This window comes from Schistocerca nitens, chromosome 4, assembly GCF_023898315.1.
Source record: "Schistocerca nitens isolate TAMUIC-IGC-003100 chromosome 4, iqSchNite1.1, whole genome shotgun sequence".
Lineage (NCBI taxonomy): Eukaryota > Metazoa > Arthropoda > Insecta > Orthoptera > Acrididae > Schistocerca > Schistocerca nitens.
In genome coordinates this window covers 596,996,178-597,284,535 of record NC_064617.1, presented here as the reverse complement: position 1 = coordinate 597,284,535, position 288,358 = coordinate 596,996,178, and the positions used below count along the sequence as shown (strand labels likewise).

Genomic DNA, 288,358 nt, shown 5'->3' with positions numbered 1-288,358 from the left:
TTAAGTCCCATAGTGCTCAGAGCCATTTAAACCATTTTGCCGGTTCCAGTGATGCCACTGCGACGAGGCCGTTGGCCTTTTTTTCACAATTAAACGTCGATAATTCATATAGGAATGTTGTAATACTCTGAACGGGTCGATAGAGTGAAACATCTGAGAAATAAACTACGAACAAAATGCGCAACGTGTGACATACTGCATAGAAACTTCGGTCCACGCTCATCAGGGGTAGCCAATTCTTGTTATTTTGGTTCCCATCTGTGTTCAGTTCTCTGAAAATTGAAGAGGTCATTCATCAGGCGGTTTCCGTTGTTACTGACAGCAGCTGTAATGCCATTGCTAGTAGCTGATACTTTTCGCTTCTTTGATTTTTATAGAATGAATGAGAGTTGTGCTGAAGAGTGTCGTATTTAACACTTTACTGTCAGCACTTTTTGTTCCTTGTTTTACATTCTCATCACAACTGTTTCTTCTTTCCTGTTATCATAAGCTGGTACTGAACTTGCACTGCAATGATTCAGTAGTGGACTATCTTTACCACTTTTGAGAGCTATCTTTCGGTCGTTACGAAAAATTCCATTGCACGGTTTGCTTTCGTGATCTGAAATTGTATATTAATTGCAGAATGTGCCGTTTGATTAGAAAACAAATCTCTACAAGCAGTGCTGTGTTATCTTATATTTGTCTTATGAGACATCGGAGGTGGTATCAATGCAAGCATACAGATGGAAACTGTTTTCAAGTATCGGTATACAACATTAAAATAAATGTTACATTCGCAAAATGTTAACAGTTTCTGATGGTGCTATAAAGACTAATCTCTTCCAGTTGATGAGTTTCTTAGTTTGCAGTTTGCTTAAGGCAGAAAACAGAAATATCTTCGTCAGCAACAGAAAAGGAGAGTTACCGAAATAATTTTCCCTGCTCTTTATTTATGATGTTCGACTTGCAGCTGGTGCGTTTGGATGTTATTTGTAACTATATTTTAGATCAAAAGCATAGTTACAGAAAAGCGAATAAAACTGATTGGCCTGTACTGGGTACTTCGTCTCCCAATCAAAGCAGTGGCAGCCGGCAACAACGCGTCATCGACATTCCCTGGTGCCAGCCAGCTCAAGAAACATATTGCATGAGCTAACGAAGTTTTCCTGTCAATAGGCTAATGGCGAACTGGTAACTTTGTAGAATGCGTTTGGCAATTTTATCGATTTACTTCGTTGTTTGGTCAGAATTTCTGCTAAATTCACTCGATATTTTATTATCGTAAGGATGAAATATTTTGAATTATTTCCACTTAATGGATCACACAGAGGTAGCAAATTCATAATTAACAGAAATTGCAGCTTTCTTTTTCATTAATGCTCGCGGTTCTAGGCGCTCAGTCCGGAACCGCGCGACTGCTACGGTCGCAGGTTCGAATCCTGCCTCGGGCATGGATGTGTGTGATGTCCTTAGGTTAGTTAGGTTTAAGTAGTTCTAAGTTCTAGGGGACTGCTGACCACATATGTTAAGCCCCATAGTGCTCAGAGCCATTTGAACCATGAATGTTATGAACTCTCTGGCCTAGGTGTCATTGGGAAAACAAGAGAGCACTGTATGACACAGTTATATGCTAGATTAGCGATTAGGTGCTCCCCCTTCAAGCGGAAGGGTGCATTAGTTTTTGATTCCAATATTGCTAAAGACAAGTTTTGTGCCTCCACTGTTACAGAGCCACCAACAGGCCGACCGACAGTCAGAAAATAAATCCTAAGACAACTTCTCCTATGTAAGTTTTGTCGGTACTTTGATCCTGTACCCCGCAGATTTATAGGAGAAAAAGTGGCTGGATTGTACAATTGTTAATGCCTGTTTTTTCTGCTGCTGTTCATTTCATTGACTTAATTGTGGCGCTGAATTATAAGTTAATTGGATTTTCTTATATACTTCTACTGCTACATTTGCATGCTTTCGTTGCAAGTCCTGTAACGCTACGTCACTATGACTGTGGACTTAACGTAGACAGACTGTGTAGAAGAAGAAAGAGCGTATGATCCTGATAATTCACGAAATTTTGGGATCCTTCCTTTGATTAAAAGGCGTAACGTTATCGTGATGAGATGTAATTCATTTCTATTAGTACAGTGCACACTAACTAGTGTGTTTTCGTTAGTTTACTGAACACAGTAGATAAACATAAGAGATAAATAAATCAGCTGCAATACAGTTTTCCACGTTATTTAAAACAGTCTGACAATGTTTAGACATTTTTTTGAGTTACATTTCCATTTTTGATATAGAGTCCCAATACAGTCATAGTATCTACAAGCTGCACTTCATTCGAAAATCAGTCCATCCTCTTCCATGTCATGTCTACTGCTGGTGGATCGACCTTCAGACGATGCTGTCACAGATCATATGAGGATGAAGATGATACCTGGGACTTCAAACATGTGGATCCATCTTCCGACTGTACCAAGAACTGGAATAATATTCCAGAGGTAATGCTGGTGGATCCACCTTCGGACGACTTCCAAGCCCTGTCACGAAACTACTCCGCATGGTGGAGCCCCCCGCGATTTATTCGACACACAAAATATCGTAAGTGAATTGAGTGTGTGTGTGTGCGTGTGTGTGTGTATGTGCGTGGGTGGTTTTTTTTATGCGATAATGTTAATACACTACTGCCACAGCAATCCATATACTTTGTAATGGGAAAAAATGTTCGGTGAAGTGATCACCTTCCTTACCAGCCGCAATGATATATGGTTCATAAAGATTTTGAATATTGAAACTAAAAGGATTTGTTGTTATTTAATGTATTTTTAACACATGAACAAGAAACAATGTTGTTTGCTTCAAATGGCTCTGAGCACTATGGGACTTAACATCTGATGACTTCCCTAGAACTTAGAACTACCTAAATCTAGCTAACCTAAGGACGTCACACACATCCATGCCCGAGGCAGGCTTCGAACCTGCGATCGTAGCAGCAGCGCGGTTCCTGACTTAAGCGCCTAGAACCGCTCGGCCACCGCGGCCGGCAATGTTGTTTTCTGTTTCAAAAGTGACACCGAAGGGATATGGGGACATCGGTAGTCTTTTACCTCTCAATCAGCCATTGCAACCCCTGGACATGTTCGCCTCGTTGTTGAGAAAGAAGATTACCTGGAACGTCACATTCTCGCTGCGCCAATTTTTGAGAAATAAAAAAGTAAATGATCAATTGTAATTAAAAGACCCACCTGCTAGCCAGAATACTCATTCTTCTTACAGACCCCACATGTTGCAACCCCTTTGTGCTATTCTTTGTTGATTTTCTAAATTCAATTAAATCTCAATTTCACATTATAGGGTTACGCAGGATCCTCTCTGCATTATCCCATACTGGCAGCTTGTCATTTGTGAATTTACTTCTCGCAAATCTTTTTTCATCTGCAGACCCCTGTTACTGTGAAGCAAACAAAAGCGCTACACAAATTTTCCAGGATTTAATTTGTAATTAACACCTATCAAACTTCGCTGAAACACGGTGTAAATGTTGTTGGTTGCGTGTCCATTGAGATTTGGTGAAGTGTGGCATGTTATTTACAAACGAAGTCCTGCAAAATGTGTGTGGTGTTTGTAAGTGCTTCAGAACGACGTAAGGGAATGGTTAAAATGGCTCTGAGCACTATGGGACATCTGAGGTCATAATTCCCCTAGAACTTAGTAGAACTACTTAAACCTAACTATCCTAAGGACATCTGACACATCCATGCCCGAGGCAGGATTCGAATCTGCGACCGTAGCAGTCGCCCGGTTCCTGACTGAAGCACCTAGAACCGCTCGGCCACTGCGGCTGACAAGGGAATTCAGACGAAAAAGTATTTGCAAGAGCAAAATTTCTGGATAACAAGCTTCCAGTACATTATAATGTAGAGAGGGTTCTGCATGAACTTATAACGCAAAATAAAGATTCAAATAAAAAAAAACATGGAGGATCACAGAAAGGTGCTGAAACATGTTTGTGTCTATATGAAATAACAGTGTTTTGCATGGCAGGTGGATGTTGTATTCAGAATTCTTGTTTTCAATTATTATTCTGTTGTACTTTGGAATATCCACGGTTATTTATGGATTTTTCAGAATCGTGATTAATTACCTTCTAATAAATACTCTTTCCAGCAAGTTAACAAATTCCCAAGAAAATTTTACGTCCCGTCGAAGTCAAGACACAACCGAATAAACTGCAACATCAGATGGATACGTATATCGCGTGAAGTAAGTCGGAGTCGTGGGTAAAGAACAACCTCAGCATTCAGAAACGGTATAGCAAGACTGTTTTAACCATCTCTATACAACATATAAGAGATTTTCACATGCTATGTCCCCTTTATCGTTTGATCAACATAAACAGTCACCGATATCTTTCTTAGACTTTACACTATGAACAGTAAATTACAAACATTCGTAGAGCCAAATCTTATCTGTCCCACTGAGTCAACAACTGTCTTCTCTAAACCCTGGAACCAGTCCTTCACAATTTCAGAGAGCGAAGTCATGTCTAGAGATTCACAAAATAGCTAATGAAGTGCCTCCAAAAGCAACAGCAATGTTCCTCCTTGCCTCTTAGCCATTACAAATGTTTATTCTCCAGACATTTTTCCATGCCCCGAGGGCTGTAGTTGAAGCAGCTGAAATGAATTTCCCTGTGTTTAAAAGCATTATGCAGTACTGTGTCACTTTTATAGGATTGTCATTAGAATTTTCTGTGTTGAATATTATTATAGTTCCCAGTATTCCAAACGGCATTAAATATTATTGTTGTGTTACACATTGGAAGTAGTACAAATTATCCTTATTCTACAATTTACAGTTGAAATAAGTCTCTTCTGTAGACTATATGAGAACGTATAAATAGGTAAATAGGTGCAGTTAACCTAATGTAATGTTTCAACAAGACCTGACCCAATAAATGACCTTTGTGAAACATCACTACCGCCATTTAAACATACAGAGGAAGACCAGCATGTCTGTACCTCAGTGATATATTTCCTTCCTGGTACATCACCGAGACAAGCTCATTCGTCACTGTCAAACTTGTCTTGTAACATAGTAAATGGCTAATATCTCGACAGAACCTGAAGATTATTCACTGACTTTTCACAGGTGTATTTTTTCACATATAGATAGGAGACCCATTCTTATGAAAATGGCACTGACTGAACGAGAGAGATTTTTTTTAAATTACAAAAGATAAGCTTTTCTTTTCTGCTTTATCAATTCATGTACCATTGTAGCTTCAGCATCATAAATTGTCTTTTCTTTTATTTCTGTTAGACAGGAAAAACGCTCTTCACTACTTGTACACATACAAATTTCCATTTTTAAGGAAGCATTTACAAATTTGTAGGACAGACAGCGTTTTGTACATATCAATCTTTTCGCACATGCTGTCGTTCTCCTGTTTTTTATGCTTTGCGTTATGCTTGCGTTCCTTTCACAGTTTGTCACTCTTAGTCAAACAGAACTTACTGTGGAAAACTTATTTACTTCGAAATTTTACGACTGGAAACGTTTTGGGTAAGTTTAACATATGTGGAAGGTTGTGAGATTTTGTGTTTGTATGTATACGTGTACATGTGTTTCTGTCTGTGTTTGAAATATGTTTCACTTACCTTTTCGGTTTGCCCCATTATCTTCACTGTAAAAACTGCACCATGTAACTTTCACTATCTCTGTTTACAAACTACGAAAACAAGATGGCGGACAACGGAGCAGAACAGTTGAGTGTGTTCTGGGGAGGAATCTTGAATCTTTGTGAGGTGTATCTGACAATGTATTTGTGTGTGTGTGTGTGTGTGTGAATAATTCATTGGGCGTGAGTTTTATTTACTTCATTATTATTTTATTTGTTTATTTGCTTTGTAAGTAGACTGTTTAGGTTTTTTTTATTGGTAACGCCACTTCTGTATGAAAATCACTGGCTGTGCTGTGTGCAGTCTGTGGCTGCTTTGCATTGTTGTAATACTCGCCATTGTAGTGTTAGGCAGCTGGCTGTGAACAGCGCGTAGCGTTGCGCAGTTGGAGGTGAGCCGCCAGCAGTGGTGGATGTGGGGAGAGAGATGGCGGAGTTTTGAAATTTGTCATGAACTGCTCTCTCTCTCTCTCTCTCTCTCTATATATATATGATATCAAGGTAAATACATTGTTTGTTCTCTATTAATATCTTTCATTTGCTAACTATCCCTATCAGTAGTTAGTGCCTTCCATAGTTTGAATCTTTTATTTAGCTGGCAGTAGTGGCACTAGCTGTATTGCAGTAGTGGGAGTAACCAAGATTTTTGTGAGGTAAGTGATTTGTGAAAAGTACAGGTTAATGTTAGTCATGCCCATTCTCTTGTAGAGATTATTGAAAGTCAGATTGCGTTGCGCTAAAAATATTGTGCGTCAGTTTAAGGACAGTCACGTATATAATTGTTCAAATGGGGACGTTTCAGTTTGTTTATTTTCTACCTGTCATAAAATTTCAAATAGATAACTTTTCTACAGTAAGTTCTATGTGCTTACGGATGACAGAATGTGCAAAGAAGGCAAGTATAGCGCAAAACAAAAAACAGCAAAACCACACATGGTAACAAGAAATATACGAAAACACTTTGTCTTTCAAATTTGTAAATACCTCCATAAAAACTCCAAATTTATATGTTTACAAACAGTATTGCACATTTTTCCTGTTTAACAGGGAGAAAATATAAGCCAATTGATGTTGCAGAAACTTAAGTGAAACATACCTGGGTAAAGAAGGAAAAAATGGTTTTTCGCTCAAGGTAGACACCTTGTAAACAAACACGTGCAGAAAGCTTTAACATGAATATGATTTTTTCCATCAGTAGTTCGTTCTTCTCCTGAAAGCAAAATATCAGTAACCGTTCAAAGATCCAATCTTGCAAAAATCAATACTTATACCCGCTTTGTTCAATGACCGAACATCTGCAGATCATAGTACCAGGGGCGTTCATGAAGTAGTACAATACATTTTTTTCTTGGCGAATTACTGTTGAAAAAATTCAAAATTTGTTGTGGGACATCGTGCAATATTCCTGCGTCAGCCCCTACAGTCTCATGAAGTTCCGATAGGAGGTGGTGCTATATGTAGTCTTCAAAATGGCGTCTCTAAAGTAGGTGCATTCCGAACATGGAGCTCTCACTGAGTTTCTCTTGGAGGAAAACCGGAGCATCGCAGATTTTCGTAGGCCCTCTCAGTATGTCTACGGAGACCCGGCGGTGAACAAAAGCACGGCGAGTGGTTGCGAGGGGCGTTCTGTTATCATCGCAGCAAGGTCGCACAAACCTGTCTGATCTGCCGCGTGCCGGTCAGTCGTACAGAGCTGTAACTCCTACAATATTGGAACGTGCGGGTACAATCAAACACGGTGCTTCTCAGCTTGACGGCTCTTTTGGTAGTGCTGACACACACGAATCCACCAGTTAGGGGGTATTCCAATGTGTGTGACCGCTGGGATCCTCGCTGCCCAGCACAAGACCATAAAATGCAACGAAGGACCATCTGTACGGAATTGCTTGAAGGTTATGAGACTGATAGTGAAAAGTTTTGGTTGAAACACGGATTCATCACTTACAACTGAAAGCAAAATGGCTGTCCATGGAGTGGCATCATACCACTTCCCCTCTAGTGATAAAGTTCAAACACACATACTCAGCCGGTAGAGTATGTTTCTTGTTTGATGTCCTCCCAAACGGTACTGTGTTATCCTCACGAAACTTGGAAAACGAATTCAGCTTGTTCATCTCTGTAACAATACAAATGAACTTCTCATCTCCATGACGACGCAGCGTCTCACACAAGTCGGGGCGCACCAGAGATGAACTCACCAAGCTTCACTGGGCTGTTCTTCCTCATCCACCCTACAGCCCGGATCTTACGTCTCCTGACTTCCGTCTGCAGAGCCCAATGAAGGATGCCCTCAAAGGGGGGCTTTACGTGGACGATACGGAGATTATTGATGCAGTAGGACATTGGCACCGACGTCGATCTGTAGAGTGGTACCATGCGAGCGAAAATGCCCACCCAGTGAGGTAGCGTAAGGCTGTCGCATTGAGCGGAGATTATGTGCAACAGGGTTTTGTAACCGGAAGAGTGGTGAATAATATAGCGCTCTGGATTCCTGAATAAAACCAACCTGCTGTCAGAAAAAAGTGTGTTGAATTACTTATTAAACGCCCCTCAAGGTTACAAAGATAGCCGTCATTTCTTGTTCTGCCTACAGCACTCATTAAACACCTTAGTGATAGTACATTTTCAGCAAAATACCAAGGCTCAATCCCCTCACTTAATAGTTATGATAGGTGAACTTAGTTTCAGCAGTAACGATAATGGTTGTACTGAGCTGGTCTCGACAGCATATTCGATCACCCCGAGGTAATACCAAATGGTTCAAATGGCTCTGAGCACTATGGGACTCAACATCTGTGGTCATAAGTCCCCTAGAACTTAGAACTACTTAAACCTAACTAACCTAAGGACATCACACACATCCATGCCCGAGGCAGGATTCGAACCTGCGACCGTAGCAGTCGCGCGGTTCCTGACTGAGCGCCTAGAACCGCTAGACCACCGCGGCCGGCAAGGTAATACCAGCTGCCTTTTGAAACCAGTCAGGGCACTTAGACGCTAAAATAACAAAATGGGCTCAAATTCTTGCAAATCGTTTTATATTTCGTCCGGTATGTTTTGAACGATGATGGTTAAATGCACATATTAGGCGGACGACTCGTAATTGAACACCACAGATAGTATAAATTCCAAAAAATGTTACAAGGAAACCATGAGATTTACCTAATGCTGCGGAAAAAATACAAGTAGAAATTCCAAGATGGGCGGAAGGGCAGCATCGGTCGTAAATTTTTAATCCGTTTATTGAAGATTGATTTCAGTTACTGTATACCTATCTTTAATGCTATAAGAATACAAGAACGTATCGAAAATCAGGCATTAAAATATAAATTGAAACCAGGTCACACCTACATCATCTTATAAACCGTAAATTTACATATCTATTATGTCCAAGTTATGATGACTCATCGTAAATACGTAGAATAGCCCGTGGTACCACATGGTATTACAGGTACCAAACACCAGTTAAAGTGAGCTTGCTGCTTAGGCCCTACGATTCCATGAAGCAAACCTTGGTATATGACGGCGATAGTAACTAAACTCCGAACATGCCTCTGAAGGCCGAACGGATACGACCGATTCCTTTGTCATCCTCAGCCGATACGCGTAACTCAGTGTGAATATGGAGGGACATGTGGTCAACACATCGCTCTTCCAGTCGTTGTCACTTTTCGTAACCGGAGCCGCTACTTCTCAGTCAAGTAACTTCTCAATTGGCTTCACCATGTCCATGTTCACCCCGCTTTCCAACAGCGCTCGGCAGGCTTAGACGATCACCCATTCAAGTGCTAGTCAAGTCCAACAATACTTCGGAGACTTCTTGGGAACCGATGTTACCACTACGAGAAGCCTATTGTCATCCGGACCTTAATAGTGGACATTAATATGGGATGTATCCACCCATCAACTTCATGTCGGGTTGAACGCTGCTGGGAACACTTTCAGTGGGGTGTCTGAATGTCTGTAGAGGAATGAGCAGTCCATTCTTTCTCAAGAGCTGCAACCAGATAAGTAGTGATATTGGTGGGTGAAGTCTGGAGCAAAGTAGACGTAATTCAAGTGCAAGTATGTTGACTGCTTTGTCTAATCGGATTAGCGATGGTGCTATTTTGATTTTCATTGCTTTGATATTAAATTTTAATGTTTGAAATTGTTTATGTTATTATGATTTTATCTCAGATTGTGACGCAGTGTTGAGGTCGGAACTCTGGGCAGGCCAGGAGTATTACTGTCCGCAAGGCATTGCTTCACAGATGCTACTTTACGACAGGAAGCGCCATCACCTTGGTACAAGCAATCAGCGTCTCTACACTGATTCTCTACTATTCACAGTACAAAATGTTGTAATATGTGTTCTTATTCTTCTGCAATTAGTGTTTTCTTGATCACAATATGGGGATCACAACCCAACAAACGAAAAACACAGTAACACCACCTCCTTCATACATGACTTCTGGCACTACATATGATGGCTTGTAACACTCTCTAGGCATTCACCAAACTCAGAGCCTTCCATCAGATAGCCACGTGGCACAGCTTGAGTAATCAATCCAAGTCACTCGCTTCCAGCAACGATGTATTCAGTTAAATCAAGTGGACTGGCACTGTTTATGCGAGAATGTCGCCTTTATTGAGAGTCAGTTAACAACTGAATACAGTCCATACCAGACCGAAATCAACTTTTTCCTCCGTCGATGACGTCAACAGCAGCAGTAGGTGGTGTGTCTCCAAGTCCATTATATCAGTGTTTGGCGGCACAGTGTTAAAACTACATTATCGTAGTACACACACGGCATATGTCTTAAAAACACTAACTGGGTCTAATATCCAAAGTGTGTCAACGATCGACAGTGTCAGAAAAGCTCACGACAATGTGACTGAACTTACAGATAAAGTTCCTGTCGGTGAGGAGCTGGATCAGTGCACAGACGTATTCGGGGAAACTCACATGCATGCAGAGGTGAGGTGTATTAAACGCAGTTATTCACGAAACACTGTTGTGTCGCGAATGGATGGTTCCTGAAAAGAAAGCAATTAATAATATTGTTTTATAAAAGTATCTTTAATACTTCTATGTGATTAATGTGTGATGACGAACATGCAAGAAATCATATGTTATGTTGCAACATGTGTTTATTACTACGCACAGAAAAACAAGAACTGATAGTACTTTATTTTTCTCCATAATGGATATAATAATGGTAATTAAATGTTGCTTAAAAGTTAGTTGCTATGTTAGTAGCACTCTAATCTTATACGTACCTGTATATCTTAATTAAATATACAGGGTGTTACAAAAAGGTACGGCCAAACTTTAAGAGAACATTCCTCACACACAAAGAAAGAAAATATGTAATGTGGACATGTGTCCGGAAACGCTTACTTTCCATGTTAGAGCTCATTTTATTACTTCTTTTCAAATCACATTGATCATGGAATGGAAACACACAGCAACAGAACGTACCAGCGTGACTTCAAACACTTTGTTACAGGAAATGTTCAAAATGTCCTCCGTTAGCGAGGATACATGCATCCACCCTCCGTCGCATGGAATCCCTGATGCGCTGATGCAGCCCTGGAGGATGGCGTATTGTATCACAGCCGTCCACAATACGAGCACGAAGAGTCTCTACATTTGGTACCGGGGTTGCGTAGACAAGAGCTTTCAAATGCCCCCATAAATGAAAGTCAAGACGGTTGAGGTCAGGAGAGCGTGGAGGCCATGGAATTGGTCCGTCTCTACCAATCCATCGGTCACCGAATCTGTTGTTGAGAAGCGTACGAACACTTCGACTGAAATGTGCAGGAGCTCCATCGTGCATGAACCACATGTTGTGTCGTACTTGTAAAGGCACATGTTCTAGCAGCACAGGTAGAGTATCCCGTATGAAATCATGACAACGTGCTCCATTGAGCGTAGGTGGAAGAACATGGGGCCCAATCAAGACATCACCAACAATGCCTGCCAAATGTTCACAAAAAATCTGTGTTGATGACGTGATTGCACAATTGCGTGCGGATTCTCGTCAGCCCACACATGTTGATTGTGAAAATTTACAATGTGATCACGTTGGAATGAAGCCTCATCCGTAAAGAGAACATTTGCACTGAAATGAGGATTGACACATTGTTGGATGAACCATTCGCAGAAGTGTAGCCGTGGAGGCCAATCAGCTGGTGATAGTGCCTGCACACACTGTACATGGTACGGAAACAACTGGTTCTCCCGTAGCACTCTCCATACAGTGACGTGGTCAACGTTACCTTGTACAGCAGCAACTTCTCTGACGCTGACATTAGGGTTATCGTCAACCGCACGAAGAATTGCCTCGACCATTGCAGGTGTTCTCCTCGTTCTAGATCTTCCCCAGTCTCGAGTCATAGGCTGGAATGTTCCGTGCTCCCAAAGACGCCGATCAATTGCTTCGAACGTCTTCCTGTCGGTACACCTTCGTTCTGGAAATCTGTCTCGATACAAACGTACCGCGCCACGGCTATTGCCCCATGCTAATCCATACATCAAATGGGCATCTGCCAACTCCGCATTTGTAAACATTGCACTGACTGCAAAACCACTTTCGTGATGAACACTAACTTGTTGATGCTACGTACTGATGTGCTTGATGCTAGTACTGTAGAGCAATGAGTCGCATGTCAACACAAGCACCGAAGTCAACATTACCTTCCTTCAATTGGGCCAACTGGCGGTGAATCGAGGAAGTACAGTACATACTGACGAAACTAAAATGAGCTCTAACATGGAGATTATGCGTTTCCGGACACATGTCCACATAACATCTTTTCTTTATTTGTGTGTGAGGAATGTTGCCTGAAAGTTTGGGCGTACCATTTTGTAACACCCTGTATACTTAGCAAAATGGGGTACTCACCTAAGAGTTCCGTGTTGCCAGTCTACAACTGTGAATACAAATTGTGAAGTGGTGCTTGAAGCAAGGTATGTAAAACACACTAAACCTAAAAAAATACGGTTTCATGACTAAAGAAATGTTAAGCATTTAGAAAAACCTAATGGCAGTCATTGTCTCCATGACAGGAGAAGAACAGGTACACAGAAGATATTATTGTATATCGGTGTCAAAGCATCTCCCTCTCCACACTCGTCCTCAGATTCGCGAGCTGTCTGGAGGGTCCTGCCCACAACGTTCTAAAAGTTCTCAAGTGGGCAGAGATCCGGAGACCTTGCTGGCCAGTATAGTGTTTTGGAAATTACGAATACAAGTAGTAGAAATTTTCGCCGAGTGCTCAGATGTAAGCCCAGGTTGGCTTAACACGAAGGACTACAAAATGGGGCATGGTGTATCGTCAATGTACCCCTGTGTGGAACGGTGCTGTAGATGACAACCAAAGTGGTCCTTCTATTAAATGAAATGGCACTCCGTACCACCACTCCTGGCTGTTTGGCCATATGGCGGGTGATGATCAGGTTGGATCCCATCGTTGGCCGGAGCGTCTCCAAACACATCCTCGCTCTGGAATCTCACTGACTGGAGCAGAATTGTCTTCAGTGATGAATCCCCCTTCGAAATCAGTCCCGGTGATCATCTTGTGATTCTGACGCTCTAAGGCACCAACTGGACAGAATTTGGCACGATATCTCTCAGGGGGACCTCTAACAAATCTGTCAATCATTAAGAAGCCATATAACTGCTTGCATAAGGACCGCAGATAAGCTGAAGTGTTACTGACTTGCTGAGTCCGTGAAGCTCATTCTGTTGAATCAACCATCCAATTTTTCGGCAATCATTTGATTGTTTGTACATGAGCATCGCATCTACCGATGTCCGCCCTACTCGGATTATTCTTTCGTTGGGAATCGTTTTTCTTGTCTTAGAGTGCATATTACAGATGGTGGGTGATTGCATGTATGTGTGAGTCGTACAAACCGCATTGTATCTATTACTAAGTCGACCATCTGATCATTAAATGGAAACTTCCTAAGTGGTTCTGCCTACCTGTGAGTGACATCGGACGCCTTACCTCTCTGCCTGCTCTATACCTGTGTTTCTGATGATATGGAATAGCTGGTGTCGTACCAGCATGTCGGGATGTGGTGTTGCTTTACTAGTTACCACCAATGGAACGCTACCGTTCCAACTCCAGCCATCCAGGTTCGGAATACAGTTTTTAACAGGTAAACAATCTGCTGCATGCACCTCGCCGAACAGTAATTCAGGCTCCGTCAACTTAACACTTTTCGAAGAAGAATGTAGCTATTGCAGCAGCCTTGTGTAGACGACGCATTTGTATAAGTGCCAGTCAACTAGCGTCTTGTGGCTTTAATGTATATCTAAATTATCATGTTGTGCTACTTGTTAGACATTTAAAATATTGTGCTTATATACATCTTAGAATGTAAACGTGAGGGTATTTGGAGAGAAAAAAGTAAGAGCTAGAGCAAATAGCAGTGTGCTTGATGTCCTTATTTTTATAGTAATTCAAACACGTATGGCATTGGAAAAGTATATCACCTCGCAATTTATGGTAATATTTACTAATACTCATTCCCTTCTGGCATGTACGTAGCTGTACTAATAGTTCTTTTTAGCCTGACTTCGTGAAATGTGCTTTGGTGGTAGTGGAATTATTCTACCTATAGCTTTAAAAATACACCTACGAACTAGGAGAGACTGCTTACACAAATGACATTAATGTTATACTTAAGTGCTACATTTTACTTTGGGAAAAATGTTCCTCCCTCAACGCAGAATTTTATTAAAGTGCAGTAACATACATCTCACCATTCTGCAGCGAAATGAGGAAACACCAAACTCGCATTTTAAGCGCGCAACACACTTCTGTAGTCTACTGCAGAACATGATTGGAGGTCTGAAAATGAAACATGTGATTGAATACTTCATTTAAGCGTCTGTTTCAGAAGTAATAGCATCAAGAATTACTATAATCTCTGACATCACTTTCACAAGCGTTGCGGTATTGTTTATAGCAATGGTCACACAACTGTGTGCATACAGAGAATATCTTAACGTCATTATTTTGTGTGAAAAATCGATGAGACGTGCTCGAACAACAGTTGCTCTCGGTTAGATGATGTGTGTGACGTGGCACATTAGGCGTCTGATACTGACTCACACCTGTATTGTATCATCACCAGAAGCTGACAGAGTGTATCAACTACCAGATCACAAACTGTATTCGGCGGTAGGTGTTACACAAATCACATCGAAGCTTCGCCAACCATAAAACTGGTTCATATTAAATAGTTATGATTTTACTGTTAAAGACTTAGAAATGGCTGACAGTGCTTGCGTTGGTTGGAGTGCCACTAGTACCATGTACTTCGCGATATGCGTACAGCACGTCAGCGACGTGATACAGACGTGTGGCAATTCCTATTGCTCGGTATTTATCTGTTTAGCTTTTTTTTGTCGCCGAATGACATACGTCGCCCCAATGACCCATACGATCAATTTCTGAAAGCGTCACATCACGATAAAAAATGCTGCAGACATCCCCACAAACTGAAAACTGTTAGAAATACGGGTGTCAAAGTGTTTTATTTGCATTAGTAAATTGTCCGTATGTATGTCTGCCTGGTGAGATGGTGAGACGAGGAACTGTTGACTGAATGAGTTTCTCCTGAATGGGCAGACACAAAAAGCAGGAGCAATAATTACAATACCTAGGAGAGTAGCTACGGGCTTTCATGGCCTGTTGGCTGTGGCAGAGGACAGAATTCTGACTGCAGATAAACTACTAACGAGAAGACAATATTCTGCAACCTCACAACTCCCCACAGCAGATATATATGTACCACCCACCCAAAATCTTAACATTTCTCTTTTTTATAAGTGTGTAATATTGTTAGTAGATTTATATTTCAGCACTTTTTTGCACCGCAGAAAGCTGACCATGATAAGTGATTGTATTTTAGCGACTGTTCTTCCGGGCTATACGCAACATCCTGCCACCTCAACCACGACCACCTGTTCCCTGAAACATTACATGCAGAGCAGCTCCGAAAAAACATACATATGTTCTATTGTAATATATTGGTACGATTATAGAGCTCCGATAGGATATTGTTAACCGTATAGCCGAGATCTGTAAGTTTTTGGGTGCTCCTGAGAGCACGTGCGAATACTTTTTGATTATATATTGTTCATATGGATCATCGAATAATTTTTCCGTGTACGGCGTGTTCGCTGCAGTCACTAAGAGACGTGCTATGAGTAATTTTTTTATCTCCCTTAGCGCGTGTGCCAGATAACACACAGTGCCCGCTCCAGCACGTGCACATGAGGCTGTGTCTGTGCGCGTGTGTAAATACGACAGTGCACTGTTTAAGGTATTACACTGACATCGTCCCCTCACGTCCTCCTCCCTCCCCCCCCCCCCCTACACCAAGTGTACATTACTTAACTTGACGCGTGTAAGCTCGGCATGAAGGTCGCGGCTCGAGGGATGAACAAATCGTGCAACGAGGTGACGTCTGTCATTGTCTTCGAAGATGCTACATCTCTCTCTCTGTTAGCTCGTTTGAGCGTCTCATTAGTATATTTAAGCAAAAACACTTCGTTCTGCAGTTTGAGACTTTGTAACGAAAAGCCTCCTTTTGTCCTAGTATCGTATTTGTTATTTAATTGTTGTTTATATGAATTCGGTCTGTAAAGCTTCTAGAGAGCCCTGAGACTCTTGTTATGATGGCAAACTTCATAGAGAGTTGTTGTTGTACATGCAGTACATGACCTCCAGTAGGTGTTATTAACTACATCCACACTGCCAGTCTGCTTCACTGGCCAATGTTAAAATGCCAGGACATAAGAAACAATGAGGGCTTTTTCAATACGGCAGAGACGCTTAGGAACATTTCTGCTGTGCAATCGGATCAGAAGAGATATATTACAGGCAAATAGCAACGTTAAAGTATTTTGGATTTGTGTTCTAGTTATGGCGTCTTTGTTCAACTGTGACCACTTGAAACTTGAAATAGTTCTAACCGCCAAATGCTTTGCTCAGCAGCGAGAGTCCCTTCTTCAGAATGTACGACTATTCAGTCAGTTACAACACTTTAAAAAGAGGATGCAGCACGGATAATTTATGAAAATTGGTCAACAACTAATAATCATACAGATATCGACGGGAAATGTAAAACTGTAAACTTTGGTGGTCGATGGAAGAATGTGTGACGCTACAGTGGAATTTCATTGCACAGAGGGAAAGGATGCTAAACAGGTCATAAAGTCATTGTAAATTTCATTCCATCTACCCAATTGGACCGTAACTATGCGTTCAGACAGTCACGTGAACAACATACACAAATGCCAGCATTGGAGAGAGGACGTGAAGCTGCGCTCGAAGAAGCCATATAGAATAAGCTGCGAATCGCTCGACATTTTGAATAGGAGCTATGCCACTATTCTATGGGGTTGGCAGTAATGGATGAGCTGTGGCCGAACACAGCGTCAGGAAGGAAGCTGTTGACCTAGACAGACGGCAGAACGTTAGGACCGAGCAGTCATCGGAGAGGCACCCAGCCCCAACTCATCATTATCCTAAATGCGTCGCGTAACTGGTGTTCAGTGACCGGAAGGACCATTAACAGCTGACTCACAGGAAACGGATCTGCACTGATGGCGGGCCTTGCGGCGACTACCATTGACGTCTGTACACCAACAAGCGACTTTGCTGTGGTTTCGGGCACATTCGGCGTGGAATCTCATTGACTAGAGTAGTATTGTTTTCAATGAAAATACTCGGTTCGAAATGAGCTCTAAGACCAGGGAAGACGTGTCTGATGTCGATCCGGCCAGTGTTGGGATACCAACCTGATAGTCGTCCGCCATGTGACCCAACAACCGGGAGTGATGGTCTGGTGTGCTATTTAATTTCATAGCTGGACTCCTTTCGTTGTCATCCGCGACATCCTTACAGCACGTCGGACCTCAGCGATATCCTACATCCCGTCTTGTTGTCCGTCATGGCAAGTAACAATCGGCTTACATTTGAGCAAGATGATGCCCGGCCGCACACGGCGAGAGTTTCTACTCATTGTCTTCGTGCTTACCAAAGGCTACCTTGGCCAGTAAGACCTCTTAACTTTTCTGCCAATTGAAAACGTTTGGAGCCTCATGGGCAGGGCCCTCAAACCAGCTCAGGATTTCCACGATCTAATGCCCAATTGGACAGAATTTGGCACGAAATCCCCTATGAGGACATCAGAAACCACTATCAATGCCAGGCCGAATAACTTCTTGCACAAGTGTTAGAGGTGGACCAATATTATACTGACGCGCTCAATTAGCGGCGCTCTTCCTCTTGAATAAATCATCCACTTTTTATGAACTGTAACCAATTATTTGTCCGTGCAAGTACATCAAATCTACCGATTTCCGTCCTATTCGGACAATTCCTTCATAGTGCGTCTTATTTCTAGAGTCTCTATTATATTAGTTTTAGCTTGGTCACTGAAATCGTTGTTTTATTTTGTAGGAACCAGATGGCCTACATTCTTCTCCCTATGTCTAGTGCACCCGTGGTCTAGGGATTGCCGGCACGGTAGCTCGGCGTGTTCGCAGAGGGCTGCTCGCCCTCTGTAATAATAAAAATAAAAAAAATAAAAATAAAAAAAAAACTGAGTAAAGGAATCAACGAAAAAATGGATGACATCGAAATAAGTATCCAAGGAATAGAAAAGCAACTGAAACCACTCAACAGAGGAAAGTCGACTGGACCTGACGGGATACCAATTCGATTCTACACAGAGTGCGCGGCCGGCCGGTGTGGCCAAGCGGTTAAAGGCGCTTCAGTCTGGAACCGCGCGATCGCTACGGTCGCAGGTTCGAATCCTGCCTCGGGCATGGATGTTTGTGATGCCCTTAGGTCAGTTAGGTTTAAGTAGTTCTAAGTTCTAGGGGACTGATGACCACAGATGTTAAGTCCCATAGTGCTCAGAGCCATTTTTGAACAGAGAACTTGCCCCCCTTCTAACAGTCGTGTACCGCAAGTATCTAGAGGAACGGAAAGTTCCAAATGATTGGAAAAGAGCACAGGTAGTTCAAGTTTTCAAGAAGGGTCGTCGAGCAGATGCGCAAAACTATAGGTCTATATCTCTGACATCGATCTGTTGTAAAATTTTAGAACATGTTTTTTGCTCGCGTATCATGTCATTTCTGGAAACCCAGAATCTACTCTGTAGGAATCAACATGGATTCCGGAAACAGCGATCGTGTGGGACCCAACTCGCTTTATTTGTTCATGAGACCCAGAAAATATTACATGCTCCCAGGTACATGCCATTTTCCTTGACTTCCGGGAGGTGTTCGATACAGTTCCGCATTGTCGCCTGATAAACAAAGTAAGAGCCTACGGAATATCAGACCAGCTGTGTGAATGGATTGAAGAGTTTTTAGTAAGCAGAACACAGCATGTTGTTCTCAGTGGAGAGACGTCTACAGACGTTAAAGTAACCACTGGCGTGCCACAGGGGAGTGTTATGGGACCACTGCTTTTCACAATATTTAAAAATGACCTAGTAGATAGTGTCGGAAGTTCCATGCGGCTTTTCGTGGATGATGCTGTAGTATACGGAAAAGATGCAGCATTAGAAAATTGTAGCGAAATGCAGGAAGATCTGCAGCGAATAGGCACTTGGTGCAGGGAGTGGCAACTGACCCTTAACATAGACAAATGAAATGTATTCCGAATACATAGAAAGAAGGATCCTTTATTGTATGATTATATGATAGCGGAACAAACACTGGTAGCAGTTACTTCTGTAAAATATCTGGGAGTATGCGTGCGGAACGATTTGAAGTGGAATGATCATATAAAATTAATTGTTGGTAAGGCGGGTACCAGGTTGAGATTCATTGGGAGAGTCCTTAGAAAATGTAGTCCATCAACAAAGGAGGTGGCTTAGAAAACACTTGTTCGACCTATACTTGAGTATTTCTCATCAGTGTGGGATCCGTACCAGGTCGTGTTGACAGAGGAGGTAGAGAAGGTCCAAAGAAGAGCGGCGCGTTTCGTCACAGGGTTATTTGGTAAGCGTGATACCGTTACGGAGATGTTTAGCAAACTCAAGTGGCAGACTATGCAAGAGAGGCGCTCAGCATCGCGGTGTAGCTTGCTGTCCAGGTTTCGTGAGGGTATGTTTCTGGATGAGGTATCGAATATATGGCTTCCCCCTACTTATACCTCCAGAGGAGATCACGAATATAAAATTAGAGAGATTCGAGCGCGCACGGAGGCTTTCCGGCAGTCGTTCTTCCCGCGAACCATACGTGACTGTAACAGGAAAGGGAGGCAATGACAGTGTCACGTAAAGTGCCCTCCGACACACGCCGTTGGGTGGCTTGCGGAGAATAAATGTAGATGTAGATGTAGATCAACTTGAACGGATGCTTGTGACATCCGCCCAAACAAAACGCAATGATCAATACCGAACAAAATGCAAGAAAAATGGGGGTAGTGTCTTTGATTCATAATCAAAAATACTTCGATCCCGCTGCAGCTCAAATTTTGATTCATAATCAGCATTGGTGGCCGAACACTTCCGGCATAAGAAGTCACCAACGGCCTTGCCAATGAGGGCGGTGGAGCGGACCGAGGTTCAGGACACTCTCTTGTCCATGGGGTGAGAAACTGCCCCTAAAGGCGGAAGAATTGGCAATGACCAACGGCATGAGGATGCAGAAGGCAATGGAAACCAGTGCATTAAAGACACGTAACCTGTATCTAGAGGACATGTGGTCTGTAGTTGAAGAAGTACTATGATGATCTCTCCAATGGCAAAAGATTCCGGAATAGTCCCTCATCCGGATCTCCGGGAGGAGACTACTAGGGGAGGTTACCTTGAGAAAAATATTGACTAATCAACGGAAGGATAACGTTCTGCGGGTCGGGGCGTGGAATGTCAGAAGATCTTGAATGTGGTAGGGAAATTACAAAATCTGAAAAGCGAAATAAAAATGCTCAATCTAGATACAGTAGGGGTCAGTGAAGTGAAGTGGAAAGAAGACAAGGATTTCTGGACAGGTGAGTATAAGTTAATACCAACAGCAGCAGAAAATGGTGTAACACGAGTAGGATTCGTTATGAATAAGAAGGTAGGGCAGAGAGTGTGTTACTGTCAACAGTTCAGCGATAGGGTTGTTCTTATCAGAATCAACAGCAAACCAATGCCGACAACGATAGTTCACATATACATGCCGACGCCACAAGCTGGAGATGAAGAGTTAGAGAAAGTGTGTGAGGATATTGAAAGGATAATAGAGTGTGTCCCCCCAAAGAACCATGGACCTTGTTGTTGGTAGGGAGGCTTGCGTGCCTCAGCGATACAGATAGCCATACCGTAGGTGCAACCACAACGGAGGGCTATCTGTTGAGAGGCCAGACAAACGTGTGGTTCCTGAAGAGGGGCAGCAGCCTTTTCAGTAGTTGCAGGGGCAACAGTCTGGATGATTGACTGATCTGGCCTTGTATCACTAACCAAAATGGCCTTGCTGTGCTGGTACTGCGAACGGCTGAAAGCAAGGGGAAACTACAGCCGTAATTTTTCCCGAGGGCATGCAGCTTTACTGTACAGTTAAATGATGTTGGCGTCCTCTTGGGTAAAATATTCCGGAGGTAAAATAGTCCCCCATTCGGATCTCCGGGCGGGGACTACTCAGGAGGACGCCGTTATCAGGAGAAAGAAAAGTGGCGTTCTACGGATCGGAGCGTGGAATGTCAGATCCCTTAATCGGGCAGGGAGGATAGAAAATTTAAAAAGGGAAATGGATAGGTTAAAGTTAGATATAGTCGGAATTAGCGAAGTTCGGTGGCAGGAGGAACAAGACTTCTGGTCAGATGACTACAGGGGTCATAAATACAAAGTCAAATAGGGGTAATGCAGGAGTCGGTTTAATAATGAATAGAAAAATAGGAGTGCGGGTAAGCTACTACCAACAGCATAGTGAACGCATTATTGTGGCCAAGATAGACACGAGGCCCACACCTACTACAGTAGTACAAGTCTATATGCCAACTAGCTCTGCAGATGATGAAGAAATTGAAGAAATGTATGATGAAATAAAAGAAATTATTCCGGTAGTGAAGGGAGACGAAAATTTAATTGTCATGGGTGACTGGAATTCGGTAGTAGGAAAAGGGAGAAAAGGAAACTTAGTAGGTGAATATGGATTGGGGCTAAGAAATGAAAGAGGAAGCCGCCTGATAGAATTTTGCACAGAGCACAACTTAATCATAGCTAACACTTGGTTCAAGAATCATAAAAGAAAGTTGTATACATGGAAGAAGCCTGGAGATACTGACAGGTTTCATATAGATTATGTAATGGTAAGACAGATATTTAGGAACCAGGTTTTAAATTGTAAGACATTTCCAGGGGCAGATGTGGACTCTGACCACAATCTATTGGTTATGATCTGCAGATTGAAACTGAAGAAACTGCAAAAAGGTGGGAATTTAAGGAGTTGGGACCTGGATAAACTGAAAGAACCAGAGGTTGTAAAGAGTTTCAGGGAGAGCATAAGGGAACGATTGACAGGAATTGGGGAAAGAAATACAGTAGAAGAAGAATGGGTAGCTCTGAGGGATGAAGTAGTGAAGGCAGCAGACGATCAAGTAGGTAAAAAGACGAGGGCTAATAGAAATCCTTGGGTAACAGAAGAAATATTGAATTTAATCGATGAAAGGATAAAATATAAAAATGCAGTAAATGAAGCAGGCAAAAGGGAATACAAACTACTCAAAAAAGAGATCGACAGGAAGTGCCAAATGGCTAAGCAGGGATGGCTAGAGGACAAACGTAAGGATGTAGAAGCTTATCTCACTAGGGGTAAGATAGATACTGCCTACAGGAAAATTAAAGAGACCTTTGGAGAAAAGAGGACCACTTGTATGAATATCTAGAGCTCAGATGGCAACCCAGTTCTAAGCAAAGAAGGGAAAGCAGGAAGGTGTAAGGAGTATATAGAGGGTCTATACAAGGGCGATGTACTTGAAGACAATATTATGGAAATGGAAGAGTATGTAGAGGAAGATGAAATGGGAGATACGATACTGCGTGAAGAGTTTTACAGAGCACTGAAAGATCTGAGTCGAAACAAGGCCCCGGGAGTAGACAACATTCCACTAGAACTACCGACAGCCTTGGGAGAGCCAGTCCTGACAAAACTCTACCATCTGGTGAGTAAGATGTATGAGACAGGCTAAATACCCGCAGACTTCAAGAAGAATATAATAATTCCAATCCCAAAGAAAGCAGGTGCTGACAGATGTGAAAATTACCGAACTATCAGTTTAATAAGTCACGGATGCAAAATAATAACGCGAATTCTTTACAGGCGAATGGAACAACTGGTAGAAGCCGATCTCGGGGAAGATCAGTTTGGATTCCGTATAAATATTGGAACAAGTGAGGCAATACTGACTCTACGACTTACATTAGAAGCTAGATTAAGGAAAGGCAAACCTACATTTCTAGCATTTGTAGACTTAGAGAAAGCTTTTGACAATGTTGACTGGAATACTCTCTTTCAAATTCTGAAGGTGGCAGGGGTAAAATACAGGGAGCGAAAGGCTATTTACAATTTTTTCAGAAACCGTATGGCAGTTATAACAGTCGAGGGACATGAAAGGGAAGCACTTGTTGGGAAGGCAGTGAGACAGGGTTGTAGCCTCTCCCCGATGCTATTCAGTTCTTTATACTGGGCAAGCGGTGAAGGAAACATAAGAAAAATTTGGAGTAGGTATTAAAATCCATGGAGAAGGAATAAAAACTTTAAGGTTCGCCGATGACATTGTAATTCTGTCAGTGACAGCAAAGGACTTAGAAGAGCAGTTGAACGGAATGGATAGTGTCTTGAAAGGAGGATATAAGATTAACATCAGCAAAAGCAAAACGAGGATAATGGAATGTAGTCGAATTAAGTCGGGTGATGCTGAGGGAATTAGATTAGGAAGTGAGACACTTAAAGTAGTAAAGGAGTTGTGATATTTGGGTAGAAAAATAACTGATGATGGTCGAAGTAGAGAGGATATCAAATCTAGACTGGCAATGGCAAGTAAAGCGTTTTTGAAGAAGAGAAATTTGTTAACATCAAGTATAGATTTAAGTGTCAGGAAGTCATTAATGAAAGTATTTGTATGGAGCGTAGCCATGTATGAAAGTGAAACATGGACGATAACTAGTTTGGACAAGAAGAGAATAGAAGCTTTTGAAATGTGTAGCTACAGAAGAATGCTGAAGATTAGATGGGTAGATCACATAACTAATGAGGAGGTATTGAATAGGATTGGGGAGAAGATAAGTTTGTGTCACAACTTGACTAGAAGAAGGGATCGATTGGTAGGACATGTTCTGAGGCATCGAGGGATCACCAATTTAGTATTGGAAGGCAGCGTGGAGGTTAAAAATCATAGAGGGAGACCAAGAGATGAATACACTAAACAGATTCAGAAGGATGTAGGTTGCAGTAGGTACTGGGAGATGAAGAAGCTTGCACGGGACAGAGTAACATGGAGAGCTGCATCAAACCAGCCTCAGGACTGACGACCACAACAACAACAACAACAACAACAACAACAATAGAGTGTGTAAAGGGATATGACAATCTAACAGTCATGGGAAGCTGGAATGCAGCTGTAGGGGAAGGAATAGAAGAAAAGGTTACAGGAGAATATGGGCTTGGGGCAAGGAATGGAAGAGAAGAAAGACTAATCGAGTTCTGTAACAAGTTTCAGCTAGTAATAGCGAATACCCTGTTCGAGAATCACAAGAGTATGAGGTATACTTGGGAACGGCCGGATGATACGGAAACATTTCAGTTAGATTACATCATGGTCAGACAGAGATTCCGAAATCAGGCACTGGATTGTAAGGCGTACCCAGGAGCAGACATAGGCTCAAATCGCAATACAGTAGTGATGAAGAGCAGGCTGAAAGGCTGAAGTTTAAGACATTAGTCAGGAAGAATCAATACGCAAAGAGGTGGGATATGGAAGTACTAACGAATGACGAGATACAGTTGAAGTTCTCTAAGGCTATAGATACAGCAGTAAGGAATAGCTGAGTAGGAAGTACAGTTGAAGAGGAATGGACGTCTCTAAAAAGGGCCATCACAGAAGTTGGGAAGGGAAACACAGGTACAAGGAAGGTAACTGCGAAGAAACCATCGGTAACAGAAGAAATACTTCATTGATCGATGGAAGGAGGACGTACAAAAATGATCCAGGAAACTCAGAAACAGAGAAATACAAGTCGCTGAGGAATAAAATAAAAAGGAAGTGCAGGAAAGCTAAGACGTAGTGGCTGCAGGAAATATGTGAAGATATCGAAAAGGAAATTACTGTCGGAAGGACAGACTCAGTATACAGGAAAGTCAAAACAGTCTTCGCTGACATTAAAAACAAGGGTGATAACATTAAGAGTGCAACGCGAATTCCACTGCTAAATGCAGAGGAGAGAGCGCATAGTTGGAAAGAGTACATTGAAGCCCTCTATAAAGGGGGAGATCTGTCTGACGTGATAATGGAAGCCAGGAAGGATAGATAAAATTCCAGGTCAAGTGGTAACAAAACGACTGTTTACGTTGGTGAATAGAATATATGACTCTGGCGACACACCATCTAACTTCGGAAAAATATCACCCACGCAATTCGGAAGACTGGAAGAGCTGACAAGTGCGAGAACTATCGCAAAATCAGCTTAAGTGCTTATGCATCCAAATCGGTGACAAGAATAATACACTGAAAAAATGGAAAAGAAAGTTGAGGATTTGTTAGATGACGATTAGTTTGGCTTTAGGAACGGTAAAGGCTCCAGAGACGCAATTCTGAAGTTGCGGTTGATTATGGAAGCAAGGCTAAAGAAAAATTAAGACACATCAATAGGATTTGTCGACCTGTAAAAGGCGTTCGACACTGTAAAATGGGGAAGATATTCGATTTTCTGAAAAAAAAATAGGGGTAAGGAGTAGCGATAGACGGATAATATACATTATGTACAAGAACCAAGAAGGAATAATAAGAGAAGACCAAGAATGAAGTGCGTGGATTAAAAAGAATGTAAGACAGATATATAATTTTTCGCCCCTACTGATCAATTTGTACATTGTAGAAGCAATACTGGAAATAAAAAAAAAAGTTTGAGGAGTGGAATTAAAGTTCAGTGTGAAAGGATATCGGTGACACTATTCGCTGATGATATTGTTTTCCTGAATGAAAGTGAAGAAGAATTACATGATCTCCTGAATGGAATGAACATTCTAATGAGTACAGAATATGGACTGAGAATAAATTGATTAAAGATGAAAGTAATTACAAGTATCAGAAATGAGAAGAACGAGAAACGTAACATCAGGATTGACCCTCACGAAATAGATAAAGTTAAGGAATTCTACTACCTAGTCAGCAAAATAGCCAATGGCGGACGGAGCGAGGACGACATCGAAAGCAGAGTAGCATTAGTAAAAGGGACATTCCTGGTAAAAATAATTCTAATAGTATCTAAAATAGTCCATAATTTGAGGAAGAAGTAGCTGAGAATGTATGTTCGGAACACAGCAATGTATGGTAGTGAAAAATGGGCTGTGGGAAAACCGGAACAGAAGAGATTCGAGGCATTTGAGATGTGTTGGTACAGACAAATGTTGAAAATTAGGTCGACTGAAAAGGTAAGGAATAGGAAGGTTCTGCGCAGAATCAGGGATGAAAGGGATACGTGGCAAACACTGACAAGGAGAAGGTGCAGGATGATAGGCATTAGGTTGCAAGTGCTGCTCTGACGTGAAGATGTTAGGACAGGAGAGGAATTCATGGTGGGCCGTATGAGACCAGTCAAAAGACTGATGTCTCAAAGAAAAAGAAAATAAAAAGATACGCTGAGGGCAGCGACCTTGCTATGTGAGTGATTCTGGGAAGCAGCGCTCAGTGGTCGCTCCTGCAGAGGGATTTCTGGCCGAACCCCCCTCCTCCTTCTGCTTAGGGTCAGACAGAAGAGCAAAATATTTTAAGTAAGCCATGCAGCAGTACGTCGCAAATGTTGTCAACTGGTGGAAAGTGCCTGGAGAAAGCCATTTAACAGTGGCTGCTGTAAACTGAACTTTTGTGAAAACGGTGGGAATGTCATAAATCTTTGTGCATCCTCAGGCGAGAGGCTGGGATCAGAGTGGCTGGTTTACATGTTTAGTGGAGGCAAGAATGTATCCGTCCCCCTGCTCCCTGACGTCGGGAATTCGCCAGTTTCTTTTAGCAAGTGTAAAAACATACGTTTTGTTGGCACGACTGTCTGGGAACTTGACAGCTCTCTTTCAGAAACTCGAAATGGTAGGCTCAGAAAGGTTAGATCTCTCCATAAAGGACTGTGGTCCTATCTAGGTAGACTTTTCTACCAAAACATGGCCATGCTTACACGTGAATGATGCCTTCCTAGTCTGAAATCATTTTTCAAAGAAGAGAGATTTAGAGCCTCTTATTGGCTCCTCTCAGGATATGCTAATTGGGGAGTAGCTCCCTCAGCGTGGGAACCCCGGTGCTGTGTCTGGACTGGCTACCAGGCCAACAGAACAGTCAAGAGAGGAGATTAAATGAATACAGGATAGTTCGATTGGTTTCTGCAGTCTGGGGGCGGTTCGTTTTTACCAATTCAGCTCCCGCACCGAGGCTTCGCGGAATGTGGTTGTGATGATTTGCTTTATCGACTTCTGGTCCTTCTCTGGTGGAGAACATCAGGTGTTTGCTTAGTGAGTGAGACTTGTGATCTGTAACTTGTGGTGGACGTAGAAACAGTGGCGGTTTCCAACTGTACCGACAGTGAAATTGCTTATTGTGTCGGTCATATCGTGTGTCACGAGGGTGAATTTATTTTTCCTGTTTCAGCCATCTGATGTTTGACAACTCCAACACGAGTCGAATTGGTCTGGAGAGACCAGTGAACAGGTGCACCACACACAGAAATCTGCCAGGATTTCAGGGCTCTTAAAAGGAAGTTTTCTGCTTTCTGATAATCAGAACGTCAGACTGCGTAGTTTACAAATTTTCATGGACACGTGTGAATGTAACAGGTGCCACAGCGCACTGTTTCTCGGCCACAGCGTGCCAGTTTCTGCTGACTCCTGAATGAAGGTGACAGATAAAATACTGCTCCATCAGCGTAAGGTTGTTAAATGATATTCTCAACTCCTTGTTCTCAGGTGAACCACACTTTGAGGTATACTTGGTCGTAGTTGATTACATTTGAATAGAGTTCGGCCTCACAGTGGATTCATGTTGACAGAGTCAGCTCCCACCTCAACGCATGCTTTGCAACCAAACCCATTTCTTTTCGGATTTGTGTTTGTCACTTATGTGTAACATTTATCAGCTAGTTGTAGATACAAAAGGATTTATAAACCTTTCATTATTTTGTAAGTTTAAATAAACAACTGTTCTCATTCATACTTCCTCAACTATTCACTGTTTTCATTTTATTGTGATTGTACATGGGTACTCCAGCAATTTAAGGTTCAATCTTATAAAATTAATTAATTTGGTTATTAACATGAGTTCTGAAAGAGACCACCGGTACAGGCAACAAGAGAGCCATGAGGAAGTTCACTAAATTTTATACATAAATTAAGGAAGTAGCACATGATTTGAAGGTTATGGAGAAGATAATACTCGTCCTTATCTAAAAAAAAATAACTTTTAGCATCACGCAGACATATATTTATGATTAAAGCAAGCAACGCACGGCAAGTGTAGGGAAACTAAGGAGTAATGGCTTCAGGAAAACCGTCAAGAAATCTAAAAGAAATGTTTGTCTGAAGGGTTGACTTAGCATACGGAAAAGGAAAATAACATTCGGTGAGGTTAAAAGCAACTGCGGTAATATTAATAGTGCAGTAGGAATTCCACTCTTAAGTGCAGAGGACAGAGTGGATAAGTGGAAAGAGAGCAAGAGAGGGAGGGGAGGGGCCTGGAGGACTTGTATTCTGATGTGACAGAAGAAGAAACAGGAGTCGAAGGGGAAGGCTAAGGCGATCCCGTATTATACAGAATTTAAAATAGCTTTGAAAGGCTTAAGATCAAATAAGGCAGTAAGCATAAACAACATTCCAAAGGAATTTCTAGAATCAGTTGATGAAAAGACCACAAGAAGACTATTCACACTGGTGTGTAGAACGTATGAGACTTGTGATATATCATCAGAGTTTCGGAAAACATGGTCCACATAATACCGAAGATAGCTAGAGCCAACGCGTGCAGTCAGCTTAACTACTCATACATTCAAGTTACTTACAAGATCAGTATACAAAAGAATGGAAAAGGAAATTGAGAACCAGTTAGGTCATGATCACTTTGGCTTAGTGAAAGTGAAGGCACCAGAGAGACTGTTCCGACTTTGCGGTTTGATAATGGAAGCACGATTGAAGAAAAATTAAGACACATTCATAGGATTCGTCGACCTGGAAAGAGCGTTCGTCAACCAAGAGGAAAAAATAAGTCTGTAATGTCAAGAACGGATGTAGTCTTTCGCCCGTACGTTTCAGTCTGTACATCGAAGAAGCACAAACGGAAATAAAATAAAGATTCAAGAGTGGGATTAAAATTGAAGGTAAGAGGATATCAGAGATGAAATTCACTGGTGACGTTTCCATCTTCAGTGAAAGTGAAGAGGAAGTGCAGGATGTGTTGAATGGAACGAACAGTTTATTGAGTACAGAATATGGATTGAGAGTGAGTAGAAGAAAGACGAAAGACACGAGAAGTACTAGAAATTTGGACAGCGAGAAACTTAACATCAGACTTTGAAATCGCGAAGTAGATGAAATTAAGGAATTATGCTACCTAGGCAGCAAAATAACACTTAACGGATGGAGCAAGGAAGCCATATAAGGCAGACTAACATTGAGAAAAACGGGTTTCCTGACCAATAAAAGTCAATTAATGTCATACATAGGCCTTAACTTGAGAAATAAATTTCTGAGTACGTACGTTTGAGGCATAATCATTGTATGGTAGTGAAGAATGGGTTGTGAGGAAGGTCTTAGCTGAATCGGCGAGAAGAGGTATATATGCAAAACACTGACAACAAGAAGTGACAGAACTTTAGGACATCTGTTAAGACTTCAGGGAATAATTTCCATGGCACTAGATGGAACTGTAGAGGGTAGAAACCGTAGAATAAAACAGAGATTGAAATACATCCAGCAAATAACTGAGGACATAGGTTGAAAGTGCTAAGGGGTACTCTGAGAAGAGGAATTTAGCGCAAGAGAGGAAACTGTGACGGGCCAAACTAAATCAGCCAAAAAAAGTAATGACTTCGAGTATACACACACACACAGGTTGCAAATTGTAATTCGCATGTATAAGTCTCTTAGAGAACGAAAGTTAAATCTATGCACCAAAATAAAATTGTATGATTTCTCTGACTATGTAATATTTCTATCACGGAACACACGTTGGACAACTGTCATAACCTGTTTAAGAACACATCTAAGTTATCTGTATTACTCATTAAAACACACGTTGTTCACCTGCTGACACTACTGGAATAAACAAGCGCAGTTTAGTATTAGCCTGCTGACAGTACTGGAATAAACTACAGGTTAGTAAACAAGCGTAGCTTAATATTTGTACTACACATTAATACCATATATCAAAAAATGGTACTGTAACGTAGCAAAGTATGCATAAGCACAAGTGCTGAGGTAATTTGTAGCTTAAAGTGCACATAGTTTGCCAAAATAAACTAAGTTATTCCTATGTCTAAAATCGTCAAATATTGTCTCTAAAGCTGATGTCCAAGTCAAACATTGATAGGTTAAATGAACAAAAAATAGCTAAAGTTTGCAAAATGTTTCGAGACAATAGAAAGGCATAAATAGGATCTGTTTGGGATTATCACTAACTATACTTTGAACTTTATTTTAGATTTTCAATACAAAGAAAAACAAAATGGCACCTGTAATTATGCTTCATCAAGGGCCTGCGAGTTTGAAGTACGCAGACTACATGCAGTCTAGCCCCTCAGGAATTATCTGAAATCAAAAACGGTTAACATCAACCAGCACTACATTAAATTTATGGGAGCTTATACCTAACCACAATGAAACAACCTTAAATTTAACGACATGGTGCTAACCCGAAGTTTAGCTCAATGTTTCGGGATTTGTCTTACTCCTTATTGCTTTAAGTGAAGTAGTCAGTATTAACAAAGTGCCTATATTAGAGGTATAAGCTCCAAAGAAAAGTATTTACTGTTTGGGGGTCAAAGATAGAAGGTAATAGGTTGAACTGTTTTTATTTTGTGCTGCACGTAATTTTGAAAATTTGTTTTTTGAGGAAAACCTGTTTAAAGCTTAGCGAAAACTTTTATATGAATTATTAGTACGATTTGCGTAAAACTACCTATTATAATATATTTTTGATGTCGCTGAACATGTATCTGAAGTTACATTTTCAAAATTAAAAATTGCTAATCCAGTATGAAACACTAAAAATTACATTTCGACCAACTTTCAAAAAAATGATAAAACAGTGTTTTCGTTACTTACGTTCAGTCTGATATTCCAGCACTGTATATCAACCTTTCCTCTAACTTGTTCCTGGAGAGCAATTCCCCCATTCTTCTTGGCGAGAAAAGCCCATATGGCTGAGCTGGATTTGCTGCGTCCAGCAGTGTGCACACATTTTTCTTCAGCTTTTTTGGGGACTACGTTTGCGTGCATGCTATAATATAAATCACTTTGTGGACGTGTGTCACGGCGCAACAAGTTTTATATCTGAGCTAGGTATCTCCAACTGAGAGCTTCCTACGGCGGCCGTGATACGACTTCGAACAATGGGATGTAGCAACTTTAGTAATGCGTGGATTAAAAAACCTTTTTTCCCAATTTTCTAGACACATATACCTATCAAAATACGCAACAAAAAACCGAATTTTCGACCATTTTGATGGAAGCTCAAAACATTATCACCTTCTCCTCTTAGAAAGCTGAGACGAAACTTCAATCAAATGGAATACATAAATTCGTGTAGGTAAGAAACGAGAGTTTCTATACTGTCACAGTCACCCAAACGTTATAGCAACTCCATGTTAGAGTATAATCTTTATGTTGCCGTAAAAAATTACACAGTGACATAGTGGTAACTCCGTGACACTTTGATGAAATAACATACTGTACAGTGGATGGTGACTGCCATTGCCTCCATTTATGGTGACTACTATTACGCTAAACATATGATGGATGCTATTTGGGTTTACGAGCGTTGGTTGACATGATGATTGCCACTACCCTGATTATGATGAGCAGCATTATCCAAACACATGATGACAGAGTAAATGCCATAATCTGACAGTGGGCATCAGCCACTGGATCTTATATACTCCTACTATTCTAATACCAGGAGCTGTACCGTAACCTGACAGCATGTTCCAAATAGCTCGTATTAGTTCCAATTTACATTTCCTCATATACTATCTCTACCTTTTAATCTTCTCTTTGTGATCACGACATTTATAGGAGCTGGTATGCTCTCTCTTCGAATGAGAACTACCATATTACTGACCTGTCCACAGTAACTCACTCTCTTCCCTACCATGCTATTCGTAATGAATCCTGATCTGTAATAGCATTTTCTGCAGCTGTTGATATTAGCTTAACGTAGTCTGAGCAGAAATCCTTGTCTTCTCTCCGTTCCACATCACTAACCTACGACCATTAGCATTTCCCATTTCACGTTTTCTACCTTCCCTAACGAGTTTAGACATCTGACATTCCACGCTCTGATTCGTAGAACACTATCCTTTCGTTACTTAATAAGTCTTATTCTGATGGTTACTTACTCCTGGGCTGGCCCCATCCAGAGTTCCAAACACCCCAATGAAGGACTAAACAGGATGTTTTTACCACTGGAGAGATTAGCATGACATTTTTTTTTTTCAGTTACAGTCTACATACCCTGTTGATAGATATTATGTGTTTCTTATTGCAGTGGTTTCCATTGCCTCCGAATTTTCGAGGCATTGCTCAATTGTTGATTCTTCCGACTTTTGGGAGGAGTTCGCGCCAGGGCAAGAGTGTGCCATGAGTCTCTGTACACTCCTCTGCCATCTTTGACGAGGTCGCTGCAGAATGACCATGACTTCTTATGCAGGAAGTCTTTGGACATCATTGCTGATGATCTTATTCAAAATTTAAGCAGCAGCGGTTTTCGATCCTGGGACCAAGGGAAATTTGATCAATAGCCAAAGACACCTCTGGCGTAAAGCCATGTCTGGGTCACTTTCAATTTATTGGAAGTGGTAGACCCTCTCCCAACAATGCCCCTTCCCCATGGTGTAGATGTGGCAGCATCATATTGATGACATCAAGTGATGACGTGTGTTTCCCCCACTCCCTCAAACCCTCTTCTCCCCCTCCTCTCCCCGCTCCCCCCCCCCTTTCATCACCTAGAAAAATGGCGGGAAACGCTTAGTTTGCGCTGTGCTGTTGGTACAGAAGGATGTGGGCCGCTCTCTTTATTATTTGATCGTTTTTAAGGTTTTGGTGTGTAATCCTTTCGGAAATTTTTTTTATATGTGCCTTCCTTAATGTGCAACCCCAGACTGACCTGGTAAACACAGACAAAATCTGATATCACTCGAAACCATGATATCATGCTTTCCCGTCCCTGTTACACCATGAAATGTTAATATGTTCGAATATACGTTGAAGGAGAGACAGCATTGGTCGTATTTTTTGTTTTGTTTTATTGACCGCAAAATCGATTTTCGGTCATTTAGTGACCATCATCAGTGCTGTAATATGCAATTTAAATTGTAATATACAATTTAAATTGAGGATGGTCACTAAGTGACCGAAAATCGATTTTGCGGTTAATAAAACAAAAAAATACGACCAATGCTGTCTCTCCTTCTAAGTATATCTATTATCTGGTCGTGGTGCACAGGACACTCCATGGAGTCGCCAATCAAAAGTTCGAATATATTTCAGAACTACACCTCCAGTACTTGATCATTAGAAAAACCTAGCCTACAAGCCATATAAAGGTCCAATAAAAAATATATCACTCTCCCCAACATATCGATCGTACATACATAGACTGTGCAACGATCATAGCCAATGCAATTATTGATCATAAAAGCATAGCACTCAAGTCACAGTGAAAGAAAAATACTCTCAAAAACATCGATCGAAAATCAAAAGATAACAAAAAAATCATTGCCTACGAGCCATATAAAGACCCGAAGTAAAAATATGTCACCTTCTCAAAGATCACGTAAATGCGCTACCTATCGATTGTCTGCACACTCCGACGTACTGCAAATGTGGTGTAATGATCTGATCACTGCAGACTTGTAAGTAATTGCACCCATGGCCAGTGGTGGCGTGCACTTCCCCCTCAATGCATCCAAGCCCACTTCCGCAAGACTACTGAGTCACTGCTTCTGAGTTGTATGGTGATTTGCGGCGGATTGGATGCGCGCACCTGGTGGCGCTTTAAGGTACACGTGGTCACCCACAGCTGTAGCGGAGGGTGTCCGTTAATGCGACATGCTAGAGAATGCTTGAACATTTGCGGGTTTCATCTTTGTCCTAGAAGTGATTGCAGCTGCTACCTAGCTCTCTAATTGTCCCCCCCCCCCCTACCCCACTGTCCGCCCACTGAAATAAATCACTGCAGAACTACTTCAACAGCCTGGCTATTGTTAAACGCCATGGACAAAGCCTGTGCTCTCTCAAACACCTAACGTCTAGTTCTCCAGCAGGTGGTGAACACTGCCAAAGGCATTCCCTGTCTTCCCACTTGCACTCTGTACATGCGTGGTCCTGATGAATGTGAATAATACCAGGAGATTTTGTCCTGTTTTGTCTGCCTGCTTAGCTGGGTGGTTACGTGTTTGCCTCCCATGCAGCACACCCGGGTTTGATTCCCAGCCGGGTTGGGGATTTTCTCTGCTCATGGACTGGGTGTTGTGCTGCCATCATCATTTCATCCTCATCATGGGCATGCAAGTATCCCAATGTGGCGTCGACTGAAATAAGACTTGCACTTGATGGCTGAACTTCCCTGAAAGGGGCCTCCTGGCCAACAGTGCCATATGCTCATTTCATTTTTGCGCCTGTTTTGATGCAGCCGCCACCCAGTTTTCTTAGAAGGACTGATGAAACTAAAAACGGCATTGACTGTTGCCCCAATTGCATTCTGTATGTGGTTGGTCCTGAAGAATGAGGACAGTACCCGACCATGCCTCAAACTGCAGGCCTTAGATTTCCACTACCTGGAAATTCGTGGAAGACTAGTTCACAATCCTGCAACAAGAAGTGCTCGAAATTGTTTTTCCTCTACCAAGAAATTGGTATGAAACTAGTTCTCAACACAAGCACCAAAAGATATTCGTCCTCTGGGAAAATCTCCACTCTTCCCCTATGGAAAATACCCAATCTTTCCATCACTTCTCACCCCTCAACTCCCTACACCCCTTCCCTCCCCTCAACACCCACGCCAAATGCAAGCTTGGCTTCCCCCTTCATAAGCATTCCTATTGGTTCCCATAAAATTAGTGGCTGGGGCTTGAGTCTATATAGACTGTACCCTCACTATACTAATCCTCACACTGTTCCAGTTTACGGCTGTGTTATCATTGTTGGTGATCCAGTGCAATGAAGCAAGCAAACAGCGGCAGCAACAGCAGAGGCAGTAGCAGTCACAAATGTCCGAGACAGTACTTGGAGGAATTGCCGTGTAAGAACATGTTTCCATACCATATGTCTTGAATGTTGCGTGCGTGCGTGCGTGTGTGTGTGTGTGTGTGTGTGTGTGTGTGTGTGTGTGTGTGTGTGTGTGTGTGTGTTCAGGTTCCTCACCAGCAGCTACTTAAAAAAAATGGTTCAAATAGCTCTGAGTACTATGGGACTTAACATCTATGGTCATCAGTCCCCCAGAACTTAGAACTACTTAAACCTAACTAACCTAAGGACAACACACAACACCCACTCATCACAAGGCAGAGAAAATCCCTGACCCCGCCGGGAATCGAACCCGGGAACCCGGGTGCGGGAAGCGAGAATGCTACCGCACGACCACGAGCTGCGGACGCAGCTACTTCACTTGTAGACTGGTACGAGGCAACTCTTCCTACATTTCAATGACCGTTTGTTGCTCTGTAGTTCCATGCTATGCCTGTATGTGTGTGTGTGTGTGTGTGTGCGTGCGTGTGTGCGCACCTTTGTGTGTATAGGAGTGTGTACAAGTTCCTCTGGAACTATTTCACTTATAGATATGAAGGTGGTGGCTCTTGCTACATTCCAGTTGCCTTATCCTTCCATACCATGTATGTATATGTGTGTGATCAGACTTCGTAGACTATTTTCGAAGTTTGTTCAAAAATGGCTCTGAGCACTATGGGACTCAACTGCTGAGGTCATTAGTCCCCTAGAACTTAGAACTAGTTAAACCTAACTAACCTAAGGACATCACAAACATCCATGCCCGAGGCAGGATTCGAACCTGCGACCGTAGCGGTCTCGCGGTTCCAGACTGCAGCGCCTTTAACCGCACGGCCACTTCGGCCGGCTTCGAAGTTTGTGTTGGCTATCGGATTTCGAGTATATTTTCGTATTTTGTGTTCAGATTTCGTCGCATGAAGCAATTAATCCTTCTCCTTGTTGTTATAGCGCATGTACTGCAGATACTGGCTGAGCTTGATCAGCAAATAGACGCCGAAAGAGAACAGCAGTACGAGGCCATCCAGGAGTGCCACCCACGATAAATGATTTTCCAACGCAGCTGGTGTCATGTAAGTTCATATCCCTGCTTGATTATTTTTCGCAGTAATTTGTGTTTACCATTGTTGTATAGGCCATTTTTCTTTCTTTTGTAATTAGCCTGATGATCTCATCATCATGATGATCCCTTTATTTGCAAAAGATTCCTGAATAGTCCCCCATTCAGATCTCCAGGAGGGGACTACCGAGGAGAGATGATCATCAGAAAAAGCATCAATAACCACTGAAAGGATAACGTTCTACGAGTCGGGGCAGGACAGAGAGTGTGTTACTGTGAACAGCCCAGTGACAGTGTTGTTCTTATCAGAATCGACAGCAAACCAACACTGACAATGATAGTTCAGGTATACATACCGACATTGTAAACTGAAGATGAAGAGATGAATGTATATGCGGATAGTGATAGGGTTATACAGTATGTAAAGGGAAATGAAAATCTTATAGACATGGGGGATTGGAATGCAGTTGTAGCGGAAAGAGTAGAAGAAAATGTATCAGGAGATTATGTGCTTGCAACAAGGAATAAGAGAGGGGAAAGACATATTGAAGTCTGTAATAAATTTCATTTAGTAATAGCGAATACTCTCTTCAAGAATCGCAAGAGGAAGAGGTATACTTGGAAAAGGCCGGGTAAGATGGAAAGATTTCAGTTAGATTACATAATGATCAGACAGAGATTCCGAAATCAGATACTGGACTGCAAAACATACCCAGGAGCAGAAAGAGATTCAGATCACAATGTAGTAATGATGAAGTGTAGGTTCAAGTTCAAGAGGATAGTCAGGAAGAATCAATACACAACGAAGTGGCGTACAGAAATATTAAAGAATGACAAGATACGCTAGAAGCTCTCTAAGGCTGTAGATACAGAAATGAAGAATAGCTCAGTACGCAGTACAGCTGAAGAGGAATGGACATCTCTCAAGAGGACAGTCACGTAAGATGAAAAGAAAAACATAGTAATAAAAAAGGTACGGCGAAGAGACAATGAGTAACAGAAGAAATACGTCAGCTGATCGATGAAAGAAGGAAGTAAAAATATATTCAGGGAAATTCACGAAGACTGAAATACAAGTCGCTAGGGAATGAAATAAACAGGAAGTGCAGAGAAGCTAAGAAGTAATGGCCGAATGGAAAATGCGAAGAAAACGAAAACAAAATGATTGTCGGAAGAACTGACTCAGCATATAGGAAAGTCAAAAGAACCTTCCGTACAATTATTAGCAAGATTGGTAGGTTAAGAGTGCAACAGTGATTCCACAGTTAAATGCAGAGGAGAGAGCAGATAGGTGGAACGAGTACATTTGTCTGATGCGATAGACGAAAAAGCAGGAGTCGATTTAGAAGAGTTAGGGGATCCAGTTTTAGAATCACAATTCAAGAGAGGTTTGGAGGGCTTAAGAATCAAATAAGGAAGGTGGGATAAATAGCATTCCATCAAAATTTTTTAAGTCATTGGGGAAAGTGGCAACAAAATGACTATTCACGTTGGAGTGTAGAATATAAGATTTTGGCGACATACCATCTGATTTTCGGTAAAACATCATCCACACAATTCCGAATACTGCAAGAGCTGACAAATGCGAGAATTATCGCACAATCAGATTAACAGCTCATGTATCCAAGTTGATTACAAAATAACATATAGATGAATGGAAAAGAAAATTGATGATGTGTTAGATGATGATTAGTTTGGCTTTAGGAAAGGTAAGGACTCCTGAGACGCAATTCTGACGTTGGGTTTGATGATGGAAACTGTAAGGTGTCAGGCAAATCCAACACCTTCCATGACAACCCTGACATGCTAGCAAATCCGGCAGTATGTCACATAGCTCAAAATAAATCCTGACATTAAATTAACCAAAGTAATACGATCAATGAGTGAGCAAATGAAATACCACAGATTAACACAAGAACGCCTAAATGCATGTCATACCTTCCCACCGTGGAAACAGACGCAGTTCCAAGGGGAGAAACGAGAACAGAAGCCGAGAGCAGAATCGTGTAGGCTAGGAGGCCCTAGGATAAGGGACGGACAGCCACGTCGCCAGCTGACAGCCAGGACCACCCCCAGCCCATGTTAAAAGATAGAGCCCTCCAGAAGAACAGTATAGATCTTACGATAACACTAAAAGGGCCACACCAGCTGCAAGTTTTAGCGTGAGGCTTTTTCGCGTCTCTGTTACGTTGCAAACGTTAAAAACATCGCCCCACCACGCAAAGTATAACGTTTCTCATTGGATAGACAGAATTTTGTAGGCGGAGCTTAAGGTTAACATTGAGACCCTGATTGGTCAGTTGAAAACACAGCCAGATAGCTTTTCTTAAACCAACTTCGGTAAATTGTAGAAAGGAGAAGTTAGGAGAGAGTTGCTTCCGAGATGGCGAGAGGTGGAGCTGCGTCGCCCGCCGCCCCCTGACACTGCCTAAACACCGTCAAGGTAATGAACGCACGCGATGCCACATAACAGTGCATAACGCTTCACTCAGAACTGCAGAAGTCTCATCTGTTACACCCCCTTTTTGCGTAATATTGTGTCGATCGTCAATTAAAGATCATGGTATTCACATTTGCTACGTAAGTTAAAATCTGAAACACGATGATTTTTCTGTTATATAATTATTGAGAAGCCACATCAGCCACTATAACTTACGACAAGTTAAATAAGTAATTAAAGATAATTGAGGTTCACTGTAGATCATTTGGATAGTTTTCTCTTTTATGAAACTTAACTTAAACCTAAATTATAGATATGATATGGCACAGGTCATCTTTCGATCCAATGTATAACTTGGAAACCCATTCAGGGAATATTCGTTCACATTTTTGTTGAAGGCAGTTGGTTTTTATCATCCTGTATTAAAATATTTCCTTTTATCAATAGTGCAATTTATAAACAATGTTTTGTGAGTAGAATAAAATTTCCAATGGTAAACTTAACTACTTATTCGACGTTATTTTATCAGCTAACTAAAAATAGGAAAGCCTTGAACCCCTTCCACTAAATTTAGTTAGTATTAAGATTCTTATACAGGGAGTGCAGTGGAGCTGACACTGAAATCATTAAGTATTTGATTATATCATCGCTAGTCTCACTGAACTCTTGAACTCTACATGTCATGTGTGGTCTGGCGTATCCTTACCAGCAGCAGGTCCCAGGTTCAAACTAGTCAATTCCCTAAAAAACATGATCAGAGCGTCGTTGCGCGAAAGTGGTAGGGATACACGACTTAGAACAAACAGACACCACGCAGAATGTTAGAAAGCAAGACTAAAGAAAAATCAAGACATATTCATTGCATTTGTCGACGTGGAAATTTTGTTTGACAATATAAAGTGATGCAAGATTTTCGAAATTATGAAAAAAATAGGGGTAAGGTATAGGCAGAGACAGGTAATATACATTATGTACAAGATCCATGAGGGAATAATAAGAGTGGACAACAGAGGGAATAATAAGAGTGGACGACCAAGAGTGAAGTGCTCTGATTAAAAATGGCTGTAAGACAATGATGCAGCCTTTCGCACTCCTACTCAATCGGTACATCGAGCAACCAGTTATGGAAATAGAAGGAAGCTTGAGAAGTGGAATGAAAAATGAAGGTGAAACGATATCAATGATGCGTTTCTCTGATGATATCGTTACCTTGAGTCAAAGTGGAGAAGAATTACGTGATCTGCTGAATTGAGTGAACAGTGTAATGAGTTCAGAATATGGATTGGATGTAAATCGAAGAAAGACAAAAGTAATGAGAATAGCGAGAAACCTTACATCAGAATTGATTGTCTCGGTGCAGATGATGTTAAGGAAATCAACTAACGAGGTGGAAAACTAACAAATGACTACAGAGCAAGGAGGACATCAAAAGCAGACTAGCACTGGCAAAAAGAGCATTACTGGCCAAGCGAACTCAGCTAGTATTAAACGTAGGCCTTAATTTGAGGAAGAAATTTACGAGAATGTACGTTTGGTGCACAGCATTGTATGGTAGCGAAGCATCGACTGTGGGAAAACCGGAACAGAAGAGATGTGGTGCTATATACATATTTCGAAAATTAGCTGGATTGGTAAGGTTACGAATGAGGTGGTTTTGCGCAGAATCTGAGAGGAAAAGAATACGTGGGAAACAAGGACAAGGAATAGAATGATAGGACATCTGTCAAGACGTCAGTGAATGACTTCCATGGTACTAAAGGGTTCTACAGAAGGCAAAAACTGTAGAGAAAGGCAGAGATTGAAGTACATCCAGCAAATAAACATTGAGGACGTGGGTGCAAGTGCTACTCTGAGATACAGAGGTTAGCACAGGAGAGGATTTTGTGCTGGGTCGCATCAGACCAGTCAGAACCCTAATGACTTGTGTGAATTAGCAGTTGGAAATTGATCTCGTTTTTTATTTCCAGAGATATTTCATACACTTTCAACCACGAAGGATCCAAAGACAGTGATTTTATTTATTACTCGGGAGTAACATAGCAGTCAGGTTCCAGTCTATTTTTTCTAATTTTTGTTTCTAAAATAATTTGATTTAGTTGATAACTGGACCTATATTAAGTCTGTCGCTACAATGACTGAGTGCGCGGAGGAGAGGGTGCTGTCACGTGATACCAATTCACCAATGCCTGAGTGCGTAGAGGTTATTGCTGATGCAGTCCTTTTCGATAGAATACTGTCATGAAGGCAGGGAGATTTTGGTACTTTATATACCCATCTTTGTAGCAGGAGAGTTTGTAGCGTGTTGTACTTATTATTTCTTTTTCCCCACAAGTGACGAGACAACACTGCTTGGGACGCCTGATTCCCTTCTGTCACTTCTGCAGAACACGTCTCACTCACCAGGATGATGTTCTCAGCTGCTGTCTCCCCCACCGCCACCGCCCCCTCCATGGCGCCGTCCTGGTGACCATGGGCTTCCACCCCTCCAGCCTCTAGGGCACTATCACCACAGGCAACTGATCTGGGCTGCAAGCTATGGGTATTCACCGCAGCCATCCTGCAGGTCGTGTTGTCACGCTAACCTGACACAGCTGCACTCCACCACCGGCGGCCTTGTAGGAATTTGGCTCCATGCCACATCCTTCATCGCTTCAGAACACAGCCACACCCGCCCACAGGATGCTCACAGATATCGGCTGCTACTCGTAACCTTAGCAATAGTGATACTGTGCCGATTGGCAGACACGTGGACACCAGATTAGTAACTTGTTGCCACACATCCCCACAAAGAAGATTCAGGCATTGAGGAGAAGAGTATATTCTTTATTTGAGAGGAGCGTGACATGATACCATGGAATAACGCAATCCCTTTGTGTTTACATGATTACACCATGAGTGCTACACAGACAAAGTTTTTCGAGATGGAAGTTAAAGTATCAGGTGAAGAACCCAGCTAATTATAAGTCTCAGCATCCACATGCATGTCTGCGACACGATAAATGGAGGGTGCAATGATATTGAGGTTAATAAGGATATATAGCTTATAAGAAAGCATGTGTCAATGTCTCAAATCAATAACTACTGTTTTGCACGGTCAATCCGGCTGTGCGAGAAAAATTGCAAGGATCATTTGTATCATCCATCTCGATACGGCAGAGGAATTGGCGTTGGTGCGTGTTATAAGTTTTACGGTATCTAATCCCCCGTTTAAGATCCAGGACATCATTAAACTTGAGGCACAGACTACCGGGGTGTTCGTACTTATAACCTGAAGGAGAACTAGCCAGTTAAAGATGGTATAGTTGCAGACAAATTTGTCAGACCCCTTCTCTAAATTGGCCAGTCAGTGTAAGCAACATGTAAACATGCTACAATCCCCCAATGAGAATAATGATAATCACTATATTTAGATCAAAAAAATATTATCACTCTTCTCATCCCAACTGAGCAAAAATGGACATAAACAACATATTTGCTTAAAATGCCACAGTGCCTTTCCCACAAGCGACTTATTTGAGAAAACATATTGTAAATCAGGCATTGGTTACCTTTACAGCACCAACATTCCCATGACCCAGTTAAAGGAGAATGTTGATTTATACAATAAGACGGATGTTAGTCTTGAAAGCAGAAACTTCTCGAAGGAACCATTGTCATTTAATGGGGAAGTTCGGTGGTGCCACCTATGCCCGCTCACCCACCCTCGTCGCAACTGCAATGATATCGCTTCGACGTTTCCCCCTTCGGCAGCGGAGCTGATCTCACAAGTTTGTATATATATATATATATATATATATATATATATATATATATATATATATATATATAACCACGAAGGATCCAAAGACAGTGATTTTATTTATTACTCGGGAGTAACATAGCAATCAGGTTCCAGTCTATTTTTTTCTAATTTTTGTTTCCCAAATAATTTGATATGTATATATACAAACCACTCCCTGCCGTGTGGGTCGGGCATAAAACAACTTTGAATCACGTTATGAATCTAATTGTGTGAATTAGCTGTTGGAAATTGATATCGTTTTTTATTTCCAGAGATATTTCATACACTTTCAACCACGAAGGATCCAAAGACAGTGACTTTATTTATTACTCGGGAGTAACATAGCAATCAGGCTCCAGTCTATTTTTTCTAATTTTTGTTTCCCAAATAATTTGATTTAGATATCTTCGTAGTCAAAATGCCTTCGTGAATTCCTGTTATCTGTTTGTAACAGGTTGACCAGCTTTTCTCAATAACCCTTGAATGTTCACAGATATAATCGTCTATGCACTAGCTGGTTTTTGTGATTTAGAAAACATGGAGATTGTCTAGTGTATATTCTGTTTTACTGACATACTTCAATTCCTAAAGTAATGAGAGATGGCACTGCGGAATCAATGAAGGAGTTGATCCTAGTGTGTATCGTACCACATTCCTTCGCATTCCTATTACCAAAGGTATGACTTCCATGAAACTGTCATTTACTATTAATACCTGATAAATCATAAATATGTCTCTGGCTTTACAGTGTCTAAGCTCCTTAATTCTCCAGACACGATATTAATAATAAGTTCGAGTTCTTTCAATGTCTGTTCAGCACAATTTTTGCCTTTTCACGTGCACTATATCTCACGTCTCGTTTATTAGCAGAATCGCCTTGACAACGCTCGGCAAAGATATTAGTATGAGAAGGTCCAACTATTTTCCGTCCCAATATCTCAAAATAATCTATCATCCGCCACTCCAATGTCTAACCCAGTTGTCAGAATGATATTTAATTAGGCTTATAATCCCTAGCTTCCGACTACCACGAAAGACCGCGAACATGCACCATTGAAAACAATGACACAAGAGAGCTAACAATGCTGCGCATTGGCTCATATATTATGTTCAAAACAAAACGCACCTCAATTATGTCTTCCTTGGATTCCCTTTGTACCACTTTGCGGGTCTATTTCGAATACCTACGCTTTGTAAAATTTTAACTAATTATTTCTCCGAAAGGCTACTACCGTTTTTTGGGTGTTGGATCATTGCGTATTGCAGAATTTAATCTAATATCCGTTTCTGAATGCCCACTCTCTAAAGAGCGATTACACACCCATGACACAACCAATGTGAAGTACAAATTGCCACAACACATACCTATCCTTTTCCACAATTCTGCTGGTATGATGCTCATTTTCTTGTTTAGCGCTCGGCTGATTTCAGTATGAATGATGATCAGGTCACTTTCTGCCTGAGAATGTTGAGAAATATACTTCATTCTCCAAACAAATGATGGCACGAATACATTCCATTTCCTGTACAAGCTACGTTTAATGCAAGCACGACTCCAGAAACTTGTTGAATCTCTGGCACAGGATGATATGCACATTGCTCAAGGCGCACATTGCAACGGCACGAAGTTTCAACTTGTGACAAGGAAGAGGGTTTTCCCATATGAGTATTTAGATTTTACGGGAAAAGTCACTGAAACCAGACTACCCGACATAACTGCATTCACCAGTAAGCTTAACGGCGACGCCATGTCTGATGCAGAGTATGAGCGTGCTGTGAATGTCTGGCAGGTGTTCAATATCTACACTTTGGGAGATTATGGAAAACTTTATATGGGCACAGGCACTGTAACATGTTATTTATCCGCCGACACCGAGCAAGTGATTTTCAAGTAAGATGTTTCCCCTGTTCAGGATTATACATAATGGATGTATGGGTGCAGGCTGTTGACACATGGTTGACGATGTATGGAAGTTTGCGTCTGGCCATGAGTCGTGCACGGATATCCATGTGGTGAGGCGACCATTCTCGGAAAGTGTGAAATTCGGGTTCGAGTTCACTGCTGTCATTCCATTCTACAGCTGGTGGTTGTCCAATTCATAATTGCGAGTACATTAAATGTATTTCATAACGGCTGTAGATACCGCAGTGCCTTTTCCCCAAAGAATTCTTGCATCGTAATTCAGAATAGCACAGGCACTGCAATATCGTACCATTTCTGGAGTGGTGCCTACGTAAAACGTAATGGGTGTTCGAAGCAGAGTGTTTGGTGAATGAAATATATTTCTTAACACCATCAGGCAGGACACTGACCTGACCGTTCTCCATTCCGAAGTCAGCCAAGTACTCAACATTAAAGTGAGGATCATAACTGCTCAAGTTGTGTAAAAATATGGATATGCGTGCCGACAATTTATAGGTCTGCACCATGGAACTTTCCCATTAGATGAAAATGGATCCTTCGTGGAATTTACACTTTCCAGTCTAACTGCTGCCCACAGATATGGCAGTCAACTGTCATCTTCTACAAATCGTCGTTCTCCTTTAACTCGCTCGGCGGAATTTTGGTGGTATAACGTTTATCAACATCCCACGAAAATTTTTCGACTTCAGTGAGCAGCTAAGTCACGGGATTATCCCCGACATGTGATTTTTGACAGTTAAGATATGAATCATATGAGCTTAGAGCCTGGTACCCTACTGCATATGGTACATGTTTTCTGTGGAGATAGTTTGTGAGACTGTGGGGTCACATTCACAGCATATAACAATAGCCACGAAGAACTGAAACTCATCACTCACTAAAAAAGGGCAATACTCCTGAGGCTGGGCGTTCTTAACCATTACGATTTTGTTTCCCTCAATGGGCGTTACAATATGTACCAGTTGCTTCTGAGAAAGCATTGTGGCACCTTGCGCAAATATGCTGTTTATGTCCATGTTTACTCAGTTGAGATGAAAAGAGTCATGAGATAGCTCTGATCCAAATGTAGTGATTGTTATTTCATCATCAGAGTCCAGCAGCATGTTTACACACAGCTTATGTGACCAGCAAATTCCGAGAAATGAAGGGATCTGACAACTTTGTTTGTAACTATACCATCATTATCTGAATTGCTCTTCTTCACGCTACAAAGATGAACTGATATACCAGTATTTAATGCCTCAAATTTAGCAATGTCCTGGATCTTAATGCTGAGCTCAATACCAGATACCATCAAAGTTATAACACCAATGAATGTCAATATCTCTGCCATATCGAGATAGACATTGGAAAAGATCCTTGTAATTTTTCTCACAAGCCAGGTCTGACTACGCAAAACAATAGACTTTTTCTCATTTTCGATTTTAATATATGCCTTCTTATTGGGTACATATCTTTCTGAAGCTCGATTTAGGTGGACCTTCCATCACATACATTTGTACAGATGTGAAGGTATAGTACGCGACTTCGTGCTATACCTGAACCTCTAACTTCAATCCCAGAAATCTTGGCCTGCATAACACTCTTGATGGAATCATCAAATCCCAAAGTGATTGAGATGCTCAGCAATAACACGCCATTTTCTCTTAGATATAGACGATACACTTCTCCTCGATACCTGAATACTCTTTAGCTTCACAACACAACACTTAATGGTGGGGTACCACAGATCATTAATGATTCAGAGCAGCTCTGTTAACAGAACAGGAAGGCTCCCTTTCAGAAAACCGATAGGGCCTCTGTGTCCTCCTGCTGTGTTCTATAAGAAAGAATGAGATGTGGTCCTCAAATGCATCCTCAATGACCTTGTAGTTTATCTGTGGTATCACATTACTAACGTGGTGTCCATCTATAATACGATGTGAAAAGGGAACTGACACTAGCCACAGGATCACTATTACTAACACTATGATGAGCAGCAGAAGACTAATCATCCTGTGAGTGAGGTCAGCTGTGGGGTGGAGAAATGGGGTATTCAGGATGGTTTCACAGCCCTATGATGTCACCAATTTGGGATAGCGCCATGTCAGGCCAATTTCAACACCTGGGTCGAAGGATGGTTGTTGGGAGCTACCCACATCTTGCAACCCCAACCTGGTTGTATGTACTGGCACTGCCCTAGCAGCTGGAGGGTTGGAAGCCCATGGTCGTGTGAGCTACCGAGCATTGCGCTATCATTTAGATATATGGCCAAAAGAGTCAGTCTACAGGAATTGTGAAACGAACGCTGTCGTCCAGGACCGCGTGCCACAAAGGGCGCAGACTCACCACGAGATGTGGAAACTCACAGGCGTCTATTGTCTATTTAGGCCTAAGTGCTGTATTGTGCAATTGAGATAGATAAGAACCTACGTCATAGGGGTACCCAGTAGGAGCCATCTGTGGGCAAGGAGACGTAGCAGTCTAAAATATGGCGGAGCTAAGATCGACCATAAAGGGACACATTTATGAAAACTATCTAGTTCTGTAGTAGTGCAGGAAATCAAGCAACAGTAATTTTAATCTGCCATCCTCCATAAATTTTCATGGTGATCCCAATAAAACATCAATATTGATCATGTCTGTAATAGTTTAGGATTTACTGTTAAAGTGAAATTAACAAGTTTTGTAACAAATACCTGAATGCTAAAATCTGAACACTTTGGTCGATCTTACCAATCGACAATTCATGTAGAAGCGCATCATTAAAATGACAAACGTTGTAAATACCAACTTTGTAAATTTATTTGTTTAAAAGATATAGTAAATTTAAATTATCAGTATTTTCGGTTAAGCATAAGGGACCGGTCGGTAGGACATGTTCAGAGGCATCAAGGGATCACAAATTTAGCATTGGAGGGCAGCGTGGAGGGTAAAAATCGTAGAGGGAGACCAAGAGATGAATACACTAAGCAGATTCAGAAGGATGTAGGTTGCCGTAAGTACGGGGAGATGAAGAAGCTTGCACAGGATAGAGTAGCATGGAGAGCTGCATCAAACCAATCTCAGGACTGAAGACAACAACAACAACAACATCATGTCCTACACACAAAACACATTGAACGGTGACAGCATGAAACCTTATTGAATCATAAGGTAATAGAATATTTGTTGTAACGTTTAGTTTATAATACTTACTTTTGTTCCTTATTTACTGGTCAGAAAGCACATTGGTGCAAAGCTACTGGCCATGACATTCAAAGTTAAGAAGGAAACTGTATTGGTTTTATGTAAAAGAATTTAACGTTTTTTATGTAATGGATATTAATTGTTACTTTATTTAGAACATGAAAGTGATCAAGTTTTGATTATTTAAATATGTTAAAATGTAAAATAATTTAGAATACGCTGTTGCTAATCAGATGGACAGTTTCAGGAAAGGGAACTGCACTAGTCAGTTGAGCGAGAATGTTCGGAGCGCGGGAAACGCGGCCGAGGACAGGTAGAGGGAGTGCTGGTGCAGACGCCAAAGTGGATAGATCGGCTGAAGACTCCAAAGGGTACAGTTCGGATTGAGACGCGAAAGCGGACAGTCGGTCTCCAGGCAGCGAGGAAGTGAAACGGCTTAGAAAATGTCGCATTGTGTGGTATCGCAGGACTTAGTCTCTGAGCGGAGAGCAGCTGCGCGCCTGGTGTGAACTCTAACTTTTCGCGTAGATAACTTGTATTTCGCGATGAGATTGTGAATGATCGATCTATGTCAAATGGACATGCGCTCGGGTGTAACAGTAACTCTAAATACGACTAATTTCGCTATTAGTTTGCTTTCTGAATAAACACTATTCTAACCAAATCGCAACTGTGTGGCCTACATCATTTATGGGTCATTAATTTAGTTCCCAATATTAATATTACTGTTATTATATGTTATATTAACTTTGTATTTCGCAAACTTGCCATCAGCGAGGTAATTTAACCAAAGGGTCACAAGTGTCTGATGTAGAGCGTGTAATGTGACATGTGCGGTTGAACCAATAGACGAGCTTGAACCAAGATATTTCGATGAGGAGAAACTGCATGTGAGCCCGAACATCTTTGGGATGTTAGCTCGCAGTCGCCAGGGCAGCAGCATGGTTGGGGTTGCAGAGTCACGGGCAACTGCAGTGGTGGTGGTGGTAGCTAAGGCAGAGGCGGCTCGTGCAGTCACAAGCCTCATCCTGGCTGCTGGGGTGTGCTGCACAGAACCTTGTTTTGCTGCTGTTTCCGCTTGCCCCGACACCCACATCACAGTCTGGATTGGGGATGGTAGAGGGGAAGCTTCTACCTCCATCAGTGTTGGCTCGTCAGCTGTAGGGAGAAAGAAACGATAACTACAAACGCGATAAACTCACCTGCTGCAAAGAAGGAAAAAACTCGTTATATGTACTAAAAACATAATAAAGATGTTTATATAAATTACGATATCGTATTCCAAAGCTCTGCGTAGGCAAACTCCTCCACCTACTGAGGCATAGGGGATTTGGTGTCATCTAGCTACAACTTTCGCTTCATCTCTTCCACTCACTCCAGCATTACAGAGTTGGTATGGGTCCAGTTATCAATTTCCTCATAATCGCCTACCAATACAGAAATAACAGTGAGATTTAGGGAAAAAACTATACAACTCAGGGAACAGATGGAAATTACTGCAAAAATATTTTTTAAACAAGAATAAGTAGTTACATCACTAGCTATAATGGAAAATCATTTATCGCAGGAGGTAGCTGTGGGTTGCAATGCTGGCACTCCTCTCTCGGCCTCCAGTTGCTGGTCGAGCTCAGCCAGCATCTGGGGTATTTATACTAAAACAGGAAGAAGAGAAGTTGCCTCAGACCACGAAATCTGAACACAAACTACGAAAATATACTATGAAATCCCATCACAGACACATACTATGCAGATATGTTGTGAAATATAAACACAAAGTAAGAAAATTTACTATTAAATCTGATTACAAACTATGAAAAATACTACTAAATCTGATTATAAACACATACATACATGCTACAAAAGGATAGTGCAGCAAACTATCACTGAGGTCTATGAAGTGACACCACCTACCCATTCACGAGTGAAAAAGTTGTGAGGAATTTGTGCACACGCCTGCATATATCTAAGGACAGGGCATAAAACCATTACAGAAGTGGAGGAAGAGTTGCCTCCTATCAATCTAGAATTGAAATAATTACTGAAGAACTTCCGCACACACATACATACATGGTATGAAAGGGTAAGGCGGCAAACTATCACTCAAATATAGGTGCAGTTGCCTCCTATGCGATCTACAAGTGAACAGATTAGTTGTAGAAACTATACACACACATGCACTCACACACACACACACACACACACACACACACACACACACACACCATTCATGACACATGGTATGAAAATATATTATTACATGGCAGTTGAACTGACTCAGACAACTGGCACTACCACTGGCAGTGCTGGCTGCTAGCTTCACTGCACTGGATGAAATCACTAACAATGGTGAGTACTCAGCCAGAGAATAGAGCTGAATGAGGAGGGCTTTGTATGTGTGTGTGTGTGGGGGGGGGGGGGGGGGGTCAGGGTTTACAAAGACTCAAGCCCAGTTCACTAATTTGGCGGGAATGAATAGCAACACTTATACAGGGGCAAAACTCAGGCTTGCATTTGGCAAGGGTAGGGCGGGGAGGGGAGGGGATGAACGAGGTAGGGAGGCGTTTGAGAGCTGAGGATTTTCGAGATAGAAGGAGTGGGCATTTCCCCAGAGGGAGGCTAATCGCTGGTGATTGTATTGGGGAACTGGTTCCCCACCAATTTCCATTTAGGGGAAACCAATGATGTAACAATTTCCACAACCCTCTTGTTGCAGTATTGTGAACTGCTCTCTCACTGGTTTCCAAGTGTGTGTAGATCCAGGACTACAGGCTCAGACACATTTGTTACTGTTCACATCCTTCTGGACCACCAACATACATAATGTAGGTGAGAAGGCAGGGTCTGCTTTTTTCAGCATACACCAATCCTTCCCAGAAAACCGCATGTTCGCGATATCAAAACAGGTCCAGATACCCTGGGATGGGTGTTGTTCACATACTTCCAGACCATCAACGTACAGAATGCAGGTGGGAAGCCAGGGGAAATATTTTTTAGCATTCAACTGTACTCCCCAGAAAACTTGATGTTGGATGTTTGAGAGAGCACAGACATTTCTGTTTTGTTAGTAATTTTTCAGAATATTCAGGTTGTTGAAATGATTCTGCATAGAGTTATTTATGCACGTGGTGGCAGGCAGTGGGCGAAGACAAAAAGAGCAGTAGGTAGCGACCTTGACCACTGCTACAACAGAGATGAAGTATCTGGCAGCTGTTTACGTGCCCTGTTGCAAGTATTAATAGTAGACGCCAGCTGCTGCACCTCTGCGCAACCACATAATACCTTAACCTGTCTGGGCATGCAGTCTGTCACCGACTGCCACACAAGTCGATGCACTGACAGGGACTGCATGCTACTTACCGCCACAGGTTCAGTTACTAATACTTCTACCTTGATAGGATCATTACACCACAACTGCAGTTTTTAGGAGTGTAGACAATCAAAAGCTAGCGTATTTTACACGATCTTTGAGAGGGCGACGTAATTTTTTGCCGTGTTTGTCAGGGCGAGATATTATTTATTAGGTCTGTACATGACTTGCATGCAGGTATTTTTGTGCTCTTTAAGTTTTCGATCGATGTGTCTGAGAGCATATCTTTTTTTTTTTTTTTTTTTCATGACGAGTTGCATGCTACGTTTTTACAATCAATAGTTGCACTGGGCACGACCTTATTAGAGTCTTTATATGTTCGATCGATGTGTATGAGAAGGTGATGCATTATTCCTTGGTCTTATATGATTTGTGATAATTGTCTTTTATTATCAGTCATTGTGCTATGGGTGGTGTTTTGAACTATTTTGAATTATGTTAGAGCATGAGGTTGATCTTACACACAATTATTAATGTTTCCAAGTGGAGGGTGGGGCAATAACCATTATGCTAAATTTTTGAATGCTGTCTGGTGGCAGTAGTGTTAACTAGGTCAGTCTGGTTTTGCGCATCGGGGAGAGCACACACAAGAAAACCTTCCAACAGGATAATGCACCAAACTGAAAACTGGTGAAATAATGAAGAGAACGCCCTACATCCTTGCACCAACAGGTCAGCACAGACTGTTTTCCCCAATTTTTATAAGATGGGAGGTTGTAGGAGAGAGTGATAGTGGGGAAAGGAGGGTAGAAGGGGAAAGGACGGGGTAGTTCCACAACACCATCAAGTGATGTCATCAGTGCAATGTTGCCCTATGTACACCAGGGCGCAGTGGCAGTGGTGGGGCAGGGTCCACACACATTGATTAAATTAAAAGTAGCCCCTAAACGGTTTTGTCACACTACTGATTTTGTCATGTAATTAAGTAGCGTCCTCAGAAATATGCATACCCTTGCCCTCAACATGTAATAGTCGATGGAACTGTTACATTGTTTCTTTTCTGTATGAAAAGGAAGGAGGCTCTCTTAGAGTACTTATTGCGACCCTCTCCGTCTTCTGGCTCTATCAAATCAATTTTGTACTTCTGAGTTAATTTGTATAATATTGGGTTAAAATGAGTTATTGTTTTGAACATGTGCTTTAACTGTTACTAATTGCCTGTGCAAATTTTTTTCCATATTTCAGCAGCTTAATTCCGCTGGGTAGGGATAGTTCGGTGATACACCAATTAAGCATCTTGAGCATTCCAGCATATGTATATTTGCATCCTTTCTATTAGAACCTGCAGTCTCAGTTACGTCATATACAAAGTCTGATTGTTCTTGCTGTACACTGCAACACATTAGTATTTTACTGTACTGTACTGCATATAAACACGGTCCACCATCACCCAACTTATCGCTCTCATGTGGCGATATCTGTGTCTGGTTATCATGACAGGAAATTTAACAGATAACAAAATCCAGATTCAGGTTTAATGTGGAGTTTTATCTGAAATGAACTGTGAACTAAACATGATCACTTTTACTTCTGCTATACCCCTTGCGATTTATCCCAACTCCAAACCATTAGTATTCTGAGGTAAAATGCAATGTTGCATTCCTTCTTTATTATCATCATCTCTTTTGAGTGGTAAATTCAGTGGCACCCACAAAGCGGGACTACATTATAAATTTGTGAATATTATTTTTATATTGTTTACCTTACATTGTTGTAATTTTCTTGTCTTTACTTCATGGAGTAACAAGCAACGTTGGAGAAACATTAATTAGATTATATGTTGGAGAACCATTAATGACGAAATCTACATGAAGGTTGAGACTGAGGGTGTAAAAGCTATGATTATAAACAACAAAAAAAATATTTTATAAAATAAACTTCAACTGATTGTTCTCAAAGTAAAAACCAGTTGGGGACGGTATTGGCTATTACTTTTGCCTGCACTTAGAGTGGTTTCAAACAACTGTAGAAGTGACAATATCCATAGTAACCAGTTACAACAAGAGAGAGTGATTAGTCATACAAGACAGCTGACTTCGTGTTATGGGTGTACATAATGGCGCAGAACGTTTCGGTGTTTTAGCTTAGCTATATATGAGGGCCGTTCAGAAAGTAACCTCCGGTTGATTTAAAAAAATACACCAAGTTAAATAAAAATATTTTAATATATACATCTTACAACTACATCTTTGCACTATTTTTCTACATAGTCTCCATAGCGATTGAGGCAGTTATCGTATCTCTTCACAAGCTTTGAAATTCCTTCTGCATAAAAATCACCCGCTTGTGCCTGGAGCCAGCCTGTGACCGCATCTTTGAGCTCTTCGTCGTCATCAAACCGCTGTGACCCGAGCCATTTCTTCAAATGCATGAAGAGGTGATAATCACTTGGCGCCAGGTCTGGGCTGTAAGGTGGATGGTTGATAACGTCCCACTTGAAGGACTCAAGAAGGGCCGTTGTTCTGCGAGCAGAGTGAGGACGGGCGTTATCGTGCAAAAAAACGATACCGGAAGTCAGCATACCACGGCGTTTGTTCTGTATAGCCCGTCGTAACTTTTTTATTGTTTCACAGTACACGTCTTGATTAATGGTCGTACCACGTTCCATGAATTCAACCAACAACACCCCTTTGGCATCCCAAAACACCGTTGCCATCAGTTTTCTGGCAGAAAAATCTTGCGAGGCTTTTCTTGGTTTGGTAGGCGAATTTGAATGTGCCCACATCTTTGATTGTTCTTTTGTCTCAGGATTCACGTACTTAATCCAGGTTTCGTCACCGGTCACGATTCTGTTTAACAATGGTTCTCCTTCGTCCTCATAACGTGACAGAAAGTCTAATGCAGAGGCCATTCTTTGAGTTTTGTGGTGGTCGGTAAGAATTTTGGGCACCCATCGTGCACAGAACTTACGGTAACCCAATCTTGCTGTCACTATCTCGTACAAGAGAGTCTTAGAAATCTGTGGAAAACCAGTAGACAACTCCGACATTGAGAAACGTCGATTTTCACGAACTTTTGCATCAACTGTCTGAACGAGTTCGTCAGTCACCAATGATGGTCTACCACTCCTCTCTTCATCATGAACGTTTTCTCGTCCACTTTTAAATAAACGTACCCATTCACGGACAACTCCTTCACTCATAACTCTTGGTCCGTACACGGCACAAAGCTCACGATGAATAGCTGCTGCAGAATATCCTTTGGCTGTAAAAAACCTTAAGACAGCGCGCACTTCACATTTGGCGGGGTTTTCTATTGCAGCACACATTTCAAACTGCCACAAAAACTAAACTAGCGCAGGTACGACGTTCACTCGACCACGGCTTGATGCCGACTGACCTGTTGAGTGCGTGAACGCACAGATTTCGTCGCTACTCCCCCCACAACCCGCACTGTGACCAATCGGAGGTTACTTTCTGAACCGCCCTCGTAATACTGTAAGAACATTCATGCTTAAAAAATTAATTACTTAGTTACTGAGTGTACTTGAATTTCGATATACACATATAAAACACTTGCATTCAGTCATATTGTATTCTTAAGTAAGGACAGGAGAATTAACCATCACAGAGCCGGAAATGTAGCATAATACTGAATCGGTTCCTGCTGAAAATGAGTAATCTGGCGAAATTGTAGTTGACGAAAGCTCCAGCGTACTAAGATGTATCACAAGCTAAAAGTGAAGCCATTGACACCAGCATTAATCCCAGAATTGTTACTGTAATTGAGAATAGGGTTAAATCAACCTCCAAAAATCTACAAAAACAAAGAACCATAAAGATTCCCAGTTTATCTAAGATGTTAAAGCAAATGAAAAGTGAATTTTGAGGTAAAATGTGAAGTGAAGTGTCAAAGCATCAAAATGAAATATTAACTCTTAATAATAATATATTAATCCCCAGAATGAAAAATCCACAAAACCTGATGTATTGTCAGATCAGTGGTCAATTAAATGCGATGAAATATGAGCAACAATATCATCTGTGAATGACCCCTGTAGCAAAATTTCTGCTAAGATAAGGAGTCTGTCTACAGAGGTATCAAAGTTAATGTCACTGTGCAATACTCTTACAACGGATGTGAAAATTTTTTTCAATACAATATGACGCAATAAATACTGAGGTAGCTGCATTAAGAGATGCAAATGAGGACTTGGGTAACAAAATGAAGCTGTTATCAGAGGAGCACGCAATTATTGCAGAATAGATTAACAATCTAAACGCTAACTTAGAGAAGGAAACAAAAATACACTTCCCTTCAGATAAATGCTATTTGAACATCGGTAATTAAAGAATTACGAATAAAGAGAAAAGTAGAGCATGGTAGATACTGCCACAAGTTAAAAGTAATTAAAATGAAGGCAGCTCCCACCTGTAACACATCTATACAAAGCAGTTAACTTGATGAGACAGATAACCAGATAATAGTCAAAGTAACTGAGTCTACCACTACTGACTCATCATAAAAACTTGAGTTAAGAAATTCATTGTGACAATATATGCATGTACTTAGTAAAAAATCTGTTATCATAAACACTTATCAGTATCATATGGAAGTCTGCTCTAGTGAGGTTTATTGCTACGATGTGTTTTTTATACAGTGGTCTAAAACAGCTGTATTGAATAGTGAAATAAGATAATGCTTGAGTGCCTTATAACCTACATTGTCACCATACTGTAGACTATTGTTAGTTTCAGCAAAATATGGCAGTAGTGTTCGCTTGGTTTTGGATGCGAGGGTATGTAATAAGATTATCATTCCTCTATGAACACGTCCAGAAAATATGAATAAACAATTACAGACATTCCTAGGGGTTAAATATCTACTAGCACTGATTTGCTAAATTTGTACTGGCAGGAAGCTAGGAAGTACAGTGCCTTTATTGTAAGAAACTGCCAGTTCTGCTTACAGCCATTTGATTTAAATGTGAGTTCACGAATATTTATAATCGCCTAACATACTGTCCTAGGACCTGAACTGCATGACGAGGTTATTGTGTATGTTGATGATAAACTAATAGCTACTCACGTGAGGGAATAACATTCAGAATTGATAGTTCTGAAGTCTTTTCATATCTGGAAGACGTAACACTGAAAGAGATGCAATGCCATAATTACCACAGAGCTTCTCAGAACACACAGAAATAATAGAACAAAAATCTAACTATCGAGTGATGTTAACGCAAGACGGTAATTATCGACAGTATTACTTGGACATGTGCAAGAAAATGGCTGATTTTTAGAATGCAGACAACTGTTGGCTAAAGGTGAAAGCGTAGCTTTCGCAAAATCCATTAGAGAAGCTGAAGCATCACTGTACGATACAGAACGATGTGAAAGTCTATAGACGATATTTGGTGTAGTCGCATTCCTAGCGCATATGAAGATTCATTGATCTGGCATATATACAACGCTTGGGAGCATTATGGCACACCTAAATGTATAAGGAAAATTAGTTTAGACTGAAACAGAACACCACTTCTAAAAACATAACCTATTTGCAAAAATCTAAACCAACCAGTAAATCCATTCACACAGTGTTACATCTCATCGTACCGACACAACCACTTCTAATTTGTTGTGTGGATACTGCATGTCCCATACCCTCTGCAAGAGGTGGATTCAAATATGTCCTAGACTTTGTATTATTTTTTACGAAGTATGTAAAGTTATTTGCTACAATGTCTGTGGAAGCAGCTCCCGTTATCAAGAGAATGGTGTATTATTATACCCCAACTGTTGTCAAAACTCTCCCACTGCTGTCCGACAAGGGATCTAATTTTGTTTGTCAAACTTGAAAACATTTTAGTTGAACATGACATTAAACAGATATTGATCTCACATTTTTATCTACAAGGAAATCCATGTGAATGTGTCTTTAGACAGTTCGACAGATTTATCAGGAATTATTCACACAGTCATCAAACAAAATGGATCGAGTATTTGGAATTTTTTGAACAGATGGTAAAGTACCTTACTCGTACAACGTACAATTCACTCCAACTGAGATCATGAGTAGATCAAAAGGTAAGAATGAATGGATAAACCCATTTCCATGATTACGCAGAGAAAAGTGTTCCTGGGAGGAGAAAGTAAGGAATATATTAGTTATGCACACACAACAGGCACACTTACATAAATTGTACTATGATAGGAAGCTGCAACAAGTATAAAAATATCAGGAAGGTGATTATATTCCTTTAAGAACTCAATCCAAGTCATCACTTCTGTGTAATAAAAAGTGAAAGTGGCAACTTTTATATACCGGTCCTTATAAGATTGTGAGGATACTCCATCATGGAAGTTATCATCTGGCTTAATCTAGGAGAGTTAAAGCAAGGAATTATATTCAAATCAGGATTCGAAGAAGTGTTTTCATAAGAAACTGATCTTAATTTCGTATATGTAAAATTTATGTTTAACTGTTCTTATTGAAGGTGATCCACAAATGGTTAACCAGTAATCTCTACAGAGGCTAAGACTCTTAACAGGAAAGACAGCTGTCTTAGCTGTGTTAAGTAAAATATTAGTCAATTTAGGAAGCTAATAATTAGATCTCACAGGAGCTGGAAATGCTTCATGGACATAGTTCTCACTTTCTAGATAAAGAATGATCTGCTAGGCACGCTACTGCTTAAACATTTTTATACCTGTCCATATATATACGTGTACTTAAATAGCAGTTATAAGGATTACCAATTCAGAGACACTGTGGTATTAATCTGAGCTTCGTATTATAACGTTCTATGTGTTAGCCACGAAATATACTTATGCATCACACATGAAATAATAATGTGAAAAGCGAACTAAATGCATGGTAAGGAAACTATGTAACTAATGTAATATTACGTAAATTTCTGTTCTGTTTTATTTGGGAAACTATTTACATTATTAAAAGCAAATTAAAGCTTTGAAGCCAAATAATTTTGCTAATAAACGAAGCTTTTACAAGTGAAATGAACTGCTACTAGTTTTTTATTTAAAAACAAGTGAAATACCATATTTCACTCCTTCTCGACAATCCTAAGTGCCTTTCCTTGCACTGCTCTTCTAACGTAAGCATCTGTCTTCGAATGTAATCTCTTTTGGGCCTAAATAGAGCATATTCTAATAAATATGTATATGGGCTTCATTTCCTAATACTTGATATGATTGATTCCTATGGTGATAACTTTAATTTTGTGTATAATTCTATGGCGTAACGAACGAAATATTATATATATTTTCGTTATCTGTGCACTTCCGCTAAGCGGAGCGTGCCTGATATCGATTACACGACTATTTCTTTCAGTTTCTTATGTATCTTTTTAAGTAAGAATTTTATTAGGTTTAACGATTAGTTTCCATCTAACAATGACGTTGGCAATCCCTTCATTGGCGTGATGTCTCCAGCCTCACAAAAAGAAACAGACTGTAAGGTTTTACGTTAATATGTAAATACCAGATTTTTATCAGCAATTGTTGCATTCCTTTATCTAACATATTGAATCAGGTTCACCGTCACCGGGGGCTTCTTTGTCATCGTGGTATTATACTGCAAAAAGTACTTTCATAATCATATCCTATTACTGCATTGACTTACGGAGGAAAATTCTGTGCTTCGGTTTCGACAAATGGTCTGTTAAAAAGCTATACCCACTGGTTGTCATGCCCTGGAGGGTGAAACATCGAGTTAAATGTGAATGAGAATTTTCACAATTTCTGACCTCTCGATGGACATTAAAAAAAAATAGATGAAGCTGTCCCATAAACTCATGGTGATATGTGGCTTCGATGCCGCTGGCGCGAGTCACTTCACTGTATCCAGTTAAGATCTCTGCGAACGACTCTGCATCGCGTTTGAACTATAGCCGGTAGCGTGGTCGCTGTGTTTATCAGTAGACTCCAATTTTCCGGCGAATTTAAGTTGATTATTAGTATTAGTTCCGGGTGACGCCGAGGCGTTCGTCTTTCCTTCTTCAGCATCCCGTTCAGCTTTCATTCAGTCTCGATCTGAGATGTAATATCCGCGCACCTCTGATGTGCTACTATTTTTTTAATTACTGAAGGATGTCTTTCATTATACTGGGTTTTTAACATCTTATTCAGAAAGAGAAACTGTGAGTTGTTTCTGCTGTTATGTCTTAAAAGGTGTCCTGCTTCTGTGGGAGTTTTTCTCAGTAAACTATTTATTGTTTTGTATGATTCTTAAGATATATGTCAAGAGGGTTTTAAAATTATTTATTGTTTGGGGTAGACTTTGACACCTGTAGACATATTGTCTGTTTAGTAATGTTTCAAATTCTAGGGCAATTATGTTCATTATTCTGAGGCAACAGCATCCTGTTGTTGCCATGCAATTCTTGCGTAAAATCTATTGGGAATTACAAGCCAGAGTTTGTGTTTGATTGGTATTTATGCATGGTCTTTATTGAGTTGAAGTATCCTTGAGCCTGTGTCCCCCATCTCACACGGTACATCTATTAACAGGAGAGTAAGGTGTGTATCTGATCTGACGTTCGGCAGTGCGAGCAGTCTATAGTCAAACTTGAAATACCAGTAATTAGCAATTCAGTTCACACTTCAGCAAATAATCCACGGCTCTCAACAAAAAAGGGAGGTGTTTTATCTACTAAAATTTGTACAGGGTGGTCCATTGATCGTGACTTGGCCAAATATCTCACGAAATAAGCGTCAAAAGAAAAAACTACAAAGAACGAAACACGTCTAGCTTGAAGGGAGAAACCAGATGGCGCTATGGTCGGCCCGCTAGATGGCTCTGCCATAGGTCAAACGGATATCAACTTCGTTTTTTTTAAATAGGAACAGTGCCTTGAGGAACTTGTGGACAGTATGCCACGACGGATACCGGCATGCATCAATGCAAGAGGACGTGCTGCTGGGTATTAGAGGTACCGGTGTGTACAACAAAAAGGGCGGAAATGATATTTATGTAGATCTCTATTCCAATTTTCTGTACAGGTTCCGGAACTCTCGGAACCGAGGTGATCAATTTCTTTTTATGTGTGTAGTTTTCTTTAATGTCTTTTTATTTGTTCTGACACTCTATAAGAAAGTTGAACTTTACCCAGTAATAGAAAATGTTGTCCTATTCTGTGTAACTATGTTACCTTCACAAAAGAGTACATGAAGTCACGTCAGAATCGCAAAAAGAAAGCTGGAAAATGATTGTAAATATACACTGATCAGACAGATGATTATGATCACCGACCTACTGCCGATATAAACCAGTTGAGGCGATAGCAGCATCACCTGTCGAGGCATGACTGCTCGTCAGAAACACGCACGGTGAATATAGTACCAGTGAGCGTGCTGTCCGCGTGTAGAATGGGGACGGCGCGTTATCTGTATTGGTTTGATCGAGGGCAGATTGTGGTGGACCGGATGCTAGGCCCGAACATTTCGGAAACTACAAGACTGTCGGATGTTTGAGGGTTGCTGTGGTGAGTGTCTTCATCAAGTGGCGAAACCAATGTGACAGCACGTCCAGACGACGTGGGATTGGGTGATCGCCCCTCATTACAGATATGGGACGTCGTAGGCTGGGCAGACTGGTAAAAGGGGACAGGTGGCGAACTGTGGCGGAACTAACATCAGACTTTAAAGCTGTGTGGAGTATAAGTATGTCAGTAGACGGAGTGCACAGAGCACTCCTAACGGTGGACCTCCGCAGCCGACGATCCGTGCTGTTGCGAATATTAGCACCACAACATCGGCAACCACAGCTAAAGTGGGCACGTGACAATCGGCACTGGACGTTGGCGCAGTGGCAGAGTGTTTCATGGTCTGATGACTCGCGATAGCTTCTTCATAATGCAGATGCAACAGCGCGAATGCCCGCATCTCGTGGTCGTGCGGTAGCGTTCTCGCTTCCCACGCCCGGGTTCCCGGGTTCGATTCCCGGCGGGGTCGGGGATTTTCTCTGCCTCGTGATGGCTGGGTGTTGTGTGCTGTCCTTAGGTTAGTTAGGTTTAAGTAGTTCTAAGTTCTAGGGGACTGATGACCATAGATGTTAAGTCCCATAGTGCTCAGAGCCATTTGAACCATTTTGAAACGTCCCCTTTTAACAATTATACACAACTGTGCTTCTTTAAACAATTATACAGGACTGTGCTTAACCTGACACACAATATTTTTTAGCGCAACGCAATCTGACTTTCAACACACAATATTTTGTTAGCGCAACGCAATCTGACTTTCAAAATTCTCTACAAGAGAATGGCCCTGACTAACATTAAACTATACGTCTCACAAATCACTTATCTCACCAAAAATCTTCGCTGCTCAAGCTATTGCAATACAGCGAGCGCCACTACTGCCAGCTAAATAAAAGATTCAAACTATGGAAGGCACTAACTACTGATAGGGATAGTTAGCAAATGAAAGATATTAATAGAGAACAAACAATGTATTTACCTTGATATCATCATATATATATCAGTTCATGACAAATTACAAAACTCCGCCATCTCTCTCCCCACATCCATCACTGCTGGCGGCTCACCTCCAACTGCCCAGCGCTACGCGCTGTTCACAGCCAGCTGCCTAACACTACAATGGTTGAGTATTACAACAATGCAAAGCAGCCACAGACTGCACACGGCACAGCCGGTGATTTTCATACTGAGGTGGCGTTATCAATAAAAAAACCTAAACAGCCTACTTACATAGCCCCCATGCTCCCCACAAAAAATTTTACAAATTGGGTTGGGCAGTGCCCAATACAGATTTGAAAAAAATTTTCATAATTACAATAACAAAGAAATCAAATGCACACACTTATTGATACAATGTTGGTCAAAAGCTAAAATTTTCTCACAGTCCATAAAGACAGTCCTGATCATTCATCACATTGCAGTGTTTTTCTCAAAGTCTGAGCAGTAAAAGAAAATGCACACGGAAGTAGTGGATTTCCACGCAGTCTTGAAGAAGTATCGTTGTCCTTCCAACGGAAAGACAGTGCTGACTCTTGACATGCAGACAGGTAATCGGCCACAACAGAGCAAACCCACAGCAGAGTCAGTCGAAGTTTTGAAGAGTATTGGTGGGTAGGTCATCACAGAGCAGACCCACTGTAGTCCTGGTAGAGATTACGGTATTGGTGGGCCACCAGAGGCGCAGACCCACTGCAGTCCTTGTGGAAATAATGGTATTTATGGATCATCAAAGATGCAGACCCACTGTAATCCTTGTAGAGATTACGGTACTGGTGGGCCACCAGAGGCGCAGACCCACTGTAGTCCTTGTAGAGATGGCCAGCAGCCATCTGCTGTGACTGTGCAGGTGCACAATCACCATTGAAGAGTCTTGCAGATAATATAGCAAGTCCATAACCACCACTTGTGCACTCTCAAAGTTTTTGGAATTGTCCTTAGAACCAGCAATGCTGTTATCCAGTCCCTTGCTGAATTATTAACACACGTGCAAACACTATCAGTCCTTACTTCTCACATATTGTCCATATACTATGACCAACAGAAATGTGTGCAGTGAAATGTAACTTACAATTACTTAATTTGATGAACTGGTGTCAATTACAATTTTATAACATAAGAATACAATTACAAAGATACAGAAAACATCATTAAAACATAATAGTAGAGATAACATTCGTAGTAATAGGGGCTTTACAAAAGAATAGAAATAAACATATACATCAGTGTTACAAAAATAATGACATAAGTACTTACATAAAGATCAGAATAACTTTTGAAACATCACCTCCACATATGAACAACAAAACAGAATTTACCAAGTAAATAACATAGTATTAGAAAAATTCTACAACATAGCTCTAATCAGCTAAACACATAAAGACAGGAAAAACACAAATACACAAGGGTACACAAACACATAGAGGGATGACACAAAAGGAATGGATAGGGTTCGTTTTCAGTGTAACTTTTGGTACTGCAGTATTGTGCGAACAAAACCTTTTTTTGTTCTTGGAGATCTCCCTGTGTTCATCATTATTCCCAAAAAGTCTTATCTGTACCTCTTTTCTGTATTCCAACCATAAGTCTTTCAAAATAAATATGGCTCATTGTACAATACTCATTTAGGCCCAAATCTTTTTTTATATACCTTGTCAATGCATTGCTTCCAATTCATCATAGTTAGTTTCTTATATAGTCTACCCCCTCTTAAGCTAACTTAAATCTACTGAGCTCAGATATATATACCAAGGGACGAGGCAATGCAGCATCACATAAAACAATAAACATCAATGACAAAAATTTCAAACTGGCAAAGCAAGCTACAGTAAATCTAAATTACCAAGCAATTCAACATTACAACTAATATGAGGCAATGCGCAGCAAACAATAAAATAATCATTAGTAAAACTGGCTTAACAGCGTAATACAAAGTCAAATTCAGTAACATTATGCCTGGCAAACAGCAGAAGCAAAAGCAATAAATTATATCTAAACATGACAACGCTCAAGCAGAAAAATATTACAGTAAAGACAACAATGCAGATAAGGGAAATGTATAATCACATCTTAATGTCTATGTAATTAAAGTGGTGCACCACAAAAACTAATTCTACAAAAGATTCCTAAGTACTAGAAAAGAAAATTATGTATGCAGTTCCTGTTATTAGTCCCTTCTTATTGTTCTTTCCATTCCAAGAGCTCCTATTTCGAAGAATATGGGTCATAAAATAATTATTTAATAGATCTGTTGACAGAAAGTGTTCACATTAGCAAATGAATTTTTCTTTTTTTTTTTTCTTTTTTTTTATATAAAACCCATGCTGCAAAACAGCTGGAAACTAAATATCAAATGAAATAAGCAACTATGAAAGGCAAAGCATAAAAATATCATTCAATAGTCATGTGACATTTCATAAGTTAACTCTCGTAGAAAGACGCTTGTCGTAATCAGGTGTGCAGATGTAAAAATATTTCTCGTCATTTCATTAGGCATTTCTGTCGCCATATGGCATTTCTCTCAACTAGCACGACAATAGCCGTGAAATGTTGCGATGCTTTCTACAAAGGAACGTCAATAGCGATTATAATGGCCTCTTTTTTCTTCTACCTGTGCCGCTGGAAGGCTAATGGCTTTTTTTTGTTCGGGCGGCTGTCGCCCAGGTGTCTGACACAGCTGTGTGCCCACGACGTATTACGTGCAGGTGGTCACTTAACTTTCGTACGGAAATATTTACGACAGCAGTTTCCGCTACAATGGCAGTCTTAAATAAAAATATTTCACAGGTCAAGAATTAGCGTTGCAAACCTGTAAAAACAAAATCCCATGAATATAACAGTGTCCAAAAAATTTTCGTCGGCATTGTGATACATTCACGCATTTACACACATTTCATAATTCTAAAAGTACGATTCTCGGTTTCCAACATACGTCTTCACAAATCAGAGTGCCCTAATCACTATTCATTACTCCTTACCTTATTATACATATACATATCGTCGACACATAATCAAATTCCTCATATAGCATCAGCTTATTGATCATAAATATACTGCAACAGCATAATACACATAGTCATCGTAATAATAACATCATAACACCTCAGTCAACTCTCAAAATCGTCGTAGCTTTCTAATTTCAAAACCTAAAAAAAATTCTCTGCTCATGTCAAAAGTGTCATCTGCCTCAAACGTACTTTAAAAATCATGATTCCATACCAAACACATCATTCAAAGCTCACATAGTATCACAATGGTTCCGAAAAAATATGAACAGTTCACAAAGTACAGACAAATTACAATTTCATAAGTGTGAAGGTATCCAACTGTGTAATTACGTAAGCATCTGTCACTGACGTAAAAAAAAATGTTTGTCTCTCTCAGTTAAATGATCTGATAGCTGTGTAATACTGTGTTGGAGAAATATGGTACCGATGTGTAAAGTTGTATAAGCAAATACCATATTAGCTAGGGTTCCTTGTGGTTGCCACACACATGGTACACAAAGTAAGTGTGTACCCCCGGTACTGATTCTTGTGCAACATGTCTTCAAAATATTTCACAAGACTGGAGAATTCAGATTGTTCGAAATGTTTCATCATTATGATGCCATGTTTTACTCGGTCTTGTGTGGCTTGAGACCAATATGCTGAGAGGAAGGCATGGTAAAATTCTCCTTCACTATGACAATCGTGAATGACCGATCGCATTCTTACAGCTGGTTCATTCTCTAAATAGCCACACATAAATTCTAATCTGTGTTCTAACGACCAGTTGGGAGGAAAACAATGAGAGAATTGATGGAGCCATGCTTGTGGATGAATGTCGTTGGCAGAATTTTTAAACGTTTTGAATTTACGTGTAGTAATGAACAGCTTATAGTCAAAGTCATCATGTCGGCGAGTCGCATATCGGTCATTGTTACGTCGTACCGGCGGTTCCACTTCAAAATTCGGTGCGCCTTGCCAATTTCTGTCATAATTTCCGAAGTGTCCTGTGTTATTATTTTTTGGCTGTTCCATATTTCTAAATCCCTCTTCCCGTATTGGGGCGCGAGTTTCCTCTGAAATACGTAATTCTTGTATTACCTGTGTCAGCTGATCTTGTACTTCGCGGATTTCTCTTTGGTGTTGCGTGTTAATTTGATTCAGATTTTGTTTCAGTTTCCTAATTTGTTCGCTCTCTTCTGTGTCATTAAAGACTACCGGTTTTGTGTCATTCAGATTATCATCTACCTTCGTAGATAAGTTAGTGAACTGATCCGAAAGTTCGGCTACTTTCTCCGATAGTGAACACATTTCCTCAGTGTGTTTTTCTGAACCAAGTTTCAGAGTGTCCATTTGTGTTGAAATCGAATCTACTGTGTCCTTCAAGTTTTCCTGAGTTTTTGCAAGTTGCGTAACCGAATCGGTAGATGCAACTGAGTCAAATTTAGCTTGTAAGGTCTCATGATTTTCATGAACAGTAGTTTGCAGTTCTTTTATGGCTGCTTCGTGATTCTGTAGTGCATTTTCATGACGCGAAAAAATAGATTGGAAATGCTCACAAATTTGTGTTTTTACGTCGTTACAGACTGTTTGACATTTCGATTCGATTTCATGTAACTCAGTAGTCAAATCTTCACGTGTTTGTTCAAGTGTGGTGTCTAACTTTTTAAGATTTTGTTCCACTGTGTCTAACTTTTGAAGATTTTGTTCCATTGTGTCTAACTGTTGCTGTGTTTGTCTCTGGTATTGTTCCATTGTGTCTAACTGTTGCTGTGTTTGTCTCTGGTATTGTTCCATTGTGTCTAACTGTTGCTGTGTTTGTCTCTGGTATTGTTCCATTGTGTCTAATTTTTCAAGCTTTTGTTGTGTTTGTCCCATTTGTTGTATTAATTGTAATAACAATGCACTGGTGTCTGGAACATGTTCCTCAGTGCTTTTCGGCAGTGAATTTGCACCGGAAACATTCACATTTTGACAAGCAGAAAATGTGTCTTGACTTATTTGAGAAAACGGTGAGGATCCAAAACCTGAATCTACAGTATTTGCGAGATCGTGTCGTGTCATTTAGGACTCCTGAGCCGAGCTATTGCCGACCGATCGATCGATAATGCTTCCCTCTTCACTAATTGTTTCACTGTCCACGCCATTGTTTGCAACCCGCTCCATTTCCCTATGCGCAATTACCAAATTACTACTTTTAACATTAGTTAATTCATTATTCTGCGGCGCTAACATACTGCTTTCGTCTTCACTGTCATTTCTCAATTTAGTTTGGAGCCTAGTATTACGTTTTTCACACGCCATTATTGTCACAATATTTCACACGACAACACAGAAAAACACAATTTGAAGAGCAAAAATAAGAGAACACATTAACATAACACTGAAAATAATATCTAGTTAATTGCAGCTGCGAAATACTTGGTGCAAATCTACATGCATGCCACAACTATTTTACTATACAACAATGAAAAACTACAACTACAAAGGAGATTCTCTCTAGAATTACGCGCTAGCAATAAACAAAATCTACACTAATTACACAAACTACAAGAAAAAATCAGAAGATTCCAGTGAGGTATCCTCGGCTAAGGGTCGACATATGAAACGTCCCCTTTTAACAATTATACACAACTGTGCTTCTTTAAACAATTATACAGGACTGTGCTTAACCTGACACACAATATTTTTTAGCGCAACGCAATCTGACTTTCAACACACAATATTTTGTTAGCGCAACGCAATCTGACTTTCAAAATTCTCTACAAGAGAATGGCCCTGACTAACATTAAACTATACGTCTCACAAATCACTTATCTCACCAAAAATCTTCGCTGCTCAAGCTATTGCAATACAGCGAGCGCCACTACTGCCAGCTAAATAAAAGATTCAAACTATGGAAGGCACTAACTACTGATAGGGATAGTTAGCAAATGAAAGATATTAATAGAGAACAAACAATGTATTTACCTTGATATCATCATATATATATCAGTTCATGACAAATTACAAAACTCCGCCATCTCTCTCCCCACATCCATCACTGCTGGCGGCTCACCTCCAACTGCCCAGCGCTACGCGCTGTTCACAGCCAGCTGCCTAACACTACAATGGTTGAGTATTACAACAATGCAAAGCAGCCACAGACTGCACACGGCACAGCCGGTGATTTTCATACTGAGGTGGCGTTATCAATAAAAAAACCTAAACAGCCTACTTACATAGAGGTAGATGATAATCTGAATGACACAAAACCGGTAGTCTTTAATGACACAGAAGAGAGCGAACAAATTAGGAAACTGAAACAAAATCTGAATCAAATTAACACGCAACGCCAAAGAGAAATCCGCGAAGTACAAGATCAGCTGACACAGGTAATACAAGAATTACGTATTTCAGAGGAAACTCGCGCCCCAATACGGGAAGAGGGATTTAGAAATATGGAACAGCCAAAAAATAATAACACAGGACACTTCGGAAATTATGACAGAAATTGGCAAGGCGCACCGAATTTTGAAGTGGAACCGCCGGTACGACGTAACAATGACCGATATGCGACTCGCCGACATGATGACTTTGACTATAAGCTGTTCATTACTACACGTAAATTCAAAACGTTTAAAAATTCTGCCAACGACATTCATCCACAAGCATGGCTCCATCAATTCTCTCATTGTTTTCCTCCCAACTGGTCGTTAGAACACAGATTAGAATTTATGTGTGGCTATTTAGAGAATGAACCAGCTGTAAGAATGCGATCGGTCATTCACGATTGTCATAGTGAAGGAGAATTTTACCATGCCTTCCTCTCAGCATATTGGTCTCAAGCCACACAAGACCGAGTAAAACATGGCATCATAATGATGAAACATTTCGAACAATCTGAATTCTCCAGTCTTGTGAAATATTTTGAAGACATGTTGCACAAGAATCAGTACCTTTTGAAGATTTTGTTCCATTGTGTCTAACTGTTGCTGTGTTTGTCTCTGGTATTGTTCCATTGTGTCTAACTGTTGCTGTGTTTGTCTCTGGTATTGTTCCATTGTGTCTAATTTTTCAAGCTTTTGTTGTGTTTGTCCCATTTGTTGTATTAATTGTAATAACAATGCACTGGTGTCTGGAACATGTTCCTCAGTGCTTTTCGGCAGTGAATTTGCACCGGAAACATTCACATTTTGACAAGCAGAAAATGTGTCTTGACTTATTTGAGAAAACGGTGAGGATCCAAAACCTGAATCTACAGTATTTGCGAGATCGTGTCGTGTCATTTAGGACTCCTGAGCCGAGCTATTGCCGACCGATCGATCGATAATGCTTCCCTCTTCACTAATTGTTTCACTGTCCACGCCATTGTTTGCAACCCGCTCCATTTCCCTATGCGCAATTACCAAATTACTACTTTTAACATTAGTTAATTCATTATTCTGCGGCGCTAACATACTGCTTTCGTCTTCACTGTCATTTCTCAATTTAGTTTGGAGCCTAGTATTACGTTTTTCACACGCCATTATTGTCACAATATTTCACACGACAACACAGAAAAACACAATTTGAAGAGCAAAAATAAGAGAACACATTAACATAACACTGAAAATAATATCTAGTTAATTGCAGCTGCGAAATACTTGGTGCAAATCTACATGCATGCCACAACTATTTTACTATACAACAATGAAAAACTACAACTACAAAGGAGATTCTCTCTAGAATTACGCGCTAGCAATAAACAAAATCTACACTAATTACACAAACTACAAGAAAAAATCAGAAGATTCCAGTGAGGTATCCTCGGCTAAGGGTCGACATATGAAACGTCCCCTTTTAACAATTATACACAACTGTGCTTCTTTAAACAATTATACAGGACTGTGCTTAACCTGACACACAATATTTTTTAGCGCAACGCAATCTGACTTTCAACACACAATATTTTGTTAGCGCAACGCAATCTGACTTTCAAAATTCTCTACAAGAGAATGGCCCTGACTAACATTAAACTATACGTCTCACAAATCACTTATCTCACCAAAAATCTTCGCTGCTCAAGCTATTGCAATACAGCGAGCGCCACTACTGCCAGCTAAATAAAAGATTCAAACTATGGAAGGCACTAACTACTGATAGGGATAGTTAGCAAATGAAAGATATTAATAGAGAACAAACAATGTATTTACCTTGATATCATCATATATATATATCAGTTCATGACAAATTACAAAACTCCGCCATCTCTCTCCCCACATCCATCACTGCTGGCGGCTCACCTCCAACTGCCCAGCGCTACGCGCTGTTCACAGCCAGCTGCCTAACACTACAATGGTTGAGTATTACAACAATGCAAAGCAGCCACAGACTGCACACGGCACAGCCGGTGATTTTCATACTGAGGTGGCGTTATCAATAAAAAAACCTAAACAGCCTACTTACAATTTGAACAGCGCGAATCCGTCGTCCTCTTGACACGTTTACTGCGGGATGGAGACAAGCTGGCAGCGGCTTCATAATGATTTGGGCAACATTCAAGTGAGCATACATGGGTCAAGTGGAGCTCGTGCAAGGAGTATCGTGCACTGGTTGCAGGCCACGTACACCCGTTCAAGACTACCTTGTTTCCCGACGGCAGTGGCGTTTCCCAACAAGATAATGCCCCTTGTCACAAGCCCAGGAGTTTTTGATAACACAGTGGCTAGTTCCAGTTGATGTGTTGTCCCCCCAACTGGACTGAACTGCAGCGATCAAACATATCTGGCAGGTCATTGCACTTGGCGTCGGTGTTCATCATTCCACTCCTCGTAAATTATTAGAATTGGGAACTTGTGTGTTCAGATTTGGTGCCAATTTCTTCCAGCGACCTACCAAGGCCTCATTGATTCCGTGCCACGGCACATCACCGTTGTTATCCGTGCCAAAGACGGACATATCGACTGTCTCGTAGGTGGCTCATCAGTGTGAGAATGTAGTAGATCCCATCGGTAGGAATTAGCTCTGGGTGGAACTGGCCTCCTCTGTCGTCGCGGTTCGCTGTTTACAAGTTAGTCTGTTTTGAAGCCTCGTGCATGCTGTGTTCCAAACAAATGGGGCAACGCAGTCTCTCATCCCTCCCCTCCTCTTCCCACTCCTCTCGCTCCGTCGGGGGTACTTGCCGTGTTAGCTATTTGAGAGAAGTTCATTTGGCTTTCTTGCAGTCCTTCTCGCCACTAATAAGTTCTCACGCATTTTTGTTGAGTCAGCGGATGTAACCTAAGTTCCGTTACTGTTTTCTGTTGGGAATTAAGTTTTTCTTGAAGCCATTGTGGTCGGCCTTATGCAGAATTTATGTACAGTAGATGTCGAGTTTTTCAATAAATTTAAGGACCTTGAGATTATTTACTCTGACCTTTTATCTGCAGTTTGAAAGTGATTCTTGCTGGAGCCGCCGTACTCGGTTTTTGTGGTAAATGCACTTACAGTGGATGTTAAGCCCTGCTATAAATGTAAGCGGCTATAGGATTATTTATTCTAATTATTTAAATGCTCTTTAACTATTTTTCTTGGAGCCGGAGTGCTCGAGCTTTATCTTAAATTTTGCGTACAGAAGATATCAAGTGTGGGCATAAGTTTAAAGTATTTGATATTACTTATTATGGTCACTTAACCACTGGTTGAAATTGAATATTCTTGAGGCCGTCAGTTTATATATGACAGAGAAATTGCCTGTGTATTTAGAAATTCATACTGTCGTGAAATATATTATTGTTCAAATGCATATAAATAAAAGAGCTTGTACGAATTACAAACAGTGAGCCTTCCTATTCTTGAGGTCATCACCTTCTGTTATCCTCCCGCTGGTGTTCCTAAGAATACGTTTATCGACACCTCAGTGACCACCGCCGACGAGTACACTGGCGACCAATGGAGTGGTTCCATTCTTACCATGTTGTGCAGAGGCACAGTGGTGCTATTTCTGTCGTCATGGTGTGGGGAGCCATCGAATAAGACCTCATTTACGGCTGAGGGGACTGTGACGGCGCAGCTGTACGTTCAGGTAATCTGGATCTTTAGGTGCTGTCTCTCATATTACAGTATCGTGGCGCCATTTTTATCAACAGAAGACCTGTCGTTCACATATTGTATTGTCTCTGTGAACAATCTGGCAATTCCGAGGTGCTCTCGCGACCACAAAGGTCCCTTCATCTCTTCACAGTAGAACGTGTGAGTCCGGCTGAGACGTCAGCTCCATCGGACTGCCAGTATCCAGGGCATCGAGGACTAGTTACAAGAGTTGTGGGCCAACTTGTCTCAGGAGACGATGAAGATGAACGTCTTTATAGCACCCTTTCCATCCGAATCATTGCATATATCCAGACCATACGGAAAGGAAGGTGATACTACGTGGGTTCATCCTGCCAAGTTCTTTGCCATTTTGATTCTATATTGTCATCACTGTAATAACATCGCATACGCTCTGAAACGCCCGCTAATCCAGCTGGGCAGAAGAGATGGTTAGGATTGGGGAAAGGGCCAAATAAGGCCTGCACGTAAATACAAATCCGTGTGTGTCGACTACTGATTCACTTGTGTCCCAAAGTGCCATCCTCTCTGCAGCGAACCAAAACATCCAAGAGTGGAAGGCATCCCTCCTTTTCAATTTCCATTGTGAACTTTATTTCAGAGGTCTTAAGAGCTTGCAGTAAGTACTGGGAGATGAAGAAGCTTGCACAGGATAGGGTAGCATGGAAAGCTGCATCAAACCAGTCTCAGTACTGAAGATCACAACAACAACCACAATAAGTCTTGCAAGCTATCTTCAGCATGGGACCAAACTCAAAGGTATCATCAACATACCTCCAGAATACAGGGGGTTTCAAATCAGCAGATTCAAGCTCCTTCTCCTCGAAGTCTTCCATAAATAAATTGGCCACCAGAGGGGATAAGGACTACCCATGGCAACTCCTTCCGTTTGTTCAAAAAATTCGTTGTTAACTAAGAAGTATGTAAAGGTCAGAACATGTTTCAATAAAGCTTAAATGTCTTTGTCAAAACTTCTTTCAATACGTTGTAGAGGTTCTGAAAGGGGTACCTTTGTGAATAAAGACACCACATCGAAGCTAACCAATGTATCAGAAGGGTTCATTTTCATTGATTTCAGTTTACTAATGAAATCAGCAGATTTTCGTATGTGGTGAGCACATTTTCCCACAAGAGGTCTCAACAAAGGTGGTAGGTGTTTGGCAACTTCATAGGTCGGAGAGCCTATGTTACTCACTATAGGGCTGAGAGGAACATCTTTCTTGTGGACCTTTGGTAGTCCATAAAATCTAGGAGGCACCATACTACTTCGTTTCAATCTCCGAACAACTTTTGGTGGGAAGGGAGAATCATTCAGAAGCAAAGAAGTTTTCTTCGCCATTCGATTAGTGCAATCCCTGCTGATCTTCCGGTACATGCTGTCACTCAAGAAATTGTACATTTTATCATGGTATTCGTCCCGAGACAATAAAACAGCGGCACTACCTTTATCCGCTGGGAGTACCACCGTCTGAGTATCCTGGCGAAGATCACGTAGTGCAGTCCTCTCTGCCACAGATAAATTGCTCCGTTGTGGGCGAGCCTTCATAATTGCACGACATGTTTCACGTCTTATTTCCTCTGCTGAATCCGAGGGAAGTGGTCGAGCCGCTCCTTCAATGGCGCTGATAAACGAAGGTATTGGCAGAACCTGTGGGGTGGGTGCTAAATTCAGTACCTTACTCAAAACCATCATCGTAGCATCGTCCAGATCTCTACCTGTCATATTAACGACAGTGCGTCGAATAACATTTTCTCGATGCGATGTCGTCTTCAGTAGACTAAATTTTACAGTCTGTCTGGATGTGACCACCTCACGAATCCAGTCTGATTAGGCCCAAGTTGTACCATCAATTCAATTCCAAGAATCATAGGGTATCACCACAGACGTCTTCAGGTGCAAGCGATAAAGTTCTTCAGAAGCCAGGTCTAATTTTCGGCGAGTAAAGTGGATCCTCTCCTTAACAATAGCGGAATCAGCTTTTGTTAAAATCTTATTCATAGACGTCGATTTTATAAAGTGTAACAATCTGGCAAACTTCGGAATTATGCCCTGGTCACGGCATCTTAGTAAAAAACATAAATAGCTCAGTAATCTTGCTCTCAAGTGACGGAGCTTATCCAATCGTTGAAGTCGAACTGATAAAACTATCTCCTCCCCGCAGAGGTACTTGATGTGAATCTTCACATTTTGGCGGCGCAAAGGTTAGGTTAGTGGTGTTTAACGTCCCGTCGACAACGAGGTCATTAGAGACGGAGCGCAAGCTCGGCTTAGGGAAGGGTGGGGAAGGAAATCGGCCGTGCCCTTTCAAAGGACCATCCCGGCATTTGCCTGAAACGATTGAGGGAAATCACGGAAAACCTAAATCAGGATGGCCGGAGACGGTATTGAACCGTCGTCCTCCCGAATGAGAGTCCAGTGTGCTAACCACTGCGCCACCTCGCTCGGTGCGGCGCAAAGACTGTCCCATTAAGTTTCGGGTGTGTAGCATCAAGAATTCTCCTTCTTTCCTGGAGACACAGACACAGTGGTCTACCCTGAGATAGTAGTCGAAGTTCCTCCACATGCATCCTGAACCCCTGAAAATTCCACTGAAGTATGAGAACCATGTATCAGGGGGGTAGCACCTTCATCCTGTCTCTCCGCCGTTGCTGGGAGACTGGAACAGGTGGAGGGGCAATTGTGGGTCGAGATGATCGCCCCACATCACTCAACCTCCATCAGCTCTGGGGAAGAGTCAGATGAAGCACCATGTAGAATCAGATCGACATGGTCGGATGGTTTACCATTTGACTTCATCTGCTGTTGCCACTTTACAGTAGCTTTTCGCGGTCTCGTGGGCTTTAATTGAGCCCGAGGAGGAGTGTTAATGGCTCCTGAACAGGCTCAGGCGGTGCCTGGGGCTCGCTCAACTTGGCCACTGTACCTTTGTCTGCTGTGGGGGTGGGGGGCTACAGGTGTTGGAACTCTTGCTGCCTTGCAATTGCACTGACATGTACAGCTGTTTGTGCCAACACTCGCCACCTTCGTTTATGTAGAGGCATCAAATTTCTGAGTAGTCTTCTGAAGAATGGACGCAAAAGACATAGCAAACGTGGGTGGCTGCATGGGCTTGTAAATCGTTTTGACCTCACCGTAGGGGATACGCGTAGTTGTTTTTATTTCCTACTTTGCGTTCCTCTAGAAAGATTCTGCAGTCCATACCCCAAACTGGGTATTGTCCAGAGCAGTCGATACATTTAGATGGAGACGAGCAACGAACGCCTTCATGAGCGGCCTTACTACAGTTTCCACATGTCGCTTCTCCTTTACATCCCAGTGTTGTATGCCCAAAACAGCGCATTGGACTTGGGACATAAGGCCGTTCTTTAGGTGTAGAAAGCCTGCCTTGATATGTTCTGCGAGTTTGAGGGTACTGAAGGTAAGAATGAAGGAATCAGATTTCACCAGATTTTATCCACCCTTTTCATAACGTGCTGAACATCAACAATTCCCTTCGGAACTCACTCATTCTCCATTTCTTCGAGTGGTAGATCAACGAGGTCCATACATGATACAACACCTACGCTGAAGTAGAGAGTGCCGTGGAGCTCTGTATCGATGGCATATTCGCCTAAGCACTTAGCACTCTCTAGGTTAACAGCTTGTTGGGAACTGAATGTTTCAACCAACAGCGTCCCATTATGCAACCGCTTTACAGATTTTAAAGTCCCAGCAATTTCTTCTGAGCTCTTCTGGATGTAAAAAGGCGAGAACTTCTCGAAACTACTTTCTTTCCTTTCTATTACTAAAAACACATTCTGATTACCATCCTGTGCTCTTTTACTCTTTACTGCTGCGTGCTGCCTTATTCTAGCGTCTGGAGGGCTGGTTACCCGAACCCTCTTTAGTTAAGGTGTTAGTAACTTCCAGTGGCCCACCCGTTCCACTGGGGGGAGGAAAGGAAGATTTAGGAGGATCCATTTCGATCCCACGAGCAGGGAGGGTAATAAGAGTCGCTCAGACAAAGCCCAGCGTGCCTGACAGAGCCTTATACAACTGAGGTGCGGCAGGTTCCCCAGAGGTTGCCCGCTAACGACTGTTCTACCTCAACAGCCATGCACCTCATCAGTGCGTAGCACACATTGAGATTGAGGGTTTTCTTTTTTTTTTTATATAGAGGTTTATCCGGGCGGTCAAACCAAGGTCGGCATTCCCTGAGACACACAATGTTCCACCGTCGGCCACACGGTGGTCGCTGGAGCATGCCTAGATCTTACGGTGCAGGGGGGACTGGCGGCGCTAACCAGTCCCTGGCTCAGGAACCCCTGGGTCGCCAAGCCCGTACCCAGAAAATGAATTCCGAGCCCCTGACACCGGAGCATTAGGCAACGATTGACTAAAACATCGACAGGAATACAGTAGACGACGAATGGGTAGCTATGAGAGATGAAACAGACGATCGAATAGGTAATATTACAAAGTCTATAAGAAATGCTGGCAAATCACAGGAGATAATGAATTTGATTGATGGACAGAGAAAATATAAAAATGCATCAAGTGAAGCAGGCAAAAGATGAAGGCCTAGAGGTCAAATGTAAGGATATAGAAGCACATACAACTAAAGGAAAGATAGATATAGCTTACAGGAAAATTAGATACGCCTTTGGAAGAAAGGGAAGCAGCTGAGATGGAAAATCAATACTAAGCAAAGAAAGGAAAATTGAAAGGTGGAAGGAGTAAATAGAGAAGCTAGACAAGGGAAATGAATGTGAATGTGAATGTGAAATAAACATTACAGGAAGGAAAGAGGACGTATATGAAGGTGATATGGGAGATCTGATACCGCAAGAAGAATTTTACAGAGCACGGAGAGACCTTACTCGGCTGCAAAGCAGTTGGAAGTACAGTGAAATGGAACAGACAGAATCCTGTAAGAGGATATGAGATTAACATTGAAAAGTAAACCAATGGCAAAGGAATGTAGTCGTATTACATCAGGTGATGCTGAGGGAATTAGATTAGGAAATGAGGTACAAAATGTAGTTGGTGAGTTTTGATATGGGCAGTAAAATAATAATAACTGATGATGGCTGAAGTGGAGATGAAATAAAAAGTAGATTGTGAATGACAACAAAAGTGTTTCTGAAGAAGAGAAATTTGTTAACATTGAATACACTGTATATTTCAGTATGATGAAGTATTTTGTGAAGGTATTTGTTTGGAGTGCTGCCTTTTATGGAAGTGAAACGTGGATAATAAGCAGTTCAGACTAGAAAAGAGTAGAAGCTTTTGAGAATGTTGATTGGAATGTACTCTTTGAAAATCCGAAGATAGCAAAGGTAAAACACAGGAAAAAAGCTACAGGGCGCCATCTAAAGAAGTTCCATAAGAGAAATCGAACTGCTTCTTTTAGGAACATTGTTTGTAAGAACACGATCCGCAAGGTGGTCTATGATGTCACTATCCAATTTTTACACGGCCAGAAAGCGATCACCTGCAAAAAGTTGCTCTGAACATATGGAAATAGATTTACATATTGTGTCAATTATTTGGTTGTAGAACGCATTGTCAGTGGCATTTATTGTGTATGTCTACATCAGTGACATGCTTGTTCATTATAAAGTCTTTGTGATCTTCACAGATGCGCAGCCACGTGTAGAATCCTGTGCGTTGCGTAACGCTAGTCAGTTGCAGTTTGCATCTCTGGTGCGGCGCGAGTCGAGTGCGCGATAACATGCAGAATGATGCCAATGGCCGTGACTTTGCGATACGGCGCCCGTCCATATGAGGAGCGCGCCGCTGCGGCCGCCGGCTCACAGCAGCCATGTCCCGAGCTTGGAGCGCGCCCTCTGCAGCGCTGCTGCAGCTGCTGCTCGCGTTGGCGGTGGTGGTGGCGCCCCTGGGCAGCTCAGCGGCAGCCGGCGAGGTGGTGCGCACCAGGCAGGGCGCGCTGAGGGGCACCAGCCGCGTGTCCAGCGAGGGCCGGCCCTTCCACGCCTTCTACCGCATACCCTACGCCAAGCCGCCCGTGGGGCCGCTGCGCTTCAGGGTGAGTCGAGGCAGATGGAACTTACTTTCCGGATCCTACGTCCACGTTCCGTGATCTGTGAGGGCGGAGCATGAAGTACGAGGTGCATTCAAGTTCTAAGGCCTCCGATTTTTTTTCTAATTAACTACTCACCCGAAATCGATGAAACTGGCGTTACTTCTCGACGGAATCGCCCTGCAGACGTACACATTTTTCACAACGCTGACGCTATGATTCCATGGCAGCGGCGAAGGCTTCTTTAGGAGTCTGTTTTGACCACTAGAAAATCGCTGAGGCAATAGCAGCACGGTTGGTGAATGTGCGGCCACAGAGAGTGTCTTTCATTGTTGGAAAAAGCCAAAAGTCACTAGGAGCCAGGTCAGGTGAGTAGGGAGCATGAGGAATCAAAAAATGGTTCAAATGGCTCTGAGCACTATGGGACTCAACTGCTGAGGTCATTAGTCCCCTAGAACTTAGAACTAGTTAAACCTAACTAACCTAAGGACATCACAAACATCCATGCCCGAGGCAGGATTCGAACCTGCGACCGTAGCGGTCTTGCGGTTCCAGACTGCAGCGCCTTTAACCGCACGGCCACTTCGGCCGGCATGAGGAATCACTTCAAAGTTGTTATCACGAAGAAATTGTTGCGTAACGTTAGCTCGATGTGCGGGTGCGTTGTCTTGGTGAAACAGCACATGCGCAGCCCTTCCTGGACGTTTTTGTTGCAGTGCAGGAAGGAATTTGTTCGTCAAAATATTTTCGTAGGATGCACCTGTTACCGTAGTGCCCTTTGGAACGCAATGGGTAAGGATTACGCCCTCGCTGTCCCAGAACATGGACACCATCATTTTTTCAGCACTGGCAGTTACCCGAAATATTTGTGGTGGCGGTGAATCTGTGTGCTTCCATTGAGCTGACTGGCGCTTTGTTTCTGGATTGAAAAATGGCATCCACGTCTCATCCATTGTCACAACCGACGAAAAGAAAGTCCCATTCATGCTGTCGTTGCGCGTCAACATTGCTTGGCAACATGCCACACGGGCAGCCATGTGGTCGTCCTTCAGCATTCGTGGCACCCACTTGGATGACACTTTTCGCATTTTCAGGTCATCATGCAGGATTGTGTGCACAGAACCCACAGAAATGCCAACTCTGGAGGCGATCTGTTCAACAGACATTCGGCGATCCCCCAAAACAATTCTCTCCACTTTCTCGATCATGTCGTCAGACCGGCTTGTGCGAGCCTGAGGTTGTTTCGGTTTGTTGTCACACGATGTTCTGCTTTCATTAAACTGTCGCACCCACGAACGCACTTTCGACACATTCATAACTCCATCACCACATGTCTCCTTCAACTGTCGATGAATTTCAATTGGTTTCACACCACGCAAATTCAGAAAACGAATGATTGCACGCTGTTCAAGTAAGGAAAACGTCGCCATTTTAAGTATTTAAAACAGTTCTCATTCTCGCCGCTGGCGGTAAAATTCCATCTGCCGTATGGTGCTGCCATCTCTGGGACGTATTGACAATGAACGCGGCCTCATTTTAAAACAATGCGCATGTTTCTATCTCTTTCCAGTCCGGAGAAAAAAAATCGGAGGCTTTAGAACTTGAATGCACCTCGTACTCTCGGCCACACACCGTGAGGTCAATTTCCTCCTATGGACATAGATGTAGAAGTCTATCGTACTACGTGTTGCGGAAGGTTGGTAGTTCTTTTTCTTGAACTTCTCTTTCTCCCGTCGCGACTTAGGTCATAGGCCTGTTCCGTCTTCTGAATTCGAGGACGCGCTGAAAATTAGTACCTCCGAATGTCTTATGTGAAAATTCTTAACGCTTTATAAGTAGAACAAACAGTGTAAACATTCTACTCGTACATCGTTATGCTTCATGTCTACTTAGTTGCAACCCTCTGCTGCTACAGTGCCCCGAATTCCTGAATTTAACATGGCAAGATGTAATCATGTAGTCGCTTGAGAAATAGTGTGCTGTAACCAAGTTTCCATTTCTATAAGAGTTCGTCCAGACATGGAGCACCTCCTCCTTCAGCAAGACAGTTCCAGACCACACATGAACGCTGCGACATCGCCAACAGTCGGACGCTTTGGTTTCACTGTCATACTCCTCCCTACAGTCCTAACTTTGCTCCATCCTATTATCATCCATTTCCAAAACTTAAAGAACACCTTCGAGGACTTCACTTTGATAGTGACGAAGCGGTACAAGCAGAGGTGACGTGATGGTTCAGTTAACAGCGTCAAACATCGACAGTGTCGATATAACAAATTGGTCTCTCCTGTGTTCGTCGCCAGGGTGTCTATGCTGAGAAATAAATATATAGACACGAAGAATAAAGATGTAAATGGCTTTTAAGGGTTTGTTTTACTTAAAAGGCTCTATGACTTTTCACATAAAAAATTCGGAGGCTCCACTTTCTAGCACATGCTCATATCCAGCCATCTCTTTCTTAGCCTTCCCACGAATCTTACACACGAAGTATTAAAGTTTAAGAATTTTTTGTGGTCTCCAATCTGCCATTCTTTGCCCTAGTGAACTTTGTCTATTAGACTTGATATCATTTATAACAGACATCCCAAGCTCTGCTCTTATGCCTTTCTTCGGTGAGTCGGTTTAATCTTGTAGAGCCTTTCACTCCTCTTAGAAAGATCGTTTCTTCCTCTTGCAGTCTACATTCTCGCGTTTTAGTCGTTTGTCAAATTTTAACTCCAAATAGCAAATCCGGGGTGGTCATTACCTCATAAAACTTGGTTTTTTGTATCTTCCCCAAATTTATTCGTATTGTTCTATTGATCGTTCTGCATATCATTTGATATTTACACTGTTTGTTGTGAACGTGAAGTTCATTATGATAGAGTAAAATACTTCACACACAATTTGAGTGACGAACTTGTTTTCTTGTTTCGTTTCCTTTTATGAACTTAGTCGACAGTGGTTTCTTCATTTTTGAGACATCATTTTTGTTTTTCTGAATGGATATTTTCATATAATATTCTTTAGAAATTCTATTGAGAGTGTTGATGGATCTTTTTAGTGAAATTTCGCTATCATGTACTACTGGAAGGTCATCTGCAAAAGGATCTTTAAAATATGTCAAACTGTAATCTCAAGCCTAATCCAATTTCTTGTTTCTATGGATGAACCAGGTCATAAATGTACATTTGTAAGTGTGGAGCCTTTGAATTATAGGTATGTGTTCTGATGTAGCTTGATTATTTTGTTCTTATAATCCGTTGAGGTTATTATTTCTTGTCTAATATGTTCCGTAAGATTTTTATATCTACATTCCCGAAGGCTTTCTCTAGGACTGTAAATGCGATCTTTTTTGCTATTGAGCTCGCTTTGTTTATATATAAATTGTTTAAGTGTAAAAACGTTATCAATACGGCTCTCGCCTTTCTGAAACCATTTGGTTCTTCGATAATATATTTTCAACCTTAATTTGTAGACGTTATTTTTGTTATCTTGGCATAGATCTTACACGCTGTATTCACTAATGCTCTATAATGGCAATTATTGCATTCGTTTCCCTTTTATAAAGACAGACATCAACAAAATCTCATGGTTTTTGAATCTGGCATCTTTTCCACTTCATGAATAAGTCGAAGCTTCAAAATAACTCTGAGTTTATTTTGCCACGTCCTGATTTTTGCTTTATTCATGGCCTCATTTGGTTCTTGTATCTTTACGAGATCGTCGTCATATGTTTTACCCGTTCCAGAGAGCTCCTCCTCTCATACTCGGTGTTTATATTGTACGATCCTTTTACCGTCTCGTATTACTTTAGGTTTCTTTCGCTTTTTCAGTTTTACTTAAATGCTTTATCATTTTGTAAGCTATAGACAGTCTTCTGCTTACAGAATTACTCCACTATTCTTCATCTTTCTCCTGACAAAAGTTTTTTCTTTATTCCTCATCTCTTTAGATTCTTGTTTCGGAGACAGTGTTTTCCAATGGCTCTGAGCACTATGGGACTTAACATCTATGGTCATCAGTCCCCTAGAACTTAGAACTACTTAAACCTAACTAACCTAAGGACAGCACACAACACCCAGTCATCACGAGGCAGAGAAAATCCCTGACCGCGCCGGGAATCGAATCCAGGAACCCGGGCGTGGGAAGCAAGAACGCTGCCGCAGACCACGAGCTGGGTACACAGTGTTTTCACTTGTAAACATATTTGGTATGCTCGTTCCTTTTCCTCGGCTACTTTTTCCTTATCTTGATTCATTAATATAAGACAATACATCTAGTTTCACCAGCTGCGACACAGACGAGTATACGAACAGTGATCCAATACTGTCAAATGTTTTTTATTCCAGTCTTTGATCACAATATCAATTCTTTAGACGATGACCGGTTTCAGTCCGTAATGATCATCCTCAGATCTTTTTTACACCATGTCCTGATGTGATAAGGCCATAAAGGCATCGTGAAAACATCTAATCAGCACAGCATCGTCACATAGATCTAAAATAAGGTGTAGAATAGGCCACATCGTCCACACAGTCATTATTGCAACTGGCTACTCAGCCATTAGCAATAATGACTGTGTTGATGATGTGGCCTATTGTATACCTTATTTTAGATCCATGTGACGACGTTGTGCTGATTATATTTATATGTTTTGACGATGCAATTATGGCTTATCACTTTAGGACATGGTGTAGAAAGGATCTGAGAATGGTCATTACGGACTGAAACCGGTCATCGTCCAATGAATTGACGCTGTGATCAAAGTCTGGAATAAAACATTTGACAATACATCTAATTTAGAAATAGTGCTGCCAGTTGTTCAAATTTTCTCGGAATGTCCCAAATTTAAGCGGTGTTACGAAATGCCCGGCGTGACGCTTATGCGGCACGCCGAATGTATCAACTTTACGGCGCTGCTAACAATTCTAAATATAAACAGCATTTACATAAAAAATCCAGGACTACATGGAAGTTCCGAAGTAGGTTCTCTACGCGTCGGTAGTGGTACCTAGAAAGAATGTGCTGCGCCACGTGGTTACAGACGGTTAACAAAGGGGACGTCTCAGTGCAAGACCGAAGTGTACGTTTGGGAAATACTCTGCCGCGTGGCTTCCATTCTGGTACTGGTATCGTCACGGCACTGTCTCCCCTACTGTGCCCCATGGACTTCTCTTGACGCGCTCATTACTACTGCATTTCCATTCTATGACTGATCGTTCTTCGCAGCCTCTCACTTGATCGTTTCGTGCTGATGTCTGTACTGGGGAAAGAACACGGGTGGCAGGTGGCTTTTAGATGTGAATACTACACCCGTAGACGTTCTACGTTCATACAGTCCATAGATATATGACTGGTAACTAATATTTAGAAGATGCATCTGCTTGTAAACACAGTATATAAACAGTTTTACTGAAGCTACATGCTACTTAGATATATTTAATATCTATAATAATTTTCCCACTTTACTTTCTAAATCGTTTACAGAAAATGCAAAGCATATCATTCTTTATCGTGTGTTTGTTCATTCATATCTAACTTGTTAATGAGCGATTCTTTTTGTCTTTAAGATTTCTTATATTCGAGCTTATGAGTCTGGTCAGCAAAAATAATTTTACTTTTTGTAAAATATTTTTATGTACAGTTGTATCGGTGTACGAACGTTGTTCGTAATGTTTTGTAATGAAATACTTATCTAATGAATGAAAATTTAAGTCTCTTTTCTCGAATTTCAGGTCGTTGTTCCACTGACACTTTAAACGAGTACTCCCGAAGTCACGTTGTTCTGCAAGTTATATTTGACAACATTAGTTAGCACCTATTCTGACTGTACGTTACCTCAATCCATTGAGAGTGTTTATTGATTAAAATTAAACTGTACCCTTTATATGAATTTACTAATAGATAATCACTCCATGAAACACACACATTTTGAGATGGGCTTTGATTACGTGCATTTTTTTAATTTTTTAGGTTCTTCTGAACACCTGTCTCCCAACTGCTGGCCTCGTACAGCTACGAACTTGTGCTGCGTGTTGAAAGAAAATAAATGTGTACTTATGATTGCGGACACGTAGCGTTAACTTCAGCAAACGCGTGTAATTACGATGTTCAGGGGCCTTGCAAAGAAAATTGCAGAAGAATATTTGCCTGGGCAACCATTTTGTAAGCAATATTATCAAAGTCAGTGGGAGTTCGAATTACAGATATTTACAAAATCATGTATCCGATGATAAAGCCACATAATTCGTCATCGCACGTTACAGATATGCAAATCACACGAAGTTATACTTCTGTCGTAGCTACAAAATGCACTGAGAAAGTACAGCGAGCGGTAGTACAAGGTGTTGTAAAGCAACAACAAGAAAACAAGGACATCCGCTTTCGACAAAAAAAGAAAATAATTACTGGACAGCCAGTAAACAAGTTACGATTCATATACACCACTTAATCACAATCTTACAATCATAATAAAGACAACTTATAGCTTTACACTTATGCAATAATTAACACCAAGAATAAAGACAGCTAAGCAAGATACTGGACCCACGAAACACGTATTACTTTTGCTAAGTAACCCCACGTCCTTGCCGTGAAACGACTAACATAAGTCTTTAGTGTCTGCGCATTCTTATAAAAACAAAATGCAGCATTTACATCTTCCTATTGAAGGAAGGGTAAACAGAAGACCATTCGCAATATATGTAATGGATGAGGAACGTTTTCGTTACCAACTCCACCCCTCGCAGTGCGGTCCGTCCAACGCGTCCGAACTGATCTCTCTATCTGGCTCATCAAAAATGTGACTCCCTGTTCATACAAGGCATTTATCTGCGTTTCCCACATGGGAAGTTCGCCTCTCGTTCCCTTACCAACTTCACAGAAGAAAACCAGAAAACCTACGGCCAAAAAATTTCAAGCTTCAGGAGTGCCGATAGAATAAGAACATCTTTGCGTGTAACATATTTCGTCTGCTGAAGTACACTCCTGGAAATTGAAATAAGAACACCGTGAATTCATTGTCCCAGGAAGGGGAAACTTTATTGACACATTCCTGGCGTCAGATACATCACATGATCACACTGACAGAACCACAGGCACATAGACACAGGCAACAGAGCATGCACAATGTCGGCACTAGTACAGTGTATATCCACCTTTCGCAGCAATGCAGGCTGCTATTCTCCCATGGAGACCATCGTAGAGATGCTGGATGTAGTCCTGTGGAACGGCTTGCCATGCCATTTCCACCTGGCGCCTCAGTTGGACCAGCGTTCGTGCTGGACGTGCAGACCGCGTGAGACGACGCTTCATCCAGTCCCAAACATGCTCAATGGGGGACAGATCCGGAGATCTTGCTGGCCAGGGTAGTTGACTTACACTTTCTAGAGCACGTTGGGTGGCACGGGATACATGCGGACGTGCATTGTCCTGTTGGAACAGCAAGTTCCCTTGCCGGTCTAGGAATGGTAGAACGATGGGTTCGATGACGGTTTGGATGTACCGTGCACTATTCAGTGTCCCCTCGACGATCACCAGTGGTGTACGGCCAGTGTAGGAGATCGCTCCGCACACCATGATGCCGGGTGTTGGCCCTGTGTGCCTCGGTCGTATGCAGTCCTGATTGTGGCGCTCACCTGCACGGCGCCAAACACGCATACGACCATCATTGGCACCAAGGCAGAAGCGACTCTCATCGCTGAAGACGACACGTCTCCATTCGTCCCTCCATTCACGCCTGTCGCGACACCACTGGAGGCGGGCTGCACGATGTTGGGGCGTGAGCGGAAGACGGCCTAACGGTGTGCGGGACCGTAGCCCAGCTTCATGGAGATGGTTGCGAATGGTCCTCGCCGATACCCCAGGAGCAACAGTGTCCCTAATTTGCTGGGAAGTGGCGGTGCGGTCCCCTACGGCACTGCGTAGGATCCTACGGTCTTGGCGTGCATCCGTGCGTCGCTGCGGTCCGGTCCCAGGTCGATGGGCACGTGCACCTTCCGCCGACCACTGGCGACAACATCGATGTACTGTGGAGACCTCACGCCCCACGTGTTGAGCAATTCGGCGGTACGTCCACCCGGCCTCCCGCATGCCCACTATACGCCCTCGCTCAAAGTCCGTCAACTGCACATACGGTTCACGTCCACGCTGTCGCGGCATGCTACCAGTGTTAAAGACTGCGATGGAGCTCCGTATGCCACGGCGAACTGGCTGACACTGACGGCGGCGGTGCACAAATGCTGCGCAGCTAGCGCCATTCGACGGCCAACACCGCGGTTCCTGGTGTGTCCGCTGTGCCGTGCGTGTGATCATTGCTTGTACAGCCCTCTCGCAGTGTCCGGAGCAAGTATGGTGGGTCTGACACACCGGTGTCAATGTGTTCTTTTTTCCATTTCCAGGAGTGTAGTAAGAGCAGAATTATGAAGGTACGTTTTTTTTTTAAATGAGCAACAAGAAGTATTTTACTTATGAACATAACTTTTCAGGAAATGAAATGATGAAGATTATTTTATTATCGACTTAGTCACCATTAAATTTAAAGAATTGCTCAGCTGTGGTACGAGCTTTGGCACCAGCTTTTGGATACCATCTCCACAGAACTCCAGCGGCAGTCCATTTAACCTGTCATTTGCAGTTGCTTATAGCATGTAAACATTCGCAAATCCTGTTATATCGTGAAAGTTATGGAAAAAGATGAAAGTGTGAGGATGCTAGATGAGCACTGTAGGGGGCGGGGGAGGAGGGGGGGTGGAGGCTCCGTAATTCCTACCGAAATTATCCAGTTGCGGTCTTTAAAGGCACGCCGAAGCTTTAGAACCTTTTGGCAATGCCTCGCAGCGTTTATTGTCACACCTCTTGGCAGGACCTGTATCAGAAGACCGTCTTTACGGTCGCAGAAAACTGTGTGCCTTGATGTTCCATCTTTATGGCTGTTCTTTGAATCTTCTTACTTTTCTCAAAGAATCTGAATGATTTTACTCACTAGATTATCGTTTTTCTCTGGAGTACAATAAGCAATTCATGTTTCATCACCAGTCGCAATGTCACTGAAGAACTGATCACCATAGTTAGCTTAGCGTTCTAAAAAGGACAAAGAATTTGGCAAAAGCCTTGTCCGATGTTCGCCCATGAATATTCTTGGGACCCATCTGGAACACATTTTTTGTACTGAAGTTTGTCAGTAGCAATCGATTATGTTACTTATCTTGAAACTTGAGAAAAATATTTGTTCTCACGAATCTTCTCATAAACTTTTGTGACAACTTTTCACCGATGACAGGCGACCTTGCAGACCGATCGTCATCCTGAACATTCTTCCTGCCTTCCTCGAACCGTCTCCACCACTATCGGTTCTTTCCATTCATTCATCGCACCTTCCCCGTACACTGCAACAATTCGTCGACACATTTCAGGAGATGGATCTTCTTAATGTTCGAAAACGGAATGACGGAATGCATCTAACACTCGGTGATATTATTAACTGACATGACGGCGAACAATGCTGCACAACTGAACAACCTACAGAGACCCAGAGTTGAAACTTACTTGCAGTATAGTGGGGGACCGGCCAAGAATAGCTGTCCTTGAATAGGCGTTTCCTGGCACCATGCGTGAACCCTATCCGTAATCGGCTCTTACGTAAGAAAATGGGCAAGAGCCAATAAGTACGAAACACGCTCTGGTGGTTACGTAAATACTTTATTACGTATAGAGATAGTTTATCCATCCCAGGAATCTCGAATCTCGACGATGTTAGCCATTGCCTATACTGGCAAAATGTCATTACCGGGAATTCCAAGACTTTCGTCAATGTTTTAACCTCTGTTTTCAATTTTTCTTTTGTAATTTCCCATTTGGTATTGCAACTCCTGAGAATAAGGGGCCTTAATAGACGGACAGGCAATCGCATAACAAATGGCTCTGAGCACTATGGGACTTAACTGCTGTGGTCATCAGTCCCCTAGAACTTAGAACTACTTAAACCTAACTAACCTAAGGACATCACACACATCCATGCCCGAGGCAGGATTCGAACCTGCGACCGTAGCGGCCGCACGGTTCCAGACTGTAGCGCGTAGAACCGCTCGGCCATTCCGGCTGGCAATCGCATAATAAATCACAAACAAACAAAATTGTTTTTGTATGATATACTTACAAATTAAAAATTTTCGGACATTGTTTTCTCTTACTTCTACTGTGAAAACTTACTGCTTGCCAAATTTCCTGCTTCTAGTTGAACGAGAAGCTGCCTATATGTTTGCATGAATGAGTATCATAATATGTGACGTAAATAGCAGTATTTTTCTGACTGCACTTATTTTAAAGCTTAAATATTTTACACCGTCATAGGATCGTAGTACTTAGTATGGGGCATAAATTTCCGCTTGATATATCAACCGATCTTGAGAAAAAGGGGTCTCAGCAGTCGGACAGATAGACAGAGAGACAAACGGACCACGTAGTGGTCCTATAAGGGTTCCATTTTTAACGCCTGACGTACGGAACCCTAAACACGACCCTCTAATTACAGCTACCTTCTAATGTACATGGTGGCACAAAATATATGTAAGGACAAATGTTTCAAAAGGCTCTAAGCGCTATGGATCTTAACATCTGAGGTCATCAGTCCCCTAGACTTAGAACTACTTAAACCTAACTAACCTAAGAACATCACACACATCCATGCCCGAGGCAGGATTCGAACCTGCGACCGCAGCAACAGCGCGGTTCCGGACTGAAGCGCCTAGAATCGCTCGGCCACAGCGGCCGGCCATATGTTAGGAAGTTTAAGTGTACCATAGCGTAACATGGGATTATAGATTCTCATTATCATATTCGTACTATAGAAGATAACATGAAATTTAATACAGAAATGTTTTAGAGTTATTTCCTTCTGCAGCAATGCATGTGTAGACCCCTAAATTGAATTCCGCAAAGACACTGTTTGAGACTGCATGAATCTATCTGGAAATTGAGGTACCAACATCCGGCAGTGTTGCAGGTGCATCTTCGAACACACTGTCCTTCAGATAATCCAAATAGAATTAATCATAAGATATCAGACCTGGACTATAAAGGGGTCGTTCCACACCATGACCAGTGAATGTTAAGGTGTCCAGGACAATCATCTGATCTTCGAACGTCTCCTGACAGAAATCGAGGTTCCTCGCTGTACGGCGTAGAGGGGCTCCATGTTGCATGAACCAGTAGTTTCCGAGCATTCAGACGTATCGTGCAGCAGATGTAAATTCAAGTTCCAGTACCTGTCTGTATTTCACTGATGTTACAGGTCATTCAATAAGTATGGGCTCAATACTGCACTGTGCACTCATTGCGCACCTAACAGTGACTTTTCGTTGATAAAGTGGCGCAGCAGCTTGAGATTGTGGATTCTCAATAGACCAATTATGCACGTTCCTTTTGTTGACGTACCCATGGAGATGGAAATTTTCCGCGTCACTAAACCAGATCTGATTTGTATCGACTGTTCCATTTTCAAAGAATCTGAATCATCCAATTTCCAAAAGGAATGTGGCCACTACACGTTCCCGCCCTTCAACGGTTGGCGCCGATGAATTTTGTGAGGGAAAAGGTTAAGTTTCTCTTTCACTATCCTCTAGGGAAACAGTCGTGACATCCTGAGTTGTGCTGCATGTCTTATTGACGTAGTGGGCTCCTCGCTGAAAAGGGTTCTCGCTCGTTCCACATCCTTCGAGGTTACTACTCTGGTCGGTCGTCCTGAGTGGCCCTTCCTCGAAACCCGTAGGCATCTGGTCTTTTCAAAGCAACTCATCAACTTGTTAAAAAACGGGGAAAATATTACACAAAAACTGTATCAGAGGATGCTTAAATTTTGTCATCACAATTTGAGTTCAGTTTTTTCCAGTAGCCCCGCCGAGGAGTTGTCATTGCGGATGGTGCTGTGGTGTTCTTGGACCAATGCACGTCTCACCACAACAATACGTTCATAATTTGCGTTAAATGTCGTTATGGTCAGCAAGCACTGTTCCTGTGTTAGTGCTTCCATTCTGAAATTTGAATCGCGAAATGGATGAGCGAGATATAGAATTTCAGAGTTACATTACAAGCAGAATCATTTACGACAGTTAATGAAACCACTGTAGACAAATATTTTCTGACGCCTGTTGCCGCTACCCTGTAAATAACGCAACAACAATGATACAGGTATTTCAAGAATATACATCTCATTTAATAAGACTACATCTTGTACATGAATGGAAATTGAAAATTTGAATGAATTGTGACCTACGTATTTGAACTAAAAGTTTAGTCTAGGACCCGTTGTAAGTTGGCAGATACATGTGGTCGCCAGTGGGGGTCTCGTTTGTGGAGTAAGCTCGCTCGCTCGCTCGCCCAATAGTTACTGTACTAGCGTGAGTCCAGCTGAGATGGCGGCACCACAGAAGCAGGAGACGTTCTGCGTGCTCCGTCTCAATTGGTGAAATTCAGCTATAACTGTGAGGCGTGATTTTTCGTCTCGAAGACAGCGCAGTGCCCCTTTTGCCTTCAGTATCATCTGAACTGATGGACAGCAATTTTTGGTACTCTGAGGGTTTGTTATACACACCGTCTGTTTTCCAATTCCAAATGGTTCAAAAATGGTTCAATTGGTTCTGAGCACTATGGGACTTATCAGCTATGGTCATCAGTCCCCTAGAACTTAGAACTACTTAAACCTAACTAACCTAAGGACATCACACAAGACCCAGTCATCACGAGGCAGAGAAAAATCCAAATGGTTCAAATGGCTCTGAGCACTATGGGACTTATCTGAGGTCATCAGTCCCCTAGAACGTAGAACTACCTAAAACTAACTAACCTAAGGACATCACACACATCCATGCCCGAGGCAGGATTCGAACCTGGGAGCGTAGGAGTCGCGCGGTCCCGGACTGAAGAGCCTAGAACTGCTCGGCCACCGCGGACGGCTTTTCCACTTCCAAAAAGGGAACTAAAATGCGACGTCGTACAGCGACAACAATCAGTGCAGCAACTCCAGCCACACTCGCAAAATTACCATCTGGACCTTTGTGATGTGCCAAGTGGGAGGCACACGAAGCGTTTGTGAAACGTATATCAAAATTTTGATTCTAAACGTATTTGTGGAAAAGTATCCGTAGGTCGTATGTGCATTAATGTAAAAGATATATCCTTGTAAAATCGGATAGATTTGTTGATAATAAAAACTTTGGAGTCCTAAGCGTAACCAAAAATTCATACAAAATTTCTGTCTTCATTCATGTAGAAGGACTAGTCTTGTGACATACGTTGAAAACAGCTTCCCTAGCTGTCGCTTTCATCATCTGGAAACATTGCGTCCTCTGGGAGTATTCCAGGCGGACTGACAAATCACGTTATACTCCCAGCTATAAAAACAGCTTCATGAGTAATGATCAATAACGGCCTATCTATAATCATTCGACCAATTCCAGACGATAAAACGTAGACTCTCGCGATCACATACCTGTATTAAATTTCACTTTCGGTGCACCAAATTATATACCTCTCGCCTCGTATCCGCCATCTGCCCTCATACTCGAGCCAACCACTTTAAATATGATCACCGCCTATGTTCGACGTCAACGTGCAATAACGACTCTCTGACGGCAGGTGGCAGCATTAGCAGTGGAGGGCATATAGTGCATGTCGGAGGGACGCAGCAGTCAATACAAACGTTATCGTAATGCAGAAACTGAGAGATTTACCTTACTTGCAAAAGGATATGATCATTGTCTTTCGGGGCGAGGGTAGAAACAATTCAGAAACGAATGAGTGTGCAAATTGTTCGCGTGCCGCGTTGGATGAAGTACACCGTGCATGGCAAAATGACACTATCCAAAACGGACGCCGAGAGAATCGTAATGCAGCACGTGCCATAGAGGCTTTGTTGAGCAACAGACCGCCCAGATGAAACTAGGGCGCCGGCCGGAGTGGCCGAGCGGTTCTAGGCGCTACAGTCTGGATCCGCGAGACCACTACGATCGCAGGTTCGAATCCTGCCTCGGGCATGGATGTGTATGATGTCCTTAGGTTAGTTAGGTTTAAGTAGTTCTAAGTTCCAGGGGACTGATGACCTCAGATGTTAAGTCCCATAGTGCTCAGAGCCATTTATGAAACTAGAGCTACCAACAGTTCCTCCTCAGCTACCGTTCAGCGGACGTTGTTGCGTATGGGCCTCTGCAGCAGGACCCTTGTTCATGCACACGTATTGACTGCAGTTCATTGGTGACAGACTGGAATCTGCGCACTAGTACCGGAACTGAACGTACACAGGATGGTGACAGGTGTCTTTCTCAGATGACTGATGCCGTTGGCACGTATGGCGTGAAGCGTAGAAGGCATACACCCTGCAACAGTTGTTTCAAGGGCAGGGCAATGCACTCGTGGCATTCCATGGGTGGACTCGTCATTCCGAAAGGCATAATGGGTCAACACAAGTATGAATCTACCCTTGCACCCAAGTCCGGGCAATGTACTTGTGGCATTCCATGGGTGGACTCGTCATTCCGAAAGGCATAATGGGTCAACACAAGTATGAATCTACCCTTGCACCCAAGTCCGGGCAATGTACTTGTGGCATTCCATGGGTGGACTCGTCATTCCGAAAGGCATAGTGAGTCAACACAAATATGAATCTACCCTTGCACCAAAGTCCACCCCTACATTCACTTTGTTTCTCCTCTGCACGATGGTATTTTCCAGCAGGAAAATGTAACGCGTCACACAGCTCGCAGTGTACGAGCCTTGTTTGAAGAGCATCAGGTTGAGTTTACCGTACTCCCCTGGCCACCAAACTCCCCTAATTAGACCCAATGCTCTGTGGGTCCACCTCTGTCGGGCTGCTGGCGCCATGGAACCCCATCCTAGAAACATATCCCAGCCGACCACGGCAATGGAGTCGTAATAGCTTCACATCTATATCGGTACTCTCCAGACCCTCCTTGACTCTCTTCCTGCTCGCCTCACGCTGCAAAAATTGGTTATTCAGGCTTTTGACAGGTGGTTACATTAATGTGGCTGCAGAGTGTACACACCACATTGCGTTTTTACTCACGTACTGAACAGACCACTTCCCCTGTAGTTGGACCCCCACATCACATGAACGTCCTTCAAAGAAGGTGTACAAATCATTATGTCAACTCACACTAGGCCGCAGTTGTTTCCAGAGGCACGTTCAATAATTTAAGTGATGTTCTCAGACATCATACAGTATCGATAAGTCGGCCGGAGTACATAATGCACACTAGCGACTAAGAAAATTGCAACACCACTAGAGAATATCCCAAATGAGTTCAAAAGTCGAAGTATTATATGTGAAAAGCGGCGCACCAACAAAATTCAAGATTACAAACAAAGGAAGTACTGTATAACTGAGCCCAGCAGCGCACTCTTTTCTTTTTAACGAGAAAGAACATTGATACCCACATCAGACCGTAGAGAGTAGTGGAAACTTGTAAGCCAAAGACAGTGTAATCCATCGACGCTAGAAGTCGCCACTTGGCATCTGAGTGAGTTTGACAGATATGATTGGTCTCGAGAAAACTTGTTCGTTCCACCGGGAAATTTTGCCTCGGACAGATTACACTCCTACTTTAATTATACGTGTGATGAAACAGTAGATAAAGCGAGTTGTAGACAGCGACGAGCAAGTAATGATCAAAAGAATATACGGTCGCAGTTCGAGATGTGTGGCAACCTGTGTGGATAGATGTAATGCATAGCACTACTTCGCTCACACACACACACACACACACACACACACACACACAGGAACGAATATAAACACATAAATACAAGTCATTTGATGGAGTGAAGTTAAATGTCCAGATTCAGCACTCTTCTATGAGTACTATTTTATCAGCGCGTTGGAGAGCAGTGTTTGTCCTTGGCTAATACACTGTTTGTTTGTCTTCTCACACATCTGCGTGGTAACACTTACGTAATGCGCGATACTGGCTGACCTTCACCCATGGCAGTGAATCTGCAAGGCGCCAGAGAGGCTATATTTAACACTACTCGCGCCACGTGGTTGCGTTACGTTCGTGTTAGTTTATGAGAAATGAAGCTAATTCTGGGATGCAAACGGACTACAATTGGCAGTCAGGTTAAACTAGATACGCCACGGGTGTGCGAGAAAATCTGTGAATTCGATACCCTAAATGTGGCCTATTGCCTCCTAGGAGGGTGATCGATCTAGATTGTTTACTTAGGTAAGTGACACTGAAACATGAATGTATTATTTCAGCCGGCCGAAGTGGCCGCGCGGTTCTGGCGCTGCAGTCTGGAATCGCGAGACCGCTACGGTCGCAGGTTCGAATCCTGCCTCGGGCATGGATGTGTGTGATGTCCTTAGGTTAGTTAGGTTTAACTAGTTCTAACTTCTAGGGGACTAATGACCTCAGCAGTTGAGTCCCATAGTGCTCAGAGCGATTTTGTATTATTTCAAATATTGCCAAAAATTTGAAAAGAAAAAAGAACGTATTTAAGTTCCAGAAATATCAAGGGAACAAAAGAAATAACGGATTTGATAACGCCGTCGTATCCGCTAAATTAATAGAAGGCGAAATAAACTTTACTAACAGAAGATATCAAATGTAACAGGTGGTCTATTATTCAGGCGAAACATAACGTTCTGCTTATTGGATAGACTGCGGAAACGCGTGGCTATGTGCCCTTTTTAAGGAATTTCGAGGTCATACTCGTCAAGATAACTATTTTGGTGACGATTGTTGTTTAGAAGCGAAAGTTGTAAAAATAATCCCATATATATAGTGGTACAGAAGAATGCTGAAGATTAGATAGAGAGATTGAATAATTATGAATCTAACTGAGGATAAAAGAAATTTCCGGCCCAATTTGAGTGACAGAAAGCGTCAGTTGATAGGACACACCCTATGGTACTGGAAAGGAGCGTGGGGATGAAAACTGATGAGGCAAACTGAGGCTTAAGCATACAAAAAGCTGGCTCAAATGGATATAGCTTGCGGTAGTTATACAGAGATGAAGAGGCTTGCACAAAATAGACCAGATTGGAGAAATGCACCAAACCAGAAAAACAAAAATAACAACAACAGCGTCAATAATTACTCGTTCCTTTCCTTTGTGAAAGAATCAAGTTAATAATCAGTATTCTCTGAAGGTGTTTATACAGGGTGTTTCACAATTCTTGTTACACATATCTAGAGGTTGTAGAAACATTAAGTTTTGCGTAGGACCTTGTCCAGAAACGTCGTTCAACGACGCTACATAGCTTCAAATTTATAGGTGCCGGCGCCAGTAAATGATGTACGTACGGGGTGATTCCGTGATGATGTTACACACCTTCAAGGAAGATGGATAAATGTGTCAATCTGAGGTAAGTTTCCCTGGTTCGGAAACGAAAGAATGTCAAGTTACAAGCGAAAGACATTCCAATACCTCTCAGTGGAACAGACTTCCCGGTACTGTTGTTGCTAAGAATGTAGAGTATGCAACATTCAGATGACCAAGAGAAGAAACACGTCATAGTGAACATGGGCTGTAAAATGTATACCAAAGGAGCTATGAGCACTTGTTCATCTTCGCTATCTCTTCTATTGAACAAGTTCTCCTAACACTTGAGGTATGCATTTTAGAGCCCGTCTATACTGGACGTATTATCTTTGCTTTGGTGCGTACTGCCACCTCTGAAGTTGCCTACCCTACAGTCTCAGCAACAACAGTACAGGTACTTATATATTTCATTTTCAGAGGTATCAGAACAGTTTTCGCTTATATCTTTCTATGTGTTCGTTTCCGGTTAAGCGACTATTATGTCAAATTGGTACATTTACCCTTCTCCACCCTCCTTGAAACTTGTAACATCATCACGGAATCACCCTGCAGATACATACTTTACAGGCGCCGGCGCCTGTAAATCTGACGCTCTGCAGCGCCTTGAATGATGTTTCCATACATGGCTTCCCGTGTAAGACTTGATCTACTAAGCCCCCTTTACATCCTCTAAAGTGTGTAATATGAATTGTGAAACACCCTCTCTATAAAGAGAATCGGCCTACAAAACCATCCAGATGCCTGTCCTAACCATTTTATACGATATATATTGGTACGTCTTCTACATCACGTAGGCCTATTCAGGGTAAAACGCAGGAGCAGACTTGTAAATTCTGCTGTTAATATCAGTGAATACTCATTGAGAATTTTAAGACAAGTAAGAAATATAAATGGGAATCAACATAACGGTTATTAGACGCCGTTCTGGAAACGTTCACCTGTTCTGCACATTTATAATTAGCAGATTTTCAGAGAAAAAGTCTAATTAAGTGTGTTATCGAATTTTCGTATTAGTCTGCTTATTCGGAAATACAGCGCGTCTTTAGTATATTACGAAGTATGTTACTATCTAATGTCACCCGAACCACGTCTCGTTGCTCAAACTCGTGTAGTACCATCGGATTAACCTGACAGAACCACCGATAAAAAATTTTTATTCAATTTCAGAGGCAAAATCTCACAAAACGTATAGAGGGTGAGTCACCTAACGTTACCGCTGGATATATTTCGTAAACCACATCAAATACTGACGAATCGATTCGACAGACCGAACGTGAGGAGAGGGGCTAGTGTAATTGGTTAATACAAACCATTAAAAAATGCACGGAAGTATGTTTTTTAACACAAACCTACGTTTTTTAAATGGAACCCCGTTAGTTTTGTTAGCACATCTGAACATATAAACAAATACGTAATCAGTGCCGTTTTTTGCATTGTAAAATGTTAATTACATCCGGAGATATTGTAACCTAAAGTTGACGCTTGAGTACCACTCTTCCGCTGTTCGATCGGAGAGCACCGAATTACGTAGGGATCCAAAGAGAACGGTGATGGACCTTAGGTACAGAAGAGACTGGAACAGCACATTACGTCCACATGCTAACACCTTTTTATTGGTATTTTTCACTGACGCACATGTACATTACCATGAGGGGTGAGGTAAACGTACACACGTGGTTTCTGTTTTCAATTACGAAGTGGAATAGAGTGTGTCCCACTGGAAACGCGTCCACGTATGTGGTATCAGCATGATGGTGCACCTGCACATTCCGCAATTAACACTAGGCTGACTCTTGACAGGATGTTCGACGGGCGTTTCATAAGACGTGGAGGACGCATAAATTGGCCAGCCCGTTCTTCTGATCTTACACCTCTGGACTTCTTTCTGTGGGGTACGTTAAAGGAGAATGTGTACCGTGATGTGCGTACAACCCCAGAGGATATGAAATAACGTATTGTGGCAGTCTGCGGCGACATTACACCAGATGTACTGCGGCGTGACCCAATTCATTACGCCAGAGATTGCAATTGTGTGCAGCAAGTGATGGCCACCACATTGAACATCTTTTGGCCTGACATGTCGGGACACACTCTATTCCACTCCGTAATTGAAAACGGAAACCACGCACGTGTGTACGTGTACCTCACCCCTCATGGTAATGTACATGTGCGTCAGTGAAAAATACCAATAAAAAGGTGTTAGCATGTGGACGTAATGTGCTGTTTCAGTCTCTTCTGTACCTAAGGTCCATTACCGTTCCCTTTGGATCCCTACGTAATTCGGTTCTCTCCGATCGAACAGCGGAGGAGTGGTACTCAAGCGTCAACTTTAGGTTACAATATCTCCGGATGTAATTAACATTTTACAATGCAACAAACGGCACTGATTACGTATTTGTTTATATGTTCAGATGTGCTAACAAAACTAACGGGGTTCCATTTAAAAAAACGTAGGTTTATGTTAAAAAACATACTTCCGTGCATTTTTTTATGGTTTGTATTAACCAATTACACTAGCCCCTCTCCTCACGTTCGGTCTGTCGAATCGATTCGTCAGTATTTGATGTGGTTTACGAAATACACTCCTGGAAATGGAAAAAAGAACACATTGACACCGGTGTGTCAGACCCACCATACTTGCTCCGGACACTGCGAGAGGGCTGTACAAGCAATGATCACACGCACGGCACAGCGGACACACCAGGAACCGCGGTGTTGGCCGTCGAATGGCGCTAGCTGCGCAGCATTTGTGCACCGCCGCCGTCAGTGTCAGCCAGTTTGCCGTGGCATACGGAGCTCCATCGCAGTCTTTAACACTGGTAGCATGCCGCGACAGCGTGGACGTGAACCGTATGTGCAGTTGACGGACTTTGAGCGAGGGCGTATAGTGGGCATGCGGGAGGCCGGGTGGACGTACCGCTGAATTGCTCAACACGTGGGGCGTGAGGTCTCCACAGTACATCGATGTTGTCGCCAGTGGTCGGCGGAAGGTGCACGTGCCCGTCGACCTGGGACCGGACCGCAGCGACGCACGGATGCACGCCAAGACCGTAGGATCCTACGCAGTGCCGTAGGGGACCGCACCGCCACTTCCCAGCAAATTAGGGACACTGTTGCTCCTGGGGTATCGGCGAGGACCATTCGCAACCGTCTCCATGAAGCTGGGCTACGGTCCCGCACACCGTTAGGCCGTCTTCCGCTCACGCCCCAACATCGTGCAGCCCGCCTCCAGTGGTGTCGCGACAGGCGTGAATGGAGGGACGAATTGAGACGTGTCGTCTTCAGCGATGAGAGTCGCTTCTGCCTTGGTGCCAATGATGGTCGTATGCGTGTTTGGCGCCGTGCAGGTGAGCGCCACAATCAGGACTGCATAAGACCGAGGCACACAGGGCCAACACCCGGCATCATGGTGTGGGGAGCGATCTCCTACACTGGCCGTACACCACTGGTGATCGTCGAGGGGACACTGAATAGTGCACGGTACATCCAAACCGTCATCGAACCCATCGTTCTACCATTCCTAGACCGGCAAGGGACCTTGCTGTTCCAACAGGACAATGCACGTCCGCATGTATCCCGTGCCACCCAACGTGCTCTAGAAGGTGTAAGTCAACTACCCTGGCCAGCAAGATCTCCGGATCTGTCCCCCATTGAGCATGTTTGGGACTGGATGAAGCGTCGTCTCACGCGGTCTGCACGTCCAGCACGAACGCTGGTCCAACTGAGGCGCCAGGTGGAAATGGCATGGCAAGCCGTTCCACAGGACTACATCCAGCATCTCTACGATCGTCTCCATGGGAGAATAGCAGTCTGCATTGCTGCGAAAGGTGGATATACACTGTACTAGCGCCGACATTGTGCATGCTCTGTTGCCTGTGTCTATGTGCCTGTGGTTCTGTCAGTGTGATCATGTGATGTATCTGACCCCAGGAATGTGTCAATAAAGTTTCCCCTTCCTGGGACAATGAATTCACGGTGTTCTTATTTCAATTTCCAGGAGTGTATATATCCAGCGGTAATGTTAGGTGACTCACCTTGTATATCATGTTACTGTTCTTTTTCATTTTCAGCCACTTCCTATACAAATACCACTTATTTTACAGAAGAAATTACCATTATTGTGTTAATTAGCTGACAGATTGACTGCACAAATCCCTGAAAAACAAGTTTGTAAAGAGACAGACCAGTGTCTACATTAATCAACAGGCAATCAATCACAAGGTAAGTCAAGGAAAAAAATCCGAAAAGCCCGTCGATTATCAACAGAGCCCTCACCTAATAGAAAAGAGGAGGCAAGTAGTGAATATCGAAGGTGTCACAATTATGGAGTCGTCAGGAGTTATTTTTTACGCCACACAGCCATGGTGAGCACCTGAGGACTTGGACTGTTTGGAATAACCTTTTTCCCTGGCTAGTCCCAAAAGAGTGTTCGTATGACTACAACCAAGTCACTATTGGTTTCAGTCAGTTCATCCAAATATCTTAATGTAACGATTTGTGTGGATATGACACAGGTAATGCATGTGGCAGACTTCTGTTTATTGATAAGATATGGAGAAAATACAATCAGTCTACAATTGACATAGCTTACAAAAGACTCGTGCATTCAATGCTAAAACATTATTTAAGTGTGTGGGACCCATACTAAATAGGACTGATGTGGAATAAGGTACGTATGAGAGGATCTGCAGTACGAATAATCACAGTCTTCTTTGACTCAGGGCAGAGCCTGAAGCAAATATTGCAATATCAGATTATTGAAAATAGATGGCGTATATTCCACGAAAGCTTACTTACAAAGTAAGTAAGTATTATGTGAGAAATCTAGATATTTACCATGGCTCCCCACGTATCGCTGCCGTCGGCACGGTGTAGATAAGAATACACTATTTAAACCGCGCACAAAACTATTTAACCAGTTATTTTTCCCGCACTCCATAGATGAACGGGACAGGAATAAACCGTAACATTGGTATAATGCAGTTCGCAGTGATTTGCAGATGTAAATGTATATGTCGTCGGTCAGCTTTGGTCCACCTTGGTAGCTGCGCGCTCATCGCGATGTATTACTAACCAAAAGGGCCCGAGTTCAGTTGCCCTTGTACAATCGGAGATTTTCTCTGTTAAGGGACTGGGTGTTGTGCTGCATCGCATCATCGTAATTGACGTTCCACGATTAAAATGGCTGTACGGGTACGTCCTGAAAGCCAGTTATTGAAACAAAATAGAAAAAGTGCCACCCATCTCATGGGAAACAACAACGGTGGTGGAGCCTTGCATTAGTCGCAGATGGCGCCCTCTAGATGGTACCGTGTGGTTCCTTGCCTACGCTGGCCAGGACGGAGAATTAAATTTCAGCTTTGCACAGCTGTCGCGTTTGCTGTTGTCGTGGCCTACTCTAGGTGTGGTAATGAGCTAGTATTTGATTCTCCTTTGTTATATATCTTATAGTCACTCTGTCATAGAGGAGTTATTAAATAAAGAACTCTCGTTTCTATTGCCAATAATTGTGCTGTGCAAGTTATGTTAATTACTTCCCAAACAAAAAGGCAGTTTCTTCCTGAAGGATTAGGTCATAGATGACCTGAAGTCACAAATCATAAAACAATTTGCAGGAAAATCATATGCCAAGCTAATTTTCATTGAAATCGTGTTGTTTTAGGTAAATCGAATTCAAGCATGACAAAAGTATGCAGTGAGGAAGATCTTTCCTTGCATGTCTTGCTTTATAAATCAGGCTGAGGATCAGATAGGGAGCCAGAAGTTCTCCAAGTTTCGTCTAAATGTATATTTCTGTATATCTAGCGAAAAAGTTACGCGTAAAAGCACAGTCAACTGATTATAAACTTGGATAGTCGCGTACATACCATTAAATTTGAACGTTATTTGGTAGTAAATGTGTTAAACATATTTCCCCCTTTTAGAGGACGGGAGTTTTATACGAACGACTAACGTACTTACTACACCACTGATTTCAGTAAGGTTAATAGAGTTTCACCTATCTACTATGAACAAAAAACGAATCATTTTCTCCGCAAGTGACACCTATCATAACATTTTTATTTGTATTTTCTGCAACTAGTCTGTTTTATTTGTTTTACATTTAACTTACCATAACGAAACACATTACGAGCATGTTCTGCCTATCCTCAGCCATTTATGCATAAAGATAAGTGTTACTTAAAAATAAATTGTCTTAAACTAGGTTAAACTGTTCGTTGCTGGAGAGACTAGTGGGGTATTCGGTGATAGGGTGACATAAGCAGTGGTAGGCCAGTGTTCAGTGATGTCTTCCGTCCGCGTGGAGCTATGTCTCGATTTTTATTAAGACTGATGTTACATGTGTGGGATGCAGATATCTTTACATCATTGATTACGTTACGAAAACTTCGTGATACACTTTTATGTGTGACAGTTGTTCGCCTACCTTTGTGGCGTCCCAAAACTTCGTATTCCATCCTTGGTACACAGGCAGAGGTGTTGTGTAATGTTACAGTTCGTGCTGTTTATTTGGTCACTGTTTTTCGACTAACTCACTGCACAATTTTTGCCATATACATGTCAACACTGTACACTTAATACAATATGGCGGCCTTGTAGCGTGGATGAGTATCAATTATCTCATTTTGCAGTTGTCACAATACTGAAAGTCTAGCAACGGTTTGAGTACATTGGCATATCTTACACCTATCGCATGAAACTAACTTAAGACTACTGAAGAGTTATGAGTTTCTGAAATAGGTTACCTGACTAAGAATACTATTTCCATATTTTGTCTTATGAATGAAAATTTTAATTTCTCCCAAGATATCAATTTTTTTTATTACTTTTCCCGATTTTGTGAAAAATGTCGACGTTGTCTTCCATATTCAGAGGATGGCCTGTTTTTTTTCTTTTTTTTTTTAAATTTGTGTTGTTGATGCTATTTTGTTACCTCTATACAGTTTGTACCAGTCTACATATTCTTCAAGACGAGTCCTGAATTTTCTTTTTGTCTGGCCTATATAAATATTGTACTTGGCTGTAAGTAATTTTGAAAATGCAAGATGCACCAAAATCTGTGTCTGACGATCTCATATTGTGAAAAAGCTTCATACGTGGGTTATTGTTAGTGCTGAAGTTGATTCTACATCTGTGTTTTTTGAGAAGCGTTGCTAATTTGTCAGTCATTGTTACCAAGGCACGGAATTTTTACGGATTTAATTTCTTGGATGCTCTGAGTTCTGAGTGTAGTTTGATGTTTCTTTTTTATCTGTTGTGATATTGCATTAATGAACTAAGGGTCACACTCATTCTTTATTGCAGCACATTTTATGGTTTCTGTTTCTGGTTGGAGTTCTGTATGTTGAAACGGAAATTCCTAGGCCCTGAATAATATTGATCTAAATGTAGCTTTCTTATGGTAGGCAGGTTGTGTAAAAGAGTATGGTATAGTGGTGTCTGTACCAGTAGGTTTTTTGTAAATACATTCAGGTTCCAAGGCCACCATGTCATACTAAGTGTAAAGTGCTTATATATAAGTGGAAAAAAATTGTGCAGTGAATTGCGTCGAAAAATAGTGACAAAATTAACAGTACAAAGTTTAATGCTATACAGCAGCTCCGCCAGTGTACCAAGGATGAAAAGCCAAGCTTTGGGACGCCAAAATCGTAAGAGAACAAGTGTCATATGAAAAAGTGTACAACACAATCTTTCAGCGTAATAACTGGTGCAGAACTGCCTGCATCCCACACAGGCTGTGGTGTCAATCGTTATAAACGAGACACAGGCCACACAAAGAGAAGACATCACTGGACATCAATTTCTGGTCGATCAATGCCCCTCCCCCTCCTCAAACTCCAAATTCCCCAATAACCTCTCCACTAATGCACAGTAAACAAGAATATCTGTTTAAATATAGTTTAAGATAACTTATTTTCAAGTTAAAATTATCTGTGTACATAAACGCGTGAAGATAAGCAGAATGTGCTGGAAACGTATTGCGTTATGTTAAATTAAACGTACAGCGAATAAATCTGGTAAGATAAGATTAAAATAAATAATTATTCTGCACTCTCATGATTCCCAAACGTAGTCTGTGTGGTCACAATTAGAAATGTTACCCAACACATTTAGCATGAACCTCAACTATAGACATCACTAACAGTTCAAAAACGTACTCTCTGAAAAAATATATCGTTGTCTAATAAAGAAACAAATCGGCCCTGCTACGAAGACCATGGTTGTCTGATTAGTTATGTACGACTATCACCGCCACAGTAAAATACTTGTCTCTTTGCTTATCAGTTATTGGAAACGTTAATGATGTATTCTGTGAAATATCTGTCACAATGCTACGACCGTGTACTATGCGCGAACCTTTCTCCAACAGTTTCACTCTCAGTAGGGCATAAGAGTTTCCATAAGCACTATTCTTCACTATTGTGGTATGTCAAAGAAGCTGTCACCTCTACGAGATGACACTCAATGAAACGCTATAAAAAGGAACGTAGGTGGGACCTTAGAGTCGCATACATTTTAATAACAATTAGATCAGGGCAGGAAATCAGTTTAACAAGTAGGAAATAAATGTGAACGGTCATCCATCTCGACATTTGTGTAAAGTGCTTGGTGTAAACATGACACAGTTAAACAAGGATAATCCAAGCGGAATGATCATACGAAGGACGAGCACGATACTTTAAAATACAGTGCCACCTAATTTTCTGTCATACTCTGGAGAACCATAGCAGCTTAGGTTCGTCATTCCAATTATTTTCACAAGAAAGACTAGAAGCAACCACACTGTTTCAGTCTCAACAAAATCTTTTTTGCCCTTTAGACGAGGTCATTTTGAAAATAAATCCTTTACATGGCGCCCTGAAGAAGACTAATGAAAAGACTGTCGGAACTTCAGTTTCAATAATGTACATAGTTTCCAAAAGACGCGTTCCAATGCACAAAAAGGATTTTGTTTAAATTGACATAGACTGTAGAAGTCTTGGCACTTATAACATTGTCAACCTGCAGGTAGCGTTCATTTCCTGACATACAGCTAAACGGAGAATACTGAAATCATAGAGAAGATTTCCTATATCAATGTACATTCATGCTAGAGAATGTTCAGCTACGGAATTCCAGCTGTAATTTGTTTACTGTTTCTTTTTTTTATGAAATGTCGGTTTGTATCAACATCACATGCCAGCTGAAGGATATTCTTGCAAGTATTTTGTTAGGTAATAACTTACTCTTATGTTTTTTTTAGTTACTGAACAAATCTTTGATCTCAGTTTCTATCATGTATAGGTTTGTCCCAATCCAATCACTAACCAAAAATTTGTAACTCGAACGAAAAATAATTATTCAATTTGAACAAATGTTTTACTATAAATATGAAACACCTCTGTGTTCCGTAGGGGCTATCTTACTCATTGGCTTACATTTAGTTTCTCTCTCGTGCTTAAGGATTTTTCTCCGATGAATTTCCTGATGTACGTCTCGGTAAGAAACTGAGTTTCCTGTGACTCTGATACCATCACTTTGATGTCTTTATGAAAGAGCTCATTATATCCTTTACCGACATTACTCAGATTATCAGGGAAGAAACCAAGTTGACAGTTAAAAAAGTAAAAGTTGAGGCTCATCAATCAGCGGAACTTCTTGAAAATTTACTGCATGATGGCTACAATAGAAATATAATGTGGTTTGTCTTTCTCAGCTGCTTAAGAACTTTGTAACAAATCCCATTTCACTCCAATTTTTATTTTTTGTTCCAAGTTGGAATAAATAATCATTTTTCTACTGCCAAATTTAACAGACATGCCTTCTTTCAAATTCTTTTATGACACATGAGGAAACATCTCGCAGATATACTTGAAACATTGTCCATCTTTTGTTAAAGCTTTCACGGACTGTTTCACTAGGTTTCATTAGGCCCAACCTGATGTCAAGAGGTTGTACGAGAATATTTTTGAATCCACAAAGTTCTTTCATAAAACCTTTTTCTCTCAAAGCCTCAAAGATAACGTGACCTATTATCTCATTTACTTCATATTATTAATTGAAATAGTGGGGTAAACCCGGGATAGACGGCCATACGGGAGAGACGGTCAACGCCCTTAGTGCTTCGACGATCCGCTGTTCAGGCTGCCGTTCAGCTGGTAGTTAGTTACGAACGTGAGTGACTGTTGCTGCACCGGGTGACTCTTTATTTCAAGTAAAAGTACGTAATTTCCATTATTTTAGTTTTCAGTATACCATGAAATTATACAATATGCCATAACATTTCAACTGAATCATAACTTTAGTTTTAGGATTGTTTATGTCTAACTGTAAACCGGTACGTAGATTTTGTTTGGGTTTACGTCAACCATGTTTGATGACGAGCTACGGCCATACCATCATCGGGATGGATGACCATCCCATAATCGAGTTATAAGTTAAATTTTGATGGCATCGTTATTTTTTTTACAGATGTCGCGCAAAGAAGAAGACTATAAATATGTTATTAATTAAGCAAACAATGTTGGTTATTCTGTGAGAAAAGCTTCCATGGAGTTTAATATTCCCAGGAAAACTCTTGAGAAAAAATTAAAGACGAGCTGTGTTTCCAAAATTGCAGTGGCTCCTAGTTCTTGTATGGGTTCAGCTAAAGAGTTACAACTTGTCCACCACAGAACATAAAAGGCAGACCCACGGTTTTCCATTAACGAGGCACTGTGTACGTAACCTACCTTATAATTTTGTTTTGCAGCTTGGCCTAAAATATAAATTTAGTAATGAAACGGAAAAGCAAGTTAAGATTGGCTACAACAGTTCTTATCTCGACTTCCAGACCTAAGAGTGCGAATATCTGAAAACATATCTTTGGCCAGAGTCCACGGAATAAATCGTGATGAAGTGAAGGAATATTTCAATTTGTTTTCAACCCTGACGGAAGAAAATGGTTTGCTCAGTTACCCGGAAACTATATTTAACATGGATGAGACACGCCTTCCGTTAAATAGACGTCCAGGTGCTTATAGCTGAAAAGGGGATAAAAACAGTTCCTGTGATTATTTCCTCAGTAGACACTATTACAGTAATTGAACGCTGAAATGTTGAAAGTATGTTTCTTCCTCCTTCTGTTGTCATGAAGGGAGTTAACAAAAAGAGAAAGGAGTGGGAGGACAATGTACCAGCGGGAAGTAAAGCTGTCGTGTCAAAGAAATCTGCTTACGGTAATGCTCGGATCTTTTTTGAATGGCTAAGGGATCACTTTGTGCCCTGCTAACTTCTTGGCACAGTTACGCTGATTTTGGATGGCCATACATCACACTGTAGCTCGGTACAGATATTGAGATTTGATGAGAGGAACAGTATCAGAATGAGATTTTCACTCTGCAGCGGAGTGTGCGCTGATATGAAACTTCCTGGCTGATTAAAACTGTGTGCCGGACCGAACTCGAACTCGGGACCTTGGCCTGGAAGGAAGTTTCATATCAGCGCACACTCCGCTGCAGAGTGAAAATCTCATTCTGGAAACATCCCCAGGCTGTGGCTAAGCCATGTCTCCGCAATATCCTTTCTTTCAGGAGTGCTAGTTCTGCAAGGTTCGCAGGAGAACTTCTGTTAAGTTTGGAAGGTAGGAGACGAGGTACTGGCATAAGTAAAGCTGTGAGGACGGGCGTGAGTCGTGCTTGGGTAGCTCAGTTGGCATAGCCGGCACGGTAGCTCAGCGTGTTCGGTCAGAGAGCTGGGTGGCCTCTGTAATAAAAAACTGAGTGGAAGGATCAACAAGCGAACTTCACCGAATGTCATGTGACGTCCGCAACGAACAAACACAACGATCAACAACGAACAAAATGAAAAAAAAAAAAAAAAAAAAAAAAAAAAGTTGGCAGAGCGCTTGCCCGCGAAAGGCCAAGGTCCCGAGTTCGAGTCTCGGTCCGGCACACAGTTTTAATCTGCCAGGAAGTTTCAGGAACAGTATCATTTTAACTTGCGTCTCCAGCCATACCACCTATTAACTGCCACCGCTGGTCTGATCTGTGTTCAAATCTTTAAGGCTGTATGTTCACAGTGCCGTTTAAAAATTGCAAAGGAAGTACCAAAATCGGAAGCTAGGAAGATTTCACTTTGGCGAATAAAAGACTGTTGGGAAAAGCTGCAACACCAGGGAACGCTATCTCTGGATTCAAAGCAACAGGATTCTGCCGGTTTAATCCCGATGCAGTTTCAGATCACGCTTTTAGAAGTGATCCAGAGAGACTTACAGGAAATGAAAACATCAGTGTATCTGGCCAAACACTCCACGAAGGCAGCTCGTCACCCTTGCCACATTCCTCTGCTAGAGCAGGTATCATCGAGTCATCTAGCCAGAAATCCAGTGAAAGAGCTGTGTTACACAAGCCGCAATCCACCACTAGCTACATGAAGTATACTTCAGCACACTAATGTGGCTAAAAATCCCCCGAAATAAGAGCAACGTCACATGTACCAAGACATTCTACAGGACGAGACAATCGGCCTGTTTGACCTTTGATTTCAAATGAAACTAACCAAGTCACTCCTACAAAAATTCCGAACAATATATCATCTTTGTCAGCTAGACCAGAATCTCAAACAAACATGTAGGCCTAGAAAAATTAAAGCTACAACCCTGACTTCAAACGAAAATACTACGAAGTTAAAATTGAAACTTCGCGCAAAATGAAAGAAAACACCCAGGCCTATTGAAAATAAAAACTATTCAAAAGGCTCGGATCAGGAACGTTAAAGGTACTTCGGACAGATGAAGAACACTACAACTAAGAGTCAACTGACGAACTTCTTGAAGAATAAAACAACTGCGTTGGACGTGGGGAGGACTACTCAAAAACAGACAAAACCTGTAATGGGGTTCAGCACATCAGGTGTAAGCGTCGGTTACGTGAATCTTGCATATCATACCTTGATCAGTACAATCGATTTGGTAATGCAGTTTAAAAAAAAAATCTTAGCCTGTGAAGTAAAGTCTATTGAGACGATTTCTCATTATTTCCTACATAAAACAAGTATGTTCCAACGAGTTAACAAAAACGTTACAGAATTCAAGAATTCTAAAATGCCTTTTAGAAATTAGGTTCTACTTAAGTTAAAATTTAAGTGCAGTTAACATCTTTCCAAATTATTTTACATCAAGCTTTTCAATAAAAGATGTTTAATGTGTTAAAAGTTTTTTTATAATTTTATATTTGAGTTTGAAGTGTTTTGTCCGATGGCCATCAATCCCTTACATGTCTGGCCTTCTAACGCTGATGCTCGGTTAAAATAGCCAAGTACTATATATTTTTTAATAATTTTTAGCTAGCATGAAATTTGGTATATCTTTGTAAACGAAGTCGACTTTTGTTTTTTATGAGCCGAAAAGCCAGCTTATGGAAAGTTTCAGATTTTTTGTGTGTATTGTGTTGTGAAACTTGCTTTTGAAAAAGTGAAAGATGTATCATTAAAATCGTTGAAACGCTGTTTGTTAAATTCTGAATGTTATTTGTAAGTGGTGATGAATAATTGGGTTTTCTTCGTATTAAGATTAAGCATAGTATTGGGTTGGTGCATTTGTTCGTAGCGTTTTTCCACACAACACTTACGCATTACAGAGACTTCAATCATAAGTAATATATCCTCCTTCACTATTTAAAACAGTTTGCCAATGCTGGAATAACTTTTCGATCCAATGACTGCAGAAATTACGTGGTTTTGAGGAGAAGGGCCAAGAGCCATGTTCGTAGCTCATCTTCATCCAGAAAGAAAATTTCTTGAAGGCTGTTCGACAGAGAAAGAAAAAGATGAAAATCTGAATTCACAATATCAGGTGAATGAGGTGGGTGCGAAATAATTCCAGCGTATTGCCTCATGTCAGTCTGGCAGAAAGTGGGCGGGAGTGAACGTGAAGGACTATCACTTCAGGCAGTCTTTCTGGTCTCTGTTCTTCGATTTTGTCTGCAAAACATCTCTGTTATTGGAAACAAATGCCAGCAACGACGGTTACACCTCTGAGAAGCAATTAGTAGTACACCACACCGTTGCTGTTGCACCACATGCGCGAACATTATCTTTGTTTTGGATGTACGCAGGTCTTTGCACAGGGAGTTTCTTCTTCATTTGGGCTCAACCATTCCTTTCTTTCCCTTGTGTTAGCATAAAGATACAATTTCTCGTCACCAGTAACGCTACAGGATAGGAATGATGGATACTGTACACGTCCCAACTGGTGACGAGCCAGCAGAGATGCTCATATGGCCACCCACTGATCTTTATGATTTTAGTTCAGAGCATGCGGTACACATACAGACAAATTTTGAACCTTCTCCAATGCATGCAAGTGTCGCACGATGGTGAAATGAACACAGTTCACGACATTTGCCATTTCTAAAGTACACAGATATACATCATTTGAGTTAATGTGTTTAAACAAACCATCTTCACTAAACCCTGAAGGTCTTCCTTAACATGAAGAGTCAACAATATGAAAACTATTCTTAAAACGCGAAGTCCATTTTCCTGCCGCGCTCGTCCAGTGGCACTAACCCCATGCATGGCGTAAATGTTGCTGGCTGTCTCCACTGCTCTTTATTGCACTCAAAAAGAAGAAATGTTCCGATTTCTCCACTTGGCACTCCATCTTCTAGTGTCCACAGTTCGACTCACTATCTCAAAATGACAATATGTAAACTCAGTTAGCAACACTGAACTACAAATAAAAAGTAACAATCGATAAAAAAAACAGAACGACCAGAATACCAACATGCAAAACAAAAACGCTACGAACTAACGGACCAATACAAATTACAGTAATATGTTAATTAGGAACGTTTTTCATCAGTGACCTGGGTAAACGATGTTCTTCAATCTTTGTTGCAGAGTCCTCAGCCTCCTGATACGTGGACACACATTCGCGATGCTACGACTCCTGGGCCAGTGTGCACGCAGTACGCATTGATAGTACCGGGACCGCCTCTCTCTGGCGCTGAGGACTGTCTATATCTTAACGTCTTCACCCCACAGGTAAGTTTCCCTTCGTTTTGTACTCTATCTCTTTGCAGGATACCGCAGTATTAAAGTTTATTAAAACTATAACGCGTAGAAAGAATGCCGCGGCAAATCAATCTTAGAGCGTTTACTAAACAGTGTACCAGCTAAGAGTGATTACGACTGCAGAGAGACTGTAGGTACAGCAGCGTTCCCCCTTCCGTGACCAAAAATGGACAACGTTTCGTCAAGCATCTTCGGTGGATATTTATCGTATAAATTGGAACGACATAAACAAACGCCACTGTATAGCATGCTATATCAGCATGAGAGTTAGTTAGATGGGACACAGCAACCGATATCCTGAAAATAGACTTATTTTACTGTGAATTTATAACTGCGGCAGCGATACGTGCATGGATCCAACTGATAAACGAGAATCGTAGCAACTAAAAGCAGGTGTTGGATCACAAAATACGATACAGCTCGGAATAAGTGACATCTTCTCCAGATGGTATTAATGGCCGGTATAGTTTCCTTCACACCGCAAGTTTGTGTCTCGATCCATCTGCTGCCAGCTGGAATGGTGGCACGTATACCGTTGTCGAGGAACTGGAGAAGCATCTTAGTGTAGTTGGGCAGTAAATCCCTCCTCTGAGGATTTGTTATACTCAACGTAGCCGCGCTGAGCGGCCGCGCGGTTGGAGGCACCATGTCAGGAATTGCGCGGCCACTCCCGCCGGAGCTTCGAGTCATCCTCGGGCATGGGTGTGTTTGTTGTCGTTAGCGTAAGTTAGTTTCAGTAGTGTTTAAATCTAGGGACCAATAACCTCAGCAGTTTGGTCCCTAAGGAATTCACACACATTTGGACATACTCAATGTAGTGATTCCAATTTTCACTTCAGTGTACCAAATAAACCAACACGAGGGTCAAATATGAAGGTCAGCGGTCTCCGCACCAGTTCCTTCCTAAAATCATAGAATAAAATCATAGAATAGAGATTTTGTTTTCAACTGTGATACTCCATAGAGATCTTATTTTTCTCGAACCCCAGAGACATGCCAGGAGACCTCCTCCATGTTCTCGCAGTTTTATGGCAGAATAACTTCATAAAATCCTACCGTCTTTAAGCCGCATCTATCACACTGAGATTCTGTCCCTTGAGTTCCACCTCACAATTTTCAAGAGTCCTAACATTAAAATACCTCATCCGACAGAAAACCCACAACAAACTGAAACTACTAACCGACTGAGCAAGGCTACTGTCCACTTTTACTGTTCGCCTCACTTACGGATTGAATAACAAAGGGAATAGACTGAAACTTTGTCTCACACCCTTGTCTTTGAAGTCCTACGATTCTTATAGCTACAGGCTGGTTTCTGTACAAGTTGTAGATAGCCTTTCTCATCTCTATATTCTGTCACTGCTACCTTCGGAATTGCAAGTGCATTCCAGTCAACACCTTCGGAAGCTTCCTCTAAATCTACAAATGCTTTAAACAGCATTTCTGCAATCAGTATTCTATAAGTATTGCCGCACATGTTCATACATTTCTTCTGAACCAAATGAGATCATCCCCGAGGCTGACTTCTACTGATTTCTTGATTCTTTTGCCAATAATTCGTATTAGTACCTTCCAGCCACGACATATTAAACTAATCGTTCGTTAATATACGCAGCTGTCATTGCCAGTCTTTTTTTAAATTGGAATTATTACATTCTTCTTGACGCTGGAGGGTATTTCGCTTATCTCAAATGCCTTGTATTTGGTGTGGAATGGTTTTATCATAATATCTGCTCCCAAAAATCATAATAATTATGAGGGATATTGTCTACTACAGGTGTGTCGTCCCTTCTTCGGTCTTCCATTGCTCTCACATTATTCTCACAGCAACACATCTTCATTACAACTATCATCTCTCATCTTCACACAATATTGTCTTCAAGTAGGTTTTTGTGTATAAGATTTACAAATATTCATCTACTCCTTCCACTTTTCAACTTCCCATTCTTTACGAAATAGCTATTTCGTATTAATTCTTGAACTCCAAGCCGTCGATTCTCAATAAATATATCCTTGCTGGAAGGAAATATATGGAACATACTGATGCAGGCTCTGACACATGGACACATGGAATTTTGGGGGTGGCTGTCAATCGTGCACTGATAGACGAGCGCTTAAGGCGACCACTCGCGTAAAACAGAATACCCACGTTCGAATGCCAGTCTGGCACATATTTTCACTGTCGTCTTTCCAATATATAGATGATGGTAGTTTATATTTGCAAGTGTGAATACATTTCCTGTATTCCCATTCTTTTCTTAATACTAGATTGCTATCTGAGCTCCTGATATTCAGACACGGTCCATTCACATTGATATGCCCACCACCTATAAACGACAACCTGCAGTAACCACTCACTGATAGCCAATAGCAGAATTAGTAGTGGAGGTCATATAAAGCGTGTCAGGGGAACACAGGCAACAGTTCAGCCATTGTCATAATGTGAAAATGGAGCAATTCGTCTGATATACAAAGGTTTTGATCATCGGCTTTTCGGTCAAGGGAGGAAGCATATATGAAACGGCTAAGTGTGTGAAGTGTTCTTGCGCCGGCGTGATTAAAGTGCGCAGCTAAATGGCGCTGTCTAAAGCCGGCGCCGAGGAAACTGTGGTGCACCACCGCCCACAGATTACAGGGGTGGACAGAGTCTGCGGAGATGTGACCAGGCAAATAGACCCGTAACTGTTGAGCAGCTGACTGCCAGGACGAACATAGTGGCTACGAACAACATGTCCTCAACATTGCTGCTTATCGGCCTCTGCAGTAGGCACCTGGTTCATGCATCGATGCTGACTGTTGCTCATCGGCAACGGAAGCTGGAATTTTCACTCTAATACCGTAACTGAGTGATGGCAAGTGAGCTTTTCATGTGAATCTCGTTTTATTCGTGTATGTGGCGTGTAACGTCTCGAAGCAAACACCTTTATGGTTCAAATGGCTCTGAGCACTATGGGACTTAACATCTGTGGGCATCAGTCCCCTAGAACTTAGAACTACTTAAACCTAACTGACCTAAGGACATCACACACATCCTTACCCGAGGCAGGATTCGAACCTGCGACCGTAGCGGTCACGCGGTACCAGACTGAAGCGCCTAGAACCGCATGGCCACACCGGCAAACACCTTTGTGGACGGGAACAGTTTGGTCAGTGTTTTCGTGGCAGATCCTGGGTGATCTCGTCATTCTGGAAGACACAATTAATCAAAACAGTAATGCATCTCCCCCAGGAGGCCACGTCTACTCCTACATGCAGGTTGTTCTTCCTTGGCACATTGGCATTTACCAGCAGGACAATGCAACGTGTGACACAGCTCACACTGTATGCGCATGGTTTGATGAGTACCAGTATGAGTTTACCGTGATCACCGGATTGAAATCCTTTGGAGAATCTGTGGGACCACCTCGATCGGCTTGTTTATGCCATGGATCATCAACTGGGAAACCTAGCGCAGGCCTCTCAGAACTTCAATGATTCTCTTCGCTCAAGTCTCGCATCGGTCCTTGCATCAGAAGGTGGTTATTCAGGATTTTTACAGGTTGTCACATTAATGTGACTTGACAGTGTACATCTGCTTCTCTTTATTTCAAAGGTTTCTTTAACTGTCGTGTGTGTAATAACTGTCTTTCCCATAGCGATGTGTACCTCCACAACTCTGCATTCTGCCTCTAGACATTTCTACTTTACCAATTTGCACTTCCTGTGAGCCTCATATTTTAGACGCCTCTGTTTCCTCTTCTCTTTCTAATTCTTCTTCTTGAGCGTTTCAAGTGTTAGACCATTGCTTCTTTCGGTATCTATCGCTTTCTTTCTCTTGCCAGACTTCCCTGGTCTACCGGATTCTGATATCTTACCTTTTTCACGGTAAATTACCATTGTTCACGCCATTTTGTTCTGTTGTCTTAAATTTTGTTTGTTACTTTAAATATGTTAGGTTCCTTCCTAATGTTACTGTTTCTTAGTCTGTCTACTCTGGTACAGCCTTCGTCACCATAAAAAATAATTTAAGCACCTTGGATATTAATTTCTTGTCATTTGTAAATGACCCACATATCACATCCGTAGAGTACCATGGGATCGCCCATTACTTTACAAAATTTCTGCTGCGTTTTTTATTGTGTGTTACTACTGAAGTATGTGGATTATTTGCTCCATATGTATATTTTCTCTTTTTGACGATTAAATTGGTGTTTTCCAAGAATTTCTAATGAGAAATGACTTTTTGCCTCTTTGACCAACCACTGCTTCAGCATTCAATGTTCTGTTCATAACCAACAAATTTTGGTCAGATTTCACAACTGCCCCTGCGGATGTTTTGCAGCTTAAAATCTGGATCTTAAACCTGTCTTACTATTATATAATCTATTTGGAATCTTATGATGTTTCCAAGTTTCTTCCATGAATACAACCTTATCCAAAAATCTTTAATCAATATTTATGTTCTGTGAAAAACTGTAACATAGGGCTTCCCCTTTCATTCCTTTTACTCACTTTAGCCTCCTAATTTTTTTCTTCTGTTTCTATTCCTACTATCGATTTTCAGTTACCCATTAGATGTACATTTTCAACTCCCTCAACAAATGACTATATTCTAGTATCTTACCATACGTTCCTTAAATCTCTTCACCATCTTTGTAATTGGATTAATTATAACAGTCATAGAAGCTCACTTGCATTGCTCAATTCTTGTTCTTTATTAGACCTAATGTTGTCTTAATCCCCACCTGGTGATCCGACAGGGGAACTGTTTGTTCTGTGGTATATTTTACGCGAAAGTTCTACAACAAGCAGTATCTAAACTGAATCAGAAAGCAAATGGAATCCAAATTCTGGGGAAGAGATTAAATTACCTGAGAGATGCCGATGATGTTCTATTCGCAAGAAATTATGATAACTTAAAATATTAACGAACTTACGACAGCCTATTCTGAAGTTGATCTCGAAAAGAACCAAGATTATATATAATTAATGAATAGCCGCCGGAGGGAAGCACGTGAAGGGCTCGAACACAGCTGAAAGGCTCATAGGATATTTCTATCCGGGTCAGCTTGTAAATTTGAAAGGCCTTTTAAACCCCTAGCAATACCATTGCATTTTTCATACTGTGCACTGAAAAAATTTCGATAACTTTTGCTGAATTATTTTGACATTGTTCTTAAAGAGGTCTGATTTGTAAGTAGTGTCAACACCCTTTACAACATCAACGAGGGGAGAGGAGGGGTATTTTTGACCACCAAAAAAATTTAAATTTGCAAATTTCATAAATTGTTACTTTCATTATACTTTTTGAAAAGGTATTGATGTGTAAATAAGGCTCTGAACTTGGAAATATTGAAGATGACATTCGTTTAGTAAAGTGACTGAAATTTTCCGCCTCAGGGGTGTGGGGGAGGAAGGAGGTATGCATGGCAAAGACAATGACAAATCAACATATCTCTGTAAGGCCTGAATGAATTTCTGTCTAAAGTGGCACATTTTTCACTTGCTATGTGGAAAAATTTACTGAAACAGTAAGGCATAGTAGCGCCCTATTGGCTAAGAATTTTGAGTGATAAGACGTGGCATAAAACTATAACTCAGGTACTCCTGGACAAATTTCATCCATATTTGTTTTCTACAATACTCATTATTTGCATAAAAATACTGTGAGAGTGCGGTACGCCAATACCGCAAGATTCAGTGCTGACAACGAGAAGTGACGACCTGTAGAAAAGTCCGAAAATAATCTGTTGCTAATTCTTTCCTGTAAATGGTTAACTTGGAATACTTTAAAAGTTTGAAGCCCTGTCTGTCTCATATTAGCGTTCTTCAATGCCTTGATCACATCGTGAAAATGAGCACTGCTACGAGCCAATAATTTTGCAAGCGTGTTTCCTTACCAATGCCCATGCCATAGACACATTTAACAACAACGCAGATGCGTTTAACGTTATCTGTACAGTTACATCGCAGTCTAACACAACAGTCACGACGCTCTGTCTCGGTTTTTGTAACCCAAAGCGATAACAGCGCCCCAAGGGACCAGCAAGTGATGCTGTTGAGTTTGGCGGGGTCTTGTGAAGGCGAAAGGGAATCGTAATTGATTACATTAGTTTGTAAAATGGTTTCTACAAAAGGGAACGTCTGTAGCCCAATAAACTGCAGGTTTCCTAATTATACTGAGAGTATCGTCAAGATTCGCTTTTAAACTACAAACTTGTTTTAATGACAAATGTTTATTTTTAGGAGCGGAATATGGCTCGTGCATAACAATAGAAAAGACCTCACGAAGAAAGAGTCTCTTTACTTATACATATCTCAAAAAAAGTTTTGCAGAACTCCTGAAGATAGACGTTAACTGTGGATATTGTATCACACACACAGTCCCTTTGACTAATCAGAGATGTCACTAAACCCATCCAACTATGAATGAGCAGCGCCTATTAGACGGGGGAGGGGGGGGGAGGGGTGTTCGATAGCAGATCGGTTCCAGTCATTACACTAGGAAGGAGGTACACGGCTCGTGTTGTCTTTAGTTAAGCCGTGCCTAGCCGGTCAATCCCGCGGTTCGATCTCGTCCGCAGCGTTACTTTGTGCCAGGAAGGGCTCTCAGCTAGGGAAGTGTCCAGGCGTCTCGGAGTGAACCAAAGCGATGTTGTTCGGACATGGAGGAGATACAGACAGACAGAAACTGTCGATGACATGCCTCGCTCAGGCCGCCCAAGGGCTAGTACTGCAGTGGATGACCGCTACCTACGGATTATGGCTGGGAGGAAGCCTGCCAGCAACGCCACCATGTTGAAAAATGCTTTTTGTGCAACCACAGGACGTCGTGTTACGACTCAAACTGTGCGCAATAAGCTGCATGATGCGCAAATTCACTCCCGTCGTCCATGGCGATGACCATCTTTGCAACCACGACACCACGCAGGGCGGTACAGGTGGGCCTAATAACATGCCGAATGGGCCGCTCAGGATTGGCATCACGTTCTCTTCACCGATGAGTGTCGCATATGCCTTCAACCAGATAATCGTCGGAGACGTGTTGGGAGGCAACCCGGTCAGGCTGAACGCCTCAGACACACTGCCCAGCGAGTGCAGAAAGGTTTTGGGGTGGTATTAAGTGGGCCCGAAGTACGCCGCTGGTGGTGATTGAAGGCGCCGTAATGGCTGTACGATACGTGAATGCTATCCTCCGACCAGTAGTGCAACCATATTGCCAACATATTGGCGATCCATTCGTCTTCATGGAAAACAATTCGCGCCCCCATCGTGCACATCTTGTGAATAACTTCCTTCAGGATAACGACATCTCTCGACTAGAGTGACCAGCATGTTCTCCAGGTACGAACGCTATCGAACATGCCTGTATAGATTAAAAAGGGCTGTTTATCGACGACGTGACCCGCCAATCACTCTGAGGGATCTATGGCGGAACGCCGTTTAGGAGTGGGAAAATCTGGACCAACAGTGCCTTGATGAACCTGTGGATAGTATGCCACGACGAATACAGACATGCATCAATGCAAGACGACGTGCTACTGAGTATTAGAGGTACCGGTGTGTAGAGCAATCTGGACCACCACCTCTGAAGGTCACGCTGTACGGTGGTACAACATGCAGTGCGATGTTTTCATTAGCAATAAAAAGGGCTGAAATGATGTTTAAGTTGATGTCTATTCCAATTTTCTGTATAGATTCCGGAACTCTCTGAACCGAGGTGATGCAACACTTCTTCTATGTGTGTATGGTAATTCGAAGTTTTGTTTCCTACATCTGGAAGCGAAATACTCTATTTCGTTGTTCTAAATTCATTGAAATATTAGCTTTTAAACGAACTGTATTATAGTCAAATTTTCGTAATGTTTTCAACATAGCTATACCCTTGGCATCTGGAATTTGCTAGTCCCACACACAGGGTGGTAATTGTTCAACTATACTAAAAAATGGTTCAAATGGCTCTGAGCACTATGGGACTTAACATCTGTGGTCATCAGTCCCCTAGAACTTAGAACTACTTAAACCTAACTAACCTAAGGACATCACACACATCCATGTCCGAGGCAGGATTCGAACCTGTGACCGTAGCAGTCGCGCGGTTCCGAACTGAGCGCCTAGAACCGCGAGACCACCGCGGCCGGCGAACTATACTAGAAAATCGTAAATTAGTTACAGACTCTGGTGCGTACACACTTTATTCAATATGCAAACGTCACTATAGATATTCTATTTATAGTATGACATGTTCGCTATGCCTGCTATCATTGACGATGATGTGGGGCAGACGAATAGCGAAATTCGGCATGACCCGTTGAAGTGTCGGGACATAGATGCTGTTGGTGACCTCCTGAATGCCAAACCACACAAGCGCATCATAATTCCCATCATGCCCAGCGGTCAACCGTGCACTTTGAACTTCCTAACGCAAACCGTCCAGAACTTGTGACGCTTTTATTTCATGCAGTTTAATAATTGTCACCATGTAGAATAATATAAAGGACGTACTTATGACAACACTCGCCGATGATTAAAAATCAGAACAGAGCGCGAAATGTGGCGTCGATTCCTTTTGCGCTTTGTGGTACATGTCGCTCTGCTTCTTACGTGTGAATCTGTGTGTTTATATGCTTTTGGTATCAACGTGACAGGTAGCAACGCTATCCAACGTTACACGTATTTCTTTACGAGTACGTTGCAGCTTGCCACTGGATTCATTAGTTTTAGCCCTATTTGCGCTCACTTGAGAATCATCCATGTCTTATGATATTAAATAAAATCTTCGACACAAAATTTCAATAAATATTTCGTAAATCAATTAGAGAAGGGATGAAAAACAAACATTATAAATATCCCGACTGAAACCTAGGTAAATTCTAGGTAAACGGTGTAACTGATGCTGTTGGTTACTAAAATTAAAATTAACAAACATTATACTCACGATTAATGTGACTGCTTTCTCACCGCATGGAGCGCTAGTGTCGCTCCATCTGTAAACGGAACGACTACCGCAGCAAGGACTGTCGCAACTGTAATTGGCATAGAGACAAATAAAGGGAATTGTCAGGTGGTCACGAACTTGAAGCCAATGTGCGCCATGTTAACTGCCTCAGCTTCTGGTGAAAGCATTTTTATAAGAAAAAGGGAAAATGGCTCTGAGCACTATGGGACGTAACTTCTACAACTTAGAACTACTTAAACCTAACTAACCTAAGGACATCACACACACCCATGCCCGAGGCAGGATTCGAACCTGCGACCGTAGCGGTCGCGCGGTTCCAGACTGTAGCGCCTAGAATCGCTCGGCCACCCTGGCCGGCAAGAAAAAGGGAGCTTGCGTCAGTTGCAGGTCGACTAACCATTCAGATTGTAGTCCAAAGTGCAAAAGAACTACATTTCATTCGAAAGTGGACTCATTCAAGCGATATTTTCTTTTATATACACACTTTATAGGGTGCGCTGTTTACTTTTATTGTAGTTATCTTATTTCTGTCATTTGACTTCAGGTTTCCTATCATAGCTCTGTTGGTGAACACTTTGAGGAGAGATTGGAAACTGATGAAACATGTCAAAATTCTCAGCGGTTTCGGGAAGAGAACATAGACCGAACATCAGTTTCGCCAGTCTGTACTGTGTACATAACTGTATTGCGGAAGCAGATTTTTCACATCAAAAACTTGTCTCCGCGATTATTTGAGACGTATTACAAAAAGAAGGTACCAGTAACGAAAAGAAAAACAATCGTATTACTGGATCAAATATGAAGTTAAGACAGTAAAAACGTCTGAACATGCCGTCCGGATTCTGTGTTACTCACGAAACTACTGCAACACATTCTATTTAAATCAATGTTGCGAGTACACGGCAAAAATTAAAACCGAAAAGCAATTGTAAACAGTACTCTGCTAATGTTTTGGGGCATCTAACATGGCGGCACCGGCTTCAAAGGTAATGTACGTCCAGCGTAAGTCTGTGTTGCCACCTCCGCGTATTACACCTGCATGGTACTTAACGTATTTTACAGATTATAAGACGCTACAGACTATAAGACGTACCTCAAATTTTAAGCAATTTCTTTAAATAATCTTTTTACCATTTTTAGTATTAGATTACAGAGCCAGACAAAAAAATTCTTAGTCTATAAAACCGAAGTGGCGTTTAAATCCCTGAAAATGTTCAGCTGAACTTTTTTTTTCTTCTTCTTCTTCTTCCTCTTCGTCGTCATCGTTGTCCTCTTCGTGTATAAGACGGTCTTTACTGCCATCGAGAGCGTTAGGTTTGCCCCAGTTCTTGGAAGATTTAACAGTAATGTCTTCTCTCACTCTATACCACGACTGTTTCTTCCACTTACACACTTATTTAATTGTAGGTCGTTTTAAAGCTCCCTTCGACGTCAATTTATGATGGGTTTCATTCATCATCCACTTGTTCCATTCCTCTCTAATATACACTTTAAATGGTTTATTTATCGAGGCATCAAGTGGTTACAATTGTGAAATAAGTCCCCCTGTAATAACAGCAAGCTGTGTATTTCCCTTTCTCAATTTCTCTTTCACAGAATTTTTCAAATGACTAATAAACTGATCTAGCATAGGAGGAGAACTCTTCTTCAACAAGTACCTTTCCTTCACTCCCACACTTTGTTAGTCCATAATTTCATACTAGCCTTGTCCATCGAACTCTTGTCACGTACGTGAACAACAACACCAGGCGGTATTTCAGAAGGTTTTGGCATTGATTTATACTTGAGAATTGTCACTGTATTAAGATTAGTGCCGTCAGCACAACATGAAAGGACAGCAGTGTAGTGCATTTTTTCATGTCCACTTGTTTTTATAGTTAATTAGTACTTTTCATGGCAACACCTCTATTACTCGGTACATCAAATGTCAAAGGAGTTCCGTCAATATTCACTATTTGGCTTAGCGCCGCACTGGGTTTTTCGATGTTGAATAGTAAGGCAATAGAAAGATAATATTTTAATAAGGTGATGGAAAGATAATATTTCCTCTTCATACTCATTTTCTGAGATATTTTGGTTTTGGTTCGCATGTTAAGTCCATGACGCTTCATAAACCTATAGCACCAACCAACTCCACTCTTAATGTCTGTTAAGGTCCACAGTAGCGCTGGCTGACGAGCGTGTATTTGAAATCATTTTTGTATTACTTTCGGTGCCACATTGGCAGTGTCCTTGAATGCATTTCAATACGTCATTTTTTAATTTTGGCCATTTTGGATTCAGTCCGCTATTTGCACATTCAGTCTTCTTCTTATTTTCCAGTCCTTCTTTACTAGCGCGCCAGTCGCTAATGGCTTTTTCTGTTGGTGCAGGACCGAAATGCCGCTCAATTGCTCTGTTTACTTGTTTTTCTACACATTCCATTACTTTCACTTTATGGCCCACACCATATGAATACCTATTACTTTTTCCGTTACGAAACTAGCTACTAACAAAAACAATGAACTGTTACTGATAAGACAAGTCACTTTCAGTTCAGGTTCACTGGCAGCATAGTCTGAAGTGACATGTCATAGGCAAGACAGGGTTCTGGGTCTGTAATTCCGGGGAGGAGGGAGACAGTGTTAGCAAGCTTGCGAAACCCCGCAACTCACGTTCGTTACATCGGTGCACTGCTTCTGCCAATGGAATCCAATGTTACCCCAGACAGTAATAGGTTTCCCGCAGCATCGAATATGTTACGGACATTTTTAAGACTGGCGGGATTTCTAAATCAAACACTGGGCATTTTTATATTAATTTCAAGTATAAGACGTACCTGAATTTTGAAGGAAATTTTGTGAATATAAAAGTGCGTCTTATGGTCCGTAAAATACGGTAGACTGTGATTGCGTAGTTTAAAACAGCGGATAATCAGTTGTCAGCGACACTCCTTTTTTATCGAAATGACAGTCAGTTACTGGCAGAATAACTAGCTTCCTCGGAAACTGAGCTGCGCGGTTAATGACTTGGTTGTCGACGGAGCGTTAAACTCTAATCTTAGTTGTCACATGGCCTTGAGCACTATGGGACTTAACATCTGAGGTCATCAGTCCCCTAGAACTTAGAACTACTTAAACCTAACTAACCTTAGGACATCACACACATCCACACCCGAGGCAGGATTCGAACCTGCGACCGTAACGGTCGCGCGGTTCCAGACTGAAGCGCCTAGAACCGCTCGGCCACAACGGCCGGCAGTTGTCACATGGTATGCGTGTTGCTACCAATAATGAAAATACAGAAACTGATGACGACAAATGTCTTCATAGACCAGTATATCTGGTTGATCTCGATAATTGTTCGGAGACCTGAACTGCGTCACAGTCGGGACATTAAAGTCGAATATGCGTTCCTCCGTATTATGCATCTCCTTATTGTCCCACGTAAGTGCAATGCGTTTAGAGTTCTAATGGCAGTCATTTGAATTTTGTACACTTTCTGAAATGTAAGGTAAGAAATTTTGTAAAGAACTTGCTTAGTGCCCACTGCTTCGTTTGCTTAGTCTAAACGGTGTGCACAGATTTTTTGTTTTTTATTTATTTATTTATTTATTTATTTATTGTTCCGTGGGACCAAATTAAGGAGAAGTCTCCATGGTCATGGAACGAGTCAATACATGAAATTATAACACGATAATAGAAACAGATAAAATGAAATATAAAAAAAAACATATTCAGGTGACAAGTCGTAAATTTAAATAAAGAAAATCAACAATGTAACACTGGAATTTGCTTAATTTTTTAGCTCTTCCAGGAGCTCCTCGACAGAATAGAAGGAGTGAGCCATGAGGAAACTCTTCAGTTTGGACTTAAAAGAGTTTGGGCTACTGCTAAGATTTTTGAGTTCTTGTGGTAGCTTATTGAAAATGGATGCAGCAGAATACTGCACTTCTTTCTGCACAAGAGTCAAGGAAGTGCATTCCACATGCAGATTGGATTTCTGCCTAGTATTAACTGAGTGAAAGCTGCTAACTCTTGGGAATAGGCTAATATTGCTAACAACAAACGACATTAAAGAAAATATATACTGTGAGGGCAATGTCAGAATTCCCAGACTATTGAATAGGGGTCGACAAGAGGTTCTCGAACTTACACCACATATAGCTCGAACAGCCCGTTTTTGAGCCAAATATACCCTTTTTGAATCCGAAGAATTACCCCAAAAAATAATACCATACGACGTAAGCGTATGAAAATATGCGAAGTAGACTACTTTTCGCGTTGAAGTGTCACTTATTTCAGATACTGTTCTAATGGTAAATAAAGCAGCATGTAGTTTCTGAACAAGATCCTGAACATGGGCTTTCCACAACAGCTTACTATCTATCCCAACGCCTAGGAACTTGAACTGTTCTGTCTCGCTTATAATATGCCCATTCTATCTGATCAAAATATCGGTTCTTGTTGAATTGTGAGTTAGAAACTGTAAAAACTGAGTCTTACTGTGATTTTCCGTCAAATTATTTTCCACAAGCCACAAACTTATTTCATGAACTACGTTATTTGATACTGTTTCAGTATTACACACAAGATCCTTCACTATCAAGCTGGTGTCATCAGCAAACAGAAATATTTTTGAATCACCTGTAATACTAGAAGGCATATCATTTATATAAATAAGAAACAGCAGTGGCCCCAGTACCGACCCTTGGGGAACGCCCCACTTAACAGTGCCCCATTGGGACTGAACATCACTACCACTCTCAATATTGCGGAGAATTACCTTCTGCTTTCTGTTCTTAAAGTAAGAGGCGAACCAATTGTAAGCTACTCCCCTTACTCCATAATGGCGCAACTTCTGCGGTAATATTTTGTGGTCAACACAGTCACAAGCCTTCGTTAAATCAAAGAAAACACCTAGCGTTCGCAACCTTTTATTTAATCCGTCCAAAACCTCACAGAGAAAAGAGAATATAGCATTTTCAGTTGTTAAACCATTTCTGAAACCAAACTGAACATTTGACAGCAAATTATGTGAATTTAAATGCTCCAGTAACCTTGTATATACAACCTTCTGGATAACTTTAGCAAACACCGATGGCATAGAAATAGGTCTATAATTGTCAACATTATCCCTGTCTCCCTTTTTATAAAGTGGCTTCACTATCGAGTACTTTAATCGGTCAGGAAACCGACCACTCCTAAAGGAAAAGTTACAGATAGGGCTAAGTACTGGGCTAACATACATAGAACAATACTTCAGTATTCTGCTAGATACCCCGTCATATCCATGAGAGTTCTTGGTCCTTAGTGATTTAATTATTAACTCAATCTCCCTCTTGTCAGTATCATGGAGGAGCATTTCAGGTAACAGTCTCGGAACACTTTTTTTCTAAGAGCGCTATATGATTCCCTGTTGGAACTAGGTTTCTATTTAGTTCACCTGCTATATTCAGAAAGTGGTTATTAAATACTGTACATATATGCGACTTATCAGTAACACTGACATTCCCACTACGCACTGATTCTATATCCTCGACCTGTCTCTGCAGACCAGCCACTTCCTTTACAACTGACCATATGGTTTTAATTTTATCCTGAGACTTACCTATTCTATCTGCATACCACATACTTTTTGCCTTTCTAATAACATTTTTAAGCACCTTACAATACTGTTTGTAATGGGCTGCTGTATTTAGATTTTGACTGTTTCTAACGTTTTGATATAATTGCCACTTTGTTCTACAAGATATTCTTATCCCTCTAGTCGGCCACCCAGGCTGCCTGTTTGTGCTAGTACCCTGTTTTGAACGTTCTAACGGAAAGCAGCTTTCAAAGAGCACGAGAAAAGTCTTGAGAAAAGCATTATATTCATCGTCTACTGCATCAGCGCTATAAACATTTTGCCACTCTTGTTCCTTTATAAGGTTTACAAAGGTCTCTACAGCAACTGGATCAGCTTTCATAAACAGCTGATGACTATATTTAACACGTGTTGCAGCACAAAAATCTTTTAGAGTTAAAATTTGTGCATCATGATCTGAAAGGTCACTCACCTTTTTGCTAACAGAATGCCCTTCTAGTAATGAGGAATGAACAAAAATGTTGTCTATGGTTGTTCTACTGTTCCCTTGCACTCTCGTTGGAAACAATACGGTTTGCAAAAGATTATGAATTAAGGAGGTCTACCAGCATCCTCTTCCTTGCACAATCACTTATACAATTAATATTGAAGTCACCACATATAACTAACTTTTTGTATTTCCAATAAAGTGAACCAAGAACCTCCTCTAGCTTTAGCAAAAATGCTGTGAAATCGGAGGCTGGGGATCTATAAATAACAACAGTTAGAAGTTTAGCTCCGTTAAATTTAACCACACCTGCACAACATTCAAACACCTTTTCAGTGCAGTACTTTGAAACATCAATTGACTCAAATGGGATGCCGTTTTTCACATACATGGCTACTCCCCCACACCGCAAAGGGCTCCTCGAAAAGCTGCCAGCCAACCCGTATCCTGGTAAAGGAAGCCTCTGAATTGTCTCCTTATTTAAGAAGTGTTCAGATATACCAATAATTTCAGAGTCAACATCTGTAAGCAGTTCACTAACTTTACCTCTAATACCTTGTATATTTTGATGAAATATACTAATTCCCTCATTACTCGGATACCTAAGCTTTGTCAAAAGTGGTTCCTTTGTTAGAGAGACTTCCCTTAAGGAATACCTATCAGCTGACTTCAATCTAAAAAAGGTGCAGCTCTAACACCCACTACTGTAGGAATTTTCCCATGAGTGATCCCACCAACCCCACCTATGCTGTCACCTATAAGCTTTGCCAACCTCCCCTTCCCATACCTGTTGAGGTGCAGGCCATGTCTAGTGAAACCTGTCCTGCTGATGGACTCCACCGACACCACTGAAATGTGACCCATGCTTTCTGTCATCAGCGCACCCCCAAGTCTCACGTTATTACGCCTGACGGCTGTATTAAGATGAGGCCGATCGTGACGCTGAAACAGTTCCACGAAATGCACATTCGTGTTGCCAGTCTGAGTGGCTATCTTTTCCAGGTCACCATCTATGTCATACTCCCCATCCCTATCAATACTATTACCAGCCCAACCCACAATCACTACCTGATCCTCTTTAGTAAAATCCCTACATAACCCCCTATGTTAACAGTCACCTGAGCCAATCCTGCATTAGGCTTCACAATGCTGGTGACCTGGTACTCACTCCCCAGCACTTCCTGCAACTGCTGGCCTACACCTCTGCCATGAGAACTACCTAACAGCAGAACCTTCTTCTTCCTCTTCGACTTTGCAACTGTTCTAGTCACTGTAACTACTGATGTCTGCTGCATACTTCCTACATCTACAGCTACTAGAGATTCCTCTCCACTAGACTCTGACAGTTGGTCATATCTATTGTAAACACCAATAGTAAAACTGTCTGAAAATCTACTTCTCCTAGCAGATTTCTTGCCAACAGCCAGCTCCCATTCCCCAACCCCCTTCTCTCTCCTCATCCTATCTAGCTCCTCCTGTGCGTTTTTCAACTGCACCTGAAGGGCACAGATTTTACGCTCCTGCTCCTCTATCAACTTACTCTTGCTACATGACCTGCAGTTCCAGGAGTGGATCTCACCAGAATGCCCACTGGCTTCCCCACTGCATTCCCCCCAGTGAAAATACTTCGAACAAGTCTCACACCGCAATCCACTACTCACGAACCTACGGCAAAGCCCACACTTCTCACTCATGGCAAAATTTTACTTTTTCTAAGTTCCGCTACTACAATAAGAAGATGTTAAAAACCTGACTACAACAAACACAAACTTACTCTACAAGGGAAGTAACTACTATTATTAACAGTATTAATAAACAACAAATGTGAATAAAACAAAAGACTAATACAGAAAGAGAATCAAACGTCTAATGACACAGTAACGAAGCTGAAAACAGTTCCCAAAAGGTTCTTCTGAAATTATTTCACCAGAAAACTCAAAAAACTCCGGTTGAAGACTACTAAAGTTCCTAAATAAACAACTATACACAAACAATTAGTTCTTAGCTTTCGATGCGCCGCTACAGCTGCAACTGGTCAGCGTCTTTCTATAATCAAAAGTTTATGTTGTTTACAAACCGCAGCACCTTATAAACTGTTCATGCTAATTGAGACCATAGAATCAGAGTTTTCTGAGAATTTATTCTGGTAGTTGGAGTCAAAGGTTTTTGTTAATCACGCCTTTTGCCTTCTTGTGGTGATATTTCGACAGAAACTTTCATCCCCTAACACACATTTCTGTATATCCAATCGAGAAATGAAATGCCAGTTTTCATAGATTTAGTTTTTAAATTTTTTTAATATAAATTAATATTTGCTTAATGATTTTCACACCTAAGGTGTTGAACTTCCAAAAACAGTGACACACGTCTTTTTTATCTCTAACCGAGAAGCCAAACGCAAATTTTTATACACCTAGCTTTGAAACTGCGTTCACAATGAAATATTTCATAAAACACTTCACCCTCATAAGGGCTGAATTTCCAAAAACACTGAACCACGTATTTTTTTAATTGTAACCGGCAAGTCAAATACCAGTTTTCATAATTTAACTTTAAAAATACTTTAGTAGTTCTTTAATAATGATTTATTTTTTAAAGAAACTTTGATCCACTATTTCACCCCCATAGGGGAAGAATTTCCAAAAACGCTCAAACACATATTTCTTGATTTAAGACCGGGTAACCAAACACCACCTTTCGTAGGTCTGGCTTAAAAGTTGTCTTAACAGCGACATAATATCAAAAAACATTTCATCCCATATTTCACCCCCTTGGGGGTCGAATTTAGAAAAATTCCTTCGTAAATGACGCCTACAGTATAAGATCAACACCCTGTACTAGTTTCAAGTTTCTATCCTTAGCGGTTTTGGCTTTTCCATGATGAGTCAGTCAGTCAGTCAGTCAGTTAGGTAGTCGGGTCATTGCCTTTAAATATAGAGATTAGTATAAACTTAAAGCTGCACACAGTGTATAACGATGGAAAGTTTAGCGAAGGAAAGTTTTTCAAAACATCTTGAATACGGACGATACTCTCATTTGTTTACGTGACAATTCGACTACTTTCAGAGATGCATACCCATAATAAAAACTCTGCTACATATTTTTTGTTTTCAATCAATTACTGGTTTTAATCTTTTCGTAATAGATATCATTCTTCAAAATATCTTCTTCATTCATCTAAGTAAGTAGGTCATATTTAGGAAAACAGCACTGCTTCCATTCCATTATTAATATTTTTTCCGAAGTATTAGTTCTATGAATGGTGTTGATGAGGTATACAGGTGTTGTATATGCATTATAATTATTCTTTCAGCTGAAACATACAGAGCCGCTTCCAGTCATGTTCTGGATTCACGGAGGTGGCTGGGTTGATGGTGGTGGAACTGCTTATGGGCCAGACTTCCTAATGAACCACGATGTCGTTCTTGTCACGATTAACTACCGCCTTGGTCCTTTGGGTAAGTAAAAGCAAACTGCGGAAGATTTATATATAGTCTTGCTTAGGAGAACAGATGTCAATTGCATAACAAAGGAATATAATATTCCATGGTTAAGTAAAGTAATTATTATCACGGTTACATTCGTCAGGAAACTAATACTCTGAAAGCACTTGAACGACTTGGACTCTTATTATCCCCTACAAACAATCATGTGAATTCGTCTCACGTCATAGTTATTTTGAGCGAGGAGCTACAAGCCTATACTCATAATTTTCCCTGACTCGAGGTGACGCTGCAATCAAAGTGTCAGATGATACCTATGGGCAATGATAAAACTGTGATGAAAGGCATCGTCTTAAGACTTTGAGGGTTTAGGTAATCCTGGTATCATAATTTCTGATTCTGGATCCACTCGGATTGAGGGTAGTGTATCGGCTCGGATAATTCGTCGGTCTGATCGTTTTGTGAGAACATATCCACCAACTTCAATCAAACAAAACTCACTTAAGTCATATAGTATTCCCTGGTGGTGTCGCAGCTAAACTGAATATAATGCACCAGGTGACATTGAGGTTTAAGAGCAGGTCTCATGTCAGGTGTCAGTGGCGTTCCAGTCCTTGTCTGGCCATCTTGATTTTGATTTTCCCTGTTTGTGTTACATCATGCCAAGGGAATACTGGAGAGGTGTTTGAAACCCACAATCGCAATTGTCCTCCCGTACTCAACCATTTTAGTGACTGACACAACACAATAAACTCTACCCCCTTCCATCCATCACAAAAAAATAAAATTTTTGTAGAGACGGTGCAATAGTTTGCCTAAAACCCGGTCCCTTACACTTCAAGAACGACTTTAGAAGTCATTTTACAAATCTAATTCTAGTATACCTCATTCTTAAAAATTGTTACTGTCTGGCAGATGCAGAGGCTGTTGTAACTGATAGCACTCGATACTCACGAGAATATCATACTCAAGAATGGAAGAGAAAATTGACAGCTAATTCAGAGTGGACAGATGTAGTATTAGGAAAGTCTTAATGTATAAAACTATTCACGAAATATTTGCCAGATATATTTGCAACTGCTGTCTACTAAATTTTGTGTTTGAGAGATGCTATCACATACGTTTCAGTCAGTTTTATACATTAGAGATAGCATCATACTAAATTATTGCACAATTTCCAAAGATTATTATTTCTTCCACATGTCTCATTACACAGTAGACAAAAACAGGGGGCTCTCTCTGGTAAGTAATGTATGGAAAGAACAGCTGCAACCTTTAGAACTACAATCTCCAACTGAGAAGAGCCAGATGGGTACCCAATTGGAACAGAAACACTAGCTAAAACGCTCTCTGTGGACCAAAGAATAAATATTTAGAACTATTAAAACACGTCGATGAGTAAGATTTATAAATCAAATCACTGACTTACTTGAAAAGTGGACTAGCTCGAAACCTGGATATTTTTCACAGTTGCATTTGAGACCAAACAACAGTAACAGGGAAAGTAAATATTAATCACAAGTTGATTTTTATTGTTTGAACCACTAATAATTAGAGTTCTCGATAGTGTCTAAATTAAATTATAAGACAGTCAACTGCAATATTTGAAGATATCATGCATTATACATATAACTTATTGGGAAATGGATTCATGTGCTCTACTATGGTAGCTCCAAGACAGCTGTGTTTACAGGGAAGCAGTGGATTGCACATTACAGTGTCTTCAATAGAATGCATAATTTTTCTTACGTAAATTTATTCTCGTAAATAGTGTTGTGATAACACTAGCTGCAAAGGCTCGTTTTATTTTAAAGGTTTCCTGAGTACAGAAGACGCTGCATCCCCAGGAAATTTTGGCCTCAAGGACCAGGTGGCGGCACTCAGGTGGGTCAGAGAGAACATCGAGGCGTTCGGCGGCGACCCCGGCAGTGTGACCATCTTTGGGGAGAGTGCGGGTGGCGCCAGCGTGCACTACCACATGCTGTCCCCGCTCTCCAAAGGTGAGTCTCCAAAGATGAAATTAGTAGCAAGAACAGGATCGTCATCGCCAGAGTAAATTAAATATGAACAAACATTGAGATTCAAATCGTGTGTGGTAGGTCAGCGAATTAAACTGCGACATCAATTGGAAGTATTGTCACTCCGTTACAATGTTACTATCCAGAAATTTTTATACTTATAGAACAAAACTACCTATACTTAAAACTTTCTTCTTCTTCTTTCGTTTCACCCTCTTTGGGGCACGCTGGATCAATAATTTCTTTGTGAATTGTTCTTTTCTTAGGGCCCAGTATTTCTTCATTCTTTCTGATCATCTTCCCCTCTCTTCTTCCGAGATGAAGGGCGTGGACTTTTGTGTAGATTTGTCTTGGAACCTTATGTTTTCATCTTTAGTAATTAATTTAGCTGTTCGATCAATAAGTGAATTTTCTGAAATCTTTAATTCTACTAGGTCTTTCTCAGTTTCTGTAAACCAGTTGGGTTTCGTTTTGCCGTTACGGAAGAAGTCAAACATTTGTTTAGTTAATCTCCTGGAATTCATTCTGAGAAGATAACCATAAAAATTTATTCTCCTTTTTCGCATAGAATCTGAAAGCTTTTTTCAATTTTCTTGTAGAGAGTTTCATTTTTGATGTATATAATCTTATTGTCTTCAAATTTTGGCCCAATGATTTTTCTTATAATTTTTCTTTCCTTTGCATCAAGTTTCTCCATTTGGCCTTTGAAATTCATGTTAAGTGTTTCTGCTGCATACAGTGCTTCTGGCTTAATCACTGTCTTGTAATGTGTAATTTTGGACCCCCATGAAAGGGATTTTTTGTTGTATGTATTTTTTGTTAGTTGGAAGGCCAATTCAAGTTTATTTTTTCTGGATTCCATTGCTTTGCTTTCCCTAGCATTCCAAGTAATCCATTCTCCGAGGTATTTGAATTCTTTCACTATTTCAATCTTCTGTTCTTGAACTTTGGGGTACTTACACGAGTGATTTTATTATTAGATGATAAGAAATTTATTTCTTTGCTGCTATAATCATTCACCACTTAGAACCTCTCAGATTATGCCATAATTCATAATTTCGTTTCTCAAATTGTAAACCTCATCTACTAGTCTTAGTTTCCCTTTTCCTAATTTAATGTTCTTCGCATCGCCTGATTTAATTCGACTACACTCTGTCATAATTGTTTTACTTTTAAAAACTACGTTATGAAGTACACAACTGTGTCAGTATTTTTTGTTAATGACAATCAATATATATCTAACATCAGTCCGATGTTAGATATAAATTGACTGTCATCAGCAAAAAATACTGACACCTAAGGAGTGTTTACCATGACAGAACATAGCTTTTGCATGTACCACGTCATACATTGATACAAAAGAATAGTTACAAAAACAGCTCAGCTACGAACTTGCACAGGTATACATTTAGCTGTTGTAAGTTGTAGACTGTTACATAACTAATTCAGGCTGTCTGTGCGAAACGTGCATTTTAAGTCGGTCTCAGAGACGCTTTTATGTGCTTGTTATCATGTACGGAATTAAATAGACCGAATACCATTCAGTGAAGATCTTCATACATTGCATAGGTATAATGATTACTTATTATAGCGACAGTCAGTGCATCACAGATACCAACACTGCAAATAATTCAACTACTGAATGTATACACTAGACTTGACATTATTATTAGTTCAATAATAGACTAATTGTCATTTTAGCATATTAATAAGAACGTTATGAGATGTTCCTAAATAATAAATACCCTATATTCAACATGATCTCCATTCAATGTGACGACATTCTGTCCCATTACCGGGTAGGCCTGTAGGCCCACATGGCCATTATAGTGGTCGACGCCAGAGCCAACATCTTGCAGCATCAGAAGCTTCTCATCATCCGCATACTACTTCCCATGTAGTGCATTCTTTATTGGGCCAAAGAGATGAAAGATCCAAGCTGTAAGGTGGAAGAAGACGAACAGTCCAATGACGTTTTGTGAGCTTCTCTCGTGTGGCAGACCTGTGCGAGGTATTGTGTTGTCACGGAGAAAGAGAAGTTAGTTAGCATTTTTCTGACGACGAAGACGCTGAAGTTGTTTCTTCAGTTTCCTGAAGGTAGCACAAGTCGCTTCAGAGTTGATCGTTGCACTATGAGGGACGACTTCGAACGAAATAGCCCCTTTAGAGTCACAGAAGACCATCGCCATTACTTTATCAGCCGAAGGCGCGGCTTGAAACTGTTTCTTACGAGGAGAGGTGGTGTGGCGCCAAAATCATGGATTGCTGTTATGTTTCCGGTTCGAAGTAATGGTTCCTTGTTGCTCGTTAGGGTCTTCTGTTAGGCGGCGAGGAACTCAATTGGCATACGCCTTTGAGTACCCAAACTGGTGATTGAGTATGTCAGCGCTACCAACAGAGGAGTCCAGTTATTGAGCGAGGTATTTGATTGTGACCCATCGATCACCTCTAATGGAAGTGTACACACGTTCGTAGGAGTCACAGCTGTCTTTGGCGTGCCAGCATACAGGAGATCGGACCGGTTTGCGCCTTTGAATATCTGCGATGCTCTGATTTTCCGCCTAAAGAAACTAAGTGACAGCTGTGTCTTTGGAACGCACCTCAGTTTCAGGCACCACTTTGAAAGCTACATATAGCTCCGCCACTTATCAGAACTTCATGAAACTATAGAGGCTGACGCGGGATTACTCCACGATGCTCCACAGCAAATTCTACATTGTTTTAAACCGAAATTGTGTGAAAACGTGCGTTACTTCACTTACTGAGCGTTATATAGGTGGTGTTTTGCACTAACTGACCAAGCGCCAAAACTTGATTTCTAGATACTAACGAAAACGCAAAAGTATTACTATAAATTCTGCATCCACACCAAATGCAAATGTTAAGCAGTAAAATAATGCTGCTGAATTAAATTTACATGCTCATATATTAAAATAATACAAAATGTAGCGAAACTCTGAATTTATGAAAAAATGACGCTATGTTATGTGGCCCTTTTATAAACAATTTTCATTTCTGCCTGTTGCAGTAACTGACTCCAAGGAAAAATGTGCCTCATAATGAAGTGATGCAAGTTATAGAAGAATGTACTGACATTTATTACGCAAAATATAATATGACAGTATACGTTCAGGGTATATTTAATGATATTTAACTAATACATGAGGAAAGTAGCATTACTATTCAATCTTTACACATTTATTTGCCTATTTATTTCAGTAATACCTTCCCACATAACTTGAAGAAGCAATATATTCTTTCTAATGTAATTAAAAAACATTTATACAAATAAAAAATGATGACAATAACTTTAAATGCGAACATTTTAGGCTAGGTTTTACCGTGACTGTTATTGGCATTAAATGAAACAACACGTTTACTGTTACCAGTCACTGTTTTATCTCAACGACGCGTTTCAAAGGTTTAAACTTCCATCATCAGGTGGATTTACATTTATTAGTGTGACATTTTTGTGTGTGCTGTGTTACGATTTTTTGGAGGAATTTGTGGCACTGCGTGGTGGAGAAACAAAACACTATTTCAGAACATGGTTTTGGGTTTCTTTTGACAAAAAATTAAACGTATATCTAACGTTAAATATGAAATAAGTTAAATAAAGTACTTCCAGTAGTCACAGGTTCCTTTCACTATCGTAACACATCACATGTACACTGTCATATTTTGTAACCAAATATGGCGTCTGGAAACTTTTGGGCGAAAGGATCGTATAGCAGAAGAGAAAACATTATCACAAAGTACAAAGAATGTACATCGTAACAACGTTGTTACAGAATAAGTTGTAAAGGATTTGGTGGTGTTTGTTCTGAGGTGTCGAATACATGCCTTGGATTAAATACTTCAGGTGGTATATCAACCCGATTCTGACCATTTAAAATAGCTTGAACTCCATTCTCGTTTACACAATCAGATGAAATGTTACAAACGTTAAGTATAACAATTTTCTTGACTACAGTGGTATAATTATACACAAATAACAATTTTGGTTCGAATTCATAGATAGATATGAAAGGCTTGAGGCAGAGGGAGAGGAAGAGAAACTGAAAGTTAGAGGGAGAGAGAGGATGGAAAGAGTGATTGTATGAGAGCAAACTGTACGAGGCAAGGGGTCTTAAGAGTGTATCTGATACATGTAATAACTGCCTAAAGGTTGGGGTATTACATTGGTTAATGCTCTAAAATATTTAGATGGATTTACAGTTTGTGTGAGTAGTTGATGTACACATAGTTTCAAGCTGACAAGGGGTATAAACTGTTGGTGTGATGATAGATTTGTAAATGAGATCAATCTCTTGCACACTTTGCGGCTGTCATGGTAACATAACTAAATATTTGTGGTAAATATTAAGATCTGTGTGTGTGTTTGTGTGTGTGTGTGCATTTCAATTTGAATGATGTAGGCAGTTGCTGAAAACAGAGATGATACTATTGTAAATATTATCATTTTTGTCATTTAAGATGGACTCAGGTTATTTTGTTTGGTGTTTGTATATTTGTAGTGTTTCAAGGATGTCTAGTTTTCTGCCTTTTGTTGGATAATGCAAGATGCTGATACTTGTATTGTTAATGTGGTGTTTCATGCAGGTGGGTGGCTATTGCTGATGTGTGGTATTTTTTTGTTTTTTAGTGCTGCCATGTGTTCTTTGCATCTAATCTCAAATGATCTGTCTGTCTGGACTATGTAGAAGCAGTCACAGTCCAAACATTCAATTTTGTACACACCTGTGTGATGAAGTGGGTTTCGTGTGCTGATGTTGTGGGGTAGCTTCTTTCCAATCTTGTTGTCTGTGGTAAAGGATTTGCATTCCTCTATTTCTTCTATTGTACATTCTTGAGTTTTAAGGTGGTCATTCAAAGAAGATTTATGACTGCGACCACAATGTTTCCTGAATCTTGTCCGAAGTCTACTTTCGATTTGCCCTTTGTATATTTGGTCACCTTCCCCCATGAACCATGGACCTTGCCGTTGGTGGGGAGGCTTGCGTGCCTCAGCGATACAGATGGCCGTACCGTAGGTGCAACCACAACGGAGGGGTATCTGTTGAGAGGCCAGACAAACATGTGGTTCCTGAAGAGGGGCAGCAGCCTTTTCAGTAGTTGCAGGGGCAACATTCTGGATGATTGACTGATCTGGCCTTGTAACATTAACCAAAACGGCCTTGCTGTGCTGGTACTGCGAACGGCTGAAAGCAAGGGGAAACTACAGCCGTAATTTTTCCCAAGGACATGCAGCTTTACTGTATGATTAAATGATGATGGCGTCCTCTTGGGTAAAATAGTCTCCCATTCGGATCTCCGGGCGGGGACTACTCAAGAGGACGTCGTTATCAGGAGAAAGAAAACTGGCATTCTACGGATCGGAGCGTGGAATGTCAGATCCCTTAATCGGGCAGGTAGGTTAGAAAATTTAAAAAGGGAAATGGATAGGTTAAAGTTAGATATAGTGGGAATTAGTGAAGTTCGGTGGCAGGAGGAACAAGACTTTTGGTCAGGTGATTACAGGGTTATAAATACAAAATCAAATAGGGGTAATGCAGGAGTAGGTTTAATAATGAATTAAAAAATAGGAGTGCGGGTTAGCTACTACAATCAGCATAGTGAACGCCTTATTGTGGCCAAGATAGACACAAAGCCCATGCCTACTACACTAGTACAAGTTTATATGCCAACTAGCTCTGCAGGTGATGAAGAAATTGATGAAATGTATGACGAGATAAAAGAAATTATTCAGGTAGTGAAGGGAGACGAAAATTTAATAGTCATGGGTGATTGGAATTCGTCAGTAGGAAAAGGGAGAGAAGGAAACATAGTAGGTGAATATGGATTGGGGGGAAGAAATGAAAGAGGAAGCCGCCTTGTAGAATTTTGCACAGAGCATAACTTAATCATAGCTAACACTTGGTTCAAGAATCATAAAAGAAGGTTGTATACCTGGAAGAATCCTGGAGATACTAATAGGTATCAGATAGATTATATAATGGTAAGACAGAGATTTAGGAACCAGGTTTTAAATTGTAAGACATTTCCAGGGGCAGATGTGGATTCTGACCACAATCTATTGGTTATGAACTGCAGATTGAAGAAACTGCGAAAAGGTGGGAATTTAAGGAGATGGGACCTGGATAAACTGAAAGAACCAGAGGTTGTAGAGAGTTTCAGGGAGAGCATAAGGGAACAATTGACAGGAATGGGGGAAAGAAATACAGTAGAAGAAGAATGGGTAGCTCTGAGGGATGAAGTAGTGAAGGCAGCAGAGGATCAAGTAGGTAAAAAGACGAGGGCTAATAGAAATCCTTGGGTAACAGAAGAAATATTGAATTTAGTTGATGAAAGGAGAAAATATAAAAATGCAGTAAATGAAGCACGCAAAAGGGAATACAAACGTCTCAAAAATGAGATCGACAGAAAGTGCAAAATGGCTAAGCAGGGATGGCTAGAGGACAAATGTAAGGATGTAGAGGCTTGTCTCACTAGGGGTAAGATAGATACTGCCTACAGGAAAATTAAATAGACCTTTGGAGAGAAGAGAACCACTTGTATGAACATCAAGAGCTCAGATGGCAACCCAGTTCTAAGCAAAGAAGGGAAGGCAGAAAGGTGGAAGGAGTATATAGAGGGTTTATACAAGGGCGATTTACTTGAGGACAGTATTATGGAAATGGAAGAGGATGTAGATGAAGATGAAATGGGAGATAAGATACTGCGTGAAGAGTTTGACAGAGCACTGAAAGACCTGAGTCAAAACAAGGCCCCGGGAGTAGACAACATTCCATTAGAACTACTGATGGCCTTGGGAGAGCCAGTCATGACAAAACTCTACCATCTGGTGAGCAAGATGTATGAGACAGGCGCAATACCCACAGACTTCAAGAAGAATATAATAATTCCAATACCAAAGAAAGCAGGTGTTGACAGATGTGAAAATTACCGAACTATCAGTTTAATAAGTCACAGCTGCAAAATACTAACGCGAATTCTTTACAGACGAATGGAAAAACTGGTAGAAGCGGACCTCGGGGAAGATCAGTTTGGATTCCGTAGAAATGTTGGAACACGTGAGGCAATACTAACCTTACGACTTCTCTTAGAAGAAAGATTAAGAAAAGGCAAACCTACGTTTCTAGCATTTGTAGACTTAGAGAAAGCTTTTGACAACGTTAACTGGAATACTCTCTTTCAAATTCTGAAGGTGGCAGGGGTAAAATACAGGGAGCGAAAGGCTATTTACAATTTGTACAGAAACCAGATGGCAGTTATAAGAGTCGAGGGGCATGAAAGGGAAGCAGTGGTTGGGAAAGGAGTGAGACAGGGTTGTAGCCTCTCCCTGATGTTATTCAATCTGTATATTGAGCAAGCAGTAAAGGAAACAAAAGAAAAATTTGGAGTAGGTATTAAAATTCATGGAGAAGAAGTAAAAACTTTGAGGTTCGCCGATGACATTGTAATTCTGTCAGAGACAGCAAAGGACTTGGAAGAGCAGTTGAACGGAATGGACAGTGTCTTGAAAGGAGGATATAAGATGAACATTAACAAAAGCAAAACGAGGATAATGGATTGTAGTCAAATTAAATCGGGTGATGCTGAGGGGATTAGATTAGTAAATGAGACACTTAAAGTAGTAAAGGAGTTTTGCTATTTAGGGAGTAAAATAACTGATGATGGTCGAAGTAGAGAGGATGGCAAGGAAATCGTTTCTGAAGACGAGAAATTTGTTAACATCGAGTATAGATTTAAGTGTCAGGAAGTCGTTTCTGAAAGTATTTGTATGGAGTGTAGCCATGTATGGAAGTGAAACATGGACGATAACCAGTTTGGACAAGAGGAGAATAGAAGCTTTCGAAATGTGGTGCTACAGAAGAATGCTGTAGATAAGGTGGGTAGATCACGTAATTAATGAGGAGGTATTGAATAGGATTGAGGAGAAGAGAAGTTTGTGGCACAACTTGACTAGAAGAAGGGATCGGTTGGTAGGACATGTTTTGAGGCATCAAGGGATCACAAATTTAGCATTGGAGGGCAGCGTGGAGGGTAAAAATCGTAGAGGGAGACCAAGAGATCAATACACTAAGCAGATTCAGAAGGATGTAGGTTGCAGTAGGTACTGGGAGATGAAGAAACTTGCACAGGATAGAGTAGCATGGAGAGCTGCATCAAACCAGTCTCAGGACTGAAGACCACAACAACAACAACAAAAAACGTATTTGGTCACATTGCTCGCACATTTTAGTATACACACCCCACTGATCATATAGATCTTCCCTGTCTACGTTATGCCTCACCATTGACCTTACTTCATTCATTGCTTCGAAAGAAACTTTCACCATACTGTTTCTGAAGATCTGTTCTATTTTATCTGAGATTTTCCTATCTATGACAAGGTTATAGATTTAGGGTTTTCTCTATTTGTGTGTTCTTGTTGACTGATCTCTTATTTTAGCCTACCTTCCTTCTCGCATAATTTATCCATAGCGGATATTCATAATTGCCTTGTGATGTACATTGTTGTGTTTTCTGTCTATGTTTTCCTTAGACATGGGTAACCTAATCGGGCTATGAATCATGGCATAGAAAAATGCATGTTTTCACCTTACACGATGACAAGAAGCCACATGCATAATTCAATATGTGGTAGCAGGTTTTCTAAATAGTTGTATGTATGCTTTCTTTTGAGTCCAGGTATCCCTATAGCAAGAAAACTGGTAGAGTTATTCTCTTCTGCTTCAATTGAGAAATTGATGTAAGGGTGTAGGTCTGTAAATCTGTTGTGTCAATTTTGGTGTATGCTATGCTTCTACTGAATAGTGTAAACGTTTCATCGACATACCTCTTGCAATAGATAATATTACTACTCATTACCAGTTGCTCAGTGAAAAATTCGTTCTTAATATCATCCATAAAAATGGTTGTTAGTGTCCTCTTATGGGTAGTTGTTCACTGACAAACTATTTGGATGTTTATAGAAGGCACCATTGAATGTGATATAATTTTAAAATAAAACTATATCAAGTCCATCACACATTTCCACAATCTGATGGTTATTCATCTTCTTTTGTGAAAGTAGCTTGTTTTAATAAAGATAATTGTTTCCTCAACTGGTACGTTTATGTATAAATAAGACTCATCTAATAATAGACATTTCGCCTAACCTGGAATTACAATATCTTGGGAAAAATGGACAAATTGTGTTGAATTTTTTAGAATATGGATGGCTGTTTGTAAATGAATATTTAAATGTTGCATTCTGAATCATTTTTTCACTTAAATTAGTGAATAAATAAATAAATAACTTCGAGTTAATGTGATTAACAAATGGCCTAATGGAAACCCCAATTTTATGTATTTTTGGCTGAATTCTAGGTTTAGGAGCACTTAGGTTCAAGAATATACACCTTTTCTTTCGATAGTCAGTAAGTAAGGAACAAGATTCGATAACTGTTTCTTCAATCATTTACTAGTTTATGAATTTTCTTATCATGGATATCTTTGATCACTTGCTGCTCATTGTCAAACTCATCTACAGCATTAGTGATCATGTCTCTAAACACTTCTCTACATTCTTACATACAATTGGCTGTGCAGTGTATGCGTGTCTACAGAAGATGGTCTCTTGTCGATATTTTTCTTTTAGTTCCCCCTTAAGCGTATTCAGCTTTAAGGAAGGTTAAGAATTGAATTGTGAAATACATAGTTGTACCTGTATTTTTTGTTAAAGATTATAGTTTTCAACTTAACATCAGACGGATCTTGGGCCAGATAATAATTGTGTACCATTACAGTAAATAGCTATTGCATGAATAGATTACACGAATTTTAAATTTAGTGATATCCCTGCGCTCATGGGATACAGCCCTCATCATAAAGATGACCTCAGTGGAGACAGACTAAAGGTGGAGTAGCTATCTTTGTGAACGACATTTACCAGTCCACTTCTGTCGCCCTCGGAACAGCTATTAAGATAACTGCTGTCAGAGTGCCTATTCCATCCGATGTTTCCATCTGTAGTATGTATCTACTGTCCGAAGAAAGTTTGAAGGGAGCATGTCTTTCTGATATGATTCCACAACTCCCTCCGTCCTTCCTACTTAAGGAGGTTTTAATGCACACATTGTACTATGGGGAACTCCAACAAGATGTCCCAGGGTTCGGGATGTCGAAATCCTTACTGTATTAGAGGAGCTATACCTTCTTAACGCTGGTGGTAGTACACACTTTAGGACTGCAATGAGATCATTCTCAGCCACAGATCTTGCTTTCTATTCTCCAGCCCTTGTCGATGCTGCTCGCTTAGAAGTGGTCAATGACTTGCATTCCAGTGACCACTTCCCTGTCTGGATCCACTTCTCGGGAAGAGCTGTCCCTGAAAGGAAACCGCCATGGTGGATGCTTCACAGAGCGAACTGAACACTGTACCGTCAATTAGCTTTTTGCCGTTTCTGAACCTCGAGATAGTGTCAAGGACTTGGTGGATCACATTATTAATCTTGTCCACCATGACACTGATGTCTTCAGGACGACTTGGGAGACGATATGACCCATGGTGAAATGAGTGTCGCTCCGCCATCAGGAGGAGATAGCTAGCCTTGCGACATTTTAAATGTCAATCTTCTGCTACGAACCTCGCGACCTTGAGCACGACGAAAAATCGTATAGAGGACATTTAGAGATTTAGGTAAGTATTTCTTGAATCAATCAATCGTTCCACTACGTCTTCGACGATATAAAAAGCTATATGGAGGATATATATGGCAAATGCGTCGGACTTGTAACTGCTGTACTGCGGCAGGGGTGTCTACAATCAATACGTGGGAGCATAGCGAATGGCATGGCAGATTACTTTCGTTTGATCACTGCCTGCAAACTGAGATCTAGCTTTTCGCCACCATCGAGCATCAGTGTAGGTGTGGGGGGGGGGGGTATTTTAACTATACAAGTAACGAGGACTACAGTTAACCCTTTTCCATATTGGAGCTTTGCGTGTGCTCTGTCTTGGGTCAAGGAGACTATCCTGGACAAGGATCGAATCCCATACAGCATTTTACTGTACGTTCACCAGGACTCAAAGGAATTACTATAGTCCCTTTTTTATACAATTTAGATTTGTGGGACCTACTTAGTCGCTCCCATTGTGTGTATCGGAGGAATCGTTCAACCCTTGACAACCTCATCATTCCTGCGTAGACAGTGCCTCATAGATGTCTTCTTCTATCTGGAGGGGGCTTATGACACTACCTGGAGGCATCATGTCCTGGGACAGCTACACCACTGTGGCATCGGAGGATGATTATCAAGTTTCATATGGTACTTCTTTCCAGACGATTTTTTCGATATCGGATCAATGATGCTCTTTCCAAGTGATTCCAGTTAGAAAATGGGGTCGCTCAAGGAACTGTTTTAAGTATAATTCTGTTCACTATTGCCATCAATGGTATCACGCCCACAGCTAAGTCTCTTTTTCGATGTCCACAGTTAGTAGACGACTTTGCCATCTTGTGCCCCTCCTTCAACCTTGCAATGTCCATTCGTCAGCTACCACTTGCGACACAGCGAAGGGAGGAGTGGACGGATATAATAGGTTATCAGTTTTCCTCAGAGGAATATGTGTCAATTTTTATCATTCTTATCACCCTTTTAACCTGACTCATCTTAAAATGATAGACGCTGTTCTTAATTTCAAAAAATTAGTTTTGGGTCTCCTTTTCGATGAACATCTAACGTGGTTACCACATCTGTAGGCTATTAAGTTCCAAGATTTAAATGCATTGACTATTTTAAAATGCTTCAGCCAAAAGTCTTTGGGAACAGATCGAATATGTCTGCTTCAGTTTTACAAGTTGTTTGTGCGACCCCGCCTTGACTTTGGTTGCACAGTTTATGGGTCAGCACCCGATTTTATTTTAAGATAACTGATGCTGTTCATCATGAGGGAGGGGGGTTCGACTGGCAGCAGGAGCGTATAGGATGAGTCTGATTCCTAGCTTTTGCGTTGAGGTTGGTGAACCACCGTTTGTGATCTGGTGGCGAGTCATGATGCATCATGTTTGCAGCCTACTCTCCACGCCACAGTCACCGGGGTTCTACACTACTGCTCGCCCTCTAATGGAGTGACTGTTGCCACGAGCAAGGAAGATATTCCTTATTTCTATACCGCAGGATTAGTGGCTCTTGGTGTAGAAGATATTCCAGTTCTGCATTGATGCTGGAGTCGTTCGCCACCCAGGTTAATATGGAGGCCCTTGGATTGTTTTAGATCTCTCAGTGTGAAAGAAGATTTTTTACTATGACCTCTGTTTTTAAATCGATGTTTTACAGAATTGTAGCCGAGCACTTTAACTGTGTGGTCATTCACACTGACGTGTCTAAACAGGTTAATTCCATCGGCTGTGCTGTGTTATTTCCAGACTGTCTCATCAAGATTCATTTCCCTGGTACATTCACAGTGTATGGCGTTGAATTATATGCAATCTTGACGGATCTGAAGAAGATGTGGTGTCTTAATGGTACCACATTCCTCAACTACATCGACTTCCTAAGTGTCCTTCAGGATATAGATCACATGTATCCAGCCGACACCCTTTTCTACTTACAGAGGCACGGAAAGAATGTGTCACTCTGCTGGGTACCGGGGCACGTGGACATTCAGGGCAATGAAGCAATAGACGCAGCAACTAAGGATACTTGTTTGGAAGTTACAATTTCTGAATGTGCTGCCACTGTCCATGCAGTTACCTCGCCACTGGGACAAAACACCATTCTTCTGTGGGAGGCGGAGTGGTTGGAGTTGGAGAACAACAAGCTGAGGCCCGTGAAACCAACGTCCACTGCGGCGGGAAGAAGTGTTTTTACCGCGCCTCCAGATAGGACACTGTCCTCTGACGCGTGGATTACTCCATCAGCAGGAAGAGCCACCGGTATACAGTGCTTGTGGGGTGCAAGTTTCTGTACGCTACATTAAACTGAACGCGGTTAGTACCAAACAACGTGGGCTGCAACCAACATACCTCTTGACCTGTCCTCTGTTTTAGCTGATGTTGAATCGAATGTGATTCATCTTAAAAGACTCTCTGTGATGTCTGGTTTTATCAATAGCGTCTTATGTAGATGGTTTCGATGTGTTTCTAGAGTGTTGCTTCGTCTATCATTTCCCAATTATTTGTGTATGCTCATTTCCTTGCACCACTGTTTTGGATGTTGTGTGGTTATAGTCTATGTATTTCACTCACACACTACCTTCAGGCAATGTTTTTTGCTGTTTTGCGTGACAGTGTGAGTGAGAGATTCCCAGGAAGGCTGTGGATTACATTTTCTACTTTGCATTTTGTTGCGTGCTTCTAACAAATCATAACCACACTTGTCTTTTGTTAGTTGAGTACGGGCGCTGATGACGTCGCTGTTGAGCGCTCTAAGCATACCACCGCCAAATTCTTCTCATATGATATCTTCCATCTCCATTTACTCTCTTCCCAAAATACTCTCTTCCAGTTCGTCTCCCTATACATTCCGTCTACATTTCAGCCTTCGCTTCTTTGCATAGCATGCGTCTCCCGCATTAGCTCTTTATTATTCAAACGACTGCCACTCTTTTCTCCAAAGGTCTATTTAGTTTTCCTAAACGCTACATCTACCTTTCCATAATGATGTATTCTCCTACAGCTTTATATTTCTCCTCTAGTCATTCCTTCACCATATTGCAATTTGAGACATCTGTAAACCCTTCTGCTGTATTTTTACATGTTGCCCGTTCGTCAAACAAATTCCGTACTTCGTATGTTGTACATGCTTTTAAATGACATGGAGAACATTTTTCTGTTGTTTCAGTGATATAAGTAACTCTTCAGTGCATTTTCCATGTACTCATTGGTAAATTTAATAAATGACATGGATAAGAAAGGTGGTATGGTGTAGCTTCATATTCATTGCCCTGTAAAACATTGCTTATTGGAGCTAGAAATGGCCGACATGCAAGCCATTTCACGATTTTAGAACGTTTACTACAAACACTAGAAGGAGATTTCACATCCCTATTTTCAAGGATTTTCAAATACCATTATTCGAATCAAAACAAAAATGTCACTTTCAGCGTCTCAGTACTTCACAGTCGTGTACGTTGACCGTAAACAAAATCGATTCTTTGATTTCATTGAAACGCATCGAACAACTGGTATCAATATCTGGATCATTATGGAATATTGGGATGTGCTCACAACGAACAAATTCATGAGAGGAGTGTCTAAGAAAGTCTGTCTTCCTTTACTGTCGGAAGCTGCTGTAGTGACGAGTGCATTTAATACTGTGTTGCTTATTAACCAGGTCTTTTCCATCGGGCGATCTCGCAGAGCGGCGTTTCCGTGACGCCTTGGGGAGTACCACGGCCTGGAGGTCTGCAGAAGGCGCAGAAGGTGGCAGCCCTGGTGGGATGCCCCACGGAGCCCAGCGCCGCTCTCGTCGACTGCCTGAGGAGTGTGGACGACTACAAGATCGTCAACACGACACCCCAGTTTACCGTGAGTGCTCTTACTGCCCATGCTTATAGTTTCCAAATGTCTCCTCAGAGCCACATTTCCGATTTAGTTCTTAAGTGCGATAGCATCCAACGCATTGTTATAGCGCTGCTGGAAGCAGTTGAACGTTAGGAGAATGAATTACTGTGTCCTACATTGCGAAAAGATAAGAACAAAGCCATTTTACTTTAACGAAGGAGCTCAACACAAATATCTGCTTATTTATGCACTATTTCCATGTCTACAGGTACTAATAACAAAGAGCTGCTTGCATTGTTTCGCTTTAACTGTATTCTTTCTCCTTTGTGTTAAAATTTCAACGCAGGATCAACGAGAATACTTACACTTGTGCGAGGACGCTGTCACTACTATGCTGATATCAGAAGTGAAGCACAATCCGGAAAAGAGAAAAATGAGGAAAGGTGGGCAGATATAACCGAGATTAATGTTGGACTGTCCGCATAGAAAATAAATGAACTACTTCTAGTTTCGAGTACGAACGTAATACAGATATTTCGTTAGTCTGTGCATTTTGTCTACTGTTCTTATGCACTGGAAGTTTTTCTATTGGATAGGTTAAAAGCTGGTCAAGTTCACATCAGTAGGTGTATAAGGCCTTAACGGCACAACTAGATTAAGTAATCGTACGTTGCAATTTCTCAACGAACTGTGTTTCAGGTGGTCAGCATAATTAGGTTATGTGCAAAAACACCTAGCAATTTAAAGACTCTTTTTATGGACTCTGGAGCTTTGAAACTGAACGCCAAACAAATGGTTAAACGCAGTCTTCACAGCAGAAAGTACCTTCACTTTACAAATGACGATTTACGCTCTTACTATCCACACGCGTAACTACAAGAGTGAGGTACCAAAACCACATGTGCATATTTTCGGAGGGGCAATGTTCCAGACCACTTTACAAATGATAATGCACGTCTCATTAAGTTTCTACGATGGATTACTCACAGGCACAGATGTCCGCCATATGGATAAGCCAGCGGAATCTCCAAATAGGAATGCTCTACCGAGTGCACTAATGAGGCGAACTGCAGCCTGTCAGCCACCTCCTAGAAGTATTACAACTCCAGAGCATTTCCTCAAGATTAGGATCGACTGCCAAAGTGCGCTTGGATCACCCCATACAAACCTCTGTAGAATGTCTTTGGCAACTACATGTATAACCTACTAAATTTTCTGCTCCCGATATAACACAGCAAGTCGCTGCTTCTGTCTACTTGCGTTGGTCTTGTGTAAAAGGATTCGGATCTATGTGCAGTAAAGTAATATTCTGACATAACGTTTAAGATACTCTCATTAGATCGGAACGCAGTTACATATCATTTTGCAACATGATAAATGACACTAAAATTTACTTGAACGAAATTACATTAATATATAGCATGGTTCAAGAAACGTGTCAGTCTTTGGGTGGACTGATATGTCTCATGTTTTATGACAACTAAATCTATTGATCAACACCTGAGTCGTTCTTTGCTTCCGTTGCGAGATATGTAGAGAGTCAGTGAAGTTCTGGGAGGTACAACAGGGATGGATCCATGCCGACTCTAGTTCCTTGACCAGCTGCACTAGGTACTAGGTTTCTCGACTGAGCGTCCATGGCACATAGAGCACGACCGAGGTCGTCCCACGGGTTCTCGACTGGGTTTAAATCCAGGAGTTTGTTGCCCAGGGGAGTACGGTTAACTCATCCTGACGCTCTTCAGGGTAGCTGCTACCGTGCCGAGGAAAAACAAACTGCATGTAGGGGTGAACATGGTCCCCAAGACTAGATGAATACCTGTGTTGATCCCTTGTACGTTCCAGAATGACGATATCAGCCAGGGAATGCCTCGAAAAGAATCCAGAGGCCATAATTCCCCTTTCATGGAACTCTACCCCTCCGAAAATTGTTGCAGGGTTTTTGCTCTCAGACGTTTCACGTCGTACACGACAACTGCCATCTGTCCGATGAACCACACAACATTGCTTATGTGAAGTGACCATCTGGTGTGCAATTCCATCGTTCGTCCACGATTAAAAGCTTTGAGCGTGCGTGCGTCAACCATGCTCCTGCTGTGGAGGCGCATATGCACCAACTATCGCTAAACCGTTGTTAAAGAGACACTGTTGGTAGTCCCTTGGTACATCTGGGTGGTCATTTGCTCAACAGTTGCATGTCTATTCACCTGTTCACATGAACACAGCCGCCTTTCACGCCTGTCATCTATTTCCGTGCTGCACCACAGTTTCATCTTCGTCGATATTGGATAGCCCTATTTTGACATGCAAGGTATCGTTTAACCATGGCGGCATGTAAACACTTTATGAACTTAACCATTTCGTAACCACTCTTGGCCAAACATTCCAATGATCATGCACTTTTCTAAGTCAGATAAATCGCTCCGTTTCAGCGTTATGACAACGACTGCGCTGTTTTCCGCGTCCCCACCGACACGTTTATATACTCTCCATTGTTAGTACTGCCACCTGCTGTGTATGCGTGGTTACTGCACGTCCACGTCGGACATAGGCGGTGGTCGCATTAATGTGACTGTGCAGTGTATACTGTTATTGAAGGAGTCATCATACACAGTCGGGAAACATCGAAAATCAAAAATAATTACTGCAGAGTAATGAGATTTTGGAAATACAAATGTCTAGATAACATATTTAAGTGATTAACATTGCGAGATCACAGGTTAATGTAAGTGTGGGATAAGCCAGTGCAAGTGTGAAACGCTGGTACATTAATAACCTGTGTAACCATCAGAATGTTGAATGAAAGCATATAATCGTGCATGAATTGTGTTGGCCAGCTGCCCGAGGTTTGTGGAATGGAGTTCCATGCCCGTTGCACTTGGTCGGTCAACACGGAAACAGCTAATGCTGCTTATGTATGACGCTATAGATGTCATCAGATGATGTCCCACATGTGCTCGATTGGAGTCAGATCTGGTGATCGAGCAGGATAAGGCAACGCGTCGACACTCTGTAGAGTATGTTAGGTCACAACAGCGGTATGTGGGTGAGAATTACCCTGTTGGAAAATACTCCCTGGAATTCTGTTCATGAATGACTGCACAACAAGTCTAATCACTTGATTGACGAACAAATTTCCAGTCATCGTTCCTTGGATAACCACGACAGTGCTCCTGCTGTCATGTGAACTACCAACCCAGAGTGGGTAACACACACACAGGATGGATGCAGGCCTCAACTGGCCCACTACTAACCAACACTCAGCCATCACCGGTACAGAGGCAGAACCCCAGCTTTCACCAGAAAACACAACAGAACTCCACCCTGCCCTCCAAGGAGCTCTTGTTTGACACCACAGAAGACGCGAATGCGAATGGTGGTGGTTTGGTTTCAGTGGAATGCACTCTACAGGGCGTCTGGCTCGGAGCTTTCCTTGAAGTAACCGATTAGTAACAGTTTGTAATCTCAATGTAGTGCCAACCGCTCAAACTTCTGCTACACATGCAGTACGATGTGCCAGAGCCATACGCCGAGCACGATTTTCTTCCCTCTAGATAAAGCCACAGGGCCCTACAGAGTCCAGTCTTCTTGCGACTGTATATTCTCTTGACAACCGCTGCCATCAGTCATGTAATGTGGCTACATTCCAGCCAAGTTTTTCTGCAGTATCGCAGAAGGAACATTCAGCTACCCGTAGTCCTCAGTACACGTCCTCGTACGAACTCAGTGAGGTATTAACAGTGGTGTCTTTGTTACCTTATATCACAAAGGAAACTAACGCTCACGACCATTACAGCGTGTATTTCAGGCAAACCTGGTTTGCATCCTCGTTATGCGACTGACGCGAAGTTAGAATAAACTTCATCTTTGAGATGTAGAAACACTCCTACCAACGTTTGCTTATCTTGTACAGTTCCTTCTTGGTGTTGCGATTTTTTTACGTCATTGTATACTGATCACAAAGTTAACGCATTCCCAAAACGGTATATCGGGAGCATTGTTGGACAAAATACAACCCAAGATATTTAGCGTATAAGAACACACAAAACATTAATTAAAGAAATTCTGAAACTAGTGATACACTCTCAAAAAAATTTACGAAACCATATAATCGACCGCATGATAGTGAAACTGATGTGAGCATAGTCATTCCCAGCAGCCATATTTGTTTGGTATGCTTGAACTCAAGCTGGAAAAGAGCGAAGTGATCGTCTGGGGCAGTCTCTGATGGCAAATTCATATCCCTATGAGCATTGCAAATTTTCTGCATACCACTATTCCACAGCACTACCCTAAAATCCACTACAGTGGTCTCTTAACGCAAGGATCCTATAAATGCGGCTCGTAGCCTCTGCATGAAAGCAGAATTCCTCCAAGAGGACATTCCTCCATTAATTCATGGTCTAATCTCGACGTTAACACAGAGCAAGCTGAGGTACTGGTATGGCACCGGAATATAATTCGGCAATGCCAGTGTGAAGTAATTAGTGTTTCCGTCTTTAGTGATGTCGTCGTCATCGACCTTGAACCTACTTTTTTCTAAAAATGAACACACCGCAATTAGACTGAATCGTTGTTTGTTTCATTGCGACCCAGGTTTCGGCCTTTTATACTATTTTCAGGTGATAGAGTTTATGGCCAATTCTGAGCTTGATGTCATGCAATATAAGTTAGTGACATAAACTCATTCACTTGAAAATGGTGTAAAAGGTAGAAACCTGGGTCGTAATTAAATAAACAACAGTTAAGTCAGATGGGGGTGTGTTAATTTAAGAATTATTGTATGACTGTTGCTCAGCAACATCAAAAACTGTTTATTGAACTTACTTCCTTTGATGTTGGCAACTTCATAATAAACGAACCCGCTTCTCCATTTCTGTGATCGAAGCACGCACTGTAGAACATTTGGTCGAAAAATTAGGTTATCTTTCTTGTAGGTTTGTTTTATTGAGGAAATTCGCTTTTTGAGGCATCTGTAAATTTTGTAGACAGTTGTCTTGTTGGTATCGATGAAATTTCGTGCAGAATTTAAGTCAGGCCGCTGTGAAGAAATTACTCTTGGTCTACCTTGTACTATCAGTAGACGTAAGAGAACGGAAAATTTCAAGTCAGCAGATAAATATTTGAAGTTTGATGATGAGTTCGATTAGTACAAAATCTATAAGAAAGGCTGTACTTAACTTTGAACACCAACCAAATCATTTTAAAAGAGTTGTATTCCGTACTGATATCTCCGTTAAACAGATAATTTGTTATTACATCCGAATTTCTGTCATAGATTCGAGAACCTAAATAACGATAGTTTCTGTGTTGCAGGAGTGGTTCTTCAGTCCGCTTATACCTTTCCGACCAGCTGTGGAAGGTGAAGGAGAAGATTCGTTTCTGCCCAAACATCCACTTGATCTGAAGCCTCACACAGCAGTTCCATGGATGACAGGTGCCACCCATGACGAAGGATACCTTTTTGCAGCGGGTAAGGTTTCGTATTTACACGTTGATTCGGAGATGATTCTGAAAGATTTACGGCATGTGATATTAATAATTTCGTAGATATGACTATAGAAGCAGCTTCTTCGATGCTGACGCCATACAAACTATTTTACTTAAACCGACTACAAGACTTTACGAATTACCGCTACGAAGAAAGCACTGAAGGAAATCCTGTATTACTTACTCAGTTCGGCCCATCACTTAATTTTTGTTCTTTCATAGTGTCAATAGCCAAAAAGTTAGCAACAGAAAATATGAAGTTGCTTTAAAGTATCATTTCCTGTGTCACGAAAACCATGCTATGTTAATAAATTTAAAGCGTCAGTGTAACATTGTATTATTTGTAAGAAAATTCTCGGATTGAGTACCCTACTTTATAGAAAGATGTGAGAATGTATTGCTTTTCGTTATTCATCCTGTGCCAACAACATTATAACCAGCCGGCCCTGGTGGCCGAGCGGTTCTAGGCGCTCCAGTCTGGAACCACGCGACCGCTACGATCACAGGTTCGAATCCTGCCTCGGACATGGATGTGTGTGATGTCCTTAGGTTACGTAGGTTTAAGTAGTTCTAAGTTTTTGAGGACTGATGACCTCTGACGTTAAGTGCCATAGTGCTCAGAACCATTTTAACCAAGTGCTTAATAGCGTGTTAAAATGAAGCAGCGGTACTGCGTTTAATGGGTTTGAACAGCCATTGCTAGGTTTCAGAGGCGTGTGGTGCGATGTATCTTCGTACAGATCAAGCAGTTCCCATAAATGGCGGACCGGTGGTTTGCTGGGACGGACTAGCGCCCGACAGCGCCTCTGACGAGATCTGTCACACTGCGACCAGGCAAAGGTGATGGTCAGTACATCGACATGGGTACACTATCACTCTCGTCAAATCAATACATCGCAATTCTGACTTTGTAACACAGACAGTTATCCTGGATTAAGCATTTTCGGACTTCCTGCCACGTCAGTTCAAGATAAAACGTCGAATTTCAACAATTATCTCCATCGTCTTCATTAGGAGCAACTGACTGTCAGAAATCCTGTTGTGGTGGTTTATATAGGCCATAGACGGCTTCTTATCTGTCGGTAATGACGTAATACTGTCTCGGATGGGTCAACGTCTGCGCTGGAGCGACACCACTCCCGTTGTAGCGTAAACACTGCGGCGAATGTCTCTGCCTCTTCTATGCATCGTGTTCTCGCTTCCATGCACCGTTACTATTATGTCTGCTGTCACATTTGAGGTTCCGAAAGTCCCTTTAGTTACAGACTCCAGTATGTAGGAGCCTGTGTCTTTGTCTGTAAGGCTGCGCTCAGTAACTGTACATTTTTCCAGTTATCGTTTTTTAATACCCACAGCTGTCGGAAACGGCGCAGATGGACTGACCGATGTAATTGCTTCCGCGGTCACAAGAGTTATTGTAAATTTCAGGGATCCTAAGGACGAGACTGTGCTTAACTGTGGCAATTCACAGGAGTGCTGCTAGATTTGTTACCAGTAGGTTCGAACAACACGCATGGCTATGCTTCGGGATCTCTGGAGAGAAGGCGACATTCTTTTCGAGGAATACTATTGAGAAAATTTAGAAAACCAGCATCTGAAGCTGACTGTTGAACGATTCTGTTGTCTCCAACACACATTGCGCGTAAGGACCACGAAGATAAGATAGGAGAAATTATGGTCCCTAGGAAGACATACAGACAGTCGTTTTTCCCTCGTTCTGTTTGCGAGGAGAACAGGAAAGGAAATAACTAGTCGTAGTACGGGGTACTCTCCGCCACCAGCCGTAAGTTGGATTTCGGAGTGTCGATGTAGATTGGATGTAGTTAACAGGGCGTAGTATCTTCTTTGTATTCTTAGGAGGTCGGAAAATGTATCTTATATTCAACGTTTAATAACAAAATGACTCTGAGCACTATGGGACTTAACATCTGTGGTCATCAGTCTCCTAGAACTTAGAATTACTTAAACCTAACTAACCTAAGGACATCACACACATCCATGCCCGAGGCAGGATTCGAACCTGCGACCGTAGCAGTCACGCGGTTCCGGACTGAGCGCCTAGAACCACTCGGCCACCGCGGCCGGCATTGAATAACAAGTACATCGTTTTTGATCTACTGATTTTTGTTTCATACTACACTCATCCTCATAAATTAAGGATAATTGCAGAATGTGGTGCCACACAAAGTGGCACCACACAGAACTGGCGCGAGTAGCATAGGCGCATAGGGAACACACACGACACAGAACTGTAAGTCCACGGTATTGGTGATAAGTTGAGAAAACCGTCCCGAAACACATGTCCTACAAAACGCCACTGTTTCCTGCGCATGTACCCCGACATCAGTATCGGATATGATCACCATGCACACGTACACAGGCCGCACAACGTGTTGGCGTACTCTGGATCAGGTGGTCGAGCAGCTGCTGGGGCATAGCAGCATTCTTGCACCAGTGCCTGTCGCAGCTCCTGAAGTGTCGTAGGGGTTTGAAGACATGCAGCGATATGTCGACCGAGAGCATGGCAGTCGTGCTCTATGGGGATTAGGTCTGGAGAACAGACAGGCCACTCCATTCTCCTGATATCTTCTGTTTCAAGGTACTTCTCCACGATGGCAGCTCGGTGGGGCCGTGCGTTATCATCCATCAGGAGGAAGGTGGGACCCACTGCAGCCCTGAAAAGGCAGACATACTGGTGCAAAATGGCGTCCCGATACGCCTGACCTGTTACAGTTCCTCTGTCAAAGACAAGCAGGGGTGTACGTGCACCAATCATAATCCCACCCCACACCATCAAACCACGACCTCCATCAGGTCCCTTTCAAGGACATTAAGGGGTTGACATCTGGTTCCTGGTTCAAGCCAGATGAAAACCCGGCGAGAATCACTGTTCAGACTATACCTGGACTCGTCCGTGAACATAACCTGGGACCACTCTTCCAGTGACCATGTACTGTGTTCTTGACACCAGGCTTTACGGGCTCTTCTGTGACCAGGGTCAGTGGAATGCACCTTGTAGGTCTCCGGGCGAATAAACCATGTCTGTTCAGTCGTATGTTGACTGTGTGTCTGGAGACAACATTTCCAGTGGATGCGGTAAGGTCCCTGGCAAGGCTATCTGCAGTACTCCATGGCCATCAGGGGGCACTCATGGTGAGATATCGGTCTCCTTGTGGTGTTGTACGCTGTGGATGTCTCGTACTGTAGCGCCTGGACTCGTTTCCTGTCTGCTGGAATCGTTGCCGTAATCATGAGATCACACTTTGTAGCACACGGAGGGCCCGTGCTACGACCTGCTGTGTTTGTCCAGCCTCCAGTCGCCCTAGTATTCTACCCCTCATAACGTCGTCAATATGTGTTCATTGGGCCAATTTCAACACTCAGTCACCATTAGCATGTCTGAAAACGTCTGCACACTTACTCGCTGCACCGTACTCGGACATGCACCAACACACCTCTGCGTATGTGGACTGCTGCCAGCGCCACCGTGCGACGACCGCAGGTCAGATGCACCTCATGGTCACACCCCGAGGTGATTTAAACCCCAAACCACCCACCAGAGCGGTGTTTCACCATGTATAAGCATTATCCTTAATTTATGAGAATGAGTGTAGTTTTCGGCTTATTGCGTCATTTTCAGGAATCAACTGACTAACATCTGAAGAGGGCTCAATAAGACGCAAACAAGTTGAAATCAACAAAAATCAGTAGAACATAGAAAGTGTACTTGTTATTCAACCTTAAATATAGGATGTATTTTGCGACCTCCTAACAACATAAGAAAGTAAGGAAGGAATGCAATCGCTGGCTCATCGCAAGATGTTCATAATTTCACGTTTGCTTTTCTCAAAAAATGGTTCAAATGGCTCTGAGCACTATGGGACTTAACATCTGAGGTCATCAGTCCCCTAGACTTAGAACTGCTTAAACCTAACTAACCTAAGGACATCACACACATCCATGCCCGAGGCAGGATTCGAACCTGCGACCGTAGCAGCAGCGCGGTTCCGGACTGAAGCGCCTAGAACCGCTCGGCCACACCGGCCGGCTTGCTTTTCTCAGAGAGCGCTGACTCCATATTAGGTGACTCACAGCCGTTCTATCTGAACACGTACTTCAGATGGTTAATTTCGAAGTCCAGACTGTCCTCGGCAGAAAAAGTTTTTGCTCTGTGTACCAGTGTACTTAAAACTTCTCCCTTCTGGACCTGATAGTGAAAACAGTGGCTGCTGAGGTACAAATAATTGTGGGTGGGCTTGCGGTGCACTGAGTGGCCGGGATGTCCATCCGGCTTTCGTTGTACCAGAACATCTAAAAACGGCAGCCTTCCTGCTTTCTCTAACTCTACTGTGAACTGGATGTTTGGTGCATACTGTTCAAAACTTCAAGGAAGTGCTCAAGAGTTCTTACACCGTATTGCCAGACCACAATCGTGCAGTCAACCTAAGGACAAAATGAATATCGATGGGGGGAAGCCAAATTTAATGCATGTTCCTCATAATATTTCATAAAAATGTTTGCCACTGCTGAAGACAACGGAGAACCCTTAGCCATTCGGTCCGTCATTTCAAAAACTTTACCACCATACAAGAAGTGGGTGGCGGTCATAAATACGCAGGAACAACTTTATAGTTTCAGGAGGAAAATGCTCTGCCAACATTTCACTGTGCCTTTACAAGAACTTCTGTGATTAGTGAGACCACATGCAGACCGACTAAAATATCTTTTGGGCTAACTCTAATCTGGTTTATTTTCTCAGTGAATATCTGAGAGCTTTAGGATTGATGTTCGCAGCGGCCAGCTATCGGAGCCATCGGCTTCGTTAAATATTTGTCCAGCCGGTAGATAGGAGAACCAATAGCACTAAGAATTGGCCTCAATGGAATACCTTCCTTGTACACGTTAGATAATACAAAAAATCTGGGATGTCTTGGAATTCGCGTCTTTGGTAGACCAGAATTCTTCAGTAGCTCCACTATTTACTTTCTGTATGAAAGACAGAATTGAGTCTCGCTTTAGGAATTTGTACGTGCTATCTTCCAACAACGATGCCACTTTAGTGTGACATTATGAATATTCCTTGTGGGTGAAGAAACTGTTACAGCGGTCAGTCAATCCGCACTTTTTCCGATCCCTGTGCAGAACATCAACGGCATATTGAACATGGAGAACCGGGGAAATGCGCAGTTGCTGAGCACACCCTCACGAACAAACACAAAGTACTGAAACTTCCTGGCAGATTAAAACTGTGTGCCGGACCGAGACTCGAACTAGAGACCTTTGCCTTTCGCGGGCAAGTGCATTTGCCCGCGGAAGGGAAGGGTCCCGAGTTCGAGTCTCGGTCCGGCACACAGTTTTAATCTGCCAGGAAGTTTCATATCAGCGCACACTCCGCTGCAGAGTGAACATATCATTCTAAACACAAAATACTGTTTGACGAACAAAATTTTAGATTTTTGTCCCAAGATCCTACAAACTGGGATTTCGCAATTAAGGAGGCTATAGAAATAAGAACGTGTGACAGAGGCTTCATCCGTCCCGGATATGATCTTAGCGGTGCCTAGAAGCAAGCTTTCGGTGCAGAGAAGAGGCACAGATATTCGCCGCAATGTTTACACTACGACGGGTGTGGTGGCGGCATCAGCGCAAACTTTGACAGCATTACGTAATTACCTACCAATCAGAAGCTGTCTGTGGGCTACATAAGTCAGCGCAACAGCTGATTTGACAGTCAGTCGCTCCTGACGAAGACACTGGAGACAACCGTTGGAAGTTTGAGGTTCTACCCTGAACTGACAGGAGGAAGTCTTAGAATGGTTTATACAACAGCGCCGTCGCGAGAGGCATCGTATTCAGACAGTTATCCTGTTGGAACATGCCATCCCATCAGGAAAGAAATCCAGTATGATGGGTTGAAAGTGGTCCGTGATGATGTTCACGTATTTTACACCTGTCATGGTGCCTTCGACTGTCACTACATCTCCCTTGGTATCGCAGAGCAAAGCTCCCATAGCATAATACTGCCACATCTTCCTGCGAGCGTGGTGGGGTGTATACAGCTGTTCGCCTGGATGATGGTGCACCGGCTTGGTGTAACAAGAAACGTGATTCTTCCTACCCGGCGACACGCTTTCGTTGATCCACGGAACAGTCTCGACGACGTGATCATAGTTTACGTTGTCGCTGAGTCAACATGGGAAGGCATAGGGGTCGTCTCCTACGGAATGTGTGTTAACTGCACGCTCCGAAATTCTTTAGCCTGTATCAGCATTGTATTCTATAGTCTGACCTGCCACAGATTGTCGCCTATCCGGCGCTCACAGAAAAAGCAAGCCTCCGACCTTCACATTCTGTAATGAAGCATGAATGTCCAGTACCCCGTCTCCTGTTCCTTGTTTTCCTGTCGGCCAACCATTTTCAGTAGATGCTGACGGTAGTACGCGGACAGCAGACCAGCTTCGCAGTTTCACGGGAGCCGGACAGTAACAATGTCCCGTTTGCCAATGTGACAGAGAATTTTCCCATCTGCTGTGCGAATTGTCACTAGAATGATTCCCCATTCCGCTCTACTCCGCTTAGGCACAATACGTACCAAGTCACGGGCCCACAACGCCATCAGACAGCGTTTACTCTCGCGGTGAGTAGTGGTCGTAACGTTTTGGTTCTCCAGCGTAAATCGTAATGTTAATTCTTGCTTAGAAATATATTGCTATCTGTTGCATGCTCAGTTAATAAATTCATTTTGTTATCTGTTCACAAAATGTTTGCTCCAGATGTAATTTGATGACAATAAATTCCGTAATTACGTAATGAGTCATGATCGTATTTTACCTTTCTGAAGAGTGTTCTTCTTTGGTAGGTGATTTCAGAGCACATGGCTACGGTAGAAGAATGACCAGACCTGTTTAACGATAAAATATAGCGATACCCTTTTTACTTCCTTTATTTACCACAAAGTAATAGCATAACAGCACAACAGACTGGTGTCAGCATAGATTTTCTGACTACAGTAACCGTTTCTTGTCCGGAAAATACTATTGAAATAAAATCTAACAACAGAGTGAAAAACTGAAAATATACTGAATTTATACTTCGGAGCCAAGGACTATTATCCCGCGAAATATAAAACACAATAAGTAAAATCCTCAAAAAAAATAGTATATTTATAATGAGTGCTCCAATGTAAAACAAAATCACTCTTTTAACTTCAACAAGTAAGCACAGCTAGTGAAATTATACGTAAATATAATTTCAATTTTAGCTTTAATAATCGCAATTCCATAAAAAATTTAATCATCTCATGGATACGACCAGTCGCTTGTCAAGTAGACTTCAAGCATGACACAATTTCGCGGCATTTAGACCAATTTATCTTAAAGAAAAACCGAAAAAGAAAATCGTTCAAACAGCAGTTTTAGTTTGTCTATTCTGCAGCCTGAGGGGCCAGCAGAAACAGACCCCTCTACTTCGTCTTACTTAAAATAGCATGATTTACAAAAAAAAAAAAAAAAAAAAAAAATGGTTCAAATGCCTCTGGGCACTATGGGACTTCACAGCTGAGATCATCAGTCCCCTAGAACTTAGAACTACTTAAACCTAACTAACCTAAGAACATCACACACGTCCATGACCCAGGCAGGAAACTAACCTGTGACCGTAGCCCTCGTCAGTCCGGAACCGCGCGACTGCTACGGTCGCAGGTTCGAATCGTGTCTCGGGCATGTATGTATGTGATGTCCTTAGGTTAGTTAGGTTTACGTAGTTCTAAGTTCTAGGGGACTGATGACCACAGCTGTTAAGTCCCATAGTGCTCAGAGCCATTTGAACCATTTGTAGCCGTCGTGCGGTTCCAGACTGAAGCACCTAGAACCGCTCGGCACACTGGTCGGCCATGATTTACAGTTAAAAATTTTCTTAAGGAAGGTGCTTTCTCATAAACGTTGCGTCGCTGACTGCGCCCGACGGCAGCAACACCTAAGGCAGCCTCGGACACGACACACACAAACAACTTAAAATGGCTCACCCTCTAGAAGGGACGCCATCTGTAACAGCAGCAGCATGGGTGTTGGAGATACTGTGTGATGCCACAGGACAGGACACAGCCACACCGAGGCCTAGAGCCCACGGACAGCAACGGCTTCCACTACCGACGCCGACAAACCATAGTTCCGCTACGCCAACGTGGCTTCGGCACGCCTACCCACTAAGTGTTGTTGCTCCTCCGCGTCACGACAGACCAACAGCGGTCCCGCACTACTCCAGAGCTGACTGCCCGCTGGGACCGCCGTAGCCGTACCGCGCTCAGTACACGAGCCTCTCCCGAACGTGCTCTTAACTCCCTGCTATTTCGCTGGAAACCGACCTGTCAGCCCGTCTTAGCCCGCTCCTTTTTAAACTGCTCGTGGCCAGTCACGCCACAGAAAAGCAATCTAAGGGGAAGAGCCGACACACGGCTGGCGTCAGAGATAAATAGAAGGCGCCACGGCTCAATCACACGAATCCGTATTTTCTGATACTATCTGACCTAAAAGCATAACTTACCAAATAACATTTCGACTACTTAGGTAATTTGGACCATATTATTTTAGATGTAACACTACTAATATAGGGTGGTCCATTGATCGTGACCAGGCCAAATATCTCACGAAATAAGCGTCAAACGAAAAAACTAAAAAAAAAAGAAACTTGTCTAGCTTGAAGGGGGAAACCTGATGGTGCTATGGTTGGCCCGCTAGATGGCGTTGCCATAGGTCGAACGGATGTCAACTGCGTTTTTTAAAAGAGAAACCCCCATTTTTTATCACATATTCGTGTAGTACTTAAAGAAGTATGAATGTTTTAGTTGGGCCACATTTTTCGCTTTGTGATAGATGGCGCTGTAATAGTCACAAACATATGGCTGACAATTTTAGACGAACAGTTGGTAACAGGTAGGTTTTTTAAATTAAAATACAGAACGTAGGTACGTTTGAACATTTTATTTCGGTTGTTCCATTGTGATACATGTACCTTTGTGAACTTATCATTTCTGAGAACGCATGCTGCTACAGCGTGATTGCCTGTAAGTACCACATTAATGCAATAAATGCTCAAAAGGATGTCCGTCAACCTCAATGCATTTGGCAATACGTGTAACGACATTCCTCTCAACAGCGAGTAGTTAGCCTTACGTAATGTTCGCACATGCATTGACAATGCTCTTAAGCATGTTGTCAGGCGTTGTCGGTGGATCACGATAGCAAAGATCCTTCAACTTTCCCCACAGAAAGAAATCCGGGGACGTCAGATCCGGTGAACGTGCGGGCCATGGTATGGTGCTCCGACGACCAATCCACCTGTCATGAAATATGCTATTCAATACCGCTTCCACCGCACGCGAGCTTTATGCCGAACATCCATCATGTTGGAAGTACATCGCCATTCTGTTATGCAGTGAAACATCTTATAGTAACATCGGTAGAACATTACTTAGGAAATCAACATACATTGCACCATTTCGATTGCCATCGATAAAATGGGGGCCAATTATCCTTCCTCCCATAAAGCCGCGCCACACATTAACCCGCCAAGGTCGCTGATGTTCCACTTGTCGCAGCCATCGTGAATTTTCCGTTGCCGAATACTGCATATTATTCCGGTTTACGTTACCGCTGTTGGTGAATGACGCTTTGTCGCTAAATAGAACGTGTGGAAAAAACCTGTCATCGTCCCGTAATTTCTCTTGTGCCCAGTGGCAGAACTGTACACGACGTTCAAAGTCGTCGCCATGCAGTTCCTGGTGCATAGAAATATGGTTCGGGTGCAGTCGATGTTGATGTAGCATTCTCAACACCGACGTTTTTGAGATTCCCGATTCTTGCGCAATTTGTCTGCTACTGATGTGCGGATTAGCCGCTACAGCAGCTAAAACACATACTTGGGCATCATCATTTGTTGCAGGTCGTGGTTGAACACTTCCTGTTTCCTTAAATAACGTTAACTATCCGGCGAACGGTCCGGACACTTGGATGATGTCGCCCAGGATACCAAGCAGCATACATAGCACACGTCCGTTGGACATTTTGGTCACAATAGCCATACATCAACACGATATCGACCTTTTCCGCAATTGGTAAAAGGTCCATTCTAACACTGGTAATGCATCACGAGGCAAATACCGTCCACACTGGCGGAATGTTACGTGATACCACGTACTTATACGTTTGTGAATATTACCGCGCCGTATGTCACAAAGCGAAAAAAGTGGTCCAACTAAAACATTCATATTTCTTTACGTACTACACGAATATGTAATAAAATGTGGGGGTTTCGTGAGATATTTGGCCCGATCACTATCAATGGACCACCCTGTATATTAGTTTCGTCTTATTGTAGTTGCCATTATTGAATACTATGGAAATTAGCCACTCGGGTTTCCAATGCCATGTCGATCTTTGTCATCAGCAGAAGTAAACAGTAAGATGTCGTCAGCAAGCTCAGACTGCAGAAGAAATAAACAGTGAACTGTCGTCAGCAATCTCGGATTGAAACCTCCGAGCAGATTAAAACCATGAGCTGGACATTAATTTGAATGCAGATATTCCCAATCGAGGGTACAGATCTTACAACACGAGCTAACCTGGCTTCGTTAACTCAGTCGGTAAGAGCAAAGCTTCAGCTGTATAGTGAAATCCGTGCCGCGACTTAAAGCGGCTGTCATCGGAGTGAAAGTGAGTGAAATACGCTACTAACAAGGAAATGGCACAATCCGGCAAGTAGAAATATGCCCTGAAACTTTTTTATACATGAATAATACACCGAAAGAAAGATCCTTTCATAATTTTAGCGGCTAATAAATACTGGAAGTGTTTCTAAAAAAGTGTTGAAAAATTCCACATCCGTAGCTCGCCAGCTGGATGGAGAGGTTTATGCACTTACGGAAGCTGTAGCGGACTGTGTATATGAATCATGGCAGGTGCGTATCCTTGGTTGACAGGGCATTGCTAAATATCTAACACGACTCGGTGTGATCGTTATCTGTGAGGCAACCTTCATTTTCCATTGATAGTGTCTCTGAAACAATTATCCGCAGATACTCTTCACTCAAACTTGCAAGTCATTTCATATCCATTTTCATATTAACAGAATCTTCCGTCGGTTCTTGGTAGAACAACATTATAATAATAAATGAAAAGCACCAGTTTTCTTTTGTTCTAGAACAAAAGCAAACTGGTGCTTTTCATTTATTATCATATGCATTGCCTTTGCGGCAGCATCAGTGTTAACAATGGTGAAAAAACTGAATTAATATTCATTCTGTTTCATGCTTAACGTTAAGCAGTGAGAAAATTCATTTTTGCATCCCAAAGAATTATACGGCGTAATAGATACACGTCAAAATAAAACTCACCAAAATGTGAAATTAAGAGTAACTGAAAGATCTGCTGTACAGCGTGGCAACAAATTATCCTGATTAATAACAAACAGACACACCTATGTAGAACGACTCTTGAGAGGCAAAGCACCTTTACTGATGGAGTTCTTAGAGACTGGGCCCTCATAATCGAAACTGATGTGAACATTTCCGAAAAGTCATTATAAAACTGGTTAAGCAGATACAACAAATCGTACGGTGTAGGAAGTTGCAAAACAACAATGTTTACTTCTACTAAAAGTGTAGAGGATTTGCCATTAATTTGAAGTTGACGTGAAGATGTAGCTTGCTGTTATCACCACATGTCTAACGCAGATCACTCAGGTTTCGTGAAAGAACTCTGAGCGGATCACACTTTATCATTTCGAGGCGGACCAGAGTCTGTTGTGCAATCAATACGCTATGAAACATTGATGTACAACAATTTTATCGACGAAAGGATTACTGTTTCCAGAGCTGTATGTCCGTGTTCACAGATCTCAAGCCATATTAGGACCAAAAATAAGACAGGAACTGTTTTGTGACAAAAATCTTATAATCGACCTATCAAACCCTGGAACAATAGAAAAGAAGAATTTCTAACATTTCAGTCGAAACAATTTCTAAGCAGTTGCAGAAATTCATTCATTCCTTTTGTTTGGCTCTTGATCTGGACATACCGATATCTCTGTCTCTGGGAGGACGACGTAAAGACTGTTGATACAGTATGCGTTCCACCCAGAACAACTAGTGTGACTGTCAATAAAGAAATTTTTCTACATTGGAAAGTATTGTTGAGGAAATGGTCAGACAGTATAATTTCCCATCGACCCATGTCACCTTAGGTTTGTCAGGAGAACATTATTCTCAAACATTAGTCATTTGTGCTTTATCAGTTTGCTCTGGCATATTTTACGAATTACTTTAAGTACGCCGTATGTTCGGTGTCCAGTACATGAAGAGCCACAGCCAAGGCCATTTCATATTCCACCGCAGTTCTGCCTAAACAAAAGTAGTAATTACGTGGACTTGCCTGAAAGCATTAATTTTTCTTTCGTCAGGTGTGCCTGATGTAAGACGAATATTTGTTTCCAGCATTCTAATGTCACTTCAATTTATTGATCTGCTAGCCAACTTTATAAGAGTCACTTATGTAACAGTTTAGCTGTCGATTGGAACTGCCTCATATTCTACACATTAATGATACATGACATTTTTTTGTATGGTGTGGTTGCTTCAAATTCGCCTGTGTGACTCTGGATATTACAAATACGCTGCGCTACGGTCTCCTGTCACGATCGCCTGCGAACTAACTAGGGAGGCTGAAGAAACCTTCAAAAACAAATAACTTCAACAATTTAAAAAAAAATTATTTGCCGTGCGTCTTAGCAGCAAAACTTTTTATAGCGCATTTCTTCCCTTGTTTATTTTCAGCATAAAATATTTCAGGGTGTGATTCGACATGGATTGGGCCATTCCATTATAAATACCTGTCTCTAAATCAAGCGGTTGTAATTACAGTACATCAAAGAAGTAAATCTGAAAATCAGCACTGTACATAGTAGAAAGATAAAATATTTCATATGTAACTAGCGAAATAACGTAGCCTTACGATTATGTACAAATACTGGCAAACATATTATTCACTGAATAAATGTCATCACCTACTGTTTAAATTTCAGCTTCCATAGCAAATAAACAGATACTGGAAGATTTAAAACAGGACGGAGAGAGGCTGCTTCCCCTGTCTTTATCGTATGACGGAGAGCCACAGGCAGATTTAGTCACTAAGAAGATTAAGGACTTCTATTTCTCAAACGGTGAACTTTCTGCCAGCAAACTCAGTGAAGTAAGTATTCTCAAACTGAAAACGCTGTTCTTGCTCCGAATAAATTAAAATTTAACATTAAGGAATTCTTATTCTGAGTACGAATTCGGTGTACGTCATGGTACCCACTACATTAGACCTCCTCTATAGCTTCGTGGTCAGCGTGTCTGCCTGCCATTTGGGAAACCCCGGGTTCGGTTTCCAGTATTGCCACGGAGGTTTCCTTAGTGGAAGGACTGGTACGAGGAGCACCTACCTTTGTGAGGCCAGTAGAGGAGCTACTTGGATGAAAAGTGGAGGCTCCGAGGTCAACAACACCGACAACGGCTGGGAGAGCGGGTGTGGTGACGCCACGCTCCCCCACACCACCATCCACCTGCCGGCGTTGGCAGAGTATGACAGGGCGGACGGCCTGTCCCGAGTAGAACATCAGGGCCGGAAGTCGGATCTTTACTTTTGCTGTCCGCCCCGATATCTGAGTGGTGTATGTTCCACATAATTTCATAATAATAGTGAATATTACAAAAACAAAACGATAATAAATAAACAACAACAACGCCTTCCATTTCGTATGATTCCTGTGTCTTCCACTTCTTCTCTATGCTCCACAGGCTCAGTGGCTGGGTGGTGGTGAGGGGGACATTGTGGCCAAACCTCGGGTTTCGACCCCTGCCAACTTTGCCCCCTGAGCCCCCACCGGTCTACCATCCTTTAAAAAGAAAAAAAAAGAAAAGAAAATGTGGTCAGCGCGACTGACTGTCATGCCAAGGGGGCCGGGTTAGATTCCCGGCTGGGTCGGAGATTTTCTGCGCTCGTGGTCTGGGTGTTGTGTTGCCTTCATCAACTCATCCCCAACGACGCGCAAGTCGCCGAAGTGGCGTCAACTCGTAAGACTTGCATCAGGCGAACGGTCTATCCAACGGGAGGCCCCAGGCGCAAGCCATTTCCATTTTTTTACTTTTGTTTTTTCCGCTACATTACTGTCAACGGAAGGCACGACTGAAGCTTTACTCGTATTTGTAATCCTGCAATAGGCCGTAGAAACGCCCACTGCATCACGACAGCTGACTACGGCTGAATTAGGTGCTTACACTACACCGTGTGTGAGATTGTGAAATAAATTTAGAAAGCATGGCCAGTAACGAGCCTTATAGTATCAAAACACCTGCACTAACCACGAAGCAAAACCATTGACAGATACGAACCAATGATTCAGTTTACTTAAGCTGAAATATTTACAGTAAATTAAATGTATTGTAGTCAGATACATCCGTTGTAAGTAGCGTTTCATTCATATTTTCAGCTTTTTAACTGTTAACTTCGTGGATTAATCTCTTTCTCATGAAGAATTTGGAATTAATGGATACCATACGAGGAAACGTCTACTTCATGTTGTCGGTAGGAAATAAAGAAGTTGGTTTCCTACTGAGATGCCATAGCACTCTACTTCAGTTTATTTATTTTGTATTGTTAAGTCACTAATCTCTTTCTTTCTAAATTATATTTTATGAAACAACTGTACCCTATAGGATATATGCAATATTACAATAAGTTATGTCGCTAGAAGACTAAATGTCCCATCATTTTTATTATGTAATACTACTCAGTTGTCATCTAATTCATATATTAATGCATATGTGAATAAAAGTGGCCATAATTGTTCTGTTGTTTCCTTTTACTGTATTTGTGCATTTGATGGAATGATCTGCCACACAAGGAGTTTCTTATTTTCTCTTTCTAGTTGTACACTGACGGATTATTTATCTGGAACGCGGATGAGGCTGTCAGGAAGTACAAGGATACAGCGCCTGTTTACTACTATCTTCTTTCATACAGGGGAAAATACCGGATGACAAAAGCCTTTGGAGGTGTAGATCTGGACCTGGGTAAGAGTTCTATAAAAAAATTTCTAAAGTGATGTGAGTAAAGTGAATGGACGTAGTGGTCTCAGTTTTTTCCTTTTAAGTTCATTGTAGTGTTTAACACTATGTTTCAAATTTGTTCCTAAATGGGCATATCAGTTATATTTCGCCGTAAATGCTTTTTAAAACGTAACATTGCACAAAACATTTAAATTACTTTAACTTCTCACTTTTCTAAAGAATAAAGAGTTTATGGTTTTCACGAGAGAGAATTAACGAAAATTACATGAATGGAGGAAGTAAAGGAACATTTCCTGTAGGTACGGCGAAACTGGTGTTGGCGAAGGTAAAGGTCAGCACAATGGCTGTGGTGTGGAAGGGGTAATCCGAGGAAGGAAATTTGCTCTTTAGCTACATTGATCTTTGACGGCTTAACGGTAAGCCCGGCATCGCGAAAGCGACCGAGAACCACCTCAAGATGATGTAAGGGCTGTTCGAAGGTGGTACTATCGACGAACACGTCATCTAAATAATGATAGACAGATTTAAACTTTAAATCTCCAAAGACATTATCCAAAAGTCTAGAAAGGTCGAATGGAATGCGGATAAATTCAAATAAATTCCAATCTGTACAAAATGCTGCAATCTGTTTCAAAAGCTCGGTCAACGGGATTTGATGGTAGACTTGATTAACATCCCACAGAGGAAAGAAGCGAGCACCAGGAAACCATGGATGCAAGTCAGGTAAGGGGACTGACTCAAGAACAAACTTTTTATTTAATCCCCGAGTATCGATGACACCGATCCCTGGCTCTTGGGAACCAAAAAGATGAGCGAGGCGTGGGGGGCAGTAGGACTGCTGATAACACCATATGGGAGCATCTGCTCAATAACTGCCGCAAGATCTTCATTTTATGTGGCGACAGTCGATAAGGCGAGTCACGCACCGGAATGTCATCGATAAGACGAATCCTATATTTGATACTATCTCTGACGCCCAGTCTATCCGTTGATAAATCAGGGAATTTATCAGGAACCCGTAACAAGGCGTGACTGAGTATGAGATTCCACAAGATGGTCCACTTGAAATTTACAATCTCGGCTCATGATCGCTATAACCCCTGTTACCGAGAATCACTGACAATTTAAATTGCCATTCACGGCAAAACATAAGGGAAAACTGTCTGTTGAAATAATTCAAAATTAGACCAGTATGCTGAATGCAGTCACACCCAAAAATAATTTTCTCACATAATTGTCTAGTGCCCCCAAAGCGGAAAGGTAAAGGAAAACCCTGTATGGAAATACTCGCCTTGAGAAGACCAACGAGAGGCAACACTTGCCCATTGGTAGTACGACACCCTTGCCGATACGATTGAAAAGCGGCAGGCTTGAAAATATTACGATTCTGAAGGTACCAATCATTATTGATGAATGAAAGACTGCTCCCGGAATCGATTAAGGCACATACCGGTTCACGGTTGAGTTCGGCACAGGCAAAAGGCGAAACGTCATTAACGGATACTCTGACGCGGTAACAAGCTTTAATAGGCGGTTTAACCGTCGAATCGCCAACTTCCATCTGGTGTCAGGTGTTTGGACATGACTTTCGTGCCACTGGTCATCGGTTCACAAAATTACCAGGATCTCCGCAACAGAAACAGCTTTTGATTTTAACACTCCTATCATTTCTGGAGGCGGGCACGTCGGACTAAACGCAAGCACTTGTTACGCCTTCCCGTCGACAGTCGGCAAAACGCACATAACCGATGCTCAGAACCATCTACCCAACTCGATAAACGTGGATGGCTTCTCACAGGATATTAGACGTGACCTGTCTATATGACACTAATAGCAATCCGTATTGCGTCAACATATTCCTGGAGAGTTTACTCGTAATTCTCTCCCTGGACTCGAAGAAAATATCTATTAACCAATTAGTTTTTAATCCGAAGAGAAACTTTGTTCCTGATGGTGTCCTTCCTTATTTCTTGCAGGGTTCCCTGTCTACGTAAGACTTCAGCAATATTAGAGTGCTTTGGCCTGTTTTTCTAACCGAACTGGCAGCCACAACACTTCCACGATTCACGTTAAATCTTCAATACTTAGCATCTTCAAACGTTGTAGAAGACACATAACAGGATTAGGCAGTTTAACAAAAGGTTCGGATACATATTCACCTCCACTGTGTCTAAACGAAGAACTAGCAGAGCCTAGTAGGCTTGTGGGCTGACATTGTTCAGCCGTAGTGGGTTTCTCCTGCCACTGCAGACCATTGAGATCTAATTGTAACTCCGTGACATGATTCAAGAGCTTTTCTAAAAGAACGCCATCCTCCTAAGTAATCCGTAATTGTTTCAAATCACGAAGCCTGTTTAGCAAATGATTAATCTGTGCTTGGATCCTATTCACCTGTGTTCACGACGGACGACTACCTTGCAAAATTTCAATCGTATCACTCACACGCGAAAGAGCCCCAGAACAATAAGACAAGGCGTGACTTACCTCGCCAATTCGCTCTGCCTGCAATGGTCTGTCCAAAATATTCCGTGACCGCATTGTAAGCTCCACAACCGTAACATCGGTCGGATGCGCCCGTATTTACAGTTCATAAATGAACTGCTCTTTTTTTTTTTTTTTTTAATAATTCAATTCAACACATCCAACGCTTGCATGAGACCAATTCCAGCACCTGCACCTTCCTCCAACTTAATGACTAGACAGAATGGCAAGCACTTAACATACAAACTAAAATACTTAACACTAGCACTATAAGACAACCGTGAATGATGTTAACACTGCCCCCCACCCCAGTGCATAACCACGCTCTGCTACCACTGAAACAGATTGTACCAGGGGCAAGGTTAAGACCAGTCAATGGCTGTGGTGTGGAAGGGGAACCCAAGGGTAGGACAACAGCAAAACTATTCTCAGTTACAACTTTTTAACAGAAAATTTATTTGACAATTGGCGAGCTTAATTTGAACTACCAACCGTAAGTAACTGCATGTATTTGTGATAGTGAAATCTTAAGAAAGAGAAAATAGTTTTTTCCCCGATCTCACTCAGCTTGGACAATCTCAGATATATTTAAAATAATGATCTCTTAAAAAGGATAAAAATAATGATCTCCTTACAGAAGGTAAAATTTTTCTTAATCACCCTGTGTAATAAATAGTTTTAACAAATCTCAAACAATATTCAGAACAACGGTATTTTAAATAAAATGTTCGACTTACATACCTAGCAATTATTAAGGTAATTAACATCTTGAACTATTAACAACTTCCTGGATTCGTGCCAAAACTTAAGGCTAACAAATAATGACGCTAAGAAAATGACAGATTAATTTTATAACTGTTGTGAATTGGCAGGAGCCAATTCACGGGGTTTGGAGGAAGCCGAAAGGCACGCGTTTAAACTCACGCAGGCTGGCGTGAGGTCTGGAACAGGTCAGAGAAATAAGACTAGCAAAACAGGAGGTAACTGGTAGAATACTTAACTTTAATCCACAATTGGTGAACATCTCTCTTGACTGTACATGCTTCACAAGATAAATATCAATTGAATACGGCGCCTTGCTAGGTCGTAGCAAATGACGTAGCTGAAGGCTATGCTAACTATCGTCTCGGCAAATGAGAGCGTAATTTGTCAGTGAACCACTGCTATGAACGTCGGCTGTACAACTGAGGCGAGTGCTAGGACGTCTCTCTAGACCTGCCGTGTGGTGGCGCTCGGTCTGCAATCACTGACAGTGGCGACACGCGGGTCCAACGTATACTCACGGGCCGCGGCCGATTTAAAGGCTACCACCTAGCTAGTGTGGTGTCTGGCGGTGACACCACAATAACATCAATAATACCAACATAAATAATACCGTTAGTCACTTCATTTCGGAAGTAATCACTTCTCAAGACACACAACTAGCTAAAATCGCAAACCCAACATTCAACACCTGCCTAGTAGTAATTTATAGAGATTAAAACGTGATTAAATGAACTTCGTGCACTCGCACAGAATACAAGAAAATAATGCCAACCGGACACTTAAATACAGTTCATTTGCCAAGTGTCAAGCAAATTAAAACAGGAGCCTTAAAAGAATAATCTTAACACAACTATTATGTACAAGACCAAAGCTTTGCCACAGCAATATAACAAATATGATTATTGCACTGGGGGTTTTCTTCCTTCATCGACTGACAGGTGCCGACCATTTGGACCGCCATAAACAAATTGAACTGCTTACCCAACAACATGGAGGGGAAGGTGAACAGTTTCAGGATCCGAGGAGTTGTGCACTGAAACAGATTAAGTTTTGTTAACACTACTAAGGAGCAACATTTGGCCACACCTAAAGCTTGTATTGCTTAAAGGGGCGCTTCGGATATCAGCACTGAAACAAGGCTTAACTCCGTTAACTAACAAGAATGAAATGTGAATGTACCAAGTTAGTGCCTGTCTGCAATAATAAGGGTCAGTGTACGAAATTACAGCAAGCACGGCACAGCAAGCGAGCGTTTTTAGTTGTGAATACTAATAGACTAGCCCATGTAATTCAGCTGACCAAGCTGTACCACAAAATCACATGCAGACGTATGCTTGGGCGTAATACACTTGTGACACTTCTAACAAACGTACACAGTTCCAAGCATAAAGCTCGATTCATGAGAAACATTCGCAACCAACTCATGATCTCAATTCGCCAGTTTGCAAACATTTGTTGCACTCAGGTTTGTCTGAAGGGCAGCAAGGCTCATAGTTCTCAGTCGCCGGTATTAGTTTCATCATGCACCGTACACGACGGTATCAATACGCACAAGGCCACCACTTCACAGATCCACGGACCACCTCAGCGAAAGACAATCGTAGGCGACCAAGGCAGTAGCAGCCAACCAACCGACTACGGGAAGGTCCCTACATCCTGTGTGGGCTCACAGCACTCCTGAAAACTCCCTTTCTCCCTCTCGTGACCTCCGTCCACACACATCTCGCAGTTCGCGCTACAACCCCGACCTGTCGCGGCTAGTTTCTCTTCACCAACTCTCGAAATTCCCCCAAAGATCTTCTTTCCGGAAGAAAGCATCCTCTCGCACTGAGCACCACTACTCAGTGTTTATTAAAAGTAGTTATTTTGTTTCAGACCATTAGTCATATCGTAGCAAAACATGTTTTTCGAGACGGAAACCAGGAAATAAAATTACAATTCAAGAGAAAACTTCTGACTTTATGAAAAGTGGGAGAGTTTCACAAATATCTGTCGGCTCAGTCCTATTCATGCTGCACTCAGGCGAATAATTCATTAACCCACCATCGTCAGTCCACGAGTGCTGGCTTTACAATGGAAAGCTAAAGGTGAATCCTGAAATTTATGACAGTGGCAGTGAAATTTTCAGCATCAGGCATTTTTATAATCGTATCTCTTCTTCATAGCGCTATTAAATTGAAAATCGTGAAATAGTTTCTATGTTTGCACCGTTAGTACCATCCAAAACACTGACTTTTACTTAGGCGCCATGAGAATAAACTGTTATGGAAATCTATACGAATAGCAGAAACAAGAAACTAAGCATTAGAACACGCAAAAGTTCATTATTGCTAAACATAGTGCCGATGTTAAGCCTAACTTGAGACACAGTGGGTCCAATTTACTGTCCTTTGTAGAATTTATTACCTACGCACTTATTCGAGGTTGGTAGTACACGTATTTTCATACAGGCGGCAAATTACAAATTCTGGTTAATTTAAAGTGATTCACTTTTACACTTTTCTTGATTATTCTTAACTTTTCAGAAGTACTGTGTAAGGTGTCTCAGTTTCTTGTTGACACTTAACTGATGCATCGCCGTGAATATTGATAATGATCGAAGGTAATTAATTGAGGTTGGGCAGGTAGCGAATGTCGTAGGAAGTAAACGTAGCGAGTGTGTGAGCGCAATTGAGCTAGAAATTAAAAAAAAAAAAAGAGATTCATCATATAATGTAGGCTTTCACAGCTGACGTCTTTTTCATTAATGCTTATGAGCTGAGGGGCCGTGATCAACGTATAAAACTGCGTCCTAATGTTTCGCCTACAACTGCGGGAGGCTTCTTCCGATTTAAAGCGGTTAATGCTTTGGAGGCTCTCGCATTTATAGAACGCATATAGGGCACCACCGTAAGTCACGTGATGCCCACTGTATGACTATCTCGGGATAGTGTCGTCATTGTCAATCAAAAATAATCAATTGTCATTCCGTTGGCGCGAAGTCTACACCCATATTTTATCTAACTTCAAAACCTTCTTCTTCTCTGTTAAAATTATTATGGTGTTTATGAATCTCTATTACTTCTCTACATTAAATGCGTGCATCATAATGTGATGTCCTTGCTAAAACTTTTTTCTCACTGAATTTCATTTCAGAGTTACCATCTCTTCTTTCTCTTCTGACTATAAAAAACAGTTCTGCAGGACAGAAGCTTATCCATCCGGAATATATGGCCTACCAAAAGTGGATAAGCCAAATGTTCATCTGAGACCGACTGTGAGTGCCGTAGGATCTCTCACTCCTGAAGTGGCCTGATGTCCCCTTATCGCAGCAGTATGTTGGTAGAAGTGACGGTTTCATTAACGTCAGCAACGTGGATTTATGAGCTGTTAGGCTGATTGTGCTATAATTCTCGTACTTCTCAGCCCTTGCAATCTTCGGAATTGTGTGCATGATGTTTTTCCGAAAACCAAATGGTGTGTCTTCAGATTCAAATATTCTACACAAACGTAAAAGTCGTTTTGTTGCCACTTCTCCCAATGATTTCAGAAATTCTGATGGAATGTTAGCTGTCCCTTCTGTCTTAATTGATGTTAAGTTCTTCTAATTCGATTCCTGTTTCTTCTTCACCACACCAGGGAAATCTTCCCCCTCATAGAGGCCTTCTGCGTAATCTTTCCACCTATCCGCTCTCTCCTCTGCATTTAACAGTGGAAATCCCGTTGCACTCTCAATGTTGCCACCATTGCTTTTAATTTCACCGAAAATTTGTCTTTTCTTTTTTTTACTTTCCTTTATGCTGAATCAGTCCTTCTGACAATCATTTCTTTTTCTAATTCTTCACATTTTTCATGCAGCCATTTCGTATCAGCTTCCCCGCTCTTCCTCTTACTTCGTTCTTCAGTGACTTGTATTTTTGTATTACTGAATTTCCCTGAATATTTTTGTACTTCCTTCTCTCGTCGATCAGCTGAAGTATTTGTACCGTTACTCACGGTTTCTTCTCAGTTACCTTCTTTGTACATAGGTTTTTCTTTCCAGTTTCTGTGATTACTTTTTTAAAGATGTCAATTCCTCTTGAACTGTACCGCCTGCTGAGCTATTCTTTATTGTTCTATCTGACCTAAGAGAACTTTCAGCGTATCCCGTCTTTCCTTGGGACTTTCCTATCCCGCTTCTTTGCATATTGGTTTTTCCTGACTAATCTCTTAAACTTCAGCCTACTCCTCATCACCATTACGTTGTCATCTGAGTCTACATATGCTCCTGTGTACGTCTTGCAATCCAGTATCTGATGTCCGAATCTCTGTCTGACCATGTTGCAATATAACCGAAATCTTCCCGTATCACCCGACCTTTTTCAAGTATACCATCTACTGTTGTGATTCTTGAACAGAGTATTCGCTATTATTAGCTGAAACTTGTTACAGAACTCAGTTAGCCTCTCCCCTCTCTCATATCTTGTCCCAAGACCATGTTCTCCTGTAACCATTTCTTATGCGCCTTCCCCTACAACTGCATTCCAGTACCCAATGATTATTAGAATTTTATCTTCCTTTACGTAGTGTATTACGCTTTCAGTATCCTCAAATAATTTCTCCATCTCTTTATCTTCAGCTGGCGATATCAGCATGTGTGCCTGAACTATCGTTGTCCGTACTGGTTTGCTGTCGATTCTGGTAAGAACAACCCGCTTTTTGAACTGTTAACGTAACACACCCTCTGTCCTACCTTTCTGTTCATCACGAATCCTTTTCCCGTTATACCATTTTCTATTGCTGTTGGTATTACCCTACACTCATCTGACCGGAAATCCTTGTCTTCTTTCCATTCTATTTCACTGACCCCTACTATATCTAGATTGATCCTTTGCATTTCCTTTTTCTGATTTTCTAACTTCCCTAGCACGTTCAAGCTTCTGACATTCGATGTTCCGACGCGTAGAATGTTATCCTTTCGTTGGTTGCTCATGCTTTTTTTCTCATGGTCACTTCCCCCTTGGCAGTCTCCTCCCGGAGATCCGAATGGGGGATTATTCCGAAATCCTCTGCCAATGGAGACATAATCATGACACTTTTTCAATTATAGACCACATGTCGTGTGCATAAACGTTGTGTGTCTTTAACACATTGGTTTCCACCTTCTACGTCTTTATGCTGTTGATCGTTACTGATTCTTCCGCCTTTATGGGCAGTTTCTCATCCGAAGGATAAGCTAGTGTCCTGAACCTCTGTCCGCTCCTCCGCCCTATTTGACAAGACCGTTGGCAGGACGGTGTGACTTCTTGTGCCACAAGTTTTCGGCCGCCATTGCTGGTTATTAATCAAAATCTAATCAGTGGCGGATTTTGAACCCGGGACCCAGGATGTTCTCATTACTAATCAAAGACGCTACCCCTAGACCACGGGTGCAACAGAGATACGTGAATACCATAATAATTTTAACAGACAATAGGAAGTTTTGAAGTTAGATGAAATATGTATGTTGACTTTGCACCAACAATCGATTATTTATAATCGAGTATACAGTTAGTTATGCAGTCGGCATTATGTGAGTTATGGTGCTTCCCTATGTGTGTTCTATAAAGGCGACAGCCCGTGAATCCTATGTAGAGGCAGTAGCTGTTTTACCTCTAAAGACTTCTCCCGCAGTAGGAGACAGGACGTTAGGCAGCAGTTTTATATGACTGTCGCAACCCGGAAGTATTAACTGAAGAGTAAATGAAAAGTGTTAGAATTACATTATAGTCAGTGGCAGAACAGCATGTGTGTTCTCTTAAGTGAAGCAACAAAATAATAAAGGTAATGGATACACCAAAGTTTCAAATTCATAACTAAGTACAAATAAAGGTGATGAATTCACCAAAGTATCAAATTCATAACGAAATACAACGAATTTTTGAGCAGTGTTGTCAGTTCTTCATACTTAAAATGACTAGATGGAAAGCTGATGGCATGTACAGAGTTGAACAGGGTGTGATACCACTCACAAATAACATTTCCCACAGGATTATAATCCAGCCGACTCTATTGGTATTTAACGTGCAGCATTTACATCAGTGTTATCATTAATACCTCAAAAACTAGTAGGCACGTCTAAATGCAACGCCAGATTTAAAAATTAAAGTATAAATCTTCTGTGACAGAGTGACCTATGTTTCAGGTGTGGCCCATGCGGACGATTTATTTTACTTGTTTTCGAACAACCCTTACTATCCAACATCTGGTGCCATGCCCGAGAAAGATTATGAAGTCGTTAAAGCCATGACAAAACTCTGGACAAACTTCGCTAAAACCGGGTGAGTATGTATCAGACGCAATAAATAAAATTTATCAAAAGGATATGTCGTTCCAAAAGAGTGTGTTTCATCATGAAATTTGCTGTCAGATGGACGGTATATAATGTAATGGACATGCTCCAAATTTCTTACAGTGATTATTGAGAACAACAAACTTCTGATTACGCCGCGACTGACAGTGGGAATGCGCGTTTTGCCTTTGAAAGTTCGCTGTTGACTTTCGTGAATAAGTGTGCTGTCAGAAGGTGAGACCGACTTATGACCTTTGCCTAAGGCAGCCATCGACCATGAGATCCAATAAAACAATGTAGCGCCGAATGTAAAAAGACCTGTTGAAATGTGTGTCCTAATTTGAAGCTCGTTGGCTGCGGTCATCGCCAGTGAGACGCCCAGACATCAGTGGCACTCACCAAGTATTATTTTACTATTTCCTGGAAATGGCTTCTCTGGTGGGCCAGAAATGCGTGTTGGAAAAAATTCTTCAACTCAAATTGGCTAAGGTTTCCTAAGATAATGTTTGCTTCATACATGTTTAAATGCGATGAGTGCAACGGCTCATTGAACTGCGAACTCCTTCAAGAACTTGCACAGTTTTGAACATCACACTGCAGTTCATAGCTAACGACCACGAACCTACTGTGGAAAACTTATATTCTTGAACTCCTATAAATAATTTGCAAGTCTCTAGAATTGTACGAAATGTTCCAAAAACGCTTAGTAGCAACTAATGCGCTGAACATCCGCAGCGCCGGTCGTGCCTCCATTTGTTTACACAGCAAACTAACTCTAGAAACTGTCCACTGCCCTTGTGTAGCTGTCATACTGCAGTTGAAAATCTTACAGACTGTATTTATTGTATATATTACTGTTAACTATACATCTTAACGCAACATGACATCAGTAAAGATACAACAAACAAGTTTTTAAATCAGGCATGTATATGAAGAACTGTAGGCGAGTTTACAATTGCACGCAATATGAAGGCAGCATGCGTTTCCCCAGATCCTTGCCTAATTTTTCCTGGTGGCTGAGTAACTGAAATTTATTAGTTGATATGTGTTTACTTCTCACGTAAAGCTGTCTTGCGTTGCAGTACCGGATGTGGGAGTAAACTTCCTTAATAATTGATTTAACGCTATTTTGATATTTTAATGAGTGTTCGCAAAATGACCACAATAGTATCTTCTGTAATGTACTGCATTCTAATTAAACTTATCTCGCACGTGTTTTCGTGTTCGACATTTTACACGCGCTACTACCTAATAAAATATTATTTAAATTGTTTATCATTTGAATTCGCAATTCATGTGATCACATCCTTCTGATACGTCCGAATTTTGATGTATATACCTTTGTTTCGTTTAGACTACTACTATCTAGTCCCGCTTACATCACAAATCCTTCAGAATTTTTCCAATCCTCTTTCGTATTTATACATACTTTCGCCAACTTGTTTGTTTACTTAAATCGGCTTAAGGATTAGTTCTGTGTTAAATGTATGGGCTTTAAAGCGATGACACACAACCGATCCCTCAGATATCACAACGAGTCAAGCCAACAAATTAGATTGTGCAGTGTCACGCCAATAGTGGCCAATGAACTTCGCTGGTGCTCTCATAACCTATCCTTACATGTTGACAAAATATAACAAGGAACCTGCAAACTTGCTTCCTAAACTTTGTCAGCCACGTCCTATAGTTGACCAACATGTACAGAATTATACTGCAGAGACTTAATTGGGTAAAAATGAGATTCGACCGGCAGGAGAAAGCCGAAGTACAGAGTACATTTACTACAAGTGGTAACTCAAACAATATCTACAGTAGTTGACATCCGATGAATGTGGACATAATTTCCGTGTTAAAAATTTTGCACTGAATATTAGTGATTTTCTGGCGACAGTAGTCAATATTAGCCCTCTGTACCATTTTTAATCCAAAAACTAACATCGGAAATCAAATTAACTATCCCTTACAGAATGTGTCCTAACGACCTAACCTTCTTGCACTCAGGTTGTGCCATTACTTTCTTTTCCCTCAACTCGATACAGAGCCCCTTTATTAATTGCTCCCTTTACCCATTACTATTCAACAATGTTCTGTAACACCTCATTTCTAAAGATTCTTTATTTCTCCAGTATGAAGTTTTCACTCTGCAGCAGAGTGTGCGCTGATATGAAACTTCCTGGCAGATTAAAACTGAGTGCCGTACCGAGACTCGAACTTGGGACCTTTGCCTTTCGCGGACAAGTGCTCTACTATCTGAGCTACCAAAGCACAACTCACGACCGCTCATGACAGCTTCACTTCCGCCTGTACCTCGTCTCCTACCTTCCAGGCTTCACAGAAGCTCTCCTGCGAAACTCGCACACAGTTTTAATCTGCCAGGGAGTAAAGGCTGCTGATCCCCTTTAGAGACTGTAAGTTGTCTGTCCACTATCAGTATCGTTTACGTTTGCAAGTTATCCCACAGTGGCATGGTCTGTGGCCCTTTGGGAGAGGAGAGGGGGTGTCGGGGAGGGGTAGAGAATTTTTTCTATACAAACAATTGCTGATGAGTGGGTAAAGAAAACACTTGTGTTCTTAGAATTAGATTTTCACTCTGCAGCGGAGTGTGGCTGATATGAAACTTCCTGGCAGATTAAAACTGTGTGCCGGACCGAGACTCGAACTCGGGACCTTGGCCTTTCGCGGGCAAGCGCTCTACCAACTGAGCTACCCAAGCACGACTCACGCCCCGTCCTCACAGCTTTACTTCTGCCAGTACCTCGTCTCCTACCTTCCAGACTAGAGCACTTGCCCGCGAAAGACAATGGTCCCGAGTTCGAGTCTCGGTCCGGCACACAGTTTTAATCTGCCAGGAAGTTTCACTTGTGTTCTTGATCAACACTTTCTGTAATGTATGCTCCCAACCATTTCATTTGAGGCAAAGATAATTCTTGAAATATGATACTTCGTTTTATTTTTCACATTTCCTAAAGTATTGTTATTCTGATGATTTTTCTCTCATACTAACTGAATGGTGGTGTCGCCCTGAAGAATCATTTCAACAACTATCCTTTTTTTCATCTTGGGGTGAAGTGCCTCATATTTTTGGCACGTGATGCTTAATAGATAGTGTAGGTTACATCTGATTGATCAGTTGCGTGCCTTTATAAATCTGGCGGACGGTAATGCGTTTGGAGAGGGGGCAGGCTGGAGGAACAATTCTGTTCTGTGCCTCAAGACACCGGTACGACTCTGAACAGAAACAATTTCGACTCTAGGACATATGTTCTTCTTTAACATACCAAATGTGTTTTTATTAAAGGTGACGCGTTCTCACTACTATTTACTGAGTTTACATCTGGCATTTCGTGGGGAGCGAATAGTTTTCATAATTTATGGCCAAATTTGAGCTTGATATCCTGCAATATATGTTAATGACATAAACTGAGTCACTTGAAAATGGCATAAATGGCCACTACCTGTGTTGTAATTAAATAAAGAATAATACAGTCAAATGGCGGTGTGTTCATTTAAAAATTTAGAAACAATTTCTGTGACGTGTGAGTGGAGACTCTGTGATCAACGAGCAAATAAAAGTAACGGTACATGTGGTTAACCAGGACAATTATAGCCAACAAAAGTTACACGTTATGCTGCACTGACAGAAATTAGTTAGGTAGATCCCTGCTAAGATCCAGGCAAGCAGTGAAGAAAGTGTACTTAAGTATCTGAAGGACGCGATGTTCGCAGACCTTACTACCGCCACCATGTTATCTATTAATATGCTATATTCCAAAGTAATGTGAAGGGCTAGCCCGATTCTCCATCGAAAACGGATGAGCAGGGTCCAGAATCGATAAAGGAGCACTCCTCTCAGCAATAAGACCTTGTGGCTCATGAGACTTTGCTTAAATACTACTCTTTAATTTGGATAGATAACCTGATAGAATCCGTGTCATTTTTCCAGAAAGTCTTGACATTCTTTAGGCCGTTATTATGTTTCCGTATTGTATCACAGCAATTGGAAGTAAGAGTAATTGAAAAGGAGATAAAAATATCAAGAATCCACCCTCAGTATCTGGATTCCGTAACGATGAATCCGTATAGTACTACAGTGAAAAAAAAGTCATTTTTCAAAATTTTATAGACTTACTATAGTTTTGACATTACTGTAGTTTCCTGAAACTGTTCCTGTACATTTCACTATAATTATATGATACAGCTTCGAACCACCCTCTACTATAAAACATTATTTACCAATGAAGCTCTTCAAACTTTTCAGAAATCCCACACCGGACAGCGATCCTGTGCTCTGGCCCCGGGTAACTTCAGATGATGAGTTGGAGTACCTGAATATAGGAGAACAGCTGGAAGTGAAGAAAGGTCTCTTCCAGAAGCGGACAGATTTCTGGAGGTCGCTGCCTCTCCGGGAGACGAAACAATCGAGTGCTGTCAAGGAAGAACTCTAAAGTTGGTTCAAATGAGCATTGTGTATTAATGTTTACTTAAGAAACTACGAAACATATCGGTTCACATAACACTAAATGCGATATTCAGCGATTGTTAATAGAGTTCTACTTTCTAAAAAATTATTTGAATTGAACGAAAACGTTCATGGAAGAGTATTCAAAGTATTTGTATTATTTTTAAGTATTAAGTTCCACTCTGAGTGCAAAAGGCACTATTGTGTGTATAGGTTTTTAGTTGTGGAAGAGTTTGTGATTATATACCAAAAGAAAATAAACGATTTCGAAGCTGTCACTTTTTAAGTTTGTTAGAACGCTTGAATAATGTTGCAGCTTGTATCTAGTAGATGTAAGTTTTATTGGTACTCTGGCTTAGCTTGTTCACTTTTGTGACGAAGCTCTATGGCGTAAAACAAGTGAAAAGCGCAACGCCCTTTCCTCCCACCCTCCCCTCTTTTTCCTCTCCCCCTCCACTCACTCCTTCCCTATGTGAGTTGGCTTCCACCTCCGCTCACTAAATAAGTACTCAAGCTGTTTAAGAACTGTACTAGATTGGTGTTGGGACAAGAGCAGCTAAAGACGTGGACCGATTGAACTTTTTAAATGTAAATTTCTTCTCACAGTCTAGTAATCGCTCTGTGCTATGTAAGTAGTCAAACTTCTCTGAATTGTTCTTCGAATGACTGTAGGTTTAAATTTTACAATAAACTAAAAAGGGATACCCAAAATCTATGACAATGTCACGCCGATGGCGGATCGGTGCCACGTCGAAATATGGTGTCTATCCCAGAAAAGGATGATAATATCAGGATGGCAAAAGACAAAAGCGATCAGCCAGGCATCTCCTAGCTGCCCTTAAAGAAAATGAAGGCCGCGCCCTTGGTTATTTGGCTCTGAGCACTATGGGACTTAACATCTGAGGTCATCAGTCCCCTAGAACTTAGAACTACTTAAACCTAACTAACCTAAGGACATCGCACACATCCATGCCCGAGGCAGGATTCGAACCTGTGACCGTAGTAGTAGCGCGGTTCCGGACTGAAGCGCCTAGAGCCGCTCGCCCAACACGGCCGGCCCTCGGTTATTTGTACAGATTATGTAAACGTTAACATGTGGTTTCTTTGGTCCGGAATCATTACACAAAATTTTACACACAAAGAATAGTTTTTAGAAAGTGGTGAATACGAAGAAATTTGTTGCTTTACTGTGAGTAGTCATTCAGCACACAGGAAAGAAAAAATTAGTATATACATTTTTACATGTTTGACGAGAACGGACTAATAAATGGATGATTGATTAGTTATCAAGTTCCTGGCAGTGGCTTTTTCCTATGTAAACGCCAGCATGACATGTGAGCAACGCTATTGTTCTCTGGGTGAGAGTAGAGATCAGACACATGTTACTTCGTGTACGTGACCTAAAATATGTCGCAGGAAAAGTGGAGGAGTGACGTCAAATGTGGGTTGCACGTCGTTACCGGGCGGCGAAAAGCCAGCCAGTGCGATCTTCCTTACTGCGCTCCGCGGTCGAAGTACACTTCACTCTCTTATTGCTTCACGCTAGTGTCCGCTCACGTTCACGCAGCAACGCTGAGGCTCTGGATTCATGAAACACTTCTGCCATGCTACCAGGCTCTTTAAAAACATTCACTACTACGTGCATAGAGAAAATATATAAATAAATAAATATGCAATATATTAAGTATACATTTCTTTGATACTGACAAATAGCAACATGAGCTCAGATCGTTCACACTGTGTACAACAGAAATTATTCCTTTTCGCTAGGTTTTAGGTAACTGCATAGACTTGAATACTGCCCAAGTCAGGCAAAGCTAAAAGTTCGTTTCCTTCCTTTCTTTCCATCATTATACTTCACTGCATATCTACAAAGATCAAAAGTTGATGACATCGCACGAATATTATCATGTTCATGTTTTGTTTTCGCATACATGTCTAAGTGTGTACATTTGAATGTTCGATAACGTGCGTCGCACAACCTTTTGGCCAAAATCACATTTTACTGAAGGTGCACCAGCGCCTTAGTTCAGACACACGTTGGACATCGTGCTTATGTGATGCGAAGTTCTCTCAGGAAGCGATGACGTTGGAGACGCGTTTTGAGATCCTGAGCAGTGGAATCCACCAACACTCCTTCGGTAGCACGCGCCGTCTTGAAGGAAGCCGCTTCCTCAGTTTTCCCACACCTTCGTATCCAGCATATGTGCTGCTTAGTTGTCCTAGTGTCCCAGTGGCATCCTGCCAGGGACCGGGATTACACAACACGATTGTTCACAGTTTATTACATACACATCATTAGTTTGGTTTCACTAGAATAGAGAGGCTTATTTACGATAGGCTTTTAGATTTACAGAATCTCTGTCCAGATCATTTTTTTTTACCTGTCACATATTTTTACACGTTTTACTTAGCCTTATATAAAATATGATTTTATAATCTGTGTTTATAATTCATGTACCATGAAGTTAATTTTTCATTTACTTATAGAAAAGTCAAGTCAGAGGACAGTCACTACAGGACGTCTACACCTAAGGTACGTGAGTGCAAAATAAGGAAGGACCTAATATTAGGAACGATTCAAGCACAAAAGAAACAGATGGGAAAAATAACTTCTAGTTGCAAGTTTCGTGTCAGCAGTACACTGCCATTCATGTCGCTTAGTAGTGCTTTGTGTGAATGTACTACTGACGTTTAATTTGCGAACAGGTTAGTACGTTACATATATGTGTGTCTTCGTGTTGTGTTTAGCTGATACATGATACACAGCGCAGAGTATCTGTATAATGTTTCCACTTATTATTTCGAGACATTTCTAATGGTTCAAATGGCTCTGAGCACTATGGGACTCAACTGCTGTGGTCATCAGTCCCCTAGAACTTAGAACTACTTAAACCTAACTAACCTAAGGACATCACACACATCCATGCCCGAGGCAGGATTCGAACCTGCGACCGTAGCAGTCGCACGGTTCCGGACTGCGCGCCTAGAACCGCGAGACCACCGCGGCCGGCTCGAGACATTTCTCTGGCATTTTACTCTTCAATCAGTTTTATAAGTTTATGACGATCTTTTACTCTCTCCATGACCTAAATTTCATATTGCATTAAACACAGCTGGCTGCGCGGGATTAGCCGAGAGGTCTACGGCGGTGCAGTCATGGACTGTGCGGCTGGTCTCGGCGGAGGTTCGAGTCCTCCCTCGGGCATGGGCGTGTATTTGTCCTTAGGATAATTTAGGTTAAGTAGTGTGTAAGCTCAGGGACTGATGACCTTATCACTTACGTCCCATAAGATTTCACACACATTTCAACATTTGAAACATAGCTGGTATTCAGCGATATGTAAATCAGATACACCTTTGCACACAGAGAAAACGTCGAGTAAAAATACTTATCATCATAAAAACATAGAAAATCAAATTAATACGTGTGTCCATATGCGAACGAATAAATACAGTTCCAGCTAGTTCAGATCCTTATCACTAATACAAACACTTGTTGCAAATATAATGCTCATTCCAAATAAAGTCAGGATACGTGGTGTTTCACACGTTTTAGTTCATTCGGCGATCAGTGCAACGAATATTCTCGTACTTACCGTTCATAATGTTCATTTACTGGTTTTGTGTATGTTGAAACTTCTTCAAATATTTGAGTGGGTACAAATCTTGTATTTTTTTTATTCTAGATTTATGAGTAAATATTAACCTGGGTGTGGAATGCGAATGATGATATATGGTCCTTCGTAAAATAACGCCCACTTGTTGCTTTTTTATTTGAGCTGCAAAGATTTGCACTGAGTCCTGGATAAGAATAATTTCCTTCTTCATAATTTAGCGTCTTTCTGCGGTTCTTGTCAAACTGTGATTTTCTAAGATGCGCTTGACAAGTGAGTGCAACTATTACGTATCTCACCTTTTCTTCTCAGAAGTCTGCTTTTCTAGGAAATTTCGGAAGTGGGCCTACCTACTAGTTGCCTTCTTTGACATTCAACATCTAGTCTGCAGGAGTGTGCTGGCATTGTAGAGAGCGTGCAGTCCGGACAAAAGCTCTTCTGCAACTTCCAGTAACCACCACATGGTTAATCACCTCAGTTCTGTATGGTATGCATACTTTTAGCATGTCAGGAAGAGATTTTTTGTAAGCATATCGTGAGGATAGACAACCTCTATAGTGCAACCTCTTAGCCTACTTATAAAAGTTAGCTGTAGGTGGTACTATAATTGCTTAGAATGCTATCTTTACAAGTTTTGTCGTTCCACTGCTCTGTACAGTGACCGGGTGGCGTTGCAATGGAGGTTTAAAGTGAGAGGGAAAGGTACAAGTTCTCATCGTTCACGTGACGAGCAGCATGAATCCACTTATTTCCAACTCTTGTACAATAAGTGTTAATACAGGTTCACTACGCCAAAAATATAGTTACTAGGAAACCTCTGAGATTTTCATAACCAGCAAACGTAAGTGGCAGATCCAGAACGTAGAATTAAATGTTTTCAGATAAGGGATGATGAAATCCCTCAAAGGAAGTAAGTTCCTAGTAGGTAACAAGAAATCTGTGGTACAATGTTACTAATACAATGGACGTTCACCAAGCAGCACAAACAGGAACACTGACAGTAAAATGACAGTAAAACTGAATAATGCACTCCAGTGAGAGAAATCTTTCTAATATCAACTAAAGCAAAATAATGCCAAACCACAGTATTAAGCTCTGTCGCCAAATAGTGTGTTGAAGAAAATACCATGGTAATGTCGAATATATAACGTAAATTTAAATGTCAAATTAGTTTAGTAAAATTGAAACCGTCTGCATAATATAGCTAAACTAGTCTCCTAATGGTAAAACTTATATCTGCTACACATTTTAAATAGTAGATGTTGAACAAACAAAATGCTTCCAAAATAATATAAAAATTACACTTTCTATGCTCACTGAAAGACACCTACTCTGATTACACATATTCACGCTAAGAAAACTGACTTGTTCTTGATGAAATCCTTTTATATTTCATCATTAGAGATTTTAAGGAAGTGATTCTCCATGAAACTAATAATGGTGGACAATATTTTGTGAGAAACTTCATGGTGTATTTTGTAACTACTGATAGTTACACTAAACGCAGAACATGAATAATAACACGTAATTACATAGCCTAGGTTCCAGTGCGAACTCCTCGTGCATAATCCTTGTACAGAGCCGTGGATATCGTCACTAACAAAAATATAATGGGTACACATGCAGTAAAAGGGCTAGCCTACAACATTCAAAAAGAAACTCGAAGTATATTTGTTAAAAAAGCTGATAAAAATCCTCTTAAAGCCGTTTTAAGAGACAGTCTTCACTCCTTCCGATCTGGTCATGTAAGCCTAGAAAACTTGTGGAATGATTTCAAAGAGATAGTATCGACAGCAATTGAGAGACATAAACCACATCAATTACTAAGCGATGGTACTGATCCCCCATGGTGCACAAAACTGGTCAGATCGCTGTTGCAGAAGCAGCAAAAAAAGCGTGCCAGATTTAAAAGAACGCAAAATCCCCAAGACTGGCAAAGTATTACGGAAGTTCCAGATATAGCGCGTACTTCAATGGTAGACGCTTTTAATAATTTCCATAACGAAACTCTGTCTCGAAATCTGGCAGAAATCCCAAAGAGATTCTGGTCATACATAAAGCACACATTGGCAAGACGCAATCAACACCTTCACTGAGCGATAACATCGGTGAAGTCACTGATGACAGTGCTACTAAAGCAGAGTCATTAAACACGGTTTTCGGAGACTTCTTCACCAAAGAAGACGAAGTAAATATTGCTGAACTCTAACCAAGAAAAACTGCCAAGATGAGAATCATAGAAGGAGATATCCTCGGTGTCACAAAGCAGCTTAAATCACTTAATAAATGCAAGGCTTCTGGTCCAGATTGTATAACAGTCAGGTTCCTCTCAGAGTATGCTGATACAATAGCTCCATATTTAGTAATTATGTACAACCGCTCGTTCACAGAAAGGTCCGTACCTAAAGAATGGAAAATTGCTCAAGTCACTTCAATACCCAAAAAGGAATGTAGGAATAATCCACTGAATTACAGGCCCATATCACTAACGTCGATTTGCAGTAGGGTTTTGGAACATGTACTGTATTCGAACATTATGAAGTACCTCGAAGAAAACGATTTATTGACACATAGTCAGTACGGATTCAGAAAATATCGTTCTTGCGAAACGCAAGTAGCTCTTTATACTCATGAAGTAGTGAGTGCTATCGACAGGGGATGTGAAATAGATTCCATATGTTTAGATTTCCAGAAGGCTTTCGACACGGTTCCTCACAAGCCTCTTCTAATCAAACTGCATGCCTATGGAATATCGCGACTGGATTCGTGATTTCCTGTCAGAAAGGTCACAGTTCGTAGTAATAGACGGAAAGTCATCGAGCAAAACAGAATTAATATCCGGCGTTCCCCAAGGAAATGTTATAGGCCCTCTATTGTTCCTGATCTATATTACCGACATAGGAGAAAATCTCAGTAGCCCTCTTAGATTGTTTGCAGATGATGCTGTTACTTACCGTCTTGTAAAGTCATCAGATGACCAAAACGAATTGAAAATGATTTAGATAAGATATCTGCATGGTGCGAAAAGTGGCAATTGACGTTGAATAAAGAAAAGTGTGATTCACATGAGTACTAAAAGAAACCCACAAAATTTCTATTATGCAATAAGTCACACAAATCTGAAGGCTGTAAATTCAATTAAATACTTAGGGATTACAATTTCAAATAACCTAAATTGGAACGATCACATAGATAATGTTGCAGGTAGAGCAAACTAAAGACTGTGATTCATTGGCAGAACACTTAGAACGTGCAACAGGTCTACTAAAGAGACTACTTACACCACGCTTGTCCGCCCTATTCTGGAGTGTTGCTGTGCGATGGGGGATCCGCATCAGGTGGGACTGACCGATGACATCGAAAAATTACAAAGAAGGGAGGCTCGTTTTGCATTATCGCGTAATAGGGGAGATAGTGTCACAGACATTATACGTGAACTGGAGCGGCTATTATTAAAACAAAGGCGTTTTTCGTTGCGACGGGATCTTCTCATGAAATTTCAATCACCAGTTTCCTCCTCCGATTGTGAAAACATTCTGTTGGCACCCACCTACATAGGGAGAAATGATCATCACGATAAAATAAGAGAAATCAGGGCTCGCACAGAAAAATTTAAGTTCTCGTTTGTCCCGCTCACAGTTTGAGAGTGGAACGGTAGAGAGACAGTTTGAGCCCTCTGCCAGTCACTTTATTGTGAAAAGCAGAGTAATCAAAGTAGATGTAGCTCAAAGAGATTCATCAAGTCCTAACAAGTGTGACCATTAATTTTATCAGGCACTGTACGTCCCGTGTGTTTTGAGTTCCTGGAAATCAGTTAAGGTATAATCATAGGCTGCACGAACATTACGAGTGTCCAAGACTTCACCGTAGCTGCCACTGTGTTACACCTAAGAAACAGTGATACGGAGACAAGTGCGACGACGTTTTGGCACTGCTAAAAATAGTATATAGTGCTGTCTAATAACTGTAAGATAAAAAGTATAGGTCGTATCAGTTGTAAGAAAACTGAACATTTAAACAAACTATGAAATTGAATTTTCCGAAGCAAACGCTGTTTTTAAATAACAAGGAAATAGTTCTGTATCTGCTAAGCAGAAAAAATTATTAAAAAATTGTATTTTATCCGCAAAACATAGTTATGAGCTACACATCAAATCTACCAGACGGCAGGGGATGAAATAGGGAATGGAGGGAAAGCACAAAAACATTTGCACAAGAACACCACATCTACTCCCACTGGAAATACGGCCAGTAATTTAGACACAGTACGATAGTGACCGTAATTCTCGTTGAAATTCAACTAGACAAGGCTAGATACGGACTGGTTTGTCGTTTATCGCCTGCGGTAAGTTGATTCATTGATTGAAGCAAATGTCTTTAACGTCAGCTATCGTAGGATGGTTATGATCATGGCTCAGTTCAAAAGAAAGCTCAGGGAAAACCGGTGTGTCGTAACAGGACGTGAGCTGCAACATGCTTAGAAGCTCACCCTCAGATCAGAGATGACATGGGACTTCTGGTCATTCGCTTGATGGTACACGAGCCGCTGTGTAAAAGAGGAAAACGACAACGGGGTCAAGCCGAGACTTATCGGGTGTTTGGAGACAGTACAGAATGACTCGGACTTTAGAGTAAGGTGGTAGACATGGTGATGATAAGGAAATGAGACTCTGCGTTGCCTTACTGGTCTGCCTTTTAGTGCTTCTTCACATGTTTCCAGTGAACAACCAGAAGATCACAGACTTTAATTTATACCTTCAGTAAGTGTAAAACGTACATGAAGCTTATCAGATGCTCCAGAAAGTTATAAAAATAAAAGGCTCTCTAGCCTATAACATTTTTAAGATTCTGATACTTTTTTGTTATTAGTCGTCAATCTTCTGTCTAGACTGATGCGGCCCACCACGAATCCCTCCCCTGTGCCATACTCTACATCACACTTGCAACCTACGTCCTCATTGATCCCCAGAAGAAACGTTCCATCCGGAAACCGTGGCTACATTAGTCACTCGGAGAGAAGTCGCCTGGAGAGTCATGTATTCAATCGCGACGCAATTTGAATGTTCCATCCTCTTTAGGAGGGTGTGAGCGTTATAATTAACGGTCAGTTTTGCATCGGAAGCAACAAAATTATTTTCTGGATATATTCCAATGTCTGTCTTCCTCCACAAGTTTAACCTTCTGCATTTCCGTCTAGTACTACGGAAATTATTCCGTGATGTCTTAACTGATGTCCTACCATCCTGCTTTCTTCGTCTCATTGTTTCTCACATTATATAACGGTTCTCCGGAGAACTTCTTCATTACTTACCTTATCAGTCTACCTAATTTTCACCGTTCTTCTGTAGCATCAAATCTCAAATGCTTCGACGCTCTACTTACTTGTCACAATGAAAATGACATTCTGACATAGGTACAAGGTATATAGGTACAAGTTCAACTCACGTAGTATCTGCTACAGGCTACCGGTCGTGCGAGGCTCCTTGGCCTAGAGCAGCTCTAGCTCTGGAATTCTTTTGCTCCCTGGACTCTTCTGCTCACTGGAATTGCGCCTTTGAGGTCCTCTGTATACGTCAATTTTGGGTGTCTGTTTGCTTACAGATGGTACATGGCAGCGTCGCTTTTTACCTCTAGTTCGCAATCTCTGAGCATGAAATCAGAGGTTTCTCAATACGCATGACGTTTTAATGGACTGACGAAACAAGCTTGTACTGTACGTCTCTACAGGGTTTATAGCTAATAATCATACTTTGACGATTTTTCTTCTTTTCTGGCAACCTTTCATGTTTTGGTCAATACAGGTGAAATGCATTCAGTTTCACGATAAAGGTTATACTTAGCTTCACTCCAGCGTAGCAAGTCATTATTTCATATCCTGAGTGAACTTTTCCATCTACACTCCTGGAAATGGAAAAAAGAACACATTGACACCGGTGTGTCAGACCCACCATACTTGCTCCGGACACTGCGAGAGGGCTGTACAAGCAATGATCACACGCACGGCACAGCGGACACACCAGGAACCGCGGTGTTGGCCGTCGAATGGCGCTAGCTGCGCAGCATTTGTACACCGCCGCCGTCAGTGTCAGCCAGTTTGCCGTGGCATACGGAGCTCCATCGCAGTCTTTAACACTGGTAGCATGCCGCGACAGTGTGGACGTGAACCGTATGTGCAGTTGACGGACTTTGAGCGAGGGCGTATAGTGGGCATGCGGGAGGCCGGGTGGACGTACCGCCGAATTGCTCAACACGTGGGGCGTGAGGTCTCCACAGTACATCGATGTTGTCGCCAGTGGTCGGCGGAAGGTGCACGTGCCCGTCGACCTGGGACCGGACCGCAGCGACGCACGGATGCACGCCAAGACCGTAGGATCCTACGCAGTGCCGTAGGGGACCGCACCGCCACTTCCCAGCAAATTAGGGACACTGTTGCTCCTGGGGTATCGGCGAGGACCATTCGCAACCGTCTCCATGAAGCTGGGCTACGGTCCCGCACACCGTTAAGCCGTCTTCCGCTCACGCCCCAACATCGTGCAGCCCGCCTCCAGTGGTGTCGCGACAGGCGTGAATGGAGGGACGAATGGAGACGTGTCGTCTTCAGCGATGAGAGTCGCTTCTGCCTTGGTGCCAATGATGGTCGTATGCGTGTTTGGCGCCGTGCAGGTGAGCGCCACAATCAGGACTGCATACGACCGAGGCACACAGGGCCAACACCCGGCATCATGGTGTGGGGAGCGATCTCCTACACTGGCCGTACACCACTGGTGATCGTCGAGGGGACACTGAATAGTGCACGGTACATCCAAACCGTCATCGAACCCATCGTTCTACCATTCCTAGACCGGCAAGGGAACTTGCTGTTCCAACAGGACAATGCACGTCCGCATGTATCCCGTGCCACCCAACGTGCTCTAGAAGGTGTAAGTCAACTACCCTGGCCAGCAAGATCTCCGGATCTGTCCCCCATTGAGCATGTTTGGGACTGGATGAAGCGTCGTCTCACGCGGTCTGCACGTCCAGCACGAACGCTGGTCCAACTGAGGCGCCAGGTGGAAATGGCATGGCAAGCCGTTCCACAGGACTACATCCAGCATCTCTACGATCGTCTCCATGGGAGAATAGCAGCCTGCATTGCTGCGAAAGGTGGATATACACTGTACTAGTGCCGACATTGTGCATGCTCTGTTGCCTGTGTCTATGTGCCTGTGGTTCTGTCTGTGTGATCATGTGATGTATCTGACCCCAGGAATGTGTCAATAAAGTTTCCCCTTCCTTTGACAATGAATTCACGGTGTTCTTATTTCAATTTCGAGGAGTGTATATCTACAAAACTGTTGAGCTTACCACGTAATACATTTCTGCAATGCTCTCTACATGACCGAAGAAGTGCGTTTTCTATGGCTTCCAAATTCTCAGGTGATGCAATGAAAGGCTAGTTGTGCATGCTCGAAATTTTGTTGGATTTGAAATAATAAGACTTTAGCTGATGCGTAATCCATTCATACGAGAGTTGACTGAAAAGTAATGCCTCCACCTTCGTAACTCTTCAGCAGTTGGCAGCATTGGTATGCGGCAGGTACTGGCTTGTTTCGTAGCCTCTTCTGTACAGCTCCAATGGCGGGAAGCCTTAGCACTGAACTTCTGTGTTGTTACAGTGTAAAGTATGGAACCCTGCGCAGGTGGTTGGTCAATGCGACTTAAGCAAAGTGCACTCATTGAATTCTTGACAGCAGAAGGTGTCACCCCAAAGGAGATTCATCAGAGAGTGAAAGCAGTTTATGGTGATTGTGTTGATGTGAGTACTATGCGTCGTTGGGGGAGTAAGTTTAAAGATGTTGAGCCGGGAACATCTGACCTGCATGACAAACAAAGAGTTGGACGTTCTGTGACAGCAACCACGAGTTCCACAACCAAAATATGACAGACTCATTCAGGACGATCGTCGTATCACTCACAGAGAAACTGCAAGCACAATATGCATTTCACAAGAACGTGTCGGTCACATTATTGCTTTGCTTGGCTATCGGGAGATATGTGGACGTTGGGTACCTCGGATGCTGACTCCTGAAATGAAAGCGCACAGACATGAAATTTGCCAGGAACTCCTCTCGCGTTACGAGAATGAAGATGACGCCTTTCTCCATTCAATTGTGATAGGAGACGAAACGTGGGTACACCATTACGACCTGGAGACGAAACGTCAGTCAATGGAATATCGACACAAAGACTCGCCCCAGAAAAAGAAATTCAAGACGCAGCCCTCAGCTGGAAAAATCATAGTCACAGTGCTCTGGATGGTGTTATCCATGTCGATTTCTTTCATTGTGGAACAACAGTAAATTCAGAGCATTACATCACAACGTTGCGATCTCAGAAACGACGGCTAACAAGGGTCCGAAAGGAAAAGGGAAATGTTTTCCTGCAGCATGACAATGACAAACCTCACACTTCACGTGCCACCATAGTAGAAATTCGAAGACTGAATCTCACCACCGTACGGCATCCTTCATAAGGTCCAGATTTAGCACCGTCTGACATCCCTCTGTTGCCGATAATGAAAGACGATCTGTGGGAACATCATTATGCTTTTGATGAAAACGTTGAGAGAACTGTGAGACTGTGGTTGCGGAAACAGAGTGTCGACTTCTTCCGTGACGGCTTGAGAAAACTTGTTCATCGTTGCGGAATTACATCCAGTTGGCTGGTAATTATATGGGAAAGTGAATGTTGGTAATTAAAGATCACATTCTAAGGATTATTTCTGCATTTGATTTATTAAACTATTCCCATCCAAACCCATTAACGAAGGAGGAGAAATTACTTTTCATTCAACCCTCGTATTATAAAAATGAATGTATGTATGTGTATATGTGTATATTTTCCACGTCTCTTCCTAAACCATTGGGCCGATTTCGACCAAACTTGATACTCATCTCCCTTTTTGTCAGGCAACATTCGCTTTTGTGGTAAGAACCACCCACCTATCAAAGTTCAGAACAAATTAAGTCATTAACAATGAGACGCGAGAAAAACAGAGGCTTCATGCATGACGATGTAATTTATTACTTCTTTCCTACTAACCCTAATCGCAACATATTTCGCACGTGGTATGCAAATGTAAGGCAGAAGTGCAGTCTTTCGCCCCTGCCCTTAAATCTGTACATTGTAGAAGCAATGAGGGAAACAAAAGAAAGGCTCATGAGTGGGATTAAAATTTAGAGTGAAAGCATAACACTAATAAGATTCGCTGATGACACTGCTATCCTCAGTGAAACGGAAGAATTGCAGGTTGTGTTGACTGAAATAAACAGTCTAAAGAGTTCAGAATACGGATTGAGCGTAAATCGAAGAAAGACGAAAGTAATGAGAAGTAGCAGGCGAGGAATTCGTGAAGGACCTCATTAAAGCATCAGGAGACTGATGAATAAAATAAAAACGCAAAAAAAAGAAAAAAAGGTCTCATTTTCGGTAGAATGTATCTACAAACATTACGAACATAATACATTTCAAAGAAACTTCCAGAAATGATGGATACTAAATAACAAGTAATAGTTGGTTGTCGGGTTTGAAATGGTGATCCGCAGCACACCATCCATCGATGCTAACCCCTGAGCATGCTGACTGTTCAGTAGTTGGCCGTCATGTTCAATAAACTCACATTGTTACCCCAACTATAGCGTAAACATTAACGTAGTCACTTGCAGTTGCACTGCGTGTATATTATTAAAAGAAAGACATACAAGAGCCAAGCCGTGATTTCGTAAAACATAAAAAACTCTACACTTTGCCGATGACGTTGTAATTCTTTCAGAGATGGTAGTGAACTTGGAAGAGTAGTTGAAGGAAATGTATAGTTTCTTGAAAGGAGATTATCAGGTTAACATCAAGAAAAGTAAAAAAAAAAGGGTAATGTAATGTAGTGAAATTAAATCAGGAGATGCTAAGAAATTAGATTAGCAAACGTGGCACTGAAACTAGGATATGAATTTTGCTTTTTGGACGGCAAAGTATCTGATGGTGTCCTAAGTAGAAAAGATGACAGAGCGCAGACTGGCAATAGCAAGAAAAGTATTTCCGGAAAAGACGAATTTGTTAACATCCAATATATCCTAATGTGCTTTGATGTGTTTTCTGAAAGTATTTATCAAAAACTGTAATCTTTATGGAAGTTAAATGCGAAAGATAAACAGTTCAGACGATAAAACATCAAAGTTTTTGAAATATGGTGGTACGGAAGAATGCTGAAGAATATATGAGTAGATCCAACAACCAATGAGGAGCTACTGAATCGAACTGGAGAAGAAAGAAATTTATGACACAGTTAAAAAAGAATTATCGGTTGATAGATCCTGAACCATCAATGAATCTTCAGTTTATTAATGGAGGGTTGTATGAGGGATAAAAAATTTAGAGGGAGACCAATACATGACTCTAGTAATCAGGATAAAGTTTATTTAGTTGACAGTGGTTAGTCAGAGGTGAGGAGGCTTCATGGATTGCTAGCGTAGCGTGCTGTACCACGGGAGTCTCCTGACTGAAGACATAACAACACAGCATCTGTAAATATGGTTTGAACCAACTCCAAGTCACTGCTAAAAACGTTTTTAACGGTGCTCTACTTACGTCATCAGTGACAGCCGCTCTGATTTACTCAGATGTGGTCGAATACTAACTGAAAAAACCTAAGGAACCAGCTAGTTCATGAGCTGAATCCTTAATTCCGATGAACTCTGAAATTAAAATATAAAAATTCGAAAGAGCATATTGATCACAAAATTAATCAACCCTTGGTACTAGTAATAATATAGTACTGATTTTTATATTATGCCTAAACGGAACTTAATAAATGAAATTAATATTTTTCCCAATAACATACTAACGCGGTAAAAAACTGTTTTTCGAGTTGGGTTCTGTGCTAAAAGCCTCGCATCGGTCTAATTCAACATAAAAAGATAGCATTTATGTAGAGGGAGCGGTGGTGCCAGGTTCTAAAGGTGTGCGTAACAACATTCCACAAGTAACCAATTTTATTGAATAACTCAAAAACCCAAGCATCAAAGTCAATACCCAATCACAAAGTGAGCTATAGAATCATACTTTCGAAATATGCATATACAATGACCCCCAAAAAGCACAATCATTTAAGATAATAGAAATAGCTCCTTTAACGCATTTATATTGACCACAGGGTAATGACCCACAAAATGTATAATGATTTAAACAGTAAAAAATACCATTAATTAGCAAGTTGCGTGAAGTTCTCAAAATTTACTAGATAAGATCAAGGCAAGAAATAATTAATGGAATAACCTGAAGGCCACACACTCTTAAAACAGTAACAGTACCTAACACTCTGCTACAGTTTAAATATCAAGTTAAGACTTTCACCAATTATTTCAGTCGGCCGCCACGTTAAATGTGACAGAACTTCAGTTTAAGTAACAGGGCGCCACAAAATATGTACAGATATAAGTGAATCTTAGGAGCAAGTGCCACTGCTCATGTTCTGAACTAAAGCCAGATAACGCTAGTCTCTTAACGACAACTGCCGATAGATTGGCGAGGTGGCGCACTGGTTAGCACAGTGGACTCACATTCGGGAGGACACCGGTTCAATCCCGCGTCCGGCCATCCTGAATTACGTTTTCCATGATTTCCCCAAATCGCTTCAAGCAAATGCCGGGATGTTTCCTTTTAACTGACATGGCCGACTTCCTTCCCTAATCCGATGAGACCGATGACCTCGCAGTTTAGTCTCTTCCCCCAAAGCAACCCAACCCTATAGATGGGCAAAGTTTATATTGTACACATTCTCATCACGTGATTAAACACCAGCATCACACGGTGCAACTTGCCACTGTACAACTTTCTAGCAGGTCTAGCATTTCATACAGCCAAGGGAACCGGTCCCGACATCATACCTGGTTGGAGGATCGGTTAACGATTTATATTGTACACATTCTCATCATGTGATTAAACACCAGCATCACCCAGTGCAACTTGCCACTGTACAACTTTCCAGCAGGCCAAGCATTTCATACAGCCAAGGGAATCGGTCCCGACATCCTGGTTGGAGGATCGGTTAACGATTCACAGTTCGCGTCAGGTTCGCACATCCAGCAAGACGTGCCAATACAAACAAAATGGTCTCTGCCGTGTTCACATGCTGATCACCCCGCAGGAACTGAGGGCACTCGAGAGCGCCCCCCCCCCCTCCCCACGACAGGTGTAACCGGTAATGACACTTCTTTACTGACCCGCGCTGGTCGCGATCGCGAGGTTGGGCGGGCGTTCAAATCTGCTCGCCTCGCTGACGGAGTTCAACCGTCACAAAGCACGTAAGTGGTCCCACATCAACTAATTTTTCCACTGAAGGTGCTTCTTAGTACATTGAAGCTAAGGCGTATGCTAAAACAGAAATTGCAGTTCTAAATTTTACACAGACATAATAGCAAAATTATTGATATAACTGGTTGTACTCTAAGGTGACAAAAATCATGTTACACCTCCTAATATCGTGTCGGACCTCCTTTCACCCGCAGCAACTCGACATGGCATGGACGCAAGTCGTTTGAAGTCCCATGCAGAAATAATGATCCAGGATACCTCTAAAACCATCCATAACTGCGAAAGTGTTGCCGGGGCAGCATTTTTTGCTCGAATTGATCTCTCGACTGTGTCACATATATGTTCGATGGGATTCACGACGGCCGATATGGGTAGCCAGAACGTTCTTCATACCAGTCGCAAACAACTTTGGCCCCCTGACACAGTGCGTGGGCATTCATAACAATTCCTGCGGTTATTTCATGCAGTGTTGCTAGTCTATTGGCACTAAAGTCTCTAAAAAATGGTTCAAATGGCTCTGAGCACTATGCGACTCAACTTCTGAGGTCATCAGTCGCCTAGAACTTAGAACTAATTAAACCTAACTAACCTAAGGACATCACACACATCCATGCCCGAGGCAGGATTCGAACCTGCGACAGTAGCGGTCGCGCGGTCCCAGACTGAAGCACCTAGAACCGCTCCGCCACACCGGCCGGCTTCTCATTTGCATTTAACTCAGTGTTTCACCAGTGTTTCACCAGTGGGTCTAGCCTTTTAATAGGTCATTGGCCGATACCGAAGAACAGAATTTTCCTCCGTAAGTCACTGCAGTAATAGGATACGATTACGAAAGTAGTTTTGGAGTATAATACCACGATGACAGAGAGAGAGAGAGAGAGAGAGAGAGAAAGAGAAGCCCCCAGTGACGGTGAACCTGATTCAAAATGTTAGATAAAGGAAATCAATTGCTGATAAAATCAGGTAGCCACATTTTAGCGTAAAACCTCACAGTCTGTTTCTTTTTGTAAACCTAACTAACCTAAGGACATCACACACATCCATGACCGAGGCAGGATTCGAACCTGCGACCGTAGCGGTCGCTCGGTTCTGGACTGTAGCGCCCAGAACCGCACGGCCAATCCGGCCGGCTGAAGTCTCTAAGCAAACGCAACTACTACAGGTGGTTAAGTGGAGGCATTTCGCCGCTGCGTTGACCGTGGTGAGAGATAATGCCTGAAATTTGGTAGTCGTTGCGCACTCTTGACACTTTGGATCGCGGTATACTCAATCCCTAATGGTTTCCGAAATGGAATGTCCTTTGCTTCTAGCTACAACTTCCATTCCGCGTTCAAAGTCTCTTAATTCCCGTCGTGCGGCCATAATCACGTCGAAAGCCGTTTCACATGAATCAGCTGAGTACAAATGATAGCTCCGCCGATGCACTGCCCTTTTATACCTTGTGGGAGCGAGACTACCGCCATCTATATATGTGCATATCGTTATCTCACGACTTTGTTTGTTCCGTATAATGTTATCAACGTAATGAAGCCGACTTCGCCTTTTTTATTGTAAATGTGTTGAGAAATTAACTTTTTCGTCATCATTCGACAAATGTGGCAACCCGTATACAGAAAACTGGTTTACAATAAGTTCTTCATGTACATCCTTTTTCCGATCTCTCAACGCCATCAGCTGTTTCGCACGTCATCCAGTACCATGCTGTGCACTTTGCTGATGATTTAGGCTGTGGTTGTAGTTTTGTTAGGTCATACACGTGGGTCACTTTCAAGAGAGGTATCGCTTTCTAACTCAGCCAGTCATTTCTTGATCGAAAATGAAGGACGAGACTCACAAACTGTGACTAACACTGGGTAATTTTCTGTTGCCAGTAATCAATCAATATGAAGCAGTTATTAAATGAATTGCTTGGCAAGTAATGAGGAGTAGCAGAAATGAGACTAAGAGATATGCGTTATATCAAAATTTGTAATCACGGCGTAGGTGAAGTGGAGTTCTGCCACCTTGAATGCAAAAGTACCCATGATGGCGATGCAAGGACATAAAAAACAGAGTAGCACAGGCAAAGGCAAAATTCCCGACCAAGACAAGCCTCCTAGTATCAAACAGAGGTCTTCATTTGGGGAGGACGTTACTGAGAATATACGATTAGAGCACGGCGTCGTACGGAAGCGAATCATGGACTTTGGGTAAATTGGAAAGAAGGGATTCGAAGCATTTGAGATAGTATTTGGTGCCTTCGGAGTATGGCAAGCATTCATCCAACTTGAGGCTGAATATGATTCACTGGCTGTCAGCCGAAATATGGCGTAAGATGTCAACGCTGTCCAGCTTTAATTCTGAAGCGTCATGGAGTTGCCAAAATAGTAGGAAATCACATCGACTTCATCAAGGACGAGACAAACCTGTCGTGACACTTTCTCATTATATGGCTTCCTTTCTCGTCATACATTACAAGTATCATGGACAGCTGAAGAAGATTACGTTCCGATGCCATGAAGGCACATTTAGCACATAAAAGAAAAGAAACGATGCACCATGAAGGAATTATACGGGTGGTAGGAAAATGAGGAGATGTGATGTATAGGTACAGATAAACAAATTATCATAATTTCAGAAAAATTGGATGATATTTTTAGGAGAAAGATCTTCACAAATTGAGAAAGTCAATTTCGCGTTGGTCCACCTCTGGTCTTTATTCAAACAGTTATTCGGCTTCGCACTGATGGATAGAGTTGCTGGGTGTCCTCCTGAGAAATTTCGTGCCGAATTCTGTCCAATTCGCGCTTTAGATCATCAAAACCTGTTTGGAGGGCCCTGCCCATAATGCTCCAAACGTTCTCCATTGGGGAGAAAACCGGCGAACTTGCTGGCCAAGGTGCGATTTGCTATGGGCGAAGACAAGCAGTAGAAACTCTTGCCGTGTGCGGCAGCCATTATTTTGCCGAAACGCAAGCCAAGGAAGGATTTACATCAACGGCCACAAACCGGACTGTACTACTGTGATGTAAGGGTGCCGCGGATGACAACGAAAGGGATGTTGCTCTGATGTGAAATGGCTCCCCAGATCAAAACTCCTGGTTGTCAGGCCATATGTTCGGTGTCAGTCACGTTGGTATTCCACCATTGTACGGGGCATTTCTGGACACATCTTGGTCACTGGAGCTCAGTTCCAAGCAAGACTCATCACTAAAGACAAATGTGTTCCAGTCAATGAAGTTCCACCGCGAAGACGTATCTGCCATCACAGTTCAGCCGTGACGACTTCCCTGAGGGCAAGCGCGTGATCCTACTGGCACCGCTTGTGCGATCGTTCCATCGACTTTGGCCCTAGTCGTATCATCTTTGTTGGGTTGTGTGTTCCCTCTGGAACTGTGTGGTGGTGAGTGATGTGTCGGACACGGAGCTGGACGCGTGCTCTGGGTACTCGACTTCCCGTCGATTGCAGCGAGTTGAAACCGTTAACCGTTGGACTATGGGCACCCGCCTTTTCCTGCAGCGCTGTTCGTTGCTACTGGTGAGTTTAGTGGACAAGGAGAAGCTCTCATCTCTTGCAACCTGGTCACGACGTGCATCAGTCAATTGTGCTGCGCTAAATACGCCGAGATGTATTGAAGAACTTATTAGCATCCACGAGCAGCAGGGCAGTATTATGTATTGCCAACCTGGAGTCCTGAAGCTATTGCCCTCCTTGGCGTTTGTTTGACATTATCTATGAAGACTGTAGAATAACTAATGCACTCAAAGACTGTTAATCGTACCCGGTGTGAGCTGGCCAGGAATCCAGCTTCTTCATGCCTTTTGGTTGCCCCTTTGCGGCTGTGTGTCTGAATCTGGAGGTTTCTGCATGCGCCAAGCTAGTATTTTGAAATGTTAATCTTGTACTAGAAATCATGGTTTGTTATTGTTGAGGATTTAATACTATTGATTGTAATTTCTGTTTGTTGTAGACTTCATGACCCTTCCTGGGGCATGTTATTGTTTTTGACCTGTAAATAAAGTTGTGTGCACTCAGCCTAAAGCTACGCACATGTGGGTCATGTGTGCGTGTGTGCGTACTTATTCCGTGTTGAGGAGCCGTTCGGGTTACGGGTGTATAGTTTAACCGGCCATCTGCCATCTGATGGGTATCCCAATTACGGTGTCTATTTTTTAAATCTTTTTTGAACTATTATGTAATTGTTCTTTTAGAAAACCTTGTACATTGCCTCTTGTTACTGCTGGAAATGATAACTTGCAATATTATGAGCAGGCCGCTTCCATACTGAAGTTTTAATAGTTGAATTTTCAATTGCCCTTTTAATTACTATTGTATATATTCATTTTTATCAAACTGTTTTTGCCGTTTGTTGTTTGCTATATGTGACGGCCTTGTATCGGCAGTGGTTGACGCGTTACTGTTCTGCTGGTCCGGGACAGGGACGCGTTTTCCTTCTGCTTTGGCGACCTTCTCGTCATCGCGCGAGGCCTAAGTGTTGGCAGGTCACACTCAGTTCTGCGGATCTCCAGTTCCAGACACAAGTTGGGCAGTTTATTCTTATTCCTTTCGTATCATACCACGGCGTGGATGTCGCCGAATCAGGAGGTAACTGACTCAGTACATCTGTTATTGTATGGCTCTTGTGGGCGTGAGATGAGTCTTTGGGCGAACTAAGACTGTGTTTTTTGATTACTTTAAAAATTAAGGGTTTAATTGTCCTTATTATTTAAGTTGTGTTTTAGGGAACTGGTAGTTTATTTAAAGACTTAACGTGCTTTAGGTGGAATAGGCTTGTATCAAATCAGTGCAGTACTTCTGTGGGTTCGGTTTTACATGTGCGTAGCCTTTGGGTAGCTTGACGTATCTTACCTACATGAGTTCAAAATTATTAGTGGAGATGTGTGCATTTTAATGTTTTTTAGTTAAAGTTTGTCGAACTTGTACTTAAGTCCTGCTGTGGCATTAGCTCACAGTTGTGATGTAGTTGCGGGGACAGGCTTGTTTAATTAATTAATTAACTGTTTGTAGTTGGCCCATCATTGTGCTGCATAGGTGGCATTTTGACTACTACTGGTAATTTTATGTATAATGCAAATGTCCTTGAATATTGAGAATGCAACTTAAAAATCTTAATTTCTTGTATATGTTTTGCAAGAATCTTGGTAACGGTTAAGTTGACTCGTGATCGAATTATCATCAAAAGACAATAGTTTATGGGAATGATAAATGACACCTCAAGTTGGGCCACCCATTCTTGGTCTCAACAGTCATAGAACACGGACCCCAGACAGACGAAGCTACTGCAACAATTACACGCAACGACGATTAGTCTGCTCGACTGCCTAGCCATTGAAGCAAAAATTATCCCACTTTCATCAACAGGACGAGTTGTCAATACTTGAGCTGCCCAGTTTCACTGTGAGTCTGTAGTCTTGTGCAGAGAGTTACTCAGTATGACAAAATAAATCTATACAGTTTCAAACTTCCAGGTAAACTGAAACTTTGTGCCAGTGTGGGACTCGAACCTGGGACATTTGCCTTTCGCAGACAATTTCTGTATTGAATGAGGTATCCAAACACGACTCACGAGATGAGGCACTGGCTGAAGTGGAACTGTGATGCATATAGTGCGACGTGCTTGGCTAGCTCAGTAGGTAGAGCTCCTGCCCACTGAAGGCAAATACAGTTTTGATCGGTTAGAAAATTTCCAATTAGCACAGAGTCCACAGCAGAGTCCAAATTCGTTCTCAGTCTATGTGTGTTGACAATGGTGCCGATCGAAGTTTTACACATTTAACACGTCTCCACCAGGGCAATAGAAATCTGAAGATGTTCACATTTCATGAGAAGAACTAGTAATAAATAAATTAATACACGAATTGCGGAATTTTCTTAAAGGAAATCTTACAGCAAAATAAGCTGCATTTAAAACGTGTAATTACCAAACCGGTGTTTGGTCGTAGAACCCACTGCCAGTCAGTCCCATATACATTGCTTGAAAATTGCTAAGCAGCAGATACATTATTAAACAAGGATAATCACAGGCAAGGATTGACGACATGGAACAATGTATACATATAAAAGATGTGGAGTGCTACATTTATAACGAAAAATGGCACAGATTTTTCGACATGGGAAAGCGAGATAACAGGAGTAAATAACGTTCATGTTTGACACGTGTCAGACTCACAACATAAAACTCGATATGCGGCTCTCAGTAAGGAATATACCGTCCTTGAGCACTAATGCTCATTCGTGCTGGCTATCAAATTATTGAGGAATCCTTGAGGAATATTCTCCCACCCCTCTTTCAAAGCAGATTTCAGTTCTTACACGCTATGGGGAGGGCGTGTTCGTTGAGAAACACGTCTGCCAGAACATCGCAGGCACAGTCTGTAGGGCTTAGGTCCGGGCAGTACACAAGTTATTCCATACAGTACGTTCAATATCTTCACTTTCCAGTGCGTCAGGTATCTCAGTGGTCTTGTGTGGACGAGTATACTAGTCCATAATCAGGAACTCAGGACCTGTTGCACACCGAAACATACGGACATTATCAGGAATAGTCTGCCTGAAACACTTTTATGCTGTAACGGAACGACGTGTGTAGATTTGCAGCGATTGTGCTAATGGCTGCAAATACCATAACGTCTAAATCACATCGATGATGCTCATCAACATTCTATTGTGTGCAACTTGTTTACCCTTCTCTCCCTCCACAATAACTAGTGGGCATAGTCACTTGCCACAGTGAAACGGCATTCGTCAGAGGACATCACCCTCGCTCACTGTTACTGACTTCAGTCACCATGCTCCTTGCGCCAACAAATTCTATCTCGATGATAGCTTGGTTGAAGTAGGCTGCATTTAACAGGCTACCGAGCATACAAACCAGCTTGCTTTAGCCGCCGCGAAATGGATCTGGCAGAGACACGTGTACTGGTAGAGTTTGCAAGGTCTGCAATGAGCTGCGTATTCATTTTCGCCACTAAGTGCACGTAATGATCCTCTTGTGGTATGGTGTTCCTCTAAGACCACCGGCATGTTTTCGCATAGTATTTCTATCTTCATCGGCCTTTTTAGCTGCGAGAAGGCACTTTAGTCTATGGCCTGAGTTCAGCGTGGCGGAGGGCGGGCAGAACGCTCGATGACGTCGTAACGTGAGCTGCAAGGCCAGTAAAAAGGCAAGGGTATTGGCGCCTACGTCACAGAACATGACACTACAGGTCTCACGAGTGCCAGCAGCCGTTTCCGGCGGGGAGGGAGTAACTACTTCAGATGTTAATGATTGAAGCTGAAGAAATGAATTGAAGTTTGTGCCACGGCTTGGAACTGAACCCAGATCTCCTTGCTTACTAGGCAGACGTGCTAGCCATAACACAGCCACAGTGGTATATGTAACGCGGCTGCATGGGCTACGAATTGAAGTTTATGTTAGAGAGGGCTCTGGACTAGTGTACTCCGTGAGCTGTATGACCTATACCAGTACGGTGACGCAATGGCTAGCACTATTGCCCAGTAAGCAAGCAGACTCGGGTTCAAGTCCTGACTGTGACACAAATTTCGGTTCATTTCTTCGCTTTCCATCACTATAAAATAAAGTTGAGACTCGCACGTCTCAAGGGAAATTTAATTACATCAGATATATATTTCAAATGTGTTAAGTAATTCTTCAATGAATGTTTAAGCGCATGCAAGTTCTCTACTGTACATGATAAAGTTAAGACCTTTAGATAGCACCTTTTCAATTACATGTTGTTTTTCCGTGGGCCCTGCAAGAGCCGAGCGCTCGCGAAGTGTTTGGCTGACAAGCCGACTAGTGTGACACCACAAGTTCGTTGTGGGGCACGTATTTCTCGTGGGCACCAGCGAGCCAACAATGTTGAGTCCTGAGTAGCAGCTCTTTGTTCAGCGGTGTTTAGTAGCGTTCTGCAGAGATGAAACAAACAATAAAGTGGAACACATTGCTATCCGATTTTACACTGGAAGCAAATACGATTTATTCAGTCCATTTATTCAGTGTAAAGGTCAATGTACTCTAGTGAAACAGACAGAATTAGTTTGGAGAGCATAATACCCTGCATGGGACTTTACGATCAGATCCTGGTAAGTTCCGAGAATACGCGAAAATGCACCGCCAGGGGAGAAGCTAGTTACCGTAATGTAAGTAAAAGAGCATGCAACTCTTTTTCCTTACTTGCTTTTCTAGATTTTATTTTACAAGAAACTATATTAAACAGGTTCAAGAACTGCATCTAACATTTCTAGTGGCAACAAATGTGCGAGATATGTTTTTGAATTACTTTTGTCAGAACCGAATGATACAATGAGAACATTTACTTACCGTCAATATTAGGCTTCGTTGCTATTTCACTCCATGTCTTCCTTCCAGTTCCTTCCAATTGACCTATTTTTATACTGACTAGATTACCAAATTTCTGCCGTTTTTTGTGCCGCTGTGATAATTTCTTCAAAGGACGTGGTTCGCCACAAACTGGTTCATGTTGCACGAGCACGCTCTGCTGGACGCTGTTACAGCCACCTGCACGCGCCACCCGACTGGTTTTCCGCCAGGGCACTTCCGAATCGTCAGACAACTTCGTGTTGCACGCTGCAGGTGAAACAGCGTTCAACCGTGTCCTTCCCACTCCACTCAGACCACGGCCTTGATAAAACCATTATTGTGACAACAGTGGTGACACTTTGAGAGGCTTCGAGCCGTTCTGCTGCTCGTCCAAGATCGTAAGTACTCAAACGATGTCTTACAGACATTTCACTACAGAACATGGAATGCCACTACTAACCGGTTCCACAACAATCTCCGTCAAATACCATATTGCATGAACTGTCGAGCGCTTACAAAGCGTTGTGCTCAGGTTTCACGTGTCCCACCCTCTACATTCTCTTTAACTATCATTGGTCGGGGATTCGGTAGCAATTGACAGTTGTTTTTTTAGCAAGTACCAGTCGTTCCTTAGTAACTGTCAAGCAGGTCATTAAATATCTCTACGTCAATGACATCTGTGCTAATTATACATTCTTTGTGACGTTCAAGTCGATGTTTATCGGACAGTATAAAAGTTTTCGTGCTTGCTAGCGCTGCCAGAGCTTAAACAGTGACATTTCCTGGTCACTTTGGATACAACTATCTTATAATGTAAACATGGAACTGACAGATAGGCTCCTTAACCTAATACTTTCTGCAGTCTTCCTTCCTGCAATCTTCTGTATCTTGAATTTAATCCTCTGTTAACAATAAACAGTATCCTTGGCCGGGTTAAATAGTTCCACGTTTACATTACATGACAAGTGTATCCAATGCGACAAAGGCATCTCACCGTTTAAGATCTGAGAGGAGAACCACTGCGATAACCTGTACACTGTAAGGTGGTCATCGATTTGGACATCACAAAGAATTTATATAATTAACATGTATATCGTAGGTATAAAGATATATAATACACGATGAAGTCATATTAATGAGATCACCGTTGTTGTTCGACGTTAATATGCAATAGCCACTCACACAAGGCAGGTGGCAGCGCTGGTAATGGAGAAAATAAGAGGGTTGGATTTTTAATAGTGGCAACTATTTATTTACAACTCGTACAAAATAGATACGTGTTTCAAAGTTTTACTGATCTTCAAAGTAGTCACCAGCATTGTGTATAACCAGCTGCCAGCGATGTGGAAGTCGTAGGATACTCTTAGCAGTGCCGGTTGGGTTGACAGTTCGAGCGGTGCGGTCTATTGCCCGACGAATTTGTAGCAGTTCCTAAGCGAATGCCGTGAAGTGTTACCTTCAGTTTAGAAATCGAGTTGAACTTACGAGGGCTTACGTCAGGGGAGCGCAGTAGCTGGTATAGCACTCAGCAGCCCCATTAGTCAAACAAACCTGTAACAGCTTGGACTGTACGTGCTTGAGCATTGTCCTGCAAAATGATGGTCAGGTCCTGCAGAAAGTGTCATCACTTCTGTCTCTGTGCTGTTCATTTTTGGAACACAACCTACGACCAGCTTAAAGACAGAAGTGGTGACGCTTTCTGCAGGACCTGACCATCATTTTGCAGGACAATGCTCAAGCAAGTACAGTTCAAGCTGTTACTGATTTGTTTGACTGATGGGACTGCTAAATGTATACCACCTACTGCACTCGCCTGACTTAAGCCCTCTTAAGTTCAACTCGATTTCTAAACTGAAGGAAATACTTCACGACATTCGCTTCAGAACTGCTAAAAATTCGTCAGGAAATAGACCGCGCCGCTCGAGCTGTCAACACAGCTGCCACTGCTAGGAGTATCCTACGACTTCTACATCGCTGGCAACGGGTTATACACAATGATGGTGACTACTTTGAAGGTCAGTAAAAGTTAGAAACACGTATCTATTTTTACGAGCTGTAAATAAATAGTTGACACTAACAAAATTTTCAAACCCTCGTGTAAAGCGCGTCAGGGAAAGCGGAAAACAGTGCGGTCGTTGTCGTAAAACGGACTTCCAAAAGGGCATGACTGTTGGCTGTTGGGCCAAGGGTGGAAGCATTTCCGAAATAGGTGAGTTTGTAAACAGTTCACATGCCGCCATGGTTAAACTATTCGCTGCATAACAAAATGGCACTTTCCGAAACCGTCGCCGAGATAACAGTGGCACACTACGGGTCATAGACGTCAGGCTGTGGAGATGTGTATGGACGAATAGACGTGCAACTATCGAGCAGTTGACTGCCTAAATGAACCAATGCGCTACCGACAATGTCTCTTCAACGACTATTCATCAAATGCTATTGCGTATGAACCTCCGCAGTAGCGCCTGGTACCTGAACACATTCTGACTGCTGTTCACCGGCAACGAAGGCTGAAATTTGCACAACAGTATCGAAAATGGACGACCACTGAATTGTGTCAGGTGACATTTTCAGATGAACCACGTTTTCTGCTTCATTGGACAGCTGGCACTTGACGTTTTCGGGGTAAGATCACAGAAGGAAAATGTTTTCGTGGCATTCTGTGGGTGATCTCGTGATTCTGGAAGGCACAATGCAACAACAACATAAGTATGCATCTATCCTCGGGGTCATGAAGACTGTTTTTCCTCTGTCCGATTGCATCTACCAGCAGGACAGTGCAACGTGTCACATAGCTCGCAGTGAACGCAAATCGTTCGAGGAATAACACAATGATTTTACCTTGAACGCAAATCGTTCGAGGAACAACACAATGATTTTACCTTACTCCTCTGGCCACCAAACTTCCTGAATTGAAAACTAGTCGAGAACCTGTATTACCGGGTTGTTCGCGCCACAGCACTTTCCAGAACCTGATTGACCTTCATCCTGCACATTTCCTGGCGGTCTGGACTACAAAAGTAGGATTTTCAGGCTTCTGACAGGTGGTCACTTTAATGTGACTGGGCAGCCTACATGCCACTGAGGATGGGTTCCACAAAAAATAGCGGTTTGGCTATTAGCCATTTCAAATTGTTTAAGAGATGTTTATTGTTTAAGACATGTTTAAAAGATGTCATTTAACAAATTTTTCAAGCTGCAGAACACGAAGCATTCAAGATGTTTTAGTGTGGCAGATTATCTGCACACCAGTTATTAGATGGAAGTTAATCAAACTTTTGCTTAAGTTTGAACGAAATAGGTCTTCTACTGCTTTATCTGCAGTCATCGGACATGAACGACTCTCAGGACTTAACGAAAGAAAGTTTATTTATTGTCAGTAATCGCAAATCCACTTTTGGTGCTGGTGTTCATGGCTGAAGACCAAAATAAGAAATAGTAATTGACTTATGGCCGAGTTACAACAATAACAAATAATTTCTCGCTAATTTGCCAGACCAAAACATACCTCTTGTCAGAAGGTCAGTTCTAATAGACTAACAGTTAATACCCCACTAACTAGTCTGGCGGAAAGCCGGTGTGGACAAGGACTTAAGCCTGCTTGAGCGAGGCTGTGTGGCCGAGCGGTTCTAGGCGCTTCAGTCCGGAACCGCGCTGCTGCTACAGTCGCAGGTTCGAATCCTTCCTCGGGCATGGATGTGTGTGATGTCCTTAGGTTAGTTGGGTTTCAGTAGTTCTAAGGCTAGGGGACTGATAACCTCAGATGTTAAGTCCCATAGTGCTTAGAGCCATTTGAAGTTAGGCTGTAACGCTGTAAAACAAACAAGTGTGCCAGTTATGTTTTCTGGAGTTAGACATCAGTCAGTGATTGTCAGTGTCTATAGCCAGTGAGAGGTCTTAGAGTATGGTGCAACCAAAGTGAACAAGCAAGGTCCATAGTGTTCATGCGGCGTCATAGGCCCCACTTGGAGTGCTAATGATCCGGAGCATCGAGTTAGCCCCAGCACGACGAATCGTCGTCATAACGGCGGTGGAGCGCGACGCATCGTCCTGGATACACAGAAGGGAGCCCTGATTGTGGAAGAAACTCCTTATGTAGTCTGTGAAGGACCTTAAACAGGTTACTCGCAGCAGAATACTCTGCGCACTATTTTTAATCACGTGTCTATGAGTAATGGAGTACTCTATGCTCGCGTGATGTTGCAGTGCCAGAGTTATTCGGAATTACGATGGAAAGTTCCTTTAGACATGAATGTATGCATGCATGCATCTCCAGAACAACTTCGCATCGTAATTCCCACTAATAGTGGCGCTGCAGTACCACATTTATCCATCGACACCGGGCAAGCGACTTTCAAATAAAATATCTCTCCTGTACGGAAATATACATAATGTAAGTACGAGTGCAGCTTGTTGACGCATGGTTGACGACAGATGGAAGTTTAGGTCTAAACGTGAGTCGTGCACAGATAGCCAAATGGTAAGGCGATCGCTCGAGTCCCGGTCCGGCACAAGTTTTCACTGTCGTCATTTCATTCTGCAGCTGATGGCTGTCCATGTTCGCAAATGGAAATACGTTTCATGTAGACCATTCACGTCGCGACATCTGGCGGCGTATCTGATTCGCCGGACGGCTGCCAGTAGGACCTGTAGTCACGTCTGGCGGCTGACAGACTGGCCCCTACACTATCCGGGACCCGCCTAACGGTCACATTGTGAAGATGGCCGAGGTGTATCGTACATTAACGATATACAGGGTATTAACTTCAAACAGCCTGTTACAGTGAAGAGCCAAAGAAACTGATACACCTGCTTAATATCGTGCAGGGCCCCGCGACCATGCAGAAGTGCCGCAGTACGGAGTGACATGGACTCGACTAATGTCTGAAGTAGAGCTGGAGTGAGTTCACTCCCTTAATTTTGCATGGGGGGCGGGAGATGTAGATCTCTTCTGAATTTCTCGTTGCAAGGCATCCCAGATATGATAAATAATTTTCATATCTGTGGAGGTTGGTGGCCAGCGGAAGTCTTTAAACTCATAAGAGTGTTCCTGGAGCCACTCTGTAGGAATTGTGGACCTGTGAGATGTCGCATCGTCCTGCTGGAATTTTCGAAGTCCGCCTGAATGCACAATGGACATGAATGGATGCAGGTGATAAGACAGGATGCTTACGTACGTGTCACCTCTCAGAGACGTATATAGACGTATCAAGGGTCCCATATTACCCCAACTGCACCCCTCGCCCCACACCATTACACCATTACAGTGACTCCACCAGCTTCAACATCCCCTCCTGACATGCAGGGTCCATGGATCCATGAGGTTTTCTCCATACCCGCACACATCTATCCCTCCGATACAATTTAAAACGAGACCCGTCCGACCAGGCAACATGTTTCCATTCATCAATAGTCCAATGTCGGTGTTGACTGGCGCAGGAGAGGGGTAATGCTTTCTGTCTTGCAGTCATCAAGGGTACAAGAGTGGACCTTTGGCTGCGAAAGCCAACATCGGTGATGTTTCTTTGAATGGTACGCTCGCGGACACTTGTTGATGGCCCAGCAGTGAAATCTGCAGCAATTTGCGGAAGGGTGGCACTTCTGTCACGTTGAACGATTCTCTTCAGTCGTCGTTGGTCCCGTTCTCGCAGGATATTTTTCCGGCCGCATCGATGTCGGAGATATGAATTTTTAAGTATCAATACGTAACAACTTTCATAAGGGCAAACACAAATTTATTCAATATATTTCTCATTTACTGGTCCGTCTCAGATGGATATTTGTAAGTGATAACATGTTCCGATCACTCTGGATTATTTTCAGATCGAAAACAAAGTACAACTAAGTATATACCGCGTAATATCTTACAATAAGTCAAAAAGGCATAAATTCTACCTAAACGTAGAATTTACCTAAATAGTTGCCTGAACAACCCGTCTTGCCCACTATCAGCAAGGTATGAAAGTACTGGGTTTTGCAGCTGCAGTTAGTGTTTTAAATATGTATACGTTGGTGGTTTGGGGCGGAGGGCAGAGGGAAGCGGAAAGGAAGCAGGGAGGGGGATGTGAGGATGTCAAGAGTTTTACAAGAGAGGTCGTGCTAACATTGTAGCATCATGTGAAGATTCTCGTTTAAACACTAATGATGTATAACAACAGACATGTAAAACATAAACGGCATAATAGACTGAAATTGTAAAACAAAGCGAAGGAGGACTGAAAATGGGCAAAGAAGGTAAGAGAGGTAGATGGATGGATAGTGGCAGGTATGCTATGGATTTAACAAGAGAGCGTCTTATACGAAAATTGCAAAAAGTCAGAAATGTAAAAAACCTTCTGGTAAAACACCAGAATGGATACGTAAAACTGTAAAAAGTGGGTTAAATAGTAGATTATACAAGTGCAAATACAAAAGCGAATACTGAATTAGTTTCTGAAGAAATTCAAAGTGCGAAACTTGGAAAGTTCGAAGTAATAAATTCTTACTCTAAAAGTGCAAAAATTAAACTGTACAAAATTTTCTTTTCGTTAAAGTATTAAAAGTAAAGGGCTATGACCACTGATGTATAAGTAGTGAAAGGATTAAAGATCCTAAAGTTATGGAAGAGATATTATGTTGACGACCTAGAAGTGCATGAAGCTTAATTAAATATTACCTATTATAAAAAGAAAATGGAAAGCATAATATAGAAAACACTTAATTTGAATAGTGAAACTACGCGAAGTAACTATGGGTAACAGTGTGTGACAGTTATGGTTATAACAGTATGTGACAGTTACGGTTAATTGCATTTGGTTCTCCTTTGAGGCATTTTTGTTCAGTTCATATCTTTTTTACTAACGGCAAAACTTTAGATGGTATATATTCAGTATTGCTTTGTTTCAGATTTGAAGATGACCCAGAGTGGTCGAAACATGTAATCTAATCACAAATGTGCAACCGAGATAGGACAATATATGATAATTATTTTAATTATCTACACAGATGCTGAATCTCTCAACACAATTCTCGGCTATAGTGACAAATTTATTTCGTATATTGTAATAGTGTGGGCACTAAAGATGTTAGCGTCGCCAATATCATTCACCACCATATTCATTCAAAACTCCAGTGCATGTTCGACATACGTGGTTACCTACAGCGCTCACAACACATTTCAGGTACGCGGTTACGTGTAGAACCCTCTGCATTGCGTAACGCTACGTGAGTTACAGTTTTTGGCCGTGGTTAGTCACGGGCGGAGTACGCGATAACATGCAGAATCTTGTCAAGTACCGTGACTTTGCGATACGGCTCTCTTCAATATGAGAAGCACGCCTCGGTGCCGGCTCACAGCAGCCATGGCCGGAGTGTGGAGCGCGCCCTCTGCAGCACTGCTGCTGCTGGTGTTGGTGGTGGATGTGTCTCTGAGTGGCGCAGCTGCAGCCGGCGAGGTGGTGCGCACCAGGCAGGGCGCGCTGAGGGGCACCAGCCGCGTGTCCAGCGAGGGCCGGCCCTTCCACGCCTTCTACCGCATACCCTACGCCAAGCCGCCCGTCGGGCCGCTGCGCTTCAGGGTGAGTCGAGGAGGACAGAACTTACTTTTCAGATCCTACGTCCACATTCCAGGATTTCTGAGAGTGGGGCATAAAGTACCCTCCACCATACACCGTAAGGTCGCTTACCGCTTATAGATGTAGATGTAGAAATCTATCGTACTATGTGTGGCTGCAGGTTGGAAGTTCTTTTGGAAGTTCTTTATTCTCTAACTTCTCTCATCAGGATCTAGGCCATAGGTATGGTTGCTCTTCTAAGTCGACGACATGCTGAAGTGAAGTGCCGTGTGGCTAGGGCCGCCCGTCGGATAGACCGTTCGCCTGGTGCAGGTCTTTCGAGTTGACGCCACTTCGGCGACCTGCGCGTCGATGGGGATGAAACGATGATGATGATTAGGACAACACAACACCCAGTCCCTGAGCGGAGAAAATCTCCGACCCAGCCGGGAATCGAACCCGGGCCCTTAGGATTGACACTTTGTCACGCTGACCACTCAGCTACCGGGGGCGGACGACGACATGCTGGAAAGTAATGACTCCGAATTTTTTATGTCCAAACCATTAAAACTATTTTTAACCTTGTACATCTTTATTCTTCGTGCTTACGCATTTGCAGTCCTCTACCTGATAGAGTGCTCCGAATTGTTAAGTGTAAACATGACGGGATGAAACGTAACTATGGCAGTGTGTGGGAAACAGTGTGAAGAAATCGCGTTTCGAACCCCTCCTTCAGCATGACAATGCAGGACCACACATAAGCACTGTCTAATCTGCAACAATCCGACGCCTTCGATTTACTGTCATCGATCACCATTAATACAGTTCCGACTTGGTGCTACCCGACTTTCATCTGTTTCCAGAACTTGAAGAACCCTTTCAAGGACTTCACTTTGACAGTGATGAAGCAGTGCAAGCAAATGAGAAATTGTGGTTCCATCAAGAAAGTGAAACATGGTATAGTTACGGTATAAACAAACTGGTCTCTCGTTGGGAGCGATGAGTTCGTCACTAGGATGAGTAAACTGAGAAATAAGTATGTGTCTGTAAAGTATTAATAACGCTTGTTTTCTTGAAAAGATTTTAAGAATTTTCACATAAAAATTTCGGAGTCATTACTTTTCAGCACGTCCTCGTATCTAGGAGTGTCTGTTTTAGCCTTCCCACGGACCTTGTACCTGTAGGTCTGAAATTCAAGACTACTTTTGGTAGTCTAGAGTCTGGTATTTTTAGCAGAAGTTCTAGCCAGCTTTGTCCGCTAGACTAGATCTTAGCATATATCTCGATCACTGCTCTTATGCCCACTTTTCTGAGTCTGTTTAATCTTTTGGAGTAAATCACTTCTCTTAAAAAAAAATTCAGTTTCTGCCTCTCGCTTTCTATATTCTAACTTTTCATTCATTGTTGAAACGGCAATGTTGGGACGGTCATTACCCTATAAAGTCGAGTTTTCCACCATATATTCTTTATTTTAAGTCGAAGTATTGAAATAATCCACCACATTGAAGTGTCCGTCACTTGTGGTCTCGCGGTAGAATTCTCGCTTCCCGAACTCCTGGTCTCGGGTTCGATTCCCGGCGGGGTCAGGGGTTTTCACCTGCCTCGAGATGACTGGGTGTTGTTGTGTTGTCTTCGTCATTATCATTCATCCCCATTATGGTCGGAGGAAGGCAATGGCAAACCACCTCCACTAGCACTATGCCTAGTACGGCGGTGCGGGTCCCCGCATCGTTCCCCTACGCTCTGTGAAGGAGTATGGGACATCACCATCACATTGAAGTAAACCTGAGTTTTAGTTCTTGGACTGTCAGCAGATCACCCTCATATGGTATATGGATTCCAAGGAGACCTTCCTTTTATCCTCGCTGTTAATAATGTACTATCTGTTTATCTTCTGGTATTATGCTTAAGTTCCTTGCCTCTTTTTAAGTTTTATTTAAATGTTTTATCATCTTGTAAGCTGTAGACTATCTTCAGTGGAAATCGTGTTCAGTTCCGCATGCAAACGTAGTCCACGGTTGCTCAGTTCTTCATGGCAGTGGTTTTTTCTTTGGTATGAGACATTTAGATACTTGTTTCGGAGATTCTTTCTTCGCCTGTAAACATAGCTGATATGCGCGTTTCTTTCCCTGAGCTACTTTTGCTCGAACTTGATTCAGTAAACGGGGACAGTGCTTCTATCTAAGAATTAGTACTGCCAGATGTTGCAATTTCCTCGGGATGTCCTAATTACTAGGGATTTTATGAACTACCCGACGTAACTCTTACACGGTGCGCAAATTCCTCCTCTTTTGGGCACGGCTAACTATTCTAAATGTAATCAGTACTTACTATAAACAATTCGCTTACACGATAGTTCCAAAGTAGTTTCTCTATACGTTGATACCTGTCACCTAGAAATGACGCGATGCACCAAGTGGTCGCAGACACATGACTATCAAAAGGGTCGCATTAGTGCAGGAACGAAATGTACGTTTGGAAAACACCCAGCCAAGCGACTTCCACTCTGGTATTATTACCATAGCGACGCGTTGTCCCATCATGTGACCTGCTGACCAGCTGCTACTTCTCTTGGCGTGCTCACTACTACTGCATTTCCAGTCCATGACTGTGATTGTCCCTAACAGCCGCTCGCTTGTTCGTTTCGTACTTTCTTTTGCAGTGAGGAAAGAAACGCGGGAGGCAAGTGGCTTTTAGGTGTATCTACTACACCCATCGATGTTTCAGTCCATTCACAAGAAATGCGACTGGTAACTAATTTTCAGAATATGTATCTATAAATGTTTGAAGCGATTTGCCAGTTAGGTATAATACGTAACTTGAGTTATCGAAAACACTGAAACTTCACATAATGAACATTTCATTTTCACACAACTATCTTCCGATGTATGGTGGTTCCATTCGTAGCACATTAAACTGTGTTCAGGGTTGAAATATATCTAAAAACTTTGCACATTTAATTGTGGAGTGGCATCACATATCTTTCCTGAACGTGCTTGTCATACGTGCTTCCTCAGAATCTTGTTATAATCACTTCTCCCACACTCTGAATATGTGTATTTGTTCTCTTGGTTCATCATATTTCTAATGGTACTCTCGTGATTCACAAAGGGAAAAATTGTCACACTTTCACAATACCTCAAAAATTTCACTACACACTTGACAGGTACACAATAGTCCGCGTGGATTCCCAAGCGTGAGGCAGCTACCTGTTGAAGATCGCGTTTTTTCTGTCTGCTACGTAATGCAGGATCGGTTCTGGAGCCGCGGTTGCACTACAGTCTCGACACCCATGTTGCAGACGATATCAGCTGTTGCCTATCCCACACTGACCAAGTCTCGCGAGAATGGAGATTTAAGTTTCTGATTTGCACAGCTGTCGCGTTTGGTGTTCTTGTGGCCTATACTAGCTGCGGGAATGAGGTAGTAGATGCAATTTCTGTGATACAGAGAAGTTCGTAAGTAAAGATTTTTGACATCAACTGTCAATAATTGTACTATGCAAATTATGTTAATTACTTTCCAAATACAAAGACGATTTTATTGGAGATTATGGAAGACCTAAAGTAGGATGATCACAATCACAAAACAGGTTGTAAGAAAACCATATGCCAAGATAAGTTTCATTGGAATAATAGTAGGGTAATCTAATCCACACATTACATAAGCGGCTTATCAAATGCCCGATAGTCTGATTATTGGATATAGCTTATCAATCTGAGACCGTTATCGCGCAGTGTTAATACGAGAGATAGAGACAGAGCGGCACATATTTTCGTCATTGGATGGTATAATAAGGGGAAGAGCGTTCTGGAAATATTCAACAAACTCCAGTTGTACACGTTAAAAAATTTGTGTCCCGGAGATACTGTTGAAACTTTGCGAACGTACTTTCGCAAAAGAGACGCACAACACATGTCTCGCGAAATGACCAAGACGAGAATTTTGGAGAAATTGTTCATATACGGAGGTTTATCGTCAGTTCCAACGCACCATTCGCAAGTGGAAAACAGTATGGAGAAATGATAGTGGTAAAAGAGGTACTCTGTGCTACACAGCGTAATGGGGCTCCAAGAATGTAGAAGTAGATGTAGATGTCCCGTAATGACGGAAATCACTGCTCACTTCTTAAGTTGTAGAGAAAATTAGTATTCTCTAACGAGTGGAGTGTGCATCGACGAGGCTCTAGGCTTGATTGTCTTGCTTTACCAGTCACACTAAGGGTCAGATATGGAGCCACACAGTTCTCCACATTTCGTCTAAATGTATATTTCTGAATATTTAGTGAAGAGGATACTCGCGTCCAGGGCATTATTCTTGAACTTTGTTCGGTAGTAAGTGTTTTAAACATAGCTTTGTCTTATAGAAGTCGGGAGTTTTATATGAACAACTAACGTAATTACTATATTATTGACTTCAAAAGATACAGGGTTATGGATGAAAAACGAACTGTTTTGTTTTCAAGTGACATGCATTCTAACGTTCTTATTTTCCACGACATTCAGCGAGAACCTTCGCAACAGATACCACTAGCTGTTCAAGTGTTGCACTCGTCGATAACAAAATCGCGTGTCCCAGTTAAAATGCGCATCGTTCCAACTACAAAGACCATGGCTGACTGAATAGTTGCGTACGACTATCATCAACACTCTTAATCCTCGCCTCTCAGAGAGTCATCAGTTCTTGGAAACATTAATGATCTGTACTATACACGAAGTATTAGCTTCACCCATGCAACGACCATTCACTATGTGAGAATCCTTGTCCAGCCATTTCACTGTGTCCTTAACGTATCTGAATTTCCATAAGCACGATTCTTCACTATTCTGATATGTCAAGGAACCTGTCACGCTCTCCCATGTGACACCAAATGAAAAGCTATAAAAAGGAATGTAGGTGGGACCTTAGCGTCCCATAAATATCATTTTCGATCATATCGGTAGAGGAAATCAGTTTAACAAGTAAGAACGAAATGTGGATGGCGGCCTATCTCGACTTTCTTGTCAAGTGCTTAGTGGAAACATGTGACAGTTAAACAAGGATAGACGGAATCTTCATACCCAAGACGGCCACAGTGCTTAATAATGTAGTGGCTCCTAGTTTTGTATCATCCTCTGGAGCATCATAGCAGCGTACGTTCGTCATTTACATACCTTTTCGCAATTATTTGCTTTGTTTTCTACGGTAAAGAGTAGAAGGAGCAACATTGTGTCAATCACAACAAAGTCCTTCTACGCATTAGGCTGGGTTACTTTGAAACTAAATCCTCGTCGTGACGTCCTGAACATGACCATTGCGAAGACGGAGGAAATATTGATTTAAACAGTGGGTATAGGACGAGTCCAAACGCCCAAAACGACTTTGTTCGAATTGACTTAAGTCGTGAGAGCGTTCGCACTTGTAACATTCTGCCAACTTGCAGCTACGTTCATATCGTAAAACACGAGGGTTGGAACTTTAATAGTGGCAACTATTTATTTACAGCTCGTACAGAATAGATACGTGTTTCAAAGTGTTACTGAAATTATCATCACTTCTGTTTCTATGCTATTCATTTTTGGTACATTACCTAAGACCATCTTAGAGACAGAAGTGATGACACTTTCTGCAGGACCTGACCATCATTTTGCAGGACAATGCTCAAGCACGTACAGTGCAAGCTGATAATGATTTGTTTGACTGATGAGGCTACTAAGTGCTGTACCACCTACTGCACTCCCCTGACTTAAGCCCTCGTGAGTTCAACTCTATTTCTAAACTGAAGGAAACACTTCACGGCATTCGCTTCAGAACTGCTACAGATTCGTAGGGCAATGGACCGCGCCGCTCGAACTGTCAACACAACTTCGAACCCGTATCTATTTTCGCACGAGCTGTAAATAAATAGTTGCCACTATTAAAGTTCCAACCCAGCTAAACTGAGATTGCTGAAATCATAGGGAATAATTCCTACATTAATTTACATTCTTGCTACAGAATGTTCAGATACGCAATTCCATGTGAATGTGTTTAACTGCTTCGTATTTTTATGAAATTTATCAATTTCACATAACTTGTGAGAGACATTCTTGGGTATTTTTTGTTGGGAAATACCTTAGTCTTACGTCTTTTCGGATGCTTAACCTTTATTTGATTTCAATTGATCACGTACAGTTTTGCCTCAATCCAGGAAACGAACAATATACACTCCTGGAAATTGAAATAAGAACACCGTGAATTCATTGTCCCAGGAAGGGAAAACTTTATTGACACATTCCTGGGGTCAGATACATCACATGATCACACTGACAGAACCACAGGCACATAGACACAGGCAACAGAGCATGCACAATGTCGGCACTAGTACAGTGTATATCCACCTTTCGCAGCAATGCAGGCTGCTATTCTCCCATGGAGACGATCGTAGAGATGCTGGATGTAGTCCTGTGGAACGGCTTGCCATGCCATTTCCACCTGGCGCCTCAGTTGGACCAATGTTCGTGCTGGACGTGCAGACCGCGTGAGACGACGCTTCATCCAGTCCCAAACATGCTCAATGGGGGACAGATCCGGAGATCTTGCTGGCCAGGGTAGTTGACTTACACCTTCTAGAGCACGTTGGGTGGCACGGGATACATGCGGACGTGCATTGTCCTGTTGGAACAGCAAGTTCCCTTGCCGGTCTAGGAATGGTAGAACGATGGGTTCGATGACGGTTTGGATGTACCGTGCACTATTCAGTGTCCCCTCGACGATCACCAGTGGTGTACGGCCAGTGTAGGAGATCGCTCCCCACACCATGATGCCGGGTGTTGGCCCTGTGTGCCTCGGTCGTATGCAGTCCTGATTGTGGCGCTCACCTGCACGGCGCCAAACACGCATACGACCATCATTGGCACCAAGGCAGAAGCGACTCTCATCGCTGAAGACGACACGTCTCCATTCGTCCCTCCATTCACGCCTGTCGCGACACCACTGGAGGCGGGCTGCACGATGTTGGGGCGTGAGCGGAAGACGGCCTAACGGTGTGCGGGACCGTAGCCCAGCTTCATGGAGACGGTTGCGAATGGTCCTCGCCGATACCCCAGGAGCAACAGTGTCCCTAATTTGCTGGGAAGTGGCGGTGCGGTCCCCTACGGCACTGCGTAGGATCCTACGGTCTTGGCGTGCATCCGTGCGTCGCTGCGGTCCGGTCCCAGGTCGACGGGCACGTGCACCTTCCGCCGACCACTGGCGACAACATCGATGTACTGTGGAGACCTCACGCCCCACGTGTTGAGCAATTCGGCGGTACGTCCACCCGGTCTCCCGCATGCCCACTATACGCCCTCGCTCAAAGTCCGTCAACTGCACATACGGTTCACGTCCACGCTGTCGCGGCATGCTACCAGTGTTAAAGACTGCGATGGAGCTCCGTATGCCACGGCAAACTGGCTGACACTGACGGCGGCGGTGCACAAATGCTGCGCAGCTAGCGCCATTCGACGGCCAACACCGCGGTTCCTGGTGTGTCCGCTGTGCCGTGCGTGTGATCATTGCTTGTACAGCCCTCTCGCAGTGTCCGGAGCAAGTATGGTGGGTCTGACACACCGGTGTCAATGTGTTCTTTTTTCCATTTCCAGGAGTGTATATGTAATTCGAATGAAAACCAGTTTAATTTTGTTCAAGCTGAACGAAGGCTTTACTGAAGATTAGACACGACACCACCTCCTTTGATTGGGACAATGTAACCGTTACTTTAGATGTCGCTTCTTTCTCCTTCACAGAGTTCTTTCTCCGATAAATTTAATGTTGTGGATCTCAGTAAGCAACCAACTGTATTAACTTTCCTGTGAATCTGATGCCATCTTTCCATCGCTTTGATTTCTTGAAGAAAGAGCCTCGTCTTGTTTTTTATAGACATCTCTCAAATTATCAGGCAAGAAAGAGAGGTGAATGTTCACAAAGTGAAACTTGAGCTTATCAAACAGCGTAACTTCCTGAGTATTTATAGCATGTTGCCTACAATAAATATGTAACATGGGTTCTCTTACTTCCAGACAAGTTTGTAAAAACCTCCGTCTGACTCCAGTTGTTATTTTTTGTTCGGAGCTATAACTGAAAAACATTTTTCTAATTTGATATTTAACAGACGCGCCTTTTTTTAAACTCACCTATGATGGATGAAGAAACTTCTTGTAGATGTACTTGAAACATTGCCTGTCTTCTGTTAAAGCTTTTATAGACTATTCAGTAGGCCCAGCCTATTGTGAAGAGAAGGTAACAGATTTCTTTTCGAATTCACAATGTCCTTACACAAAATCTTTTGTCGCTTGGCTTCATAGATATTCTTGCACGGCAGTACATTGTCTGAATGTTGATCACATGCCCTACTAATCTATTTAATTCAAATTATTAAATGAAATTGTACATGAAAATTGTATTACAAAAATAATTAATATGCAGTTGGTTAAATTTTGGATGATGTCTGTAAGCAGTGGTGGATATTTGGGCGTTTTCGTTTCATATTACTACTAAACGTAGTAAAAATCACAGTAATGTGTTACGTTCTTTGAAAATGTTTCCGCATCGTTGATTTGTGTAACAAGATGAGTTTCACTGTTTGTTTCAGAGTCCTCAGCCTCCGGATACGTGGACACACATTCTCGATGCTACGACTCCTGGGCCTGTATGCACCCAGCACGCAGTGCTGATGCCGGGATCGGCTGTCTCCGGCGCTGAGGACTGCCTGTACCTTAACGTCTTCACTCCACAGGTACGTTTTCTTTCGTTATGTAGTCTATATCGTTGTAGGATACCGCAGAACTAATGTACGAGGGTCGGTCAAAAAGTAATGCCTCCCATTTTTTTTCTACTTAAAGAAATTAAGTTAAGTGAAAAATTTGAATTTGGCGCCATTCCTCAAACCTTCTTCTGCAATCCACTGCAGTAGTAACTTTCTGTGTCAACAGGTGGCAGCACAGCAGAAGTTTGTAAGATGGCCGACATCGATGTTCGTTTGAGACAGCGTTGTGTGATTGAATTCTTGAATGCAGAAGGTGAAACGCCCATACGCATTCATGAAAGACTGAAGAAGGTGTATGGTGTTGTGACAGTGGATGTCAGCACTGTTAGACGATGGGTTCGTCGTTGTAAGGAAGCTGAAGGGCAAACACCGTTGACTGACGAAAAGCGGAGCGGCAGGCCGGTGAGTGCAGTGACTCCACACAACATTCAGCAAGTTGATGACATCATTCGTGGTGACCGTCGGGTGACTGCAGATGAAGTGTGTCGCATTATTTCTCTTAGTAAAGGCAGTGTGATCACGATTATTAAACAATTGGGGTACTCAAAAGTTTGCGCGACCAAAAATTGTTAGCGTTTCGTCTAACATCTTCGATGAATAGTTGTCATACAAATTGGAACGACCTAAGCAAATGCCATTTCATAGAATGATATATCAGTATGTGAATTAGTTCGATGGGATGCAGCAACCAATAGTCTGAAAATAGATTTTTTTACTGCGACTTTCTGACTGCAACAGCGATACACGCTTGGAACCAACTGATAAAAGAGAACTGTAGAAGCTGCAAGCAGATGTTGAATCACACAATACAACACAGCACGGGAAAGCTCACATCTTCTCCAGAGGGTACTAATGGCCGGTAGAGCTTCCTTCACACCGTAAGATTGTGTCTCGACCCATCTGCTGCGCAAACGTCCCCCATGTTCTCGGAGTTTCCAGGTGAAATAATTGCAGGAAATCCTGTGGATTTAAGGTCACATCTACCACACTCAACCTCTGCCCCATGACTTCCATCTACCAGAGCTATTAATTTAACTAACACTAAAATACCTCAGACACCCTCGAGCGTGAAGTAAACTGGAACACTCTCTTACTAATTATCCGACAAAAAACTCACAGTAGACTAGAACTACTGACCGACGGATCACGGGACTGCGTCCCTCCAACGACTGTTTTACTGCTGGTCCAGTGTACACATAGAATAACAATCCTCTTGTCACGCCCTAGTCAACAGCTGCTTGACTTTAAAGTCCTACGATTCTCCTAACAGCAGTCTGGTTTTTGTTCAAGTTGGAAAAATATTTCATATTCCATCACTATTACCTTCGGAATTGCAAGTATATTCGAGTCAACATTTCAAGAACTGTCACCCAAATCTGCAAATGCATAAACGTATATTGACCTTTCTTCAGTCGGAAGATTGTAAGTATTGCCTCGCATGTTCATAAATTCTCCCGAACTCAAACTTATGTTCCCTGAGGTCGACTTCTAACAATTTTTGATTCTCCTTTTCATAATACATGTCAGTTCTTTGCAACTGTGATGTATTAATCCAATATTTCTTTAATATTGGCAACTGTCACTACCAACCGTCTTTGGAATTGTAATTATTATTACATTCTTCTAGAAGTCGGAGTGTATTTCCCATGATATCTTGCATCCCGTGATGAATGGTTTTGTCACGGTATGTGCCACCAAAGGTCAAAATAATTATGAGGGAATAACGCCTATTGGGCGTCTAGTCTATTCATAGGTATTTCAGGGCTCCATCAAACTACTCTCGTGGCACCGCATCTCAACTACAACTATCATCTTTCATTCTTGCGCAATATTGGCTTCACGTTGTTTCCTTTGTATAACACTTAAATGTTCCTGTATTCCATCCATCTTTCAAATTTCCATTATTTATGAAATAGCAGTGCCTATATTATTAAGAAGTACAATGGAATGTTTCTTTGGACATGCATGCATGTCCAAAGGAACATTGCCGAATGTGACACATGGACGTATTGAAGTCTGGGTCTGACCTGATTCGTGCAAAATGAATGTGGAAACTGAAGGTCACACATTTACGAGATGACGTATAGAAAGAAAGTTTCATTTGGATGTGGGAATAATGTGAACGAAAATTTGCATCGTATAGTTCAGCAATAGCCTGGTGGCGCAAATGTGCCAGACCCCAACTACTAATAAAGTTAATGAATTACTCACGTGAAAAAAATTCTGGTACAAGAAAACGAGTGAATTTTACTTGAATGTATTCAAGATCTTTACAGAGTAGACGCCTCAGTTGTCGGGAAATGCGTGAAGATACAGAAAATAAAATCCAAACATTAGATACTGAAACATTAATAAGGATACAAAAGTTGGGCGAGGATACCTGAGTATTTATTTATACTTAAAAAATTAAATAAAAACAATTAACTTTAAAAAATTAAATTTTTTCTTAAGAACCTCAATATATCACGGTATGTGCGAAAGAAAGCTCTGCACAAAGGAAAATATTGACAAAAATTAAAAGGAAACATGTTGTTTGTTGTTGTAGTCTTCAGTCCTGAGACTGGTTTGATGCAGCTCTCCATGCTACTCTATCCTGTGCAAGCTTCTTCATCTCCCAGTACCTACTGCAACCTACATCCTTCTGTATCTGCTTAGTGTATTGATCTCTTGGTCTCCCTCTACGATTTTTACCCTCCACGCTGCCCTCCAATGCTAAATTTGTGATCCCTTGATGCCTCAAAACATGTCCTACCAACCGATCCCTTCTTCTAGTCAAGTTGTGCCACAAACTTCTCTTCTCCCCAATCCTATTCAATACCTCCTCATTAGTTATGTGATCTACCCACCTTATCTTCAGCATTCTTCTGTAGCACCACATTTCGAAAGCTTCTATTCTCTTCTTGTCCAAACTGGTTATCGTCCATGTTTCACTTCCATACATGGCTACACTCCATACAAATACTTTCAGAAACGACTTCCTGACACTTAAATCTATACTCGATGTTAACAAATTTCTCTTCTTCAGAAACGATTTCCTTGCCATTGCCAGTCTACATTTTATATCCTCTCTACTTCGACCATCATCAGTTATTTTACTCCCTAAATAGCAAAACTCCTTTACTACTTTAAGTGTCTCACTTCCTAATCTAATCCCCTCAGCGTCACCCGATTTAATTAGACTACATTCCATTATCCTCGTTTTGCTTTTGTTGATGTTCATCTTATATCCTCCTTTCAAGACACTGTCCATTCCGTTCAACTGCTCTTCCAAGTCCTTTGCTGTCTCTGACAGAATTACAATGTCATCGGCAAACCTCAAAGTTTTTACTTCTTCTCCATGAATTTTAATACCTACTCCGAATTTTTCTTTTGTTTCCTTTACTGCTTGCTCAATATACAGATTGAATAACATCGGGGAGAGGCTACAACCCTGTCTCACTCCTTTCCCAACCACTGCTTCCCTTTCATGCCCCTCCACTCTTATAACTGCCATCTGGTTTCTGTACAAATTGTAAATAGCCTTTCGCTCCCTGTATTTTACCCCTGCCACCTTCAGAATTTGAAAGAGAGTATTCCAGTTAACGTTGTCAAAAGCTTTCTCTAAGTCTACAAATGCTAGAAACGTAGGTTTGCCTTTTCTTAATCTTTCTTCTAAGATAAGTCGTAAGGTTAGTATTGCCTCACGTGTTCCAACATTTCCACGGAATCCAAACTGATCTTCCCCGAGGTCCACTTCTACCAGTTTTTCCATTCGTCTGTAAAGAATTCGCGTTAGTATTTTTCAGCTGTGACTTATTAAACTGATAGTTCGGTAATTTTCACATCTGTTAACTCCTGCTTTCTTTGGGATTGGAATTATTATATTCTTCTTGAAGTCTGTGGGTATTTCGCCTGTCTCATACATCTTGCTCACCAGATGGTAGAGTTTTGTCATGACTGTCTCTCCCAAGGCCATCAGTAGTTCTAATGGAATGTTGTCTACTCCCGGGGCCTTGTTTTGACTCAGGTCTTTCAGTGCTCTGTCAAACTCTTCACGCAGTATCTTATCTCCCATTTCATCTTCATCTACATCCTCTTTCATTTCCATAATATTGTCCTTAAGTATATCGCCCTTGTATAAACCCTCTATATACTCCTTCCACCTTTCTGCTTTCCCTTCTTTGCTTAGAACTGGGAATCATGGATCACACTAAATACACAGCACGAAATAAAAGAAGGCATTTACAATCATTTCCAGCTGACCTAGTGATAATAATGCACAAGAAGTCTTCTCAAACATTTTCAGAAAAAAGCTCAACAATGCTGACTCAGATGAAGACTGATCAAGAAGTTTTGGAAGCATTTATATAACATAGTCCCTAAAATAAATCGCCGGGCCCATATTGAATACCAGAAGAGATTTATCATATCTTCCAACAACAAATTAAAATTAAATTATTATGTATATATAGTGAACTAGTGAACACTGCCACAGAAATCCCAATTGACTGTGTAGAAGGAATTACGGTTTTAGTTCCAAAAAACAATACAGTGTATCCATGGAAAACCATAGATCATTAACTTTGCTGAGCAGTGATTGTAAGATCATGGCACGTGTACTACATCAGAGGCTCAAGAATGTAACGTATATAGTTAGTTACCGCTTCTTCTAAAACAAGCGTGGGCCAGGATAGAACGATTGTACAGATTGTGGTGATTATAGAGATACAACAGCCACAGTAGATGTTCTCAAATTAAAATCTTCTGTAACGTCACAAGGCTTTCAAAAAGCCTTTGGTAGAGTAAACCAACATTACGTATTCGAAACGATGAAGGTAATGAGTTTTCCGCAACGATTTAGCACATTAATACTCAGAATATCAAGCTAAGATTCATCCAGAATCCTAATAAACAGCCAGCTAACGAGAAAATTTAACTTCTGTTGCTCGGTAAGACAAGGATCGCCAATGACATTGGCCCTGTTTGCCACCGTATTTGAACCTCTGCTAGTCACTCAGGTAAAACAGCTAAGAGTAATAAACATAATGCTCAAAATAACGTAAACACTGATGACATGGGTCTCAATAGTGATGAAATTCGACGAATTTCAGATGTCATCCCCGAAGATATACATAATGGCAGAAATCAGCTATGTTCCTTAAGGGATACCGATTCCTCGAGACACAGGTACCAGTATTATGTCGGCCTTAACTTACTTTGTAACCCGTCAAAACATGCTGAAAGTTAAATTTGGGACTGTAACTATCTCTGCAGAAAGTGGCGGAATAAACCTCGTGGATATTACCATAAAGTTTAAAGCATTATTTGTACAATAAAGATCGTTCAACACTGTAGCATCTCTCTTGCTCAACGAAATTACTCCAGTCAGTGTAAACCACCAATTAACGTGTAACATCTCCCTAACGGATTACATCATCTTAAACAATTTTTAATTGTATTCAGTTATATACAGATAAACATTTCTTAATGGAATATGACGAAGACAAGGGAAATACATCTTAAACTGATGGAAAACAAAAGTAAGGTCCCGAGTTCGAGTCTCGGTCCATCGCACAGTTTTATCTGCCCGGAAGTTTCGTGAAAGCGCACACTCCTCTGCAGAGTGAAAATTTCATTCTGGAAGTATCCCCCAGGCTGTGACTAAGCCATGTGTACGCAATATCCTTTCTTCCAGAAGTGCTACTCTTGCAAGGTTCGCAGGAGAGCTTCTGTGAAGTTTGGAAGGTAGGTGACGAGGTACTGACGGAAGTAAAGCTGTAAGGACGGAACGTGAGTCGTGCTTGGGTAACTCAGATGGTAGAATACTTGCCCGCTAAAGGCAAAGGTCCCGAATTCGAGTCTCGGTCCGGAACTCAGATTTGATCTACCAGGAAGTTTCATGTCAGTGCACACTTCTCTACAGTGTGAAAATTTCATTCTGGAAAGATCTCTGGCTCTCATTACATAACAGCCTAAAAAAAGGAAAAGTTTCCAAATTTATTAAAATGTACGATTACGTAACAAAAAAAGTAACTCACTGAAATCGAATAGAAAAAAGTTAGTTTAGAAAGTTTCAACAGATCCCAACAAATCTCACAGGTCATCGCCAATGGACATACATTAAAAACTGATGCAATTTACACGCACAGGTCCCAATGAAATAAACACAAATGTGTATCCCCAGAACTGTCCATAATTAAGACTCAAGCGTGACATGCTGCAATGTGCACAACAATCCATAAACTGTTTATTTTGTTCATATATTGTTATGATGTAATTGTGTAGCGTTGTATTGTTAAATAAAGTTTTGAAAAAAAATAGCTGCTAAGGTGACCGCTCGCGTAAAGCGGGATATCTGGGTTCGAGTCCTGGTATGGCATATACTCTCACTGTCATCATTCCAATATACAGCCAACGGTGGTTCCTTTTCGCATTTGCGAATGCTTCCTGCGTGCTTCCATACTTTGTTTAATACTAGGGATAAATATTTTTCAAGCTCGTCTCGTTGCCTTGGCTGTCGGCAGGGTCGGTGATTTCTGTCACTGTCAGTGACCAAATGTAAGAGTCCATGAAATCATTTGTACTCATCACTTTCCGTATTTTTGCTACTGGTAACAGCATTTTAATTCTATTTGAATTGACAGCCCATCGACAATGAAGTCATTAGCCGCGGAGCACAAGTTCTAGATAGAAAAAAGGCAGGGGAGAAATCCAGTATTTCTTTTCACGGGACCCAACACCGACGGAAGCACTGACCGTGTAACGTGCCGCCTGGCGGTACCCTAGATGAAACTTACAACGACAATGGATCGTACTGTACCAACGTCGCTATGTCGTTAATGTATGGCTTCCTGCCGCGCAAAATACTTGGGCGAACCAATCGACAAATACAGCTTTAATTTGGTACAGTTTTTAATTTCACAGTCTACGTTATGACTGCGGATCGCTATCTGATTTTAGACGATACTAGTCGTAGTGGAGCGTCTGGCGACTACTCGAAGTGTAGCCCGTATCGTAATCGCACTCTCAAGGAACAGATTGAAGACAGATCACCCTTAGTATAATTACTAATGGGGAAACCTCAACCACTGACTATGCAGCCGGCTCCAATATCGAATAATGAAAGACAGCACCCTTACTTTACGCAACGTCGAGATCGAACGATGACACGATTACACTACGATTAGACACATCAAAGCATTCTAATGACAATGATCACCAATATCAAGCAGTAATTACCTGATAGGCCAATTTAGATAGCACCTCTCGTTATCTAAACTACTGGTCAAATCAAAGCAACAAATGTCTTTAAATACAGTACCTATTTAGATTATGTCGAGATAAATGTCCCATCTAGCTCTCAATTGTTCTCCCACACAATGAAATTCTCACAACGCAGTACATTATCTCTGGAAAAGACATGTAACTTACAAAATTCATATTCCATATATCGTCGTGTTATGACCAGTTTGTATTAAGACGCTTTTACCGACATTTATATGGATTAAAATAGTTTATATTTCCACTAAATCTCTTTCCGCATAGCACAGCGTTGCTATGTAAATAACACGGCGTCACGTACTCCACCGATTTATCAATCTTTGTTATAGGTATAATCGTTGACTGTTCCGTAATAGCCGGCCGCTGTGGCCGAGCGGTTCTAGGTGCTTCAGTCCGGAACCGCACTGCTGCTACGGTCGCAGGTTCGAATCCTGCCCCGGGCATGGATGTGTGTGATGTCCTTAGGTTAGTTAGGTTTAAGTAGTTCTAAGTTCTAGGGGACTGATGACCTCAGATGTTAAGTCCCATAGTGCTTAGAGCCATTTGAACCATTTTTTTCGTAATAAATTACGACAACTTCAATTCTAATTGCATTTACTGAGGACACGCTTTCTATATATGAAATCGTTTTAACTGTATAGAATATCTACCCTCTGTAGGTTTATCGTGGTTCCACTCAATCAATGAGTTGTACAAACTTACAAATACCAGAGTATACTTGTGTCCTGCAACGCGGTATTAAGATCTCTGGAATTCACCATTCTCTTTTCCGGCAGAATATATATACACACACCAGATACTAATTAAATACACGTAAGGTTTATGTCAGTCGAAGAAAACTTGAATTTATTTTCTCTAGGTATTTCAATACAATGTCATTCACGTAAGTGAGCGAGTGCCATCAAAGATTACACCCCACAACACCGAAATTTGGTAATAAAAAAATTAAACAAAAACCCTAAGTGCCACGGCCATTTTAAATCTAACCTTAAGTGACAATTTAAAACAATTCAGAACCTCTTCAGGCGTTGACAATACGCAACCCGCTAAGTTGCCTACTTCAATTTCTCCTCTCGTCACTTTGCCTAATCAAGTTTTTGATTAGCTGTCTGCTGCTTGTAAAATGGTTCCTTTATTTTCTCGTCGCTTATCCACTCAACTACTAGTGCACTCTATCACAATATAGTGAAACAGTTCGTATTTATTCGAGCCAATTCTCGGTCCGATGTAAGATAGCAGTATTTAAACAAAAACTACGAACATGTATGTGTTCGAGGCTTTCCCTTCTCCACACACACACACACACACACACACATCAACCACTACCAAACCACTTCAACAAAACGGTTAACAACCCAATTACCTCTGGGCTAGTCCCGACCACTAATCGTACAACACGCACAGGATATCGGTTCCACCGATTCCCAAAAACTCAGCACCTACAGATCTACTTCTCTCTCTAATCAGGCTCACGCTGGATTTACCGCAGCAAACTTTACGACCGAAACTGTCCACAAGACAATAATCAATTGATAGCTCGTGCACCTAAATTCTCCAAAACCGGTGTATCACCAGCGACTATTCAGAAAATCCCACAGAATCTCTGTATATTTCGTTGCTCAGCGTTGGGAGGAAACAACCGTCACAGCCACGTATATGAGCAAGGGCCTAACAGACTAAATAGCCACGCTGCCTCCTCGGACTGTACCCAAATTAAAGTACTGGTACTACCAATCAAAACTCCTTTCCCTCTCTCAAGCCTTAACCGCTAGATGCGGTTCCTCACTACACCACGCAGTGGGACGCTCTAGTACCAGACCTAGACGAACACCGATATATCCACGTAGTCGGTGGGAGGTCTACATGGGAACTAACCAACTCTTTATTTCATGACATAGGAACCATTTAAGACGAACAAACACGCAGCGCCACGCCAACTTTTGACAGTTAATTATTATTCGTTGCTGCTGTCGGTTCTCTACGACAGCGGTCGGCTACTGCGCGTTGGTGAGGCAGCATCTCTGGACCCAGCGAAGGCGAGTTGTTGCATCGCTGAAGTCGCGCGCGCTCACCACCTGCATTTTCGTCGACGTTTGCGGCTCATCTACAACATATTTTTTGTCTTAATACATCGTACACGTACATTTAAAGTAACCACCAGGTGTTATTATTAAGTTATCGTGTAGGATGCTCAGCACCAGTAAGGGCGAACGTAACCCGTGCGTTTTGACACGGCACAACAAACTATGGGAAACGTCAATATGAGTAACAGGACAATCCTCAGAGCCTCTGCGTAGTCGGAACTTTAAACTGTAATCTGCCTTCTTTCGTAATTTACTTGGCATTAATGTCTAAAAAAAGCACCTCATGAAAAAGTGATTTCCACGTAATTATGATGCGTTTAAAGTTCTCACTGCAGTATTTTGAATTCTCTACGCTATCTGAAATGTAAGCAGAGAAATTTTATGAAGAATTAATTAAAAATTAAAACTGCGTAGCAGCAAATAACGAAGGGAAGTTTTTAAAGTATAATGAAGACTCTTATTTCTTTATTTGACTAACTGATTACTTCCAGGGGAGATCTACACTCACAATAAAACCTTTGCTAGATTTTTCTGTTTTCATTCCATAGGTTTTAATGTTTTCATAATAGTTATTTATTATGAAATAGTTTATTTAATCATCTATTTAGGTCATTTAAAAAACAACGTGGTTTCCGTCTCATAACTAATATTTTTCCGAAGGACTAGGTCTATGTATCGTGTTTACGAGATATACAGATGTAGTATAGCATTATCATTTTTCTTGCAGCTGAAACATGCGGAGCCGCTTCCAGTCATGTTCTGGATTCACGGAGGTGGCTGGATTGATGGTAGTGGAATCGGTTATGAGCCAGACTTCCTAATGAACCACGACATCGTTCTTGTCACTATTAACTACCGTCTTGGTGCTCTGGGTAAGTAAAAGCAAGGAGCAGTAGATTCATAGTATTTTCTACCTGACAAAAAGCAGTTACAAGAAATGGAACGTAATATTCCATGGTTAATTATATTTAAGTCATTATTATCACTGCTCCATTCTTCGGAAGCATGCGAACGACGTTGCATGTTACACTGTCCCAACAAACAACGATGTTCAGTTAGTCTTACACGATAGATACTTTGAGCTCGGAGCCCTACAGTCATAATCTTCCAAGCTACAACATGACATTAGGTAACACTACAATCAAAGCCTGAAGGCAATGGAAAATGTTGGTGAAAGACGTCATGTCAGGATTTCGTAAACTTTATGCGTCTGTGATAGATAAGAACCTGATCTCATTATTTCCGCAACCCATAGATCCCCTGATGTCAACTGGAAAAAATTCTGGCTCCGCTCCTTGTACCGGGTCGGACAATCCAGAGGTCCAATCTTCTTGTGAGAACGTGTTCACCAATCACTCTCAAACAAATCTCACACATATTCCCTGGTGCTGTAACAGTTAAATTAAACATAATGAAAAAGGTAACACTGAGGTTTAAGAACGATATTCATCTCAAGTGGCAATATCGTTCCAATCCTTTTCTGGCCATCTTGATTTTGCTTTCCCCTGATTGAGTAAAATCACATCAAGTAAATGCTGGAAATATGTTTAAAATATGCACTCATCCCGTTCAGCTAGTGAGACAACGCAATAAGCTCTATCCCTTCCGTCCATCACAAACAAGTAAAACTTTTCTAGGGTCTTGCGCAGTAGTTTGCCATGTCCCTGATCCGTACACATCACGAACGAGTTTAACTGCATGTTGTATAGGGAAGTCACCTTACAAACCTGGTTGTCATGTATCTTCCACCTAAAAATGGTTTCTGTTTGTAAGATACTGAGATTTTATCTTAAAAGTAACAGTTTTGCCCCGGATTACATTCCACACAAGAAGATATTGCAAATAAATAGAAGAGAAAACTGATAATAGATTCAGAGTGGACTAGTTTAGTTTCAGGAAGAACAGTGTGTCTTTAATGTGCGACACTATCCATGAATTATTTTCCCACATTTATTTGCAACTGCTTCCTAGTAAATTTTTGTGTTTGAGAGATGGAATCAGATACGTTTTCATCGAATTTATACATTAAAGGTAACATCATACTAAATTATTGCTCCTTTTCCTGAGATTATTATTTTATCTAAATGTCGCATTGTTTAGAAGACGTAAGTGTGTGGGAAAAAACATCTGTAACCTTTAGAAATACAAACCGAAGACGAGTCAGATCGGTACAGTACTCAACCGGCATAGAAAAACTCACTGAAACGCTTTGCACAGACCAATACACAAAAATTTAAGGTTATAAGAGCACATTGATGACTAAGTTATATAAATCAAAATACTGAATTATTCGAATAGTGAAGCAGCTCTACGCCCAGAGATCTTTCAAAACTGCATTTGACACTACACAACAGTAACAGGGAATATAAGGGTAAATATTACACACAAGTGGGTTTTTATTGTTGGAATCACGACACAACAGAAAAAAAATAACAGTTCTAGATAGTTAGGTTTTAGGTCAGTCGACTCGAGTTTATGAAGACATCATGCATTACACAGATAATTTACTGGGAAATATGACCATGTATTCTTGTGGTAACTGAAACACAGTTGCGTTTTCTGGGAAGCAATGAATTGCACTTAACAGTGTCTTAAATAGAATAAATTATTGTTTCTTCTATAAATTCATTCTGGTAAATAGCGTTGTGGTAACTCTAGCTGAAAAGGATCGTTTTATTTCGAAGGTTTCCTGAGTACAGAAGACGCTGCATCCCCAGGAAATTTTGGCCTGAAGGACCAGGTGGCGGCTCTCAGGTGGGTCAGAGAGAACATCGAGGCGTTTGGCGGCGACCCCGGCAGTGTGACCATCTTTGGCGAGAGTGCAGGTGGCGCCAGCGTACACTACCACATGCTGTCCCCACTCTCCAGAGGTGAGTCTCCAAACACGGAACCAGAATGGAGAACCGGAATGCCATCGCCACAGTAAACATTAAGAACCATCGGGATTCAACTCTTGTGTGATAGTTTAGCGAATTATTTCTTGACTTTAATTAAAAGTATTGTCACTTCCATACAAGGTTGCTCTCCAGACATTTTTATACGTAAAGGAGACACTCCCTATCACTTACATTTTTATTATATCTTAACAAATTTCTTATATTCGTACTATTATCAGCCCCAGTTTATAACCTCACAGTTTCTGCCTTCATCATTTATTTTACTACTCAAGTAGTACATCACATCTACTACTTTTACTGTCTCTTCTCCAAATCTCTATTCCCTTAACATCGCCTGATTTAGTTCGACTACATTCCACTGTAATTGTTTTATAAATTACACTATGAAATGGACGGCTGTATCAGTAATATTTAATGGTGATGATCAGTTTCACTGTATCATCAGACTGTCATCGGGTCTCCTTGTTTTCTTGAGTAGTTTATCCATTACTGTAGATTCATACCCACTGCTAGTAGCCACATGCTGTAAGATGTTGAGTTCTCTATGTGTTTCTTAGACATGGAAGCCGGCCGCGGTGGTCTAGCGGTTCTGGCGCTGCAGTCCGGAACCGCGGGACTGCTACGGTCGCAGGTTCGAATCCTGCTTCGGGCATGGGTGTGTGTGATGTCCTTAGGTTAGTTAGGTTTCAGTAGTTCTAAGTTCTAGGGGACTTATGACCTAAGATGTTGAGTCCCATAGTGCTCAGAGCCATTTCATTTTAGACATGGAAGATCTAAACAACGTATGGAGCATGGCATGGAAAATGTATGACATGAAGACTCACATATGACAACATCTGTAGTAGTAGGTTTTCTAATATGTTTTGTTAATGCTTCCTGTTAAGTCTGGTTATCCTCATACAAAGAAAACTGGTAGTGTTTCTCTTTTATATTTCAATTGTGAAACTGATATTAGGACGCAGTTCATTCAACTTGTCATGTAAACTTTGACTGACTGATCTGCTTCCGCTGAACAGTGTAAGTGTGTCATCGACATATTTCTTTGTAATAGATGATGTTACTACTCACTGCCTGTAACTCAGTGGACAATTTCTTTCCTACCATCATCCATGGAAATGTTTCCTAGAGTCCTCACTAGGCAGTTATGCATTATTAAGCCAAAGGGTTGTTTATAGAAGACCCAATTGCATGACATCCGGCGTGGCCGAGCGGTTCTAGGCGCTTCAGTCTGGGACCGCGCGACCGCTACGGTCGCAGGTTCGAATCCTGTGTCGGGTATGGATGTGCGTAATGTCGTTAGGTTAGTTAGGGTTAAGTAGTTCTATGTTCTGGAGGACGAATGACCTCGGATGTTAAGTCCCATAATGCTCAGAGCCATTTGAACCATTGTACCCAATTGCATGAAAAATAATTTCGAGAGGAAACTGTATTAAGAAGATCACACAGCTCCACAAGTTGGTGGCTATTCAATTTATTGTATGTCATTAGAGTATTTTTTTAAAATTTTAATTTTTTCCTCAACTAGTAAAATTGTATATATATTAGTCACAATTAATGACAGCACTTTGACCTCAACTGAGACTACAGTGTCTTGGATAAGCAGTTCTAGTTCCGTTGCATTTTTAGCACATGGCTGTTTACAAATGATTAGATTTCTGTTGTGATCTGAATCAATTTTTGACTTAAATGATTCGGTTGAATTCTAAGTTTAGAAGCACTGGTTTCATGACTATACACTCTTTCTTTCGAAAATTTGAAAATATAGAAAAATATTTGTGAACAGCTTCTTTAGTTTAGTCCTGATATTTATCTGGAGGGATCCTTAGGAATATAGAATATTTGATTATCTTCTAAAAACCTTTCTGTTTTCTCTATGCACTCGTCTTTAGTAAGGGTAACAGGAGAACTGACTTTGTCTACATTGAGAATCTGTGATTTTTCTTCATCTAATTCATTATTGACTGTTCTAATTATTCCCTGATCACTTTTGTGGGATCTCTGCCTTTTGTCATCTATTACACACCCCTTAATAATGTTGGCTACAGTAATTCACCCTTGCCTTTCCATTGTTGAATAGTACATAATTAACAATGGAGTACTACTCCACTGTTATTTATGTACTGTTCAAATTTTACTTTTTCGTTGCATTACCACCACACTGTCAAAGATATTACTTATTGTATGTTTCTACTTCAGTCTAGACGTGTTACTTCTCTTCCAATGTTATTTGCAAACATTGTAACTTCTTTGGTGATAATACTCAGTAAATATCTGAAGATGGCCTTGTAAGCCGAAAACCGATTAACAATGAAAGTAATATTGTAGAACAAAAAGAAACTGGTGCTTTTCATTTATTATAATGTTGTTCTACCAAGAACTGAAGGAAGATTCTGTTAACACCTAAGATTCTACGTAGAAGCCTTAAAAAATGTGGCCATTTAAGTCACATATTCTATTACTCGCAAATTCACTAATGAAAACTTGTAGGGTACTCCCCGTTGACCTAGTGTCACGAAATATGGCAAGAAGCAAGTTTTCGCAGCAAAAATCAATAAAAAAATCCGACAACTGTTAATTTGTAATTACAGCAGACGAAAATAAAATATATATTCTGTCGTTTGTTATCCGACTTTAGACTTAAAATTAAAAGATTGTCGAAAGGCATGGAATTCCAGCAACTGACGTCTTGCCAGTATCTATGTCGATAACAGAAAAAATCTTCGAGATCTTGATTTGCAGGAGCGATGAAATGTTCATACAAATAATTAAGAATGTACGGAACCGTCGGAGCGAAAGTCCTAATCGCATCTGGCCAATTTTTATTTTTTATTGCAGAGTGTTACTACAAATCTTAAAAAGACATATTTCACACTACAAAAAAATGGTTCAAATGGCTCTGAGCACTATGGGACTCAACTGCTGAGGTCATAAGTCCCCTAGAACTTAGAACTACTTAAACCTAACTAACCTAAGGACAACACACACATCCATGCCCGAGGCAGGATTCGAACCTGCGACCGTAGCGGTCGCGCGGTTCCAGACTGTAGCGCCAGAACCGCTCGGCCACCAGCGGCCGGCTTCACACTACATTCCTGCTGTCGAGGACTGTCGAATATCGTTACTCAAATTCAAAGCAAAATTTCAATCTCAGTGTCTCAGTTTGTAAATATTGAGCACACAACAATGTCGGTTGTTAGCAGTATCTCGACCAGTTAATTAAATTTTGGGTGTTTACACAGAATAAACTAATGGGTGAGAGGAATTGCTAAGACAGTCTATATGCATTTGTCATCGGAAGCTGCTGCAATGACTTGTGTGTGCTGTTTATCCATCAGGTCTTTTCCACCGGGCGATCTCGCAGAGTGGCGTTTCCGTGACGCCTTGGGGCGTACCACTGCCTGGAGGCCTGCAGAAGGCGCAGAAGGTGGCAGCCCTGGTGGGATGCCCCACAGAGCCCAGCGCCGCCCTCGTCGACTGCCTGAGGAGCGTGGACGACTACAAGATCGTCAACACGACACACCACTTTACTGTTAGCGCCATTACTGTTCTTTCTCATAATTTTCAAATAGCTCATCGCAGCCACATTTTCCATTTAGTTCTTACGAGCAATGCTATTTAACACATTCTTATAGCACTACTAGAAATAATTGACCGTTAGGACAATGAATCAGATGGTCCTATATCGTGAAAAACCTAAGAACAATGGTATTTTGCTTTAATGGAACTGTCAACGCAACTATGCGAATCTTTGTACACTAACTATTTCTGTGACTACTGGCTTTAACACGAAAGAATTGATTACTCTGTTTTGTTTCAACTACTTCAACTCCTTCTGTTAAAATTCAATGCAGATTCCGCACATAACGCCAATACTTTGTGTGCCTGTGCACTTAGTGTGCTATTGTTAGCCAATGGAAAAGTTTGTGTGAGACCAATACAAAGTCTCTCAGGTCCACAACAACAGCAATATAAGGCCTTAACGGCACGACAGCATTAACTAACCAGAAATTACAGTTTCTAAAAGCCGGCCGAAGTGGCCGTGCGGTTAAAGGCGCTGCAGTCTGGAACCGCAAGACCGCTGCGGTCGCAGGTTCGAATCTTGCCTCGGGCATGGATGTTTGTGATGTCCTTAGGTTAGTTAGGTTTACCTAGTTCTAAGTTCTAGGGGACTAATAACCTCAGCAGTTGAGTCCCATAGTGCTCAGAGCCATACAGTTTCTAAATGAAATGTGTATCAGATGGTCACTGTAATTAGGCTATTTCGCAACGCCCAGCAATTTAGACTGATTGTTTTTATGGAGTCTGTAGCTTCGAAACTGAACGACTAATAGATGGAGAAACGCTCTCTCCACAGCACAAAGTAGCTTCAGTTAACAAACAAAACTACGGGTACGAGGTACTAAAACCACATGTGCATATTTTCAGAGGTGTAATGACCCAGACCTCTTTAAAATTATAAATGAATTCAATTCAGTACAAAACCTAGCTTGAAACACCAACCAAATGGTTCGAAAATATTTGTCATGTCTGTTCTTTCGGATTTTTTGATCCAGTAGCCACTGTGACACAAAGGAATTACAGACACTGGCTGCGTGTGGTGATTGTTTTAAATTAATGGCGAATGTTGAAAATTGGTACTGGACCGGGGTATACAATTAAGCCAAGGATGACCAAAGATCTCATCAGTGCGGTTGCAACCAGGCTCGAATTTTTACGGGAATCCTCGAAACGCCGCCAGTAATGAGGATAGTGGGCGAGGCGCCCCTCGTTAGTAGTGTGTGGGTAAGTTGAGAATTTGGGTGTGACGGGAGGCGTGCTAGGGCGGTTCCTGCAGTCGCGATGACCGCTGAGTCGAGATGATTGACCGTTCGTCAGTTCTACCCAAGATTCCTACATAGAGGGTTCGTCCAGTGTGTTCGGCAGCGGTAGTGCGCCTCCGCGTGACGTCACTGTCGAGAAACGTCAGCAGCTCGAGACGTATTCTCACGTTCGCGTATGATGCCATTCCTCGCATACCAACGTTAATCTACTAAAACTGAAGGGCAATGTAACCAGTAATGGGTTCGATAGAAGTTTACCTATACAGGGACTGAATGTAACTACTTACTAAGACTACGAAACTCTTTTGTTGTCTTTCTTGTAATGAAAAAACAATTGATTGTGCCCCCTTAACATGTATATTCTGTTATTTAATATTTTCTATTAGATAACTCAAAACCTGGTATCCTTTAGTCAGTTTCCAAATATTATACAATTTTCAATCGTATGTAAACGCAACAATCACAACAGCCTCCAGTTTACTAAACATGTTTTTGCGTCACAATCGGAAATAGTGTATGAAACGTTTCTCATGCAGATGTTAAATAGCAAGGAAACACTATGAGTCCAGTTACTTGTCACATTACTACGCATGATGATTCGGAAGGTAGACGATTAATCGCCCCATTTTCAGCCATTTGAAGAAGAATTTACATACTTTAATCGGATCTGGAATGAACCGCAAAAGCTCTCCACCTGCGTGCTGTTTTCTTCTGCTGTTGTTTGGTCCTCTGTGCCTTTGCTGATGTGTTGAGGTGTCTTATTCGAACAAAGGTTCTGGTCGTAGAACACATTGTGATGACCTCTTGAGAAATGACTGGATATTTCCCAATTTCATATATCGCCAGGTTTCTAATCACACTGGCAGCTTCACACAGACTATTTCCTGAAAGTTTAAAAATAGCTACTGCTTAACAACTTCCGTCGTGCTGTACTGTCCGAGTCCAGCACTCACTCCCGTGCCCTGTGCCATACTCCCCCTCCCACAGCACTGCTCCGAACTACCACGTGTCCTCTCCAGAAACGATGCTTCTCCCCAACCAGCATACGCCTCTCTTAGTAATGAGTGTTGTGATTGGATAGAGCGCTCCCTCCATGTCTCCAAGACAACGTATCCCCACAAACATATTGAAACGCATACGAAATGCTGGAGTTACATTTAAATAACTTGACATTAAATACATGTTCCTATGGCTGGACCATAAACACGCTCTAACATACATTATTAAATACATAAACAAATTAAATAAACATATATCAAAGAAATACCAAGCAAAAGTAAGACAGTAGCCTAATGTCTCTGTGCCTTCTAAAACACAGTAATATTTAAACAATTTCTTCATGAATAGTATATATCTGATACAAGCAAAGACATAGATGAATAAATATATTTTTTTGTAAGCATGCAGGGGCAGATGTGGATTCTGACCACAATCTATTGGTTATGAACTGTAGATTAAAACTGAAGAAACTGCAAAAAGGTGGGAATTTAAGGAGATGGGACCTGGATAAACTGAAAGAACCAGAGGTTGTACAGAGTTTCAGGGAGAGCATAAGGGAACAATTGACAGGAATGGGGGACAGAAATACAGCAGAAGAAGAATGGCTAGCTTTGAGGAATGAAATAGTGAAGGCAGCAGAGGATCAAGTAGGTAAAAAGACGAGGGCTAGTAGAAATCCTTGGGTAACAGAAGAGACACTGAATTTAATTGATTAAAGGAGAAAATACAAAAATGCAGTAAGTGAAGCAGGCAAAAAGGAATACAAACGTCTCAAAAATGAGCTCGACAAGAAGTGCAAAACGGCTAAGCAGGCATGGTTTGGAGGACAAATGTAAGGATGTAGAGGCTTGTCTCACGAGGGGTAAGATAGATGCTGCCTACAGCAAAATTAGAGACCTCTGGAGAGAAGAGAACAACTTGCATGAATATCAAGAGCTCAGATGCAAACCCAGTTCTAAGCAAAAAAGGGAAAGCAGGAAGGTGGAAAGAGTATATAGAGGTTGTATACAGGGGCGATGTTCTTGAGGACAATATTATGGAAATGGAAGAGGAGGTAGATGAAGATGAAATGGGAGATAAGATACTGCGTGAAGAGTTTGACACAGCACTGAAAGACCTAAGTCCAAACAAGGCCCCGGGAGTAGACAACATTCCATTAGAACTACTGACAGCCTTGGGAGAGCCAGGCCTAACAAAACTCTGCCATCTGGTGAGCAAGCTGTTTGAGACAGGCGAAATTCCCTCAGACTTCAAGAAGAATATAGTAATTCCAATCCCAAAGAAAGCACGTGTTGAGAGATGTGAAAATTACCGAACTATCAGTTTAATAAGTCACGGCTGCAAAATACTAACGCGAATTCTTTACAGACGAATGGAAAAACTGGTAGAAGCGGACCTCGGGGAAGATCAGTTTGGATTCCGTAGAAATGTTGGAACACGTGAGGCAATACTAACCTTACGACTTATCTTAGAAGAAAGATTAAGGAAAGGCAAACCTACGTTTCTAGCATTTGTAGACTTAGAGAAAGCTTTTGACAATGTTGACTGGAATACTCTCTTTCAAATTCTGAAGGTGGCAGGGGTAAAATACAGGGAGCGAAAGGCTATTTACAATTTGTACAGAAAGAAGATGGCAGTTATATGAGTCGAGGGACAATAAAGGGAAGCAGTGGTTGGGAAGGGAATGAGACAGGGTTGTAGCCTCTCCCCGATGCTATTCAATCTGTATACTGAGCAAGCAGTAAAGGAAACAAAAGAAAAGTTCGGAGTAGGTATTAAAATCCATGGAGAAGAAATAAAAACTTTGTGGTTCGCCGATGACATTGTAATTCTGTCAGAGACAGCAAAGGACCTAGAAGAGCAGCTGAACGGAATGGACAGTGTCTTGAAAGGAGGGTATAAGATGAACATCAACAAAAGCAAAACGAGGATAATGGAATGTAGTCGAATTAAGTCGGATGATGCTGAGGGAATTAGATTAGGAAATGAGACACTTAAAGTAGTAACGGAGTTTTGCTATTTGGGGAGCAAAATAACTGATGATGGTTGAAGTAGAGAGGATATAAAATGTAGACTGGCAATGGCAAGGAAAGCGTTTCTGAAGAAGAGAAATTTGTTAACATCGAGTATAGATTTAAGTGTCAGGAATTCGTTTCTGAAAGTATTTGTATGGAGTGTAGCCATGTATGGAAGTGAACCATGGACGATAAATAGTTAAGACAAGAAGAGAATAGTAGCTTTCGAAACGTGGTGCTACAGAAGAATGCTGAAGATTAGATGGGTAGATCACATAACTAATGAGGAGGTATTGAATAGAATTGGGGAGAAGAGGAGTTTGTGGCACAACTTGACTAGAAAAAGGGATCGGTTGGTAGGACATGTTCTGAGGCATCAAGGGATCACCAATTTAGTGTTGGGGGGCAGCGTGGAGGGTAAAAATCGTAGAGGGAGACCAAGAGCTGCATACACTAAGCAGATTCAGAAGGATGTAGGTTGCAGTAGGTACTGGGAGATGAAGAAGATGCACAGGATAGAGTATCATGAAGATCTGCATCAAACCAGTCTCAGGACTGAAGACCACAACAACAAGAAGCATGCTGCTACCGTTTTTTCGTGTAACTGTGGAGTAATTATGGCTTGACGCGAGCAATAGTAATCGGCCACTTTGACCTCCAATAACTCATGAACTATTCAAGTTACATGCCTGTAATTCATACTAATTTAGGTTTACACTAATAGCTTTCTAAAGACACATCGATCGACGAAATCGGACGAAGCTTTTACATTTTGGAAATTCGTTGCTGGGGGTTGCTTGTCTAATTTACAGTCAGATACTAAACTTTAAACTAATAAGGATATTGAAAATCTGATGACTACCATCTGAATCGTCGTGCAAATAGTAGTAATGTTTATGTTCCTTTTTGGCGATTATTAATTTCTATACGAACTGTGAAATGTCTGCCATGATGGTTTCACAAAGTCCGCCATCTTCGGCGCTCTCGGCATACAAGTCTCTTTCATCGACACAAAGCACCGTCCTCGTCAAAGCGGAAGTCCCAGCCAAGCGGCTGGACCATGCGCTGGGGCTACCCCTCTCGTCCGGCTAACGCCCCGGCTGTCTGAGCGGCCGCCCAACTCCGAACAAACAATATTTCAAGGGCGCCACAACTCGCCCGTTACCTCACAGCCTTAACCACTGTTGCTAACATAAAGGAGATAAATATTTCTCCTTAATATTAACTAAATGAAATTAATCTTGCTCTTGAGAATGGAAAGACAAGTATATTAAATTAAAATGAACGTGAAGTCTCTCATCTTCATAGAAAAAAAAAATCTGGTATCCCCTTGAAGTTAAAGCTTTTTTAGAACATAAAACTTCTCTTCTTAACAGATAAGGTGATTGAAAACTAAAATAAAAGAAATGTTTCGACTGATTTTTTTTCATGAGTATTTAGTTCAAATGGCTCTGAGCACTATGGGACTCAACATCTTAGGTCATAAGTCCCCTAGAACTTAGAACTACTTAAACCTAACTAACCTAAGGACATCACACACACCCATGCCCGAGGCAGGATTCGAACCTGCGACCGTAGCAGTCCCGCGGTTCCGGACTGCAGCGCCAGAACCGCACGGCCACCGCGGCCGGCTGAGTATTTAGTCCTGTGCTTCTTGCCACGGACTTTATATCTTTTCTGGAATGTCTCGTGAAAGGATCTACCAGATTGTTGTGCCAGTTATCTGTAATCATGCAACACTATCATGTCAGAAGTCCATACCAATCTTTATCTATTATTGTTCTCTGTAGCATTTTATTCCGTGATTCTATTTAAGAAGCGTGCTTAATTTATTTTTTAGCCAGTTAACAGCGTTTCTTCTCGCATTAGGATATGGCACTGCGTCTGGATTCAGAAAATCTGCTGCGGTGAAGTTGGTTGGAGATGTTCTGTTCACAGTCGCTAACTTTTGCTTAACTATATGCCAAATTTCTCTGACTTTTTCACACACAAATCTGTGTTCTTCAGTGTCAAGAAGGTTGTATGACGCGCTCATGGGCGAATTTCTGAGATGTATAGCATGCAGTTTGGAATTAGTTTATATTTCCTTGCTGACTGCATTATACCAAGTTGGTTTCACTTTAGAGGGAAAGTTCCGATCGTGGATGTTTTTTTCCAAATTGCTGACCAGTCGTTGTTAGGGTATTTTCTTTTAATGATATTTCCTTCCTTTGCTTTCATCAAATATGTATAGATGTCCTTTACTTTCGTCAATTGCTGTTCTGAGAGCATCGATGAGATATGACTGTCTTCAACGAGAAAAGCTTTTAGGCTGCAAAGACTAGTTGGTATATGCTGCACATCTGTTGGCGGCTGCATGCTTGCAGGAGCAATTTCATTCAGCAAGTGGGCCGTTAAGCTGTCCAGCAGCTGCTTCCATGGCTTGTACATTCAACACACGTATAACGCTCGTGACCTGTAACTGGCATCAACGAGATTTAAGCCTCCTTTCCTTGTGGGGAGCATTGTATCTGGTCGAGTTGCGTCATACCGTTCCCCTCGTATGCTTGCGAGTATTTTTTTGTAATTGATGGTAATGGTGTGTTGCATGTTGCTCCTAAATTCAATACCCAAACATTTCAGGTTGTACTTCCGTCAACTGTCCCTGAATGCGTATTCCTCTGCCTACGTTCATGATGCCCGCCTTCCTTATTTAGTTTGGCGCCAGAGGGAAGTTCATATGTGTGTACAACCTGAAGAGCTTTTGCCACTTCATTTTCATCTAAGACCAGGACGCCCACATCATCCGCATAAGCGTTACACACTATTTTCTCTGCGGTTGATATGCAATCCTTGTAGATGATGCGTGAGTGTCGCGAGGAGAGGTTCTATTGCTATTGCGAAAAGGGCCATTGACTTTGGGCAACCTTGTCGTACGGATCCAGTCATCTCAATCTCTGTGCTTAGTTGTCCGTTCATCAGTATTCGTGCTACACCGCTTTTTTTAAATATTTGCTGAATAATCCTCAGTTCCATGATTCCGAGGAGATACTTATGATCTACTCTGTCAAACGCCTTCTCGAAGTCTAATGACACCAATGCACATTTTATTCGGCAGACATTTGCGGTTGATATTATATCCCTGTATTCGCATATATTCTGATAGGTGTTTCTGTCTTTGCCTGAAAATGTTTGGTACGGGCCAGTTATAGAGTTAATAACCATTTTATCTTCTTGCTGTTAAGCGGGCCATAATTTTGTAATCACTGTTGAGTAATGTTACTGGACGAATGTTTTCTATTCCTTTGCTAAGTGAGATTTTAGGATTTAGAACTATACTCCCTTCAGGATATTTTTTGGAAATGTCCGTTCATGAGTGCGTCGAACATGCATAGCTTGCTTTTATTTGTGGCCAGAACAAATCAGATCCTGGCGATTTATGTTTTGGGACTCTGCTATTGCATCTTACAGTTCGTCCTCCTCTATTTCAGCCGTGAGGTTTCCTACTTACTCTGTGATAATTCTGCCTGAAGACGTTCCTAACAAGGTCTCGCCGCGCCCCGTCGTTTGTGCGTATGTTGCACATGATGTCTGAGATATATTTATGAACTTCCTCTTGAATTTCACTCTGTTTTGTGAGACTGGTCCCATCAGGTAACTTAACTTCTGTCAATATTTTTCTGTTTCCTCTCTTATTCTTACCCATTACATGACACATGGCAATTTCTTCCCCTTCTACAATGTTTTGTATCCTTGCTCTGATTTTGAAACCTTCTGACTGTCGCCGCTTCAGTGCTCTGAGTTTAGCTTTTTCTGAATTCGCGTATACTCCTCTATTAATCATGCGTCCAGGGTGCATAGGTCTGTAAGGCAGCTAAAATAAAACTCAGTCATCTATTTAATCCAGCAGCTTTTCTGTCGTGAGTTGTCCATCAACATTCTTCTTATTTTAGGCTTAGCACATTATAGTCACCAAGCTTTGGTAGAACTGTATAGCGGGAACAGTTTTTAGCATTCCTTTCATACATTAGTAAATGCCACATGACATTCCTCGTCTTGTAGATGTGTAACGTTGAGTTTTCTTAAGCCCCTCGATCGGTAAGTCTCTCGTTTTTGTAAATTTATTGTGGTGATATACGCGGCATGGTCAGAAAACATAGTGGGCCAGACCTCAGACGGGAGTACATGGTTCTTTAGGTTGGACGACACGTAAATCCTGACCAGCCTGCTCGCTGCGTAGCTGGTAAAATATGTAAAACCGGGCTGTGCGCCATGTGTATGTTCCCAGGTGTCGGCTAACTGCAAGTTCTAAGGACTTGTTTGTCTGGAACCACGCGACCGCTCTGGTCGCAGGTTCGAATCCTACCTCGAGAATGGATGTGTGTGATGTCCTTAGGTTAGGTTTAAGTAGTTCTAAGTTCTAGGCGACTGATGACCACAGATATTAAGTCCCATTGTGCTCAGAGCCATTTGAACCACTCTAAGGACTTGAAATTCGGTGTCTGGTCTTTCGGGCTAAGGGCAGAATTAAAATCGCCTGCTGGGATTACATAATCTTGATGTGTACAGAATAGATGAACGATTTAACTTTTTAAAAAATCCGCTCTAGCATGCCTGTTATTGTTGCCAGACGGTGCCTAAACGTTGATGATTGCGGACTTTATTAACAGTCACTGCAGTTCCTCTACTGTTTGCAAGTTTCACTGTTTGTGTGACACGGATGCCTTCTTTCGTGAGAATGGCAGTTCCCAGTTCTGCACCGATACCAGGGTTGGTTACGGCGTTGTACCCAAGTATCTTTTCTAATTTAATACCTGTTACTTTCTGCAACAGTAATACATCAACGTCAGCTGCTTATAGGAAGTCTTGGAGATGTTGTAAATGCAAGGAGGAATGTTTCTTATTAACGTTCAACGTGGCGATTTTGAAGGCTTGTGCAGCTTTCATATTGTCTTATTCATTATCGAAGTCAATATTCGTCTTAAGAAGTGCTGTCGGACTTATATCCTTTTTCACATTATGTTCCGTCAATGTTCAAAATGGTTCAAATGGCTCTGAGCACTATGGGACTCAACTGCTGTGGTCATATGTCCCCTAGAACTTAGAACTACTTAAACCTAACTAACCTAAGGACAGCACACAACACCCAGCCATCACGAGGCAGAGAAAATCCCTGACCCCGCCGGGAATCGAACCCGGGAACCCGGGCGTGGGAAACGAGAACGCTACCGCACGACCACGAGATGCGGGCGTTCCGTCAATGTTTTATCCATCGTGTTCGGTTCATCTTGCCGGGCAGGAATCTGTCCCGTTCCTCCAGTTTCATTCATTTCTTCGTCTTTGTTCATTTCGTCCGATTCCTCAGCCCCATTTTTGTGTTGATTATCTCTCGATGTGTCTTTTTCTGCATTTCTAGTCTCAGCGAGAACCTTCTCTGTATCACATTTTGCTATCAGCTTCAATTTTTCGTGTGAAAAATGGTCCGTTGACATGTGACATGGCGTACTTGATTTGGTTTGTGATGGGTCAGATGCATGCATACTCAGAACCGGATTACTATGTGGTTCTTCATGTAGTTTGTTGCTAATCTGCTTTGCTTTTTCTCGCAAGGGCGGTGCCAGTTCTTCAACACCCCTGTGAGCTAGTCCCCCCTTTTTATGCCTTCTTGCAGGACTGCCTCTTGGGGAGATTTCAGCGTTTTCGATTGCCTCGTATGTTTCTTGCGCTCGGTCCTGTTCGCTGGCAAGTGGTGGCTCGGTTTCCTTGTTGTTTTCTGGAGTCTGCTCCTTCTGAAAGACTTCAGTCGGTTCCGGGGTTTGTCGTACTTCAACAGTGATATTAGGTTCGCTTTCTTGACGCTTTGTTTGTGCTGTCACTGTCGAGTCGTTAACGTCCGTTATCAATTCATTGGCGCGAGCAGCGTCATCCTGGGTAGCGTCAGGAGCGTGTCGCGTATGGAGCTGTCCTGCGGCTGCCGTGCATAAGTTAAAAGCAACATTGACATACAGTAGCAGGGGGTCTCAAGCTTCGCCCGCAGGTATCTGGGCCGGGTCACTCGGCGTTGTGTCGGCTGCGAGCGGACATGGCCTGTACCGCCCAACGACGCGCAGGTTCTTGTCTGCCCACCATATGTTACTATAGCATGATAATCACACAAACATTTATATACGAGGGTATGTGCTTGCGTAAATCAACTCGCAATTGCCTAATACCATTCAAGACGGGGAACTTGTAAGCAGCAGACCACATTTCTGCAAAATTACTCACTATTCTCCCATGAGGAGCTATCACCGAATTAATGTGCTCAGCTGTGATTTCAAATGGCAGTTCTAAGATACGGACAGTCGTTAATCCAAACCAGCATGCGTAACACAAACTTCACTAATATTGCCATCATGATGTTAATACTTAAATGTTCCGCCACTAGATTCTACAATTTTCTCACACGATTCTGTGTTTTTAAGCTTTACGTACTTGATCCTGCTCACAATTGGAAGGTGAATACCTACGATATCCTCAAACGAAATTTTCACAACTTTCTCTAGACATGTCTCAATTTCGAGTGAATTCGGTCTCTGAACTTTCTGATCAGACACAAATTTTACACTACTGGTCGTTAAAATTGCTACACCAAGAGGAAATGCAGATTATGAACGGATATTCATTGGACTCATATATTATACTAGAACTGACATGTGATTACATTTTCATGCAATTTGGGTCCATAGATCCTGAGAAATCAGTACCCAGAACAGCCACCTCTGACCGTAATAACGGCCTTGATACGCCTGGGAATTGAGTCAAACAGAGTTTGGATGGCGTGTACAGGTACAGCTGTCCATGCAGCTTCAACACGATACCACAGTCCATCTAGAGTAGTGACTGGCATATTGTGACGAGCCAGTTGCTCGGCCACCATTGACCAGACGTTTTCAATTGGTGAGAGATCTGGAGAATGTGCTGGCCAGGGCAGCAGTCGAACATTTTCTGTATCGAGAAAGGACGGTACAGGACCTGCAACATGCGGTCGTGCTGAAATGTAGGGTTTCGCAGGGATCGAATGAAGAGTAGAGCCACATGTCGTAACAAATCCGAAATGTAACGTCCACTGTTCAAAGTGCCGTCAATGTGAACAAGAGGTGACCGAGAGGTGTAACCAATGGCACCCCATACCATCACGCTGGGTGATACGCCAGTATGGCGATGACGAATACACGCTTCCAATGTGCGTTTACCGCGACGTCGCCAAACACGGATGCGACCATCATGATGCTGTAAACAGAGCTTGGATTCATCGGAAAAAATAACTTTTGCATTCGTGCACCTATGTTAGTCGTTGAGTACACCATCGCAGGCGCTCCTGTCTGTGATGCAACGTCAAGGGTAACCCCAGCCATGGTCTCCGAGCTGATAGTCCATGCCACTGCAAACGTCGTCGAACTGTTGTGCAGATGGTTGTTGTCTTGCAAATGCCCCGTCTGTTGACTCAGGGATCGAGACGTGGCTGCACGATCCGTTACAGCCATGCGGATATGTTGCCTGTCATCACGACTGATAGTGATACGAGGCCGCTGGGAACCAGCACGGCGTTCCGTATTACCCACCTGAACCCACCGATTCCATATTCTGCTAAGTGTCATTGGATCTCGACCGATACGAGTAGCAATGTCACGATACGATAAACCGCAATCGCGATAGGCTACAATCCGACCTTTTCCAAAGTCGTAAACGTGATGGTACGCATGTCCCCTCCTTACACGAGGCATCACAAAAACGTTTCACCAGGCAACGCCGGTCAACTGCTGTTTGTGTATGAGAAATCGGTTGGAAACTTTCCTCATGTCAGCACGTTGTAGGTGTTGCCACCGGCGCCAACCTTGTGTGAATGCTCTGAAAAGCTAATCATTTGCATATCACAGCATTTTCTTCCTGTATGTTAAATTTCGCGTCTGTAGCACGTCGTCTTCGTGGTGTAGCAATTTTAATGTCCAGTAGCATATTAAGCTGATTCATCTCTCCTTCTAATACAAATCCATCAAGAGTCTCAAATAAAGCAGCTAACTACTGCAACAGATGCTTGACTTACCGACCGGAACGCAGCAGACCGCAGCGCACAGCACACGCCGGAGGTCCACTCACCACGGCCGCCAAAAGCCGACTGACCACTGAGCTATCCAGACAAAATGGCGATCGCAACTGCACGGAATGTCCTAGCATATCTCCCGTCATACCCAAATTCTCAACTTATCCGCACAGTACTGATGTAGTGCCCCTACCCATTACTCGCGGCGTTTCACCGATTCCCGTAACAGCAATACGTGAATCAATGCCCACTGGCAGCTACATGTCATAATGGCTGCAGGATCAAAATAGCAAAGCAGGTCACTTATTATTGCATCTGAATTTCTTTTACAGTTTCGAGAAAACTCTAGAGTATGCAAACCTAAATAACGTTAGTTTCTTTGTTGTAGGAATGGTTCTTCAGCCCACTCATACCTTTCCGACCAGCTATAGAAGGTGAAGGAGAAGATTCGTTTCTGCCCAAACATCCACTTGAACTGGAGCCTCATACAGCAATTCCATGGATGACAGGTGCCACCCAGGACGAAGGGTACCTGTTTGCAGCGGGTAAGGTTTCGTTTTTACAGGTTGACTCGCTGATGAATCTGGAAGCCTTACGGTATGGAATACTAATAATTTCGTCGAGGTAAATATTTTGGTAGCTCCTTCAATGCAGATACCATACAAGCTATTTTGCTTACACCGACATCGGAAACGTTATGAATTGCCGATAAGAAGAAATAGTAGTGATGAGCATAAAAATGAAACCTTTATTACTCATTCATTTCGGCACGTTACTTTTTGTTTTTTCATATTTTCGGTAGCTGAAAAGTTAGCAACTAAACGTTAGAAGATGGTTTAATGACTCATTTCCTGTAGCACAAAAACTAGCATATGTTTTCAAACTTAAGGGGCCAGTGGAACATTGTGTTATTTGCAAGAAAATCATCGAACTGCACACCCCATTTCATAATAAGATGTGAGCACGTACTGCCTTTTGTTATTCACTGATGAGCCAGACAGTTATGATCACTCGTTTAATAGTGTGTTGGTACGCTTATGGAACAAAGTGAATCAGTGATTCTGAATTTCATGGATTCGAAAACGTCGTTGGTAGTTTTCCAGAGCTGTGTGATACGAGGTATCTACGTACAGATCACCCAATTCCCGTAAACTGCGGATTGGCGGTCCGTGCCACGCACCAAGCGTCCGCCAGCGTCTCTGACTTGATCTATCAGATTGACATCAGGCAAACTGGATGGCTAAGACATCAATGTTGATACACTATCATGCTTCGCAAACCACTGTAGCACAGACAGTTAACCTGCCGGAAGATGCTGTCGCCATCGTGAAAGAAACCAAGTATCATATGGTGCAAGTAGACTGTGACAGCCGGTCGGAGTGGCCGAGCGGCTGTAGGCGCTATAGTCTGGAACCGCGCGAGCGGTACGGTCGCAGGCTCGAATCCTGCCTCGGGCATGGATGTGTGTGATGTCCTTAGGTTACTTAGGTTTAAGTAGTTCTAAGTTCTAGGGGACTCATGATCTCAGATGTTACGTCCCATAGTGCTCAGATCCATTTGGACCATTTGGACTGTGACAAAATTTCTTGTCATTCAAAGCTGTTATGTTGCCTTCGATTATTACACCAACTCCCATGGGATCCCACATAAATGTCCTCATGGCATAACACTGTCAAACCTGTCACTGTCGATACATGGCACGATGTACGTTTCGAACAGCCGTTCGTTAGGATGGTGGTGTATCCGGAGATGACAACTGACCTGGTGTAATATCCGACCAGGGGACACGTTTTCGTTGATCCACGGTGCAATATCGATAATACCGTGTCATTGCAGTCATAATTGTCGTGACCGTTGAATTAACGTGGAAACAAATAGGAGTCATCTACTACGGTGGCGTATATTCAACAATGTCCACTTAACTGTATACTCAAAAACGCTTTAGGTTGCATCAGCATTGTACTCTGCTGTCATATCTGCCACTGATTGTTACCTATCCTGCTTTCAAGGACTGGGCAAGTCTCTGACCTCTACAACATTACTACCTCCAAGGTAATTCTCTAAGGCAGGCATTCACACACGGAGTCGTTCGTTATTCCCAGTCCTGGTAGCAGCGCTGAAACGCTTCATCTGACAGGGCCTTTGGTATGTCGGTCGCGTTCCTTTGAAAGTTCTCGAGACTTCCAAAAGACTTTTTCAGTTTCGGGAATAGAAAGAAATCACAAGGACTGAGGTCACTTGAATACGAGGGGCTGTGGAACAATAGGAATGCCTTTAGAGGTCAAAATTCCGTGATGGAAGTGGCCTTGTGACATGGGGACACTGGGTGTTGGCAAGAGACAGCACACACTTTTCTGCAATGTCCAGTTTCACTCGAGTCAGCCTTTGGGAATTTGTGGAAAGTACTATGGGATCAAACTGCTGAGGTCATCGTTACCTAGGCTTACACACTACTTAATCTAACTTAAACTAACCTATGCAAAGGACAACACACACATCTATTCCCGAGGGAGGACTCGAACATCCGACGGGTGGAGCTGCGCGAAACGTAACACGCCGCCTCAGACCGCAAGGCTACCGCGCGCGTCGATTCACCCTTTCCATGAGTCTTTCACGGATATCTTTAAACTCTTGGTTGACAGTTTGTCCTAGATGAACAAACCGTTCTACAGTTAAGAAAGCAAATTTTCATCTTTTATTTGCTCATTCGAGCTATTTCGGTCGAGGAGATGTGTGGATGTGCCACCCCTGACTTTGCCACTTTGTCTCAAGATCGTACTCAAAACTCAAGGAATCGTCACCAGTGGTCACTTGCAGTCCTCTCAAAAAATTCAACGCACACACTTCTTCCACTGTTCTTCTGCTGTTTTGAGGGTTTTCAGCATCACTTTCGCACAAGCCTCTCGCACGTGCAAATCTTCTTTCAAAATTTTATGTACGCTGAAAGTGTTGAAGTTTTACAGGTCACCCATCATCCTTATTGTTAAACGTCAGCCTGATCTCACAAGAGCAAGAACACGTTTTCGTCGGTTTTTGAAGATAAAGACCTTCCTGAGCGACGTTCATCTTTAGCGTATTCTCGGCCTTCCAGAAATGATTTGTGTCAGGGAGAAACTTTTGCTCTTGATAAGGATTGTTCCCCGTAGGCCTGTTCCAGCTTTTCAAAGGTCTAGGTCGCGGATTCCCCAAGAGTAACACAAAACTTGATTGCTTAACTTAGCTCTAAATCTCGCTATTTCTTTTTCGAAACATTCACAGATACACACACACACACACACACACACACACACACACACACACACAACTTCACTGGCGGCGCTGTAAAGAGCCACGAATGTCTGTACGAACTAAAACTTGGAATGAACATCTGGAAGGGATGAACACACATGTCTGCACAAGTAGAGTAACACCGCTCGCAGTGTTGTTACTCTCATTACTTTTATCACACACTTCGAGGATGCTCACGACAGTAGTTCACGAACAGTAGACAAACTTCGCCGTTTCCCAGGAGCCGGGCCATAACTATCTCCCCTTTGTCAAAGTGGCAGAAACTTTTCCCTTTTTCCGCCCACGTCGTCACTAGAATGATACACTATGTGATCAAAAGCACCCAGACACCTGGCTGAAAATGTCTTACAATTTCGTGGCGCCCTCCATTGGTAATGTTGGAATTCAGTATGGTGTTGGTCCACTCTTAGCCTTGATACAGCTTCCGCTCTCTCAGGCATACGTGCTATCAGGTGCTGGAAGCTTTCTTGGGGAATGGTAGCCCATTCTTCACGGAGTGCTGCACTGAGGAGAGATTTCGATGTCGGTCGGTGAGGCTTGGCACAAAGTCGACGCCCCAAAACATCCCAAAGGTGTTCTATAGGATTCGGGTCAGGACTCTGTGCACGCCAGTACATTACAGGGATGTTATTGTCCTGTAACCTCTCCACCACAGGCCGTGCACTATGAACAGGTGCTCGATCGTGTTGAAAGATGCAACCGCCATCCCCAAATTGCTCTTCAACAGTGGGGAACGAGAAGGTGCTTAAAACATTAATGTAGGCCTATGCAGTGATAGCGCCATGCAAAACAAGGGGTGCAAGCTCCCTCCTTGAAAATCACGACCGCACCATAACACCATCGCCTCTGAATTTTACTGTTGGCACTATACACTCTGGCAGATGACATTCACTGGGCATTCGCCATTCCGACAACCTGCCACTCGGATCGTCACATTGTTTACCGTGATTCGTTACTCCACACAACGTGTTCCCATTGTTCAATTGTAAAATGTTTACGCTACTTACACCAAGCGACATGTCGTTTGCCATTTACCGACGTGAAGTGTGGCTTATGAGCAGCCGCTCTACCATGTAATCCAAGTTTTTTCACCACTCCTCAACTGTCATAGTACTTGCAGTAGATCCTGATGCAGTTTGGAATTCCTGCGTGGTGGTCTGGATAGATGTCTGCCTATTACATATTACGACCCTCTTCAACTGTTGGCGATCTCTGTCAGTCAACAGATGAGGTCGGCCTGTACGCTTCTGTGCTGTATGTGTCCCTTCACGTTTCCAGTTCACTACGACATCGGAAACAATGGACCTAGGATTGTTTAGGCGTGTGGAAATCTCGCGTGCAGACGTATGACGCAAACACCAAATCGTCTGACCACGTTCGATGCCCATGAATTTCGCGAAACGCCTTATTCTGCTTTTTTACGATGTCTAATGATTACTGACGTCGCTGATATGGAGTACCTGACAGCAGCTGGCAGCACAATGCAATGCATCTAATTTGAAAACGTATGTTTTTGGGGATGTCCGGATACTTTTGATCACATAGTGTTTCTCAATCGTCTCTGCTACGCTTGAACACAATACTTACCGCGCCACCAGCTGGCGCTTGTTCTCGTGGTGGACATTCGTCATAATGTTTTGGCTCACGAGTGTACTTCATGATGTTTGTTTTTGGTTAGAAATATACTGATATATCTGCAATATTTTCATACTTTTAATTTCGTTTTTTCTCTGTTTACGAAATATTTGCTCCGCCTGTAATATGATGACAATAAATTCAGTAACCACATAATGTGTCTTTATCTAATTTGACCGCTCTGAATACTACTTCATGATTCGTTGCCTTTTTCAACTGTACGAATCCATGTTTTCTGATCTCATCCGTCCTGGAAACATAACCCACCAAATAGAAATAGCACTAAGACTTCATTGGTAATATGTCCTGTTTTTTAAATTATTTTTTTTTAAATTCTAACACTTCAATATTTTAACACTTAAGTTTTTTTCTTTTCCATTTAGATCTCTGTCAACATTAGAGTAAACTGTAAAATATCATCAGAAAAAGAAAAAGCAGATTCAAAATTCCGAGCAGCTTAAAACTACGCGTCGAACAGTGATTTCAACCTGGAACCAGATTTTCGTAGAAATTGCTCTCCCCACCTGAGCTACCCAGGCTTGGTTAACTCAGCTGGTAAGAGCAAAGCTTGAGCAGTATAGTGGAACCCGTGGCACGACTGAAAGCAGGTGCCATGGAGGAGAAACTAATTGCAACACGCTACTAAGTATCTGTCTCTAAATTAAGTGGTCATAAGTATAGTACATCAGTACTGTACACAGTTAAAGTAGAGAAATTTTTCATATGTCACTAGCGAAATGACGTAGCCTTATGATTCCCTGCAAATATTGACGAATGTATGATATACGTCCATTGAATAACTTTTCATCAAAAATTGCTCTACATTTCAGCTTGCATAGCAAATGAACAGCTACTGGAAGACTTGACACAGGATGGAGAAAGGCTGTTTCCCTTGTCTTTATCGTATGACGGAGAGCCAGAGGCTGATTTCGTCACTAAGAAGATTAAGGATTTCTACTTCTCAAACGGTGAACTTTCTGTCAGCAAACTCAGTGAAGTAAATATTCTCAAACTGAATGTACTGTTTGTATTCCGACTAAAATGAAATTTAAGATTAAGAATCTCTTATTTTATCACTTAGGTGTATAACATGCTACCCACTACATTAATCCGCCTCTGTAGATCAGTGGTCAGCATATCTGACTCCCACGTGGAAGACCTAGGTTCAATACCGAGTACTGCCAGGGAAAAAGAAAATAATGGCCGGCAGTGCGGTGTGCTGACGTCATGCCCCGCCCATCCACACCAAAACCACCAGCCACCGCTGGCAGAGTGTGACACGGCTGTCCCGATTGGCAAATCAGGGGCGGAACACGGAGATTTGCTTTTGATTGTGTCAATATATTACTGTCAATGAAAGGCACGACGCAAGAGTTAATCTTACCTGGAATCCTAAAATGGACCACAGAAATGTCCACTACTTACAGGAGTCCAATGCATGTACCACGACAGCTGACTGTGGGTGAATATTAAGTCCTATTACTATCCAAAGGCCCAAATATTTTCGTGTATGGGATTGTGAACGAAATTTAGATAGCACTATCACTAAGAAGCCATGCAGTGTCTATAAGAGAACGCTAAAGTGTTCCCCTTAGAACACCAGCCATAATCACGAATCAAAAACGTTGACGGATACAGACCAATGATACATTTCACTTAATGAGACATTACATTGGATTAAGTATATCGCACTCAGTCGCCACTGTTATAGATAGCGTTTCATTTATACACTCCTGGAAATTGAAATAAGAACACCGTGAATTCATTGTCCCAGGAAGGGGAAACTTTATTCACACATTCCTGGGGTCAGATACATCACATGATCACACTGACAGAACCACAGGCACATAGACACAGGCAACAGAGCATGCACAATGTCGGCACTAGTACAGTGTATATCCACCATTCGCAGCAATGCAGGCTGCTATTCTCCCATGGAGACGATCGTAGAGATGCTGGATGTAGTCCTGTGGAACGGCTTGCCATGCCATTTCCACCTGGCGCCTCAGTTGGACCAGCGTTCGTGCTGGACGTGCAGACCGCGTGAGACGACGCTTCATCCAGTCCCAAACATGCTCAATGGGGGACAGATCCGGAGATCTTGCTGGCCAGGGTAGTTGACTTACACCTTCTAGAGCACGTTGGGTGGCACGGGATACATGCGGACGTGCATTGTCCTGTTGGAACAGCAAGTTCCCTTGCCGGTCTAGGAATGGTAGAACGATGGGTTCGATGACGGTTTGGATGTACCGTGCACTATTCAGTGTCCCCTCGACGATCACCAGTGGTGTACGGCCAGTGTAGGAGATCGCTCCCCACACCATGATGCCGGGTGTTGGCCCTGTGTGCCTCGGTCGTATGCAGTCCTGATTGTGGCGCTCACCTGCACGGCGCCAAACACGCATACGACCATCATTGGCACCAAGGCAGAAGCGACTCTCATCGCTGAAGACGACACGTCTCCATTCGTCCCTCCATTCACGCCTGTCGCGACACCACTGGAGGCGGGCTGCACGATGTTGGGGCGTGAGCGGAAGACGGCCTAACGGTGTGCGGGACCGTAGCCCAGCTTCATGGAGACGGTTGCGAATGGTCCTCGCCGATACCCCAGGAGCAACAGTGTCCCTAATTTGCTGGGAAGTGGCGGTGCGGTCCCCTACGGCACTGCGTAGGATCCTACGGTCTTGGCGTGCATCCGTGCGTCGCTGCGGTCCGGTCCAAGGTCGACGGGCACGTGCACCTTCCGCCGACCACTGGCGACAACATCGATGTACTGTGGAGACCTCACGCCCCAAGTGTTGAGCAATTCGGCGGTACGTCCACCCGGCCTCCCGCATGCCCACTATATGCCCTCGCTCAAAGTCCGTCAACTGCACATACGGTTCACGTCCACGCTGTCGCGGCATGCTACCAGTGTTAAAGACTGCGATGGAGCTCCGTATGTCACGGCAAACTGGCTGACTCTGACGGCGGCGGTGCACAAATGCTGCGCAGCTAGCGCCATTCGACGGCCAACACCGCGGTTCCTGGTGTGTCCGCTGTGCTGTGCGTGTGATCATTGCTTGTACAGCCCTCTCGCAGTGTCCGGAGCAAGTATGGTGGGTCTGACACACCGGTGTCAATGTGTTCTTTTTTCCATTTCCAGGAGTGTATTTACAGCCTTTTGACTGGAAACTTCGAGGTTTAATCTTTCCCTCAGGTACAGTTTGGTACTAATGGATACCATCCCAAGAAACAACTATTTCGTGTTGTCAGTAAGAACGAAAACAGTTCGTTTCCTAATTAGGTGAATAACAATCTAGTTCATTTCATAGTTCGTTAAGTCACAAAGCTCTTTCTTTCCATATATACTTACGGGAAGCTGGCTTCAGCCGGGAATAAGTTTAGCCGAAATTTTTACAAAGGGCCTACCCGTGTTCAGTAAGGATAGATGAAATACAGTTGGTGGTGGAGTATTTATTGCTGTCAGAAGCAGTTTACCTTGCAGTGAAACTAAAGTTGATAGTTCCTGTGAGTTAGTAAGGGTAGAGGGTATGATTGAAAGTCGGAATATATTAATAACTGGTCCCTTTTACCGACTTCCCGACTCAAATGATACGGTTCCTCACCATTTCGAAGAAAACTTGAGTATCATTTCAAATAGGTAACTCACATATGCAATTAAAGTTGGTGGTGATTTCAATATGCCATCGATATATCGGCGAAAATATAGGTTTAAAGTCGGAGGTAGGCACAAAACGTCGTCTGAAATCTTAACTGCCTTGTCAGAAAATTGTCTTGAACAACTGTTTCAGGAGTGTAAATTCTTGAGAAAATGAACTTGACCTCTTCTCAGCAACAAATACACCTGACCAAATAAGCAGCATCGTGACACATACAGGGATTAGTGACCACAAGGCTGTTGTAGCTAGACTGACTGCTTTACCATCCAATCCTACCACAAGTATACGCAAAATTTACCTTTTTAAAAAACGAGACAAAAATGCGTCTGGCACCTTTCTTGAGAGACGGACTCCAACCCTTTCTGTGTGACTGTATAAGCGTAGAACAGATGTGGTTTAAATTCGAAGAAGTTGTAGCTATGGCAGTTGATAGATATACCAAATAAATTAATAAGAGGTGGTACTGATCCACCATGGTGCAAAAAACAGGTCAGAATACTATTGCAAAAGCAACGAAAGAAGCATGTCAAATTAAAAGGAACGCAAGATCTCGAAGATTGGCGAAGTTTTACACAAGCTTGATATTTAGCGAAAACTCATAATAGTTTCCACAATGAAACCCTATCTCGAAGTCTCGCAGGAAACACAAACAAATTCTGGTCGTATATAAAGTACGCCAGTGGCAATATATAGTCAATACCTTCACTGCGCAATAACAATGGTGATGTTATTTGTGGCAATGCCACTAAAGCAGAGTTACTAAACACTCTTCTCAGGAATTCCTTCACAAAAGAAGACACAATAAATGTTCCAAAATTCGAATCAACAATAAGTGTCGAACATGAGTAACTTAGAAGTAAATATCTTTGGTATAGCGAAGCAGCTTAAAACACTTAAGAAGGACAAGGCGTCCGATCGTCATTGTTTACCAGTCAGGTTCCTTTCAGAGTATGTTGATACAATAGCTCCGTATTTAGCAATCATATACAGCCGCTCGCTCGTAGAAAGATCCGTACCAAGGGACTGTAAAGTTGCACAAGTCACACCAATACCCAAGAAAGGAAACAGTAGTAATCGGGTGAGTTGCAGACCCATCACTAACGTCGATTTACAGTAGGATTATGCGACATATGCTGTGCTCCAACATTATGAATCACCTTGAGGAAAACGAGTTACTGACAAATAACCAATAGGGATGCAAAAATTATCGTTCTTTCGAAACACAACAAGCCCTTTATTCTCACGAAGTAATGAGTGCTATCGACAGCGGACGTCAAATTGATACCATATTTTTAGATTTTTAGGAGACTTTTGACACCGTTTCTCAAAAGGAACTTCTAATTAAATTGCTTGACTATAGAGTGCCGCCTCATTTGTGTGATAGGATTCTGATTTCATGTCAGAATGTTCACAGTTCGTAATAATTGACGGAAAGTCATCGAGTAAACCAGAAGTAATATCTACCGTTCGTCAATGAAGTGTTATAGGACCTCTGTTGTTTCTGATCTATATAAACGATTAAGGAGACAATCTGAGATGCTCTCTTAGATGGTTTACAGATGATGTTGCCATTTACCGTCAATTAATGTCGTCAAGACGATCAAAACAAGCTGCGTACAGATAAAGACAAGATATCTGTACGGTGCAAAAAGTGGCAATTGACTCTGAATCATGAAAAGTGTCAAGTCATCCACATGACCACTAAAAAGAGTCCGCTAAATTCATCCATACGATAAATCACACAAATCTAAATGCTGTAAATTGAACTAAATACTTAGGGATTACAGTGACAGAATAACTTAAATGGAACAATTGCATAGGTAATGTTGCGGGGTAAGGAAACCAAAGACTGCTATTTATTGGCAGAAAACTTATAAAATGTAGAAGGTTTACTAAAGAGGCTGCTTACACTACGCTTGGCCACCCTCTTCTAGAGTGTTACTGTGCGGTGTGGGAACCGCATCAGATAGGATTGACAGAGAACGTCGGAAAAGTTAAAAGAATGGCAGCTCGTTTTGTATTATCGCGAAATAAGGAGGGGAAGGGGGTAGTGCTACGGATATGATACACAAATTTGGGTTGCAGTCATTAAAACGAAGGCCGTTTTCGCTGCGGGGGAATCTTCTCTTGAAATTTCAATCACCTACTTTCTCCTGAGAGTGTGAAAATATTTTGTTGGCACCCACCTGCATAGGGAGAAATGATCATCATAATAAAATAAAGGAAATAAGAGTTCGCACGGGAAGATTTTGGCGCTCACTTTTCCCAGTCGCTGTCTGAGAGTGGAAAGGTAGAGAAATAGCTTCGAGGTGGTTCGATGAACCCTCTGCTAGGCACTTAACTGTGAATTGCAGAGTGATCATGTAGATATAGATATGGATTGTATTTTATGAAGCAACTCTAAACTAATGGATGCATGTAATACTACCATAAGTTACTGTCACTACAAGATTAAATGCCTCATGTTTTTATTGTGTGATTTTACTCGCTTGCCCTATCAGATTTTTGTATTAATGCATGTGTGAATAAAAGTGACCGACATTGTTCTGTAAAAGTATTTTTTTTTCTTTCGCTACTGAATTTGATGGAATGATCTGCCATACAAATAGTTTCCACTTTTCTCTTTCTAGTTATACACTGATGGATTGTTTATCTGGAACGTGGATGAGGCTGTCAGGAAGTACAAGGATGCGGCGCCTGTGTACTACTACGTTCTTTCATACAGGGGAAAATACCGAATGACAAAATACTTCGGAGGTGGTGATCTGGATCTGGGTAAGAGTTCTGTGAAAATTTTTCGAAAGTGAAATGAATAAAGTAAATAGTCGTTAGAGGTCTCATTTACTCTTTTGAAGTGCTTTGTAGAGTCTAAAAGTATATTTTTATTTCTTCCTCAATGGTTAGACCCGTAATTTGCGCAAAAAGCTTTTTTTCTAAAGAACTAGGAATTTGTACTCTTCACGAGAAAGAATTAATGCAAAATTCATGATTGGAGGAACAGTATCATAGGTATGTAGAAATAGATACTCTGAGAATTAAAAAAAATGTACAGAATTCACCTCAAATCATAGATGTATTTATTAAAAACAATTTGTTTGTTTAAGACGATTAATCGTACCGAATGCCAGATAAAATAAAATACAAGGGAAAACTTATGATTTTATGAAACGTGAGGGAGTGCCACAAACCGGTTCTCTCGGTTTTTTTTTTTTTTTTTTTTTTTTTTTTTTTTTTTTTTTTTTTTGTAATCAGCTCAGCCTGTCTCAGAATTTTAACTGTTATCATAGGCCTATTCATGGTGCACTGAGGCGCATAATTCATGATTTAAATTTAATTAACTCTACAATAAAGGTGCATAACCACCATCATTAACATACGAGTGATAGTTTTACAACGGAAAGCAAAACGTAAATCTTGAAATATATGGCAGTGACAGTGAGATTTTCGAAATTTGCAATCTTCGATAATCAGACATCTTCTTAATAGTGTTATTAAATAGAGAACCATGAAATATTTGCTATGTTTGTAATGTTATTATCTGCTACATCGGGTAGGCTGGCGGGAAATTGTTGTTGAAGTAAATGAATAGCACAAATAAGAAACCAACCATTATAAGAGGCAAGAGTTTGTGATTGCTAAATAATGCAACGACGTTAAGGCTAACTTGGTACATTGTGTGTGCAACTCAGTCTTCTCTTTATAATAATTACGCGGTTATTTGATGTATAATTTACGCTTTGGCTAATTATAAAGCGAAAGTTTTTTTTGGTTTTATCCTCTTAATGACAATTGTAAACTATTCAGAATCACTATGTAAGGTGTTGCAATGCTTCCCACATGTGCAACTTCTTTCTGATACTTAAATAATGCATCGCCGTTATTAGAGATAATGATCAGTACTATCCCGTAGCACAACGATAGACTTCTACATGGGTACGCTGGCACAGAACTGTTGTTGAAGTAAAGGAAAAGAAAGAATAAGAAACTAACGATTATAACATGCGCGAGTTCGTGATTGCTAAACAATACACCGAACTTGGTACATTGTGGGTGCAATTCACTCTTCTCAGCATAATACACTACTGGCCATTAAAATTGCTACACCAAGAAGAAATGCAGATGATAATCGGGTATTCATTGGACAAATATATTGTACTAGAACCGACATGTGATTACGTTTTCACACAATTTGGGTGCGTAAATCCTGAGAAATCAGTACGCAGAACAACCACCTCTGGCCATAATAACGGTGACTGGCGTATTGTGACGAGCCAGTTGCTCGGCCATTATTGACCAGACGTTTTCTATTGGTGAGAGATCTGGAGAATGTGCTGGCCATGGCAGCAGTCGAACATTTTCTGTTCAAAGTGCCGTCAATGCGAACAAGAGGTGACCGAGATTTGTACCAGTGGCACCCCATACCATCACGCCGGGTAATACGCCAGTATGGCGATGACGAATACACGCTTCCAATGTGCGTTTACCGCGATGTCGCCAAACATGGATACGACCATTGTGATTCTGTAAACAGAACCTGGAGTCATCCGAAAAAATGACGTTTTGCCATTCGTGCACCCAGGTTCGTCGTGGAGTACACCATCACAGACGCTCCTGTGTGAGATGCAGCGTTAAGGCTAACCGCAGCCATGGTCTTCGAGCTGATAGTCCATGCTGCTGCAAACGTCGCCGAACTGTTCGTGCCGCTGGTTGTTGTCTTGTATACGTCCCCATCTGTTGACTCAGGGATCGAGACGTGGCTGCAGGATCCGTGACAGCCATGTGGATAAGATGCGTGTCATCTCGACTGCTAGTGATACGAGGCCTTTGGGATCCAGCACGACGTTCCATATTACCCTCTTGAACCCACCGATTCCATATTCTGCTAACAGTCATTGGATCTCGACCAACGCGAGCAGCAATGTCGCGATACGATAAACCGCAATCGCGATAGGCTACAATCCTACCTTTATCCAAGTCGGAAACGTGATGGTACGCATTTCTCCTCCTTACGCGAGGCATCACAACAACGTTTCACCAGACAACGCCGATCAACTGCTGTTTGTGTATGAGAAATCGGTTGGAAACTTTCCTCATGTCAGCACGTTGTGGGTGTCGCCACCGGCGCCAACATTGTGTGAATGTTCTGAAAAGGTAATCATTTTCATTTCACAGCATCTTCTTCCTGTTGGTTAAATTTCGCGTCTGTAGCACGTCATCTTCTTGGTGTAGCAATTTTAAGGCCAGTAGTGTAATTACGCACTCATTCGTTGCGTAGTTTAAGTTTTGGCTAATTTAAAGTGATCGCTCTTTTTTGACTTTTACTCTCTTTCGACCTTTCTAACCTATTCAGAAGCACTATGTAAGGTGTCGCTATGCTTCCCTCAATGTTTGATATCTTGCTGATACTTAACTCATGCATCGCCTTGATTAGTGATAATGATCAATAATAATCCGTAGCACAACGATTGAAGCATGGAAGGAAGGAAAATTGGCTGTAATGTCCCGTCGACATCGAGGTCATTAGAGAGGCAGCACAAGCTTGAATTGTGCCAAGAATGGGGAAGGAACTCGACCGTGCCCTTTCGAATGAATCATACTGGTCTTTGCGTGGAGTGATTTAGAGAAATAACTGGAAACGTCAGTGAATGTGAATGTCCTGTCGCGACTTTGACCCGAATGCGAGTCAAGTGTGCTAACCACCATGCCATTTCGCTCCGTCCACAATGATCGAGGCTGAACGGGAAGCGAAGGTTGTAGAGAGATGTAGTGAGCAGGTGACTGCAGCTGAGTTAGTTGTCGTCAGAAGAGAGACCAGATTAACGGAACAGCATGTGTGTTCTGTTATGTAAAGCAACACAGTGATAAAGGTGGCGAATAAATCAAAATACATACAAAATTACAATGATTCCGAACAAAATACAACCAGTTTTTGATCAGTGATGTCAGTTTTTCATATTTAAGAAAGACTAGTTGGAAATCGGATGATCTGTACAGTTTTGAGCAAGTCTGAACCCCCCCCCCCATAAACGACATCTGCCAGAGTTACAATCCTTAGGGGTCTATCGGTGTCTAGTGCGCACAATTTTCAGCAGTGTTATCGTAAGTTCTTCGAAGACTAGTGGACAAGTCAGAATGTAATTTCAGGCTGAAAAATTGAATTGTAGATCTTCTGTGATAGAGTGACCTTCTGTGTTACAGGAGTGGCCCATGGGGACGATCTGTTTTACTTATTTTCGAAGAATCCTTACTATCCAACATCTGGTGACATGCCCGAGGAGGACTACGAAGTCGTTAAAACCATAACCAAGCTCTGGACAGACTTCGCTAAAACTGGGTGAGTATGTATTAGACTTAATAAATAAGACCAACATCTGGTGAAATGCCCGAGAAAAACTGTGAAGACGTTAAAACCATTACCAAGCTCTGTGCAGACTTCACTAAAACCTGCTGAGTATTTAATAAATAGGCCAATTTGTCAAAAGGATATTTTGGTGAAGCAGAGTGTACTTCACCAAGAAATTAACTGTCAGAATTGATTGTGTGTAATGGGCATGTAGCACGGTTTTTACAGTGGTTATTAAGGGTAATGAATTTCAGTTTACGTCGGCATTGGCAGTGAGGTTCTGCTCGTTTGGACTTGGAACGTTTGCTGATAGCTTTCGTGAATTCAAATGCAAAAACAATGTTTGACCTTTGCCTAATGCAGCTTTCGGTAGAATGTACCGCTGAACATAAAAATGCCTATTACAAATGTGTGTCCGAGTTTAAATCTCGTTGGCTGTGTCATCATCCACGGGGACGTAACACACCAGTGGTATTGCTTTATTGCTGATTTGCTGTTTCCTAGAAATTGATTTAATGGTGGGCATGACATGGTTGATGGAAAGAAATTCTTCAATACAGTATGGCTACTGTCTGCTAATATATTGTTTATTTTCATAAGTTTAAATGCAGCGTGTGCAACACCTGATTGATCCCTGCAGTCATTCAAAAATTTACAGAGTTGTAAACAACACACAACAATTCAGGGTTAGAGATCGTCAGTCTACTGTGGGTAGCTTATGTTCATGAACTCGTATAGCTATTTTACAAGTCCCTAAAGCTGTCGCATGAAACATTTCAAAAACTTTTAGTTGTGACAAGTGCGCCGTACATCCGCAGCACAGGTTTTGCCTCGATGCCTTTGTATAGCAGTACATATTACGACTATTACACATCACTATGTAACATACCTTCTGTAAACAGTGCTTAATTTCTAAAATTTTAAGTGCCAGAACGGAGTCTTGAACCACACAATCCCTTCTTCCCAGCCACAAAATACCTTTATGTATTGTGCACACACACACACACACACACACACACACACACACACACTAGCCCCACGCCGTTATGGCACCTTCCGACCGAAATTAAGCCCTGCACGGTAAACGCCACATCAAACAGTTTCAAACAGGCATGTATATGAAGAACTGCAGACGAGTTTATTAAAAGATAATATGCGAGCATACCATTAGTAGAGGTTCTGCACGGTTACACCTAATATGAAGGTAGTATGAGTTCTCCAGATCCTTACCTAATTTTCCTAGTGGATGAGTAACTGCAATTTATGACTAGATATTTATTTACTCATATAAAATTACGTAAATTTATCTTGCGTAGCAAGAGCAGATGTTGGTATCAACTTTATTAGTAACTACGAGGAAATGCTGAAAAGTAATGAATCCGATTTTTTTATTCCGTTCTCAATATTCTCAATATCGGTTGAAGTACTACATGTCATTCATACAACTCGGTCGACTTTTCCGCTTCGCTGACTCAAGGTACAACCCTGTGCCGCTAGGGGCCTGCGAGTAATGATGAAAACGATGGTGCTAATCTTAGCGCGTGTGACAATGCTTGGAATGAGCTACCGCTTACGGCGGCCGATGGCATCCATGGGAATCAGGTTGATGAACTCATGAGACAAAATCATCGGACCGGAACAGCTCTGAGGTAAGTATGGCATATTACGTGAGAGTCTACAGCTCATCTTTTCAGAACAGCGAGACCCTCATAAAACTGAAAGGACGAATTCGAAAACGTCGTCCACACACTGAACACCCCTCTTTGAGCAACACAATGCTAGACCACATTACGAGTGCTGCGACACCTGCAACAATCCGAGGCCTTGGATTCACTGTCATCGATCATCCTCCATAGTCTCGACTTGGTCCCATCAGAGTTTCATCTCTTTCCAGAACTTAAAGAACACCTTAAAGGACTTCATTTTGATACTGTTGAAGCGGTAAAAGCAGAGGTGATGTGCCTCAGTCAACGAAGTCAAATATTCTACAGCGACAGCATTAACAAACTAGTCTCTCGTTGGGAGAGATGTTTTCATCACCAGAATGACTGTGTTATCAAAAAAAAAATGTGTAGATAAAAGTTATAAAGATGCAGATGGCAATGAAGTTTGTTTTATTTAAAAAGCTTTAAAAGTTTTCACATAAAAAATTCGAACACATTACTATTCAGCACACCCTCGTAGCTCAATAGTGTGTTGATATTTTAATGACAATCCTCAAAGACCACAGTAGTATTGTCTGTAAACTTTTGTATTTTGTGTTCATGTAATTAGCTTTATATTTGAATGGAGGCCACTATTAAAGTGTCTGTCTTGGATTCAGTGGTGCATGCCGTTGCAGAAGGTATTTATGGGCAAGCAGTAGGTGCATAAGATTTTTCGTTGGTTCGCTTTTGTAGTTGTTAGAATGTTTTTGTCAGGAGGCTGTGCAGCCAAGCGGCCACGTGTAAGTAAAAGCCTTTAACATTTCTATGGACTTGGAAAAATTACACCAGCGAAAGTTACGAATCTAAAATTTCTCTATATTCCTGCGTTTTCGGTGGTCGACTTTGCGAGACTTTAAGGACGTCTGCTTCACAGGACTAAAGATAGCTGTGAACTGTAATTATTTGCTGCAGTTGAGATTTATTTTAATGTATAATGGACAAATTGCATATTTTTCGCAATGGTTACTCCAAGCAACGAACTATAGTTTATTTCGCCACTGACAGTGGACACTGCCGGTTTCGACTTAGAACATTTGCTTTTGACTTCGTGAACTAATGTACTGTTGAATGAACTTCGCTCTCACATTTTTTGGTATTCGACGCCCTACATACACTACTATCTCATTAATTTTTTAAAACTGTTTTTCGTTTGAATTCGCAATTCATGTGACGTCATCGTTCTCGTATGTGAAAAACTTACGTTTATGAACTCGAATGGATACTTACAAGTCTCTAGACCTGTCTTACGAAACTTTTCAAATAGCAGCGATTACTGGTTTAATCTATAAATATCTAGTTCCGCGTATCTCATTAATACTTCAGGTTTTACCCAATCCTTTTTCGCTGATTTCTTCATTTAATAAACATGGTTTCAAAATTGGGTCTTTGTTAAATGTGTGGACGTTAAGGCGACGGTGCCCAACCGATCCCACACCTATCACAACGAGTCAAGCCAACAAATTAGGTTGTGCATTGCCACACCAATAACGGCCACTACATTCGCTGGTGTACTCGTAAGCTGCCCTTACACGTTTACGAAATTAAAGTAATAACCAGTAAGTTTTCCTATTACTATTCAACACTTCCATAACATCTACTTTCTAAGTCTTCTATTTTCCTTTTGTAAGTGCGATTTACCATCAACGTTTCACTTTCAAATAAGCCTACACTGTTGACAAAAACTTTCAGAAAAGACGCCCTGAAACTTAAACTTATATTTTGTCCCAACAAATTCATTTTTCTGGAATGTTTTCTTGCTACGGCCTGTCTGTATTTTATATTTACTTTGCTTTGGCCATCTCATTTTGCTGGCCAAATAGCAAAACTCGATCCTACGTCTACCGTCCGATTTCCCAAACTAATTCCCGTACTGTGACTCAATTTAATTCCGCTACAATCCACTTCCCTTGTTTCACTTTCATAGATCTTTGCCTTATAATGTCTTTTCTAAACCGCTAGCCATTCCGTTACACTAATCTGCCAGGTTCTTTCCAACTCTGGCAGAAAGACAATGTCAGCGGCTAGTCTTATTGTTTTTATTTCCTCTACCTGAATTTCGATTCATGATTCAATACCTCTTGGCTTCCTTTACTAGTGAGTAACAGGGCGACAGACTACATTTCCGTGTCACTCGCTTCTCAGTTACTGCCTCCTTCACACGCTCTTCGACTCATAATATGATTTGTGCATAAGTAGTAGTTAATCTTTCTTTCCGTGTATACTATCTGCAACACTTCCTGAATTTCAAGGCCTATATAGCGTTGAAAATGGTCAAACGTTGTTGTAACTCTATTGGCAAGAGTTCCAACAGATCTTCCACCAGGTTGGTTTCTAAAAGTAGTTCATTCTTTCTTTTTGTAATTCGTATTTTTATTTAGAATCTGTGATTTATTAGAGTGATAATTTTGTGATCTGCCTTGTTTGCAAGTGAATTCTTACATTCTTCTTGAAGTCTGCTGGCATTTTGAACATCTATATGCCTTTCATATCAAAACGGATGTTATTGTCATCGTTGGTTTTTCCAAGGATTTCAGTAATTTTAGCAGCAAGTTGTCTATTCTATATGCCTTATTTGACGTTGGCTTTCATGCAGTGTCTAATTTTTCTCTCTTCCTTGTCTATTTCCTCTTCCTTTTGCATAATATTTTTATACAGTACCTTTCCTTGACCACCCCTTCTCTATATGTATTTCACTTTTCAGCTTTACCATCTGCTCCGCGAGTCTAGCCATGGAGTGCGCCACTCTCCGTGTTATGTCCTGGTCGGTTGTAGTGTCTGTCGTCCTCTACTTGTTCGTTTGTCCTGTCTGTTCGTTGTTAGCGATACCTCGAGCGGCACCCCCTACTGGCACCTTCACGTCTCTATTCTCTCCTGCGCACCGCTCGCCAGTCGCTCGTGGCTATAACACTCAGTACGTTGTCCTAAAAGGAGTTGTTCATCAGAAACGTGGGTATCGCAGGAGTGCCCCAGGCAAGTGTGATAGGACTCGTATTATTCCCTGCATACATAAATAACCTGACGTCCGTTTGCTGGTGATGCTGTGTTGTACGAGAACGTGACGTCGTACAGTAATTGTAGGAGGATAAAGGATGACAAACTGCATTCCTAGTTGCTCTAAATGTATAACAATGTAAGTCAATCCAGATGAGCAGGAGAAGCAATCCTTCAAACTTCGTATACATTATTAGCAGTGTGCTGCATGAGAGCCACATAGATTACATATCTAGGTGTAATGTTGCAGAGTAATATAAAATGAAACGAGGACGGCAGGTTGGTAGCAGCGAAGGCGAATCTGGAGAAAGTGTAGTTCATCTGTGATGGATCCGACTTAAAGAACAATAAATAACCCATCCCTGAATACTGCTCGAGAATTTGAGATCCCCATCAGTTCCGACTAAATCAAGACAACGAAGCAGTCCAGAGGCGTGCTGCGTGGTTTGTCACTGTAGGTTCGATCGGTACTGAAGCATTACAGAGGTACTTCGTGAATTCAATTGGGAACCCCTGTAGGAAAACTACGTTCTTTTCGCTAGACACCATGGGGGAAATTTAGAATACTGGCATTTGATGCCAGTTGCAGAACGACTCTACTGCTGCCAAGGTTTATTCCGCTAAAGGACCACAAAGATGAAATGAGAGTTTCTAGGGCGCGTACGGAGGCTTAGACACAATCTTATTTCCCTTTTTCCGTTTGCGATTGTAACAAGAAAGGAAATCACTTGTAGTGGTATGTGGTACACTCCACCATGCACTGTATGATTGATTGCAGAACTTGTAGATAGTCGTACATGCCAGAAAGTTTCTTCAGTTCTCCTACACACTGTATCTACCTTTCCGACAGTCATACACACCTACGTTGCTTTATATTTTCCTCTAGACATGCTGAGGCTATTTTGTACTTCCTGTCAATTTGTTGTTTAGATATGTATATTACCTTATGCCTCCATCATTTGAAGCATTTTTATATTTTCTCCTTATGTCAATAACATATTTCGTATGTTTTCCAAGCATTTCTTTGGGCATCGCCCGGTGGTCTACATTTTCCTCCGCTACCTTGGCTATTTCATCTCTCACCTATTCGTCTTGTAATCTGTTCCTTTCCCCTATTTCAGTCAATCGTTGGCTACTGCTCACTCTGAAACTGACAACAGCGTGTACTTTTTTCCACTTTATTCTAGTCTCAAATCCTTTCGCAGTTTCTTCAGTTTTAATTAAATTTCATAAATAATAAATTATGCACACTGTCAACATTTGCTCTTGGAATGTTCTGCAGTTTATAATGTTACTTCTAAATCTCTGCCTTTTCGTTAAATAATCAATTTTAATCTTCCGGTGTCTCCAAGTTTCTTCCACATATACCTTCCTTCTTGACTCTCAGCCTGTTAGCAATTATTAAAATGCTCATAATGAGACCTGCTTCTGTATTAAAAATATTTCGTTTTGTTTTGATAATCGGCTATTTCCTTATCAGAAATCCTGGAATTACAGCCACCAAACTTTACTGACTACTATAGTCATTTAAGAGTTGTAATTCAAAATACGTAAACTTTGTTTCTGACTACCGAAAACACTCAAAAAGTCCGCGTTTGGCAGAGGGAGGCTATTTGACATCCGAGCATATATTATTCAGGCGGATGCCATCATCATTACACCGTGTAATAGAGCTGTACGTGTTCGAGAAATATACCGACTATATCTCTCCGCTGCTTTAAGTCGTCCGCAATTTGAACATAGCAAGGCTTATGTTATAAGGCCACTTATCCATACTGTTGTTAAAGTAACAACTGTAAAGGCTACTGATCCATTTTACAAACCGTAAGTTAGCTGGCCGCTATCAATATTGTTAACGCATGCAAGCCATCCGACGCCCACAGCGGGAAAGTCCGTGGTTCTTGGGGAAGAAAGCGGTGGTGTGGCGTGTCGGAGAGGGGGAGAGGGGAGATGTTTTGCTGGACCAAATATTCCTAACGAGTGAGAAAGCAAAGAATTGTATTCTTGATCAAACACTTTCTGTAATGTTCTCTGAATCTTTTCAGATGATGCAAGGATAATTCTTGCAATATGACAATCTGATTTATTATTCACGCTTTCGAAAAAGTTCTTATTCTGTCGATATTTCTGTGATTATTGAAGGAGGAAGTATGGGAAAATACACGGGTACGTATAAGCTAATGTAAATTTTACAGTTTGAATGACAAATGAACCAAATGTTTTGCATATTGTAATTATGTTATTGGCTATAAGCTGGACCTTCTTCAACGTTTTTGTCAACTAATTCGATCAGGACGTTGCAGGATACTTCTCCAACACATTACTTTACTATCTGGTGTGATTTTGCCTGCCACGAATTCCTCTTCTTGTCAGTCTTCTCATCTCTGAGAAGCACTTGCAACCCAATTATTTGCTGTGTGTATTCCAGTCTCTGTCTTCCTCTACAGTTTTTCCCATCTACAGTTTCCTATAGTACGAATGGAGGCTATTTCATGATGCGTTAACAGATGTCCTATTACCATGTTCCTTCTTCTTATCAGTGTTTTCCATGAATTCTTTTACCCGCCGATTCTCCAGAGAAGCTCCTCATTCCTTACCTTACCAGCTACCTCACTTTCAACGTTCTTGTATAGCATCACGTCTCAAATTCTCCGATTATCATCTTTTCCGTTATCCCACAGTACATGTTTCACTACCATACAATGCTGTGCTACAAACGTACGGTCTCAGAAATTTCTTCTTCAAATTAAGACCTATGTTTGATACTGTTGGTCTTCTCTTGGTCATGAATGCCCTTTTTACAGTGATAGTCTGCTTTTGAAGTTCTCCTTGCCTAGATAACAGAATTCTTAACTTCATATACTTGGTGATCACCAGTTGTGAGTTAAGTTTCTCGGTGTTCTCATTTTTGCTATTTATCATTACTTTCGTCTTTCGGTTTGTTCTCAAACCATATTTTTTACTTATTAGACAGTTCATTCTATTCAACAAATTCTGTAATTCTTATCCACTTTCACTGAAGATAACAGCGTCATCAGCTCATCTTAATATTGGTATTCTGTCACCTTGAATTTTTCCTTTCATTACTGTAATTGCTTCTTCGATGTACAGATTCATCACTAGGGGACGAAAACTACATCACTCACTTACACCCTTCTTAATCCGATCACTTCGTTCTTGGTCTTCCACTCTTATTGTTCTCTCTTGGTTCTTGTACATATTGCATAACTTACGTTTTTTCCTATAGCTTATCCCCTACTTTTCTCAGAATTTCGAACATCTTGCACCATTTTATATTGTCTAACGTTTTTTCCAGGTCGACAAATCCTATGAACGTGTGTTGATTTTTCTTTAGTCTTGTTTCCATTATTAACTGCAGCGTCAGGACTGCCTCTCTCGTGCCTTTACCTTTCCTGAAGCCAAACTGACGGTCATCCAACACGTCCTAAACGTTCTTTTTGATTCCTCTGTAAATTATTCTTGTCAGCAACTTGGATGCATGAGCTGTTAATCTGACTGAGCGATAATTCTCGCACTGCTCGTGTGATACATAGCAGTTTGTATTTCAGCAAAATTTAAATAAACTTCTCAGTAATACACTTTGAAACATTCCGTACCACAGGAAGCTGTGTTATAGAATATACGAAGTCTGTAGTAAATTTCACATCTTTATGTGCATTACTTTAGACGTACTATTCCTTAAACACTCAAAAATGGATTTTGCAGGAAAGGAGAAAAAAGATTTTATTAGTATTTATGCCAGAAACAAGTACCTTACTGTTGGCCATGGCCGTACATTTTTCTCTTTCTGGTCTTCATGTAGGTCCGATCCTATTAAAGTGCCTTTTTGTCCGTATCTTTCAGTGCCATTTCAGAACCAGCAATGTGCACATCAACAGCCTCCTTCAGTAGTTTATCAGTGAATGGAACTACCTAAAATTCTAGTCTCATAAAGAGGTCCTGATTCTTCCAGAGTTAACATTATTGAACACAACATGTGCAACTTAGGAGAAAATACTCGTATTAAAAACAGTAGATGGACAGTACGTTGTCCTTGGCAATCTCTTCTGAATGATGTTATTAAAGCTTTCGTTCGTGTCTTGTGTTCAACCAGCTGTGCATTTACTTTATAAATCGTAATGAATCGCTTCGCAAATGGGTTCACAGTCTTTTATATTCTACAGATGTCTCCTCTGATGGCAATAAATAAACATAATATCCCAGACGAGAACAGAGTCAGGTTGAAAAGGGGGGTTGGCTCTTTACATTGGTTTAAACAAGATGGATTTTAATCATTTGCAGCAGGGATTAAGCTCTGAAAACAATATTTCTAACACGCTAAAAACTTACTGGTGGGAACCAAAATTTCAACATCTTTGGCCTATTTTACATACACCTCCCCTTAACCGAGTGGCAGTTTCGTCATGATGAATCATTTTAACAAATTTCCTGTTCGTCAACCCCGGCTGAAATGTCACCTACTGTTATAATGTGATGCTTTACAAATTATCAGTGTCTGTCTTAATGAACTTCGCGGAGAGAAATGCGTTTGTAGGGGCTGCAGGCTGTAGAAACAATTCTGTTCGATACCTTGTTGCTCTCAGTATACATGTATGGCTCTGAACAGAAAAAAACTTCTGTGCCATGTCAGTGAATGATGGAAGACTGTAATCAAAGAGGTAGTGCAAATAAAAGTAACAGAAAACAGTATCAACCACGACAGTTATTTGCAACAAAATCTATATGGTGTGATACGTCAACAGAAATTCGTTAGGTCGCTCCCTGCTAAGGTCTAGGCAGGCAGTGAAGACAATGTTCTGAAATATCTGAAGGACGCAATGCTGGGAGCCCCCACTACTGAACGATATGTTATTTACTAATACGCTGTATTCCAAAGTAATACGAATGGTTCGCACGTTTCTCCTTCGGAAAAGGAGGAGCGTGGTTCAGACTCGATTAAGGTTCACTTGTTGCACTAATCGGACCTCTAGCCTGATGAGACGTTGCTTAAATACGACTCTGATACTTGATTAAATAACCTGATAGCATTCGTGATATTTATCAAGAAAATCTGCACCCTCCTAAAGTCATTAACTTTCCATGTTGAGTCAAAGCACATGGAAGTAAGACTTAATGAGAGAGGGTTAAAAATATCAAGAGTCCGCCCTTAGTATCTAGATTTCTGTGACGATGAATACGTATCATACTGTAGAGGAAACCAAAGAAGACATTTTCCAAAATTTCATTGACGAATTGTAGTTTTGGCACTACTGTAGTTGCGTGCAACTCTTCCTATTGATTTTAGATTCATTTTACTACAGTTACGTGATATAGCTTCAAACCATCCATTATTATAACGTTATTTGCCAATAAAGCTTTTCATACATTTCAGAAATCCCACACCAGACAACGACCCTGTGCATTGGCCCAGGGTAACATCAGATGGTGATTTGGAGTACCTGGATATAGGAAAACAGCTGAAAACGAAGAAAGGTCTCTTCCAAGAGCGAGTGGATTTCTGGAGGTCGCTACCTCTCCGGCAAACAAAGCGATTCAGCGCTACCAAGGAAGAACTCTAACGTTGATTCAAATGGGAATTATGTATTAATGCTTCGTTATTTAAGAAAATACAAAACATTTCGGTTCACATAATACGAAATATGATTTTTAGCTCTCGTTAATGGAATTACTTTCTAAAAAACGTTTACTACTGAGCGAAAATGTTCATAGAATAGTATGTCCAGTTTTTGCACTATTTTTACGTATTACGCTCAACTCTCACTGCAGATAGTACTGCGTATATTGCTTTTTAGCTATGAAAAGTTTGTTGTGGTTTTTTACCGAAAGACAAATAACTAGTTTCGAAGCTGTCAGTTTATAAGTTTACTAAAACATTTGAAAGACGTAACAGCTTATGTCCAGTAAGTGTGATTAGTATTGATAATGACGACTCTGGCCCACTTCATTTCCATTTGTGACGAAACCCTAGCCGGCCGTTGTGGCCGAGCGGTTCTAGGCGCTTCAGTCCAGAATCGCGCTGCTGCTACGGTCGCAGGTTCGAATCCTGCCTCGGGCATCACTGTATGTGATGTCCTTATATTAGTTAGGTTTGAGTAGTTCTAAGTCTAGGGGACTCATGACCTCAGATGTTAAGTCCCCTAGTGCTTAGAGCCATTTGAACGAAACCCTATGACATCATCACGTGATAAGCGCAGCTCCGTTTCCTTCCTCCGTCCTCTCCCCCTCCCCCCTTGTGACTGGGCTTCCGCCTCCGCTTATAATAAAAGTGCCGAAGCTCTTTAGTAACTGTCCCAGATTGGTGTTGGGATGTGGAGCGATGGAATTTTTCAAATGTAAATTTCATATCACAATCTGGTAATCGCTCTGTACTCTGTAAGTAGTTAAAATTCTCGGAATTCTTCTTCGAACGACTCCAGGTTCAGGCTGTACAATAAGCGAAAAAGAGACATTGGAAATTTATAACAAAGTGACGCCAATGGCTGATCAGTGCCACTTCGAAATATTGCTTCTCTGCCAAAAAAGGGAGATAAAATCACGATGGCAAAAGACAAAAGCACACATTCAGGAACTTCCTAGCTGCTTTCGAAACAAACTGAAGGCCGTGCCCTCGTTTTTCGTACAGATAATGTAAATGCTAACATATAGACTCTTTCATCAGGGATCGTGACACAAAATTTTACACACAAAAAAATTTTAAAAAGAAAATGATATTACAGTATCCCGCTGAACGCCTACGAAAAAATTATATTGAGCGTAGTCACTGTACACACGAAAAGAAAAAATATACAAATTTTTACATGTTTGACGAAAACAGTGCAATAAATGAATGACTGATAAGTTATCGCGGTCCCGAAAAACAACGGCCGGAAGAGTGGCGTGCTGACATGCTCCGCCGTATCCGCATCCGGTGTCGCCTAAGGGCTGAGGATGATACGGCGGCCAGTCGGTACCGCTGGCATTAAAGACCTGTTTGGGCAGTGTTTGTTTTATTTTGATTAGTTATCGAGTTCCTGGCAAAGGCTTGTCCATATGTCCGTGTCAGCACGGCATGTGAGCAACACTATTGTTCTCTGGATTCTTGTTGCTTTGTGTGCGTGACGCAATATACCTCGTAGGTCTAGAGGAGTGACGTTAGATGTGAGCTGCAAGTCGTCATCGGGCGGCGACACGCCAGTCAATGCGATCTTCCTCAGCACGGTCTGCGGTCCACGAATACATCGCTGTCTCATTGCTTGACGCCAGTGTCGGCTCACATTCATGCAGCAGTGCTGAAGGTCTGGGATTCAAGAAACATTCCTACCACGGTACTAGGCTCTTGAAAAACATCCACTACTACGAGCGTAGATAGTTGAAATACGTAGATAAATAAATATACAATAACAAGTTTAAATTTCTTTGTTTTGACAAATAGTAATATGAGCTCAGAACGTCAATACTGTGTACAACAGAAATTATTCCTTTTTATTTGGTTTCATTTAACTGGATGGACTTGGATATTGCCGGTTTCAGAGAAAGCTAAAAGTTGGTTTCCCTCCTTTTTTATCACTGTAGCACACTGCATACCTACAAAAGTAAAAAGTTGATAACTTCACACGAATATTATGACGTTCACACAGCTTCATGTCATGTGAAGTTCTTTCAGCGAGGACTGGTGTTGGAGACGGGTTTTGAGTTCCTCTGCAGTCGAATTCACCGGCACCCTTTCGGTATCACATCCTCTTGGAGGAAGCAGCTTCAGTTTTCTCACAAGCTTAGTGTATATCTATGTATCCAGCAAAATTGCTGCTTATTTGTCCTAACGTCTCTTTAACATCCCGTTAGGGACTGGGATTACACACAATGAACTTAATCTCATCCCACTGCCTACTGTTGGTCACTGTGTTTTCGTATATCTACACACCATTAGTTTGGTTTAGGTACTTTTGCGTGAGGTTTCTTACTTAAAATAGGCTTTCATATTTACAGATTCTCTGCCCAAGTAATTTTATTTAATTTTTTTTTGTTAACCAGTCATTTTCACAAAATATTACCTAGATTGTTAATATGCTTTTATAATACGGATGTATGGTTCACATATCTTGAAGTTCATTTTTCATTTATTTATATACACATAAAAGGCAGTTCAGAGACAAGTTATTACAACACATCAGTACCTGAAGTACGTGAGTACAAAATGGCAAAGTACTTACTATCAGAAAGGATTCAAGTGTAAAAGAAGGTCATCCAAAAGGAGCACAAGAAAGAACGTCTAGTTACTTGTTTCCTGTCAGCAGAACATTACCATTCACGTTGCATAATAACATTTTGTGTAAGTATACTACTAATGTTTACTTTGTGAACGGGCTAGTACGTTACATAGATGTTTTTTATTGTTTTGTGCTTAGGTGGTACATGGCACACAGTGCAGTGTACCTCCATAAATGTTTCCATTTATTAGCAATACATCATCCTCTGTCATTTTACTATTCAATCAGCTGTATTAGTTTATGACCATATTTTACTGTCACCACAAAGTAAATGTCATAGTATCAAAATGCGTTAAAGATAGCGTCTATTCAGCAATGTCTAAGTCTGAGATGCACCTTTGCAGTCTGAGGAAACAACCTTACACCTGTACGAATGAAACATTGAAAACCATATTAATATGTGTCCGTATGCAAACGAATAAATACAATTCCAGCTAGTATACATCTTGTATCACTGATACATACATATGTTGCAATTATAATGCTAATTCCAAACGAAGTCAAGATACGTAATGTTCCATATGTTCCAGTTCATTCGGCAAGTAGTTCAACCAATATCCTCGTAGCCCGTTCTTACCTTCCTTGATGTTCATTTATTGGTTTTGTGTATGTTGAAACTTTCTCAAATCTTTGTGTGGGTACAGACGTTGAAGTTATTGCTCCTTGAATCTGAGGAAATAACAACCTGCATGATGATATATGATCCTTCATATAGTAGCGTACACTTTCTGTTTTTTCGTTTGAACTGTGAAGATTTGCAGCGAGTATTGGGTAAACAATAATTTCTTTCATCACAATTTTACGTGTTTCTGAAAATCCTATCGACTGCAACTTTAAAAGTTGCGCTTGATTTGTGAATGCAGTTAACACTACCTTTCCTATTTCTTCGTAGGACTTTGCTTCTCTTGGAAATTTCGGAAGAGTGTCTACCCCCTCCTTGCTTTCTATGACATTCAGCATTTAGTCTGTAGGAGTAGGCCGACACTGTAGACATCTTGCAATCCGGACAAAAGCTCTTCTGCAACTTCCAGTAACCTCCATATGATTCATGTAATCAATTCCTTATGGTGTTCATCTTCTCTGTGTCAGAAACAGACAGGGGTAAATAGGCAGACGAAATACTACAGTTATTTAGAAAGATAACTTTACAACTATTTCCTTTCTCCTGCTCTGTGCGTTGACCGGGTGGCACTGCGATGGAAGTTTTCATCGTTCACAACTGATGTCACGAGCTAAATGAAACTAGATATTTACAACACTTGCACAACAGGTCCTCATAGAGGTTCTCTATGGCACAAATATAATTATTAGGATATCTCTGAGCTTTTTATAACAAACAAGTGGCAGCTCCAGAACACTGAATTTTATATTTTTGAATACTAGGTGACGAAATCCTTCAAAGGAAGTAAGTTTCTCGTAGTCAACAAGACGTTTCTAGAACAGTATTACTGATACAGTGGACATCCTATGTTCGACAAGGAGCACAAAAGATATAGTATGACAGTAAAATTGAGCAAGGTACTCGAGTGAAAGAATTCTTCCTAAGGCCAGTTGAAGCTAAGTAATTCCAAAGCCACTATACTGAATGATAACATCGAATGTACACAATGAAGTTAAATATTATATCAGCTTAATAAGAATAAAGCCTTTTCCAAAATATAGCTGACAAGCTATTAAAGGTTTTTTATGCTCATTAAAGGACAATTGTTGTAATTAAATGTATTCACCCGAAGAAGACTCATAAAATCCAGTTATATTTAATCACGAAAAAGTTTTAAGCCAGTAATGTCTCGTGAAACTAACGACGGTGGACCATATTTTGTGGACGACTTTGTTATGTAGTTAAACTAAATGCAAAACATGAAGAATGACACGTAGTTATGTATCATTGGTTCCAGCGCGAAATCTTCATCCTGTAGTTAACGTAACCAACAAAAATATACTATTGTATATCTGCGTAAAAGGGCTAGGTCAAAGAAACTGTTCATGTCTCAACAAGTGTGACTTAATTTTATCGCTCACAGTAGGCCCTGTGCGTTCTGAATTGCTGGCAACCAGATAACGTACAGCCACAGTCAAAACAAATATCATGAGCAGCTAAGACTTCACCGTAGCTGTCATTGTGTCACATGGAATTCCCATTTTTATTTTAAAAAAATACGCTGATCAACACCACACACCTAAGAAATAATGATAAGGAGGCCAGAGGGATGAACATAATGATCTACATGTCCAAAAAGTATAAGATAAAAATTGTAGCTTGTATCAGCTGAAAGAATACACGAATGGAGTAAAACTGAGCACGTAAACAGACTATCACACTGAATTTTCCGAAGCAAACGCTGTCTTAAATAATAAGGAATTGGTTTTTTGTCCTCGAGGCATAATTATCAGCTACACATCATAGGATAGAGACGGGAGGCAATGAAGTGGATGCTATAGAGGGAAAGCGCAGAAACAGTTACACAGCTCTTACCACTAGAAATACGGCCAGTAATTTAGAGGCAGTGGGTGGAACTGCGAGAGTGACTGTACTTCTCGCTGAAATTCGACTAGACAAGGCTACATACGGTGTAGTTTCTCGCGAGCGATAAGTTGATTTACTGACTGAAGCGTCGTAAGGAGGTTCTCTTGGTAGCTCGGTTCAATAGAAATCGCAGGCAAAAACAATGTATCGCAACCCACCGTGGGTTGCAAAATACTTAGCTAACGCTCAGGCCAGAGATGACGTGGGACTTTTGGTCATTCGTTTCTTGGTTAGTTTACAAAATCGCACTGTTGACAAGCGGAGCAATTGCGCCCAGCGCACAGTACAGAAACTGCTTTTCGGGTGGCAAAGTAGCTGACGATGGCCGTAGTAGAGAGAATGATAAGACAAAGACTGGCAACAGCAAGAAAAAGCACAACTGAAAAAAGGGAATTTTGTTAACACCTAATATAATCTTACGTGTTAGGAGGTCTTTACTTAAGGCATTTGTCTGGAGTGTACCTTGTATGGAAGTGAAATTTGAACGATAAATAGCTGAACGAGAAGAGAATACAGGCTTTTGCAATTTGGTGCTAGAGAAGACTGTTGAAAAGTGTGTTAGTACAACGTATAACCGAAGAGAGGCTACTGAATCAACTGGAGAACAAAGAAATTTGTGTACGATTAAGGGAAAAGAAAGTTTTGCTTGATATTACACGTCCTGGGACATCAATGGACCTTCGGTTTATTAATGGACAGTAGTGTGTGGGATAAAACTTGTAGAGAGGGTACAAGACTTGACTCTAGTACTCAGGATAAAGTTTATTAAGATTGCAGCAGCTATGCAGAGGTGAAGAGGCTTCCATAGGATACTTGCGAGATCAACTGCATCAAACAAGTCTTCGGACTGAAGACTAGACCAACACAGAAACTGCAAATATGTTTTGAACTAATTCTAAGTCACTGTTAAAAACGTTTTTAGCGATGATGTACGTACTTTATAAGCGACAGGTCGCTGATTGGCTGAGAGATGGCGCATATGCCATCATTCCAGAATACTAACCAGAAGAAACGTGAGGAACCAACAAAATCATTAGCTAAATCTTTTAATTTCCGACGCACTCTGTAATTAAAACATAAAAATTCTAAAGAGCACATTGATCGCAACAGGAATCATATTTCCAACGCACGACGGTAATAATACAACAAAAGGCAAGAAATGTTTGTGGTGGTAAACAGTAGACCTTATGTGTCATTAAAATTTGAAATTTATTACAGGAATTAATTTCTTTCAGATAATGGGATTGTGGGACTATGAGAGTGGGAAATCTGTGATAAGGGGGATATTGCAATACCTCACACCTCCTGAACATCAGTTTTCCCTTCACCCAAGTGCTTTCGTGGATAGATACATTTCGCTTGTATTTTGGTTTTTGCAGTATACGATGTGTGGCAAATATTGTTACGCTAAGCTGGCTCAGAAGCCTAGTGTATGGTTTATCAGTTGTTTACCTTCGCAACGTGCGCAATATGATGAATGCCTCTGTTTCCAGGTAACATTAGCCACGTGTGTGTGTGTGTGTGTGTGTGTGTGTGTGTGTGTGTGTGTGTGTGAAAAACATAAATTATGTTTACTAAGTTCTTTTCCGATATGACCTAGGAATATCTAAAAACTGTGTTTACAGATGTCGTTCTGTCCCAAAAACGTTAACATGTACAGTACATGGTGTATGGTGCCAGGTTCTAGAGGTGTGCGTAACCACATTTTAGAAACAACTAATTTGTTACTCAAAAACCCAAGCATTAAAGTGAATACTCAACCAAGAGTGTGCCACAGAATTACTGTTTTACAGTGAGCATATAAAATAACCTTCAAAATGTATAATCATTTAAAACAACACACGGTATTACAATTTTCAATGAGCATATAACATTACCCCCAAAAATGTATAATCATTTAAAATAACACACGGAATTACAGTTTTCAATGAGTATATAACATTACCCCAAAAATGTATAGTCATTTAAAATAACGCAAACAGAACCGATAGGAATTTTATAATGACCATATACGACGACCCTCAAAATTTACAGTAATTTAAACAATACAAATTACCATTACTTAGAAAGTTGCGTAATACTATAAAAATTTATTAAATAAGGTAAAGGCAATAACCTAATTAAATAAATAACCTTACACCCACACTCCTGTAAAACAATAACAGTACCTAACACTCTCATATAGTTTAAATACCTAAGTGTGTGTGTGTGTGACAGAACTTCAGTTTAAGTAAAAGGGCGCCACGCATGAAAAACTATCTTAGGAGCAAGTGCCGCTTCTGATTTTTCTTGGATTAAAGAACTGTGACGGGCGTGCAACCGGCGAGAGAAGATAACGCAAGTCTCCTAGCGTCAACTGCCGACAGGTGGGCACACTGCGTAATTTACACGTTCTCCTCGAATCATTAACCAGCAGCGTCAGAAACCCAGTGCAGGTTGCCACTGTACAACTTTTCAGAAGGCCAAACATTGCATATAGACAAGAGAAACAGAGCAGGCTCATTTCCCGTCATCATACCCTGGATGGAGAATCGGTTATAGATTCCCAGTTCGAGTCAGTATTGCACATCCAGCAAGACGTGCCCATGCAGTCCAAGTGGTCTCTGCCGTCGTCACTTGCTGATCGCCACGCAGGAACTGAGAACACACGAGAGAATCCTCTCGACAGGTTTGGCCGACATGGACAATTTCTTAGCGGGCCGCCCTGGCCGCGACGGCGAAGCTTGGCTGGCGATCAACTCAGCCCGCGTCGGCGATGGATTTCAACCGTCACAAAGCACTAAGTGGTCCCACATCAGCTCATATTTTCACTGAAGACACTACTGAGTACATTTAAGCTAAGGCGTACGCCAAAATAAAAATTGCATATCTAAATATTACATAAATGAAGTATAATTATTCATATAACTGGTTATAATACGAGATGAAATCCCTGGGCTAGCAGGACAGAGCGGATGAGGTTATATATGTGGAAAGGGGCCAAAATAAGTTACTGTCAGTTGGACTCAACATATAAACTTTATTTGTTAAAAGACACAATCACACAAGCAAGAATCAAACACTCGCAAAGTTTTAAATCCTTTGATTTAATGTAAATCGGCTGAACGCCACATCGAAAATCCAGTGCACTAGGCCTAAGCAAGGAATTGGGTACAGGAGTTCTTCTGGAGGTTTCACTTTTTTAAAAAAAATTTATCTTCAATATAAATAGGCTGAAAGCTTTAGCTTAAATTTTTCCCGTTGAACTCGGGTGAAGGCCACATATTAATCAAGAACAGTATTATGGCTTAAGGCCGAGACAAACATTTTCATTGTTTAATCTAAGTAGGTTGAAAATTCGGCTGAAGGCCCCATATCAACAAAACAATTTAACGGCTTAAGGCCTAGGAAGAAGAGCTTTCAATTTGAAAACTCGGCTGAAGGCCCAATACTAAAGAATAACAATCATATGACTTAAGGGCAAGACAACGATTTTGAATTTTTAATTTAAGAGGAATTAAAACTCGGCTGAAGGCCACACACCATGCAGAAAACAATTTTACGGCTTAAGGCCTAAAGGGAAGAGCTTCTAAATTTCAACTAAAATAAGCTAAAGGCTTTATCCTAATATGCTTCACATAAAACTCAGCTGAAGGCCACGTAAGAAACACAATCTCATGACTTAAACCCCAGACAAAGAAATTTCAAATTCTTAATTTAAGCTGGAATTCGCGGCTGAAAGCCGCATAAAAACTAGAAAATATTTCTTACAGCTTAAGGCCTAGACAAATTTTTCAACTTTTGATTTGAAAATGCTGAAAACACGACTGAAGGCCACATACCAACTCGAAACAAATTTACGGCTTAAAGCCTAAACGTAAGGAATTTTCAATTTTAATTTTTAAAGGCTGAAACTCGGTGAAAGGCCGCATACTAAACAAGAGTCTCGCGGTTCTAGGCGCGCATTCCGGAACCGTGCGACTGCTACGGTCGCAGGTTCGAATCCTGCCTCGGGCATGGCTGTTTGTGATGTCCTTAGGTTAGTTAGGTTTAAGTAGTTCTAAGTTCTAGGGGACTGATGACCACAGCAGTTGAGTCCCATAGTGCTCAGAGCCATTTGAATCATTTTGAACTAAACAAGAAACCTTTTTTTTAATTGCTTAAGGCCTAATAAGAAAAGCATTGCAATTTAAATAAGCTAAAACTCGACTAAAGGCCACAAAGAGTACTTAAGACTAAAACAGAAATCACTATGTAAAACACAAGGAGCAGCACTCAGAAGTTTCCAAGGGCCGGCCTTGGAAGGTAACACTAATGCACGTTTAGGTGAGACAGGCAACCAGACTGACAACGTCTCAATCGGAAGGCAACCCAACCAAAAGCCACCCGACGAAGCAACCAACAAGATCAGTTGAGCTTCACCTGACCAGCAAAGCGACAACAATATGTCCATAGCACAACGTTCTGGTTACTGGTGCCCAATCCGGCCAAGGCAGAATAAACGCCCAAAACTACCAACAACATCTCAGCTGTCGAACTACACGCCGTGCTGGATAGCATCAACACGACGAGGAAAATACACTGCCTAAAACTATGTCAACGACCAGGGCAGGTAACCGGAACGTCAACGGCCATAAGGCAGAAAATACCACTGGTATACTTCATTAATGAAGGAATAATTTTAATTAAGTTAAACACCACACAGGAAGATGGCTGCAATTCTAACCGACTTCAAAGAACACATGTTGTTTCTTGTGGGAATTTCCCAGAAGGCGACAACCAGGATCAAACGAAGAGATGTGATAGCAGTTGAGGTTTGATAGTTGGTTAAGTGAGCACTCAATTTCAGTGTCCAGGATCGGTGGGCGACGAACTTCGTAAACTCACAAGAAGCGTATCACGATTCCAACCAAGCGTGCACGCCGCCAGCGGCGCCGGCGTGAATGTGCGCCATGGAGACTTCCTCGCTGCTCTGCCCAAACCGACTGATTGCCTAGACCTGGAAACGGTCAAAGGACCAAATACACGTCGGCCGATGAGACGACAAACCAACGGTCGTCTCGCTCCAATCTCTTTCCTTTGGACAGTTCACGTGTGTCGCCAGCGGTGGGCGAGCATTGACTGTCCGCGCGTAGCCGGCGCTCCATCCCCGCCTTCACTGCTGCTGTGTGCCGACTAAACTCCCGACACACGACGACCTGGAAATACTATCGGTCGCTCCAGAGATGGTATTAGAGTGCACTTATCGATAAGCGCTGCTGCTGCCACTCAAAGGCAGTTAAGGCAGGAAGTTAATCGCTCCAGTAAAAGGAATAAGAAAACGAGGCGGCAGTACCGTAAGAAAAGATGACAAACAATAAGTGGGATGAACATGAGCCGCGCATGGCTCACGAGGGTTGGAACTTAAATAGTAGCAATTATTTATTCACAACCGATACAAAAGAGTTACATGTTTGCAACTGTAAGTGTCCTTCAGAGTAGTCACCAGCGTTGAGTAGAACCCGTTGCCAGCAGTGTGGATGGCGTAGTATACCGTTAGCAGAGCCTGTTCTGTTGATGGGGCGAATGGAGCGGTCTACTGCCTGTCGAATTTCTGGAACAATTCTGAAGCGAATGGCGCGAAGTGGTTCCTTCATCTTCAGAATCAAATCAAAGTCACAAGGACTTAAGTCCGGGGAGCATGGTGGAGGGTGCAGTATTTCCCAGGCCCATCGACCGAGCAGAGCAGCCACAGCTTTTGCTGTATGCGCCCGCTCATTCTCGTGCAAAATGATGAGCGGGTTGCGCAGAAAGTGTCGCCGCTTCTTTGGCAAAGATGGTCGCACGTTATGCTCTAAAAGCGAACAGTAATACTGTGCATTGACAGTCTCCTGTGGAGGAACGTAATGTGTTAGGATAACACGATCACAATCGTACACGAGAATCACCATCACTTTCATCATACAGGAGCTCTGACGCATTTTCGACTTTCGTGGTGACCCATAATGACGCCATTCGTTGGATTGGCGTTTCAGTTTTGGCTTCGTGGCATTCATTTCAGAACTGTTCAGAGATTTGACAGGCAATAGACCGCTCCATTCACACCATCATCAGAACAGGCTCTGCTAACGGTATACTACGCCTTCCACATCGCTGGCAACGGGTTCTACACAACGCTGGTGACTACCTTGAAGGCCAATAACAGGTGCAAACATGTAACTCTTTTGTATCGGTTGTGAATAAATAGTTGCCACTATTTTAGTTCCAACCCTCTTATTATCATCTTAATGAAACCGAGTTGACCTTTTTCTTTATTGTAACCTTGTTGAGAAATTAGCTTTTAAGTCATTAGTTTATACGACACGAAACTTGTTTGTAGCAATACATTTTCCGATCTTCCAACTCCATCAGCTATTTCGCACATCATCCAGTACCATATTGCGCATTTTGTCGTTGATTTAAGCTATGGTTGCAGTTTTGGAATGTTGTTCACATGGATCATTTTCATGAGAAGTATCCCGGTCTGAATTCAGCCAGTCATTTCTAAATCGAAAGTGAAGGAGCTGATTCACAAACCTTGACTAACATTTAATGATCTTCTGTTGCCAATAAGCTGCCGACATGAAGCAGTTTTTAATTGCATAGCGTAGCAAGTACTGAGGAGTAACAGAAATGAGACTAGCGATAAACTCAGTACCAATATTTGGAACACGACGTAGATGAAGTGCGGGAATTCTGCTACCTAGTAAGAAAAATTACCCACGCCGGTCAAAAAAAGGACATAAGAAACTGAATATTACAGGCAAAGACAACACTCCTCACCAAAGGAAGTCTCCTAGTAGCCTATCGAACGTATGTCTCAGTTTGAGGACGACATTTCTGACAATAAGAGTTTACAGCACGGCGTTATATGGAAGTACATCATGGACGGTGTGCAAACTTGAAACACGAGAATCGAAGCGTTTAAGATGCTATGTGGTGTGATCAACGGATGATAAGCATTCGACCACCTTAACGCTGAATATGGCTGAATCGTCAGTCGAGATATCGTGTGAGGAGTGGGAATCGATAGATTGTACGGACAAACCAATCATTATATTGTCAGAAAAACTGGATGCATTGTTCATTATGGACAGGGCCCTACAATCAGTTCTGGACGACCTAGCGCGCGAATTAGACAGAATTCAGGGGGACATCCCACAAATCTATCAGTGTCAATCCCTACAAGGACCATAAGTGGATCAACGCAATATTGACTTACTCAATTTGTGAAGCTCTATCTCCTGAATAAATCATCTAATTTTTTCTTTTAATTTTAAGCATTTGTTTTTCCTTATGTGTACACCACATATACCAATATCTGCCAAATTAGAATAATTCCTTTGTCGTTTGTCGTTTGTAGTTTCTTTTGTCTTAGATTGTACATCGTACCACCAAGAATACGTGTTGGGAAAATAAATACCAATGATAGAACACAACCCTTCAAATTTGTCACTTTACCAGACTGCAGTCACAATGTGGTCCTTAGATGTGACTTACTGCAGGCATCTTAGTCACAGAACGTTGAGTTGACAGACCACTGAGTCCAGACAGACGAAACTACTCCAACAGTTACACAACAACGTTTAGTCTGGACGATAGTCTACCACTAAAGGAGCAATAATTCCACTGCCATCAAGAAGACTAGTTGTCAACTCTCTAGATGTCCATTTTAACTGTGACTCTCTAGTACAGTGTAGAAACATACTCAGTCTCACACAGTGAATCTGTACGATTTGAAACTTGTTGGTAAATTAAAAGTGTGTTCGCGACTGGAACTCTAACATGGGGTTTCTGCCTTTCGAAAGCAACTTCTGTACTGAATTAGCTGTCGAAACACTCAGGAGATGAGGCATTGGGTGAAGTGGAACTTTGATGCATACTGTGAGATGTGCTTGTATAGCTCAGTTAGTAGAGTATCTGCCCACTAAAGACAAATGTGTCAGTTTCGAGTACCAGTCCGGTACACAGTATTAATTGACCAGGAAGTTTCAAATCAGGATAGACTCCGCTGCAGAGTGAAAATTCATTCTAAATCTATGCGTGATAATCATGGAGCCGATCAAAGCTTTAGTCATTTAATGTGTTTCCACCATGACAACGGAGTCAGAAGATGTAGGCATCTAAAAAGAAGAACTCGTAATAAATACTAATACGTGAGCTGTTGCGGTTTGTAAAAGGACACCTTGTAAACAAAATGAGCTACATTTTAAACTGGAATAGTCAAACCGTTATTTGGTTGCAAAGCCCATTGTCAGCCACATGTACACTGCCTGACAAATGCTAAGGAACAGAGACCTTGTTGGATAGCAATATTCACAGATTATGATCGACAACATGAAAAACAGTACACACGTAACAGAGGTGATGTGGTGTATCGAAAAATGATACAGATTTCACCACTTGGGAAAGCACGGTAATAGGCATAATTACGTTCGTGATTGACACGGGCTAGAGTCCCAGCATAAAGGCGATATCAGACTTTCAATAAGGAATATACTCTCCTTGGACACTAACATATTACACCTGTTGTTCATGCTGACTTCCAAACTGTCGAGGAATCTTTGGGGGATATTGTACCGCTCCTCTCAAGGCAGTATTCGGTTCTTGCACGATATGGGGAGGGGGTGTTCATTGACCAACATTGAGAAACTCGTGAGCTAGAATCTCCTGGGTGCAATCTGTAGGGTTCATGTCCGGTCAGCACGCAGGTCATTCCATACGGTACGTTCAATATCATTTTCATGTGTGTAAGACACTTCAAGTGTCCTATGAGACCGACCAGTGTTGTCCATAAAGTCGGGTCCAACAGAACTTCTAAAGAGACGGACATGATCCAGAGCGATCTACCACTGTGCTGTAACGGCACCTCACACAAAGATATGCGCCGGTGTTCGGCCATGGTGCATAATGCCTGTCCACACTATAACGCCTAGGCCACACCGATGACGTTCATGAACATTCTGTCGCATGTAATGCGTTCCTCTCTCTCTCTCTCTCTCCACACTAAATGGTGGCCAAAATCACTTACACCCTTTAGCGGGATTCGTCGGAGAATATCACTCAGGGCTACTGTTACTGACCCCAACCAACATGCTCCCTACACTAACGAATTCTTTCCCGACGATGACGTGGTTGAAGTGGGGTGCATTTAACAGTCTTCCAAGCGTACAAACCAGTGTGATACTAATTGCTGCAAAATGGTTGTGGCAGAGACACGTGTACCGGTAGCTTTCTGATTCACACACTGCTGTAGCCGTAATAACGTCACTTCGACCGCCGTCGAGCCGTTCTACTGCTCGCCCACCATCGTAAGCACTCAAAGGTGTTTTGCAGACATGTTACCGTAACATGTGGAATGTCGCACTGATCGGTTCCAAAACAACCTCTGTCAAACACCGTACTGCCTGAACTCTTGAATGCATACAGCGCGTTCATACGCAGGCTTTGCTGCTGTTAACACATCCCACACTCCACATCTCCTTTTACTATCATGGATCGGGTATTTCGTTGCCGTTTCCGAATGTTCCATAGGAATTGGCAGTTGTTCCTTAGCAAGTGACAACTTTTCCCTGACAATTGCCAAGCAGTGTATTCCGTATCTCCACATCAAGACATGTGTGTTAATTGTGCATCTTTGTGATATTCAAGTCGATGGGTATCTCACAGCATAAAATTTATGGCGTGCATAGGTGCTGTCAGATTGTGACATTTCTTGGTCACAATGGACACAGTTGTCATA

The 288,358-nt window shown here is 41.8% G+C and overlaps 1 protein-coding gene across 5 annotated transcripts; it reads left to right on the top strand.

Moving 5' to 3' along the window:
• The first annotated feature begins 77,350 nt into the window (after window positions 1–77,350).
• Window positions 77,351–273,606, top strand: LOC126251475 (venom carboxylesterase-6-like). Of its 5 annotated transcripts, XM_049951916.1 has the most exons (11): window positions 77,351–77,599; window positions 109,772–109,915; window positions 128,249–128,393; window positions 130,193–130,262; window positions 232,162–232,277; window positions 235,640–235,833; window positions 248,589–248,745; window positions 253,954–254,120; window positions 259,416–259,560; window positions 262,984–263,119; window positions 273,218–273,606. In XM_049951916.1, exons 1-11 carry the CDS (start codon window positions 77,375–77,377, stop codon window positions 273,402–273,404), a joined length of 1,686 nt encoding a protein of 561 aa, XP_049807873.1. In that variant the 5' UTR covers window positions 77,351–77,374; the 3' UTR covers window positions 273,405–273,606. The 5 variants fall into 5 exon arrangements, with proteins under 5 accessions (XP_049807873.1, XP_049807875.1, XP_049807874.1 ...); XM_049951918.1 differs by lacking the exons at window positions 109,772–109,915; window positions 128,249–128,393; window positions 130,193–130,262 and adding exons at window positions 219,890–220,033; window positions 230,135–230,279 and having other exon boundaries at window positions 232,092–232,277; XM_049951917.1 differs by lacking the exon at window positions 130,193–130,262 and having other exon boundaries at window positions 232,092–232,277.
• Window positions 273,607–288,358: the final 14,752 nt, after the last annotated feature.

Excerpts from the sequence above, each read along its gene's own strand:
- LOC126251475 (XM_049951918.1), top strand. The coding sequence starts at position 77,375 with ATGTCCCGAGCTTGGAGCGCGCCCTCTGCAGCGCTGCTGCAGCTGCTG. Across the intron at positions 220,034-230,134 it reads TTAACGTCTTCACTCCACAG|CTGAAACATGCGGAGCCGCT; the intron begins GTACGTTTTCTT and ends TTTTTCTTGCAG. Across the intron at positions 263,120-273,217 it reads ACAGACTTCGCTAAAACTGG|AAATCCCACACCAGACAACG; the intron begins GTGAGTATGTAT and ends CATACATTTCAG.